General features: G+C 42.5%; 3 protein-coding genes and 2 long non-coding RNA genes across 22 annotated transcripts; 2 read left to right on the top strand and 3 right to left on the bottom strand.

The window, feature by feature from the left end:
• Positions 1-7,905: 7,905 nt before the first annotated feature.
• On the bottom strand, positions 7,906-131,147 carry MEIKIN (meiotic kinetochore factor). Of its 3 annotated transcripts, none has more exons than XM_081894022.1 (14): positions 131,116-131,147; positions 26,892-27,109; positions 23,556-23,646; positions 23,057-23,135; positions 22,002-22,062; positions 20,328-20,468; positions 19,408-19,524; positions 18,738-18,774; positions 17,794-17,849; positions 16,937-17,031; positions 14,149-14,301; positions 9,996-10,121; positions 8,569-8,692; positions 7,906-7,949 (listed from the first exon to the last, which is right to left on the bottom strand). In XM_081894022.1, the coding sequence occupies exons 1-14, from the start codon at positions 131,130-131,132 to the stop codon at positions 7,924-7,926; spliced, it is 1,341 nt and encodes a 446-aa protein (XP_081750148.1). In that variant the 5' UTR covers positions 131,133-131,147; the 3' UTR covers positions 7,906-7,923. The 3 variants fall into 3 exon arrangements, with proteins under 3 accessions (XP_081750148.1, XP_081750149.1, XP_081750150.1); XM_081894023.1 differs by lacking the exon at positions 131,116-131,147 and adding an exon at positions 27,901-28,461 and having other exon boundaries at positions 7,907-7,949; XM_081894024.1 differs by lacking the exon at positions 131,116-131,147 and adding an exon at positions 27,741-27,878 and having other exon boundaries at positions 7,907-7,949.
• On the bottom strand, positions 40,349-115,126 carry ACSL6 (acyl-CoA synthetase long chain family member 6). Of its 11 annotated transcripts, XM_081893354.1 has the most exons (22): positions 111,788-111,889; positions 109,683-109,832; positions 73,499-73,719; positions 69,967-70,081; positions 68,969-69,033; positions 67,050-67,151; positions 66,854-66,953; positions 65,102-65,280; positions 64,493-64,525; positions 63,431-63,482; positions 61,568-61,641; positions 58,582-58,659; positions 56,371-56,505; positions 54,141-54,275; positions 51,899-51,994; positions 50,780-50,852; positions 49,569-49,657; positions 47,778-47,894; positions 46,644-46,787; positions 45,804-45,905; positions 43,363-43,434; positions 40,349-41,184 (listed from the first exon to the last, which is right to left on the bottom strand). In XM_081893354.1, exons 3-22 carry the CDS (start codon positions 73,691-73,693, stop codon positions 41,044-41,046), a joined length of 2,097 nt encoding a protein of 698 aa, XP_081749480.1. In that variant the 5' UTR covers positions 73,694-73,719; positions 109,683-109,832; positions 111,788-111,889; the 3' UTR covers positions 40,349-41,043. The 11 variants fall into 11 exon arrangements, with proteins under 11 accessions (XP_081749480.1, XP_081749472.1, XP_081749478.1 ...); XM_081893346.1 differs by lacking the exons at positions 109,683-109,832; positions 111,788-111,889 and adding an exon at positions 114,918-115,126 and having other exon boundaries at positions 58,441-58,659; XM_081893352.1 differs by lacking the exons at positions 109,683-109,832; positions 111,788-111,889 and adding an exon at positions 114,918-115,125.
• Positions 96,267-99,343, top strand: LOC309360177. Its single transcript, XR_014163944.1, has 2 exons — positions 96,267-96,369; positions 98,715-99,343. It is a non-coding gene; the product is annotated as an uncharacterized lncRNA (long non-coding RNA).
• A 14,420-nt stretch (positions 131,148-145,567) lies between the features above and the next one.
• Positions 145,568-150,275, top strand: LOC309360135. The gene is made up of 4 exons (XR_014163935.1): positions 145,568-145,592; positions 146,650-146,679; positions 147,251-147,388; positions 149,697-150,275. It is a non-coding gene; the product is annotated as an uncharacterized lncRNA (long non-coding RNA).
• A 23,671-nt stretch (positions 150,276-173,946) lies between these two features.
• P4HA2 (prolyl 4-hydroxylase subunit alpha 2) lies at positions 173,947-227,782 on the bottom strand. Of its 6 annotated transcripts, XM_081893899.1 has the most exons (17): positions 227,691-227,782; positions 225,216-225,285; positions 214,537-214,636; positions 202,726-202,825; positions 200,732-200,828; positions 200,071-200,222; positions 195,820-195,957; positions 192,881-193,120; positions 188,956-189,155; positions 187,929-188,105; positions 182,515-182,585; positions 182,065-182,164; positions 180,542-180,595; positions 179,592-179,657; positions 175,910-175,978; positions 174,690-174,786; positions 173,947-174,173 (listed from the first exon to the last, which is right to left on the bottom strand). In XM_081893899.1, the coding sequence occupies exons 4-17, from the start codon at positions 202,805-202,807 to the stop codon at positions 174,103-174,105; spliced, it is 1,614 nt and encodes a 537-aa protein (XP_081750025.1). In that variant the 5' UTR covers positions 202,808-202,825; positions 214,537-214,636; positions 225,216-225,285; positions 227,691-227,782; the 3' UTR covers positions 173,947-174,102. The 6 variants fall into 6 exon arrangements, with proteins under 6 accessions (XP_081750025.1, XP_081750023.1, XP_081750022.1 ...); XM_081893897.1 differs by lacking the exon at positions 214,537-214,636; XM_081893896.1 differs by lacking the exons at positions 214,537-214,636; positions 227,691-227,782 and adding an exon at positions 225,778-225,894.
• Positions 227,783-229,201: the final 1,419 nt, after the last annotated feature.

Below are 229,201 nucleotides of genomic sequence, written 5' to 3'. Positions count from 1 at the left end.
TTGCGCTTTGGATGGGATGGCTTTGTGGAGTTTTGTCTGGTTTTCCTCCCCACACCCCGACTGGAATTCCACGACCCTGGAGGATGTGGGACTCCTGAGCCGCTCTGGAGATGTTTTAAGATCTGCACCCCCACCCCCGGAATCCAACAAGGGTCAATAACAGGGATGCAAGAAGGCAAAAACATAAAAGCTTGGCCCCAATGTATTTTGTCACGATCGCAGTTAAACTCTTGACTTATTTGCGCCCCTCCCCCCCGTGTTTTTGCTTTGGTTCTGCTTCCCGACGGAATTAGAATAATAAAATTGTAGAATTGGAAGGGACCCTGAGGATCATTTAGTCCAGAGCTTTCCAAACTTTTCATGTTGGTAACACACTTTTTAGACATGCATCATTTCGTGAGACAGTAATTCAATTTTACAATCAAACCAGAGCTTAAAACTAACCCTTTTCCAGCTCCAGGAGCAGCGCAGGAACAGTCACGTGACACACAATACACACTGCAGCCCACACACTAACAGGAAAGCGCTGATCTAGTCCAACCCCCCGCAATGCAGGAATAGCAGAACCTGCAACCCTGGATTTATCAGCACCAGAAATTATGAACTTTTAATTAAGAACATGCGTGTTTCTCAGAGTAATTTAGTAAGGCCCAGATTAAAACTAAACGAATTTCTTTGAACGAGGCTCACCTTGGGACGGCCACGAAGTCTTCCAACTGCAGCAGCCACAATTTCCCCTTTTCTCTGCAATCCCGAGCTGTACAATTAAATTTCATTCAACACACATTTAAAGCACACGATCCCAGCACAAGGATCTTGCAAACTGTAGTCCCCCCCTGACAGTTACCTTTCCCTGCACCCCAAGCTACAGTCCCCAATATTATTTTATGTGCTCTAAATGCAGATTATGATTGAAATGTGTGGATCTGCTTAAGTATTCCTACTTGCTCACACACACCCCTCAGGTAGTGCTTCATTGAATCTTGAAAAAGCAGAACATGCAGACTTTTATGTTGCTCCAAGTCCAAGACAGGTCACTGACATAGGGAAGATGAGTGACTAGGCAGCAGCCACGGTGCTGAAGCAGGGAAAGGGGTTCTTGACAGGTGTTAGTTGTCCTCCCCCATGCAATCCCTGAACATGTGAAAGGACAATAGTCCATGCCTGTCTAATGGGGCCTGCCCCCACCAATATCCAGTGTTTATTTGGAAGGGCTGCTCCCCATGTTTAGGAACTCTGGGGCAATCACGGTTCCCAGTCATGTGGCAGGCCCTTTCAGACTAATAATGGGTGTGTATACTGTATTACCATCCTGATCCTCCTTGGTATGTCCGACTAACACATAGAAAACACTACTGAGAGCTTCTACTCACTTTCATCACTAGCTGTAAGTGCCCATTGAGCCCAAAGAATTGGCATTAGTGTTACTTGTTTTGTATGTAATACCCTGGAAGTATTATACAAAATGATTCTGAAACACACCTGCAAAGGCCCAGATCAGGCTGAAACCTTTTTGAGCACTGCGCCCTTAATTTTGTTGCTGAGATCCATCAAAAGACAATGGAGTATGCCTCCAGGGGTGTAGTCAAACCGCAGCATTAGCAGCACCGAAGTGACCTCCCTGGGCGCAAGCCTGGGCAGTGTGCATGGGGGTCCTGGGCTGCCCAGATGACAGGACCGCCTCTCAGCCTCACTGATGTGGTCCAAAAGAAAGCAGAGTAATACATTTGGTACCAGCTTGGCTGCAGAAGTTGCCAGAAAGAGGCATACAAGGCACCATCCAACCATCTTAAGAACTCCACTCTGGATTTGTGTAAGGTTACTCCTTAGCCTTTCTTCTCCCAAAGATATACCACAAGGCGGAAGTTTAGTATCAGTTTTCTTGTTCCTAGATGGGCTCCATTTCCAAATTGAGGAGCTCCATCTGGCCTCACTTGCATGTGCAGAAACCACCTTCTTGACTATTGGTCTCATCCACTCAATCCTCCAGATCCTGCCTTTGCATGCAGAGAAGTCCCTAACTCATCAAGGGTTTGAGACCCATCAGCTACCCTTAAAGTACAGTTGCATTACCAGAACAATCAACCTAGGAAGCTGCCTTATACACAGTCAGACCTTTGGTCCATCTAGCTCAGTACTGTCCACCCAACTAGCAGCAGTTTTACAGGATTTCATTCACAGTCTTTTCTGGAAATGTCAGGGGTTGAACCTAGGATCTTTCACTTGCAAGGCAGATCCCCTGGCACTGAGCTACGACCCTTCGCCACGGACTACTTTGCCGATCAGACAGTGCAAATGTATATAGTGACGCATGTGGGTCATGACAGAGAAATGTAAAAGCAAGCTTAGGTATCTCTTCCTACGCAGAGCTTCATTCATTACCTTTACGGTAATAGGTTTCTGTGAGATTCAGGTTCCTCTCCCCGCTTCCTCTTCCCGGGGCTCAGCAAACTGTAACTATGAAGTGAAAGAAGTCCATTGGCATGCTCTAGAAGTGTTATTACACAAACCTACAGTGCTCTCAATAGAAAGAAGGAAAGCATCCCCCCTTTCATTTTTTCTGGTGATGTGAAAACAGCAGCAGACATCACACATTTACTAATTCCACTCTCAATTATTTCTACTGCTGCACTTTAAAATGTCTAGAGGGGCTCCAATTCTGCAAATACTTAAGCAGGCGCAGCATATAAATCCCATTATATGCCATAAAATGATCAGACGTCAAATCTGCACTGCACATTTCCCACAAGTTAGGAATGTGACTCATCTGAGATGATGTCATTAAAATCCCTCAAAGGATTATTTTCAGCCCTTGTTTCTCAAGGAGTTCCAATGACTTTAGGGAATAGCAGCTACTTCTATGAGTACTATGATTGTGTCTCGCAACCTTTAAGTGTCCAATAGGATACTACAAAATCATGTTCTGTTTCCAGTCCAATTTAGCTGGGCAGGGGAAGGGCAGAGTAGGAAAACACAGCATAGCAAAGATGCCTCGTTCATGGCATTTTAATAAATTACAGGACTGTGTAGTCAGTAGCTTCATTCATAACTTAATAGGGAAGAATGGTTTAAAGCACGGACGGCTTAAAGCAGATCAGCTGGGAATCACACAGCCCAATCCTGCAGAAAGCCAGTTTTGCGAAGCCTATATTTGACACTTTGCCAAGCACAGAACTGGCAAATCACCTTATGCTGTGGTTCCCACATGCCACGCAAGGTACTTTGATAGGTGGGTGGGATAATCCTCTGGCATTTGTCAGGTGGTCGACAGGCGAGTTGTTCCTTGCACCTAAGATGGCCTATGAGGGTGAGGATTGCAATCTTGCCTACCTTGCTAAAAAACCTCTTCGTCAATACAAGGAATTCATGTATGCTTTACAGGAATTCAGTAGCAACCCAAATCTCACACAAGTTACATCGACATTGGCTTTCACCTTTAGTATACATGTGAGGCAGACTGGAGGAGACTCCTCATTCTGGTTATCTCCACACATACCCATCTCATGCTAGATGGGGCCTGTGATTGGCTCCTACCAGCCAACTCTATCTCTTCAGGAGCCCAGTTGGCTTCCACCCACTGGTGGCACAATGCAGGAAGGGTGAGATATCTAGTCTGGCTACTCCATTGAAAAGTCTCATGTTTCTTGCAAGATAGAATTTCTGTTGGTGGTCTTTAATTCAAGACGTCATTCACATACGCAAGTTACTACTTGAAGTGCAGTCATCAACTGATAGGACTTGCATAAATCAATTCGATGCTTGTTGACATGTTTATCAAGGAGTATGTATTATTATTTTCAGCCAGTCTTGGACTACAGTATGGTTGGAGGGGTCCCCTTCTGTATAAGCAAGGGCTTTTGTTAGGAACAGATTCTGTCTCTCTTCACCTCCACCAGCCTTATATTATGCAAGATGAAGTTTAAACTGACACCCTGCACAGCTACCTCATGCAGATGGTTCCCGGCTGGAATCAGAAACTCGTTGTCATTCAAAGTACGTTGCTGTGTTTGTGTCAACAGCATTGAAGGCCTCCATCAGAGGTGAATCTTCCTAGTGTGGTGACCTTGTCCTGTTTGATGTTTTGGAAAATAGCATCAAGGAAACCGTGCAGAGACTAAGCTCCACAGTCTAAATAAAGTTGTTAAAAAAGTAGCAAACCGTCAATCAGTGAGGATTATCTTCACCTTCTTGATTACTCTTCCAGAAATAATATCTTACCAAATTCATCCTTAGTCAGACAAGAGAAACTCATCCCCCCAGTACTTACTGAGCTTTAAGAATCTGATTCCAAAAAGTGGTTTTCAACAATTATATATACACTAGTGGCACAACTGCAACAAAGTACCACTAAGTAAATGTATGTAGAGTACCCTATAGTTTAGTGACAGGTAGCACACACTGCAGGCCAGCAGCCACATATTTAACGTGGAAGCCCCATGCATACAGATATAATCAAGGAGACACTCTTAACAGTCCACGTGACACACGTAAGGCTGATTGAAGTCCATAAAAGTACTTTGGCCTAAATTAGCATGACCACATCTTCATGGTAAAATATTAATCAAATCTGGCATTTTCATCAAATGCACCTTTTGAAACAATCTTAAAACGCCTTTGCCACTGGTGTTATTTGCACAGGAGCATGTAGCATTGTGGATATTTTCTTCAAATGCACAGATAACTTCTAGGTCAGCTTTGGCTTCACGAGGACGTGGAGCAAATGCAATAAATTATTCTTTCAGACTAATTTGGTTAATGCTGCTGTCTCCAAATCCAAGTTCTAGTACACTATCAATAACAAGTGTGACAAGGTATGATATTCTGAAGACAGAAACTGTGAGATTGAACAGTTACCTATAGACAACTATTTCACTATAACCCATACACCGTTCTAGAAAAATCGTTCTCCAGATTTTATTTACATTTTGCACCCGCTTGAGACATCAACGTTCACTGTCAGTCTGAATTTATTTATTTTTGCATGTATCTTAGGTCTTCAAAATAAAGCTAGCTGAACTCTTTCTCCTTACATTCGTAAGGATGTCTACAGAACCTTATGTGATCAGCAGGTTTGACAGGAATCAAGGTGCTTTCTAGGCACAAGACTAGTGGAAGTGTGGATGAGCCCTAAGAGACAGAGGTTCCATCCTGTGCTGATCTTCGTAGGTGCTTCCATATACTTCCCCCTTCTCCCAAGTAGCCTCCTGTGCAGGTAGCTGAGCACTTTGGTGGTAGCTTCTGCTAGGCTCCCCATCTTGGCTCCTGTGGTGTTGGGAGACAAGGGGTGGGACACGAAGAGATGGCCTGGAACCCAGTCAGCTGGTATCGTGACTTGGAATAGGGATACAAAAATCTCTTCAGGATCACTGGTGGTGTAGAGATCTGCTGGGGAATTCTGATGTCCCTGTTCCGCCACTGAGGAGACCTCATATTCCAAGGATGAGAAGAGCTGAACAATGGCAAATTCACACACTGTAAACCTTACATCAGCTCTGTATTATCCCCATCTTGAAGAGTAGAATGTTGGATGAAAGAGAGAATGCTGCTAGCATGAGCTATCGGAAAAGGCCTGGAAATGATGCCTTATGAGGAACAGCTAAGGGAGCTGGGCATGTTTAGCCTGGAGAAGAGGAGGTTAAGGGGTGATATGATAGCCATGTTCAAATATATAAAAGGATGTCACATAGAGGAGGGAGAAAGGTTGTTTTCTGCTGCTCCAGAGAAGCGGACACGGAGCAATGGATCCAAACTACAAGAAAGAAGATTCCACCTAAACATTAGGAAGAACTTCCTGACAGTAAGAGCTGTTCGACAGTGGAATTTGCTGCCAAGGAGTGTGGTGGAGTCTCCTTCTTTGGAGGTCTTTAAGCAGAGGCTTGACAACCATATGTCAGGAGTGCTCTGATGGTGTTTTCTGCTTGGCAGGGGGTTGGACTCGATGGCCCTTGTGGTCTCTTCCAACTCTATGATTCTATGATTCTAAAAAGATTCCCAGCCTCAGTGCCCTTCTGGGAGGACCTAAAAAGTGGTTTCCACCCACTTATGCAACAGCACCTGCTCTCCCTGCACACCTCTCTCCCAGTTGGTTCTGGGGTTTTTCCCAACCCTCCAGAGCAAACAGGGAGGTGGGGGCGGGGGAGAAGAGAGGAAGTGGAAGCCCTGTTGTGTAGGCAAGACAACTTTCTTGGATACAACCCAATGGCTCCACTTACTCTTCTCTCTTTAACTGCAACTAGATGTAAAGAAATGAACAGGTAAAAAGTTATGTAGCATGGAGACATCGTATGATCTGTTAATATTTATGCGTCAAGATGCATTGTAAAAACACAGCTACAGGAGCTAGCTTAGGCTTCCAGAATGGCAGCTGAAAATAAGTGACAGGAAGCAGAGGCAGATACCAGCAGTTCAGGCTGGAATCAAGACTGAAATTCAGGCAGTTTGCATCATTTGGGTCTCCTGACTACTCTTTCCCTTTATATTATAAGCGAAAGTTAGTAATTAGCGTTAGACAATCCAGTCTTCCTCCTACTCTCTGTGACTCATGGTAGGGAGGGTGCACGCAGGTGGAAATGGTTTTCCACTTTAAACAAATGAAGACTCAAAATGTTTCCTTTGAACTTTCTTTTTATGTATGCTTATGCAGTAGTGCAGATTTTGTATTCAGTATAGAACTTGGGCAGCTTTCTGGCCACCACTCTACGTTTTTTAAAAAAATAGGTTAAGCAGTTATACATAGAAATGTACGGTCAATATCACGCTACTGACAAAACTTCATAGGGTGCACTTTTTGTCCTAAGTGAGCAGACCACAGTCTACTTGCACAAAATGAGTAGGTAGGAATGGAGCATTTCGTATGCCAAATGTTAAAGGTTAGAACTTCATTCTGAATTCAGATGCAAGTAGCTTGACTCTAACAAAATGCATCTCGTTTTTATACACATCTTAGCTTAATGTTTAAAATCCATATCCATATTCACACACAAGTCAGTTTCACAAGAACAGTTGATGGGAAATATTAAGATTTACACGTAGATGCTGTTATCCTAAACTGGCTTAAACGGAAGCACTTAAAGTTAAGTTTTGGAAATCAGGCTGAGAGCTACCAGAAGTATATTCAGCACACATTTTACAATAAAGAAGTGCTTTGCAATACAGGATAGTGGTATATACAAAGCATGAGGTAAAATAATGACACTTGTACTAACTTTTATAATTCCTGATCTTATTTTTACCTACCAGAATATAGATTTCCAGAACTGTAAGTATTTTCAGAATCTTTTTTGGTGGTGTCATTAACTTTCAAACTTAACGAAGTCCAAACGTGCAGCTCAGCTTCTTCCTACCATTCCATGTTCTCAATATCCCGTTTTTTCCCTCTTTTAACAAGTAAAGGAAATGTTGTACCCTTAGAGAACAGTCCATAAAGAAACAAAATACTTTCCCTCAAGGGAACAATAAAGGCCCCCAAACTATATTTTCAGGTGTTTTAAATACTCTGTGACAATAAAGCTGCAGTTTAGATTATGTACCACTGACAAACAAAATGGTTAGAAAGAAAATAGCTACTGAAATCACTGAGGCATAAGGATAATATAAAGAACATCAGTCCCATTCATTCAGATAGGACTTAGGTGTCCATTTCTTTTCTTTTTTTTACTGAACCCACTGTCCATACAATGCAGCTGCAGGGCAGGCTTCTTCCCCAACCTGGTTTCCTCCAGATGTCATTGGACTCTAAGTCCCATCATCCCTGACCACTGTCCATGCTACCTGGGATGATGGGAACTGGGAGGGAGTCCAACAACATCTGGAGGACACCGGGTTAAGAAGGCTGCTGCTGAGGTTTCTAGAAAGTGCTCCCCTCTCTTTCTCTCCCCTACCCCACATTACATGCAGCAGTGCTTACCTATTGTTCCTGTAGATCTAGTATTTTGAACTGGTAATAATATCTGAAAAAGAAATCAATTTGCATTGGGAATAAACTTCAATTTCACTTTTTGAAGAAAACATATCACTTTAATTGACTTACAGAGCTATCCAATCTCCCTGATTCTGCCACCCAGGAGACCCACCATCATATCTACAACCTGGCCTGGAGGTGCCAGACAGAACCTGGGATCTTCTTTCTGCATGAAAGCATCTAATCTACACTGGCAGTGGTTCTCTAGAGTTTCAGACTAGAGACATTTCCAGCTCTACCTGGGCAAGCCAGGGGTTGAACCCTGGAACCTTTTGCATACAAAGCAGATGCTCTTACCATTCAGCTACATCTCTCACAATGTTTGAGAAATCATGATTTGCCCAGTGACCTGGCAGGTTCTGGCCTGAGCTGGGCTTTGAACCCAAGTCCGAGCCCAATGTCCTTCATATCCCCAGCAATTTGTTTTGTAGATTCAAACAGAAGGGAAGTTTTGTGGCACAACCTATACTTAGGTTGTAAGGATTCCTTCAGTCAAAATCAGGAGCTTCAACAGTTTACAACAACAAACAACAACCACCCCAAATCTCTTCCTTGTGTAAGGGGTTCTCACAATAAATGCATATTCTGTATCCCCTGTCCTGCTTTACCTTCAGTTGCTCCTGGTGGGGAAAACACTCTTTTTCCTATCAGTGGGCATTGGAGAACTTTCAGTGGTCTAGATCCTGGTGAAGCTTTAATGATACAGCAGATTTCTGGAGGGTTACATAGACACTGAAAGAAATGGAACAAAACTTAGGCCGTCCTACGAGGCATAGACTGGGCTTTGATGCAGCACTGAATTATGAACCAATAGCTTTGGGCTCCCATGCTCCCTCTCCCCTTTTCTCCTCCAGAGGGGCCACGAGGAAGAACCTGGAAGCATTTGCTTCCACTTAAGCAAAGCAGAGTTCCTTTGTTTGCATCTTAACTCAGGAAACTCAAGAGTTCAAAAACAGACAGAAAGTCAGGATTGTAAATCATATTTGATCCTGACAAAGCATCATTTCTCTCGAACATACTCTCGAGTTTGAACATAATGAGGAATTATGGTTGGTTTAAAAGCAAAAGCTTCCAGTCCCATTTAAAGGTAAAGGTAAAGGACCCCTGACAGTTAAGTCCAGTTGCAGACGAATCTGGGGTTGCGGCGCTCATCTCACTTTACTGGCCAAGGGAGCTGATGTTTGTCCGCAGACAGTTTTTCTGGGTCATGTGGCCAGCATGACTAAGCCACTTCTGGCAAATCCAGAGCAGCACACGGAAATGCTGTTTACCTTCCCACCAGAGCGGAACCTATTTATCTACTTGCACTTTGACGTGCTTTCAAACTGCTAGGTTGGCAGGAGCAGGGACCGAACAACGGGAGCTCAGCTCACCCTGTCGCAGGGATTCAAACCGCCAACCTTCTGATCGGCAAGCCTTAGGCTCAGTGGTTCAGACCACAGTGCCACCCACATCCCCGCATCCAGTCCCCTTTAGGCTGTACCAAAGGAAAAGGAGAAGGGAGTTCACAAGCTCAAGGCTTGGTGCTGCTCATTAACGATAACACTAAACTATGGTTGTAATGTTAATATTTGGAAAAATCCATGTTATGTAGGACATTCCGCCAACAGGAAGGTGCCCTAAATGTGTTCACTACAAACATACTCTTTTCACCCCCTACAGGCTCTGGGTGGGAAAAAACCCTGGTTCTGCTATTTTTTCAGCAAAAGTGCATTGTCTTAAAGTTTAAAATAATTAAGATGTGGCCAAGTACTGCGTATTCTTGCTTGTTCCTTTTTTTTTTTTTTAATGCAGCTCCACATTGGACTTTATTTGTGGCAGCTGCTTGTATAATCAAACAGGTTTGGGACAGGCCTCACAACATGACTTCTATTTAAATATCCCGTCCTCACTTACCATAGATAGGCAATTTTGAGTTTTGGAATCATTTGACATGTTCTCCTGCCCTGTCTATTTAAAAGTATGTACACACACTCTCTCCTAAGTATGTTTGGTTAGCACTGCCGCAAAGGGAAAAATATAATAGAGATATAACCTGATGAATAACACTTTCTGGAGACAGGGGAGCAGGAATGACTTCTTTTGAATTTACATTTGAACGACTTGTGCTTGGCAAGGAAGCTTCACCGAGTGAGACTTTATGCACTGATGAAGAGTCCAACTATATCAAAACAAAACAAAAATGTACAGCACTCTCATTAATACGGAACTAAGATCCTTCAAATAAAAGGTGAAGCAAGCTTTCAAATGAGCCCCCTCCTGGCATCCTATACTTTGCATATACAGCCTGTCTGAGTCATGAGGAAGAATGACAATTAGCCTTCTCTTTTTCAGTACGTAACTGTCAGACTGTCACAGGTCACTCAGCTTCTTTCTCCCAGCACACTACTATAGGGGTAACTGCAGTTGTTTGTCAGAAGGAAGACAAAAGGACACATGCATACTGCTTTTCTGAATTGAGCGGAACATTTAGTGTAATACTTGAGAATCTCTGAATATATACTTACCTGTCTTCAGGATGACCTAAACTACTGATAAGGCAAATGAAGGCAATCTTACAGTTTGTTTGTGCTTCTTTTCTTTCCTTTTAAAAAAAGCTAGTGTGGCACATTGAACAGAGTAGACCGAGAGTGAAATCTACACACTAACACGAAGCCAATCCCTATCTCTTTTAAGCCTTTTGTGTATCTTAAGAGATGCATGTTTAATAATTAATAATAATAATAATAACAATAATAATGAAATAGTAAAAAGAAAGAAAAGAAATTAGTTTGTGATTTGAACAACAGGTAAGTGGAGATGTACAGCTTTTTCCCTTCCCTCTGGCCACCAGTACCGACATCTATTTTGCCACATATTTGGAAGCCGCAACGGTTATATATGTGCAATTTTTATATGAATGCAAGTACCGTATTTTTCGCACCATAGGACGCACCGGACAATAGGACGCACCTTGTTTTAGAGGGGGAAGAACAAGGGAAAAAAATTCTTCTGCTCTCTGCCCAGCGCCCCTTCAGCGAAGCGGCAGGAGGCTCTGCGCAGAGAGTGGGAGAATTTTCCCCCTTTTGTTTTCCCGTTCTAAAACAAGGTGCCGTTTAAGGTGCGTTCAGGCGGCTACCTTGGAAGCCTGGAGAGCGAGAGGGGTCGGTGCGCACCGACCCCTCTCGCTCTCCAGGCTTCAGGTTCCTTTCGACCTGCTCTTTGGGGCTGGCGGGGGAAGCCCACCACCAGCCCCAAAGAGCAGGTCAGGGAGCAGCGGCCATAGGCGCGCGTCACCTCTCCAGCCAGGAGAGGGTCGCGGGGGGCTGCTTTAGCCCCGTGCGTGCTCTCCCGGCTGGAGAAGTGATGCGCGCCTATGGCAGGAGCCTCCATAGCCGAGCGTCACCTCTCCAGCCGGGAGAGCACGCGCGGGGCTAAAGCAGCCCCCCGCAACCGTCTCCCGGCTGGAGACGCGGGGCTGGGGCGGGGGAAGCCCGAGCTTCCCCCTCCCCCAGAACGGGACCCAGAGCCATGCCGAAGCTGCGCGCAGCTTTGGCATCGCTCTGGGAGCTTTCGGGGCTGGGGGAGGAGGAAGCCCTCCGCCAGCCTCCAAACCAGGTCGGGAGACAGCGGGAGGGCGCGCTGCGCCTCTTCCGCTGTCCCCCGAGTTTGCGGGGCTGGCGACGGGGAGAGGCGCTCTTCTCCCCGCAGCCCGCCTGCAGATCAGGTCCGGGGACAGAGGGAGGACGCGCTGCGCCTCCCAGCTGTCCCCGGAGCTTGCGGGGCAGGCAGCGGGGAGAAGCGCTCTTCTCCCCGCGGCCCGCCTGCAGATCAGGTCCGGGGACAGAGGGAGGACGCGCTGCGCCTCCCAGCTGTCCCCGGAGCTTGCGGGGCAGGCAGCGGGGAGAAGCGCTCTTCTCCCCGCGGCCCGCCTGCAGATCAGGTCCGGGGACAGAGGGAGGACGCGCTGCGCCTCCCAGCTGTCCCCGGAGCTTGCGGGGCAGGCAGCGGGGAGAAGCGCTCTTCTCCCCGCGGCCCGCCTGCAGATCAGGTCCGGGGACAGAGGGAGGACGCGCTGCGCCTCCCAGCTGTCCCCGGAGCTTGCGGGGCAGGCAGCGGGGAGAAGCGCTCTTCTCCCCGCGGCCCGCCTGCAGATCAGGTCCGGGGACAGAGGGAGGACGCGCTGCGCCTCCCAGCTGTCCCCGGAGCTTGCGGGGCAGGCAGCGGGGAGAAGCGCTCTTCTCCCCGTCGCCCGCCTGCAGATCAGGTCCGGGGACAGAGGGAGGACGCGCTGCGCCTCCCAGCTGTCCCCGGAGCTTGCGGGGCAGGCAGCGGGGAGAAGCGCTCTTCTCCCCGTCGCCCGCCTGCAGATCAGGTCCGGGGACAGAGGGAGGACGCGCTGCGCCTCCCAGCTGTCCCCGGAGCTTGCGGGGCAGGCAGCGGGGAGAAGCGCTCTTCTCCCCGTCGCCCGCCTGCAGATCAGGTCCGGGGACTGAGGGAGGACGCGCGGCGCCTCCCAGCTGTCCCCGGAGCTTGCGGGGCTGGCGGCCGGGAGAAGCACGCGTCTCCCCGCCGTCAGCCTCCAAACCACATCGGAAGACAGCGGGATGGTGGTGTTCCGCCTCCCCGCTGTCCCCCGACCTTGTGGGACTGGCGCTGCGGCTCTCCTGAAGCCTGGAGAGTGAGAGTGGTCCGTGCGCACCGACCCCTCTCGCTCTCCAGCTTCAGCGAAAGCCTGTATTCGCACCATAGGACGCACACACATTTCCCCTTCATTTTTGGAGGGGAAAAAGTGCGTCCTATGGTGCGAAAAATACGGTACTTTTCTTCCTGCATGATGATTATTTTCTACACAGGAAAGGTATTGCCTAAAGTGGCCCCCAGATTTCAAAACAGCTACTAGCACATACAGTACTGACAAACATTTCAAAAGCCAGGAAATTTTGCAGATAAATGAGATATAGCTTTTGGCCCACAAAACTGGTTTGAAAATGGCCATCTGAAACTGATACAAACAACAACACCAAGACCCTGATGTTTTAAATATAAACACATTTCATTGCATTGTATCATTCACATGGAAATAAATGCAAATGGTTACATTTGTTTTGAGCTTTTTTTTGCTAAACTCTAAATCTTCTGTCTGTAGAAGTGCTGCACTTGTTAACAGCGCTTTATTGTTTTTTATGTTCACTACTCTGGAACTGCTCTCCGATACAGACATAAAAGTTTATCAGAAGCAAATAGCAAGAGCAATCTGTTCTGCTGTTAATTTTAAAATATTTAATTTCCTTCATATAAAACATCTACCTGCAGCCCATCCAGTTTCCAAATTGAATTCCTTTATAAGAGAGAAATCCATTTTAAACAGATAACCAGATTTTCCTGTAAACAGAATGCTTTGGTTGTATCGCAGGATACTCTGAATTCATTCTGAAAGCAAATGTCAAGTGAACATGTCTGAGAAGACTCTGGGCTCATCCAGACTTCCTTTTGTACTGTGTTTCTACACATAGGTCTGTGCTTTAATGCTCCCCATCCAAGCACTTTTATTTTTGCGCCAGCTCTTTTCCTGCAAAGCCCTACTCTTTTTCACTGAATCAGAGCGAATGGCAATTTGCCCCAAACCCAAATTGCTATTTGTTTTGATTCTGCATTAAAGAGAGAGTTTTCCTGGGGAAAGCGTGGGCGGGTGTGTGTGTGTGGGGGGGGGAAGTGCTCAGACACTGAGCTTTAAAGCCCAGACCTGCACCTAGAAAGCAGGGGGCAAAAGATAAGTATGGAAAAGCCAACTGAAGCACTACTTCCTGTTTCCAGAACACTAAGTACACCTATCAGTGGAACCATGCCAAAGGGAAGAGAGACTCCCAATTTTGAAGAGGGTTTATGGGTCCAATTCAGCCCATAGACCACAAAAGGCTCATCCATATTATTTAGCAGGACCCAACCTCCCATCAGCCCTAGCCAGTGTGTCCAATAGTTAGAGACGATGGGAGCTAGGGTCTAACAACATCTCAAAGACCCCAGGTCTCCAGACACCTAGTTTAACTAGTGCCACTTTTGTCTTTTGCCAGCTTTTGTGTTGTAATTTCCCACAGCACCATTCAGTATAGCACCATTCTGCATCTTCTTAGCCTTACAGCAGCTCTCTAACCCCCAAGTGCAGCACTCCCCATTCCCTTAAAGCTTAGCAGTTGAAAACAACTTACCATGCCAGTACCTGGCTGTGCAGAGCCTAAGGTTTCAGCTGCGATTCCGCAAAATTTGGCTGGACCCAATACATAAGGAGAGGATGAGGATGAGGATGAAGAAAACAGTACTCTTTTTGTGCACTTCATTTTCCTGGGTTGCTGATCTTTAGTCTACAGAAACATGAAGAATTGTATAGTAGTATCATCAGCACTTGTAAGGGACGTACTTAAAAGTGTTTTAGACAGCACTTTGAGCAATTGAAGTGCTTTGTATACATCTCAGTAATTCTTATGAACAATAGCATGATGAAAATCTCACTTATTATCCTCATGTTGCAGGGGAGGGAGAAAGAGATAGCAGCTTGCTGAAGGCCAACTAGTAATCTCATGGCAGAGGAGAGATGAGATTTAAATCAAGGTTTTAGTTGCTGCACTATACTTCATTAGGACTAGGGTCACATGACAGTCCCTGGAAGACGGCCAGCCAATAGAGTGCTTGACCCATTTTATGTTCACTAAAAACATGACATTTGTTCCAAATGATCTCAGCACAGAACGCTAACAATTCCCAATTCCAAAATCTCAGTGTGAGGCCAAAAGGGCAATGTGAGGAGCAATCTAGATATCTGCTATGAAGCTTGTCTTTGCACAGTTTTTTCTTTTAACAAATAGCTTTCTTTTCATCATGAACAGAAGCCACCCTTTATTTTGATCAAGACCACACACACAAACATACTTGTAAAAGGAAAATTCTGCAAGGGAGTGGTTTCCCCTCTACTTTGGCCTTTTCACTGAACTCACACTGTCAACTATTTAAGGAGTTACACAGAAGAAAAGATAGCCACGCCCACTTAGAAGAACAAGTAATAGCCATTGACTAGTGATTCTAGATGGGAAGTGGTTTCATATTATGTAAAAAGCTTAGTTGAAAGATAAGCCGGGAGCACCTTTCTATAATATATGAAAAAACTGTATTTGTACCACTAGGGCCCAGTGAGTTTCTTTTGCAGATGCCTCAGGTATAGCAGCTTCCTTCTCCAAAGGTTTACCAAATTTAGAGCCTAAGTTACCAGAACATTTTTATTTGGGTGGCTATTTAAGACAGGTTGAAGGGACAACCTTAATTCTGCTGTTTTATAATTGGATGTTCCAATGATTTCCACGAGATCAACTTGAAATCCAACTTCAAAAGAAAGAAAACAAATCCATATCAACGAAAAGAAAAGAACTCACACTGAAACTCACCTACAGGTGGTACCTAACACTAAGGAAACTAGCGCTAATACACCCAGGAACCTCACCAAAATGCTGGAGAGGGTGCACCTCCACAGGCACATACCTCCACATGTGGTGGGAGTGTCCCAAAATTCAACTATTCTGGACAACAGCCATACAAGAAATATGTAAAATAACTAAGCAAGTAATAGACATCACCCCAGAATTGGCCCTACTAAACATCTTCCAAGACAACAATGCCCATTTACACCACAAAGAACTCATAACCCACCTGCTCTCAGCAGCCAGAAACATCATAACCAGACACTGGAGAGACCTGTCAGAAGTAAGCATGGACCAATGGTTCCAAATAGTATGGGAAACAGCCCTACTAGAAAAATTAACTAATAAACTGAAACTGACACGGGGACAAACAGAAGAAGACGCCTTCACCCCGGTATGGCTCCCCTTTATCATATACACAGCCCAACAGGACAATGACAATAATCCACCAACAGCATACAAATCAATATGGCTAACCTGATCCAAAACACCCACCCACCTCACTCACACACGAAAACAAAGATCACCACAGCCAATCACAAGCAAACAATCACACCCTAGGCCAACCCCAACCTCTCTCACCACCAAAGGAACACAAGTGAACAACACAGGCAACGCTGACACCAAACTCTACATACATTAAACATAATAGAAACACCGCCACCCGACCCCACCCCCATCCATCTTCCCTCTCTCCACCCCCTTTCTTTTTTCTTTCTTTTTTCTTCTCCCCCTAATGCCTCAACAAATGAAACAGATTTGTAAAAACGCTACGTGGAAGAAGAAGAAAAAAAAATACGAGGCACTACACTTCTGTAAAACAAGAAAATCCTTAATAAAAAAAAAATATTACTAAAAAAAAGAAAAAAAGAAAGAAAACAAGAGGTGCTTAATCATTACCCACCCAAATAATTCAATTTACAATGGAACACAGAAAGCTGCCCCATCAAGTGCATGGGGAGGACCAGGGAAGAATTGTGAGAGCAGAGTCAGCAAGCAGAGTCAGCAATCCCACTGCGCCACCATAGCATGACCTATTCTGAAGTTGTAACATCAAGTGTAGCCCCCTTCGCTCATCACTGGCACTAAGGTGCCGCCATGTGATTACTGCTTGAGCTCTTGCCCCTTGGTCAGGGTGACTGATCCAGGGTAACAGAATGCTCATCTAAAGATGGAGCCAGGCAGTGTGCCAGGACTACAGCCCCATCCCCAGTAAACCCATGATGACCCCTTACTGGATTTTTAAAAAAATGAATGAAAGGACTACAGTCAACTGGAGATTATTATCACAATTCTGTCCAGATTCATCTATAGGTAGGATGGATACAATTATAGAATTGTAGAGTTGGAAGGGACCATGTGGGTCATGTAGTCCAACCCCCTACAATGCAGGCATCTTCTCCCCAACATGGCCTACGGCTCTGAGATTAAGTCTCTCATACTCTACCGAGCTATCTTTCCATGGTTGTGTCACTACAGTTAGTTGTCCACCACACCACTATCCCAATTCACACATTAAACTCGTCACCTTTTTTGTTTGTTTTTGAGGCAATAAGGAGGCTTCAAAAGATTGCAATTCAGGTGTCTTTTCCTTTGCAGGCAAAATTTTGCACACTTGTTTCCCTGAGAAAACAGGAAGAAAAATAATTCTTCAATTTGACTGTGCAAATTGGCCCAGCTACTTCTCTGTCTCAATTCTGTGCTGCAGTTTGGGGGTCATGGGCTGATCTGCAGTCATTTACTGGCTGATCTGCAGAGCCATTCATTCGGCCTCAATTTCTGAGCTTTTAACCACCCCTTAACACTATGTGGCTTGTTATTTTCACTCAATTTTCTCTTTTTTCCCCCTTTTTTTTTAGTGGAATGAGATTATTAAATGGTATGTGTGTCTGCAAGTATGAAAATGGGGTGGGGGTGAGCTACTCTGAATGAATCACTTTTCAAGAGTCCACAAACACAGTTGCCATGGTAACCAGGAAGGACTGGGGTGCAGTCTGCAGCCAGGAGGAGCCACTGTATTTTGCAGTTTTGTTTTCAAAAACCGCCAGCATTTTCCCTGTTTGCAGTCAGTGTTCCTGCCATGCCTTGCAGCGTTCTAATTGCCTGACTGAGGAGGAAGAGGCAATGGCATGTTTACTTCCCTCATTCTGCTTTAGTGCTGGCTTCCATGTTCACTTCTTCTTTGGCTCTGCAGCTGTTTGAGTTAAAGGAATTTCAATGCCAGGAGGACCACCAAGCCAGGCAAAGAGGGGCAACCTTTTAGGGTCATCGTTATACACAGGCCCTGTGGCCTGAACTTGTTATTTTAAAAGCACACAGCAAAAACAAATCTGCTAGTCGCGTCACATAACTTGCAACTTGTTTGTTTTAAACAATATTATTTACCTGCAACTACAGCTGAAACATCTGTCAATTCAGAACGTGATTTCTGCTTTGATAGCCTGCCACAGTAAAAAAAAAAAAGGCGAAAGTAAGAAAGTAGTTATATGCTTAGCTGCTCACAAAATTTCCATTAAGATCCAAGTGATTTCTTTCCTAACTGGCTAATATCACTTCAAATCTAGTGAAAATACACTGGCTAATGAGTCAACAGACCAATTAATATCTTCAATTCTGCCATAATGGGATGCTCCACCAATGTGTTCTCTTTGAGAGAGGGGATTTCCCTGGCTACAGCTGTTGCTTCTTAATGGCCATGGCGATGGCAGTGCTTTATGTAGCTGCCACAATCAGAGTCATTACTCCAAGCAGTTGCATATATACTGTCTCTAAAAAAGAGCAGTCACAAAAAAATATTGTTATGCGTTTGTGGGGTGCCTGAATTCCCTTTCTAATTCCTGGACCCTGCTTATAATTCCTGGGTGTCAGATACTCGACCCCCTCTCTCAACTCATAATTGGCTAGAAAGACAAAAGCCTCTGAAGTAGAGTTTTAGAACTGGAAGGAGAGCAGTTGTTTTTAGGATTGCAGTTGGGGATGACGTCACTTGGAGAAAAAATAGTTGTTGGCTGTGTCAGCAAGCCCGAGAAAAAAGTGGCAGTCTGTTAAACATAGCAAGCTGACCAGAGGGTGATGGCTGATTTCTGCAGGCATCCAAGACTATGGCCATGGGAAGGGCAAGAACCTTTTGGAGTGTTAATGCTTTGAACCCCTCCATCGTAGACTCAGGTTGTATATACAGTATGTGTAAATAAACCGTATACCCTAAAGACATCACAGTCTCCGCTGTGGCTCATTTCTTTAGGAACACAATCCCTGGGCAAGCACCTGGAACCCCTGGAATCTCACACCGCTCGGAGACATATAACAATATTTTGCTTAGGTATTACCTTGTAATGCTCTGGTCTTTTTTCCCTAAAGTGGTTTCTGTAAGAGATCAAATGTGAAGAGTGTGATCAAGGTAAGCTAGAGCAATACAGCACAACTTAGGGCTCCTCCACACCTCTGCTTGCCCCATGCCCAGAAAGCACAGGTCTGAGCTTTTCTGCTTGTCCTGTGCTTTCAAGGCATGGGTCCAAGAGGATTTTCGCTTGCCCCTTGCTTTCCCCGGGAAAATCAGCTGTTTAGCCCTGAACTGGAACAAATGTCAATTCACAGAAAAACGAATTGACATTTGTTCCGAGTGCTTCTTCCCCAAGAAAAATAGGTGCTGGAGCTAACCATGAAGTTGTTATAGTAAGTCGCTGGGCAGCTGGGGCAGCCCTGAATAGATGCTGGTTTGACACAGGAGACGGACTGAAGAAAAGGATATATGAATTTGCCCCACCCTGTAGCTTGACCAATTGTGTCTAGGATGCTTAATCTTTCCTCTTCAAACCATTTTAGTCTTCCCATGGTCTCACCACCAAGCTGCTTTATTTCCAGACATCCAACTCTGCCACTTGGAGTGTGGAAGCACCAACTCAAGTTCCCGACACCCACATTTGCTGCCCTCTGCATCAAAGAAAGGTTTAAACTCAAGCTGGCAACCAAACACTTATGTAACATGTTCAAGGTTACCCAATATCTGTGAAAGATTTGGCACATGTGGCATCTTGTCTATGTTGATGGCTTTGCTGGTATCCAAGAGGGTTGAATTCCTGTGCCCAAGGCATTCTTCTGGACCAGTGCTTTTTTCTAAAACACATAACACAATCTGGTTGCTACTGTCTTTCTGAAATGCTTGAAGTTCTACAATGCTAAGTTTGCTAACATTGCATTTGTAAGCTGATCACTCTTGAAGAACCTCCACAGATTTCAGTTGGCTTATTATGGCATAAAATGTAAAGACTTTAGATCCCCTCCCTACAAACAATAATTGAGAATGTAATTTGAAGCACTTGTTCAGCAATCGATGCATGGTTGATTGCCCAGTGCTGGGGTTAGGCCAATCAAAAAAATGCAGTATAGGTCAAGAATTGCCAAGGACACTCTGAACTCTAGCCTTGGATTAAATGGTCATTCTCTGACCAAATTAAGAGGCATTTGGCAACAATCAATTAGCAAAGCTTTCCCCACTTGACTATGTGATGGGCTTGATTAAGCAAATAAAAATGCAATGTAGTCAGGCCTTACAGCAGGGATGTGGAGTCAACTGCTCTCCAAAAGTTTTTCCTCTCTGGGACAGCTGAGTCAGTAGACCATGAGTCTACTAGACCCTGATCTCAGGGTCATGGGTTTGAGCCCCATGTTGGGCAAAATATTCCTGCATTACAGGGGGCTGAACTAGATGACCCTCGTGATCCCTTCAAACTCTACAAATTCTAAGATACTATGATCCCTGACTATTGGCCATGCTTGCTGCGGCTGAAAAGAAAGCAACATCTGGAGGGCCACAGGTTCCCAATTTCTGCCATACATTTGCAACTAAAAATATAGATGAGAGCACACATGCTTTTCTCAAACGGTCACTCCCACATGTAGAGCATAAGCATGCATACCTAATGTGTTTTCATCTCTGAATATCTCAGGTGATGAATAAGTACTTGCTCCATCACTAGATTCTGTATTAGAGCACAGAGAAGACTCTTCATCCAAACACTGCAGCAGAAAATGTGAAACACCTGTGGGTAAAGTCATTCCTGGAAATAAAGGGAAAATGAGATCAGGACACAGCTCAGTCTTAAAGTGCTCATTCAGGTACCCTGATATGCTGGGCACCTATAAATGCATACAAATGTTAAGATCTGGGTTTCAGTTTGAAATAAAAAGACTGTATGTTGCAATAGGTTATACAATATAGTCCTGTGAACAGAAGGCAGGCCACATGAGAGAAGGATGGAGAACAGCAACAGTAATAGGTTCAATTGGATTAGTTTTCATTTATTATTATATTACATGTCCTAAATTTCCTCCAAGGAGCTCCAGGTGACATACATCCACATGGTTCTTTCCATCCCTCTTTTACCCTCACAATAACCCTGTGAGGGAGGTTTGATTGAAAGATGGCAACTGGGCCAAAGTAACCCAGTGAGTTTCATGGCTGAAAGCGCATTTGAACCATAGTCTCCTAGTCCAATACTCAAACCTCTGCACTTGTTTCAGTATACATGCAATGTTTTCAGCTTCCATCATAAGCAGTAATATATTTATTCTATATAAAAGAAATACTGTAGGTATCCTGGAAATGATAAACAGCACCACTTCTATGTAGTGCCATGGTTTAAAATGGTTAATTAAACTGAACAGAACAGGTTTATAATATAATAAGAATATTGAGGATTTCAACAAAGTAACTGGCGATCCCTTTTCTTCATCAGATGGGCAGCGGACCAAATGACCCAAAGTGCACAATATGATTAGGGTGGAAATAAGACTAGGACTTAGGTGACATCAGCCATTGTGAGCAGTCAATTAAAAGGATTGTTGATGGGAATGAATATTAAGTTATTATCCACATATTTGGGCTATACAGATCCGCAAGGCATTAAAAGTTATATCCTGGTCTACAGACTGGTGCTCAAAATCTACTTGAATTTTTAGAAGTCTGTTATAATTAGTGATGTGAAGGCCTGGAATTCCCCCCCCCCCCAAGAAAAAATAGTGGGGGGAAGAGAACCTTTCCTCCAATTTTTCGGAAATAGGAAAAAACTGGAAAAACGTTTTTCTGTGTTTTTTTTAAAGGTCTGCAAATCTCTAGTTATAATACATAACCAAGTACATGACCTAAAACCAATGCTGCTAGCACCAACTTGAAGCCCAAGCATTCAGCAAAGCTATCTAGAACACCCACTGGTATTTCTAGATCAGAGGTGAAGAACCTGTGGCCCTCCAGAGGTTGCTGAACTACAACTTCCAGCAGTCCAAGTGCTCAGGGATTATGGGAGTTGTAATTCAGCAACATCTGAAGGGCCAAAGGTTATTCACTCCTGTTCACCCAATAATTCATTTTCCCCCTGCCCTTCTTCTTCTTATGTAGAAGGCTGAACAAGAAACACTAGTGATATGTATTGCTCCTGAGGAAAGCTTCAGCACTGGCCACAGAGTTGGGTTGGGGGAATTAAAATTGGGTTGGGGGAACTAAAATATTAACATGAAGACTAGTCACATTAGGGAACTTGGAATAATATTTAGAAGAATACAGTTCCTGATCCAGTATGCTTAAGCATACTCACCTGATGTAGTTTCACTATATCTCGCACTCTCTTTACTTGCAGAGCTTAAATGCAAAGAATCCTAAGAACAACAGTGAAAGATGGAGATGACAAGGTATGACGTAGATAAAACTGTGATTTCCCTTATGACCATACAAAATTCATGAAAATAATTTATCAGAAAGAAACAGTTCTGCACAGTTTTGTCATTAACAAAATATTCCTTAACATTGATCAGAGCAACTCTTGGATTTGAAATGTATTATCAATGGCCACATGGAAGCAATTTTAAATTATGTAAATTGTTCATCTGCAGAAGGTCATCAAGCAGAATGGGAGAATTTCTCATTCACCACAAAGCCCCAGAATTTCTTCCAAGCACAGTCTCTGTTAAGATCAGAGGTTCTGTGTGGAGACTAACATGACAGAGAGAATAATTTAAAGCTGAACCCATATGGTGGTTATTTCCTGGGCACTGAACCTCTATAGTGGTATTGTCAACTTGTATAAATTTCATTGTGATTGATGCACATTTCCAGCCACTATCCAAGTCAATGTGAATAGAGCATAGCCATGAACTTACCTGGACAATATTCATAGGTCTTTATGACAATTCATCTGTTCCACACCAACCACTTGAAACAGTATGACTTCTAATATTCCTCCACACTAAAATTCTCCCAGCAATCAGAGAGGCTGGTACACTAATTATGCTGGTGATTACTGCAAACCCTGATATTTCCACGTACCTCAGAGAGATGGATTTGCCCCCACTTTAAAGTCAGAACCACAGAATACATACAGAAACAACCTGGTGCTTTCCATATATTTTGAATTATAACTCCCATCATCCCTGACCACTTACCATGCTGCCTAGGAGCTAGCATGGCTTAATTGTGATTTTGGCTTAGTGTGATGTACAAACCAGCTCCATGACACACCACTGGCTGCATACAAAATACTGTATATGTATTTTGATTGGCTGGACTCTGAAGGTGCAGCAGTCTTTCGTTTTTACCCTACCAGTAGTACATAGATTTGTTGGGATTTAAGAGGTTTAACAATTAAATACATACCTTTAATACAGCAGTGCCCATTTTATTGATACTTTTATTCACCTCCATGCTTCTGTTTTCATTTTCATTTAATTCAGTGCTATGGGGGGGGGATACAGCACAAATATGGGTCTGTATTTTTCATAGGCAATTTCAAACCAACTCTGATATCTGGAATTTCTGAGAAGAATGATTTCTTTTAATTTGAACTTAAACCAACACATTGAGAACAGAAATTGGCATTATTATTGCTCTGGGGATGTTGCTCAAAACAAGGCAAGTCCTTCCTGTCCTGGCCATAACGCCTATAAATACAATTAAAGCTGAATTGCATCATCATATTGACAGTTTCTAGACTGGTGGTGTGGAACTTGGTGCTTTCCAGAAGTTGTTGGACTCCAAGCAATCAGCATAGCCAATTGTCAGAGTTGATGGGATTTGTAGTCCAACAACATCTATGGGGCCTCAAGTGCTCAAGACCTTCCCCCAGATCCAATAATAGAATAACTGGAATCTATACCTTTGTTCCACTGAAAGACAGTCCATCTGGGTCACCCCAGAGGCTTCTTGAATTTTGGGCAATGCTTTTTTAAAGGCATTTCCAATTTGTCCTACAGGGAGAAAAAAGCGAATGTTTAGCCAAACACAGGATTATGATCCAACAGAACAAATATTGTATAAACTGTATAAATTGATATTAACCTAAAGTCCTACATTTACCCAAAGTGTTTGCTCTGTTGTAAAGAGAGAGTAAGAATCATCTCTTTGTGTTAAGACGTCACAGTTGTTTGGCATTCACCCAACTTGTATACAGGTGCTGAGTGAAGGGCTTCAATGTAATTATTTCTGGTGCCCCGAGTATGTGCAAAATTCAAACCGAGATATGCACATTCCTCCATGATTGTTTGAGATTATTTATATTGAACAGGGAATGTACACAGTTTCTTCTTCATGGATTATGTGCACATTTTCTTTGAGTGTATATTAGCCACTCAACTTACATTTCCATAGATGCATACACACACACTTACACACACAAGGGGTTCTGCCCCTGCTCACCAACCCCCTGGGCTAACTCCCCATTCTTTAAACTTCACCCATAAACCCCATAGTCCGTCCCCGACCTCCATGCTGCCCACCTGACATCATAGTGACACCAGGCAATGTTTCCCTTTGAAGCCCTGATTGTTGGGACTTCAAGTGACCCATGGGGCTTTCAAACCTCGGGGGCAAGGGTTGAAGGATATGGTGTGTTGGATGCAAGCTCCCATCTACCCATCAGATTACCAAACATGGCTGAAGAGAGGTTTAATGAAGAGGGCCTTCAAAGTGCAACTTGCTAAACTGCTTGGTGAAACACCCTTCCCTGCTGCAATTGCATTTAATGGAGGGCAGCAAACACTTCACCCAGCAGATTGCTAAACACTGGGTGAATGGCCTACTTACCCTTCTGTTAAACCTCACTGCGAGATCATTTATTGGAATGCTCCATTAAACAGTTTGCCTAGGCTGGCCTGCCATTCCTCACTCTGCAATTGGTGCGGCTGCCTAGGAATGTATGGGAATATATGCAGGACTAGTTCATATGTCACAGTAACTGAATGGTTTGTTCTTGGTTGCAGCTCATGGTAAACAAGGAAAGAGCTTAACCATGAACCTAGGTTTGTACAACAAGCTAAGCCAACCCAAACTCATCACAGTACAGGAGTAAAATGACTTGGGGGAAGTAAAGCAGCTGGGAGATCCTCTTCAGGAGTCTGCACAGCCCTGATACACCATAGTTTGGCATGCAAACAAAGCAAAGACATGTGCACATACAGTTGGGTGCATTAAAAAGCATGTTAACCCACCCTGAACAGATTCTCTTCAAGGTCAGTAGATTACTCCACATTTGTTTCGTTTGTGTATCGGCTACGGACAACACAACTCTAGCAAGTCAACAAAGAATGAGCAAAAGAAAACCTCAGAGTTGCACTATAATGGAATTTCTGCTCTCAAAAGGAAGGTCCTAGTACAACTGTGAAATCAAGACACATGTTAAGCTCTCAATCTCCAGAGATTTGCAAGAACAACTCCTTTGCACCTTTTAATTTTCATCAGGTTTTGCTATCAGTTTCTTTAAAAAAGAAATTAAGGCAAATCTTGATGCTCCCAAGACTTAGTACAATATCAGAAGGCAAAAAGCTCCCCCTACTGACAGTCCAATTTAATGCACTTGGTAAACCAAGCCTATCTGGATCAAAGGCTTTTGCTGCACAGTTTTAAGAGCTGTTTAGGTAGAATCAGTGCTTTTTTTCTTTAAAAAAAAGTTTAGGGGTGCTCTCATTTTCCTACTCATATTGAAATACTGCCCCTCAATGAGGCTAAACCTAGATTCACAAAATGTTTAGGGGTATGCGTCCCCCTGCGTCCCCCAAGAAAAAAGCACTGGGTAGAATAATCATCAACAGGTTACATTTCCACCTATTCTTCACACAGGTAAATACTCCATATGGTAAGACTGCAGCCATACTTGGTCTTTATCCTCCTCCCCCTAACAAGGATCTTTTTGTCATGTGACTGAGGGCTATGTCACAATGAAGCAACACTTTACTTCAAAAATATTTGAGAATAATCTGCAAATCCCCCTGGGAACAACAGGATTTAAGCAGAGGTGGATTTAGGGCAGCATGACTGGTTCTACCGCAATAGGGGGAACCACAACTATGATGTACTGAATTGAGCCAAACAGGTGGTGAGAGGAAGGGGGGTGCTGAATTTTGGCTGCCCACAAGGCGACACTGAAATCTGAAAGACCAAAGTCCACCACTGACTTAAGTGTGCATAACTATATTCAGATTTACCACCTGCTCTTTGCATTTCAAGAGGGGCAAATTATTTTGGCGACAGATGAGAACAGGTGTTGTTGTCAGTGGCACCCACACACAATTTATAAAAATGGCTGTTTCTAACCATTGCAGGTGTGGGGGAAATAACTGTGAACACCATCAAAAATTTCCAAAATAGGAGACTTGGATGAACCACCACTCTTGAATGGCAACATCAGTGTTCTGTTTGCATAAAGTCCGTATGTACGGTATGTATTTAGAAAGTGGCCTGAGAGGGTGGGGATTCAACAGCTTGGAAAAACACCAGGTGATAGGAGTGTTGCTTTCAAAAACAGTGAGAACCTTGGAAAAAGCAAAACAGCAACTGGCTCAAGACCCAATCTTATGCCTGTTTACCGAGAAGTAAGTTTCACTAGGTTCAATGGTGCTTGCATCCTAAGACAGGATTCCACTGTGAGGTGGCTCAAAGGGTAGGATTCATCCTTGTGTGCCCTGGGGACAGTTGATTTGTATTTGCAGCTGGTGATTTTTAGCTGGGATGGTAAAGACTGACATCAGGACCGAGTTCACTGTTGACATTCAGTGTTGCAGAAGGAGCACATACTGGAGTAATGAGCTCAGTGTTGTCAGGGTCTGAGCAACTGTGACAAAAACTATGAATACAAACCAAACTGAGGAAAGCAATAAGCCCCATCTCTGTGTCCCATGTAATGCATTTAGCAGGCCAAGCAGCTTTCTACAATACTCATCAAGACATAGCAGGTGAGATAAGCCCCCAACACATTCACAAACACCTCACCCTCTTCCCCACTACCAATTTCACCAATAAAGTGTTTCCATTAAGAGTGACTACATTAAGAGTACATAAAGTGACTACATTAAGAGTACATTCTACACATTTTTAGACAGTACACAGTAGAGTAGTTAGGGCCTTTGTGCCACTACGCAAAGACACAACAAATATTGTAATTAATCCAGACAAACAGGAATGTGATGGGGAAGGACAAGGTAGTTGCATGAATGATTACTTCTGACATGAGGTTCCTGCCGAGGTCCAGAAAGCAGATCTAGGCGCAGCCGACTCCCTTTGGCTTTAGTATTCCTTTCACCTACAGCAGCAGATGCTGCCGCAGCTGGGATAGGAGATGCACAATGGACATTCTGTTGAGCCCGCCTCTTCCGGGAATAGGAACGCAATTTCACCCAGTCCATCCTCTTTATTTGCTTTTCCTCACAGCAATGCTGCCTACAAAGCGGTAAGAGGCAATACTAAGAAAAGAGATTCTGACAAGTAAAATATAATCCAAGCATAGATGCCAGGAAAAACCAAAACCATGACATTTAGGGAAGGGAAGAGTCTTATTGGTGGATTGCTGGCTTTCTTGAAACTTCTTTAAGCTCTTGTGGTTTACTCCCTGAAGGATTAAACAAATCCATATTTACCCCCATATTATCCTATATTAACTCACTGTATAAAGGGGCTGTCAGCCCCACAGAACAGAAATGTTTTCACTGGAGCGCAGTGTGCCAGAGAGTATGTTCAATTCTAAACCCAAATATCCCCCCACCAAATTAAACACACACACACACTTCAAAAAACAAACATTGGCTAGAATATAATTTCAAGCGCCAAACACCCTACACTCAAATTACTATATAAACCTTTGGCAGTTTTCTCTCCCATGAATCCACAAAGAATCCTGGGAGCTGTAGATTAGTAAACAAGACTGAGTTATTGGTTAAAGATCCCAAGCATTTCCATCCCTCAAACTATCGTTTGACTATTAAGCTGGTTTAAATCTAGTTATGATAGGATTTTGTTGCTGAATGTTACCACCTCCTACTCACCACACTTATACCCTTTCTGCAACACATACCTAAAAATCACTGTCAACTGTTGCTACTGTTCCCTGCCCACTCTGTGAATTATAACTTTTTGAAGGTGCTGACTATTTTCTGTCAGGCAAGCAGCCCTGCTTCCCTCACAGAACTACACTTCCCAAGGTTCCTCAGGCTGCAAGCTACCTCCAAACCCACTTTTTGTTTCAGCGTGGATATGCCTTTAACTGTGACTGCCTGCAGTGCTATGGGCAAAAGATCATGCAACCAAGCGAAAAGAAAATGAAACGTTTGGATTAAATAATACAAATACTGCCTGAGCAACTGAGAGGAGGCAGCTGTCTCGCCTCAGGGTATTCCCCTTCCCCTACTGAGAACTGCCTCAGGTTTCAAATTCAGCCCCATTCTGAGAGAACACAAATGGCAGCAAAGAGCCAGGAGGTCCTGAGGCTTCTGGCGTGGCAGAAATAAAGGAGTCAAACCAAAACGCAGGTCACAGGACCTGATCCATACCTGCACCAGTGTTGATAAATAGTTTAAGTCTGGGGTCCCCTGCAGGCCTCGAGCCCCTTCTATTTTTACCTGTAGGAGGCATAAGTCAGCTTTCAACCGTTCGGCCATTTTCCTTTCTTCTTCCCAGAATACCTCTAGGATTATTCCCAAATTTATTAGGAAAGGAAGAGGGTGGGGCAGGTGGAGGCCACGAGTTAGCTTTGCCTCCCAGCTAAACCGTCTTAAATTTGGGAGGGATAAGAGAAAAACACTAATACTATTTTTTAGAAGGAGAGAACTGTCACTAGTAAAAAAGAAAACTGTCACTGCATGGTAAGGTTGTGTGTGCTTTCCTTTATGTTTTAGATTATTGGACAGGCATTGTGCTTGGCCTACTGTGTGTGGTTTGATGTGTATGGTTTTGTCTGAGTGTGTTTTGCTTGTTTTGGGGAAAGGGGGTGCTGTTTGCCTAGTAGTAGTTTCTTCACAAGGGCATTTGTTGGGACCAAGAAATAATTAGTCCCATGCAAATAAAAGAACCAGGAAGAGTCAGAGTCCTTGGAGGTTGCCCATGGCAACATACATGCCCATCCCAGCAAATATCAAATACCGTATTTACTCAAATCTAATGCTCACCTTTTTTGGCTAAATTACGCTGCGAAAATTAAAGTTAGATTTGATGGCACCTTTACATTTGCCAGCAAATACTTTTTTTGGTTTCAAGGGTCTGAAAATTAAGGTGCACATTAGATTTGATGGCGCATTAGAATCGAGTAAATATGGTATTGCACTGGCAAAAGAACCTCAGACTGGCAGCGGTACATCCCCAATATCAAGCTATTCTGCGCAGAAATTCTCATATGATTAAGGGAGTAATATAATAGCACAGTCTTGATTAGTAGTGCTGACCAATTTGGAACAACATGGGCAAACCTTTACTGTACTTTTTATTGTGGTTTTGCTAACAGATTAATCATTAGTTGTAATGAGTTTATTAATAGAGGCATAGTGTTTTTGCGTACATACAGTCTATCAAATGCTATGTGAATAGGTGTTGATGAAAGCGGTATGTTTGCTATTTGCAAACACCAAACTGGCATGAAATACTAAGCTGAGTTTGAGGGGAAAACCTAAAGAATAATTAAAATGTGAAATGTGAATTGTATGTTGAATTAAGCTGGAGACATGGGGGTGTACGTGTGTGTGTGTGAGTGCGTGCACACACACACACACACACACACACACACACATATGTATATGCACAGCCATGTTGTTGTTCAGTAGGTGGCACTGTGAACTGGTGTTGACAATAATTCCTCTATGTGTTTCAAATTTGGTAATCCTGATGAGGAAATGACATCTTTCCAGTATTCAAGCTAGTGACTCTAAATATACTAGGGCTGGCATACAATTGTTCTTTACTGAATTCCTTCAGGGGAAGATGCTGTAGCTAAATAGATGGAGAATTTATGGTGCATACAGAAGGTCACAGACTCCATCCTTAGCCACTTCAGGTGGGGCTTAGAAAGACTCTTATCTGAAACCATGGAGACCCACTGCCAGTTATAGACAATTCTCAGCTAAACAGACCAATGGTATTATTAGATGTACGGTATTTCCTTGTCTCTGTGATTATGAGTCATGAGGTCCCAAGCTCTTGGAATGGTACTACTTCAGAATCCATGTGAGCTATTGCATGTTGGAATTCTCCCCCATCTCCTGCCCCCCTCAAAGGTTCTTGTGCAAATCAGGGCATCCCACAGACAGATGTTGTTGTTTGTTGTTACAGAGGAAGTGTTCAAACATTCAATAAATTCAATTAATTTAATTTAATTAATTTAATTCAATTCGCTACCCGTTTTCTAAGATGGGGAAGCCCTAGAAGAGCAGTGCAATGTGAGAGTTCCAAACTTAACTCTCAGTTTACGGAACAGGATCCACCAGCATAAAGCACACCTAATAAAATTGAATTATATATAGCGGTGATAGATTTTGCGTGAATTTTCCTCTCAGTCCTTGAGTGCCCCCACACCTGTTTGAGCATCTGTTTCTCTTGCTCTGCTAAAGTTACAGCATACGAGGCTGTTTTGACTTTGAACAACTGAAAATTGTGAGCCTCTTGTCCATTTGTGTTAAACCATGAGGGGGGAAATATATAAAAAGGGGATCAGTTGAAGACTACATTAATACACAGAGTGGGAAAATAAGCTGAATAATTCTATTGACTTTATTCTTTTAAACACATTGTCTGAAAAAATACTATACATTCCCATCCATTCATGTTAAACAAGCTCATACATTTTCTTCTGTTGTTACTGCCAGTTTCATAACGAGAATAAACTCAAGCGATTGCAGACAGGTTCCTCTTTATCTGCAAAGACATTGAAGTCAGAAAGCATAGATTTCTGAAATGGACCTCAGAATGCAGTGTTTCTTTGGTTGTTAAAAAAAAGAAAAGAAAACAAGCATAATATAGTATAGGTATAGGCACTCATTTCTGAATGACTAGTTACTGACCACACAGACAAAATACTAGAATAAAACAATTTTTGTATAAAATATTTTATTTGTCAGTCAAGAGGAATATTAACAAATTTGAGAAACCTGACAGTCTTTCAGTTCTTTACAAAACAAAAATCCCACATTTGCTTCTTTGTATTTTAAGTATACATGCGGATATACCAAAACTAGGGAGGATAGAATATTTAATTACAATTGTTCTTAAACAAATAAGTCCTTGCATTTTAATCTCTTCATTTTTCTTTAGTTGAAAATAGAATAAGCAGTATATTTAGGGGAAATGGCTGTTTGACTTGCAATGTTTTACTCTTATTTGAATGCAGGCATGTTGTTCTATTGCGGTATGATAGATAGGGTAAGGTTTTTATAGAAGTGCTGTTGTCTCACAGAAAAATCCTAATTGGGAACAATTGTGGCTGGTGTTTGTTGGGGTCTTTTTTGTTTCTTTGTTTTCTTCCCTGATCATGAACTGCTTTTGCTGCAAGTCCTTTAGTGTGACCAAATGTGAAAGAGTGCTGAGCTCCTGCACATTTTAACACAGGGATGGGGAAAAATGTAGGCCCTCCATAGCTTGTTGGTCTCCCAACTCCCATAAGACCCAACAAGCGCAACCAATGGTCAGGGATGGCATAAGGTAACATCTGGACAGCTACCGATTCCCCATGGCTGCTGGGATTTACATTTTTGGCAGATGCAACTCATCATGCAGCATCAAGGAAAGCTGCACTTGCTTAAATTACTGTCTTTCTCTCTTTTTTTTTCAAAAGTGCTAAAGTTACAAGAATTTTGTTATCCCTTACAACTGGACACCCTGAAAACAGACTATTTATTGCTTAACTTCATCATCTATCAGGTTCACAGTCTTAACTGTGCAATCCTATGCAATACTTCCAGGTAAGTGCACAGGTAATGCTAATTGACCTCCCCCTGCCCCTACTTTTTAAGAAGCCCAAAACCTACTTGTAAGCAAATCCCATTGAAATAAATATGTACATCTTACTACAGAGGTCCAGATTGGCTTTTTGCAAGTTATTGAAGCTGTTGGCCTTAAAACACATACACGCGCTCACACACACAAAGCAGAAGAATTGCAGACTTGAGTTCAGGTACTTAGTCTTGACTTTCCTAGTGACTGCTGATGCCTAAACATGCAGCCACCTTTTGCTTACAGAGACTGCCATCTTAGTGAATTTGCATTTAGTACAGCGCTTTCTGGCTAATTTAGTGTTATTGCATAAGGGATCAACCTTCAGTGATTATCTGCTTCCCCCACACCAGGATAACTTTTGGAACTTAAGATAGGATTTTGGCAGGAGCTATTGGTCTACTTAGTTTCACTACTTGCAATAATTTTGTACTCTCTCTCTGTACTCTCTGGTACAGAGTACCATCACCTCTTTTTTGGTTGTCCATGGCAGCCATTTTGTGCTGCCACCCACAGCACTTTTTATCAATGTAAGTATCAGAACTTCTTTTTTTTAAAAATAAAAAAAACATTGACTACTTCTGCAGAACTTAGGGATGCTGCTATAAATAGGAAAGCAGAATGAATATGCTCAGCGCCCCACTTGGCAATGCTCCCTCTCCATTTCAGGTCATCAAGCTATCAATACTAGTACTTTGGTGGTATGGAGGTGGTGGTTCTCATTAACCTGCAGTGATAATAATAAGTACATACTTCCACACTAGTCATTTTCTCTATAGTAAAAGCCATTTGCTTACTCACTTTACAGTATTTGCAAGATTTCAGGTAAATCTCCCCAGCCATTTACTTCCATCTTTTTCTAACTGCTGTCCCGCTTTTCTTTTGCTTTTTAAAAAAGTGATTGTAGCTATTTTGGGAGCTTTCATTGCAGTTAGTGCAGTCCTTTTAAGATCAAAGTTCATGGATGTAGTGCCTTGCCTAGAGTGGAATGAGTGTTGTAGTAGTGTGTAACCTCACCAGTCACCATTACCTGGCCACCCTACCGCCATGCCTACTACATATGCCTCTATAATGCCTCTTTCCTCTGGCATTTTTGGAGTTAAAACACCAGCCCATTCTGCTACACATTCAAGCCAAAGGAGATGAAATGAACAAGGCAGTTGGCAATTTGATTTGAAAATAGAGCTCAATCATATAACTTACAACACCTCCTGCCATAGTGGTATTAAGGGCGTGGGGAGGCTTTGATGGGCAAAAAATTAAATTCATAAGACATTCATTCCTTTGTCCCTGTTAATCAGTGTACTCTTAAGGACAAAGAGATAGATTTCACATAAATACTTCTGTGGCATAGAAACTCTTATGGGGAAAACAGTAGTCAGGAAAAACTCCCCAGTAGCAGCAGAAAGAGTAGGCATTCTAGTTCAGTGGCGGGAGGGAGGATTTTTCCTAACGTATCTAACCCTGATTCATTGCGTGCAGACCTCATTTGGGCCATTATCAGGCCAAATTTGTAATTCTACATAAAACTGCTCCACTTATTTTCAGCAGGGCTTACTCCCAGGCAAACGTATATAAGATTGCAGATTGAATCTCACTAGTGCTTGGGTAGCATTAGTTCTAAAGCATCCAAGCTTCCAGCTTTCATTTTGGTAAATTCTACAAAGCAAGAAAAATTCTGTTTTAGCAAAAGCTTGTTTACTTTAAAAGAAAACAATGTTCCGTCTATTGTACTAATAATCCCTAGATGAAATATTTCCATAGTTTTCTGTGAGAACCAGTACATCTCTTTGTCAGATTTCATGCAAAAATAGTATTATTACTTTTAAAGTTTACATTCATGTCATAGTTTATTTACATATAGATCACCAGTTTGTGCTTTTCACAGATGGAAAACAATAGTTTATAATGTTCAAGTTAATCTGTTTCATTAAAAAAAAGAAACCTGTTAAAAGATAGAAGCTGCTTTTTTGATATATGCGATAATAATCAAATCCAAGATATTGACAAGATACAAGATTTTACTGTCATTACCAGTCATGTGCTGCAAAAATGTTTGTAAAGGAATTGCAGCTTCTTTTCATGCAGGATACGCTGAAAATCCTCATTTGACTGCAGGGTGATTTGTCAAATAAATGGGTCCTAATACTGCTTTTTATTTCACTTGTATATGCTTTTTGGCTCTTTGATAGTTTATGGGGAAGACTTTAACAACAGGTATTCATAATATAAAACTATGTAATATTATTTTAAACCTGCAGTAATGACCGAATTTTCTTGTATAACTTACTTAGGCCCTGGTTCAGTCCATCGCAGATTTACACATGCAAGTTTATCACTTTGATGAGGTTCCAAAATGAAGAGATGACGTGTGTGGAAAATAGATGTCAATGACCAGGAACAAAACCTCCATATTGTCTTACTTCACCTCGTATCAAATGCCATGCTTTTCTGGTGGACACAGTTCACACAATAACCACAAGTCATCAAGTGATGAACATGCATGTATGAACCAGCTAACACAGAGATTCCCTCTAATAACTAAGAACACAACTCATCTTTAAATACTGTGCATTCCTTAGTTAAGTTCTAGGAATGTAGAATCAGCTTGCTTCATCTTATCTGCTCAGGGTCATGGGGCATGACCAGTATTCCCATCCCTCCTACCAGAACCTGAGCTGAGCTAGATCAGGCTTCCCCAACCTGGTGCCTGCCAGACATTTTAGACTAGAGCTCCCCTCATCCCTGACCACTGACTATGCTGGCTGGGGTTGATGGAAATTGTAATCCAAAACATCTGTAGGGCACTAGCTTGAGGAAGTCTTCCTTTGTCCACCTAAACACCTGATCTTTGGATGGTCTTGCCCTGCAGAGTGATAACTGGAGAGGATCACCATTTTTGTTTCCTTGCCCTCAAATTTCTTTATTTTAATTAAAAATATTTATATACTAGCCTTCAGGTAAAAAGAGCTGGAAGAAAATACCTAATACAATAAAGCTCAGTTTTAAAAAATCAGAAAATCAAATCAACAGAAGTATAATAGTGCATATTAATAACCAGTAGAACCAACAATATGTCACTTAAAGCAATCTACACTGGACATGTATTAAAATAATAAAAACTGTATTCAACAGGTAGCAGAATACATCAGTCTGGGGAGGACATTCGACATATGTAGTGCCACAAGAAAGAAAGCCCTCTCTCTGCTCACACCTAACTTAAGTGACACAGGGAGGATCTCTTAAAATGATCTCTAGTGGTAATAACATTTGGGCAGACTTTTGTGGGAAAAGGTGACCCTTTATGGACCCAGGATCATTGGCCATCTAAGGGTTTCAAGGTGGCCATCAGCAGTTTGAATTGTGTCCAAAGCAGAGGCAGTTAAGAGAAGTGATATGTTCCATAAGGCCAATCACAGTAAGTACTGAAGCAACTGAATTTTGAACTAGCTGAAATTTTTGAGAAATCTTCAGAAGCCTTTGTAATGCACTGTAGTAGTATAAACTGGAGGTTACTAGGGCATAAATGTGGCCGTGCTACCTCTGTTGAGGAGTTGCAACTAGCACATCATCCTTAGCTGGGAACACTGTATGCCACAGGTGACACTTAGGCTTCCAGAGATAGTGTTGGATGATTGCTTCCAAACTATGAACGTGATTCCTTAGAGGGAATGAAACTCCACCCAGAACTGGTTCAACAGCACTTCTGTGCTCAGACAAACCATTCACCTCTTTCTTGTCTGGAGCCAGTGAATGATCCATACCAATTCAGCATCTCCATTGCTTCGTCTGGAAGTGGAGCTCAGTGACATCAGTTTGCTGGCAGCACCTCACTCTTAAATCCCTGAATGGTGTTGCTATGTTCATGTATGTATTTAGGAAAATAGAAGGCAAGATGGAAACATGGGGACCCCATTGTGTAAATACCACAGGGCCCCATAATGCAAATGCCACCTTCTGGAACTGATCATCAAAGTAGGAGTGGAACCACTGAAGTATAGTACAGTGCATCCAACCTCCAATGGAGAGAGCCTGTCAGTTGGATACTGGATTCCAGATGGTTGCAAAATCCACCAAGAGATCCTGGGTCACAATCCCCTGTCCCTTTTCTCAGCATAAATCAGCAGCCAAGGCCGTCTTGGTTTTTGACTGAAGCAAGATCTATATCACCAGTATCACCAAAGAGTGTCAGCAGCAGAATGGGCTCATAGAATGGGTGTGTAACGAATAGATAAATCCCATTATTATGTATTCTGAACTTGTCTTGGTTTAATTCTAGTACTTTTGATGATAAATTGACCTATTAATTTCACTGTAGTTTGCAATCCGATTCAGAGTATATACAAAATCCTGGATTGGCTGGCCAAAGGTTGTTGACTCTGTTTTGACTAGCATGTCATGATGGCCATGAACTCTGATTTTAACTGGCTGGGGTGTTGATCTTTCCTGCTGGCGTAACATCATGCAGGTGTCATTGTGCCAATCTGTTGCCCTCCAGACATTGATGCACCTCCACTTGAGTACCAGCAAGCACAACCAGTGATCAGAGATGATGGAGCTCATAATCCATCAATACCTGTAGGGCAGCACTTTGTCTACCTCCCATATATTACATTATCTTTTTAGGATCAGGTACTAGTGCTAGTACAAAAAACTCTGATAGAAATAATATTCCCACACCACAAGCAATAGCCTTTGGTGCGGTAACAGTGTAATAGTGTAATAGTACTGGTGTAATAGTGCATATCCTAAACTGGCATATGCACATTTGCTGATATAGGAAAACTTACAATTTATTTAAACCTAGTTCGTTTTCTGATTTATGCTTTTATATGTTTTTCTTTAAGTACTGACAGCTCAGGGTATGCATGTTTACTTGGTAAGGTGTCCTTCTTGTATTCTGGGTACAATGTAGGAACCACATTCATTCATTACAATTATGGCATTGTATTTAGCCTTTATAACTTTTAAAAGCCCATGGCCATGTGGGCAACCAGCACAGCAGCAATGGGTTCTTCTAATGTACTTGTTTCATAGGTGAGGTAAAAGGGTGATGATTGGGTGGGAAGGACCTGTATGATGCTTAACTCAAGTGCTGCCAGGCTCTTAAATGTTGCAGCATGAATGTGGCATAAAGCCAGGAGTAAGTGGCTCTCATGCTACCGTCATATCATATAAAGGGCACCTAAATTTCAAGGATGCATACTCCCTAGTAGTCTTTGAATCCAGAGACAGATATCCATTGCAAATGACAGGCAGATAGCAATCTGTCCATAGGCCATAGTGTTTGTCCTATTTGCCTAACTGCAGTGTAATACATCTTGCAATGTTTAGCAAGCATACAGGGCCAAGCCGTAGCTTGGCTCCTTTTTCTGCAGCAAACTTGTGTGGGTTTGTGTATATTGAACAACATTCACAACTTAGCCACTAGAGTGGGCAATTGTGATTACTGGGATTTTCCTTATGATGGTTTAAGGAATTGCAATTCCTCAATGAAGGGAAATGCACAATTGAATTTTTTTCTTTAAGAAAAATATGCTAGAGCCAACCAGTGTTAATCATTTTAAGAACTCTTGGTTTCACTAGAAAATATCTAAGATTTAAGAAAATGCTTGTCTAACTGAAATCAAAGAGAATGGTGGCTGGATCATACCCAAGGGGCTTTGGCTGGATCCTGCCCAATATGTTCCTATGTACTGCTTCAAGTAAAAGTTCAATAAATATCTAAGTAACCTTTGTAGATTGTAAATTGGGGCCATGAGAGAATTTTAGAGCCAGTGCCAACTATAAATCCTCAATTTCATATACTGTAGACCTGCTTTTAATCTGTGGGCCAGTTTTCTCCAATGTTTACAGCTCAGGGAAGTAAGCATTTAGAAAATCATTCCCAAGCAATGCCTTAACCTAAATGAAAAGAACACACACAACAAACTTGTGTACCTTCCTCCTCCAATGAATATGAAAAGTATGTGGTGTCATTATCTGCTGTAAAATTGCAGCCTAGTATTCAAGTGTGGATCTAACAGTGCAGTCTATACATAGCTACTAGAAGTTAGTCCCATTGAGTTCAGTGAGACTTATGCTCAGACAGTGAAGCCTAAATTACTGGCTTTAATTCTGCTTTTGCACTGATAGAACCTGGATAATCAGGTAAGTTTAAGCATAAAGTGAAACCTTTGTAGCTGGGCTATCAAGAAATCAGAACAGGCATTTGAAAACTACAAAAGAAGTACTTTTTGTACTGGAAGTACTACTTCAAAAGTGCAGTCACTTTTGAAATCTTAACAGTTTGTTCAGAACAGACATTAATTAACCAGGCTCAGCATAAACACTTGCTCATTAATTCGCCGTCTCTCTAATTTCTAAAAAAAACTTGCAATCTTAAGTTCACTTTGGTCACCCTTCAACTTGACTGATTTAGCAGCTCCATGTGGATAAATCATTTAACACCATAGTTATTGGTAAGATGATATGGAGATAGTAGGTCTACTTCAACTCAAACAAGCCCAAGACTTCTTGATGTCTCATGGATAGTTCAGATGTCCTAAAACCTCCCAGGTTTCCTCATGGAAAAAGTAACATTAGGGAGCTCCAGGTGCAAAAAAGACAAGTTACCGCTCCTTGAATAGTGATATATATGGGGAAATTCAGCAGGTGTCATGCAGACTGCAGATGCTAAAATTCCCTCTTCTATACAGAAAGCCTTCTTTTGAACCTTGCCATCCTATTCACCACCTTTCAGCTTTTCCACTCATGCTGATCTACATCAGAAGCAGCTCCTGTATTAATATGGTCACAAGCTTCTTTCTCCATGCTAGGTGCTGTGTGTTGAGAACTTTAGAAAATCTGGACTACGTCTGGGGAGACAGTTTCAAGAAAGCCGTGTAATCTGTTAGCACTGGATTTGGTTCTATGGCTGTGTTCATATAGCTATGGCATTTGAACTCAGACATTCACCTAACCGTGCCACAGCCACCAATGAGGAATAGTTGTGCAGGAAGGACCAACCAAAACAATACAATACACTCTCTTATAAGGAAAGATCCCAATATTTAGGGCTTTCTAGTTTGGGGAAAAGGCAAACATGCATCCATAACAGAGGTGTATGAAATTATGCATGATGTGCAGAAAGTATATATAGAACTTCGATGAAGTTGAATGTTGGAAGTTTCAGGAAATGCTATTTTTGTGCATAGTTAAATTGTGGAATTCACTACCGCAAGATATTGATGGCCACCAGCTTGGATGGCTTTAAAAGAGAGACAAATTTATGGAGGGTAAAGCTTTCAATGGCTACTAATATTGATAGCTATGATCTACCGCCAGTGTTAGGAATGCAAGTAGGAATGGTGTTGCTACACTCATGTTGCAGGATTCCCATGAACACCTGGCAGGCCACTGTAGAAACAGAATGGTGGAGTAGACTGGGTTTAGGTTTGATCCAGCAGAGATCTTCTTGTGTCCTCCTGTATGCAGGTACTAGTACTAACTATGCCAGGGTAGGGAACCTGTTGCCCTCCAGATGGTGTTGAACTCCTGAGTCCCATCAGCCTCACCCAGCATGGTCAGCTGTCAGGTGTGAATGGAGTTTTAGCCCAGCTGCAGGTTCCCCAACCCTTGAATCAAATGACTACTTCAGAGCAGAAAACTATATTTAAAGTAGTCAGATGCAGAAGGGGACATGGCCCCTGCACCTTTAGTAGTTGCATAAGAGAGAGGGAACTTCAGCAAGTCCTATCAGCTCTGACTACTGGATGTGCTGGTGGATGGGGCATTGGGTGTCCAGCACCACCTGGCTTGTTCTCATCCCTGATCTACTTGCAATTCCTGGGCATCATAAGAAGGCTTGTGCAGGTTCTCCAGAGCAAGCGTTAGTTTCTCCACTGAGACATTTATTTGTTTAGGCAAATTTCTAAGGTGTTGGCCTAAAAAAATATGGGAACAGGCTCTTTTTCTACATTTATTTTTATTATTCAGTCAAGTGAATCCCTCTCAAGGCCATTGTCAAGGGAGTGAAGCCTTTACTGCTATTAGCTTAGAAGTGCTTGCTATCGGAATGCATGAGAATAAGAGGTGGGGACTTGGAGTAGAAGCTAGCCTGGTGGAAGAAGAAGCTGGAAGAAGCTGCTTTAAAGTCAGATGATGTGGCCAAAAAGCTGTTTGTTAAGACTCTGCATCCTCTTTAAATTATTTAAAGCCAGCTCAGTTCTCCTGAAGTGCACCGCTATAAAGTGCTGCAAAGGGAAAGTTCTGACTCAAAATCCTATTCTATTTGGAATCCACTGGGGTGGTGGGGAGTGGAAGCTGCAAAATTATGCAGCATGTTTATACCAACTACCCTTCTGTTTTGCAAGTTGCTGTCAGGTAGCTGCCACAACACAAGGCAGTCAGTTCTTTAAAAGGAGCAGCCCACAGAGATCCCTTGCTAATTTCAGAAACATCCAAGACACAAGAAATACAAAAAAATCCAGGGCCTGTAACATTTCTGACATTTCTGGCAATTACAGGTTAGCATTCACCCAGCATGTGCCACTACATTGTATTAAGTAGGCATGAAATCCAAAGCTCTTCCTACTTCCATACATATGAAATCCAGACTCTTCCTCCCTTCTGTTCTTTTCGTGAATGGCTCGCACAAGGTGAATTCAATTTATGTCTTGCAGGGAAAGCATAAGTGCTACCACTTAAAGAACGATTAAACAATTCCAGTTTTAAGTTCTACATCAGGGTAACAGATTTATTTCTGGCTTTGAGCATCCAAGAACATTGAGGTAGACCACTAGTCTTTGTCAGATATCTCGCTGAGTGGGACCCTGGTACTTTTAAGAGCTCAGTTGCAGTGAGGAGTTCTTGGCCACATATGCACGCAGTAGCAGCCAAGGGTGAAGCTACACCACACGAAGGAAGGTGCCGTACCATGCTAAGGAAGGTGTGTGCATGATGTGCAACCTGGGAACTGCTTGCTTCTAAAGAGTTCTTAATGGTACCCATACAGAGAGACATCTGGAAACCCTATCACATTATTGAATCATCCAGGAGCTTAGAGGAGTGTCATACAAAATGGGCAGGTCTAATCTTTCTTTCCTGTTTGCTAAGGGATCTTTGTTTATGTTTTGCAGGTATTAATAACAAAGGTGTCTGTAAAATGCTTTCAGAAGGAGTGGGATTGAAAGTAGCTTAACGGTTGTCCAATATGTTTTTAAGCAATCTTCAAAAGCATCCATTACAACAAGAGGAACTAGAACTAGATGGTAAAAGAATTACTCAGTGATGGTGTCTTCCGACAACAGAAGGCTTGCGTGGAAGGTCAGATGCTTATTCGTTTCAACTGCGCCCTTTTCACGTTTCAGTATTATCCTAATGTTGCTACAGAGTCCATTATTCTGAAGAATTTTCCCCTGGTGTCAGATGGAGATGCTTGAATAAAGCTCTTCTATCTGTTTCTTGAAAAATTCTCTCAGCTCCGGTCTCCTAGCTTTTAACGTAGGTGTCAACAAACCATTTTGTACAGAGAACATTTCGGGGTAGATGTAAACAGCTTTAACCTATGAGGGGGGGAAAACAAGTCAACATGTTTATAAAAATATACTTTAACGTTGAATAAAAGGAAACGGCTGATTTGATAGCTGTGTTCCAGACATATCACATTGGTCACTCTGCCAAGTATTATTCTGCACACCCACTCCTATGTAGGATGTAATAGCTCAGTGCTAACACCTGCCTACTTTTAAATTCGGCCTTTTAGTTGCAGCAATTCATCAATAATGTCCCTAGCTTTGCCCAATACACTGGCTTTTTGAACAAAAGGTCCCCCCTATAGGGCAAAGCATGTGACTTTTACAGCATAAATTATAGTAAGCAGTCACTCTGTATTTTTGTTTATCTGGCTCCTTAATACAACCCAGACTATTTAGATATTTAGAAGTTTTGTTGCTTTTTATTTGCGTGGCTTGTTATTGAAAGGTGAACAAATTTAGTGTGCAATCCTGCGCATGCTTATTTGAGAATGAGGTAGCTTGCTGCATGGATGAGGTTCTGTCCCTGTTGCTTTAGTATATATCTCCCAGAGACATTGGAACAGAAATTCTAAATTTGGCTGTTGCTGTTATCACTTGGCATTTAATGGCAGACACAAGGTATATTTTATCAACAGACTTTTAAAAATACATTTCTGCATCAAAAACAATCTTAAAAGGCTTGATTCTAGGATTGAGACACAATGAGGACATGCTGAGTTCTCTCCACCTTCTGCAGAAATAACTGGCGCTAGGGAAAATTAAATTTTAACTTTAAAAACACTTGACTACCTTTAGCACTGAAAATGAACTGCAGTGCACACTTCAAAGTTTCATGTTGGCAAAATCTTTGCTGCTGCTGTTAAAAATGTGTTGGTGCTAAGCATTAATTCTGGAAGCAACTTAAGGATCATTTATGTTTTATTTGCATTTTTACAATTAAAGAGTAACACATTAGCCATCCATCTTCTATGTTGCAGAAAGCAGTGTTAAATCATGTGTTAATCCTGAATATAGACCTCATAGGAAACTATGATGTTTAAATGTGCATTTGTTCATTAAAGTGTCAGGAGCTCATTATAAGAAGTACTGGGTACAACGCAACTTGCATATTTTTGATTCTTTGTTGCCTCCCTGAGCTAAGAACACCCAAAATCATTACCCAAGCAGCTGGCAGTGACTATAGAGGGAAAGGCTTTGCCCTTAATATCTTCTTTGTACCCATGTTTCCTGCTTGTGATTTTAAGAATTCATTTAGGAGGGTTCCCCCCGCCCACCTCACTACACAGTGCTGAAATGCTGCAGAGAACACAGGCATATGTGCCCCCCATACCCCCCAAGGATTATATTAGATGAATTGATAGATTAGTATATTTCATCACAGGGAGGTTTACAGCATGGGAGAAAAAAGCAATTTTAAGAGACAGTCAGTTCTCAACATTTTTTTATAGACCAGTTTTTGAAAAAGCAGGAAAGCTTTATGTGGAATTAGTTTCTATAGTCTCTATTCTTGTTTAGTGTATGCATTATGACACTGCAAGTGCATTTATTATGCTGTTGCCAAATCTAGTGCACAAATGCAGGCACGCTTAGAAATTTATGTCATTATACGAATGTTACAGCTGTTACATTTGTGTTTTTAAAAATAATAGAATCACAACATGACCTTGTTTTAGATCACACTTCTTAAAAGATTGTGTGTGTGTGTGTGTGTGTGAGAGAGAGAGAGAGAGAGAGAGAGAGAGAGAGAGAGAGAGAGAGAGAGAGAGGGAGAGTACATTATGTCCATTTTTGAACTTCCCTTATTGAAGGTTTGTAGGTCTGCCACAAAAATACCTACGTCAGGAGGAGATTAGTCCATGGATGGGGGACAAACAGAACAGCTGTATTTTCCAGGTCAGCTACAAGAATGGTAATTAAGCTGACTTTCCAATACTGCTCTGGCTTGAATGGAATGGTGTTTCAAATATTTTATCATGTTATCTATCATAGAGAGACCTTCTTTAACATTACCTTTCATGCATTCATAAACAGACAAGGATAGTTTTATTTCATAGAAAAACACACATTTGAGTACTGAACCACAAAGCATAAGCGAGGCATTGGGGCTTTTACATAATGCATGCTAAAATTCCTGCTATTCAATCACAAAGAAGCAGCTCATCTGCATCTAGTAATCAAAAGCTATCATCAGTATTTAGTATTTACCTGTTCAAACGAATGAAGTCCACTCTCTTTCCCTAACTGCACCATATCTTCCATTATTGCTTTTTTGAGCTCCTAAGTAAGAACATATGAGAACATTTACAGCCAGGAAGTCCTGTTACATATGAGAACATTTACAGCCAGGAAGTCCTGTTCAAATAATGTTCCAATATTTAAATAATTATTTATTTGGCTCTTTATTGACAATTAACTTTTCAAAGAAACAGAGGATGAAATGTGATTATACTATGTAGGACAAGGATGGGAAATATCAGGCAGAGGGATGAATTGTGTGTCGTCGTCCCCCGCCCCCCAGACCTCTTTGGCCATTGAAATTCTCCTCAGGTCATACCCTTCACATGCCAAGCTTTGCACTCCAAATACGCCCATCTGGAATGTGTCTTTGAACTCTGTTATGGGGAGGATAGAGGCAGGGTGCTTGAGTGTTAGTACAAAATAGCCTATTGTACAAAAGGTAAAAATTACATTTGTTACTCCACCCATTTTGGCCCTTGCAAGATTGATCAGAAGGTTATGTGGCTCTCAGCTTGAAAAACATTGCCCATCCTTAAGGAATTCTGGTCCTGTAGTCTTCATGCAGAAGTGTCTGAAATACCTCTTTGATTTAAATTTCCCAAGCATGAACATATGTTTGCAGGGGAAAGACTTAAATTCTTATTCTGGCATGTTGTATTGGAACTTGTTCTCAGAGCTCAGAGCTCTCACTTTCCTCTTTGCATTTAAAATTAAAGTACAAAGGAGTTCAGTGACTGAAACTGTATCTTATAATGCCAGTTCAAAAATAGTAGATTCCATTCCATTCCACAGAAAACATTCCCTATACCTTACACTGATGCCATTTTCAATGTTATTTATCTAATGCTGTCAATATGAATTGCATTTTGCACAGAGACCAGTTCCCAGCCTTGATCAGCTGGCAATCTAAAGAGAAAGTGCTTACAGTCTACTTCCTTAGTGTTCTAATAACCAAGTCGCTGGATTATAGCGTAGGCATCTACTCAGAAGTAAGTTCTACTGAGTTCAATGGAACTTACTCCCAGGTAAGCAGGGATAGGATTACAGCCTTATTTCTTGAACATCCCAAGAATGTTGCCAGGATTTACTTTTGCTACTGCTGACTCCTAGCTGCTCTACATATTTCCATCCCCTTACTCAAGTGGTAGTAGCCCACCTGGCTTTGTCACACAGGAGTGGGGAATTAATTAATTATTCAAATACATAGGAGCGTAGGAACTGCTTTATAATGAGTTGGGCTATTTGTCTATCTAGTTCAGGATAGCCTACACTGACTCATAGAAGTTCTATAGGGTTTCAGACATGGGCTCTTTCAATTCCTGGAACATCCAGGGAGTGTTGAGAATCTTGACCCCTTTTTTCAGGTAGTACATATGTCCACCACTGAACTATGGTCCTTTGCTTATGGCTTCCACCAAAGGTAAATGTGCTGGAACACCCATAGAAGAAATAAAACCTGCTCTTTAGTAGCTTTGCTGTCTTCTTTCTGGAACATTACTGCAATCTTTATCTAGTCTAGGCAACAGCAGAGAAATCACATGATTTGGCGCTGGCTCAGACATTCCAAGCCTCCAAAAAACAAAATGAAACAAAAGCATATCTCACTGTGCAAAAAAATAGATGTCATCTTGTAGCAATGGAACAGTACTGATAAAGAAAGTGGAAAAAACCCAAGATGTTATACTAGCTCCTGTTATAGGACAGAGCTTTGCTTATCTAATGGAATCTTTCTAACAGATGTCCCAGTCTCTTAACACAGTAATCACCTAGCTACTTAGAGCCAGAATTACACATTATGTCAAAAGCAGTTTTAACTACTGTGCTTTGGACTTGGCTGTGCCTTTCTTTATGATAAGAAGCTGTGGGGGATCCTGACCAGGATTAAAACACCTCTTCCCTTTTCTTGAAAACTATCCAAAGCAGTAAATATGTCCTTTGGGGGCATTATTATTAGCAGGAAAACAGGGCATAGTTAAGCTCCCTCCTTCCGTGCTGTGGATCTGATCCAGTTCAGAGCCCCCTATAGCTGCTTTTTTCCTAAAGAAAAGGTCACAGTCAGATCCAAACACATTAGCTGAACTGTTTTAATTCAGCCATTCCCATCTTGGTGCTCTCCTGATATTCTGGATTACAGTTCCCATCATCCCTGACCATTGGCCTTGCTGGCTAGAGCTGCTGGGAGTTGGGAGTCCAAAACATCTTGGGGGCAACAGGATATGGAAGGCTGCTTTTAATGTAACATTGAAGTTGGCCTTTCAGCTTATCATATTGCATCATTCGCCATAAGGCTCTTTCAGTGCACTGGCAAATTCTGATCTACCAATTAGAATTATAATCTATGTTTGTCTGTGCACACACAGCCCAAATTGGCACTGAATTGCACAGGAGCATGTGCATAAGCAATTTACCGCATTTTTACAGAGCTCTGCAAAAGTTCCATCAAAGCCTCTTTTCTTGGCCCAGGCTGGCATGATTTCAGCATCAGGTGCAACAATCCCCACCAGGAAGGCCTGCAACGATACAGATAAAATTGGGGACTGTATTTGTGACACAGCAAACCCTTCTTGATCCCTTGAATTTTGCTGTGCCCTCTTATCTGTGCTTTCTATATAAGAGTGCTTGTCAAGTTCTTTGCCCTTTGCCCCCATTCCTCAAACAATGATACAGCAGCTTCTGCTTATCACAAGAGTCAGAGCACTCTGTGTGTGTGTGTAGGTTCAGAGCAGAGCTCTGTTCTCTTAACTTTTGATAATGGCTTCCATATACAGTAAATAGTTCTGCAGTAAGGTTACTCCCACTTCTCCTCCATAGTCCTTCAGCTCTTCTAGTTCCATCAGGAGGCTGGCCCCAAATGTTACAAAATCTGCATGTGGGGTGTGTTGCTTGACTCTGCTTATGCAGTTGTTTCCCTATTGATCTATACAGACTTTATAGAGTATGCAGGTCAATCAATGACCACTACGCCAGAAAGTTTGCTACATGTCCTAGAATGCCTCGTGCCTGGGACATCAGTGAGCAAATGCTGTGCTCCTCTCATTAAACTACTGTATGTATCTAGCTGCTGAACTTACCTGCTCAGCAGGTAACAGACACCAACATCTTGTATCCATTTTGAACATTATTAAACGGAATAAACATGACACCTTGCCTGTTCCTAAACGCAACCCCCCCAACCCAGGAAACAAAACAAAATGGTATAAAAGGCATGACCAAATTTCAAGGAATGTTTAGAAAATGGATAGCGTTACCTGTAAACTATCTCCATGCACATATATCTGGGCAACAGGCTCGCTGCGAATGTAGATATTCTCAATTTTCTCTGGTGCAATGTATTCTCCCTGAGCCAGTTTAAATATATGCTTTTTTCGATCAATTATTTTAAGTGTACCATTCTGTGAGTAAAAAATAACATAAGAATGTAAGAAGAGTCTGTCTGCTGGATCAGGCCTAAGGCCAATTCAGTCCAGCATCCTATCTCCCATAGGGGCCAATCAGATGCCGAAGGGAAGTCTGCAAGTGGGGACTCGCTTATGCAGCAGCAAGTAATCACATAGAGCTAGGGAAAAGTGAGATCGCCTTGCCTGTAACTCAGCTCCAGTCTACTGGGTCCCTTTTGAGCAGCAGAATTCAAACAGATTTCAAATTTCTCAGACTGGCCAAAGAAGCTAAGGTCAAATATCTATGAAACCTAACAGAAAGTGGCAGACCCAGGTATAGTAGAGCCACGGGCGGGGAGGCTGTTAGGTATAATGACAACAACACAAAGAACAGCTATGTTGGGATTTAAACAGGCTACAACTATAGGCGTCAGCAGGTTTTGGGTAGGCATTGAGTGGGTATCCTGAACTCAACCAGCCCAACTGCTGGTGGATGACTGGCAGGGTTGATCAAGGTTATGGGTCACCCCACAGGGACAGAAACATATCACAGTATGTATCATATCCAGGCAAACCCCAAAATCACCATTTGGGGTGCTGTAGCCCATTAGCTCCCAAGCTAGGTATCAGAACAAGAAGTACTTCCCCCAGGCTCCCATTAAGGGGATACCCTGTGACCATGGAGCAGGGGAGGAGCCTCCATCCCACCCACATAGACTTCCCAACCCAATTCCTTATCCACCAGTAAGTTGTGACAATTGCTATGAGGTAGCCTATAAACCCATAAAATAAGGCCAGGGGAGGGTTGGAATCTGAAGGGAACCATGTTGGAGCTGAACCCTGATGTGGGTCTGGCATATACTCACATCACACAGTAGTAATATTTATCCACCACTATACTCATGATCTGACGTACACATCAATGTCTAATTCACTTATTCCTTTGGTCAGAGGGGCTTGTAAACCTGCAATCTTAGTGTGCAAAGTTTGCATTTCAGTACATACGTGCAACCACTTCCCGACATCCCCAGTATGAAGCCATCCATCCTTGTCTAAAGCTTCCGTGGTTTTCTCTCTATCTTTCAGGTAGCCCTTGAAAACGTTTGGACCTTTCACACAAATCTGCAAGAGATAGATTTGCTGGTACACTGCAAGGTAGACTTAAAAAGAGAGACTTAGGCCAATTGTTATAACTTCACACAAATGATGAATATATAGGCAAAAAGTCTTCAAGAACCTCAGCCTATGGGTTAGACTGAGCCACACAAGGAACTCTTATTTTATAATCACATGCCACTGAATACTGGCATAACCCTTTTCTGGGGAGGGGAGGGCCAATCACACAAATATACAGTTGGCACCACTGACACAAGGTGGGAGACTTTCAGGAAGCTGGACCTGTGAGTTCTAGAAGCACAGCTGTTTGCCTATGAGGACTCTGTGCCAACAATGAGTAGACTGGAACATGTGTAATGCTTCCTGAGTGAAGGTTTTCTGTTCTATCTGAGTAAAGACCAGCCTGAGCCAACACAACATACTGTTAGATGCACAACAGGCAGGATAGAAGCATCGTTTGCAATTTAGGATGTTTTGTAATATTTGGGTTTATTTACAAATTTATCCAGCTACCTGTGCTGTATTTTGGAGAGGCTATATCAGATAGTTGTTTTAATTATTATTATTTAATTCTTATCCCCCCAATTATATCCTGTAACAATAATGCATGAGAAATCTGCAACCTTTTGCTTTGTTGTTGTTGTTTACTGTACTGCAGTTTGCAAAATAAAATTATGTATTAAATAAATATATGCAAGTCAAGCATAGGTGGAGGCAGACAGCTTAACATTCAACAAAGCCAGTCCACTGCTCCCACACCAGATTGCCAGAGAAAGACACCTTTCTTCCTCCTCAGCTGCTGTTAGCTTACAGCTCCAAGCTTTCTCTGTCTCCAAAACTCCAGTTGCTCTTCTGTTTCTTTCTCAAATGCACATATTTTGCTTACACCATCGTCAGCTGGGTGTGAAATGTGTGTTGCCATATCAGACTGTTGCAGCAGAAAGAGTCTTGTAGAAGACTTAAGAAATGCCTCATGGTATAAGCTTTCATAGTCCGCAATAACTTATGCCCTAAGACTATGAAAGTTTGCGCTATAACTTATTTGCTGGACTTTCAGGTGCCACTCTTCTTTGTCCCCCCCCCCCAAAAAAAATTATTCCAGAGAGAACCAAGAAACCATCTTTTAATGATGAACCGTTTTTTGTTCAAAACCAAACTGTGCTCCTGCATTCCTTCAAGGCAAATCCAAAATAATAGTCCACAGTAATCAGAAAGCAGCCTCACCACAATACTAATCCTGGCCAGCAAGACAAGATGAATGTCTAACTCCACTGCCACTATCTTACTCCAAGGATGCTGTGTATATTTCATTGTGCCTATTTTCCTTTAGCTGTTCATCCTAAACTAGGCTTCTAAGGAGTTATGTCATGAACCTTGTCCCTTCCCAGCTCCTGTCAGTTCCAGGAATTCTTGCTATTACCCTACATGAAGTTTGGATCATCAGTACTGAAATGAAAGAATGAGAGCCAATGCCCGACTTGCTCGCTTGCCTTTCTGAGCACCAGAGCAACCTCTTCCTGCACCTGAGCTTGTTGGTCATGTCCTCAATAAATATATATATATCTTTGCACCCTCCTATCTCCTGTAAAGGAGTGACAGATCTTGTCTCTGGAAAATGGTTCATTGGCTTTTTTAAACTACAAGTGAGACAGCAAAGAGTTCAGGAAGAGTGCATGTTACCTCTCCTTCTCCTTTAGAAGAAAAGTAATTTAGTTCTTCAACATCCACCAGCTTGATTAAATTACAGGGCAAAGGTGCTCCAACATGACCTGCAAATCACAGAGAGATGATAGTTTTTAAGTTGCAAGGTACCATAAAGGTCATCTAGGCCAACAACCTGCCCAGTGCAGGATCTAATCCCTTGACATAGATTTATGAAAGTGGCAGTGCAGTTCACAGTGCTCTCTGGTGAAGGAGACTGCTCTGCAATCGAGTCACTGGCTTCTTGCCAAGGAGACATTCGTCTTTTAAAAAAAAATTAAAGAAAAACAAAAGTAAAACGACTACAGCAGATTATTATCATAAAAGTATCTGAACATTGCTGAAGATGCAGTTTTATTGCTAGCCTAGTGAAAAATAATAATGGTAATTAGGAGTGAGGGGAAAGAGCACATATAACCCAGAGCTCATCTCTTTCTAAGGACAATCCAAAGGAGGAAACAAAATCCAAACAGGGCCACAGATTATCGTAAGTCACAGAAGCTGGGATCTAAAGAAATGATATACGCATACTGGTAAGTAGCATTTGTTTAGGCTGAGCACAGCTGTTGTTTCAGTGAGAAAAGGGACAAACCACTGATTGGTTTTTAAAGCTGCTTGCCTTTTTGGCAGTGAAAAACGCTGAGCCCAAAGCTGCAAAGTATATCACGATTACACGTCATTCTCCTGCACGCACATACATAGCATCTTAGGATTCTGACCTAATTGTTTTCAAGCTTAAATAAGCTAATTAAACTTGCATTCTAAAACAGAATTTCTTGAGGGACTGCCTTATTCCTCATATACCTAGTAGGTCACTGCATTCTACAGGAGTTTATCCTCAAAATCTCTGAAATATCAGAAGCCACAGTATTTCAAAGCAGAGTTTTCAGTGTGGCTGCTCCTGTTTTTGGAACATTTATCTCTCTTGGGATATGAAAGGTGCCCACTATCTGTAGTTTCTGGTGGGGAAATGGTAGACATATTTGTTTCAACAAGCTTTTCCAGCTGGATGAAAAGGTCCCTGTCTTTGATGTTCATTTTGTACTGTTTTCACAGCTAACTTTATTTGGTTTATGTATTGTTTTTACAATTCTTCTTAGCTGTTTTTATTATTTATCTGTGAATTATTTCACGATGCGTAAAAAGGCAATTGATTAATTGATGATTCAGTACCCTGCCTGGTTTATTACCTGATGTCCAGTCCCCTGGAGTAGTGAAGGTACAGCCAGCTGTGCATTCTGTTTGACCATAGCCTTCATATACCTGTCAAAAGTATGTAAGAAAATAAGAACAACTTTACTGGGTCAGACCAAAGCTCCATCTAGTCAAATCAGATGCCTGTTGGAATCCTTCAAGCAGGACAAGCGGACAGACGAATTCTCCTACTTGCGATCCTCAGCAACTGGTATTCAGAGGCAGAACAGGTATTCAGAGGCCTGCATCATTTAAACAAGATGATGCTAATTTCACCATTTTATTTGAAGGCCAAAAATAAATAAATGAGCAATAAATACTTTTCTCTCCAGTGTTGGGACTCAGGAAGAACACAATCTAAATTACAATTGTGTACAATAATAGCTTCTGATTGCTGAATTTAGAGATGGAGAAAGACATTAAAGATGGGGGAGAAATCTCTCCTTTGTAGGAACTCTGGGAGCAGCTGAAGAGGATGCACTTTGGAACTCGTACTGCAAGCTAGGAAAACCACTAGTAGCTGGCTGAGAATGGCATGAGCCAATTATTGGTCAAGTTTAGTGCTACAGACCTCTGCCCACCCCTGAAAAGGCCTGTTGGTGGTTGCTGCTAAAGAAAAAGGAAAGACACTGCAAGCTGGGTTTGTCTTACTCAGCATCCCTGCCACCTTGAACACCCATTTAAGAAGGGTGGGTGCATCCAACTTGTTTCTTAAAATAGGAGGTCTTCAATGGTATCTAGGAAACACAGGGGCATCCAAGGAGGGGGATTCCCCTTAGACAGATCTGGAAGGCAGACAAATCTGGCCCCAATCTGTCTATAGTACCTCCCCCACCTGATCTGAGCTGTAAATTTAAATCTAGACACAAGTTCTGATCAGATCTTTACCATTAGCTTATTACTTTTGCAAGGGACTTGCTATACGTAAACATGGCTCTTTATATGGTCCTAATACTTAACTCTCCCTATTTCTATTATGGATGTGTTTAGTTCCCACAGTGTTATTAGTTAATACCACAGCTCATTTTTAACAATCTAGCTTTCCCCTAATGGTAGCAGAACTTCTAGCTAGGAAATAAAAAGTGCAACAGGATAAATGTACAGGTGCAACATACCTGACATCCCAGGGCTGCTCGAAGGAAGCCCAGAACAGTGGGGGAAGCAGGAGCGGCTCCTGTTACAATCATCCTAACACAGCCACCCAGGCTTGCCTGTTGATCAAAGAGAACTTTGAAAAAACAGCATGTAGCATAAAGAAGTTATTGTACATATTTGCACAGTATCCTCTGGGCTTTCAGGGACAACAAAGATCAGCCTACCCGTTAGATCTAGTTGAATAGTTTATGCCTATATTTCCAAACCTCTTTCCTCTCCCACATTTATGAAGATCACACTGCATGCTGGAAGTCCACTCCCTTTCCCGGGGGGGGGGGCAGACAGTGTTGCAGGAGTGCATCCAGGACCTCCCAGTAACCCAGCTGTGGGTGGAGGGATGCCACCCAAGTCATAGGGACTCCCAGCCGCATCACGCCCCCCCAGCTGGCCAATCAGGTTGGCCGGGGGCATGGCCACTAGCCATTTAAGTTGGCGGCGAGCCTTTAGGGCTTGAGTGGTGGTTAGACATTTGGTAAGCCTTGTTTGTGGGAGGGGAGGTTGTTGCCTCTGCCTGCCCCTCCACGTTAAGGGTATCCTGTTAAAGGGACCCGGGCGTGTGGATCCTGTCCAAAGCCATGTCTTGACCCCATCGGGGACCCTGGGGGTGCTCTTAATCGATGTATATCATAGGGCTCCCCCTACCAGTGGTTTACCCTTATGAGACTCCCTGCAGATGTGCAGGAGTCAGGATATAATCCGGTTTCACCCAATGCCTAAGCCAAGCTGCTCACCTCTGTAACCAATAAAGTTGTGGCCTGTTTTATCCCATTAACTTAAACATTTGTGTCTGTATGTTTATTATCTAATGGAACTGCGGGGCCCAGGGCCTCACCATGCAAACAGCTACATTCCTGACCTTGCCACACACACACACACACACACACACACACACACACACACCTCAGCCTAGGTGAATGATGTTCTGGGAGAAATGGGGTGGGGAGGGAGCGTAGTTCTGAATGCATAATATGGGCTGTAGAGTATTCTGTTTTCATGTCAAATAAAACTGGATTGTCTGTATCCAGTGATGGTTTTGCACTAGCAGAAAGTGTACCCTCAGGCAAACCATGACATCCAGTTTTCATGGATTCCTTCCCTACCCACTGCAATCCCTACAAAGCTGTTCCAAATAGCATGGGATAAGGTACAGAGGAGTAGCAGGTAGGAACAATGGGTGAAAATTGGATGCCCCGCCATACACAATCATAAGCATTTTCTACTACTGCAAAGCCACAACTGGCTACAACCTTGTATTTTAGTGTCTTGCTTTTAATTTTTTATCATTACCATTTTTCTGGAGGAACACACAATTGGTTGAAGCAAGTACTGTTGAGTAAAACTCTTAACTAATGTATTTGAGACCTTCTGATAGACTCTGAATATGATCTTGCTTCTTACTGGTCCAAGCTTTCCTTTTGTGTTTCTAGTAATGGCTTCATTTCTTGCCTCATGCCCTGCTCCCAGATGTGCTCTGGGGGTTTGAAAGTAACCCCAGAACAGCACACAGGGGAGCAGGAATGAGATTGTTATATCAGGTAAGCAGAAATATTTGCACTGATGAACAATCTCCTTAAAGCTACATTAAATTTCACTTTTGGTCTGTGAATTTTCACAGTAAGAGGATTGGGATTCTATAAGAAGAATGGCGCCTATTTGGGGTCTCTTTGTTTACTCCAGCAGTCCTGAATTAGTCACTTTGATAGCAACATTTCCTGTGATTTTCACAGTTTAGGTACTTGTGAACTTGCATAAAACTAAACAGCCGATAGAGAGTGAAAGATTAGTTGACTCTTAAACAAGTTGCTTCTGTCTGTTGCAAAGACAGGGAAGTGCGGTGGCTCATGCCTGAAAATAAAGTCAGGGAGCATCCAGATTCTCCAGTTTAGATTAAAAGCCAGACTGAAAGAGACTTCCTGGTTTACTGCTCCTTTGAAGGACAGTAAAACTGTTGCTAGGGGACAAACAGTGACTGGGACCCACTCAGCCCAAGGTTTGTCTCCATTCATTTGAATAACAATGCCATTCACAGGCCTCACCCATAAAAATGGCTGCTGGGGCCAAAACCCAATCCTTTACAGGGCAAGAAGGCTCCCTGGGAAAGGTTGCCTCCCCCCCCCATTAGTAATTTTTCTAGTTTCATGTACAATTTCATTTTCGTAAAGGGTTCCTTGCACAAGTGCCCATTTTTTTCCAGATCCTTACCTGTATTTTATTAAAGAATAGTCTATCCCACAGGCTGTCATTTCTGATTATTCCACTTTGAACTTCTGCCTTTTTACGCTTGGCAGCAAATTCCAGAAGCCAGCGTTTCAGTGGGGTGTCTGCTTGACTGAAGATCTAAGAGAATGCAGAATGGCAGGGCGTGGGGAGAGAGAAAAGATTGCACAGCTTAAAAGGGAAGCGGGACCAAATTTATCACTGGCATAAGCAGACAGGGCTCCGCAGATGCCAGCGGTATAATTAATTGTTTGAATTAATCATAACTATACCACTGCTAAAAGTTAACAATAAAGCTCTTCTGCTGCAATTCACTCTGAATTATGCTTTCTGTTCTCTTCTAAGGGAAAACAAAATCACTGAAAAGTATGTATAGAGATTAAGGTATCCCAAGGGCTTCCATTGTGTAATTAGCTTGGCACAGCTATATAGAATTATTGGGGATATTGTAACAACAGAATAGAAACATCTGGCTGCTGCAGAGCAGTTCCCAGTCTGTTAATGAGCTAATTGTGGCTGGCTGTTATTTTTATTAATGTTTTATGAAGTGGCAATTATGGCAAATCTCCATGTCAAACCAACCTAAGATTCATCAGAAATCATTTTATAAACAGCCCCACATACAAAAATGTTAGGGAGTGGAAGTCAGACTTCTTTCACGTTGCCGTTACAACTTCAAGTATGTTGGTTCACAAGCTCCTTTTCCTGCTTTCAAATCCATTCTCAGGTATACAATGCTGGTACACAGCTAAGATGTGAAAAAGCAAAGAAATGTACAGGCTTCGGCAGCCCACGGGACACAGTCCTTGCTGAGGGCCACATTCCAGGATTGGGTGGGGTCACAGGTGGAAGTGGGCAGAACAGTAAATATAAATGTTATCATTGGCTGGTTTCTACACATACAGATCCTTCTCTATTGTCTATCCAGATAGACGAGATTTCACCAGAAGTCAGCCCCACCACCATCCCCCCAAAATTCTTTACTGGCAAATGTTGCAATATGATGTACACATGCTTGCCTTCCATATCAGATTTCATTAAAGAAAAAGAAAGAACGTTGAATCAACTTCCACAAAAAATATATAAATTGTATCTAGAAGTCTGTTTTGTATCTAGGGGGGCGGATACAGAAAACTTAGACAAGAACTGGGTACCAATAATAAACGTGTATCACATTCATAGTATCCGGATATGACGGGTAAATCAAGCATAGTGCAGTCATAACATCATTAGAAAAAAGAAAGTAGGTCAATTCTTAACAGACACTCTTGAAGCATCTCTGGAAAATTTGCTGTTGTGTATCTTTCACAGCTTAGCAGCACCCCGTGCATGTAAAGCACCAATCAGTCCATGGTGACAGCTGGGAACGTATAAATGACATCACCTTGCCCTAGTACACATTCCCTGCCTACAAACAAGGCACAATCAGAGTGCTGGAAAGAATCTACAGTGGCTCCCTGTCAGAAACTTCCCATGGCCCAGTAGTGAGGAGGCTTGCATTTAGAAACTTCAGGCTGCTCAGGAGAAAGGTTTTTAAGTATGACTGGGATGCTAATTCCCCACTCACAAACAGCCCTAATAACATTGCACATGACACCTTAACACTTGCTTTTTGCAAGTAGGTGGAAAGGGAGCTTCTCTGATAAAGCAGACTGGGTGCTGTATCGTTTGTATGAATATTTTTATAATGTAATTTTGTGCTTTTCTTTTCTTGAAATCACTTTAAGACTCCTTTCCATTGTGTGAACCCATACATTAATTTAGTAAGCAAAACAGCTTTGATTAACAGACCATGCCTTCACAAGTCAAAGCTCACCTTCTGGGCATCCTGCTAGCAAGAATAATCTTCAGGCATAGAAAAGCGTAGGTGGTGGAACTAGAGGCACAGGTTTCTTCTGTTCAGTATCCTATCTGCTAAGCTACAACATCAGACAGAAGGGAGACTCATACTGTGGATGTGCAAGTTATACTGTCTACATGTAATAAACAGTAATGCACAAAACTAGGTATAACTTGGGAGTTCGTTTCACTTTTCAAATGTGATAATTCTGAGTAAGTTTGTTACTGCTGGTTTACGGCAAAGTGGAAAGCAAAGCAGCCAAAGAATTCAAGATGCGAAAAAATAGTATTCAGTAGGTCCACTTAACTTCATTGGGTAACAAGACTGTAGACCATCACTGATTGTTTTAATCCCTAAAACATATGTTAGGCTTACCTTGTCATACATCCTGTTCAGCAGTCTTGGCACAACAGGAAATATGGTGGGACGCAGTGCTTTCATATCATCAGACAGTAGGCGAATGTCCCCTTGGAAGAACCCAATTCGCCCGCCATGGCAATACACTACGGACTGTGATGGGAAAGGCAGAAAAAATAAATAAATTTTAGTTTAATCACATACATAGTGACTATTCTTCCTGCTCATTTAAAGAATGCTTTCTTAAGCATTATTTGGGTGTTTATGAATAGCGCTCCTTGATCTGGGTCATTTAGTATGGGTCATTTAGTCATAATGTTAAGATCTCAGCTGTGTGATTGGGATCGGGTTTGGATTGGCAAGCCCCAACATCGGAGGAGGAAACTGAAAGGAGACCTGAATGGTGAGATCAGGCGTTGCTAGACAGGGAATCTGGAGCCTAGGGTGCAGTATTGTTGCCTAGAAGCAGCTGCCACCTTCGCAGAAGGGAGCAGACCCACCCACCCTGAAGGAGCACATGGCTGCAATTCTGACATTCCTACAAAGTGAGTGACTCTTGTGAGTGAGCATGACATGCCTTTAAAAGGTTAGTGGGTGGGGCATGAAACCTATCGGGACATCTTTGTTGCTTCCATCCAGTTCTGAAAGTATTCCCTGATTCCTGAACTCCTGAACTCTTTGTCTTCTGCTGACCTTGTACCATTATTTGCCTAAATAAGCATCTCTTCTTACTCACATGTTAGGGTTTCTGTGTGTTGGGTGGGAGCCAGGACACCTTCATGCAAAGGGTCTTGTACTTTTCCCAGTATATGTTAGCATAGACAGTGTAATATGTGAACCAGATGATTTATGAACTGGCAGCAGCTACTGTCATTATGCTGCTTGTGAAAACTGCCTCTCCGGTTGTTAATTTCTGTAGGGGAGTACTCAATGCTGCCTGTCCATTGACAGAAGGAATATCTCAGCAGAACGGGATAGGGAGGCATTTTTCTCCTCCCCACCCCTAAATCTGTTATCAAGAGTTGTGCAATTTCTAGCCTCTCTCAGAATGTTGTTATTATTTAACCTCTGGGCCTTTCCATTCTTTTGCATCGTAACTAGATTAATCTCAAATTTATATAAAAGTTTCTTTAAAAGAGACGTTTGTTGATATTTGTTTCCTTGCTAAAGGAAAACTACACTGGATGCTGTGATTCAGGCTCTGTTGGGGACAGTTTTCTTCAGACCCAGCTTTAAGTCAGTGGAATAAAAGAATGCTCATTCAGTCGTGTTTAAGTCCACTAGAAATTTCAACACTAGTTTTGGAGCAGTCACTATCCTGTTATGCTGCAGCAGACAGGTTCTGCAGAAGCTGGAAGTTGGGGGATATAATCTGGGGTGGGGAGGTGCCAAAGAACTGGGGCCTGAAAATTCCCCCTGTCAAATAGCTCATGGCATTTCTGGAGTGTAAGTGTTTTTACTTTTACAGTAGACAGGCTGTAGTTGCAAACCACATTGCAGCCGCTGAATCCTCAGTAAAACCAAAACCATGGCTAAACCATGGATGTGCACAGGCAGCATTAAGCCTCAGGCCAGGCATAGGCAAACTCAGCCCTCCAGGTGTTTTGGGACTATAACTCCCATCATCCCTGACCATTGGTCCTTTTAGCTAGGGATGATGGGAGTTGTAGTCCCAAAACATCTGGAGGGCCAAGTTTGCCTATGCCTGCCTCAGGCTCTTCCCTCTCCTCCCCTCTCTTACTTCCGTGCAGCCATGAGGAGGAGTTCAAAAGCCTTCACTTTGGGTTAAGCACTGTTTCCCATGTTGCCTAAACCTAGAGCTGTTCTTAATGTTAACTATGGTTAGTTTAAACAATACAGCTTCAAGAAACTATGCTTTGAACTGGGCTTGTGGAAATGGAACATGTTGAAATCACTCCTTTTCTCAGCCATGCAGAGGAGGAGGAGTGTGTAAGCCTGACACTGCAGCTCTGTGCAGCTTATGCGCGTCATGCTAAACTACAGTTTAGTGTGGCATACAAATGTGACCATTAGCAGACTCATTGATCAAGGGGAATTAGTGGACTTCCACTGACACTAAGACCTTACCTGTACCATTCTCTCAAACATGTGTGCTAAAGGCAAATAGGAAATGTGTGCATCCTCAAATGTAGGAGACCACTGACTCTGGAAAAAAAACAAAAACAAGGAGCCCCGCAAGGCCCGGGTCAGTCTAGACAGGTTTCTTACCTGGATCACTCTTTCAAACATGTGAGCCAAAGGCAGGAAGGAGATGAGCACATCGTCCTGTCTCGGAAAGATCACTTTCTGCAGATGAAGGGCATGGGAGACAGAAAGGAAAGAAACACTGACAGGAAGACACAACAAGAAAGTCATAAAACAATAAAAAAGAAAAATGGCACCAAGAGGAGCAAAAGGGGTAAAGATTATTAAGCGAGAAAAAAAGAGAACAGTGTTTGAAGTAATGCGTTAGGCCACAACACCAATGGAACTATGTTAGCAGGAGTGGTGAAGAACACAGGGACGTATGCAGAGAGTGCTCTCCGCTGCGCAGGGCACGTGCGGAGAGCTGGTGGCGAGCATGCCCTTCGACCAATGCGTGTGGGCTTCATATCCTCTGTCCTTGACACTTCTATTGCCCTGTAATAGTCCAAGGCAAGGCATAGCTCTTTTCTCCTAAGAGGTTTCCTGCAAAGGTGTCTGGTTGCTAAACAACAAAGCCGAGTGCCAACATTCACCTGAATTGGGAGCATGGGAAGCCACAGTCTATCACTCTGCACTGACTGGATGCAGATTTCCAGACTGTCAGGCAGGAGTCCTCCACAGCCCTGTGGGCAGATGCTGGGAACTGAACCGAAGACCTGCACCACTCGGCTACAGCAGATCTTTTTTGCACACCGTGTGTGGCAAATGATTTAAACTTTATTTCCAAATACCCATTTGAGCATTAGTACAGCTCAAGACCAGAAGATTGGATCATAAGGTTGACAGGATCCTCACCCCTCCCTGGCAGGATTCTTTTGCCACTAATAAGCTACCTGATAAGCAGGACTGTGGCTCGGTGCTGGAACCTATGTGCTTTGCTTGCAAAAAGTTCCAGGTCCAATCCCTGGTATTTCCAGGTAGGGCTGGAAAAGATTGCTGTTTGAAATTCTGGAGAGCTGCTGCCAGTCAGTGTTAGATACTGAGACAGACAGACCAATGGTCGGACTCGGTTTATAAGACAGCTTCCTATGTTCTTCAATAGAAATGTAGCAGGTGACACTTTGCGGGGATACAAAGGCAATCTGATAACCAAAATTTAATAGATTAGATATTTCCTACCAGGCAGCTTGGCATAGAAATCCTACTAGGGAGAGAAAAAGAAGGCAACCTTATGAACTAATCTTGCAGACTTAAAGTATTAGCCGCCTGCTATGGCTTAAATCGGCACTTGGATATCAACTTTAAATGATAATGTAACATTAGTTAATACCCAGCAGATTTTTGCTACCATGATCACAAAGTTTTCTCACTGGAAGAGGCCATCTTTTTATCTTCCTCTCTTTTGTTCAATTTATTTTTTTAAAGGAAAGTGAGTTTGATCCACATTATCCATAAGGACACTTGAAGGGTAATTAACGTGGAATTAAACTGCTACGGAATTGTAAGCCCAGCCCGTAACACTAAACATGCTCACGAATGGCAAAAAGAATTAAGCTACCAACCTTGAACCTACTATTTATTTATTTAGGCTATGGAAATCATGGCAAACTAACTGAAACAACAGTGATCATAAATCACACATCTAAAATGTGGAGTGGTGTTTCTAATCCTGTTTAGTGATTCTAAGAACAGGACTATATAAAGTAACTTTCTTCTGGATGCATTCATCCAGGAACAGAGAGACCGATGGCACATGTTCCTCAATTGTACTAAACTTTCATGAACAGGCCAACACATTCTTGCTAAGGCTGGACAAATCCTTTGATGTAACAATGCTTTGATGTAGGATAATTTGATCCTATTTTTACAACCCATCATTGATTCTAGGTTCTCATTTAACCTCCAAAGACATTACATTATTTCAGATTCAAACCAAGAAGAGCAATACACAGAAGGAATCACCTGTGGCTACATTTTACAATTATATTTCCTTCTCATATTACGGTGATAACTCCTCACAGTCTTACAGGAGATTATATCCATGTAAGCCCCTATGAATTATGACTTACATAAATACAGAAGCTGACAGCGTGGTAGGCCTTTGCCACTCAGCTGAAGTTCCTCTGACTGAGTCGCTGCTGCATACCAGGATGGAGAGGGGAAAGAGCAAGATGCCACTAAGGTTAGCACAGTGCCAACGTGCCTGCGGAACTAATACAGTGCTCCTGCTGGTGCATTTGCACTGTACTGGCTTGCCACTGTCCCTCATCATCATGGTATGCAGTAGTGATTCAGCTGGAGGGAGGTCAGATGAGTGGCACGGCCCCACCATGCTTCCTGCTACTGCATTAATTGTAGGACCCATGCTTTAAGAAAGCAAAAGTCAACCAGTTAGAAGAGTTGGTAAATACAATGGGAAGACTATCAGTGCACCTAATAAGGCACTGCACCAAGACTGAGGTTTTTCAGCAATGCAGATGAAGCTTTACTGTAGGAAAACACATTTATGGTATATACTCCAATCTGGAGTACAGAGAGAGAGAGACAGACAGAGAATGATGGAAAATGACATTCCTATTGGCAATTCTTCCAGAGCACAAAGAGAAGAAGCGTTCAGAGTTCTGTGACCCATTTTAGGCAACTGCTATCTCATTTTGAAGCTGAGGACACACTGCTCCAGCCCTGATTTACTTCCCTCTTTCCAAAATATTTCTAACTTTATCCTCAAGTTGGGATGTTATCCTCATACAAAAGAGGATAAAGACTTAAACAAAATTGTGAAACCTTTTCTAGGAGGAAAAAGACTCACTGACCATTGTAGGCTAGTATCTTAACTGATACCTGAATTATTTTGATGGATCTGGAGATTTCAGCATCCTGCAAAAAAACACACTCAACCCAGCTCTGTTTGAAAGAGTATCACCAGATGCACCAAGGCAAGGAGGACCTCTCAAAAAGGCAGTTTCACATCCGGTAGCTGTTTCCACATCAAAGTAACCGATTCACTGCATGTTACACATTCTGCTGATTTTTTTTTTTGCAACATAAATAAATCAGATAGAATATTCACCTCTGTTACTTTCAAAAAACCTGAAAAATCAGCAACCACATTCCCATGAGTCAGCATAGCACCTTTAGGGTTACCTGGAGAATGGAAGAAGAAAAATACATCAAAGGAACACTTAAGAGTTTCCAAAGTTGAATTAAAGGGAAATCCCGTTTCTTTTTCTGGACCAAAGCATAATACGGAGATGAGGAACCTGCAGCATGCCAGATGTTTCTGGACTCTCGCCTTACATCAGCCCCGGCCAGCAGGACCGATGGTCAGGGATGATGGGAGGAGTTCAGCAAAACCTGAAGCACCACAGATTCTCCACCACTGATAAAGCAGAACCACCTCAGTGACCCAAACTGAGCTCTGTGCATACATTTGAAATCCCAGCACAGCTGTAGTTAAATCAGGATTCCCTTCCATTATGCCTATCATGCAGATGAAATTAGACTTCTGTGAACACTATTGTCATAAACAAGTCTGTCATGGAAAGACTGAAGGGAAGATTATAGTTGGTATATAGCAGAGACAACCAGCACCACCGGACTCTCTCAGGAAACTGCCTCTGGATTATCTAGTATACAGTGAGCCATAAAAGGATGCACATTCTCAGCTGATTTGTTGAGCACTTTAACAATTTAAGATGCTTTAATTGCACTAGTTTTAAAGAAAGCACACTCATGGAAGGGAGGTGTAAAAAGCCCCGCATGTAACCACAAAACGAACCTCAAGGGACCACTAGCAATGGACCTTTTCCATTCCCTAAGGAATACTTTTCTATCTGGTGTTGAAAGAGGGCACAATAAGCTTTTCCTCCAAGGGGCCTCACTTAAAATGAACATGCTTGCTCCTGGACTACCTTGAAAAGCAAGCAGCTTTTAAATGCTTTCAAAGGTTTGTGTGTTGTAGCTTTATATATCTCAAACCATGACTTCAGTATTGCTTAAGACGCCCACCGGGATTTCTCCAAAGCAATCCATTTGGTTTTTGTCTGAGGAATATGGGAGGCAGCACCATCTTGCCCCTTGCCTCAGACAGCAGCATGTTTTTGGCCAGAATTTTGTCCATAAGTGACATCTAAATTAGCAGCAATGGATCTATCATCAATTGTGTTAATACAATAACCGTGTTAACTAAGACTGTGTAGCTTGGCCCAACACCTGTAGGGCAAGTCAGAAGTGTATGTGCATATATGGGAAGAATGTACCCCAAGGTAAAGAATAGGGTTTGGTTCCGAGTCTCTGATTTGGACTGTGTCTCACACCCTAGATAGTCCCCAACTGATGTTTAGACTAGCAATGATAATTATTTTTATTTAAAACATTTAGGGCTATTTTGTATGGCGTACTTCTATTCACAGAAGGCTCTTTGATCCACTGAAGGCTTCAATGAACAGGAGCGATGTTCACAAATTTCCCTTTTCTCCTACAGCCATTGCACCCTTCCTCCTGCTGTCTTGGAGGGTCCCAAGCATATTTAGGCTGCAGTTTCTAGAGTTGCCACCTCAACATGGCAGGAAGCAGGAAAAAAAGTCATGTTGAAGGCAAAAATGGTTTCCTGTCAGGAGAAGGAACCTAGCCCTCCCGCTGCCATAGGCTTGTCCACTCATTCATTCTCTCTCCTCTCACACAGCCACAACTAGATCAGCAGATTCCACTTCCACTTTAGATTAAATGTGGTTTAGCATTTAATACTGAACCCTAAAACTGTGCTCTGTCTTCTGGTATATATGAAATATGTTTTAAAATATATACATAACTTTAATTTACATACATCTGATATCTATTTACATATTATTTTAATGGAATCAAAATGCTTTTCTGTACAATGTCACCATTATTAAGGCCCAAAGAAAACTGTTGCAAAACTGGTAAAGTTTACCTGTAGTGCCACTAGTAAAACAGACTATTGATAGATCTTCTGGTCGAGGAGGCTAGAAAAGTCATGGAAGAAAAAGAAATGTCTTAGTTCATTTATTTTACTTATTTATATGATTTACACCCCAGGCCAGGAGAGGCGAGTCACCTGTGGACCGGGGCCACCCTATGCCTCAGGGCAGATAAAAGCCAGCCAGCCCCAGTCCCAGGTTGCAGGAGCAACATTGTTGGTAGCCTGTTCCTGCCTGCACCCTGTCCTGCTCTTCTGCCAGAGTTCCTGACCTCACCCGACTCCCTACCTTGGACCCCGCTTCAGCTTTGACAGACAGCCTCCATACCACACCCTTGACCTCAGACTGGACTCGGACCTCGCTGCACGGTTAACTCTCGGGACCAGCACAGTAGTAGGTGCCCAGCACATTCATTTCCTCAGAGTTCACTGCTTTATTTTTTTCTCAGCTGATACTTCATGTGAGAAAAACTCAGAATTTTTAATTTCTGGCCCACAGTGGATCACTTTGTAGTCTCTGATCATATTGAATGTTTAAGCACTCAATTTGTTTACCCAGGGTGCTTTATAATGAAGAAGGGCCCTTTTTAATAACTGTTTCGGTGGCCACCTCTAGCATCTAGTTCGGCTAGGCACTTATCTGTACTAGACTATATTTACCAAGTGTCTTACCTCCTCCTCCAAAGCAAATTTTCCTTTCCCCATCTTACTGCCATTTTACTTATCTCATGCCTCGTCCATTAAGCTGAAATATCCCCAAAACAGAAAAAAGGGACCCAGGGGCACAACTTCTAATACACAGCAAGAAACGTGGCCAATTGTGCTTTTCACGAGTAACTTGGATTCCATTTAAAACCACATGGTACTTAAATATGAGAATCATCTACAAAGACCCCTGCACCAGCTTTCATTAAAACAAATGGGCCATGCACAGAGACAGGTTGTTCTGCAGCTTTCATTCATTTCAGTTATGCTTGCACCGGGGACGTTTGTGGTAAATTGTACTCATTGTTTATGAGGAACTGTTCAGTGTGGAATAAAAGGGATTATACTCACTACAGGGGCACGCCGACTTTCTCGACCACAGTCCTGAAAGGATTTAATAAAAAGGAGAACAATTTAATACATGTGGATTGGCCAAAGGCCTTTAGCCCTGCCGCAAGAAGGTGGCTAACCTGGTGCCCTTTAGATGTTCTGGCATATCATCCTTGACCATTGGCCATGCTGGCTGGGGGTGATGGAAGTTTGAGTCCCAACAACATCTGGAAGGCCAGAGGTTAGCCACCCATGCTATAGCCTGTGGATTGGCCCACTTTCTTGAGTCACCAGGGCTACGCTTTCTGCAGATGCCTTTCTGCAGTGTGCCTCTCATTTGCTTGTGTCATGTTTTAATATCAGATGGCGACAAATAAGAGGAAAAACTGTTTGCACAATGAAAAGCATGGACATAAAAAATAATCACCTCTTATTATTATTACTTTGGCCATCTTTGATTGTCCATCAGTGCATTTTATACTTGTGCTAGTCTTGACAAGTCTTCACACACACACACACACAATGATGGCATATCACATAACTTTAATTTGTTATAATTCTGTGGAACTCCTGCTTAACTGCATAAACAGTGTAACGTGAGATCAGTTAAACAGTGGATAAGAACCTTACCTCTACTTCCTGCATAGCCTGGATTTGAACTCCGCACTTTTGCCCTCTTTCTTTAAGATCCTTCTCAAAATGGTCCATCAAAATAATGAATTTCAAGCCCGGAGTTTGTTTTTTCTCTACATTTTCTAAGAGGATTCTGGCTTTTTCAGGCTTATCACAAACTACTATAGAAATATCAGCTAAACACACAAAGAAACAAACAGAAAATAAGTTTGAAAAAATTGCAGTGCAGTGTCAACACATTTCTCTTTTTAAAAAATCATAATCCGCCCTCCATTGAAATTTGTCACTGACCACTATACAAAGAGATATAGGAATGCAGAGGAGCCTTTTCTGTGGTGGCCTCCCATCTGTGAAATGCCCTCCCACCCTTTACAGGAAGAAGCAGCACCAACATTGTTATCATTTCAATGCACAGCTTAAGGTTAATTCATTTGCCTATGCATTTTAAGTGCTTTATGTTGATTCACCTACTCTGGTTTTTAAGTGACTTTTTTGTTCATTGGTGCATTTTAGTATGCCTTGCTGTTGCTTATTTTATTATTTGGTTGGCTGGCTTTTATTTAATTGGTGATGTCCAACTGAGTCATATTCAGAATAGAGCACTGAAATCAATGGTCTTAAGTGGATGGATTTTTTTGGAGTATGACCAGACCAGATGTTTTGTACTTCACCCGGGTCGATACAGAGGAATAGCTCAAATAAACAAATACACCAATTCCTTAATTTAACAGCTCTTGCTTTTCCAGGCTCATCAACCACACTTGCTTTCTTCTGTTTATCTTGATTTCAGTATTTTAAAATTTTAGTTTTCAACTTGTTCTCCTAGTTTTCAACTTGTTCTTCATCTTCTGGCCTGACTCTCCCCATGGCTGAAAGTGCCCTACTTTATAAATGTCATGAGCCACTTTGGGGTCTTTGGGCAAAAAGCAGGATACAAAATAACGCACTCTCACACACATTTTATGACAGTTTTCCTTTGGAAATTCTGGTATACGCCTTCAGTTGTTTTAGTGTTTAAAAAGAAAGGGAGCAGAGAGATTGATTTTTTCTGATGGGAAATGATTGTTGCCAGAAAAAAAGCCAAAACGCAAAATAAAAGTACAGGTGTTCTGGTACCATATTGCCAGTGGATGACTGCTGAAATGAACTAGTGTTACCCTGGAACTCCAAAAAGGAAACGATTACAGAGCCACAACTAGACCCTGTTGATACTAGTGCTTAGTGTTCAAATTTCACCTTGGGTATCTTCTGAAGTGCATTCAAAGGTATGAATTTGACAGGTTAGGGCTGATTGGCCTGATGGAATTTGAATAGCTTTTTTTTTGTAGGGAATGAGGACTTGGTAAAGGATCTTAAAAAGATGCAGTATTTGAATATTAACACTAAAAGTACCTATTAAATATCACAATGTTGATATTGGCTTGACAACCTACACAATAAAACACAAAGTCAACCAAACTGCCCTAGGGTAGCTTGGTTGGCTATATCATCCTGCCAAGGAGTACCGTTATATATCAGTCGTGTGATAAAACAACCACCTGTAACCTCCCAGTCAGTCTTTTGTGTGTGTGCAAGACCTTCTGTTTTCCTCTTCTAACATTTCACTAGAAAGTGAGGATTCAGAAGTGAAGCGATTCTTATTGGTGAAATAATGCTCCCTTTGAACAGGCAAAACGGTTGCTGTTTTACATAGCAAAATTAGCTTTCTATGAAGCTATTTACTCACAATGAATCTACATTTCTTTTTACCTGTGTTGATAATATAACGAATGGCTCCAGGGCCTAACGTATCATACAGGGGAACCACAACCATGGAATAGGTATAGCAAGCCAGCTCAGAAATGATCCACTGGAAGGAGATTATGAAAGGTATAAGTTACAGTTTGCAATAAATATGAATAAAATGTGACGTTGGAGATAAGGCTCTGGTTTTCTTGAAGCTCACCTCTGGCCGGTTTTGTGCAAAAACCCCAATAAACTGACTTGCTGATGGTTTGCACCCCTTTTGGAGTAAACCTGATCCCAATGCTTCTGCTCTTTCGGCAACCTGAAAGTAAAAGAAAACACTTAAGGAGAATTAACAGAGGATCATCTTGCACATTGCATTAGGCAAATCCAATGATATTCTTAACAGGGATTTTGTGTTTGTCTGTTCACAAACAGCTCTTATAGTGTATGGGCACTTCCAAAGAGGAGTTTAGGTAAAGATAACGGGACCCCTGACCATTAGGTCCAGTCGCAGACAACTCTGGGGTTGCGGCACTCATCTTGCTTTCTTGGCTGAGGGAGCCATAAGGAGACATAAAGGGTGGGTGCCACCACACTAAAGGCTCCATTCAAACATGGTGCGGAACAGATCTCCTGATAAGATGATGTCTGCAAGAGGGCCCTGCCCTGCAGAACACAGTGAGCTCAATGCAAACCTAAACTAAATGAATAAACGTAAAGGGACCCCTGACCATTAGGTCCAGTCGTGACCGACTCGGGTTGCGGTGCTCATCTCACTTTACTGGCCGAGGGAGCCGGCATACAGCTTCCGGGTCATGTGGCCAGCATGACTAAGCCGCTTATGGTGAACCAGAGCAGCGCACGGAAACGCCGTTTACCTTCCCGCCAGAGCGGTACCTATTTATCTACTTGCACTTCGTGCTTTCAAACTGCTAGGTTGGCAGGAGCAGGGACCGAGCAACGGGAGCTCACCCCGTCACAGGGATTCGAACCACCAACCTTCCGATCAGCAAGCCCTACGCTCTGTGGTTTAACCCACAGCGCCACCCGCGTATCATAAAGAGCTGTTTACTGTGAACTAAAGAAGAATGGCAACTTAAGTTGACAGAATATGCACAACTTGCAGACTTAACATATAGGATAAGAGAACAAGAAGAACATACATTTAAAGAAGATTGGAAAACAGTTATTGAATATATGAGAAATAATTGTGTACAGCTGAAAACACTGGCAGCATTAAGATAAATTAAACAGTGTAAATAACTTTTGATGGATGCAATAACGGAATACTGATTGGTATAGTTTTTGTAAAATATACAGGGACTTATGATATCTAAAATGAACCTACACACACACACACACACACACACACGTTTACTGTGAATTTGGTGGTTCTCATGCATGGAAGTTTTGAGCAGCATCCACACAACATCATATTCATCAAAATGCTGTCCCATATTGTTTTCCCATTAAATAATTTGATTTTAACCTCCCTCCCTTCAGAAATAGTAAATCTAGATGTCAGGGAACTGCCATCAGCTCAGAGGCGAGAGGTGGAAGGGCAGTTGGGTTACAGGGAGCCTCCGAAGATCGTGCAAAGCAGCTCTTTCCTCTGGCGAGGAGGGAAGCCCCGCCTCCAGTGGGGAAGTGATGCAGGGCTCGAAAGATGCTAGAAAGAGCCGCAACACTGGGCCTGAGCAAAGCAGGGGGGAAGCATATCCCCCTTTGCCCACGCCCTCTCTGCGCAGTCAGTTTACGTGCAGAGAGGGGAGGCATAGGATGGGGGTCAAAAGACTGCTATGCTAGGGAAAGTTTAAGGACCGCCCACTCCCAGATTCTGCTAGCGACTGAGCAGACCTGGACTTGAGACGCTCTGCACTGTAAATGTTCTGTACAGATAATAAAGCCTTGAAAAGAAAAGTGGGAGTCTTGCCTGTTCGCTCTCGAGCAACCGCACCGGCAGACACACAGAACACCAGATAAAATTGGAAAGGAGGTATGGGATGTCATCTTAATGAGGACAACATCATATGGACACTACAGAAACCTTCCATATGTGAGCATTACTAAGTTCACAACAATGTGAACTCTTCTAATGTTGTTGTTCTATTAAGAAAAATATAACATGAACCTCACCTCTTTATAGGTCAACCACTGGTAAGGCTGTTTTGGTTTCCTGAATCCTAAGCATGGGCCATTTTCTAAAGGAAAACAGATTAAATGAGCTATAAGAACCATAATTCTTTCCCAAAAAGATGGTTAATAATGCACTTCCTGGCAGCCTGAGTGCTCCTCAGGAGGACAGCATGCCTAAAAATAAACCATTGTTATTATCAAGGTCAGGGTGTATGTCAGCAATCCAGGAGTTCATACAGAGAACCATCAAATGCAAACAGAAGCTATCTTGCCTAATGGAATATTGCATTCTGTAAGTTCCCTCAAGGACCATTCAGTGTTCTCATTTAGAAATGAGAAGGTGACTGTGACATTAAGCACCTCCACTGCCTTATTAATATATCTAGACTCTAGAGGGCTGCATCATCATTATCTGATTGATACTTCCATTCTAAATGTCACCTCCCATTGGTTCAGTTTGCTTTGGCAGAAGGGAAAATAAGAAAAACCTCCATCTAACAAGAACAAAATACTGCATATTTTTCAGGAGGGATGGAAGGGAGGGCTATATAGGGTGTGATTATAACATCAGATTTATCCTAAAGGTAGAATTGTTATAGCATGTTATAGCATGATTTTAGCTCCTCCTGGAATTAGCTATATTATCTCTTTTGCTTCAGAACAGAGTAATTTATACCTTGATTACTGTTCACCCAAAGAGGGGCTGCCAGAAAGCACACACATAGTTAATACTGCTAGATGCTGAAGCTGTTTGAACCAATGTGCAAGGGTTGCAATATCAATTACAGTGAACAATTTGGACCACCACCTCGTTTTCTAGATCCCAAACTGCTTCCAGCCCATTGCAGTTTCCAGTCTTGGTCAACATCAAAGTTCAGTTCACAACTGGCCTCTTACAGAAACTGAGCCAACAGCCCCCTGTGGGTCTAGTAGGAAGTTTAGGCGAGAAGATGAACATTATGATTTACAAGTCCACATTAACACTTCCAAATACTTACCAGAGATATTAAAACCCCTTCTAAAAACCTCATACATGGTCCTTGCATCATCATAGTAGTGGGTTAGCAGTTGGGAGCTGTTGCCTATTACAGATCTCCGTGCACCATCCCAGCCCTACAGTGAAACAACACAGACAATGGGAGATCAGGAGTTTGGTCCTTAGAGTCGCATTCCAGTTTCCCAGACAAAGTTCTTAAAGCCATTGAAGTGCAGACTCTGAGACAGTATAAAGAAAGCTATGCGAAACACTCCTTAATCTCCAATGCAAACAGACATGCAGCCTACACCTACATATAGCTTCATTTGCTCACATTGATCTCTTCTTGTCCCTGGTTTCTCCACCACCGCCCTTTTCACGTCTTTCCGGCAAGACTGTCAAGATCCTAAGGAATGTGAGAGTTGACATGCCTGGCTATGTCCCTTTTGTCAATTTACAGTAGCACTATTTGGGCGTTTAGCTGTGCTCATGTGTAAGCAATCACACAGTGCGGAGTGGGGAGGACACTAAGCCCCTCCTCTCTAGCGTGTCATCTCTGTTCTACGAACAACTCTTCCAAGAGTTGCAAAAGTCTGTAGCAAGGAGCTTCCTCTTCTCACGCAGGCCGCCTGCTTGATTTAAAACCCAGATTGTGCAACTGCTTACACATGCGGATGCTTGGATTGTGCTACAGAATAAATAGTGGCAGCATGATCGCTGAAAGGCCAAATAGCATACAAGCATGCGTTTTCAGGAGCCTCAGCCTGTAGGAGAGCATGTGGATGGATATATCAATCTGCGTTACCTTCAAAGCAACATGTTACGGTGCAGTGAAAACATAATTGCTTGCTAAAAGTTTCTATTTATGCTTCGTTTATGCATAACATTACAGAACATTCCAAACCTGCAATTTTGCCGTATTGATTTTTCTGAATCCTTGTTTTGTACAATGTGCTTTCAAAATACTCTTACCGCTGGCTGCAGAAATGCTCCCTGTGGACACTTGCATGGAATTAAATGTATATTTCATGAGTCTTGCTGCATCATTCATGTTACTCACAAAGAAGTCAATTGGAGGGGGGGGGAAACTGTTCTATACACAGCTGTGTGCCTCAACCTTCAAAACAGTTGCTTTCCCCCTACTCACCTTTGACAGTGTCTCTTTATGTAGTTGAACACTGGCACAATGTGAATTTTGTGGCCTACTATCTCATTTCTAATGTAGTGGGAACATTTTAATTGTCTCCTTATTTTATACATCAAAGAGTAGCCTAAAGTTTCAATCAAAATTTTCCTGAACTTTCCTATTTCAAATAAAATGAATAAATCCACTAAACAGCCTGGACATCATCATCATCATCATCATTATTATGTCATCCTTATCCAGATCGGTTGAAGAAAATACCTGGTTTAGGTATGGCTGATCCTTGTGATTAGTGGACTTGAAAAAAACTAGATCTCATCATTACAGTTCAGAGACAATGTATTCTTAATTATTCCTCTGTGTTGACTTCTGCCCCTTCAGTATTTTCATTCTGAATTCCTTTCTCCGATTGGTCTTTCTAGGCTTACTGCATGGTTGCTTGGTGATTTCTCAGAGTAGGGGGGAAAGCTTCGTGTATCACTGGTTGAGCAGTCCATTTGCCTCAGCAATCCCTCATAAGCCCATGTGATAAAACCACTTCAACATCCACCGTGCCCAAGTAGTTTGTTTTCAGCTGTCTCAAAATTATATATTTGGATAACACTAGGTAACCCCAAAAGCATAAAGGATTAGAGTGCACAATTACCATAGGTAAGTTTTTGTAAGGACTTTAAAAATAAAATAATAATGAGGAGTTTTTGAGTACCATAACAGGAATCTCAATAGTATAATTACCTTGCTTTGTCTAGGCTTTTACAAATATGTCTCCAAGGATTACAAACAAGAACAATGGCAAGGGGATTGTATTGCATCATTCATTTTTCAGAAAACAAACATGTAAATATTTCATTAATATTTAGGCAGCTAGATATCCCATGTTTTATCATTTTCGGTGAAGGTCAGCACAAAAAACACTTTGCTCCACAGAACTGGAATTCAGTCCAGCAAGTGCTTTTTTGAAAGTGCTTGTTCATCACAAACAAACATATTTTAAAAAATAAGATATCATAGTAATACCAAGCTAATGAAATTTTCAGTAATTATTTGGATCAAGGCATTTTTGCTGCAGAAACAAATATGTGGTTGAGAGGCGCACATGGCAGTAATCTGCAGACAAGCAGGTCATACTAAGTTTGTTCTGATATATACCTCAACTTTTGAGTGACCTTGGCTCTGTTCTTGTATCTCCAACTGAACTACTCAATGCTACACAGTCCAATGTTTCATGGGATCAGTTTAAGTTTATACAACTGAGGATGTGGACAAGGTCCCTCTTGGTTTAGCAGAGGGGATTTGATTGGATGATTGGTTGGGTCCAGACCGTGGGTTAACATTATGTGGTGTGAGAGGGTGGTCCCTATTGCCTTAAAAGCGGTGATATTGCGCCCACTCCTAAAGAAGCCAGCCCTGGATCCATTGGCTTGGACAAACTACCAACCAGTTGCAAATACCTAACCCTAGGGGCAGCGACAGGCATTTGTGGATTATATGGATTATCTAGTCCCATTTCAATTTGCATTCAGGCCAGGCTATGATATCAAGCAGGCCATGGCCATCCTGTTGGGTGAGCTTTACCAAAGGAGAAAGAAGAGGAGGGCAACTTTACTTCTGTTTCTCAATCTGTCTGTGGCTTTTAATACAGTCAACCATGATATCCCCCTGGGCAGGCTCCATGGGATGGGCATAGTGAGACATCCAGTGCTTCTACAGCTATATTAAGTAGCCAAGTCCAGACAGTAAGATGAAGAGAAGGTTTTTTGCACCCTTGACAGTTATGCTATAGGGTGCCACAGGGTGCTATTTTATCCCCAGGGAATTGACGCAAAGCCTTTGGGAGCAGTCATGATGAATATTGATTCAAATTGAAGTTGGCATGCTGATGACACTCTTTATTTCTCCATAATATCTGTCAGGTGACTTCCAAGATTGCACTGCTGCAATGCACTCTGGTAGTGGCTGCCTGTGGCAGAGCTGGGCTGAGAGATACTTTTGCTCAATCCGACTCATCCTTCCCTCCCCATCCTGACACAAGGTGGACTGAATTGCTCTGTAATCTAATATCTCACACTGACCAATACATTTAGAAATATCCATCCCTTAACACACCCACTACAACTCACTCACAAAGTCTTTGAGCAGAATCCATGTACTAAAATACCAGATTTTACTTTTGGAAAATATAAAGTCACTATTAGTATCCAGAGGAAAACTCAAAAACCACTTTGGGCAAGCCATTCTGTTAAAATCAATTGTACTGCCACAACGTTTAAGATTGCTGCTTATGAATATTGTAAAAAATCAATAATGTAAGAGCCATGCTGCCTACTAATGAAAAAAGCACAGCAAAAACACAGCAACAACTTTTCATAAAGTCCAACTCTCGTTCTTTGTAAAGAGCATAAAGACTCACCTCAACTTCTTCTGATTGCATCAGGAGGTCACATGGTGGTTTCACTGCTTTTGGCCGGCTGGCCAACCAGTAAGCAACAACAGCTGCAAAGGCACCAATGCCAACCAAGGTAGCAGCTGGCAAACTTCGGAAAAACTGACTGAAGTCTTCAATCTCTGGAAGCCGCAGGTTCCTGAGGATCTCTTGCGCTTGCATCTTTTCAAAGATTGAAATGGCAACTTCTGCAGAACCCAATGGAGAAACAATGAATTAGTTCACAGCAGGGTCAAAAGACAGAGGACCCCAAAGGTGGGATTTTTTAGGACCATGCAACACCAATCTTAAAGGATCTTCCCAGGCTCTCAGTACATTTCCGCGAGCAATTCAAAGTGTTGGTGCTGACCTTTGAAGCCCTAAACTGCCTCGGCCCAGTATACCTGAAGGAGCATCTCCACCTCTATCATTCAGCCCAGACATGGAGATCCTCCTCCGAGGGTCTTTTGCTGGTTCCATCACCGTGAGAAATGAAGTTACAGGGAACCAGGCAGAAGACCTTCTCAGTAGTGATGCCCTCCACGTGGAACGCTTTCCCTTCAGATGTCAAGGCCATCTTCTCCTTTACCTCAGCAGCCAAGGGTCTTGTGTCAGCACTGACTCAGATTGGGCCTTGACACCCACCCATAGTGCATCTCGCTTCATAATATTTCCGGGGTCCAGGGGATGAAATGGGACACTTGTAACTAGCATGCCACTTTCTGTGGCCCAAGTAATATATCAACCAACTCATGGTTGCTGCGCCTCTCCTATAACTATAGTCTTATTAAGAAAACAACGGAAAATGCCCACACAAAAGCTGCTTCCAGCAAGGGAAGGGCTCGGTGCTTACTTAAAGATTTCATTTCAAATATCATTAAGCCTCAATAACAACCTCATAATGACATGACATCACAGCATGTTGAAAACAAAAGCAAGTCTGTGAGAAGCAGCAAATCCCTCAGTTATGAAAACCCTTAACAGAAAATTTAGACCAGAACTAAAGCCATAACACTTTCGGTGTACATCTTTGAGAATGCTTAAAACCTGCTTGTTTACTTGCCTCCACTTTGAGCACCCTTGAAGAATTTATAAGAAACCAGTTTTTTTAACATAAAGCTGTAGCTTAAATTCCTGCCAACAGACATCAGAACGTAGGGTGCTTATTGTTTGGTTTGGTGCAGTGAATGATGTGCTGGTATATAGCAAAACTCAGGTGGCATTAGGCAAACTACAGCCATCACTTCAGGTCCAATAGACTACAATAGCTTTCCAGAGAGCTACAGGACACAGGGCTGCTACTGCCACAGCAAATCTATTTCACAGAGAAGCGCCACAGTAGTACTTTACTGAGAGGACACACAATTAAAATGCACCCAACATAAACCCACTAGTTCATCCTGCAACAACCACAAGCTCACCTACGCTTGTCCCTTCAGCGAAGGCAAGGCCAGCTCCCAGAAAGAGTTTCAGAAATTAGAAATCGCTCCAGTGGGTCATTGGTTTCATGTTCAGTGATGGAACAGAGATAATTATCCAACGGCATTGCCAGCCACAAGGAGAATTCTGAATATCTTTGAAGAGAGGGTGTAGCTATGTCTCTGTCTGTCTGTCTGTCTGTCTGTCTGTCTGTCTGTCTGTTGCGCTCTCTCTCGCGCTCTCTCTCTCTCTCTCTCTCTCTCTCTCTCTCTCTCTCATTAAGCTCACAATGTTCCGTTTTGTTTGTTTGGAAATTTTCCAAGCTCTTTGGCTTTATCCCTCAGTGTAATGGTTTGTAAATAATCAAGCGTAGAAGTCAGGAATTCATTCTAGCTTTGTGCATAGCATTCTGAAGTACAAGATAGGAAGCTATTAGAGAAGTTGGGGAAGTATGAAAACTGCAGATTATGTTCTCACAACATGTGTGGTAGCAACCCAGTTTCTGGCTGCCTGTGGGAACTCTCATGCCTGAATGCTATTTCATGGGAGGGGGTAGGAATATCTGCACACAGAAAAAAAAACCATTGTCTTTTTTCTGATGTACTAGTTTTCCATGTTCATGTGTTATCTTTTTCTATTCAGGAAATATTCAGGCATATGCACACCCACGATCTAGCTATTATTATTAATAATAAATAATTAAATTTATTAAATGCCTTCTCTCACTAAAGGCAATTCAAGGCATCCTTACAAAAACAAAACAAAATGACAAACAGCAAAATAGCATGTATCAAAAGTGGTACAAGCCAGAAGCAGGGTTGTATCACATCTGCTTTTTGTAAAACTAGGCTCAGGTTCCTTTAAGGAACCTGTTTTTATTTTGATGATGTATTTTTTTGTTTTTATATTGTGATTTTATCCTGTGAACTGCTCTGAGACCTGCGAGTATAGGGCAGTATACAAATTTAATAGAAGAAGAAGAAGAAGAAGAAGAAGAAGGAGGAGGAGGAGGAGGAGGAGGAGGAGGAGGAGGAGGAGGAGGAGGAGGAGGAGGTTGCAATTTAAACTTGCATACCCAGGCCCAGTAAGTCCACTGCTGATGTAAAAAGTTTGTGGGCAGGCTCAATTAAAACTCAATGGCTTGCAGAGGTGGCCATGATGATCCCTGCCAGCCATTGGACCCAGAGCAGAGCACCCAGGCATGATGCCAGACTGTGCTGAGACACAATAGTCATACCACGTTTATTAAAAGGTGAGAGGGCTTTGTAAACAATAACCTTCCTAAATCAGGTTGTTAATATTATAAGTGATAATAATTTCTCCATAGGTTTGGGCTGGCAATAGTGGCAGGGCTGGAATTTATGGGATTTGCAAAAGTAGTAGAAATGGAAGGATCAGATTGGCAGAGCATATAACAGTGATAAGACACCATGCAGCTCACCTAGCTTACAGCTGACATGAAAGACCCAGAAGCTGACTGGAACAAGGAAAGGAGAATAGACAGTCAACATGAGTTGTGGGTGTAACCACTGCAAGGGGTAGGAAGAAACTGGAAACTTTCCTTCCTTTAATTTCATTATGTCCACATATTTTAGGATCCAAGCCAATATTTGTGCAATTTGCCTGCTTTAAAGCAGTGACTCAGTACCATTTGGCAGCACAGATTCAGACAATTATGATTCCTATTTTCTCTAAGTAGATTTGGGTTAAAGTAAATTCTATGCATTGTTATTATTGCTCTGGTAAAGCATTTAATTTTCATTCCCGCAGATTTATCACCCTATAGATTCATAGAATTGTAGAGTTGGAATGGACCACAAGTTCCAACCCCGTGAAATGCAGGAATCTCTTGCCCACCAGAGGACACGAACACACAACCTTGAGATTAAGAGTCTCATGCTCTATTGACTGAGCTATCACACCGTAAACCACACAATTAGTTATTGGTTGCTTCAGGGTGTGCATTTATTCTGTGACCCACCCTGAGACCTGTGGGTATAGGGCGGTATATAAATTCAATAAACAAACAAACAAAACAAAGCCCTAAGAGTGTGTGATAATCCTTTCCTGAACTTTTCTTGTCACCTACCTATCGGCTTATTTTGTTCTACATCCAGGCCTTTCATTAACATCACTACTGGATCTCTAGAAGAAGAAGAGGAGTTTGGATTTGATATCCTGCTTTATTACTACCCGAAGGAGTCTCAAAGCGGCTAACATTCTCCTTTCCCTTCCTCCCAACAGCTCCCACTGAATAAGCACTGCAACATCTATACAAAACAGAAAATATTACATTCAGCAAGCAAGAGAGGGTGCTATAAACCCACCTACATTGATGTAATGATAGCTCAAGTGTGGTCTGACCTTACAGTTCCTATGCTTTAGCCCTGTGCAGGTGTTTACAAGGAAAACAGTGTGTGAACGTGGTATATATGAACCTGCCTGACACAGAGTCAGATCCTTGGTAATCTAACCCAATATAATCTGATGCAGCAGCTCTCAAGGGCCTCTTCCCACCAAATGCCTACTTCATCCTTTTTAAACTGTATATGTCCTGAATTGAACCTGGGGCATTCTGTACACACAGCACGTGTTCTACTATTAAACTATGGCTACTCCTGATTCGATGGCACTCCTTGGCATACAACTCATGTGGATGAAACCAAATGCCTGTAGGCTCCCTATGCACAACTTACCCTGCCAGTATTGTTCAGGTGCAGGCCTCTGCACAAACAACCAAGGGTGAGGCCAGCTACTGGCTCCTCCCCACAATGCATTCATTTTCATACTTCAACAGGACCGCTGAGTGAAGTGTGGAGATGAGTGATCTCAGATGTGGAGCAGGAGAAACTATTTCACTATCTAAGGAGTCCCCTCAACAGTCAATGAGTGTGATATCTGTTCAAGAAGTGCTACAAATTTCTCAAGCCCTTAATAATAATCTGACTGGGTTACCCCAGCCACTCTGGGTGGCTTCCAACAAATTAAAACACAATAAGGCATCAAACACTAAAAACTTCACTGAATTTTAAGGAGACTGTGGAAGTCTTCTAGGATTCACATTAGGGCGTGAAACAAGATATCCAATACCATTTACTTCACAGAGTTCTTTAAAAGAATAAGGACACAACCTTATTCAAGCCCCTCCCTACCATGGACCGAGGAACTCCTAGACCTAGACCTGAAGTCTTCTTTGGTTGCACTGGTAACTTCGGGTAGACTGGGACCAGTCCTTGGACAAAGAGAGGAAATAGCCTACAGATGATCAGACCAAACTACCTGATAAATGGCATGCCATGACTGGCATTTTGGATGCTCTATTTCCCCCAAAAGCAGATGTGTCAGGAAGGCAATTAGAATCAGGGTCATGGCTCAAAGAGGAATGGCATTGGCCAGAGGCTGTGGGTCACAAGATAAAACTACCACAAATTACTCCGGAGAGGTCACTACATTTTGTAAGGCCTTTGTTTTACAAGAATAGTGAATCTGAGTGGCTTATACTGTCAGTCCCTCATGCTTTTCTGTAGCATCCAAAACAGAACTTTCAGTCTCCCACTACTACATGCAATACGATCATGGGTAGGAGAAACAAGCATTTTGTTTTAGCCATTACAGAGAAGGATGAGAACAAGGGAGGGTGAGGCACTTCTCTAAATATTTCCAGCTACTCTGCACGTACAAGATTTATCCAGTGTGAGTAACAATTTCCCTCCTACCTACTGTGATGGCTCTCTTTCCCCAATTCTGCTTTAGTAGGTGGGAAGAGAATGACTACAGAGGGCAGAAGAGTGTTGGTGGAAAGTCTGTTTGCTCTTTTACTGAAAGGAGATGTTTCTCGTGCTGGAAACTCTCTACAATGAAAAACAAAAGGTTGCACAGCATGAATATGACCTTATCTTGGAAACTGACAAACTCTGTGGCCTGTTGATGTTGGTGGTGATAGTAGCAGTGTTTTTAAAGAATCCCCCAGCCATGGCAGCTTTAAAATATAATTTTGTTTTGCACTATGAAAGGTCTTTCCTAGCTGTTTGCTCTAATAAGCCTGGCATATATGAGGAGCCTAGTGTGTGAGGAAAGGTTTGGTGAAGTTGCACCTTTTAGAGAGTCAGCATGGCCTTTAACCTAGTGTGTCATACAAATGTCAACACCTTAATGAGCCCAAATAAGCCCCCTAGTCTTCCAGCCAAGGATGGAAGGATCTGCCGCTTTTGGTTCTTATTTTTCCACATTTAAATTCAGTTCTCCACATTTTGAAGCAGTTAGCAATTGAAAATTCATCAGAATTTTACTGCAAATTTCTCACGATAAACACATTTTTATATGCAGTTTTGACCAATGTACATATTTTTTCAAGCAATTTCCCCTGATATAATCTATGTTTTGCATTCATTTTTATGCACTTCCCCCTAAGACATACAAACATTGTTGGATTGGAGAACTGTATTGCAGAATTCAGATAAATCCACATTTCAAAGGAGCCCTGTGTTTCAGTTCACGTATTATTTTAGAATGTGTTAACTTGATAGATTCAGCTTTCAATGCTATCAAATTTCTCCCCCAACCCTGCTTCCCACCATATCTTCTTACATTCTTCAACTTCTACTGCTTCCCTTTGTATCAACTTCACACAACGATCTCTGCATCCACTTCATTGCATTTCATGTGTCTGTGCTGCCCTCAGCCTCTTTGTCTCTTACCTTTTGTCCCCCTGCGAGGTTTCCCCCTCATAGCTCCCTCTCATCACTGCTGCCTAATGCAAGGTTCCTTTCATATCCCCTTCTCTAACAGATTCCAAAATCAGATCCCTTTCGATGCCTCCCCATTTGCAGCCATGTACTCTCTGGCAGCTTCAAACAGTGTGAGTGCGTGTAACTCTCTTCTAAATTCAAAACCCTTCCCCTGTTGCCTGAACAAAGTGGAATGCTTACTAAGTAACACCCTGTTGCCATGACAGCATCGCCTTGTATTCAGAGACACCCGCAGCGATGCTTTTGAGATGCACTGTTTAGGATACATCCTGTAATCACACTTGAAGATATCTGTTACAACTGTGACAATAAGAAGTTTGCTTCAAAACAACAGCAAAGCATTCTGAAATGTGAATTGGCCGGGTTCCTCAGGTAACACGGGTTTTGATAGTTCAAGCATGCAGTTTGATAGTGGGGGAAATACACCCCATAGGTAAAGGTAAAGGTACCCCTGCCCGTACGGGCCAGTCTTGACAGGCTCTGGGGTTGTGCGCCCATCTCACTGAAGAGGCCAGGGGCCAGCGCTGTCCGGAGACACTTCCGGGTCACGTGGCCAGCGTGACATCGCTGCTCTGGCGAGCCAGAGCTGCACACGGAAACGCCGTTTACCTTCCCGCTAGTAAGCGGTCCCTATTTATCTACTTGCACCCGGGGGTGCTTTCGAACTGCTAGGTTGGCAGGCGCTGGGACCGAGCAACGGGAGCGCACCCTGCCGCGGGGATTCGAACCGCCGACCTTTCGATCGGCAAGCCCTAGGCGCTGAGGCTTTTACCCACAGCGCCACCCGCGTCCCAATACACCCCATATCCAGTGGCAATTGGGCTGTGCATCCATCTCTTTCCCCCTCATTTTGTGGCTTTCAAATCTGTTTCAAATGCACAACTGTGATATTTATTTCATGCCGAATATGCAGCAGAATAATGAGGAGGTCACTAAATCCAGTGCTGGTGGAATCCTAAGCTAGGAACTAATGGCCGAAATCTGAATCAACTTGTTCAGGATTGCCAAGCACAGTCTGTGGATGAGTATTTCCTTGAGTATGGAGTATGGATGAGTATGGTGATGAACTAAAGTGTTTAAAGCCACATTTAGAAGAGGAAGCATGAGAAATCTATGAGTATAAAATAATTCAGAAGGATGATACATGTTGGCTACAAGGTTACACACCCACACACCCACACACCAGCTTCTTCCCAAATACATGAAGATGAAGCAATCCTTTTCCAGTTGCTACTTCCAAGTGTTTTAAAGGGGAAACACATAGGCACATAGGGAAACACATAGGCATCCTATTTTGTACCTTGAGATCAGAAACCAAGTTTACAATGTATAGTAAGAAGTAGGTTACCAACCATCCCATTCACACCTGAATTGATAAGAGTATATCAAAATATTAATATTGTATTTCACCACCATCCTGTGCCTGGCGTGCTCTGGTCCATGGGGTCACGAAGAGTCGCACACGACTAAATGACTAAACAACAAGAACAACAACACGCTCCTGTTTCCTAAAATGACTCTGCCCTTTCTCACTTGCTGGTTGTTACGCCTCTCAGAATGGCTTCTGGGACACCTTTCTCCTCACCTCCATCAAATCACTCCTCAGTTCCTCCTCTGTTTCATGAAGCATTTAGAATAACATCTTTGCCCCAATTATCTCCTATAAGTATGTGAGGCTAAAATAAACCCATTATTCTCATTCTGTTTACCTCCGCCTCTATCTGTCCCCACTTCCAGAGTTTTTTCTTCTTGTTGTGGCTTTCTCTTTTGCAGATTGTTGGGTAAAGGACCTATCAGACCTGTTCTTCGTAAATTGCCATGTGTTCAATCAATAGCACTATATCAGTATGTTCAGTGATCAACAATTACTTAGCCATGAACATCATCACACTGCCTAAATTACAGTTTAAGCAATTGCTTTCTGTTTCCTATTCAATTTGGTGCCAGGAGACACACAGGTGCTACTGTTAGTAGGTACCTTAAAGAGATTAGCTTCAAAAATAGAACTGATGGGCAGGCACACAAACCATCATCAGCCAGCGTGGTGTAGTGGTTAAGAGCGGTAGTCTCCTAATCTGGGGAACCGGGTTCGTGTCTCCGCTCCTCCACATGCAGCTGCTGGGTGACCTTGGGCCAGTCACACTTCTTTGAAGTCTCTCAGCCCCACTCACCCCACAGAGTGTTTGTTGTGGGGGAGGAAGGGAAAGGAGAATGTTAGCCGCTTTGAGACTCCTGAAGGGGAGTGAAAGGCGGGATATCAAATCCAAACTCTTCTTCTTCATGACTGATATTATTGCAGTATTATTATGCGTGTGCTGCTAAGCACTTCCTCTTCCTCTCCCAAGCAGAAGTAAGTTTAACTCTTCCTTTCTTTTGCAACAAAAGTGACTATTACGCTGCTCAATATTAAATTTCTATTTTGCTGTGCCAGTTATTTATTGTAGACTCTGCTTAATTAATTCAGCAAAGCTTACATTTTACAGTTTAGTATCCAACATCCCCCTGAGGTGGTAACTTCTTGGTAACTATCTCTTGCTGGCATGTCCCTGGAAGAAAAGGGTGGCTACTAAGTCACTACCTCCAGGGGCAGAGGCAATGTGCCTCTGAATAACAGTTGCTAAGATACAAGAGGAGAGGGCTATTATGTTGCTGTCCTGGCTTCCCATAGCCATCTTGTTGGCCTCTGTGGGAAACAGGATGCTGAACTAGATTTAGCCTTTGGTCCAATTCAGCAGGGCTCTCCTTACGTGCTTAACCTCGAGAACAGTTAGTTTACCATACACTCCTTAAAATTGTTGGGGAGGGAGGAAATATTCTCGTGTGGTGCCAGTTGGGAGGGGAGAAAAGCAAACATCCTAGGCATATCTGCCACTGAATTAAATAAGAATTCAGATTCTTTTTTTCCCATTTGAAGCTTTGAATAGTTCAGCACCTATGACTAGCTCTCATCTTTTTCATTCTGATGAGTCAGTAATGAACTTGGGCAAATGAAGTCAAAGTCGATCAATTGCATGGGCTAATACATTCATTCATGGAGCCATATAAAGACATATTTTGACCAGAATTTAATAAATAAAGGGAGCTGTGCACACAATTAAGTAAAAGGAGAACACTCTGTAGTGGAATGCTGTCAATAAACCGAGGAGATTAGGTATAGAATTAAAACAAATGTTTATATTAAAAGCAAACAAACCTGGAATTCTCTCTTCCCACCTTTGGAATATATTTTTAAAATCAATACTTCTAAACTACTTGTACTGCTATTCTCTCCAGTTCAAATCTGATTTCTTCATTTGTGTGGCTCGCAGATATTCTGACTAGGACAACACATTGAAAGGTTAATCTTGATTTTTCTATCTAAGAGCAGCTTGACAATGACCCTGTCCTGAGTCGGCCTGGAGTCTGCAGCCCCATTTTGGGACATGGCCCAATACTTACAACACAAAAATAACTCCATCTGAGTCAAGCTAGCAGAGAGCAGCAGCATCCAACAGGTGAGATAGGAGAAATTAGGTTTTGTAGAAATGGGGAGAATTAATACCCAAAGCTGCTAATGCCCCCACCCCCAAGGAATGTTCTACCCGAACCCTGGATGCCCATCTCCTGAGCTGTAATGGGATATTGAATAACTAGGGTGAAAACCAACCCTGCCAGGTAGTACAGCCATCATCCCTGTTAGTGCCCCCAGACTGTTTCTGGACATCCTTGGGATTCACAGAGACAAGCGCCAAACCGTCTACTCACTCTCTATCTCTTAAGCCCCAAACAAACAAATTATTCAGGAGCACCAGGCAGCCAGGTACCAGATTTAGAGCCAGGCTTACTTCAAGAAACCACACCAGGATAAATGCAATACTTTATTAAGCAGGTTAGAAGCATAAGCATAAGAACCTATTACCAGTAAAAAGATAAAGGACTAACAGTGTAAGGAAGGAGACTTTTGGGAATTCAAGTACAGAACAGAAAATAACAAAGCTAGCATGCTAATGCTAACCTTTAAGAGTCAGAGACGCCCACCAAACTAGCAAGCTGCATCCAGGCACACATAGGTGTTGTAGTCCACAATCTTCATCAAAATGGGGGCCACCAGAGACTTGGATAAAGGAACACAGGTATTGTTTGGCCTCTCAGGGCCCAGAGGCTTACTTCGCAGGGCCTGCTGACCATGCAGCTACTCACTTTCTGCACAGTCGTAGTGACCATGATACCGTCTTGCACCAGACACCCATAGCTGGCAAGGTGAAACTAATTAATGGAACTTCTTTCCTCAGTGAATGCTATACCCAGGACACTGAGTAAAATGCCCTTTTAAAATAGGCAAGAAAGCGGGGGGGCTTTGTTACAGGTTTGCTTTAGTGAATGGGGTAGGTACAGCCAATTCTGGCAGATAGAACTGGAACAGAATTGCCATTGGAAAGTTTCAGCCTCTTTTCCAGCCTCAAAAATTAGATGATATGCTGCCATTATATAATCCAGGGGTCAGCAACTTTTTTCAGCCATGGGCCAGTCCACCATCCCTCAGACCATGTGGGGGGCTGGACTATATATTTTTTTTGGGGGGGGGATTGAACAAATTCCTATGCCCCACAAATAACCCAGAGATGCATTTTAAATAAAAGGACACATTCTACTTATGTAAAAACACGCTGATTCCCGGACCGTCTGTGGGCCAGATTGAGAAGGTGATTGGCCCACATCTGGCCCATGGGCCTTAGGTTGCCTACCCTGGATGTAATATTCTACTCTTAGTAGAGGTAAGGCAACTTTGCAAGACTCACAGGTCCCATTTTCCACATACAAACACAAACAGCACACTCAGCCAGAATCTGGTGTGTATTCTATATGCTACTGCATACAACGGGGTTGGGAAGTATTTTCAGACTGCTGGGCCAAGATCCTATCTCCCTAAGGCCCAAATTGGGCAGGTGGATGAGGCAGCCTACCTGTCAATCACCTAGTCATAATCGTAATGACACCAGGTGACAACAATGCCTTGAACAGAATTCCCCCATCCCTTCCCTACTTTAATGCAGATGCAACTGACAGATGGCTGTCTGGCCTCTGAACATAAGAACAAATGGTGAGCAAGATGGACCAGGCCAATGGCCCTCCTAGTCCAGTATCGTGTTCTTGCAACCAGATGCCTGTGGGAAACCTTCAAGCTGGACAGCAGCACAGCAGCAAGCTCCAGCTAAGAGCTCATCACTTTTCAAAGCAGTCTGTTCCACTGTCAAATACTGTTATGATGTTTCTCTTAACACATAGGCAAATTTGCTTCCCTGCTGTTTCCACCCATTGGTTCTAATCCAGTCCTCCAGAACAACAGAGAAAAAGTCTGCTCTGTCTTCTGCATGACAGACATTCAGATATTTGAAGATCAATGTAATGTCTCCACTCTACTCCAGGCTGAATGCACCCAGACCTTTCAACTGTTCTTCACAGAACTTGATTTTTAGCCCATTAGCACCCTTGTTTCTCTCCCCTGGACATGCTCCAAATGGTCTGTGACCATTCTTAAAATGTGGCAGTTCTGAAGATATGGATTAACCAAGGCAGACTAGTTCAAAGTTATTACTTCTCATGATGTGAACACTGTGCTCCTGCCATAGAGGCCTAAGATTGCAGTATCATCATCATAATCATTTTTAATTTGTATGCCGCCTTTCCACAGTTAAAAACAATGCTCAAGGTGGTTTAAACATGACAAGATTTACATAATCACAAATGTCATAAACAATAAATAATCTACATCAAAAAGATACACAACCAAATGGAAAACAATTTCCACATAAATCAAAATCTAAAACTAAGAATACAGCATTAATATCACAGTTTAAAATGGCATAGGTAAAAAGTAACAGCAATTTAAACAAAAAACAAACAAAACGGAGCCCTCTCTGCCCAGCAGCAGCAGCAGCAGCAGCAGTGGCAGCAGTAGTCCTTTATAGAGCCCATCAGGCCCCTAGGCCAGGTGGTGAGTGGCAGGACTGGGGCCCTCAGGCATTGAGCAGGGGAGTCCTCCTGGGTGGTAGTAGCAGCAACAGAAGCTGTATGCTTCTTAGCAGCTATATCTCACTGCCAGCTCATGCTCACTACATCCACTGAGGGCCCATCCACACATTCTTTGTCCTGTGATTTCAAGCCAAGGCTCCGAAAGGTGGGGTTGTTGTTGTTTTGTCCCACCAGTTTCCTTGGGAAAACCCACTGTTTGCTGCTGAATCAGAACAAACATCAATCTGCAGAAAACCCAACTGACATTTGTTCCAATTCAGCAGAAAACAGCAGGTAGTAAAAGAAAGTAGGGGGGGACCACCCTCTGAGCCAACCAGTAACTTGAAATCATGAGAACACAAGTGTGGATGAGCCATAAGATGTCCAGATCTCTTTCACAATTCTGTTTTCAAGCCAAGTCTCCCCATTCTACATTTGTGACATTGCTTTTTTGTTTAATTTTTACCCAAATGCAGGGCCTTATATTTTTTTTATCCTGAATGTAAACATTTTTGCTTCAGCTCCTTGCTCCAGTACACCTGTGTAATTCTGAATCTTGATTTTTGTCTTCTATAATGTTAGCCATCCCTCCCAGCTTTGTGTCACCTGCAAATCTGATAAACTTTATTCTCATCCAAATAAAAATATATTGAATTGGACAACTGCTCATGTGTGTTTTTTTACATTTATCTTCTAGAAATGGGAATCAAACTTTCCCACACAGCACCGCAAATGCAGAGTGTGCAGCAGTACATCTGAGGACTTCCCGCACTCGGACTGAATACCAAGTGAGATCAGGCCATTACAATTCTTCACAGTGCCATCTATTGGCTTGTTACAGTGCATACGAGTTCAAAAGATGGCTCCCTTAACTTGTGGAATTTGTGGTCCTGTAAACATTAATGCATAATTAAATTCCCTGTATCAGGATGGGGAACCTCAGCCCTGGAGGCTGAATGCAACCCTCCAGGACTCCCTATGCAGTTGTCAGGACTCTCCTAGCCTAAAACACTTCTCATTGGCCCGGCTTCATCTCTTCCTTGAGTGCTTTTGCCTGGCTGGAATGTAATAATGGAGAGGTGGGTGTGGATGAGAGAGAGAGAGAGAATGTGTGAACATAAAAGCCTGCTAGATCATCTAGGTCCATCTAGTCTAGTATCCAGTTCTCACAGTGGCCAGCTTCCAACTCATGTGCAACTGGAATACAGCCTACTGTAAGAGCCATACCCATTGCTCCACTCACTTTTGCCTATGACTCCAGCCACTCCTGGCATGCAGCCTTCAGAAGGCTTCCCACAAGGCAATGTGGTCCTCTGGCTGAAAAAGGTTCATCACCTGTGGCCTATATGCTGATGATGCTATGTAGCATATTGCCATGCAGGTCTTCCTAAGGCTCCTCTGCAATCCTATATTTCCTACTACAATCCAAAATACCTTTATGGTTATAATGAAGAATGCAAGCCTAAACGTATTTATCCAAAGCAATTTCCAATTGAAATCCATGCACGTTACCTTCAAGCAAATGTTGCGCTGGGCTGCGCAAGAGAACATTGCACCCAGGACACAAAGTACAGATATTGAAAACCTCACATGGAATGTCACCATTAACTTGCATCCCAATTCTAAACATATTCCAAGTGTTTCACTGACTTGGTGGACATTCCATCCAAGTAAATGTTACTTCCAATCTCAAGCACATTCTTAAATCTCATTTATTTCAATGGGAGCACCTTTAAATCTCATTTATTTTAATGGGAGAAGCAAGCATGTGTTCAGGCCTCTACCACTAAAATAAATGGGACCTAAAATTAGGTTATAGTTCACATTCAATAAGACTGCTCATAGAACTGTGATATGCAACAACCTACTAACACCACCAGATGGTTCCCACACCTATTAAAAGCAGGCAGGATATATGAAGTTAAATGAAATCTACTTTTGGGGGGAATGGGGGGGGGTTCCAGTCCATTGTTGGCTCCCAAAGCAAGCTATAATTCAAAGTCAAGTGAAGGAGGCAATGATTGGGAAGCAGTTTATCTAACAGTGCAGCCTGCCATCCTGTCTCATAATATTCTCTTGGGAACCCTGGGAACAGCAGTTTGACATATAAATGCACCCATCTTCTCACTGCATTGAGCAGAAGCCAAAAGAGATGGGAAACAACTGCAAAAAGAATCAGCAAGTCTCATGATCTTTCCTTTACACGCTGCTAAATTACGATGAAATAAAAACCATCAGTAGGAAGGTATCCTTTCAAAAAATGTCTTCCTCTGACTGGCAGTATCCACTGCCACTCTAAAGGGGTAATGAAACTGAAGTTGGATTTTTACACCACATGAACTTCCAACTTTGCATCTCAGTCTCAATTTCCCTTTGCAGCTATCTAAAGAAAAAAATGCACTGACTCCAACCTTTACCATTGCAAACTGGTGCTTTTCAGGGCAATGTGGAACTGGCAAATTTAACTGGCATATTTAGAAAGAATTGCCCCCTAAGGTCAAATAATTTTATTTTTTAAAAATACTGCCACATATTTCCAACTCAAGCTTCAATGCTTTTTTGTGGTGCACAATCAGTCAAAGTCCACATAGCTGCAGAAGCATGAAAAAGCTGCCCCAGTCTGCAGTGTCGTTTGTTCATTCATGTTTCAGTTGATTAGAGCTTAGGAAACAAAGTGTTTATTGCCTCCAAAATATCTAAGACTAAGGGTCAGGGCCAAAAGCCCTCTGTTTGCTGAAATGTTCATCTGTAACATAAGCTTTTCAAATACTTAGAAGCTGCAGTCTGAGTAAATAGTAGATATCCAATTAGCAAAATCTTGGGTTGCTGGTAACACCAATGCCGCTATCTTAACATAATCTCTTCATCCTTGGAAAAATGACAAATACATAGGAGCACAAACATTGATATACAAACACACGTAGATAGTTATGCTAATTTGATTTTTTAAAAAATCTGAAAAGCTATTATAGTAAAAGTATTCTGCTGCTGCTGCTAGCATTGCTCATTCAATTATTTGCTCCACTCTATTGTTATAATTTGGGTTTGCTCTCAGCGTCTCCTTTATATACGTACAGCTCTCCTGGCATGTTGCCGGGAAACAGAGATGTCGTTAACATGACATTCAGAGTTATTTTTCGTTCGACCAACCCCAAAATTTCCAAAACAGGGTCAAATGCACCAGGCAATCTATTTGCATCCTGTTAAATTAGTAAAACGTATATGCACACCACTTACTTTTCATATTTGCAGATCTTAGGATCTTCATGTATAGACTACATCCTCTTCCTTACAAAGAAATACTGAGCAGCCAATGTGTAACATATCATAGCACTTCAATAGGCTTTCAGGGTTTTCTCACTAAATATCACCCAATAGAAAGATTCCCATCCTCCCAAGTGTTTGTTTCAAAGTGCGTCCTTGGCACACAGTGCTAAATACTAACACAGAGCGCTTTTTGAGGTAAGATTTTTGTACCAGCAACTCCAAGAAGGGATTAACAATGTTTCAGAGATCAAAAGTTTTATCCTCCAAGGGGAAAACTAAAAGGACTTTGCTCTCTTCCCCGTTTTTATGTTATTCCCCTCCTTCTTTAGCAACCGAGATTTTTAAAAAAATTCTTGCAGTGCAGAGGGTTTGGCATTCATGTGCAGCAAGTGCCTCTTCACAACCAGCACATCTCCACAACACCATGAACGAAATAAAATGCAGCTACTTACTTGGTCCAAACAGGGCTTTCAAGGTTCCCACACACCAACATATCCTTTGACTCAGAGCTACCTCTTCCTCATTCCCTAACAAAGCACCAATAGCAACAGCATGGGAGATGCCGTTCTGAGGAGCCAGCCAACATCACTCCACTCTCTTACTAAGATTCAAAAGAACAATGGAAGCTCCACCCTCTCCAATTCCCTGAAAGACTGGGCATGAGTGCCTCTTTCCTACGCCCAGTTCTCCCTTGGGACAGATGTCCTGAAATCACTGCTCCCGTCTGGAAAATGCACCATACTGTGAATCCCTGCACGCCAACCAAGGGCAAATCCTGCAACACAGAACTAAAAGGGCTGCCCTTGGCTCCATAGGATTGGAACATGAATTATCTGCCTACTTAAGGAAAGTGGGATGTGGCCCTAAAATTGCCTGCTTGGAGACAAAGTCCACTAAAATGAATTTGTTTAGAACTAGGGTGCCAATAGCAAAACACCTCTTCAACTAATAAGGGGGGAAATGATAAAAGTTGTGGAAACAACAACAACAACAATAATAATTGCTTGCATGCCAAGCTCCCCTATCCCTGCCTTAGGCTGCATAGCAATGTAAGCAAAAAGCCCTGTCAGCATATCATAGGAACCAGCAAAGATGCCTTATACAGAGTCAGGCCATTGGCCATCTCACAGATTGTCTACAATGACTGGCCACAGCTCTCCAAGATTTCAGACCAGGTTTTCTTCCATGAGAAGGCACTGTATTAGGGCAAGTCTGACACAACAAGCTGAATGAACTTAAGAAGCTGCCACCAAATCAAACAGTTGCCCCATATGACTGTCTCCTCTGGCTGTGATCCGGCAAAGCCTTAAGGCAGCACAGAGGAGACTCGCGGACCTTCAGGAATTGTTGAACTACAACTCCCATCATCCCTGATCTTTGGCCTTGGTGGCTGGGACTAATGGGAGTTGGAGTCGAAAAGCCATAGGTTCCACACTAGAGGTCTTTCCTAGTCCTGCTCCCAATCCTTTTAACCGAATATGCTAGGAATTGAAACTGGGAGCTTCAGCATGCAAAGTATAAGCCCTTCCTAGATGCAAGTGTCAAGTGTCAGGCACTTGACAAATACAAATGCAAACATACACAATTTAGAAACTCCAAAGTGCCACAGGCCTAGAGATTGGGTCAGAAAGAGGTTTCAACAGTATAATGCAAGCCTGATTTTCTTTTGGATCTGCTGTACTTGCTGCCGGCTGAACAAATCTTCAACTGAATGTTTGGAACTCAGGAAGTAAAACTCTTGTAAAACATCCAAAAGTTTCATCCACCAATCATTGTCTGGAATCTCCCTTTATTGCATTGTAAGCAAGCATTCTTTTTCTCTTCTCTTTTCTTTTCTTTTCTTCAGATACACTTAGTTAAAGCAGGAGGGGAGATGTGGTGTAAATTAATGTTCAGTGTAACCACAGAAACAGCAGCATCACTCATATTGTATAACTATATTAAAACTATATTAAAAAGTAACTATGGAAACTAGTTATTAACAGGTCAAAATGACTAAACAAGAGCTGTTGTAATTTGAAAAGGAGATTAAAACAGAAAACAACTTTGTTACATATGAGATCTTTGGGAATTTTAAACTATTCTGTCCTCATCACTGACTGCAATCCAGATAATTCCTGCATTGCAGGGGGCTGGACTAGATGGCCCTTGGGCTCCCTTATAACTCTAAAATTCTATGATAAGCCTCTTGAGGAGAAAGGAAACTTGGTTATCATTACCCTTCACATGCCTGGTGCAAACATAGTATTATGTGCCAGAAGCTCTCAATAATCATGAGATGTAATATTGGGTGCCATGCTCTCTCCTCCTCTCCTCTCATCTCCAATGAGAATCCTTAACTTCCCAAGAAGCCTGATTCACATGCAAAACTATGGTTTAGCACAAACTAGCAAACGATGGTTTGGCACAAACAAGCAAACATGTGAGCTCCCAGAGAAGAGGTGGTGGCTGCTTTGCTCCTCCTCCTCTGCTGCTGAACCTGGCCCTCTCTCCAGACAAACCAAGAACTGTAACCAAGGCTTGCCCCCTGGTTTACAACAAAATAGCACAGTAAAGTTACAAAACACTAAAACAACCAACAACAACATTAAGTCTCATTAAAATAACAGGGAGTTATTAAAGCCCTCTTCATCAATCCACAGTGCCATAAAATCAGTTAACCTAAATCAGATTACGTTCTTAGGGCTCTTCTAAAAACTCTCAGGAGGGGGCTTCATGCCAACCCCTGGAGAGGGTATTCCATAAGAGGGGAGCCACCCAGTCCCTGGAATCGCTCTTATCAGTCGCTGAGACCTTAAGGCTAGTGAAGGTTGCCCTTCAGATGAGCATATTCCTATCATTCAGATCCCTGGGGAAAACTCTGCTGTGTGCCCCTCCACTGTCAGTTAAGAACATAAGAGAAGCCTGATGGATCAGGTCAATGGCCCTTCGAGACCAATACTCTGTTCTCACAGTGGCCAGCCAGATGCCTGTGGGAAACCAGATGTAAAGGAAGCAGGGAGACACAAAAGGGCTCCCATCCCCTTCCACACGGAAACCAGGATGATGACTGTACAGTGGTACCTCGGGTTACATACGCTTCAGGTTACATATGCTCCGCTAACCCAGAAATAGTACCTTGGGTTAAGAACTTTGCTTCAGGATGAGAACAGAAATCGTGCTCCAGTGGTGGTGTGGCAGCAGGAGGCCCCATTAGCTAAAGTGGTGCTTCAGGTTAAGAACAGTTTCAGGTTAAGAACAGACCTCCGGAATGAATTAAGTTTTTAACCCGAGGTACCACTGTACACACGCTACACAAATGAAAAACTTGAGGATCCATTCTGCATCCTTCACATAAGTCAAATTTTTGTGGTAGAAGAAAAAGTGGGCTTTTTTGAGTACATTATTTTGGAATACTAGCTGAATAATAACTTAGTTGTGTGGCAGCATGCCAAAAAATCTGAAAAAAAGCAACTGCCTTACTATAAGTGGTAAGTGTGGAAAGGTCCAACAACTCTATATCCATAATCCAACAGAACAAATGGAGGATTCAGTAATAATACATGCATAATGATCCAGTACGACTAATTGTATCTTTTTAATTGCAGCCCGTGCGACAGCAAGTATAATTAGCAAACAAGTGACCTATTTGTCACAGTACATTTCAGGTGACTTTCCTACTGACTATGTTGCTATCAAGATAGAGTATAGTACAGGCTTTGAAACATGCTTTGCTATAAAAATAGGGATCTTCCTTCATTCTAAGCCAATACTGACTACTCTGGCAGCAGCTATCCAGAGTCTCAAGCAGAATTTCCCATTACCTACTACCTGATCCTTTTAACTGAAGATGCGAGAGATTGAGCCTGTGAGCTCCAGCATGCAAACAACTGGGCATAGTTTGTCCCTTATGGATCGTAACACAACTTAAGAGTCTCATACAACCTTGCATTTAACAATTCACCTGGCCGCAGAAGGCAACAAGGAATCCCACGCAGGTGTTGAGTTGCACGCCCCTAGCAGCAAAGAACAGTTCTGTAGTAGCCCTCACTACTTGAGCAACGTTAAAACAGGCTGTAAAAGTGGGCAATTTTAGGGTGAGAGAAATATGTTTTCATTAGCAAGTTTTACTGACACTGATCAGCTCAACTGTTCCATTATTACATCACAATCAGTTGACTTAAGTTATAGTTCTTTCACAGTGTAATCCATTCTATGTATGAACAAGGAAGTCCTGCTGAATTCAGTGGGACTTGCTCCCAGGTAAGAATCTATAGCCGATATGTATGGGGCACCTTTGGATCGTCAGATTTTGTTGGACTACAACTCCCACCAGCCCTAGCTAGAAAGAGGACAGGGAAACCACTGGCTGAGAGATCCCACTATCCAAAGCGTTCCACAGTCCCACTGTAGATAGGGTACCACAAGCTGTAGATACATTTCAGGTCTCAAAAGCTGGCATTAAGAGGTAGAGCCTGTTGAATTATTTGTACCCCTGTTTTTCTGGTTTTGTTTACATTGAATAAGGCCAATGCTACCTTAATAGGCGGGAGAGCAATTATTCTTCTATTCATACCCAATTCAATCCAAAGGCTTAAATTCATTGCTAAGGATACAGGTGGGGGAAAAGAACTGGAAGATGCACTTGAGGAAGCAAATGTATTTTGGGTCAATTGCTGAAAGCTTGCTAAGTCTGAGATATGCACACGACACTGTTCCATCACTGGAAAGTGCCTCATACTTCCAAGTTTATTAATTGGCACTGTAAAACAGATGCTCCAAGTGTCCCTATTTTCCAGCGACAGTCCCAAATTTACAGAAGACGTCCCAATTTCTGATTTGATCCCAGAATGCCCTGCTTTTCCTTAGGACGTCCCTATTTTCATGGGAGAAATGTTGCAGGGCATGGTAGGACATCCCTGTTTTCGTATAGAGTTATGTTACCCCTGAGCCAAGGAGATAAGTAACTATACAACCTTTAGAAGACATCTGATAGAGACACCTGCATAAGGAAGTTTTTAAAAGTTTAATGTTTTGTTGTGTTTTTATATATGTTGGAAACTGCCTAGAGTGGCTGGGGCAACCCAGTCAGATGGGTGGTGTCAGGGTTTCGGGGAGAGAAGAGCAGATGGGGGAGGAGACAGAGAGCGAGGGGGAAGAATCCCAGAGAGATGAGGAGGAGGATGACGATGACCAAAGGTCGTCCATGAGTCTGTCCAGTGAGTCAGAGGACTCCCAAAAGGGGGCCCCCCTGGTCAGACCAAAGGGAGGCCAAGGGGGAAGCAGTGAGGAGCAGGGGAGCGAAGGGAGAAGCCCCAGTGGGAGTTGGACACCGGAGCCGGCTTCTCAGCCGGAACGGAGTGAAGGGGGTGGAGTTACCAGTGTGTCAGAGGGAGCAGAGCAAGAAGGAGACAGGGGAAGGAGATCGGAGCAGGACGCTCAGCCGGAAGGGGTGGAGAGCAGCACCGGGAGCAGTGTAGCGGTCGAGAGAAAGGTCAGAAGCAACGTACGCGCGCCAAGTTCAAATGTAGAGGCGCGCGGAAGTGAGGAGAGCCCTGGGGAGGAGCCCGGCCCCAAAGCGAGAAGGAGGGGGGCAGAGGCGTCAGAGGATTCAGCCTCGGGCGAGTCCAGGCAAGGGGGAACCCAGGGGGGCAGAAAGACCCTGCGGAAAAGGAAGGAGAGGAAGAGGTGGTCCAGCACAAGCCTCTTAAATTGGTGTAGAGGCGGTACGGATTCAGAGGGTACTTCAGCGGTCTAACGTTACAGACGTAGAGTCACAAAGATGGAATGTAAATGGAGCAATGATCTTCAATAAAGACTTTTTGTAAATAAACTGGATCGGATTTGGGTCTCTTGTGAGCTGGGACCAGACGGGTGGCTCTGACAGGTGGGTTATAAATAATAGAATTATTATTATTGAATAGGATGTCCCTATTTTCATCAGAGAAATGTTAGAGGGTATGCAATGAGAATTATTAATAATCAATTGTCCTGGGGGAAAACCACATACAGGATGCTTCTAATACTACTTCTGGTGCAATCCTATGTAGATTTGCTTGGTTGTAAGCCCTGTTGGACTTTCTGCCCCCATTAAATTCAATGGTTGTTGTTTTTTATTACGATGTTTTGCTAGGTGGGGTGTGTGTGAATTGGCAGGCTTCTTTAGGAGAAATCAAACATTCAAGGGCTAACTAGCTTCCTGTTGTGTTATTCATATCCCTCACTGAGAAAAAAGACTGTTGTGAGTGTGTGCAATCCTGACTGTCAAGTGTTTAATGCAGCAGGATATTAAAATAACAACTAGCCAAAGTCACCGCTGAAGAGCAAATGCTTTGGGTTTGATGAAGTATTCATTGTTTCTGCAGGTGAACACGTTGCCTTTTGTGCTCATCTATTCACACACAACTAGCCACCTGGGGAATCATTACCTAAAGAAATTCAACCTTTCTATAGCAACAGGTGGTGAGGTATTGTTGCTTTTAAGTCTACTGAGTTCATATGATAAGGCTTGTTTGGTGCTAATTTCCAACACAAGAGTTCCTGGAGTTAAGCTGCCTCCCTTATGCCTGTATCCATAAACACAGAGAAGGACTGCTGGTAGGCATTAGGTGACAAAAGAAAAGGACTCTGCATATTCTCAAAGGCACTTTCTACTGCATATTTCAGGGCTAAACCGTAGCAGTGTAAATAGTTTCTGGAGAACAGGCTGCTGAACCCTAGCTCAAACAAAGCCTGGAATTATTCATATAATAAGAGAAAATATATATAGCAGCTTCTCTAACTATTACTGTTCTCTGTAGGAAATACTTTTAAATGATATTGTAGTGCTTCTGTGGTTCTGTTCGAGTTTCAGCTTCCAGCTTCTTATTTACTGTCTCTAACCTTAAAAAATGGTTAAATTCATGTCCTTACCTTTGTGCAGTGGCTTAGGAACCCTGCTGCTTCTGAGACTGCATTGTCAGCCATGTGCTGAAATATTATTCTCTTTGCAAAATAACTAAAGTCCCTTCTTCAAACATCCTTGGAATATTCTCAACACAGGAGCACAAATGGGAACAGGAGCCAGCAGATAAGTCCTCCTCCCCACACCAAATGCATGTCGAAGATAAATGGGTGCAACTGGCTTACACTTCTGAAATGAAGAAGTTTTCTGCCTCTCTTCTTTTTTTATGGGTCTTTTGCAGCTGGCCTAATCAGTTTGGAGCAGTGGCGTAGTGTGGGTTGTCAGCACCCGGGGCAAGGCAAGTAATTTGCACCCCCTAACCCGTGGATTTGCACCCCCTAACCCTAACCCCCAGATGTTGCGCCCGGTGCGGCCGGCCCCCCCCTGCACCCCCCACGCTACGCCACTGGTTTGGAGCTGAGAACCTATGTTCCAAGAATATGGCCAGGTATTTACTAAGAATGCTTACTCATTGCTAACGTGATTAGGGAATATTTTAACACCAGCATTTCGTAGGTAGCCCTTGCTATCCCATTTGGTTTACTTTACATAAATTTAAAGAGCAAGTGTTTCAAGGACAGTTTAGTAGTTTGTATTTAGGAAATGCTGTTGTCACATACGTACAGTTGCTCTTTTTTTTTAATTGGTTCCTGCTTGCATGACTTTAACAATTGCTTCATCTGAACACATAGTAAGTCATAATCTACATGCTTGGAGAAGTTGTACCTGGTGAATGTCTTCTGATTACAGTACATTACTTTTTAAGAATCAGAAGCCTTAAGGTGGGGATTCTTTTATGCATACATTCTACTGGTAAAGGAATATACAAACTTCCACATTACACAAAAGTCTCCATCAACTTCAGCATAAAAGCAGCAACAGTTATGCCCTATAGTTTTTAAACATACTAAAAAGGTTTACAGTGTCATTACTATCTATCTGAACAAACAAGAAAGGAGAATGACTGTGCTTTTTTAAAACATACTTTTCTGCCTACCTGACAAGTCCCAGTTAATTAAAAAGACTGCAACATTCTTTAATAACAGAATTGGCCCACATTCTTAGTGTTTCAGTTAATGAAGAAATGGCATCTTATGTCTTAGTGTTACACTAGTCAGTTTATAAACACCTCTCACATGAAAAAAGGCAGCTCTCTTCCCCACTCCCCAAAACCCCCCAAAGGGTAGGGTTTCCAATTAGAACAGCCACCTCAACTATCTACATGCATCTCCAATACTTCTGGGACTCCAGGACCACTGCTACTAGTGCATTGTACTCCAAATAAACTAATAACTTCACCTCCAGACAGTTAAAATAGAATTAGCTTCAAATAACCCTCAAAGATGTTAAATTACCTCCATTGCATTTTGAAAGAAGCCACACGCTACAAGTCTGCAAGCCTAACGCTAGAGAGAGGGTAATGGCTGTTCCATATGTATTAAAAAACAAAGAGCAGGAGGGGGAGTGCTGAACTAATGCAGTAGTTTCCTGTTATCTCTATTTTGCAAAGGAGAACGCATCTGAAACATTTTCACAGAATGGAAAGAAATATTACCACCTCTTAATGTCCACACATCATAAAGCAGGCCTAAAGTGGCTGCTTGCAAAGTTGGCAATTGCTGCTGGGTTTGTTACTTTATACAGTGGAACCTCAGGTTAAGTACTTAATTCGTTCCGGAGGTCTGTTCTTAACCTGAAACTGTTCTTAACCTGAAGCATCACTTTAGTTTATGGGGCCGCCGCGCCGCTGGAGCATGATTTCTGTTCTCATCCTGAAGCAAAGTTCTTAACCCGAGGTACTATTTCTGGGTTAGCGGAGTCTGTAACCTGAAGCATATGTGACCTGAAGCGTATGTAACCCGAGGTACCACTGTATATATATAAACTATCCAGCCAGAAATTTAGGGTTTTCTTCTGAGTAACAGACTGTTGTTAAAGACAGGAATGCAGTACAGTGGTACCTCGGGTTACATACGCTTCAGGTTACATACGCTGAATCAGGAGGCCCCATTAGCTAAAGTGGTTCTTCAGTTAAGAACAGTTTCAGGTTAAGTACAGACCTCCAGAACGAATTAAGTACTTAACCCGAGATACCACTGTACAAAGAAAGCAACCCATAGATTCACACTGACTGTGATACAAGCATACAATAACATTTTCAGATGGAACAGATGGGGGGACTTCCAGTCCATGGGCCTAGTTATGCCCACTAGCTCTCCCTACCTGACCTGTTCTCTATGCCAGGTATGGGGCAGGTAAAGATGCAGCTGGGCTAAAAAGGGACTTTCGGATACCAATGATCAGCTGATTGTCAGAGCTTACAGAGTGCTGTGATTTTTCTTATGTGGTTCGATTTCAAACTGTGGTCAACCAATCCCATTGTGATGTCAGGTGATTGACAGGTAAGCAGCCTCCTGCCTTTCAAACTTGGCCTACCTGAGGCTGGGGTTATAAGGATCTGGTACAACAGCTAGATCCCCATCCCCGATGTAAGAAATAGCTCTCTTTCTGCATACTCACAACCAGTTTAAACTCCACTAGTGTAAATGTAATAGAATGGCCTTTTCTCTTCCTTTTGCCATAGTTTTGCAATTCCTTATGTTTAATTGCACATACTTTTGTCATCCACGCATTGGGCCAGTTAATGCCATACAACAGCAGACTTCCATTGCACTCAGGTCTTGCTTGCCAACTTCCCATGAGCATCAGGTTGACCACTGTGAGAACAGGATGTTTGGCCTGATCCAGCCAGGTTCTTCTTTGGCTCCTATGCTCCTGCTCACTCAGAGTGGCCATGCATCACACTTTACAATCCTCTGTTTGGAAGGGCTCTCAGAAAACTATTGTCTCTTCGAAGGTGTCCCCTGTTAGAGGGCTGTCCAGTCCAAGACTAGGAACTGTACAGAGAAGTCTTGAAGTCGCCCATCAACAGTCAGCAGCACCTGGTCCACAAACTGCTCAAACAAACCACAACTGGAAAGCCAAAGCCAAACCTTGGGTTCTCTACAATCCCCAGTTCCCACTTAACACCAAGCACTAAGGATTGTGGCTTGTTTTGACTGCTCGGGAGAAGCAAAGAGGGAATCATCTGCATGTTCACGACTTACTGTGACATGTAAGCAAGGCCAGTATTGTGAGATCCTTCTGGAGCTCTTCATATTGATGTAACCTTAAACTTAGCTAATTTGGTTCTCATCCCTGACTCCAGGTTATTCGTGAACGTTAAAAGACCACCAGTCCTAGTCCAGCTCTTTGGGGGACTCCACTGCCTTCTTTACTCCATTATGGAAACCATCTGCTACCAGTTATTTAACCAGTTCCAAATCCATAAAAGCACCTGGCTGCTAAGTTTACTCAGCAGCTGGGAAGGAACTTTGCTGAAAGCCATTTGGAAGTCCAACTATATACTGCAATGGCTAGCAGATCACCCCTATCTACATATGTATGTAGCACTCAAAGAATTCTAAAGGTTGGTGAGGCTTGAAAGGCTTGTTCTGATTTAAGCATTTCTCTTACTCACTGCATGAAATAACCGGATGAGATAACAGGACAGCTATTACCAGCAAAACAAAACAAAACAACAAAAAAATTGCAAATAGAAGGTAATTGCAGCAGGCAGAGAACACAAATGCAAAGCAGCTAGGACGTGAGAGAAATAAAATGCATTCATTAGGCTATTAATGGTAACCAGTGGAGCTGAATAAGGAAGGAAGAATTTATATTTTATTTGATGGGTTAACTTCAGCACTTTAAATTTAGTCCTAGCTTTCAGTAGCTGCTTTTAGAAACTGTTTGACAAAGGTAGGAGCACGGCAAGGGCTACTTGAGCAGCATGCCCCACCAGGCTGCTCATCCACAGTAAGTCACTGTCTGTCACTGTCACAGTAAGTAAGCCATCATTCAGATCAGGTGTTCCCACCCTCCACCCCAGGGGCCAAATGAAAATTGCTGGTTGTTTTGCTGGACAAACCCTGGAAGGTCAGTAGCCCAAGGTCACCCAGTGAGCTTTATGGCTACCGGTGGGGGGGTGGGATTTGAACGCTTGGTCTCTCCCTTCCTAGTCTGACATTGTAGCCACTACACCAAAATGGCTCTCTAGGGTAGCCAATAAGACCTGCTTCTGGACCTTTAACAGTAACTTCACAGGCAAAGGCGGTGAAGCTTTTCTTTGCATGGTGAGAAATTTTTCTTCTCTTTTAAAAAATATACTTAGTACATATTTGTAATCTATAAACAAAGTAGTCATTACAACCATTTTTCTTACCTCCTTATTACAAAAGGTTTGGGTCAATTTACCTTTATGCATTTAGTTTAGTTTTGAATTGAGCTCACTGTGTTCTGCAGGATGGGGCCCTCTTGCAGACACCATCTTATCAGGAGATCTGTTCTGCACCATGTCTGAATGGAGCCTTTAGTGTGGTGGCACCCACCCTTTATGGCTCCCTCTATTGTCTTGTCAGCGCCTGCTGAAGACTTTCTCCATCGGGTTTTTAAAATGGATATCCTTATCCCAGTCTGCAAAAGTAAGTACTGGAACTATTTTTAACTTTTTTTATATATAGAATTGGTTGTTATTCTTTTCCATTTTTGGGGGGGGGGTACCAGCTGTCAATTGCACTGAAAGCATTCCCACTCATGGTATGGGACATAAATAATAAAGAAAGGCAATGTAAAAGTCACAGGAAAAAGGCGGCAACAGCAACAGCAGAGGTGCTTGGATATGATAACACTAGTGTTAGGAACAATATGAAAATGTGATACCAAGAGGGTAACAACTTCTATCAAAAACAGTGTTTTAAAAATAGATTACTGGCTGAATGTGAATTGGAGTTTAGTGCTCATATTCTAATATGTCTTCCCAGTGTAAAAAACACATAAATTAGCACATAGAGTTACAACTGCCTCTGCTGATAGCCCCTTGTAGTACTGTTAAGTACTGTAAAATCTGTTGGCAAAGCAATTGCAATTGCTGAGTATACATCTCTGAACAATACTTCATTTTTCATGTTGTAAAATTATATTACAAAAGGAATCTGTTTACTGGAAGCCTGGTCCATCTGAATTGGTACACCTGAATTGACATCATATACTTGGCTTGCAAAAGGACGCAGGTGGTCCTTTGGTCTAAATCACTGAACCTAGGGCTTGCCGATCGGATCTCCGTGAAGAGTTGAGTTCCTGTTGCTCGGTCCCAGCTCCTGCCAACCTAGCAGTTCAAAAGCACATCAAAGTGCAAGTAGATAAATAGGTACCACTCTGGTGGGAAGGTAAACGGTGTTTCTGTGCGCTGCTCTGGTTTCACCAGAAGCAGCTTAGTCATGCTGGCCACATGACCCAGAAAAACTGTCTGCGGACAAACGTCAGCTCCCTCAGCCAGTAAAGCGAGATGAGAGCCGCACCCCCCGAGTCGTTTGTGACTGGACTTAATTGTCAGGGGTCCTTTACCTTTACCATACTTGGCTTGCAAGGCAACAAGTATTGTGCACCGCTGTTTATATTCTGACCCCTTACTGTTAACTTGCACCACTTGACAGACACACAGGGTGCTTCCAGATTCAGGGCCTTACATAGCAAATGAGCCATCCATTGCTATTCTGCTGCTTTCCAGAATGTACCTGGGCCATGTGTTTTGTCCCACCCATGACTCTTTTGCCATTTGGGGCATGCACACCAGTATTTCTGTACGTGTGCAGCTGAGATCACTCAATGAAGGAGAAAAGATGTGCATAATCCTTTGAATGAAACAAGGGGGAGGGGAAACAGAGCTCAAATGGAAGCAAATCAAGGGAAAAATAGTATCAAAAAGGCATGGCTAAAGGTGAACAATCACAACAGTATTCCACCCCACCATGAAATATGTCAGGGTCCCTAAAGAACTACATTGACCCTACAGACAGCACAAACAGGCTTGGAATCAGATAATAGCAGCCTCATATGCAAATTAAATGTTTTGAAGGGGAAGAAGCTTATTCCATGAGTCTTCGAACAGCTCAGTTCTATGAGCTGTTATAACCAGGCAGCACCAGATTCAGGGGCTTCTTTCTGTGGCTCTGCTGGGTGTTGCAAAATGTTGAGATAGAGCAGTCATGTGGGCCAGTATTATTAGGTTGACCTGGACTAGATGATCCTTTGGTTCCCTTCCAGCAATAAAATTCTATGATTTGTCTGATCAGGGATACAAAAACCACACAAAAGAATGCTACACGGCACAAAAAGAGGTGGAGGAGAATCTTGATGGAGACGGGGCTCACCTAAAAAAAGCCCCCAACACTATACACAGCCAGTAAAACCTATCCCCCCTCTATGTTAATAACAAGTAGTTATATTCATACTGCAACTGACCAAGAAAACACCTGGATGGGGCAGTCCATCAATGAAATGAATATTCACAAGATTCACCTGAAATCTGCTCAAGATTCAGAAACATTTCCAATTTTGCATTCAATTTCTTGAATAAGAAACAAGACACATTCAGGAAGTACTGCTCTCACTCTGAATTGGCTTTGTTTGCCCTCAGTGATGTCATCACACAGTCAAATCTGATTGGTTGCATGAAAACTTTGGAGGGTATTTCAGGAAACGAATTGGACTCCTCCCTACCACCTTTTTGTGCCTAAAATGTTCACAGGAAAACATTGGGTGCACCTCTATGTCAGTGGAATATTACGCTACGCATGGAGATTCTACTTATCTGTTCATGGTCATAGCTTTATCCACAAATTTGTCTAAAACCACCACATGCTATGGTAGGGAATTCCATACGTTTATTCTGCATTGCGTGAAAAAGCATTTCCTTTTGTTGATCCATCCTGACCCTAGAACCAACAATCATTTTCACTTTGCAGACTAATTCTAATATGGTACAAACAGTATTTTTTTTTTTACAAATTTTTAGTTTGTGCAAATGGTTTGCCAATTAGCTGGCCTTTAGACAGAGGTACATCCCTCTCTTTTCCCATCTGTTGAATGCTGCTTTTCTTTCTCCTTTTCGAAAATAATTTCTTGAGAGTTGTTATGAATTTAACCGATACCTCAGAACTCCCCTCTATGGTAAAACAAGTAACAAGTATGGGAAGTATTAAAGCTCAGCTAAGTTACCAGACGGCTCATTCTTCAACCTCAATGGCTGAGAACTTTGCTTTTTCAGACGTGTTTGAGCAAACAGGGGGAACAGAGGATATGCAAATAGCTTCTCTGAATGAAACACAAGCCTGAATTGGTGTTGGCAGATCACAGTATCACACCACCCTCAGCAGCCTGTGAACTGAAAGGACTTTTTTAAACATTATTATTATTCAGATAGTTGGCTGAAAAAATCCTGCCAGAATAAAGCTGCTGTCAATGGACAACAAAAAATCCTTTCAGAAGAAAATAAAATTAGGGCTTAAGCATTACACTCAAGTGCAGCGAAGAGGTTATTTTCGTTCACTCAATCCGGAGGTTCATAGTTTTAAGTCTGTCTGTGTGTGTGTGTGTGTGTGCGTGCGCGCGTGCGTGTGTGAGTGAGAGAGAATGTGTGTGTGTTTGTTTCAAGGTTGTAACAAGATCTTCTTTCGCCTCTGTTTTGTCAACAAGTATACTAGGAAGGCCAATTATGAAACTAAATGCCTTCACAAATGCAGCAAATAATTTATGTTTCCTACCTAGACATACATTAAAACAAACACCTAGATAACCTGAAATCTGCAAAATAATTTCGGAAAGACAGAGTCTACTAAAAAAATCTGTTTTACTAGTTTACTACCAATCTAGTAAACTAGCTTTGTAAACTGCCCTGAAACCAGATTTGTGTTCAGGGTGCTATCTTCTTTTTCTTCTTCAGTGATAACTTGTAGCTGAGTAAGATTGTCTTCCATAAACATGGTTTTAACAAGTAGCCAATTCTGGACCCACATGTCATTCCACTGTGGGGACATTGGTTCCTGGGCGGGAGTTGATCACAGTGTGGATTTGCCAAGCGTGCCTTCCTCTTAGCACATTTCTCCCTTGCATTCTGAGTTTGAGTGTCTTCAAAGTCCATGACATGGACTTTGATTATCATCTTCCAAAGCAACTACTCTATTCCAAACTTAAAAATGGAAAGCGTAATGTTGGTGGTCAACAAAAGAGGTTTAAAGTCTGTCTCAAGGCAAATCTTAAAAAAATCTATATATTCCATATACCATGGAAAGCTTGGGAGGCCCTGGTCTAGAGAATATATAATAAAGACCAGCTCTCAGAAAAGCAAACTGAGTTGGACTGTATTTGCCTGCCTTATTTTGTGTTCTTTGTGAAGGAACATAGTGCATCAAGCAGTGTCAAGCAGAACCTACTGGCCCACACAAGAGAAGAGAAAGGAGGGAGGGAACGAACATGACATATTGGGTTTCAGCAATGGAAGGAATTACTCAAAAATGTTGCAACCATACAGGAGGCTAAACAAGGTCTTTTAAATACTTGGGCCCCAATCCAGTGTGGCAAAAATACTTGATCATCTGAACATGCCTCTTTAGCAAGCATATTTGTTTTCAAGGTGCTTTGTGGCAAGGGTGCATTTTGTGGAAGTTTTGTCTCTTATTACATAGGGCTAGACAACCCAGTGGTAGCCTCACACTAAGGAAATATGTTGCCCACTGAGCATAGGAAAAACAATATTACACATTTTCATACTGTCCCCCAAATCATCAAAGTTAGTGTGTACAGTGGTACCATGGGTTAAGAATTTAATTCGTTCTGGAGGTCTGTTCTTAACCTGAAACTGTTCTTAAACTGAAGCACCACTTTAGCTAATGGGGCCTCCTGCTGCTGCGCCGCCGGGGCACGATTTCTGTTCTCATCCTGAAGCAAAGTTCTTAACCCAAGGTAATATTTCTGGGTTAGCGGACTCTGTAACCTGAAGCGTATGTAACCTGAGGTACCACTGTACAGTCCTGCATGTGTAAAAGACATCTACAACGAGGAAAACCATAGCAGTGTGCATATCTGGAGGTCAACAGACCAGTGAACTGGAGACCTGTGTCACAAGAAATTTCCACAAAGCCTCCTCTTTTAAATAAGTGGAGGAACAAAACATCCCAAATGCTACGAAGAGAAGTGTGAGCCCCTAACCTCAAGCGACCCTGCCATCCCTTATACTGACAGTAATAGAAGGTGCTTTTTAAGTTTTTCCTGGGTTTTGGCATAATCAGCACAAATTCAGCAGTGCTGTTGAAACAAGAGCAGGTGCAGATTGCAAGCGATGGTTGGCTCTTGTAGCCTCAGTCCTGCAACAGCAACAACTATTATTGTTAGATCTCTCAAGGTGCTGGTGGAGATGCCGTCATCATGGAACCAGACGCCAGCCAGGAACTTAAAAGTAATCAGCTTTATTCTAAACTTCTGCTGTAGAAATAGATTCATGGCTGGCTTGCTACTTGCTTTTTGTGGGTTTATGTGTTTGCATACAAGATAGAGAATGCTAATATGTACCACCCTACATTTCATCTTAAAAGATGCTAACTTTGTCACTACATAAAACCACTCTCCAACATCATGCTTTACGTAACAAGAGCAAGTCAGACTAGCACCTGGGAGACCAGGGTTCAAATCCTCACTTGGCCGTGAAGCTCACTGGGTGACTCCTGGGCCATTCACTGTGTCTCAGCCTAACCTACCTCAATCTGGACTCAAATTAATTTAAACCAACTCAAACAGTAAAAATGTGAATGCATTGAAAGTCAGCAATTTTTACTTCTGTTCTGCATTATATTACTGTTGAAATTCAATTAAATTTAATCACAAACTTTGCATAGCCACTCAGGAATGTGCGTACAAGGGAACTTGCAGCAGCAAATTCCACCTGTTTTGTGGCTGAAGCAACAACACAGTGATATAATGTATGTTGTTCCCATTCCACTGCAACATAGTTGAATTCCTTGCCTTTGGCATGAGTTCAAATCAGTTACTCTTTCCGTGGATATTCAGTTAATTCAGTTTTGCCATCTGTCTCCTAAGCTGGGCCTCTATTTTCATTATTCAAGCCTAGCTTGGGGTGGGGGGGGGAGGGCGCAGAGAGAGAAGGGCAAGCATGTGGTTTAGAAAATGTATTTCCATGAGTCCCACACGCATGAAGCTGTCTATGAAAACCAAGCAGACAGGAGAGTAAATGCCTCTTGCAAGGTTTAAGAAAAGAAAAAAGAGGAAGATACAAATGATAGGAGAGTAATGATGCAAATTAGCCGGCTTATATCTGTGTTAAAGGAAACCTTGGGGTTTTCTAGAAGCTTTTCAAGGGTTCCCAGTGATAAAAATCAGTAATGACAAATTAGTTGAAAAGCAGCCTGCCCACCCCACTGCTACTAATCTTCTTCTGCAATGTGCTGCTGTAGTGGAGCAGCGCTGCCCAAAACTTATCTAGGGAACCGCCATAGCTCAGTGATGGAGTATCTGCTTTGTTTGCAGAACGTCCCATGTTCAGTCTCCAGCATCTCCAGGTAGGGCTAGGAAAGACCCCTGGAGAAGGGGTCTGAAACCCTGGACAGCTGCTTCCAAGTCAGTGCAGGCAACACTGAACCGGATGAATTAAAGGGAGCTTCCTATGTTCCTGTTGCCCGAGGCAGAGCACCAAATGGTGTTGCCTCCAATCATATCAAGGTATACAGTACCCCTGAACATGCACAGATCTGGTTTTAAAGGAATGTTTTATTTCAGGTGAGGAGGGAAGTGGCCACAATCCAAACTACTAAACCACCTGCCTTCTTTTGCTGTAGAGCCAAAGACACATGCCCCCCCAAATCCCACAGAGCTGAGGTGGGACTTTACCAACACTTAATTCTGATGACTGCATCACTGAGTACTATATTAAGATACCCTTTATAAGGAATCCCTGGCATTATGAATATAAATTCATGTTAGGGATGATGTGTGTGTGTGTGTGTGTGTTAAGCAGAAACACACTTTGCATTTGGTCTTCCAAATAACCTTCTTAATAGGGAAATTTTGGTATCTGGAAAAATATGAATTTGGGCTTGTTGCTTGTCTGTTAGCTGGAAACCTTCGGAGGTATTTCCTTCACAACTTCAATATTATCTCCTCAGGATGTTAGCACTACTAAGCACCACCACAATGAGAACAAAATCCTATTAAATCCTGCCCTCTATCTACAACTCCCAAACCAGCCATCCCTTGACATCTCATTGTTTCTGGCAGTAACACCACTAATAGAAAATATAATGTGCCATTTTGACACAGTCCTCAGGCCTCATGTTGCCAGAACCACTAATTGATGCCCATGTATTTTCAGAGCAGTCATCCACCCACCCCCGCCAGCACTGGCTTAAAATGAATTTTCAATGGGTTCTCGTTCTGATGTTTTCTAGGGTGTGGGTGTGTAGCAGAGGCTAACAATGTTTTGCTCCCTTTGCACAACCATCAGAATTTTTTTCTGTTGTGCTTTCAAAAACTGAATCTGCTAACACTTCTTTTTCCACTCCTCTACTGTTGATTTTATTTTTTTACTTTGCATTTATCATTTTTATTTCTTTTATTATATATTTTAATGGTAGTAGTTTTATATCATATATGCTGCTTCAGAAATGTATTTTGAAAGATGGTATAAAAACTATTAAATAAATAAAATCCACAACAGTACCAGGTGTGGAGGCTCCAGTAACATCCTGTCATTGTAGACCAAGTAGTAAACCATTAACAGTGCTGTCCTATACATCCTTCAGAAGAAGTAAGTCCCACAGAGTTCACTGAGACTTACTCTCAAGTAAGAAGTAGTAACAAGCTTATTGTTTAGCTGTAAGCCATAACAAAAACAAAAGGAGCATTCAGACTTGAAGTAACAAATTGGGCTCTTAATTTCCTGGCCAGCACAAAAGGAAACACACAAAGTAACATAGTTTTCATTCTCAACATCAAAAACTATATAAATGCTTTAAGAAAGAATGTTGTAGGACTAAACTCAAATACTTTTCACAAAGATTCTTATAAAGAGGACACTGAGTCATGTAAGGAACAATATTCTCTGTAAACCTTTTACCAAAACACACAAAAACACTGTTCCAATGGTGATTTCTTATAAAGGGCATTTAAAAACATGAATGTTTACTAATTCAACAAAAACAGTTTAGGCTTTAGCAGCTCAACTTATGCAAATAATTTTTGTGTGCGTCCCTGTTCATATGTGTTTGGTGAGAGGAGAGAGACAAGAATAAAAGTTCTCCTGCCCATAACAAGGATTTGGAAGCGTTACTATGGTTCTTACTAATACTGTTATTATTATACTTTAATCCCAGTCTTCCTTGAGAATCTCAATATACATCACAAGTTAATAATGAGAACAGTAAGAAACAGGGGGCAAATAATAATTATGGCAATAGCTTAAGACTCCAGCTAAGGGACTGTGGTGCTACGAAAACTTTTTTGGCGATTAATCCCTGTAGCTGCTTTTTAATTAAAATTCAGTATTAGGAACCTGCTCAGCTGGGCCGGGTCCGTAAACCAGTGTCTAGGGAAACTGATGGGGCAGTTGGGTAAAGTCTGCAAAAGATTACTGTGGAAAACTCAAGGGAGCTTGCACCAATCCAAGCTGCAGAACGCAGTTCCCCCTAGTGGAAAGAAAGGATAATCAAAGTCCAACTTTAAGCTACAGTATTATCAGAAATACAGAAGATTCCTGTTATTCATATGTGAATGAGAAACTATTGGGATCATCAATGATTACCACGCAGTGGACATTATTACTTTTTATTCTATCCATATATTAGCATATAAATCTTTACTTGAATAAAGAGACAGAAAGGCTGATTTCAAATTTAGAAATGGTTGTAGCTTTTAGAATTGCAGTGAGAAAGTTCCCCTGGAGTTTCTTATTTATTTAAGAAATTTCTGAGCCACCTTTCAAAATACTATATTTTCCCCAAGGCAGCTTACCGTTTCTGATGTAATCAGTTAAAACATATACAGCATTAAACTAATAAGCGACCCAATTAGAAGTGGCTTGCCGGGTGGGGTGGACAGCTACACTAGCTTCCCAGCAAATGGGTCACAGTTGCTTAATTGGAGGAAGTGGAGGAGGCAGCAGGGAGGTTGGTGCAGTGCAAAGGCATCAGCAGAGCTCCTTCTGGTGTGTTTGCACCACCACCTTGTTCCTCTCCCTTCTGGCAAGTAATAGTAATAATAATAATAATAAAAATAATAATATATATTATTTATACCCCGCCCATCTGGCTGGATTTCCCCAGCCACTCTGGGCAGCTCCCAACAGAATATTAAAAACACAATAAAACATCAAACATTAAAAACTTCCCTAAACAGGGTTGCCTTCAGAAGCATTCATTTTCATTTGTTTGAAGAGGGTTAAATGATGTTGCATCAAGTCAATTGTTATCCCATACTTACCAGTGCATTTCCCCATCACTTTCCTTACTGCAAACATTCAAATACCTCCTTTTTGCTTCCGAAGTAGATTTGTGGCAAAAGAGGAAAACAGCCTCAAATCCACTTTCGTGGGTGGCAATCACATGTCATAAGGATATCACATGACTGACAGGTACGCAGACCTGGCCACCTGTCAGAGTTCAAAAGGGTCTTACTATAATTGTGGTCACAGTGAGGACATTTGAAGTCCATTTGCACACATGGTTTGCATCCAAACCATACCTGCTGCAAGCAGAGAGAGCATGGCTATATGAAGGCAGATTGCCAATGAAAGCTCATCTTCAAAGGGGCTTGTGGACAATGAGCCCCCTCAACTCTACTAGGGAGTTACCAGTGGGGAACCTCTTAGTGTTGCCAATCCCTGTGGGGATCACTGTCTAATCAGCAAGCTCCCAATTGTCCTTACCTTACATGTCCTTACCTGCCCCACACCTTTATCTCACCCTTCTAGCAACTCCCACAAAGACCGTGGTGCCCTGAATTAGCATCTAGGATCAGTGATGGACTGGATGAAAGAGAACACAGTGAATCCAGATTAGACAGAGTTGGTAACATTTGGGGAGTGAGACACCTGTGGGCAGGTTAAATTGCTTTGGTTAGAATCGTACTGTTCCTAAAGATTCACTTTGAAGCTTAGGCAAACTTCAGTACTTGACATTACACTGAGAATCCCTGTGACCTATAATGCCTTTGATTAGTTTTGGTTGAGACACCCACTGCGGACACTGCTGGAAGACATTCATGCTTCAGTTACTTCTAGATCAGATTACTGTGATGTGTTTTATGCAGAGATGTCCACGTAGAAACGTCAGCTAGTGCAGACGGCTGCTGCCCAACTGTTAACAGAGATGGGTTAGCATGGTCATATTACACCAGCTGAAACATCTGAACTGTTTCACATCTCTTTCACAGCTAATTCAAGAATTGAGCTATAAAGCTCTGTATTGCCTGTATCTTGATTATTCAGGGAACAAAAATTTATTAAATAACAAAAAAACACCAGCAGGAGAGCCAATGGGTAAAGGCAGTGTTCTCAGGTAAGCTATAGGACTGCAGTCTAAGCATGGATCAGTGCGTAACCTTTGCCAATGTTTTTAATTAGTTCACCCATGTGAACAAATATGTGTGACATGAATACTACAAATCTCCAGTTTAAGCTTCCCTTTCAATATAGCAGCTGTAGAGGAACACTGAAACTGTATCATCCTTTTCAAGGGCATTTAGTTCTTCAGCCTTGGAGCATTTAACAGAACTAAAGCTATATGATAAAAGGAGAAGGGAGGGAGAAGAAACCAATAAAACTTAGGCTGTGTTCACATTCCCATTTACTATGCACTGGCTTTGCTTCCAGTGCTGGATTTACATGACCTTGTCCAAAATGCTTAAGTATCCTGTACTTTCTTAAGAGCTACTACTGTTCTATGTCAAACAAGCATCATACTGCCAGGCGTCCTTAGACTCCAGCCAAGGTGTGAGCACCTCTGCTTAGGGTAACAACATCTGTGTCCTCAGCACTCCCTGGTGCATACACAGACAACTGAATTGAAACCATGCTTATGTGAACAGATGGGGGGGGGAGCTGTGAAATGCATAGAAAACAGCTTCACTGTGCTATAAGGTGGGAATGTGAACATGCTCCAAGTCTTAGAGCAGGGTTGGGGAATTTGTGTCCCATCAGATGTTGTTGGACTACAGCTCTCATCATTGCCTGTGCTGGTCTGGGCTGATGGCAACTGTAGTCTAATAACATCTGTAATTCTAAAGGCTCCCTGCCCCTGTGATAAAGGATTGCATCAATTAATCCTGCAGCATCTCCGCCCCCGGTTTCACATACCATAAAAGTCCAACCAAGTTAGTAGTACTGGCTAAACTCTTGGGCTTCATTTAAACCAGGTTCTTTCAAACAATCTGTTTTCTGGGGCTGGAATTTATAAAATAATAGGAAAGATGAGAGAAACGTTCACCCTCTGCAGTGCTTTCCCTTCACCACTGAGGAATTATAAGCAGCTTTGCCATATTTGTGAGCAGAATGATGGTTTGCAATAAACAACGAGCTGCTCATTCAAAACATCTAGTACAGTTTCCTAACCTTTGGATTCAGAAACAGATGCAGATGGGGCTGTACTGCTGGCCTGGCTTCCCAACACTGCGTAAGACTGCCAGTTGTCAAGAGGGCGGACAGTGAGGAGTGCAGTACAGTGTTGGTGCAGCACCGGAGCCAATCCAATGCTCCCAACACAGAACCTGAACTCCCTGCTCACTTGCCTCTTCCCCCTCTTGGTAACCAACAGCAGCAGTGCAGCCCCACCTACTGCTACTGGTTGGACTTCATCTCCCATCAGCCCCAGCCAGCATGGCTAATGGTTAAGGTTGGTGGGAGCTGTAGTCCAACAACATATAGAGGACACTACACTGGCTATTTTGGTACATTGGTATTAGCTGTTTCCCAAAACTTGGGCTGTTCCTGGGGTGGGTGTTGAAAACATGGTTATGACATGGTTTATACAACCTCAAACCTTGGCTTACCAGCACCATTTGTGGGCTTCTGGAGAGAGGCTCACAGCTGCTTTGCTCTTCTTCACACTTTTTACTCCTGTGCTACCCTGAGCTAAAGCAAGGCTTGGCTTAGTGCATCATCTATGGCTCATTGTTACACTCTCTCTCCTTGGCTACAGCTCTTTGTGACTGAGGATGTCACCTCTTGCAATTCCCAGCAATGTAGAGGCAGATCATAGCCATCACAGCTAGTAGCTTTTACATTAATTTGTCTAATCTTCTTTTAAAGCCATCCAAACCAGTGGCCAGAAAATTTCACAGTTTAACTAAGCCTTTCAACATTCCTTTTGAATGTTTCAACATGCAGCCTTGTTGGACGTACCTGAGCCGTGTAACTTTTCATCAGAGTTGCTCCAATAAAAAGCAATTTTGCCCTGCCTTTCCATTTTAAAACAAACAGCACAGCTATGGGAGTAATATATCTGATGCTGTATGTCATTTTAAGTTGGTGGGTTTGATAATATCATCATTTTAATTGTGTGTTGGGGTGTCTGTAAACCTCCCTAGATCTTCAGGACAGAGGGCAGTATAGAAGTTTAATAAATACAGAAATTATTAAAACACTTAGGCTTGTATTCAAAGCAGAGTTCTGTTGGCACAATTGCACTTCTGTTTCCTCTTCTGCCCCCATGAGCTCTCTTCCCCCCCAAAAAAAATTATTCAGGGGAGTCCCCAAACCCATCCTCTCAAAACAAGGCACAATAAAATCTAACCACCTAGGACTAAGCACCTAAAACTAGAAGAGATAATGTTAAAGGATAGGTCATTGGCAGATGCAGCACACATTTTTAAAAACAACAATTCCATTACATTTCAGGGCCTCAGAATGTACACTAAAAGAAAAAGTTTATGTCAAAGGGGTGGGGCCCTAAGGGCAGCTCTATACTTAACTACAAATGATCAATTATTGATTCCATGCCTGCATGACTCAGAGGCCTGGCTAGGCTTTCCCGAAAGAGAATATGGCATAGTATGACTGGGCAAACATTTAGCTTCCAAGTACGTACCAGTTTTAGATCTTTGAGTGTTTGCTTGCAATGAATAGAAGCAGAATTCTTTGGGGTACCAGCATTAACTTATCACAGAAACAGCCCCCAGGTCTTGCAATAATTAGTTGATCTGGAGGTTGTAATTTATCTCCTTGCTGTGCTGTCGCCTCATCACATGGGCACGAAGCAGAGATCACATTCCCAGCCATATATCTCAAGTGTCACCCATTGTGCGGGATCAGATGTAATGTAAGCAGTAAAGCAACAGCAAGGAAATATGCCTCTGAGCACGTGCAAAGTGCTTCAACCGCTAAGGGTATCACTGTTAGCCCCACCCATGTAAGATTACAGAATAAGACTTCCCGGAGCATTATGAGACGTTATGAGAGTTAAAGAGGGAACAAATGCTTTATTCCCTGAGAAATGCTACATAAAACAGCATCAACATTCATTTGAAATACTCTTCTCCTTCTTAAAGCTATCCTGCCTTACCCCATTGGCGTTAGGCCCCACGCTCAAGCCTTTGCTATGCAGCCAGCTGACATGACCAATACAAGCAGACAAAGTGAAAGAGCTCTGGTCCAGGTGGTGCATAGGCTGGGGCAGGGTCTCTCTTGGCTGGAGCTGCTAAATGAGCTAATTTTGCTTTCTGTTGCCTCAACCTCAACAGTTCATACATATTGGTCCTTTCCCCCCCCGCCTCTGCAAGAGGACTCTGTTGTCATGGCTTCAAGCCATAGATTTCACCAGCAAGGCTGGGGGGGGGGGACATGGCAATGTGTAGAGTAACAGCAAAGAAATAAGCCTCTGAGCACATGCAAAGTGTTTCATACATATTGAGAATAAAAAAGCAAGTCTTCAAACAATTGCTGGCATGAGTTCCTAAATTTATATTTTTTAAGACATGAGACGTGGCAACAAAATCTTTTTTTCCTTCTTCCCCCATCCCACAATATCATTATAGCGCCACTAGATTTCCACCATGCTGAAAAGAATTTGCTAGCCATTTGGATGATGCCTCCCACACCCCAACTTAGGCCAACAAGAGGAAATAGTGGCACATCTAAGTGCCTTTCTGTGGCTTTGCATGCCCTGGAGAGAAACAAGAGTGTCCTCAGTGCTGTAAAGGGGAGTTGCCTCCTACACGGATGGAGGGGAGGCAGGAGCCCAGCCTTAATTCCCATGCATTTATTTTAGCACCAGAAAATTCAGCCCATGTGAACTACGGTTCTCCCTTCACAGCAGCAACACCCACTCAACACAGCAAAGATCTCTGCACCAAAAAGAAGTTGATCTCAAGCCATCACCTACAAATGACAAGGAGTTGCAGATTCCTAAAGGCTGCCCTTCTCCCTCACCTCCAGAGTGTTCTATTTCAAATCATTGCAGCAGATTACACCATTTAAAACTGAATCTGTCAGGCGCTGAAGAGGATCGCAGCTATTCCGGGGTCCCGCTAATCCTCTTTGTCTGATCCCATCATCTTTAAAACATTGACCCATCATTAATACTGCAGGCAGCAGCCACACACAAGGGCAGATTCCTTTTTGCACCCATACACACACACCCATATGCACCATCCTATACACTCAAAAGAGAGCATCTTGACCCCGGTGCAGGCAGCGAAATCACAGCAGATAACTTATGTAATCTTTCCCCTTTTTTTCAGCATTGCTGAGCTTTCCAAATTCCTCCACACAATAGGGCCCAATACCGCAGAAGGATGACATCGAAGGCAGCAGCATCCCTCGCAGCCTTCCTCTTCTCCTGCCCTGGTCCTTCCGGAGGGTCTGGGGGGAAACGCATCCCAACGACGGCGCTCATGTCCAGGAGATCCGAGAGAAGCAGCAGCTCAAAGCAGCAGCGGGACGCGCCGACGAGCCGCTTCCATGGAGGCCGGGAGAGGTGTGCGGGGTTGGATCGAGGTCATTTCCAAAAAGGAGCCTCCCCGCGCACACCCGCCGTCTCTTTCCGCTTTTGTTCCGTTTTCCCTCGCAGGGAAGCGGCGCCCGTGATAGGTGGGGAGGGGGGGAGAGAAGCCGTAGGAAAGCGAAGGAGCGGGATGGCGGGGAGGGGAGCGAGCGAGCGAGCGAGCGCCGAGGCTGACTTACCCACGAAGAGCCAGATGGAGCCACCAGACACGAGGAAGAAGGTGAGCATGCCTGCTGGAGCCGGCTGCAGCATGGGCGGCCTGAAGCGAGAGCGCAGCTTGAGGGGGGGACTGCAGCAAACTCACTGCAGTGACTGAGGGAGCAGCAGCAGTGGAGGCAGCGGCGACGGGGACTGGCTGGCTCTCGCTGCTCCCAGGCGCAAGCCCGCCCGCCCGCCCGCCCGCAGCAGCAGCAGAGGAGGAGGTTATTTTTAGCCGCGCACCCGCCGCCCTTCTTTGCACCGGCTCCTCTTGGAGAAGGCGAGGCCGCGTCCCGGCTTGGCGGCGCTAAGAGGATGCCAGGCTCGCGCGTGCTGCCGCCGCGGTGCATGCGTACAAGGCGGCAGACATCGACGCTCAGCTCTCGGCCCTCCTTTCTCTCCCCCGTCCTCGCCTTGGCCCGCCGCCCCCCATGGGGAGTCCGGCTGAGGCGCAGGAGGCAGGCAGCGGGAGGCCCAAGAAGGCGCCGCTAGTCCGCCTTGCAGGAGGGCAAAGGTCAAAAGAAGCCAGGCGCTTTACAGGCAAAGAGGCTGGGAGTCGCCTCAGAGCAGGCCCCAGGCACGAGGCGAAGCAGCAAACGCTCTCGCCTCCCCTTCAAGTTCAGTTACCAAATAGCTGCTCTCCTGGCACCTCAGACATGAAAAAAATAAAAGACCCCACAAAGCATTTCTCCCTGAGAATAAAAATACTGTAATGATGCATTAGGGAGCCAGTTTGTTGCGCTTTCCTGACGCCCACAATTAGCTGCCAGAGGCTACTGCCTCCTAAGACTGCAGTGGTCAAATATATGCTTTGGGGTCTCTACAACTGGTCTCGGACATTACAAAGCCAGGCCAGCTGCTGCGGAGTGAGCCAATACAGTGGTACCTCGGGTTAATTCATTCCAGAGGTCTGTTCTTAACCTGAAACTGTTCTTAACCTGAAGCACCACTTTAGCTAATGGGGCCTCCTGCTGCTGCTGCGCCACCGGAGCACGATTTCTGTTCTCATCCTGAAGCAAAGTTCTTAACCTAAAGCACTATTTCTGGGTTAGCGGAGTCTGTAACCTGAAGCGTATGTAAGCTGAAGCATATGTAACCCAAATTACCACTGTACTGTATTGGCAAATGCACCCAAATGATACTTGGATTTTTTTATTATTATGTGCAACATTTTGTTACATTTTTGTTGCATATTTTTCATGTTTATATGTACTGTGTTGCTGTTGTTTTAAACTAAGCAATAAACCAGCAAACAATAAAAATGCAATACATAAAGCAAGTTGGACTTCACTTCAAATGGTTCGGTAGAAAGCACCTAAGGTGAGTCATGCTACTGTAACAGCACTTTTATCATACAAATATATGGTAAAAATAAATAAAAATCAAGAAATGGATCCCTAAATGCATATTTGGGCAAAGGTGGGTTCTGAGTCAGGAAAGGTTGAAGATAAAGAGCTCAAGGAGGCTGTCACATGGGAGCTGAATTCCTGTCATCAGCCCTGAATCTGTAAGTATGTCTGATCACTGAGAATTTGATAAGAATCCTGCATATTGTTCATGGTCTTCTTTGGGCAGCATCTGGAGAAAACAGATTTGAGTTATTCATTATTAAATTTTAGCAACCCCAATAGTCTCTCTGGAGATTAATCTCTCAGGGTTCAGCAAAAGCTACCCAGAAAGGGGACAATGAAACATACTTGGAATAGCTATTCAGTGTAACATATGAAAAACCTTTGTGTGCCATTAAAAGATTGCAATAGCAACCAAAGGCCAGTGAACCGGGGTGGTGTAGTGGTTAGAGTTCTGGACCAGGACTTGGGAGACCAGGGTTCAAATTTCTACTCAGCCATGAAGCTCACTGGGTGACTTTGGACCAGTCTGTTTCTCAGCCTAACCTACCTCACAGGGTTGTTGTGAGAATAAAATAAGAAGGAAGAAAACCAAATACTCCACCTTGAGCTCATTGCAGGAAAGGTAGGATATAAGTTCAGTCAAACAAACTGCAGTGTAGAAGTTCCTCGGTCTCTTTATCTCTTAAACCAGGGTCAGAGCACTGGTTTCTCTGTAATCCACAGTGGCAAAATCCTTATTGTATCATGTTCCAAGACAAAGGCAATGATCAAGAATGCGCCCCCCACATATCTTTTATGTGAATGTAAAATCTATACTGTACATATATTTTTTTCTTTCCTGTTTTCTAATGCCGCTTTTCAAAAAACATTCTCACGTGTCCACAAATAGCAAAACAGAGGCTCAAAGGTGTTGTTAGTGTTAGTGAATGGAAAAATGCTCTTAGTCTCTAGAGATGGAGAGCAACATTATTATTTAAACCAGAGTACCACAGATGTCTGTGTAGTATGAAGGTCAAACAGATGGTAGGCACTTGAGGAGTTAGAGCCGCACTCTGCCTTCAAAGATGTTGTAGCGGCATAGCCTTTAAAGTCAGTAGTACTTCAAAACGCAGGTGAGAGGCTGCATATTTTAAATGCTTCTGCCCCAGTTAAAAGAACATCAACAAGCCCTGCATTTAGAAAACTAGAATGGCATGTTTTCTCTTGTTAGGGACAGGAATTAGATACAGTTGTATCATGGAAGTCAAACGGAATCCATTACAGAAGTCTGTTTGACTTTCCAAAATGTTCAGAAATTGGATGCCGCAGAAGCCCATTGGATGCCGCAGAAGCCCAGTCGGACATCCGGGTTCCAAAGAACGTTCTCAAACACTCACTTCTGGGTTTGCGGCGTTTGGGAACCTAAACGTCCAAGTACCAAGGCATTTGGGATCCAAGATACAACTGTACTAAACTTCTGAAAACGGAAGGGATGGATATTACCTGCTCTTGTCTCTGTCTGAGACAGGACTACATATATTCCTTCATGGAGCAAAATGCCTGCACCCACTCCCATAGGTACCTTTTTACACAACACAAATCAACCCAGGATTCTCATTTGTGTGTTCATTGAGTATCTTTATTTTCATGTGTTTCCATTTGTTTCCTTGGGTATCGGGGCGGGGGGGGGGAATCAATATTGAACAATGTGCTTTGAGTCAAATGATAACAGAACTAATAAAAATGCAGTACTCGGAGAGGAATGTGCTGAATAAAATCTTTGCCATCAGCTGTGTCATGGAAAACTAGACTCAGATTGCCCTTGCACCTTCTTAGAAGGAACTGAAGAAGTGTGAGTAGTGCTTCACCTGCACCACAATCATTATTGAGCTTTTCCTATACTTTTTGTAGATATGACCTACCTGATAGAGATGGGGCAGATAGACTTCAGGACTGCAGTATCTGATTGTTTGTTTGTTTGTTTGTTTGTTTGTTTGTTTGTTTGATTGGTTAGTTTTTATTGAACCCTTAGATCCATCAAGCAGAGCCAGATGCAAAATCATGGTTTGGTGAGGGAAGCAACACACTTTTAGAAACAGGGTGCTTACAAACACACACACACTCAACCCTCAATTTCCCCCCAGTAACAGAACTGAGCTCACAGCCCATTCAGGTTCCCAGCCCCATACCAAGCTTTCTTCATCTCAGCTGCCTAATTTGGGGAAAGGTTTTCTTGCTGTTATTGTTTAGCAGGAATTATTACTCCAGATTTCCTCTCTATTGCAAATCACTCAGTGAACTCCCAGTATACCATACATCTACATGGTAAAAATAAATAAAGAAGTGGATCCCCAAACACATATTTGAGCTAAAGGTGGAGCATGGGTTGAAAAAGATTTGGGGCTGCCACTACAGAAGGATGACTAAGGTGACAGATACCAAGGTCAGTGAAGAAACCTGCAGAACTTAGAGCAGCTCCATAGCTAACATAGATCTTTTTTCAAGAAGGACTTCTTTGCTTTGCTTTATCATCTCCCAAATTTCATTCCTCAGATGAATCCAGCCAAGAGATTTAAATATGTAACACTCTGGCTTAGGAAATTTTACTGTGTCACTGTTGATGTTATATCCTCTGCTACCAGGAAGCAGAGCCATTTCAAGAGGTGTGTCATCTTCAGTGCTTGGTATACAACTGCAGAAAGATATCAATGTCTGTTCTTGGGGATGATAGCCTACCAACAGAATCAACTTGTCAGCCATCTTTGGAATATTGTTACATGCCACCCTCAATGGAACATAGCAGGCCTGTAAAGAATCACACAATAAAATGCATTACCTTTGGTTCAAGAAGTATTGTATGACACCTATCTGAAACATATTATGGAAAGCAGTGTATCCTCCCCATAAGTTATTGCTTAAAAGCAGCCTGAAGCTTGAGAAACTTTTGGCAATTGATTTAAAATTGGGGATAGATTGATATTTCTTCCTATTACTACAGGTGAAAATCCTATAAGTGTTTACTCAGAAGTAAGCCTGACGTTTGCAACAGGGCTTACTACTTAATAAGTTAGGACTGTTGCCTAAATGTCAGTAACCAAATAAATGCAATGAATCATGTGTTATAAATAAAATCACTTAAGTGAAAGAAAACATGAAAGCATCCAAAATGCATTTGCTATAAATCATTTTGGGAAGGCTCATGAATGTTGGCAGAAGTGTAATTTAGTTGCCAATGAGGCACCAATACATTTTGAAATACAGACATTTTGCACATGGTGGGGTCATCCTTTGCCGGGAACATGCAGGCTTCTAAAAGGTTCTCCCCATTGCTCTTTTATTTCAAGAGCCACACAACAAAAAATAAGTGACTGCGCAGCTGGATACAATTATTGTTTTCTACCTGCTAAGCTTGTATTCTGAGACACATGCTGAAAGACTCCCTGAGAAAAGTTATTAGTGGAACAAGTCACTTTGGGAGAGTTATTAATGTGAGATTTGCAGAACTGTGGTTGATGAAAATTAATGGGTTCTCAGTAGGACTCTGAAACAAAAAAGAAATACATTTGGGAAAGCAATTTGTTCCCATTGGGTGGTGTCAGCTTGCATATTACCTGATATTCAAAATTCCTACCTTGTCGACAGACTGGATTACCGATGGTGTTTTCTTTGTCTCAAACCTTCCATGCGACAACCTTTTCGCAAAGCAGAGAATAGTGTTGTGCAGGCTTATAGTGGAGCAGGCAGATACAGTGGCGTAGCATGGGTTGTCAGCACCCGGGGCAAGGCAAGTAATTTGCGCCCCCTAACCCGTGGATTTGCACCCCCTAACCCTAACCTCCAGCTGTTGCGCCCGGTGCGGCCGCCCCCCCTGCACCCTCCACGCTACGCCACTGGGCAGATAGCAGCCCAATTCTACCTACCTACCTGCAGGGTGGGATTATGTCTCCGTGGCAGAGCACAAAGTTCGTATGCTAAAGGTCCCAGGCTGAATCCCCAGTGCTGCCACAATAGAGTGGCGAGGAAGACTTCTGTTTGAGACCCTGGAGAGCACTGCCCGGCAAGGCAAAGGAAGCATAAATAGTTGCTATGTCCCTAAAATGAAAGACTCTTCTATCTGCAGTGGGTTACACCTCCTTGCCCACTCATGAGTGTCCCTTGCGGCACTGCTGTGTGTCAGTTCTGATGCTGGCTGTTATTTTTATTAAAAACTTAATTTTTATAACAAATTTTAAAAAAAGAAGGATGGTGAAAAATTAAAGAAAAGGGAAACCCTTCCCCCAGCTGACATTGATAATACAATAAGCTCACAACTTACACAGGGGGTTCCTTCCGGGGATGGCACCTAAAGCCAAAATCCTGAATCGTCAAAACACGTTGGGTGCCATGGTGGGTGGGATTGCCAAAGTCTCCCCCCCCAGATGTCCACCCTCTTTCTGCCCCCCTTTTAATTTATTAAACATTATTTTGCCAAGTGCATAAAGCTGAAGTGCACAAGTTTTCTTTAAAATAATTTTTATTAGTTTTCCACACAAATATACAATTTTATCCAAATTTTAACAAATTATCTCTTTTTGGACTTCCTTCAGCTTCTCTGACAATCATCCATATCAATCTCTCAATTACGCATTCCCCATATTTTGTATTGCCATTGGACTTCCCTCCCACTTCTATTTCTTCTTAACAATACATCTTAAAATTCACAGTGCTTCTTGAAACCCCACTAGTGTTGTTTGCACATCACATATACTTTTCAGATAATCTGCAAATTTCCCCCGGTCTTCGATAAACTTTTGGTCTCATAGAATCATAGAATCATAGAGTTGGAAGAGACCACAAGGGCCATCGAGTCCAACCCCCTGCCAAGCAGGAAACACCATCCGAGCACTCCTGACATATGGTTGTCAAGCCTCTGCTTAAAGACCTCCAAAGAAGGAGACTCCACCACACTCCTTGGCAGCAAATTCCACTGTCGAACAGCTCTTACTGTCAGGAAGTTCTTCCTAATGCTTTGGTGGACTCTTCTTTCTTGTAGTTTGGATCCATTGCTCCGTGTCTGCTTCTCTGGAGCAGCAGAAAACAACCTTTCTCCCTCCTCTATGTGACATCCTTTTATATATTTGAACATGGCTATCATATCACCCCTTAACCTCCTCTTCTCCAGGCTAAACATGCCCAGCTCCCTTAGTCTCGAAGATATCTGATTTTCCCGGTTAATTTGTCCAACTCTGCATAGTCTGTCAATTTCATTCTCCATCCTTCTAACGTCAGTATTTCCTCTTGCTTCCATTTCTGGGCCAATAAAATTCTTGCTTCTGTGACTGTATATTGGAAAAGTTTACAGTCCTTTCTTCTTATTTCCTTCCCTGTAATCCCTAAAAGGAAAGCCTCTGGTTTCTTTACAAATGTGCACAAGTTAAATGGGCATAGTTCACGGGCTTACTGTACAATAACCATCAGTATATAGAACTTATTTTAAAATATCAATTGATACAAGGCATTCAAATGTCCAGATAGGTATCCATATGGAATTGATGCTAATATGTAATGTGCTCAAATGTGGTTAGGGCAGGGAGATCCTCATCATTGTGAAATAGATGGTGGGTGCTTACGCTTCCTGGCTTGAAGTACAAGTCATAAAAATTCACAAAATCCCCTCTTGTTGTCCTGCTATTAATCCCCACTAAGATCTGCTATTAACAGCTATGGTAACAGGCCTGGGACTGAGGTCACATCTCAGTGCAAGACTCCCCGCACGGACTATTGCAATTCTAGTGCTTGGTTCAATGCAGCAGCGGAATACTCATAGTGCACACTAGCCACAAGAGCCTTGAATGTCACTCATGAAGAAGGTGAAATTAGTGGGGGCTCTTTTGCACAAGGTGCTCTGAATTTATTAAAAACCACAATAATCTCAGAGCCAAGGGCTAGTGGCTGTTGATAACCTGGTGACCACACAGTTCTTCGATAAGCTGTACTGATTTTTTTGGGCAAAGAAACCACAGTCCTGTACTTTCATCTCAACCTTCTGTGTGTAGCTGTGGTGGATTACAACAAGGAAATGTGAGTCTCCGAAATAAGGGTCACTTTTGGAGATAAAGTTAGTTTATTCTTCTATCACCACCTGTTTTCGCTCAAAATCCTCTTCCACCCTTCACCTTGGAACTGATCATGAATATGAGAATAAGATGTGTAATTAGTAACTGAGATAAAATATATAAAGCCTTTTGAAACACTCTAAAAGCCAGTATAAAAATGTGAAGTGGTGATATCATTTAACATAACTAAACACAGCATCTCTTCCAGCACCTAGGACAGGGATTCAAGAAATGGGAGATCCCACTTATTCAGCATACATTTGGAGTGTATTTCTTTCTCTGACAGAAAGAAAGGATGTGTCAAACATATGGCCCAGAGATTTTTTTCAGGTCCTTCAGCTGTCCTGACTATGGCCCAGAGGACCCTCACCACAGTCTTCTATTCAAAGAATAGAGAAAGATAAAATTGTTCCTCCCAAATTATTGAAACCATCTTCACAACTCACAAGGCAATCCCAACCATGCCTACTCAGAAGTCAGTCCTGTTGAATTCAATGAGACTGACTCCCAAGTAATTGGAGTTAGGATTACAGCCTAAGAAGTCTTTGTGTACTGGTTGGCTCATTTGACCATCATGTGGAGGCAAATTCTTGATCTTCCTGATGACTTTACTGGAATATAGAGCAGTTAATATATTTTCCCACATGTATACATTATGCTCTGTCTATGTGTCTTCCCTCCCACTGTCAGATGCTCAGGACCAAAAAGGATAGAATCACTTATTTGCACTGTAGCATTCAGACCATGACATGTATCAGATATTCTTATGGAATACTACCTTCCCCATGTGTACCTTCTCCACATTCCCCCTGCATATGAAGCTCAGAAGGTGGCCATGAGAGAGAGGCAGAGTGTAGAATGCTCTTCCTAGGGGAGCTTGCCTGACGCCCTCACAGCTGTCTTTTGGCACCAGGTTAAAACCTTTTTGTTCTGTCTGCCATCTTAAGATCTGGTTCTAAGTACCTGTGGTACAACTGTATGTAGGACAAGGCAGGACATTCCATGGGGACTTTTAACTTTCTGATACCACAGAGAGCAAATCAGAATCTCTCCATTCCACTCTCAATTAATTTAAGTGGGGTGTGTGTGTGTAAAGTAAGTAGCCCTCCATATCAAGCCCTAAATAAATTAAGATTGGAGATCAAAGCAGGACATAACAGCTGTCAAAGCCAGTAACATTTCATGCACATTCTAACTCGAGTCATTTAAGGCAAAGGAATAAATGTATAATCTTCCGCAGTTTAGAGGACAAACTTAGATTTCTATTCTAAATAAGCTCCCATCCCTGGATAGGATCTTATTTACACCCATGGCAGAAATACAGTTTAAAAAAAAGTGTGTGTGCGTGTGAGAAATGATGCTGATTAACATATTTAGGGGCAAATAAAAATTTAAAATAGCCTGCATATTATCTTTTCACATCAAACTTGTTTTTTGGCACAGCTAAGTGAACTGCTCTCTCTTTCAAAAAGCTGGTAGCTAATCAGATCCAATGAAATATGATGTTTGAATAGGAAATCTCCAGTGAGATTGCTCACATACTTTCACTAGTATGAGAAAGATTTCTCAATTTTCAGGGCTGATTCAAGGAATTTGCTTCTCCTGAAGCAGTTCATAGATCAACCTCATCCAGTACTTTTTACTCTGACTGACAGCAGAACTCCAAATCTTCAGCAGAGGCCTTTGAATCTCAGGTGCCAGAAATTATTTTAACTGGAGACATCAGGCCCTGAACCTTGACCTTATTCATACACAGTGCTAGGACCCATCTCCACTCAACATCTCAGAGGATTTAGCCATCACTCAGTATCACTAAAACGAACTTCCAAGCTTGCAAAGCTTTATACCACAGGCTGCTAAATTTTCAGCCAAATTTCTGTGAGAGCAAATGTTTTTCCATTACCTAGGCCAAGTTCAAGTTGATAAAGTTCATCACTAAGGGAAGCAAGGCAAAGCAACAACAACATCAAGGAGAATATTGTAGAATCCAAAACACCATCAGTCACATACATGTTTTCCACTTAAAGTGATAATCGTAATAAAACACAGCAACGATTGAAAAACCCACCATGCAGTCAGCACTTGATTGAGCACCACAGCTTTCCCATAAGGCAGTAACCAGGTAAAAGGTAGCAATTTACTGAGGTCTGAAAGACACATTATATTTATGAGCCCGACAGTTGGCAGCCTGCCAAGAAACAGCAGCATTTACAGTAGCAACTATTTTTATTTGGAGGTCTACAGGTATGCCCATTTGCTTTAGCACTGGCCAACAGAATCAAAAAGCAGTGCAAAAGTCAGGCAGTAATAGGTCCTTGAGGGAGCATTCTATCTGTGCTTAATTGGCGCATAGGTATAGGCCAATGGAATTGTCAAGTTGCCAGATAGTAAATTGTGATTGGTTTAGAGGGTTTTGGCCAGATGGAATAAAAGGGCACGCATAGCAAGCTGGAGTCATGAAGGGGGAAACCTGAAGGAGTCCAAGCAGTGCTTAAGACAGAGTGGCAGCAAACCCTGTTTGTCCTTAGAGGGCTTAATGCATTAAACAGACATTAGACTACATTGTGTATGCATGGACCTTAATTCTTGGCTGTAGTTTTATAGTGCATTGTTTTAAGGTTTTGTTTTAGAATAGGTATTTAGAATGTGTGTTTGTGTGTTTACTTTTTAAGTTCTGAGAATTTATTTAGGAAGCTCATTAAATGAACAGCCAACCAGTTCTGCAATAGGATTCACTGCTGATTCACATTATTCTGAAAACCAAAAAGTGAAGTACAAACAGTTGGGGGTTTTTTACTTCCATGAGAAACGTCCCCCCTGTTGTTGAAATTTAAGGTGTTCAGACTGTTTCCCTGTTGAGAAATACTGAAAAGCCGTGGATATAACTTAGTATTAGATCAAACCTATCCATTCTTAAAGAGATCAGCCCTGAGTGCTCACTGGAAGGATACTTTGGCCACCTCATGAGAAGAGAAGACTCCCTGGAAAAGACCCTGATGCTGGGAAAGATGGAGGGCACAAGGAGGAGGGTCAACAGAGGACAAGATGGTTGGACAGTGTTCTCAAAGCTACCAAGCATGAGTTTGACCAAACTGCGGGAAGCAGCGGAAGACAGAAGTGCTTGGCGTGCTATGGTCCATGGGGTCACAAAGAGTCGGACATGACTAAACAACTAAACAATAACAATAACTTAGTATTGGTCCATGCTTCTTTATCTCCTCAAGTGGTACGGAAGTTCCAGGTAAAGTGGTTTGTAGCTTTACTGTAGTTCCCTTGTGAGAAGAGCCCAATATTGTTTTTGCATTATCTATCCACAAATATACAAGCTGAATATAATATTATGGACAGACACCCAGATAGATGGTGCCAATCTTAAAAGCAACATTATTTTGCCCCAAAGCAAAGGACATACTCTTCCCCCACCTAGGGTTCCTTCTTACCATGCAGCTGAGAAACAAAGGACTTCTGTTGCCTTAGTTGGTTGCACTGGTGACTAAATAGCTACCAGACCATCTTCAATAATTAGTATATAAAGCCCTAAACAACTTGGGGACAGGTTACATGAAGGACCCTCTATCTCTCTATTGACCTGCAAGAACACTTAGATCATTGGGGAAATATTTACTCATGCACAGCATCCTACATGATTTCATATGGTGCTGATCCAAAAAGAGGCATTTCCTGCTATTACCTCTACACTTTGGGATGCCCTTTGTTTGGTCAAACATCATCATTTGCTTCAGATGTTTTGAAACACACACACACACACACACACACACACACACACACACAGGCTTTCCTTGATTCCTGTGCTACTGAATTTTTGTATTGCTCACACGATATTGCTTTGGCGTTTTGATGTTGATTTGTACATTTGGAACTCCACTTAGAATTTTGCTTATATCTGTTTAATATACACTGCTGTTGTTCAATAAATGAACATGATGCCCTTAGTAGAATGGCAGGTATTTGCTTTGGGAACATGATATCTATGTTACAGCATTAGAACTCTGGGCAACAGTGAACTACCAGCACTATAGCAAATTTAAGTGCTGCAGGCTAGATTCAGATAAACCTCTTCCTTTTATGAATGCCAATAAGAAAATGGTTGACTTGGGAATGTTCTCTTTTCAGGGATATTTATAGCAATGTTATGACAAGATGGATTCTCAACTCTTTCTGCTGAAGCAATACAGATTCAGGAAGAAATGCAGTCTATGAGGATTTGGAACCAGGGAGCACTTAATGATAAACTGGAGGTTCGCCATTGAGGTTTTAGAAAAACCAAGACCATGGATAGTGATGTTTCCATCAAATGTAATTCTGTTCCTAGCTCAGGACCCACCAGAGCACAGCTGCCTACAGTGGGAGCTGAGGGGAAAGTCCATGTTGAAGGTGGTGGAGAGGACTTGCCTACCAAGCTGCAAACCTCATTAAACTCAATGGAGCTTATTTCTAAGTAAACATGTGCAGGGTTGCAAATACTGTTTCCTTATTCGAAACCTGCCAACTCCCCCCCCCCCCTGTGAGGCCTGGGTATGGAAAGCAATAATTCCCTGCAGATATAGCTGGTCACAATTTCAAGCTCCACAGGGCAAAACGTCAAAGGGTCAAATTGGAAATTGACCAAAGAATTACATTTTGCTTGATTTGCAGGAAGTTGATTTTCCTTGTTCCACGCATTTGAAGAAAGTGACATCTTCTGTTTGAAACCAGTAATGCAATTTCATCTGAAGTCTATAGGAGTCTTTGCTATTTGGACTGAGAGCTAAAATATGAATACAGTGGTACATCAGGTTACATACGCTTCAGGTTACAGACTCTGCTAACCCAGAAATAGTACCTCGGGTTAAGAACTTTGCTTCAGGATGAGAACAGAAAGCATGCTCCGGCAGCGCGCCAGCAGCAGGAGGCCCCGTTAGCTAAAGTGGTGCTTCAGGTTAAGAACAGTTTCAGGTTAAGAACGGACCTCCGGAACGAATTAAGTACTTAACCCAAGGTATCAGTGTATCAGGCATAGGCAAACTCGGCCCTACAGATGTTTTAGGACTACAGTTCCCACCATCCCTGACCGCTGGTCCTGTTAGCTAGGGATCATGGGAGTTGTTGTCCCAAAACATCTGGAGGGCCGAATTTGCCTATGCCTGCCATATATTGATGGTTCTGTTGAATCTAAGCCTGGAAGTGTCCAAATAATTTATAACAAGTAGGACGGGATTTTTCCCTGATGAGAACAGCTGAATCAGCCAACCTTATTATTTCATTGACAACCAGGATAAAAATCTTAGTGATAAAGATATATAATTTATTTACTTTCAGTCGTTTAATCATTTTAACCATAGGTTACACACACGTATGCAAAAGACAAGTGTTAAAACATTACTGGCAGAGCAATCCTATACACATCTATTCAAGAGGTAATCCTTAAAGAGTTAAATGAGGCTTATTCCCAGGTAAGTGTGCTGTAGGATTGCAGTCTGAAGCAGCTTTTCAAAGGCTAATAATTATTCACTAACCCATTTATTTATTCCTAGAATTTACATCATGTTTCTCATCATACATGATCTCATCAGGTCACAACAATGTAAAACACAAGAAATAATAAAACAACAACAATATATACTATAAAAATGCAATCATCTCCCCAAACAGTATGATGCACACCTTTGAGTGAGGCCCGGTAGTTAGACAGCCACTGAGCCACCCAGAAAAGAATTACGAAATGTTTTTAATAGACCAACACACATTCTTTTGCTTTTTGAGAAAATAATGTCTCCTTGTCTGTCTCAGATTCCTTTTCCTGGTAGACACGTCGCCTCTAGAGGTCACCCTTTGGCTGCATGAGTGTGTTCAAAGATGATCTTTCAGGGATCTGAAGGTGACATAATAAAACTATGATTGCTTTTGGGTACGTGCTATTTTATTTATTTCTCCTACTGTGGCCTGTGGTGGGACACAGTTTGCAGGGTTTTTGTAGTATTTCAAAAAGCTGCAACCCCTTTAAAAAAAGTTATATTTTGTTTTATTATCTTCATAGATAAAAGAAGTAATAATAATAATAATAATAATAATAATAATATTTATTTATACCCCGCCCTCCCCAGCCAAGACTGGGGCATCCAAATTTGTGCAGTTTGGAATGGTTCAGCCTGCCATCTTTATTAAAAATAAAGGGCGGCTGAGTAACCAATGCCTAATACATGACCAAGTATTAAGAACATGTTGATACATATAAGCCATATCTATAGTTTCAGTACATTACTGTGTAATCAATAAGAAATCCAGCTTAATCATCACCCACCCTAATCTCTGACTTATATGACTATTTTTTCCATTATCTTGGCATGCCCCAGCTTCCCTGACCTTCATCAAATACTTCATTCTGGGTACCAAACTTTACCTCCATGTGAAGATACCATCATTCCAATTTGGCACGATGGTTTCCAAGACCAAGGAACATGTTTTAGTCTACATTTGGAAACAGCAGGAAACCATTTTTAATAAAGATGGCAGGCTGAACCATTCCAAACTGCACAAATTTGGATGCCTCTGAAGATGTCGCCACCCAATTTGGGGTGATGTTGACCGTTTTGACATGATGATTCCATGCTGCACCAATATGGATTCCTCTGAAGATATAAGGTTGCCCAATTTGGCATGAGGGTTATTGAGACAGAGAAGCAGGTTTTGGTCCCTGCTCAGAAATGTTTGCTGGTGGTGGAAAAGACAGCAGGGCCCCAAACCACACCAAGCTGGGACACACACTGGGTATAAAGAAATGAGAGGGAGGCCCAGCAGGCCTGACACAGCAGCTGAGAATTGCACACCAAGAGTGCAGTCCTGCTGGCTACAGGGATCTATTTTGCCAACATGTTTCCCGCAGGGACTGAATCCTGTTGCTCTCTGCAGTATGGATGGGAGGAGAAGGAAAGGGGCAGTGTCACCTCCCCCCCACCTCTGCATCATAAAGGGTTTTTTTAAAAAAACCCTCATTAAATATTAGCCCCACCATTTAATTGATTTGGGGTCTCTAATTCAGGTCAGAGCCCTGGATTGAGAGGGTTGCTGTGCACAGCCATAAAACTGAGAAATCACACTGTGCATTTATAAATCTCTCTTTTTGTTCTTCTTAATACTTTCAGCTCCTTTCCCAAGGGAGGGGGGATGTAAAAATTTAAAATCATAGCCCACCAAAAGAAGTTTTCTGCTACATCTTGTGGGAATGAATTCGTTTGCTTAACTATGGGCAGCAGCAGATGACAGGCTGGGGCTTACCTGACCTCCTGGCAGGTGTGTTGCTGCTGCCTACCGGGAGGAATTAATATCTATATGGACTGTTAAGCTAGTTTATTTTTGGCGTGTCATTTGACTTTATCTATAGACGATAATTAAACCAAAGCAAACCAAGTATAGTAACAAGCTTTAGAATTCACTAGAACCCTTCTTTGGGCTAGATTTAGTACAGGTTTCGGATGACCTGCAGAGGAAATGAGTCAGAGTGTTTGCCAAGAAAAGCTGCAAATACACTGTTGAGCCACTGGGCTATATATCTAGTCCACTAATGCTTTCCTCTCAGAAGGACCTGCCTATACGTCATATATGACCACTGGGGCTGTCAACCTTCAGCCTGGCTCTGTGTGATTTTCCTATGCCTTTACCTATAGAATAAATCATAGATGAAGAGGATTAGGGTGTGTCTTCCGCTTTGAATAGGATACAGAACTTTTTCATTCTGGGGCTACTGAGTATGGGTGAAAGTGTGAGATGTTGTTGTTAATTTATTATTTAAATGATGCTTACTCTGTCTTCTCATCACCAAATGAGAAGGTGTTTATTTCTCCCAGAATTTTAGTGGAATTTTTTTCTTCCTGCTATAGTTTTTGTCCTGCCATTTTTATGGCACTGCTTCTTTTTATTCTTACTGTTGCATGTCAGCTGCCCTGGGAATAAATGCTTTATCCTACTTTTCCAATATTTTTGTTTGCTGCAAAGTTGTCAAGCATTTGGGTGGGTTTTTTTTTATTGGAGGGGGGCAGCAGCATAGCATTTCACAAATGCACTGACCTGCTTGTGAGTGGCTTCATGACAAGATGAATTTGTTTATTTAATTGATATACTGCTTCATACTTTTACAGATCTCAACAAAAACAATTCCATTTAAGAAAACACAGTACAAATTTCACATTCAAAACCAAAAATAATGCTCCTCATATATCCACATTTTAAGTAACATAATTACAAATCATATACAAAGCACTAAAGCTTATCAAGATACATCAAAACGCAACATAATTACAATATAGCATAAAAACCATAAATATTACAAAAAAACCACATAACGCAACCACCAGAATCATTCACATACATATTCACACTACACAAAACTGAATTAAATCTTGTATTAGGTTCTGTTCTCAAATGTTGGTACTGTCAGGAGCTCAGACTTCTGGGTAAAGAGGTGAGCTTGTGAGAAAGCAGTTTTTCTCTCTGCTAGTTGATAGCATGCTCATTAATTGCATCTGTGTTATCTTGTCTGCATCAGGGCTTCAAGACCAAAGATGGCAAATTCTCTAATTGGGAAGCATTCAAGAGCTGCAGAGTTACATGTACACTCTGGACTCTCTGTTCTGGAAAGTTCCAGCCTAGATATCTACTCATTGATGGGAAGATTCAGACTGGTTACTACGCAAAAGGGTATAAGTTACCTATATGTTCTGTGTGTGATGTTTAAACTTGGTCTTTATCTTCCAGACTGGCACCTGTGTTGCATCTTCGTGGGGACATGAATTCATTGGTTAGATTAGCTTTGCTTGGTTGTTTTTGTAATGTTTTGTGATTCCCCAAATGGTCCTATATTCCTTAACAGAAAAGTATTTCCCTTTCCTATTTCTCCTATGTGGTAAACAGGTTTCATGGTTTACTGTTATTTTAACCATTATTAATAAAAATCTACCTCTTCATTTTGGTGTGTCTCTTGGGTTAAGCCTTGGTTATAAACTAGTGTCTGGACTTCTTTGATCACATCTGTTACTTAGTTTCCTTTGGTAACTTGGTTTCTTTTGCCTGAGGCCCCTGAAGTAGAGAGTGGTACTTTATCTCTTGCTCTCTGGCTCAGGTTAGGTGGAGTCATGGCAGGGTTGAGCTCTACAGGAGAACATGGCACTGTGGATAAACCACTTAGCCTCTTAAGCTTGCCTATTGGAAGGTTGGCAGTTTGAATCCATGTGGCGGGGTGAGCTCCCATTGCTTTGACCCAGCTTCTGCCAACCTAGCAGTTTGAAAGCACACCAGTGCAAGTAGATAAATAGGTACTGCTGCGGTGGGAATGTAAACAGCATTTCCATGCACTCTGACTTCTGGCATGGTGTCCTGTTGTGCCAGAAGTGGTTTAGGCATGCTGGCCACATGACCTGGAAAGCTGTCTGTGGACAAACGCCGGCTCCCTCGGCCTGAAAAAGCAAGATGAGCGCAACAACCCCATAGTCGCCTTTGACTGGATTTAATCATCCAAGGGTCCTTTACCTTTTCCCTGTAGCTAACACACATCTGTCACTCCATTAACAAGAGTCACACCATTAATAGTGGCATATTTCAGACAGGGACTGGAAGTGAACGTCTGATTTGCAACATATCTCGAACACATACAGTGTCTGTGGTACAGGAACAGGACACGCGGTTCTCGAGGTGCAGTATGAGGTCCATGCATGTGCCAACATAGCCAGTCAGGAAACAGATCTTGTGAGGAACATTGCAAACTCAGAAGAAAAGGAGACAGTAATGAACCATACCAAACACTGTCATTGGTCCTATACAGCTTATACAGTTGTAGTAAACCAGCCAGCGGTTTCTGTGAGGTATGCCAAAGTAAACAGAATACTTCATTAGACTTATTCCTGAGGACTCTTTTAGAGGTCATGCCATTCTTAACAATCATGTAACTCCAGCATGAAAGAGTACTATTGACTTCCTTAACGACAGAGTGAATTCCAAATGCCAGTCAATTATGCCATCTATTTTGCAGGTCAGTCACTCATCTTACAGGTACTTTCCATGCTATGTTGACAGGATGTTTTTCTTGTTAGTTGCCAGAATCTGTGCATTAGAGAAGCTGTTTGCACATATATGGAGATGAACCAATTGCATAGGTGATTATGGGAGCAGCTTTTTGAGAGGATGACATGATGAAGCAGTCAACTGTATTAGTGTTTTATTGCTAGCAAAAGAGCAATAAGGGTTGTGGAGCTGCTCAGCAATGATGGAAATGGTACTTAAGCATTTGTCAGGGACACTTTCCCATATATTCTGGCATCAAGCCCTGGTGGGGATTGGCACAAATCAAACCTGGACTTTGTTTGGTACCTCTGCTAAGGCCACTCGTTGTGTTCACATTGTTCTATCCAGACCCAGAGTCATGAAAGTGCTATCTCCCAACAGGAGATTGGATGCTTAATCTGTGATTAAATAGATATAAGGAAGGTATAGGTATCTACAAGATGAGCTTCCCCTCCTTTTCCAGTCCAATAAAACACTGGTCTTTCTAGCGGCTTCTGAAAGCTGAACTGGACATGATGTTAAACACCTAGTTAATGTGGGGTGTTCACACACACACACACACACAAACACACACACACACACACAGAGAGAGAGAGATTTAACCATTTCCTCTCCTGCTGCAACCCTGAGGAAAATCCCCTCTGAAGCTGGTATTTGCATCAAGAGGAAATTCCCCATTGTTGCTCATGGGGATTTCCTCCCAGTGTAAGGGAGGAATGGCTTGGGATGAAGAATTTTCCTCTGGGAAGCTGATGAGGAGAAAATAATTAAATCACACACACACAGAGAGAGACAGTCTCCTGCCATAGTTTTGATAATTATTGCCTTCAGTAGCTGATGTTATTTGCGTTTTCTTTGAAATGCAAAATTCTTTGAAAAGGCTGCATGTTAAATACAAATATACATATAATGGGGTCCAGTTTGACCCTGAGTGAAGTTTGTCCAAAGCGAGAGAAGCCAGACTGAATCTCTTGTCCTTCCAACAGATTGTCATGAGAAAGGACAGTTTCATTTGCAAGCATTTTACAGTGGAAGGAGAGACAAAAGTGCTTGAGAGATTATGCTTTGCCCTGTCTTTTTAAAATTAACCTAGGTAAATGAACGTTCCATGGCTTGAGGTAGGAAGCGAACAGCACATAAATTAAAAACAAAAACAAAACCAATTTATTTATTTATTATGTTGCATGGCAATGCTGTGGAAGAGAGCTGATGTTTCCCATCATCTTCCACACACACCAGTGGCTACACAGCATTATTTTGCACCTTTTCTCACAGACTTGACTTATTTATGGTAATGCAAGCAACACATTTCTGCTATAACTTTACTATACATGCCTACCAGTCATGTCTTCCCCCATGCAGATGATTCCTTCCCGTTGGATGGTACACTCAGCCTGTTAAAACAATGGCAGAAACAGATTTTAAGACATGACATTGTTTCTTAAACATTTCCCAAATGCCAGGCCTTAGTGGTGGAAAGAATCATATTCCGGTCATTCACTATGTCATGGAAACTAGCCACTGAACGGCTGTGATACTCACAAAACCACAGCTAGATATGGTAGTTTTCATGTGGCATTTGGGTAACAGAATTGCTTTTCTTTTTCCAGTGAGATGATATTGGCTGATACTTCGGGGGAAATGCTGATTTTACGCGCAGCATTTAAGTTACAACTGACAGTTCTTCATGCAGCAGAACAACCACCTGGAAAGCCCCTGGAAGGAAGATAACATATGATGGAGAGCCAGAGTAGTGCAGTGGAAATGGAGAGCAGGTTAGACCTGGACCATGCAAATCTGTGATTGCCTCCACTGATGCAATTGTGCAGTCCCAACCTCTCCACAGTCCTGCCCTGATCCATCCCAGTATTGACCCAGTGTGTGGCTATTATGGCATGCAGTACAGTAGGTATTTGGGTCACACCCTTTGGCTATTATGGCATGCAGTACAGTAGGTTATTTGGGTCACACCCTTACCTACTATTTTCTCTCTCTGACACCTGGATCCAGTTGGCAGCCTTCAGGGGTTTATTAAAACAATATGTAGATCATGGGAGCCTGAAGACTGCCCATCCATAGCTACCTTACAGGATGGTGTTGAAGTTATAATTGAAAAGGGAGAGCTATGTGCACTAGTTTGAGCTCCTCAGAGGAAGGCAGAGAGGAAAAGGCAATAAAGATAATTTTAGAAGATTTTGAGTTAGTTACCCGCTGGTTGACTTCAGCCAGAATGTATTTAGCTGCACCTTGGAAACCAATAGAAGCTCCATCTGGTGGAAAAGGTGATGGACTAGTGCTCTGTTTACTAAAGTGATTTATTATAAAAGAGGCAGAAAGGTTAGATTGCCAAATAAGTTTGTAGAAGACTTTTGTTTGTAAACCACTGAAATACTGTACTAATTTCCAGGATAAAGTTCAGCTTATGTTAGAGATGAAAGCTTTGGTATTCCCCCCTCCCCCTTATTTCTAATAAGTCGCTAATGCTCACAAGCAAATAAGGGAAGACTTAAAGCCAGTAACTTGACAAGGTTTGTGTCATCAGTACTGAAAGAGGGCTAGCAGGCATGTACAATTTTTTGCTTCTTCTGTTGGGCCTCATTTCCCCTGAATATAAAGTGTGGATCATGTCATGTCAAAACATGCTGCATGTCAAAACATGTTGCATTATATTAGAAACCTTAAAAGAGATTATTATATATCCATGTAATCACAAGAGAGAGAAATTCTGCACCTCAAAAACAATGTTGTGTTAGGTAGTATTGTGTTTTGTGATAAATAACCCTTCCTTCATTAAGGCAAATTACAGATCCACCCTCCTGAATAATTCACAGCCAAACTATTTAACTACAGATGATATAGTTAAAAGCAGAAAGTAGCTGCATATCGAGAATATCAGACTCCTACGAAAGCTAAATTGCATAGGTGGGTGTTGAAAAATAAAGACAGCATTAGCTGCAGCTCAGCAGGAAAGGAGTTCCATTGCCCACAATTAAGATGCAAAAAGAAGGTAAGGAAAGAAAACAGAAAACAGAAGCAATGTATTGTCAGTGCATAGCCAACCGTAAATTGGGTAAATGAGAATTCAGGTCATGACTCATCTGAAAGCGGGCATTTTCCTGATACTACTATATGTGACGCCATGTGGGAAGAGGGCCCAGTGAACTGTGGTTGTCACTTTTTAAATTCCTTGAATGAAAAAGACATGCCCTATTTCTAGAAATTCAGCTATATGAACCATATGAAAGCAGGTGGGTGAAACAGAGTTTAGGCTTTAGATTAAAAAACATTCTTCCTGGGAAGAATATCTGGCACCGGTGGCAGCTTATTACTGGTTCAAAACATTAGAGGGCAAAGTTACAAGGATAGAACCGTTGAGAGAACGGAAGAATTTAGTCAGATGCAGAACCTGACTAAATCCTTCCATTCCTCATACACAACATCTCCCATGTTGAAGGCAGCACCAGGACACATGAGGAGAGAATGCACGAGTGACTTGGCACATTGTTGGCTTTAAACAATTTCATGGCAGGCACAGCTAGGTACTGAGAGGCACCCACACCCCCTATTTAAGACAGAGGCTGCACACACACCATACATCTAAAACACATGGTTCTTCCCCCAAAGAATCCTGAAAACAGTTGTTTGTTAAGGGTGCTGGGAACTGTAGTCCTGGGTGTGGGTAAACTGAAGTTCCCAGGATTCTTTGGGCTTTGAATGTGTATGCAGCCTTATTCTGAGGATGACTGCTGCTGAAACAACACTCTCCTCAGCTGTGAACTGAGTGGCCCAAGGTATCATGGAAGGCTCAATTGACCTCTCTGCTGTACACAGTGCATTTTTTCCTAGTAAAATAGGTGCTGATACTCACCATGAAGTTGTGCCACACTTTTTAACAACAACCCCCCCCCCCCAAAGAAACCCGTGCTGGTTCTGCGTACCTGTGAATACACTCTAAAAAAAAAAAAAAAAAGACACTGGCTGTGCAAAACAGAACACTAGCTTCAGGCCAAGAAGCTTCCAATTCAATCCCAAGATTGAGGAAGACACTACCTCAGTGGTAGAGCCCATGCTTTCGATGCAGAAGGTCCCAAGCTCATTTCCTGACAGCTCCAGTTAAAAGGGATCAGGTGTCAAGTGATGTGAAAGACACCTGCCGATCCACCAGTCAAAGTAGATAATACTGGACTAGATGGACCAATCATCTGACCTGGTATAAGGGAGTTTCCCATTTTCTCATGACTTACTGGTAAGGCTTGCTTTGAATCTCCAGGATTTCAGGTGGTTGGGGGGCGGGTCTCTCCCAGCCATATATGGAGATGCCAGGGATTGAACCAGAGACCTTCTGCATGCAAAGCAGATGTTCTACCACTGAGCTATAGCCCTTCAAGGGTAGCAGTTCATTTCCAATCACCAAACGTTGTTTAGTCGTTTAGTCGTGTCCAACTCTTCGTGACCCCATGGACCAGAGCACACCAGGCACTTCTGTCTTCCACTGCCTCCCACAGTTTGGTCAAACTCATGCTGGTAGCTTTGAGAACACTATCCAACCATCTCATTCTCTGTCGTTCCCTTCTCCTTGTGCCCTCCATCTTTCATAGGAAATGATCTTCATGGGGAATATTCTGATGTACACCTGCCATTTTCTTTGTCTCTCATAGGGAATTCTTGTCTCTAATTTTATAGAATCCACTGTGTATTTTCCCTATGACAATTCAGCTCTTGCATTGCTCTGTATGTTCTCTATGAATGCCCATGGTCTTGATTTCATCAACCACATCCTGCAGCACATATGATAAGGCATTTGGAGGAAAACCCCCATCCATGCCAACCTTTCAGCTTAATTTTTTTCTTTGTTGCCAAAGAACCAAGACCTCTGTCTAAAGTGACAGCTTCTGGCTTCTGAATTATGCTCCAGAATAATTCTTTCCCCATGGCTTTGATGTTTTGGGTTCTTTTGCCCAAGCACTGATACATTTCAGCAGTTCCTCATTCCAGAGGCAAGGTGGCTGATTTGTTTAACCTCTTTTAATATTATCTTATTTCCCTTTTAAAAACACCCTCTAACATCACACTTGCCTTTTGATCACTTATTTAAGTGGTAAGTAACATCTGTCGGTGTGTGCACACTCTACCTTTTAAAGCACATTCGAAGCACAGTCTTTCCCTCAAAGAATTCTGGGCACTGTAGTTTGGTAAGGGTTGTTTTGAACTGTAACTTTGTGAGAGGTGAACTACAATGCCCATAATTCCTTGAGGGAAAGAATGTGCTTTAAAGGGATAGCATGTTCCTAGCCTGAGTTTCTAGACAAAAGCTCTAAATCCACTTAACCTCTTGCCATGACCAAAGTACCATTTAAAAACCAATGGGAAATCCATAAACCAAGTCATATGCAACAATGTGCAAGTGTTTTCTGAAATAAACCCCTCTGTATTTATTTGGACTTACTTCACAAGAATGTGCCTAGGATTGAAGTCTTCTTCTCACAAGAATTGCTCATTGGCATTGGAATCTGAATTATTTAGATTTTCCTCTCTGGCTTAGCCCTCAGATGCTGGTTCCTATACTGGCAAACATTTGAAGGGTAGGAACAAGGGCTTAATTCACCCTTGGCCAACCACAACTTGTGGAGACTGAATGCTAGTGGTGGGTGCACATACATGACACTGTTGAATGGTTACTTTAAATGTAAAGGTTCATCATTGTTCCACTTGATGTGTATGTCTTTAAGGGGCCAGAGCAAGGGCCAGAGCAAGATAACGAGACCCAGCTTTACAGCTGTGAAACATAGCAGGTGCTGCTGAGTTGTATTTGATTAAGGTGTGTCAGCATTTCGGTGTAGTATATAAGGAGCAGCACCTAGCTCTCCCATTCCCCTGGGGGTTGGGTTGGTGGTTGGGTCTGGTTTGTTGTTAATGTATTTAGTGTATAAGGAGTGTATAAGGAGTTTTTGTTTTTGTAATTAAAACCTTGTGTAAGTTATTTTTGAGTCCCTTTCTTTTTAATGCATGGTCTCCCCAGCAAGCTCTCTGCAGCGCTACCATACTGCACAAATAGCCAACAGACACATGCACACACATGATATCAGGACTCAGAAACAAACCTCTCCACCTAACCTAGTGCCATGCCAACTTTATTTTCCCACCTTTTTGTGGCTTCTTTTTTCTGGGACAGGCAGAAACAACAACAATACACCTAGCCTGGGGGCCAAAAAAAGGTTGGGAACCACAGGGCTAAAGAGATGGTAGAGTTCCAGGCAAAGGAACTGTTCCTTTAAGGTTCTACCCCAGAAATGTAGGCAAGGTTAAGGAACGAAAATAGGCTATGTTCAGAAGCTCTGGTAGTCATCTCCCTGGGCTCTGTCCGGGGTCCTGAAAGACCTGCTGCCACCCTTCCTTGTCTTCCTGCATCCAAACCCTGAAGAAATGCTACCTGCCCTCTACTTCCAATCCAGACTGTTGGATTTGTACCCTCCTGATTCATCTGTGGGCTCTGCTTTGCCAGGACAGGACACTTATATTCACATTACACAGGGACCAGAGGGATGCTGCTGCTACACTGGCTGAATGGCGCCCATACTCAAGGGATGCTCAGTCTACAGGCGAGGAGAAAAAACACACAACCAGAAAATTATTTTTATCAAACACTTTGCTCCCTCTCCCTCCCTTAAGGATTGTAATCTAAGATTCTTGTCAGTAGCAGCAAAAGGAAATTTGTCTGCCAATGAAAGATTGTGAAATCCACACTTAATCAGTATCATCTGCCAGAATGCAGCAGCTAGACTGGTGACTTGGAACAGCTGCCAAGACCATATGGTATAATACTGGTCCTAAAGGATCTTCACTGGCTCCCTGTACGTTTCCAAGCACATTTCAAAGTGTTGGTGCTGACCTTTAAAGCCCTAAATGGCCTTGGCCTAGTATACCTGAAAGAGGGTCTCCACCCCCATCAATCACTGAGGTCCACCTCTGAGGGTCTTCTAGTGGTTCCCTCATTGCGAGATATGAAGTTACAGGGAACCAAGCACAGGGCCTTCTCAGCAGTAGTGCCCTCCCTGTGGAACACCCTCCCATCAAATGTCAAGGAGATTAAGAACTACACAACTTTTAGAAAACATCTGAAGGCAGCCCTGTATCAGGAAGTTTTTAATGTTTGATGTTTTAATATTCTGCTGAAAGTTGCACAGTGTGGCTGGGGAAACCTAGCCAGATAATAAATAAAATTATAATAAAATTGTTGTTGTTGTTGTTGTAAATTGAGAATGTGGCTTTTGAAAATGGCAAATCTCATAAACGCTGACTTACTGGAATTGCTTCCCTCATGACACCGGAGCAGGCTCAAACTGCACCCACACCTAAGTTTTGTCCTGAGTGATGGGTGGTATCACTTGGTCAAAAGAGAGCTTAATGTTGGGGCTCCCCCAGTCTCCAGTTGAAGCAGATCTGTATAAATAGTTGATTTTTATTCTGGATTTCTTGGAGCCAAAATTAACTTTCTTGTATATTCATTGCCAGGAAGATAAGATGCTATCAGAAATAAGAATAGATAGCATTTGACCTAAAAATAGCACTTTAAAGAGATGGGATATCTTGACTGACGCAATGCTCCAAAATATGGACTAATTAAACTTGCTCCATTTCCTCAAGTCTGCCTTCATCCTGTTAATCAGAAGGACAAAATTAGTCCAAGTCAACTTGTTTCAGTTCTTCATTATCAACTAGCAGAATCCTACCCACCCCAGCTAAGTAGGACAGGCAGCTCTTTTGATATCAGAGTGTAGAATACTGAACATCATCAGGTTTGATTTGTGCAACTTTTTCAAAAACAGCCATCTTTTTATTTTTCTGGTTTATCACCACAGCAGTTATTAACACTGGGCTTCAGCAAAGCAAGAAATTTAATTAGACAGTGCGTATATGATATTGAGTGACAGAATAATTTGACCACCATAAGGAAATTTTGTTCATGGTATGATTATTTTCCACCTAGTCATAGGCATCCTATTTGCAAAATTTAACAGTTCCAAAATACAGACATGCTTTCACTTACGCAAAATTAAATATAATGCCTTCAGCTGTACTTGAGGGTTGCTTTTAAAAAAAAAAATCCGCTGGAGCAATGCTTATGTCCATGTGGAGATAGCAGTGCTGAATCAGTAGCTCATGTGCTACTGGCTTGCACTGTTTATAAAGATTTGAGGAGTGAGGTTATTACCCCTCTATCTATATCCTCCTGCCAACCTAGCAGTTCGAAAGCCCGTCAAAGTGCAAGTAGATAAATAGGTACCACTCTGGCGGGAAGGTAAACGGCATTTCCGTGTGTTGCTCTGGTTCTCCAGAAGCAGCTTAGTCATGCTGGCCACATGACCCGGAAGATGTACGCCGGCTCCCTCGGCCAATAAAGCGAGATGAGCGCCACAACCCCAGAGTCGGCCATGACTGGACCTAATGGTCAGGGTTCCTTTACCTTTACTTTACTATCTATATCAAGTACTCAACCATTGCTACTATGTCTTTTCTTCTAGCAGATCAAGATAACCAGGTGACAGCAAAAACTGCAAAAAAATTGTGTCAGCAGTCCATATATCTCACACATCCATAGCAACAACATTACTCTAGAAATTATTATATTTATGGTTCATATACCACCACTACTCTTGTTAGAGAAATATTTTGGTTACAAATATTGGAAAGTCATTGTGGTTCCAGTCTCAAGCAACCCACATTGAAGTAGCCATCTTTAGGTAAACTATGGAATAAGCAGATTTTATTGGTTTCTGCAGAGACAGGTTTCTTAGTTATTGCTGTAAAGCAGAGAAGTAGGCAACCTATGGCTCCAGAGCTACAATGCATGAAGCAAGCGGGTGGTGGGGAACAGGGGAGGGGAGTGGCAGGAGAGAGACAAAGGGAGTCCACCCTCTTTTGCTTCTGCTCTCACCTACCATCATTTCAGCCCCTCCTACTGCTGGCCTGCAGCTGTGACAACAACAACAATTTATTTATCCCCTGCCCATTTGGTTGGGCTTCCCCAGCCACTCTGGGCAGCTTCCAACAAAATATTAAAATACAGTAATGCATCAAACATTAAAAGCTTCCCTAAACAGGGCTGCCTTCAGATGTCTTCTAAAAGTCTGGTAGTTGTTGTTCTCTTTGACATCTGGTGGGAGGGCGTTCCACAGGGCGGGCACCACTACCCAGAAGGCCCTCTGCCTGGTTCGCTGTAACTTGGCTTCTCGCAGCGAGGGAACCGCCAGAAGACCCTCAGCAGTGGACCTCAGTGTCCGGGTGGAGACGCTCCTTCAGGTAAACTGGACCAAGGCCATTTAGGGCTTTAAAGGTCAGCACCAACACTTTGAATTGTGCTCGGAAACGTTCTGGGAGCCAATGTAGGTCTTTCAAGATTACGTCTGAGAGAATGCTCCCCTCAATGAGGAAAAAACCCCAAAGTTTCCTAGTCCTACTACAGTGTAATAGATTTTCAAAGTTTGATATATACTAAAAAATTATTTATCTAGATGGCAAGAAGAGAAAGTGTCCCAAAGATTTCAGTCATTGGGCATTTAATTGAAGTTGAGCACTCCCCCTCTTACACACATCTTTCCATGCTGCTTTGGTCACATGAATTATTGTCAGGACATTGTGGTTAAGGGTCTACATAACTGGCAGCATGTGTGCAGTAGAAAAGAGCTCAGGTCCCATTGAATGGAAATGCTTTGGTTTGTGTGACCGAACCCTGAACCAACAAGGAAGTTGGCTTCTTAATGCTGTATATACAGACTGAGAAACAGTCCTTGATTAGTCCCAGGACGCTCCTTAGCCTTCAGAAATCTGCAGGATATCCTGTAGAATATCCTCCCCACACAAATAGGAACTACAGTTAGTACTTCCTGAACCAGATGCAACTCTTTCTTTTTTTTAAAAAAAGAAAAGGTAAAGAAAAGTGAACACCAGGAAGACAAGGTATGCCATAGAGTATGGCAGGCTAGGCCCATAGCTAGCCTAAAAGTTTGGAGGAGGCACTAAAAATGCAGGGGGCAGTTCATCCCCATGTACACATTAATGTGGTTAATGATGACGCTGATATTTCTTACTGTAACCTGTAGCAGTGGTAAGCCAGGTTGGAGGAGAGCTATTTATGGGGGTGCATAACCTCAGCCTCCCACTGCCTTCCCCTCTGTTCATCTCCTTTTTGTTCTCATCTTTTCAGCCATCCATCCACTGCTTGTCTTCCCTCTCCCCTCTCTTTTCTCTTCCACCTCTTCCCTGACCTCCATTCACTTCCTGGTTTCCTCCATTCTCTTCTAACACACCCTTTTCATATTTTTAATAATCTTTCTACCTCTCAACACTTGTTGCCCCCACACAAGTATTCTGGCATAAGTTGGGGGGTGGGGGAGTAATTCAATGCTAGCCTATTCAGAGGAGGCCCGTTGAAGTTAAGAGACATGACTCGTTTACTCTGAGTAGGACTTAGTTGAATAGAACCCAGAATGTATTGGTTTGCTAGTCATTCTATTTTGCTGGAAGCCACCCAGAGTGGCTGCGGCACCCTAGTCCGATGGGCAGCATATAAATAAAATCAGTGCTTTTTTTCCTTAAAAAATGTTTAGTGGTACTCTCATTTTGACTCAAGAAAATCACCATTTTATAGTTCAAATCAGGACAAAATAAATACAGTAAATGGACAAAAGTACAAAGATTCACAAAATGTTTAGGGGTAAACGTCCCCCTGTGTCCCCCCAGAAAAAAGCACTGAATAAAATTATCACCAACAACAACCTAGATGCATTTCAACAGAAACTTCCAGAATTCTCTCTTCTCCGCCCTTCCACTCCCACCCCCAAGGGTTCTTAGGAGGCCCTTTTTCTTACAACCCTCCTTAACAAAGGGGGAAAGTTGAGGAACCGCTCAAATGAGAACTCTGCCCCCAATCCTGTGCCTTACAGTCAAAAAATGAAATAAAAATGAATCCTTTGTCTCGCCCTCCCCACACATTGCTGCAAACTAGCTAGAGGTATGCAGGATGCCTGATGTATGAAGACATTAAGAATATATGGCTCTGATTGGCTTATGTGTGGTGCTTGATAGTACTATTAAAACAAAGACTTTCCTGTTGAGTTAATTACTTGCTTATAACAAAATAAGGGGGAGGAAAGCCCCACTAGACCCCCATCTACAAGCCTGTGGTCAGGGTCACTGATCTAGTGCCCATGCTTGCCCATGTGCCTGAAGAGATAGAACCATGCTCTCATGTCACATCCCCATGGCGCTGAAGCAATAGTCCAAACTCCTTCCTCAGAAAGAGGTCCACCATTGCATCACCAGGGCTCTAATATACATGGACAATTGAAGGTGGCTTCATAATTCCAAATCGTGTAAGGACATAATTCTATATGAAATTAATTACTTTAAATTCTGTTAACTTTTGGCAGCTCCTTTTGCAACACCAACGATGAAATGGAGCACAGATCTGAATAAAATCTGCATATGCACACACACACACACACACACAGACTCCCGTCAGATGTCAAAGAGATAAACAACTACACAACTTTTAGAAGACATCTGAAGGCAGCCCTGTATAGGGAAGTTTTTAATGGCTGATGTTTTTCTGTGGTCTTGTGTCTTGTAAGATGCCCAGAGTTGCTGGGAAAACCCAGCCAGATGGGCAGGCTATTATTATTAATAATTGGCCTTTTGCTGGGCAGTCATTCAGAGGAGCCCTTCAAAGAGAGGACTATCCATTGTAAAAGTAGGACACAGGGCACACCATCCAGAAAAGGGCAACCAAAATGATCAATGGGATGGAGCGACTTCCCTTTGAGGAAAGGTTGAAGCCTTTCAGCTTTTTTGTAAAAATGCTGCAACCTTTTCCTCATAGTGGAGTTCTTCCATGCCCTTGATCATTTTTGGTGAGTTAGAGGTGACAAGATAAAAGTTTATAAAAAGGATGCAGGGCACAGAGAAAGTGGATAGAGAAATGTTTTTCTCCTCTTTTAATAACACCGTTTTCTCCTCTTTTAATAACTTATGAAAATACAAGGAAGCTTAAAAGCTTGAAGATTCAGGGCAGATAGTAAGTTAAAGTATGGAACGTGCTCCCACAGGACACAGTGACGGCAAGCAACTCAGATAGTTTTAAAAGAGAGTTAGACCATTCCATGGAAGATAAGGATATCAATGGCTAAACTATGTTCTGCCTCCATGGTTAGATGCTTCTGAATACAGTGGTACCTCAGGTTACAGATGCTTCAGGTTACAGACTCTGCTAACCCAGAAATAGTACCTCAGGTTAAGAACTTTACCTCAGGATGAGAACAGAAATTGCGCGGCGGCAGCGGGAGGCCTCATTAGCTAATGTGGTACCTCAGGTTAAGAACAGTTTCAGGTTAAGAATGGACCTCCAGAACCAATTAAGTTCTTAACCTGAGGTACCACTGTATCTGTTGCTAGAAACTGTAGGGATTACACTCTTGTGCTCGGGTCCGGCTTATGAGTTTCTTGTAGGCATTTGGTTGGCATTGTAAGACCAGGATGCTGGACAAGATGGGCCATTGGGCAGATCCAACAAGCTCTTCTTGTGTTCTTATGTACTATTGCATGCTTAACTCCTCACTAAAATCAATTGAACTTATCTCTGTGCCCATATACGTATACATTTCCCTTTAAAATTCAAGCATTCTTCACAACAAATCATATGCACCCGAGCATCAGATAAGCAGCTAGGAGATTCCATTATTCAAGGTAATTTCCCACCCCTCCACCTCCGTTGGGTATGCTTGACTTTTGTGGTGAGATATTAATCATTTCCTTTAGCTTCATGTGTATATATAAGAGCATCAAAGTCTTACCAGGTTCAGAACAAGGAAACTGAAGCACACTGCTATCACCACAATGCTGCCCCACTGTTTGATCATCCTTTGCCTTGGAGCATACATCAATTGCAGACCAGCACACAATCCGACTGCGAGAAAAGAACTTACCGGTATAGAGGGGCTTATAGAAACACAGAATCGTCTGAAAGATTTGACACAGGTATGCTATAACTGTAAAGCAAAGTTAACTAACGTTTGACTGAACTTTAAAACATTTGATCATGAAAGAATGCATTTCTACCAGCTAACCTTGTTTTGTATTTTGCTAGTTGCAGACCAAAGTGGTACCCAAGGATCCAGCCATGGTAAGAAACTAAACCTGCCATCCTTTGCATGCTTATTTAGGAAAGACCTCCTCAGCTCCACTAAATTCAGTGAACCTTGATTCTGAGTAAAAATGCATATAAAACCAAGCCTTTCTGAATGAATTGGACTTGCAGTGGTGGGCACGTGAGAAAGTAAAGGAAATTATAGAAGATTTACATGTGGAAATGTGTCTTTGGAACCCTGCACTTTTGCCCGGCACAGGCTCAATGGAATTTAGGGCCTACCTGATTAAAAGTTAATAGGTACATAGGAAACTCCTCTTGTTATGTTATGTTATAGGAAGCTGTCATAATGTGATTCAGACCATTGGTCCATCTAGCTCAGTATTCTGAGTCATTGCACTGACTGGCAATGGCTTTCCAGGTTTCAGACAGGGTTAGGGATGCTGGGAGTTGAATATGGGACCTTCTGCATACAAAGCAGATCATAGAATCATAGAATTGTAGACTTGGAAGAGATCCTGAGGATCATCTAGTCCAACGTATGCCGCTGTCCCATACACGGATTGAACCTTGCCATTATCAGCACCAAACTCTAACTAACTGAGCTACCCAGGCTGTGCTACTGAGCCCTTCCATGTGTACTGTACATTCAGAGATAGTGTCTTCAGAGGTGCAGTATTCAGAGACCCCTTGAAGCTGCATCCTTTCTAAAATGTCACAGGGATAGGTTAGGTCCAGTGGTCAGTAAACTTTTTCAGCAGGAGGCCGGTCCACTGTCCCTCAGACCTTGCGGGCAGCCAGACTATATTTTTTTGGGAGGGGGAATGGAAGAATTCCTATGCCCCACAAATAACTCAAAGAGCATGTTAAATAATGGGCCTTTTCCAGTCAATAATGGGCCTTTGCTATTTGCTGAGCCTCTTGTAATCCTCTGCCTTGATGTGTTCCTAAGGTTGAGGCAACCCTTGAACATGGGGGGCAGGCAAAGGGGACTATCAAGGCATATTTAATTTTTAACCTTATCTAATTGAACATGTACTTTGACTTTCACATGGCCACTACTTAACTATATTTTGTCATTTAATATTTACAGACATCACTACTTGTCCCAGAAAATTTCCGGGTAAGAAATTAAAACATTATTATTATTTATTTAAAATGTTGAATCATTTCAAATATTGGGTATGGGATGCTAGAAGAAGCACTTTTGGTGTGTAAAGCAATTGGCATATCGAAAAGGAGGGAACATGGGTACGACATTAGGATGTCCTGACTTAAAAGACATCCTTGGAAGTGGGTTGTTTTCAAATGAGAACCTATCTTTCAAAATAATGGTTTCCCCTTAAAATGGTAAAACATGATCCTGCCAAAGTTAGTTCCCACTTATTGTGAGTGGTCTTAAAAGGGCTTGTGAGGTACAGAACACTCACCTAATGAAATGTCTATCATTTATGGATACTGTATCAACATGGCATTCTAAGCCTGGGTCAGGAAAAGATATCTTTTCAGAACAAATACTACTCCTTAAAAGAGTAGGCATGACTTTCCTGAAAGTTCTTCTGTGGAAGGCTCTTAGAAATATGTAAATAGGAATTGTGCAAGAATACTGAATTGTGTCTGGTCTTAAATAACTTTGGCATATAGTATGTTATTCTACAGAAGGCTACATAATTCCTCACATACTCTCATTTCAGGAATTTTGTGTAAAGGATAATTTGGATGTATTTATCAACTCATTGGAATTAGTGAGGGCTGAAACTGATGACAACAGGAGCATTGACAACTTGCGCAGAAACCTTAAGCACTTAAAAGAAGATTTGCCAAAAAATGATGTAAGTAAAGCTATTTTAGTTAACTTTTCAGCAACGGTATATTGGAACATATTTACCCTTACAGGAACCTTACAAAGTTGCTTTCGTTTAGCTTCAGTTTGTCCCTGTTTGTACATCCTGATGGATCCATATTGCTGTGGGGCCTATAATAACCCAAAGCCACAAAATCCAGAGCCATAGCTATGATGGTGTATCAACGGCAGCCAAACCACGAGGTGCTATCTTATTTGCAGTGGTTATAAACAGGTGTTTGTGCAGCAGTAGCAAATTCAACATTCTAAGTATGTGTAGTGTATCAGAGCTGACCAACTCTGATCTATTTAACGCTGCTCTGCCCAGAGTGGAGGGGGCAACCCAGTCAGGTGGGCAGGGTACAAATATATTATTTTTATTTTTATTAACACATAACCTCTCCCAAATCCCACTGTAATTCTCTAAATTCCCATTAGGATTGCCCAGACCACATCTTAACTGTAATGTTAAAATATTGGTTGCAGTTGTGGGCTAGAGCTGGGGATCTGGAACCACTCTGATAGTCCTCAGGCACTCCCGAGAATGGCTACAAATCCATCTAATGCACGTGCTGCTCTGGGGGTGGAGGGAGCCCTCATGTGAACATCTGAGCTGTGCAGAGATTTGGAGCAGGAGGTGTGTGGAGTGTTGATGCAGCCCTGGTCATGAGTGGGACAGATCCCATTAAATATCAGCTCCCATACAAACTGGATAGGTTGTCTTCTCATGCCACCTTGGGATCTGGGTCCTCAATCCTATGAACCACTCTGTCAGTGAAACTGCTGGTAGGACTGTTCCATAAGAATAAGGTTCAGCTCTCTACCGTTAGGATTTAGTAATGTGGCTGGAGGGCCAGGAAAATTATCACAAAGTGGGAAATTGTGGTATATATGCTTAAAACACAGACCTGGTTCAACCCTAGTCATATGCAAGAACTAGCAACTCCAGAATATTACTGCTTGCGTCAAAAGGATGCTTCCTTTACTAGGCCTGGATGATCCATGTGGTGTGGACATAGATGTGCTTTCTGAGCTCCGGTGCCCTGTCTTCAGTCACCACAGGTGCATATACAGGAGTTAAATTCTGCATGCAGACCTCTTGTTGAGAGAGGGGCACATATCATTTGGTGGAGCACAGCTTCCTCCTTAGGTTGTTGGTAAGGATCCAATGTTGATACAGCAATCACGTTAGGAAAGAGCATTGAGGGAGAAGCAGCTGACTTTGTACATCAAGTGCATATTCTCAGAGTAATAATTTCAATTCCCATCTTTGGAAATAAACCATGATGGAGCTGCAACAGATAAGTTCCTCTGGTTGCAATTGCATTTTGCTGGTTATTAAGATACTTGATGGTCATGAAGATGACTAATTAGAGGGAGGGTCTGTAGCTTAGTGGTAGAGCATTTGCTCTGCATGCAGATGGTCCTACGTTAAATCCCTGGCATCCTTAAGATGCCTTTTGAATTTGCAATTTCATTGTCACTGGTCATCTGCTACCATGCCTAACAAAGTAATCCTTTGCATGTACAGAACTAAATTTAGGACTGCAGCCTAAAGGAACTTCTGGTGGTGAAGGTTATCTTCATTAGAAATATTGATATGTTGGGTTAATGCAATCAATTGACAAAAACGACATATTTTTAAATGCTTCAGGAGTGGCCAACATGGTGCTGTCCAGATGTTGTTGGACTACAACTCCCACCATTCCTGACCACTGGCCATGATGGTTGGGACTGATGAGAATTGAATTCAACAGTGTTAGCAGGGCACCAATTTGACTGTCCCTGGATTAGTCACATGTGTGTGGTCAGTAATAAATAGCCTGATAAGTTAGTGATACAAGAGATGCCAACTTCCACCTAAATCGGGAATCATGGGACACCATACTCAACATATCTGCCCTGTGGAAGATAATATTTCCGCACACTGCACTCTGGGTGGTTCCAGACAAGTGTTTATTGTGAGATTGGCACCCCTCATATGTGAAGGTTTTCCACAGTTTTCCACCCATCATCGGCATAAAAATGCCAACTCTAATTTAATATGTTAATTGGATGTTTTTTATTGGAAAATTGATAAAAATGATTTAACAGAAAAATGCCAACCCAGTATTTTTACCCCATTCAATCCAAGTTTTTCCTTTGGAGAAATAATCTGGCATTTTTTATTTTTTATTTTTAATAATTGCCCATGACTTGTTTGTGATTTCTCAATGACCCATTGGCAACCTGAAGCCCCTGACTGAAAGCAAGCTGAAAACAATCTAATTTTTCAATGCAAACTTTTTACCCCACAGGAGAAGAATAGGAATTGTACAGCACCACACAAAAGTGTTGACAAACTCTTAGAATACCTTGATCGCTTTCTGAAAACCTTGCACAGTCATTTGCGACCCAAAAAAGCAACGCTGTGAACTTGGACCATGCAAAGGATCGTTTGCTCTGCTGTTCAAGAGGATCTCTTTGACTAATCAAGTGTGTTGAACAAACCAGGACTCTCATCAGTATGTATCATGGAAGAAGAAGAAGAAGAAGAAAAGGAATGCAATTTGCTTGTTAACTTATAACAGTGTGTCAAAGATGAAACTATTTATTTATTTATTTAATATAGTATTTAATGTTATCGAATTGTAATACATATTTATTTCTGTACGTGAAATCATTCTAGAAATCCTACTACTTATGACCTCATTTTGCACAGGGCCTTCTCAGTAGTGGCGTCTGCCCTGTGGAATGCCCTCCTAGCAGATGTCAAGGCAATAAACAGCTATCTTACTTTTAAAAGACAACTGAAGACAACTGTTTAGGGAAGTTTTTAATGTCTGATGCTGTATTGTTTTTAATACTCGGTTGGAAGCCGCCCAGAGTGGCTGGGGAAACCCAGCCAGATGGGCGGGGTATAAATAATAAATTATTATATTATTATTATGTTATTCAATATTTAATTGATATTTCCACAAATTTCAGCACACAACAAATCCCCCAGACATTTTCCTGCTTTATACTCCCTGCCCTCCTCCCTTCACCACCTAAAAATACACCCACCCTCCCCAAATTATAAATGATTAAGCAATACCAATATAATAAGCGAAAAGGAAAACAGGAGAAACAGGGATAAAGAAAGAAAGTGTGCTCCAAATTTTGTCTTTGTCTGAGGTGTCTCCCAACTGTTGGGTTTGGGACTCATGGATTACGGGCAAATGGCACCAGAAATCCATCCAGTGAAGAATGGTGCCCTTTGGGATTGGTAGGAGAGAAGGCAGGGGACATTAGATTGGATGGAACCAGAGTCAATCAGATGCAGAACCAGCTAATTCTATCTTTGTTCCCAGCCTCTTCCCTGCTGAGTTCTACAAGAGCATCAGAGTGTAAAGAGGAGGAAGCTGGAGGGTGCTACTCTGGGCTGGTTGTAAGTAGGAAGCTGGCAGCTATTGGGTGGGGTCTTGCTGAGGGCAGGCTGAGCTTTGTGGGGCAGTGCCCCATTTGCCCTAAAAGACTAGCTTCCACCGAACACATCTCAAATCTTGTGAGATTTCCTTTTGAGGTTTATTCCACAGGAACTGGGCTGTCAGCTAAGACATAGATCCTCTGTTTCTTTTAATGACCACAGCTCCTCTGAAAGTTAACACTCAACATAGGCTAGGCACTTCTTTCAAATGGGATTGTGAGAAATATTTTGGGCCCTGGTGAAGCCGTAAGTTATAGACCCTCTTATGTAGCATGCTGCTTTTAACTGAGTTATAAGCACTTTTCTAGATGATTGTCCTGGTTGTCTAGCTATTTATACTTCAATTCTAGCTGAAAGTTGAGGATTGCAAAACTAAAAAATATCTACACAGGAATGCAGGTAATTTATATATAGTATTATTATTCTTTGCAAAATTATTTATAATTTTATTTATAAAGTATTGCATAATATTTGCAAACCAGGCCAACAAAAATGTATTTATGAAAGTTTTGTAGGTATATAACATATTTAAATAAATTTATTTTGTGCAATTCTTGGTTTTTATTATTATTGTGAGATGGAATGTTCAACTATGGTCCCATGGTGAATAATACCTGGGGTTTTCTCTATTCCATCTCCTTGAATCATTTTTCCTAACTGTCATTGCTGAGGTTTGTGTGTAAATGATACGAGGGTCAAGAACAGTTTCAGCTCATATTATCTGGTAAGGATGGCCAAAGAAATTTTAGAGCCTATATGAAATGTTTCTTGAACCAGTGATTGCTGAAACTTTAGTTCACACAAAGCTCTCTGACCTGCAAAGCCTGCCACGTTCATTTTTCTGGATATTATATCCCTTTGCACACCCGGATCAGTACCCTCCATTTATAATCATGGAGCAGTTTCATATCTGTAGCTAGCATACAAAGAAACCAGCAGCCTCCCACCAGTACAACAGACAAAATTACCAGTAATTCATGTTACAGGGATTGAAGGGCAGAATGATATATACAGGGGACATTTGCCTACCTTAAGAAAAAGTCTTAAAAACAGTCAGCTTCATGGAGATGGGAATGGCACTGTGCTACAGTGCAGGACAAAATGGAAAGCTCTTTGGAGTAAACCCACTGAACCCTGTATAACTTATTTCATATATGAAGAATATGTGTATGTGGAAAAACTGGCACGCAAAACATTCTTCATACATTATTCTGCGTATACTTTTTCCTAGTCAAGTGATATTGCTGTTGGCGGGTGGGGAAATGGCTCGTCTGACAAAATGAAACCACATATGCGGGCAGTGAAACCACACAGAGATTTCTCCCCATGATAAACCATTTGTGAAGCTCCAGAGTCACTTCACACACACACACACACACACACACACACACACACACACCCCGTTTGCACATGGAATAACATCCACTTGTGTCATAGGGTCGGAAACGCAACCAGATAACTTGATCAGGAATAGGAGAAATTATCTGATGGAGGGAGCTCTAATATGCAAACGCACCTGCCTGATTTATTCCAATGTGAACACAGTTCCCCACCACAACAAACTCATCCTCAAATCGGGGTCTGCACCCCACCATTGCCCATCCCCCCTTTCCCCTCCTAAAATGGGGAGGGAGGAGATGGTAGCAGGCAAGAAGGAAACCTGCAAGATCTCTCCTCAGCAAGAAGAAAGCCTATAAGGCCTTATAAGGCCCCTGTGGCACAGACCTCTACTCAAACACTGTAAATGTGTCAGTTGTTAGAGACACTCAAGTTTTTAAATGGGAGGCACACATTTCCTCATCCCTTTTGTAGGCTATCTAGTCCAACCCTCTGATCAATGGAGGGAATCAAGAGCTAGAACCTCCCAAAATGATGCCTTGTCAGCCTCTACTTGAAGGCTCCTGATGAGGCAGAATACCAGTCCCACAAGTAATTGGCTCCATAGCTGAAATGCTCTTACGGTAAAGAAGGTTCTCCTAATTTTCAACTGAAATCTACCCTCCTGTAGCTTAAGCCCACTAAGCAGAGGACAAGTCTTTGTTTTCATTGGGAACATTGCAATGACCACTGGTGAGCAACATGAAACTTTCCAGTCATAAAAAAGTGGGGGAATAGGAGGAGGTTGGGCCGTTACTCATTCCCTTAACAAACCACATCAGTTAATGATGAACACTGGAAACAAAAAGTGCTTTCTTCCACTGTGGAGGCAATGTGCTTTGAAATGAGATTATTATTTTAAAAAATAATAATAATCATGGTGCTGCTGGAATAAAAGAAATGAGGAGAGTGACAAGGAAATGAGAAGTTGTGTGTGTGTGTGTGTGTGTAAACAGAGGTCCTCAACCTTTGTAATGAAAACACTGAGCTAAGTATATTGTCAGAGGCAACATGCTTTTTGAGTGCTTTTGAGTGGACTTGTTCAGTGGTAAGAAATGTATGTGTTCTCTGTTTCTAGTTGCTTGGCAGCAGAGGTGAGGTCAGTACTTAATTTCTAATGGGAAGGGTGCTTGGGCTCATGCCATCACTCTGTAAACTCTGCTAATTACTCATAAATGTGGGTGGAAGATGCCATGTTTGCTCAGAGGTTTTAGGGAAAGCACTCTTAAGTCATTTAATTTTTAACATGTCTACTTTTTCGCATGGATTCATTGACTGATCTGTGATTATTACCTACTACTGTGCATCAATGTTCCTCAGCTGTAAAATGGAACCATATTCTAAACTGTATGCATGGAATGTTGTCCACATATGCATATTAGGAGCATATCTCTTAATGGTGAGCCAAAACTTTGAAATGTTGTCATAATTTCCTCTTTCATCATTTCCGCTCCATTGGTTGCCTTTCCCCCTCAATGGTAGTGGCAGACTGGCAGGTGCCATCTTCTTTTGCCCATAATGTTTTGATGGTTGTGAAGAAATGAGGCTTTGCTGCCCTCAACTGTATTGATAATGAATGTATTGCTTGTATGTCTTCTTGCAGTCTGTGATGGGGTTATAGGGATGGCTTGGAGTCCCAGTAAGTGCCTCAAGATTCTAAACATCAAGACAAAGGCAACCATCATTGCTGATGCACAGGACTTCTCATCCCACATCTGAGGGTGAGAGATTTAAAAGAACCATACAAACATGCAACCTGAGGCAGGGATCTGTGATTGACCCCGGTGTGTGTGTGTTCCTATATCCAGCAGTGGAGCAAGCCGACTGGGCATCTGGGGCGGGGCGAGCTGGGGCAGGATGATCTGTGGGGCCTCCAAGGAGTCTGCCTGCCTCCTCCCACTCAGCCGCCCTACAGCTGAGGGGGAGGCGGCAGGCAGACTGTTCGGGGGAGCGTGGAGCATGCAGGCGCCCAAGCCACCACGTCACTGCCAAGAGAGACACATGGCTCAGGCGCACTACAGGCCCCGCAGTGAGTGCCGCCTGGCATTTTGTCACTCCCTTCAGTGGTGACACCTGGGGCAACCCACCCCCACCACACCACATTTTCTATTCTGGAAATTCTTTAGTTCAAAGGGATCTCAGCATGATAACAAAAGTTACTAAACAGCCTCGGTCCAGTATATCTGAAGGAGCGTCTCCACCCCCATCGTTCTACCCGGACACTGAGGTCCACTGCTGAGGGTCTTCTGGCGGTTCCCTCACTGTGAGAAGCCAAGTTACAGGGAACCAGGCAGAGGGCCTTCTCGGTAGTGGCACCTGCCCTGTGGAACGCCCTCCCACCAGATGTCAAAGAGAACAACAACTACCAGACTTTTAGAAGACATCTGAAGGCAGCCCTGTTTAGGGAAGCTTTTAATGTTTGATGCATTACTGTATTTTAATATTTTGTTGAAAGCAGCCCAGAGTGCCTGGGGAGGCTGGGCCAGATGGGAGGGGTATAAATATATTATTATTATTATTATTATTATTATTATTATTATTATTATTATTCATGAGTAGGAAAATTAGTGAGAGTCTGTTGAGTTTAAAGATCTGTGTATGCCAGGAACAGAAGATGGAATTTCTCCAATTTTGACCTGTTTTTGCTCCAAAGGGAATATTTTGGGATTCTGAATTTTTTGGATATTGCATGTGTGTGTGTGTGTAAGCCATTTGGAAACCTTTGAATGACAAGCAGCTAATAATTTCAATTAATTAATTAATTAAATCTTTTTTGGGGAGGACAGTTGCCTGTCTTATATTTTTCCATCTTCGTAAACTAACGTCTTGTTTCATAAAGCTGTGTGGCCTCAGCTTATACTTAACACTCTCCTGCCTTAAACCCCACCCTACCTAAGGAAGCTATAGGAGATCCCAGGGAACTTTTGGAGGCTGTTTGATAAGGGTAAGCCTAACAAATGATTAGGAGCAACAAAACCTCAAACAAAGGAAGAGTAGGTGCAAGCAGACTAGTACCCTCTTCTGTGACCATGTCTCAGTTCCCCAGGTGGTATGAGAGCCAGGTGGTTGGGATGTGACATCCTCAAATCAATATGCCCCCATTTCCAGAACGTTGTGAGATATCAAAAAGAAAAGGAGTTGCTAAAAAAAATTCATTTCAGAATACTGCTCCATAGGCATTCATGTGTTGAAGGCAGGTAATAGCTATGCTCTTTTGCCATTATGTAAGAAGTAAAGTCAGTCCAAATGATAATCCTGGCCATCCCTGACATAGCTAATCTGCAGATTTGAAATTCTAAATGCATGAGCTTGGACATTAATGTTTTCCTCATAGAAATAAACATCTGCATCTATATGCATTTTATTGTTTTCTCTTTTTTAGCTGCAAAAATGCTGCCACCTTCACCACCTCCACCACTAATAATCCAGTCACATCTGGCTTTATTTAAAAAATGTTGATCCTTGAAATTGCTCATTTCATATGATAACATCCAGGAAAATGGGCAAAGCATACACCTTCCTCCTAAATATTGCTCTTATAGGGCCACAATTCTAAATAACACCAAGGAGTTCTGAAACATTTTCATAATTATCCTTCATAAGCAAAAGGGGATAAAAGTTGGACTGTGTGTATACTTTCCCCCCTATTAATAATAAAGTAAATCCTCTCACAATAATTTGTGATGTGTTTCATGATAGAGCTGAAAGATAGTCACAGTGAGCAGATGAATGGATAATTTTGAGAGATGAAAATAAAAGGCTCCTTTCGTATGCCCTTTTAAACAGTTTTCTCTTCCCTCTTCTTCTCTCCTGCCTTTTCCTTGCTTTGCTATATATCTATATATCTATATAGATATATATATCTTTACATCTCAAACAACTGCCAAAAGTATTCATAAAATGTAATGTATTCAGAATGTGTTTTGAACAAGGCTTTCTAGTTGTACTACAGTGGTACCCTTGGGTTACAGATGCTTCAGGTTACAGACACTTCAGGTTACAGACTCCACTAACCCAGAAATAGTACCTTGGGTTAAGAACTTTGCTTCAGGATGAGAACATAAATCGCGCGGCGGTGGCACAACAGCGGGAGGCCCCATTAGCTAAAGTAGTACCTCAGGTTAAGAGCAGTTTTAGGTTAAGAATGGACCTCCGGAACGAATTAAGTTCTTAACCCGAGGTACCCCTGTATTTAGTTAGCTGGCTAACCCATATTTCCAATTTCTTCCTTGAGGATACTGATTTAACAGATTTCCAAAGCAGGTGGAAAATTTGCTTATATTGAAACTCTGGCTCTTATTTTACGTTATTCTGATCATTTACCATTTGATCCTTGAAAGCTGTATTCAGAACCCTTAAAATATTTGTCCTGGGTGCCTAGTAAATGCTGTCTCCAGACACTATACAAGCACCCCTGATCTCTGGAGCATAACCAATTGCAAATACATTGCTTAACTCTTTTGAAATGAAAATAAAGTTAAGTTTCTTCAAGGGCACTGTAAACACATTTATTCATGTATAAAACTGCCATCCACAGGGTCAAACTATTGTTTCATCGAACTCTGTGCTGTCTTCATCAAGGTGAGGGATTTGTGGCCCTCCCTTGCTTAGGGATGATGGGAGACTCAGTTCAACATCTGGAGAACCACAGGTTCCTCATCCTGGGTCTACATTGATTGGCATCTGCTCAAGGTCACAGCTGCCAAAGTTGTTTCCAGTCCACACCTCACGTGGAGATTGGATGTGGATTGGATATTAAGACTTTGTTCATGTGGACCAAGAGTTCTACCACTAACCATGCATGAATACCATATGCTCTGCCACTGACCTATTCCCCACCCCTCCCACAAAAGGAATGTCAGGTAGTGCATTTGTAGTGCATTTGTTCACATTCAGTGGCCTTTCACTCCTTTCTACTTCTACATGCTGGCAAAAACAGCTTCCAGGAAACAAACCACTTTTAGAGCAGATATTTTTCATTGTGGTTTCTAGGCAGATGCTCTCTGTTTCGCGAGAGTTGTTTTTAATTTTATCTTAGTTGAACTTAGGCTCTTAGAGAAGAAAAACACTTTGGGAGGAAATTGCTCAATTTCAAGATAAGCCAGTTAAGAATGCTGATGGCTACAATCCATTGCACAGTTACCTCAGAGTGACTCCCATGGAATTCAAGGGACCTACTTCAGAATAGGATTGTACAGTGTTTTGCTTTGTTTCATTGCCAATGGTGATAAATACCTTTAAACTCACCCAGTGTTTGCTGTAGCCTATTTTCTATGACCAAAGCTCTTGTGACTACTCCTCATGAATAGTCTGCTGAACCCAGAAATGATGGATGCCATAGTATTGTGTGATCTCTAGCACCATGGATACAAGTGGCATTTTATTGGGTAGCTGTGAGTGTCAGATAGTTGCAACCTTCCAGTGTGCTTTTGGAACCTGAAACACTGAAACAAAAGTTTGTTTGGTACAAAATGTGGCAGCCCAAATACAGTACTAACAAATACCCCTGGTGAAAACCTATTGAGCCAATCTTTCAGTATCTGGTAATTTAAAGATGCTATTCAAGGTATAGCTGGTGACCTATTAAAATGGTGCGTTTTAATGGAAATTGCATACCCGAGAAAACTCTTTTCTACATACAACCATCACTTGTTAAGAGCCTGCTTCAGAAAGGAATTGATGATGAGATTTGTGGGGTTTGCTCCACCACTTTGGAGCTCCTTATCAAAGGAAGTTCATCTGAACTTCGTGGCTTTTCAAAAGCATCTGGACCCACACTGCAATATATAAATTATGGGTTGGCATCCAGCTATCATTCTGACATTTATTAACTGTAAACATCAGTGTATACCAATCAATTACTTCCAGGTTAATTTGAGGAAGCTAAGTGATCTAAGTTTTTAATATAGCTTTCTCACCTGATATAAAGCTAACTAAGGTGGTCAAATGTGCTGCTTGCCTTCTGCCACTTTGTCCAGTTCACACAAATACACCCAAAGATAGCACAGATAATAGCTGTGGGTTTGTTTGGTGTGTGTGGTTTTTTTTACAACTATTCCTTTCTCACAAACTTTTTTAAAAAAGTTTTTAAATCAGTGAAGGTCTTGGGTTGGATCCAGACTGACTTAGTGACACTTGAGTTCGAATGAAATCAATGGGACTGAGGTCATGATGACTAACTTGCCCTACTGGTTTCAATGGCGCTAAAGTGAGACTAACAATCTGGATCTAATATGCTATATTTAGTTATAAATAGGAGAGGAGTAGGAGAGAATGGAATTATTGATCATTAGAAATGAGTAAAGAAAGTTGCCTTTCCATTATTTCTGGTGGTGAGTTCAACGATGATGTGTTTCTTAGAACACTGACTTTACGAAAGCAAAATTTCCAACTATCAAAAAGTTCCCAAACGCAGCCTGGACTTCAAACTGCCTTTCTTATACTTACAAAGTAAAGCTTTCTGTGGTTAGCATCTCAGTTTCTCTAAACCCACAAAGGTTTTCATTTTTTAAAAATGTCGCTTAACTACTTTCAACCTTCAGTTTATTTGACTTCGCCCAATGCAGTAGCAGTAGAAGCTGCAGCACCAGGAGATCAATTCACAGTGGCCCTGAGCTTTGAACGCCAATCACTTCTGCTAGCTCAGCCCTTAATGGTCTATGTTAGGGTCCTCACTGCCGCTCAAGATCACAACTGCAGAGCCACACACCAGAATTCAGTTCCAGCACTGCTGTAGAGTAGCAGCAGCCATCACCAATCCACTGATAGCAATGGTGGGTCACTGTCATCATTTATGCTGCTGGTGGGTCTGTTTAAGGGCACTTGGACTGTCTTGCAGGAAACAAAATAGGGACAGGCAGAGAAAGATTGCCTTGGGTGACTATGGGACACATGCTCTTTAGGAATCATCAGGACCAAGTCAGGAGAAGGATGGAAAGATCCCAGGAATGTAGGGAGAGCCATTTCCATGCTGCGCTGACACATTTCTTGCATATTTGCAAATATCTGACCTGGGATAATTTTCACACCTCTTCTCTTCCCTAAAGACAAGTATATGGTTGTGCTGCTGGGCTATGAGCTCCAGGCATCTGACACATGGAAGCTAAAGTTGGTGCAGAATGCAGAGGCTAGACTGTTTGCTGGGGCAGCTGCTGACACTATTGCTAAAACATCTACATGGACTGCCCATATTTTACTGGGCCGTGTTCAAGGTCCTTTTGTTAAATATACAAAACCCTGAATAACTTGGGTCCAGGGCAGGCTACCTTAACAATAGCCTGAGCCCTGATGTCCAAGCTTGATCACTGAGATCATCCAGAGGAGTCTGTGAGTTGCCTCAGCTGGCATTCTGGCTTTTGACTTTTAGGCAACTCTTGAGAACTCCCCCCACCCCCCATCAACCAGCCTATTCAGTTGTTTAAACCTGTTTAAGTTGAGCCAGTCATTTTAATGCTTGTTCTATACGGCTTTTGATGTTTTTGTTTTAAATGTTTTTATACTGCTGTACACTCCGCTGGTATTTTATGAAGGGGCAGTATAGAAATACTTTTATAAATAAAGAACTAATCATATTGCTTTGAGAGGCTTTGCCTGAGAGGGAAGTTACACAGGGAATGTTCATGCATACATGTGTATCTGCTTGCATGTATGCAAAAAAGAGAGGGAGCTGAATAGCAGCCATTTTAAAGTGAGCAACCTGAACTTTGGTATTTCTGGCCATGCAGCTTCTTCCACTCTTTGTTCAGAGTTACTCAGAAACTGCCTGTGCAATTCCCAGCATTGTCCAATTTATGACTCGACTCTGCATGGATTCCCTGTCACCAAACAGCTTTTAAGTCATCACTGCTTCGCTAACGGCTCTCCGCTCACAATTGGACCTCCCCCCCACCCCCAGTCTCTCTTTGTTGAGGTGGACAACTATGCATTTGGCATTCTCTGTTTCGAGTTCAACTTTGAAATCTCCTGTATCCATCGTTGCTAATTTTCTCCACTGTCGTGACGCATATTATAAATTCTGGAACTGAGGGCAACAGACTGGAACACAGGTTTTTCCCTCAGTGTGTGGGCCTGTCTTCTGAGATATGGTTCCCACCCTCAACGAAACAATACAATAAGCACATATCGAACTGCACAAGGGGAAACACACACACATCTATAACTGTCTAGTATATTTAGAATGGCCACTCTGACATTTTTTAATTACTGTCAGGGAAAAACCCTTCTTAATTTTAAAAAGGTCACCTTTGTATATATTATTAGCGATAAGAAGCAAACCTACCTGGTGCTCATATTCAAGGAGTCAAGGCAAATACTCATTAATTGCACTCAGGCAAAGTGTAGAGTCTGAAAAGCATTCAGCCTTTAACAAACATGAATTGTCCCTTTGAGTAAAGCAGAAGAAAACACCAGAAAGGTGTGTGATGTGTTGATAGATAGCAGCAGACTCCCTCAGGCACCAATTTTAAACAGCACTGTGGCTGAGAGGGGAAGTGGCAACCCAACAGAGAAGGTTGTTGTCAGGTGGTCACTGATGCTTCTCGCAGCTTCCTGCCTGCCGTTGTTGATAAATGCTAGCTATAAAAGTTTTGTTTTCTGATTTCTGAGGGTAAATGTTGTTTTCAAAAAAGATTCCTGTAGGCCAGGGGTTGGGGACCTGTGCAGTGGTTAGAGTATTGGACTAGGAGCTGGGTTCAAACCCCCACTCGGCCGTGAAACTCAGTGGATGGCCTTCAGCCAGTCACTGCCTCTCAGCCTAACTTACCTCATAATGTTATTGTGGGGATTAAATGAGATGAGGGGATTACCGTGTACACCACCTTGTGCTCCTTGCAGTGTGTGGGAGGTGGGGAGGTAGGATATAAATGCAATCAATCAATCAGTCAATCAATCAATCAAACAATGTAAATTATAATGTTGCTGGACTAGGGTTGCCATATTTCAAAAAGTGAAAATCTGGACAGAAAAGTTGCGGTCCAAAGTTGTTGGCTTGTGTGTGTGTGTGTGTGTGTGTGTGTGTGTGCAAAATTGCAAAGAAATTGGACGTTTTTGAGCTATTTTGGAGGGAAATTAGCAAAAATGACACTGCCAACATCAGCCCCCATGTGTCCGGATATTCCTGGACATTTAGCTGATTTCTGCCTGGACACTGTTTGAGGCTGTGTATGTCCAGGGAATTCCGGATGCATGACAACCCTATGCTGGACCACAAGTCCCATCATCCCTGACCATTGGTCCTGTAGGTCAGGAATGATGGGAGTTGGAGTCCCAACAGCATCTGAAGGGCTAAAGGTTCCCAATCCCCATTGCAGACCATTCTCCCTCCTGCCCCACTGCATTCCTGCCAAGACCAAGGAAAATTTCCCTGGAATTCCTTTATTGCTGTTAAGTTGGATAGAGGCTAATTCGCACGGGTTGTGCACAATTCACTCCCCACAAGAAGGGCAAGATGTTCCAAGGGCTTCGTTTCCACCTGGGTTTTGTTTCCTTTGGAGGAAAGAATGCTGGAGGCTTGCGGTGCTTTTTGTAATATCTGTTTTATGATACAAAGACGCAAGCGGAGCGTGAGAAGCGTCAAGCACCCACCCCCAGGATGCAAATGTGCTATCTCTCTTTTGATCTCCACACAGAGGCACCTCCAGATGCTTCCAGATTTAGGCTAATTCTCAGTTCTGTTTCTCTGTCCCTCCATCTCTCTTAAACAGTTCCTTTCCACGTACGGTGGTAGCTTGGTTATCAAACTTAATCCGTTCCGGAAGTCCGTTCCAAAACCAAAGCGTTACAAAATCAAGGCGCGCTTTCCCAAGGCGCACTTTCCCATAGAAAGTAAAGCAAAACGGATGAATCCGTTCCAGACTTTTAAAAACAACCCCTAAAACAGCAATTTACCATCAATTTTATTATGAATTAAAAAAAAAATCTTACCTGCATTGTTTGGATGTGGGGCTTATATCCATTTCCACAGTCACACAATCAATCAATCAATCAATCAGTAGCTGAACTGGGTTCCACACAGTTACAACAAATTAACCAAAAAAGCCTCAAAAACAAAAATGCAAAATAAATAGCAAAAAGAAAAGTGCCAAACTTAATCCATTCTGGAAGTGTATTTGACTTCTAAAATGTTTGAAAACCAAGGTGCAACTTCTGATTGGTGCAGCTGCCCCAGAAATAGCCGACAGCTGCATTGGATGTTTGACTTCCGAAAAAACGTTCGAAAACCGGTACACCTCCGGGTTTTTGGCGTTTGAGAACCAAGGCGTTTGAGAACGAAGGTACCACTGTATATGCATTTGCACACATAAAGGGTGAGTCCTATAAAAGAGGCCCGTGGATACACAGTACACATGTTCCACAGGGCCTCTTTTAAAAGACTTACCCTGTACATACCTGCCAATCTCTCTGTAGCTGTACATGATGGGCTGTGTTACCCTTCCCCAACTGTTGATGTCTGTCTAAATCTCTGTATCAAGAAATTGTCTTTTAATTACGGTTGCTTTCATCAACTGGCCATTAAAGGTAATTACCATTTTTGTGTCAAATCCCAGACTCCAACCAGGCATTGTTTTAAACAGGGGTAGGCAACCTGTGACCCTCCAGACGGCCTGCAGCTCCTATCATCCCTTATATTTTAATAGTGGCAGGAAGCAGTGATACAGGTTGGGTGACTGACGTGGTTATTGCACACACAAGCATTGTCCTTCTCTTGTCATTGACTGGCTAGATGCAGAGAGGGGGTGGGAGGCACCAGTTGAGGAACCCCTAAGGGAAGAAGGCTCAGTGCCAGGGGGGGGGGGGTGGGATGATGGTGGTGGTCAGAGGGAGAAGAGGGAGCAGACTGGGAGTAGGAAGTGTTGGAAGTTGGAGAGGTGACAGGGTTTAGTGAGCAGGAATAGTCAGTGGCAGAGGGCAGCCCAGAATCAGAGGTAGAAGTGGAAGCTGGAGAGGAGGGGGGGCCAATAGGCAGAGATGAATTAGGCTGGGGGGAAATTCAGAGTGTGTCCCCCTCCTGCTGTGACCAGCTTCCCTTCCCCCAGTCTTCCAGAACCAGAAGAGATATGAAGAGGGAGGAGTAAAGGTAGACACAAAGCCATACTGTGACATCTCAGATTTCTTGGGAAAGACCCAGGTGAGGAGAAGACTTAGGCAACTGTGGGAAGTTGGGGAATTTCAGTCCACACAACTGCCTCATAGGGGCAAGATCCACTGGGATGAGTTGCTGTGCTCACTAGGCCTGGCCTCCTGAGCAGACCTTGTTTCCTTGAATAAAGAGTTGACTTACAATGTGTGATTTATTGCTGACCCGCTCCTGACATCTGCTTCTGACAGCCAGTGAGGTGATTCCTTCCTGCAGGTGCACAGTTCTTGAGTAGCATGAGATCCAACAACACATATCCAGTTCTCAAACCATTCTGCTTCTCACAACCACTTGTATTATGTTACTACACCAACATAACTGTGACTGGATCCGGGTAACCAGCTTGGCATGGTACCAAATACTACAACTGAGTGATATTTGCACACCAGCAACCAAAGGACAAGATGCCAAAGCCTTTATAGTACAATATCCAGGAAGGGTGGAGGGAGGGGTCCAGAAGAAGAAGGATGGGGGGGCTGCTGTTTTTTGTGCTAGTCCAGTCTCAAGTTGCACAGAGGGCTCAGTACAACCTGATAACCCGTCAGCATCTAAAAAACCCTCATCTGAATGCCAGATGCCTTCTTTCCTTACTCTGTCTTACAAGATGCAGGCAGAGATAACTTCACCACCCACTAAAGTTGCATATTTCCTCTCCCTCTCTGCACCTAAGTTTATTTTTTGCTTTGTTTACCATCTAGCCAGATGTAGAGTTATGCCTGCAGATATCTATCTATCATCTATCTATCTATCTATCTATCTATCTATCTATCTATCTATCTATCTATCTATATCTATCTAATCTATCATCTATCTATCATCTATCTATCTATCTATCTATCATCTATCTATCTATCTATCTATCATCTATCTATCTAATCTATCTATCTATCATCTATCTATATCTATCTATCTATCATCTATCTATCTATCATCTATCTATCTATCTATCTATCTATCTATCTATCTATCATCTATCTATCTATCATCTATCTATCTATCTATCATCTATCTATCTATCTATCTATCTATCTATCTATCTATCTATCATCATCTATCATCTATCTATCTATATCTATCATCTATCTATCTATCTATCTATCTATCTATCTATCTATCTATCTATCTATCTATCTATCTATCATCTATCTATCTATCTATCTATCTATCTATCTATCATCTATCTATCTATCTATCTATCTATCTATCTATCATCTATCATCTATATCTATCTATATCTATCTATCTATATCTATCTATCATCTATCTATCTATCTATCTATCATCTATCTATCTATCTATCTATCATCTATCATCTATCTATCTATCTATCTATCTATCTATCTATCTATCATCTATATCTATCTATCTATCATCTATCTATCTATCTATCATCTATCTATCTATCTATCTATCTATCATCTATCTATCTATCTATCTATCTATCTATCTATCTATCTATCTATCATCTATCTATCTATCTATCATCTATCTATCTATCTCTATCATCTATCTATCTATATCTATCTATCATCTATCTATCTATCATCTATCTATCATCTATCTATCTATCTATCATCTATCTATCTATCTATCATCTATCTATCTATCTCTATCATCTATCTATCTATCTATCTATCTATCTATCTATCTATCTATCTATCATCTATCTATCTATATCTATCTATCATCTATCTATCTATCATCTATCTATCATCTATCTATCTATCTATCTATCTATCTATCTATCTATCTATCTCTATCTATCTATCTATCTATCTATCTATCTATCTATCTATCTATCATCTATCTATCTATCTATCATCTATCTATCTATCTATCTATCATCTATCGGGGGGGGGGGCAGGTAAGACAGAGTTCCACGCATGGCCACTTACCAGGAGGGAGAGGAGCAAGAGGGCAGCAAGATTGTGTGTGCCTGGGAGCACTGGATTGGCTCTGTCTGTGTTCAATCAGAGCATCCATTTCACCACCACCTAGCCCCTCCTGGTAAGTGGCAATGATGCCCCACCAAGAGCTGCTCCTTTTGGCTGGCCAACTCAAGGTATCGCCCTAATGTGAGTTTTTGAATTTTTCTTGTGGGTCAACATGGCTGACTTTGATTTGTGGATTTACATGATGACAGATTCTGTTGTGAGTCTCAAATTTCATCTCACCCCGCCACCCTACTCTCCTCGCCACAATATTTTTGCCTGCTGCCTAGATTTGAGGTATAGCTTTTGATAACACCCATGTGATAATGTATACAGCTTGGTTTGCTTCTCGTATCATGAGGATGGGGACTGCCTGCAAAGGGAGAGGGGTCACCAGCTGTGCTTTTTGTGAAGGCCCCTTGGCTACTGTTCATAGAAGGCTCTGGGGAAGGCATGATTTAACTAAAACTCAGGGCAACATGGCCAGCTTGAGAAACTTTGCTGCTGAATGCAAAGGACAAAATGGTGTCCCCTTCTGTTCTATCTGTCAAAGCAGACTGGCTGGCAACACCCTCTACTGTACCTGAGGGCTAGGGGCAGGGCGGGCCATGTGGCGCACACAGAGACCTTGTTCACCAATGCCTTGCCACTAGTCCCTGCCTATCAGCATCTACCACATGAGGCAGTTGCCTCCTTCTGGCTAATGGTAGGGCCACTTCTGAGGGAAGAATCAGGAGTTTGGAACATGTACATTTTACTTAGGTCATTCCTATATCCACCCCTCTTCTTAAGGCAGTGAAATGGACATCAATGTATTGGTTTCAGAACACCAATAACTGATCAAACTGGTTCATTCTTAGCAGGGTCAAACAGTGGTACTGAATGCTTGTCACTCAGATACTTTTCATAACCAGGTCATGCAAGAATTTGCTTGCTGTACAGTCATTTCGTGTTCTACTCTTTACGGAGAAAAGCCACAGGGTATATGGGTTTTTCAAAAAAACGATTTTTATCTCAAAACTGACTGTGACCACACTAGCAACCTTGCTACGCAGCATGTATATATTTAGTTTCCCCTGTTTGTCCTGGACCTGGCCTTAGTATTTCCCCTGTAAATACATGGGGTTGTTTCCCCCTTCTGGAACTGTGTGCTTGGTTTTTTTTCTCTTTCCAACCCTGCCCCTCCATTAAGCACTGCATTTTGATTACGGTATTTTATAGCCATGCAGCAATACCTAGTAAAGTTGATACAGTATAAACCACACACCCCACCCCAATAGCATGATATCTGGGAGAATTAGCATGGTTGCAAATTTACACATGAATAACGAACAATGAAAATGGCAAGGAATGAGAAGGAAAGGAATCATCATAGGCCAAATAAATGCCCACCGGTCACCCAATATCTTGTGGTACAACTTCTTGCACAAGAAACACGGAGAAGCACAATGCTCTCAGCACTTGGTGTGGACTTTCCCCTCCGCAGGGTTAAAAATGCTTGATTGCAAGGGCAAGAACACATGTGGAGAAGGAAACAGCAGGTTAGGGGAGGGGTTAAGCTTCTTTTTGCGTTCCTGGAGCTAATATAGGGTGGCTGCGGGCCCACTTTCCACAGGACAGTCCTCTTTTTGCAAGATAGTCAGAGGACAGTTCTCTGTTTGAAGGCCCAGTGGTTACAAGGACCCCTGGTGGTTCTGCTTTGCCACCACAGTCAGAGGCAATGTGCCTCTGGAATGGCATTTGCTGAGAATTTGGGACGGGGGAGAGAGTGCTGTTGCACTCAGGTCCTGCTTTGAGGCTTCCTGTAGGTATCTGGTTGGACATGGTGAGAATTTGATGCTGGAGTAGGGTGGGTCTTCTTGTGTTCAGAAATCCAGTTTAAAGATAATGAGATCCAATAAGGGCAAGCAGAGATTTTGAAGTTGTCCACAAACATCTAACAGCTGGACAGCAGCATGAGCAGGTATGAGGTCTCCTGGCCTCCGCCTTCCCTGCTATGGAGAGGTGCGTTGTCTTTCTGTTTGATTTTTTTTTTTGGTGATTTCTAAACTTGCATCTTTCACCTTTTATTCATTTTATTTCATTAAAATTATTTATAACCCCCCTCTTCATTGTCCACACAGTCCTGGTGTAGGAGGGGGTGGGAATTGTATACGTTGTACATAACCTTGGGGATTTCGTTTTTATTTTGTTTCGGTCTTGTTCACTGTCAAGATAGGTTCCACAACTGAGAACACCCTCACCCAAATCACCACATAAGTGTATTGCAGAGGACTGTGGCAACCTGAAAAGGGCACCCCCTGAAGATTTCAGAGTTCAGTTGTGTGCATGGTGTTGAGGACAGTGTGTTGGACTGGGACCTGGGAGATCAGGGTTCAAATCCCCACTCAGTCATGAAGCTCACTGGGTGACCTTGGGCCAGTCATCGCCTCTCAGCCCAAGCTCCCCCACAAGCTGGTTCTGGGGTTCACACGAGGGTGGGAGAGCTATTTATACCACCTTGAGCTCCTTGGGCGGCAGGGAAAAGTGTGATAAATAAATAAACCGCTCTGGGAGTTTTTCTACCATCAAGTGGTATATAAATTTAGGAGATAAATAAATAAATATAAGGGAGTAGGCAATCTTTCGCATTATCTGTGTCCTGAGTCATCTAGGGCTTTATATGTCAAAATAAATATTGCATATTGGCAACCAGAGCACAGCTTTCCTCACCAATATTGTATGTTGATGGTCAGCAGTTCCCCACAGGCAACCTCACCAGGGCATTCTGCACTTGCTGCTTCTGAGACAGGTCCAAAGGCAGCCCACACAGAACAAATTGCAATTATCCAACAGTGTACTGGGCCCAGGAAATCCTGTTGGCATCCCTGTATGTTTGTGTTTTCACCAACAACTATTTAATGAACGGCCACTGTTAATAATGTACTTCCTGCATTTCATTTCCCTCTGACCTCACAGTTCACATACTCACTGTTTATGCTCCTCTTCCTTTAACTCAAGATTTCCTGTGCTGAGCCTGTGGTGAAGCTTATTCCATAATAAATTGGTTAGTCTCTCAGGTGTCACAAGATACTCTGCTGGTTTTTTCCAACCACTTCTCTGGAAATGGTACTGAGGCACTGAGGCAGGCAAGGGAGCCTACACCAGGTGCAAAAATGTCATTCTTGGTATAGAGCAAGTGCAGGGAAACTCAGAGCTTGCTCATCTCAGCAATTTTCAGGTTGTTTGTGGATGTGTGGCTAAGCCCTGAGGAGGGAGCCCTGAGAAGGGAATCTAGAATTGTTTTCAAAGCCTCTTTTTTTTTTTTTACTAACCCTAAATATTTTATCCCCAAAATTATTTGTGTAAAATACTGCACTTAGGGCTAATGCAGCCCACGGAAGTAGCAGCAGCCCCTTCCTTTCACACTTTGTAATATTGCCTCTGTTTCCATTTGTGCAAAAGGAATGTACAGCAAATCGAAAGGGCGGTAGCTATATGCCTCCATACTTGTTTCAATGTCTGAAAAAGTTATGACCCTTGGTTTGCTTTTTTGCTTTATTTGAACAGCTCCTTGGGGTAGAGACTGGCCTCAGTTGCCAATTTGTAAAGCACAGCAATGGCGTTCGATGTTCTCCCCACTGCCCTGAGCAGGGAGACATTCCAGGGACACTAGTGCCTGGATTGTTTTTTCTTTGGACGAGAGTCCTGAGCATGTACGGCGTTGTTAATAATGTGCTTGGTTTACGAATATACAAGGATACGTGGCTGCAAAAAGCAGGCTCTCCTACAAGGCAGCTGATCTGCTGCCTCTCACCAGATTCCAGAAAGAGGCTCTGTATGGCCCCAGGGTGCCTTCAGCTGGCTCATAGCTCCCCCCTCCCTCTTCCAAAATGCTGTTTTAGCATTCTCCCCCTCTCCACTCTCTCACACACTCATGCATCCACCTCCTCATCTGAATGGCTGTCCCTAAACGTCAATAGACATCTCAATCAAAAACATAGAGATGCTCAGCTCTTTCCTAACTACCAGTTACCATTGAGGAAACAGTGTAAAAAAACCAAAATCACACCAGTGCCATTGTCTTGATACTGGCACTATGTAGATTTAATTCAGGTAAGGAAGATCAGAGCCAAGTCAAAGATGACTGACCAATGAGTAAAAGGAATTTTTTCTAACTTCTGGTATTGTTTACACTCATTTGCATCGCAGCAGTTACCATAAAGTTAACCCTTTTTAAAGCAACAACCATCTGATTTATTTATTTTTATCGGCCAAAGAAATATTTCTGGGGTGATAAACTTAGCGTGCGGCATTGGCAACAACTTGTTTTGGCAGTGACACACACACACAGCATTTCTGAATCATCTGACATCATACTAGCCACTCAGTAATTAAAAGCAGCACATTGTTCTTTAATCCAGAAAGTGAGATGCACAAACAGGCTGGCAAAGCGGAGAAACAGAATGCTGCCTCTTGACCCGGCCCACATCTTCGTGTCAGATGAAGTTAGTCACACATCAGAGTGAACTTTTTCTTCTTCCTTTCATTTAAAAAGCTTTGTTAAGCACCCATGATGTCAATCAAGGAAGACTTTTTTGAATGCTGTAATGGGAATCAGACTTTTGAGTGATGTGGCTGTTTAAATAAAGTATGATTTAATGTGTACAGCTTGTCATCATACCATATTTATGGGAAGGATCCTGCCACAGATTGTTCAAGAGAGCAGTATAAGCCCAGGCACATCTTGTTTGATGTAGACCTCAAGACTGACATCAGATTCTTGGTTGTTCAGTGCATCACTCTTAGTTTGCTGACTCTGCTCCAGACAAGAATGGGAGCTTGATCAGGAGAACACGCAGGGGAACTGCTATGTGCTAAATAAGACCATGGTTCCATCTACTATTTACTCCTAATAGCAGCCAGTATGGAGTATTTTGCTTATTACATCATGCAATGCCCCTTTAAAAAATGAGCATGTGGCAATTCCATTATGAAATGCCCAGTCTGGAAGAAGCCTCATCATTTCCTAAGAAACAAACCTCATTAGTTTGTTTCATTTCATGGGCTAAAAGATCTGGATATATGTTGACTTTTGAAAGTTTTAGCATTTGGTGGAAGTGGGACAGACCATGAGATTCAAAATGCACAATTGTATGGCCTCTGAATGTAAAAATGTCATTCCTTGGCAGTAGAAAAATGTCTATTTGATGTCTATATTTTCCTTTTAAACTTTTGCTGGCGTGCTACCAGACTCCATGGAACAGCCTCAGCTATTTTCCAGTCCTCCCACCTATGCTGTTAGGTTCTAACATTTCCAAAAACGTTATGAGCACCCAGGTGCAAATGCCAATGCATGAAGCAGATTCCACCATGGTGCAAACCTATTACTTCTACCAGTTTAGAAAATCACCTAAAATATACATATAGTATAAGTAAGATAAATGCACTTTAAAAAAAAAGCAAAATCTTTCTACCTAGTGATAGATGCAGTGATAGACCCAGTTACGAGGGAAGAGGATGTGAAAAACCACTTGAACTATTTATAGTTGTGGAAATTAATAGACTGCGCCTTCAGCGATGGGAAGAGAAGAGTTGGCAGGTCTACCTCCACTGTTAGAATAGCAGCTGCTGGGAACTGCAGGTGGGCAGAGTGCTGTTGTGCCAATGTCCAGCTTGCAGGCTTCCCACAGGCATCTGGTTGGCCACTGTGAAAACAGGATGCTGAACTAGATGGTCCACTGGCCTGATCCAACAGGCTTGTCTTATGTTCTTATTGTTGAGAGCTTGGGTGCAGCTCAATTTTCAGAAGAGGGGTTTAGTGTAACATAAGGATGCACCTGTCGTTTGTCCAAATTGCCAACAGGGAGGAAATATGTAGCTAGCTTTACTCTTATGCTACACTGAGAGCCAGTGTGGTGTAGTGGTTCAGTAGTCACGTAATCTGGGGAACCGGGTTCGCGTCTCAGCTCCTCCACATGCAGCTGCTGGGTGACCTTGGGCTAGTCACACTTCCCTGAAGTCTCTCAGCCCCACTCACCTAACAGAGTGTTGTGGGGGAGGAAGGGAAAGGAGAGTGTTAGCCGCTTTGAGACTCCTGAAGGGGAGTGAAAGGCGGGATATCAAATCCAGACTCTTCTTCGTCTTATGCTAAGAACATAAGCAATGTGATAACAGGGTCAATTACCTATGGCAGGGGTCAGCAAACTTTTTCATCAGGGGGCTGGTCCACTGTCCCTCAGACCTTGGGGGAGGGGCAGACTATATTTTTTTAAAAAATTATGATGCAAGAGCACCACAAGCCCTGGTGGCTGCTTACCTGTGTCTTGTGATGGCGGCTGCAGGACAATGAATGGCACACAAAAGGGGTCTGGAGAAGGGCTGCTTAAAATGGCAGCTGCTCAAGCACTGCTGCCACTGGCACCAACAAAGCCCAGCCCCCTTCCTCCTCTAGGCAGGGCAGGGAGAAGCCAGGAGGAGGAAGGGAGGGAGGAGGCACTGCCGCCGCCATGTGAGGGAAAGGGAGGGAGAAGGAAAGAATGCATGCGCTAGCAGTGGCGTAGCGTGGGGGGTGCAGGGGGGGCCGGCCGCACCGGGTGCAACATCTGGGGGTTAGGGTTAGGGGGCGCAAATTACTTGCCTTGCCCTGGGTGCTGACAACCCACGCTACGCCACTGCGCTAGTGATCCACACGGCGATTCCTGGACCGTCCGTGGGCCGGATCCAGAAGGCAATTGGGCCTGATCTGGCCCACAGACCTTAGTTTGCCGGCCTATGACCCATGGAAACCCTTCTGATATGCAAAGCAAGCATTTAAGGTAGTGGATCTTGGTTAGAGAGTAGATGGTACTTGTTGCAAGCACACAGAAAGAGAGATGCTTGCAGGTAAGAAAACAATGTTGGAAACATATGACCTGGATAGAAAAGTTTCTAGTTCTAGTCTAAGTAACAAGGCAGCCATGCTTGCTCCTTTGTTCTCCCTGAGGATAGCTAAAGATGACTTCTCTGGTTCCAGGTTGAATGAAATCTAAGCTGTCAGGCATACTATAAGGCACGAAATAAACAGGAATCCTTTGCTTTGGTGCAGACTGGTCTAAGTTGCTTTCTACCTTTAGCTTTGTATTTGATTTATTATTTGCAGCACGCTACAAGTACTTTCTAGGTGTCAAGCTGCACCGAATGGTGCAATCAACTGATGACAATTTACTACTCTTGATCATTAGCCCTTAAATCTTTATCATTCGTTGTAGATGCTGGGGCAATAAAAAAAAAGGGTGGAGGGATCTTTTGATTTCTTCATAAAGGCATTCCAAGAACTTTCAATCTGCAACTGTGGTTTTCGGCAGCTTCATCTCAGTGTTTACATGTCTGCCATACGTTGCACATATTGCTGTAAAGCACGCACACATTGTTGCATGTGTTATTGTGAGCCTAGAGGTTTTAGCAAATGTAGCTAAAGCACCACAAATTGAGCTTTGTAGATAGCCAAAAGAACACAAAATACATGGTGCCTCATGGCAGCCTCCTATACTTTGCCAGAGAACCAAAGTTCAGATCTGCTCAGATTGCTATTAAAATGCCCATGCTACTAAAGAGAAGTATGGTTACTTTTCTCATCCTGTACACATCTGTTAGGCTTTTGTGAAAGCAGCCAGTCTCTTCAAAGCCCCTCACTGCACAAGGCTGGGGGCAGCGGAAATGAATATCCCATTGTTGGGGGTGGGGAGGGAGGCTTGAGTCCTTGAAGTGAGTGCATCTTGCATCAGCACTGGCAACTTCGATTAACCAAAGAGGGAGAAGCATTCAAATATACATATCACAATGAGCAACTGTACTTGTGCGTGAATGATTATTCTGCCCCCTCCTCTGGTTTGATGGACTCTTGTCAGCTAAAGTTTCCCACAATATCCAATTTAAAAACTGCTAGGCATGTTCTGTTGCAGGGGCCACCAACCTTTCTAGGCCAATGGGCCTATTGGGATTTTTCAACCGAGTGCTGTTGTCAGCCCCCCACCCCGTTTCTGGACAATGCTCTCCCACCTCCTCTGGACCAACTCCTCCTCCCCCAGAAAGAGAAAGAAAGAGATAAAATGAAGCACTTCTCCTTTGGCTCTATGTACTTTTCCAGGGGGAAGCAGTGCTTCGAGGCTTGATGAGCATCGGGAGAAGATCTCAAGTGCTTCTGCCCATGGGCACCACATTGGTGAGCCCCACTGAACTGCACAGGAACCATCAGGAACTTAGGATTTTGAGATGCTCAACCACATAGGGCTCCTAACTCTGCACAACAGGAAAAGTTCTACTTTTAAGGCATTGTAGCGTCCAGACCCGATCTTCTTCGTTGCTCCTTTGCAGGCTCAATGTTACAGAAACGATAAAACTGAAGATACAAGCAACTTTTGTGACTAAAGAAATGCACACCACCCAACGCCACATCTTTTAAAAGAGCACTTTGTATTTTTTTGGTTAAAACTGCACGCCCTAGAAATACAATAAAATTAATTTTTTTACATTTGGAATAAAAAATATGGTTCAATGACAAATATTTTAACATCTTTTAAAAATAATGGTGGAAGTTCAGAAGGCACGTGGCAAAAGTGCCCAAACACTGAAAGCATGAGCAGGGAAATGAGAAATGGAGAAGCAGCCACCCAGCACCAATAGTAAAAAGAGCTCCCTTCTTCCATCGATAGCCACTGCCTTTATTTATTTAAATAAATAGTGCCATCATTGTGTTTCATAGTAGAGTAGGAGTCATTTCTTAGAAATGAACTGGACGATGCACAAAGTTGTGGTGAGATGGGGAAACCAGCTGACTAATGCCCGGGATGGTTTCAGTCGACTTCTGTTGTCCCACATGGCCTTAAGAACTCATTTCCTCTTTCATGAAACCACTTGTTTGATACTGTAAACAATAAAAGTTTTCGTTAGAACTGGGGCACCAGGCCCGTATGCAACCGTCTCACGTTGGGCACTGCGGAACAACATTTAGCTGAAGCAGCAAGGGGGAAAAACTGGTTGAATTGCACACATTCCTCCATTTATTTCCCCCTTCGCCACATAATATAGACAGTAGAAACGAGATAAACACACTGGTACCAACCCCAAATCTAAATCTTGTGATGCTTCAAAATTAAAGGTCCGATCCATCCCACATGTGCATGCAGGATGGGGACTGGGAAAGGACTTGACTGAGCTCTCTTTCCCTTTCTGCCTGGCCTTTGACCACGAAACGTGGGCACTCATGGGAGTAACTTGTGCTCACCCTGGGGGCGAAGAGGGAGAGCTGGGTGCATCTATGGATCTTCTGTTATGATGGCATGCCACACCCAAGGGCCAGCGGAAGGGACAAAGGTTCCCCACTCCTGCCTAGTGCTTAGCGAGCCTGTCCTAAAACCAAGGACCTGGGAGTCTTACTTACCCCACTTGCACCCTACTAACACCGGACATGCTGCATGCCGTGTCCGGTAATCACCTTCTCCACTTCTGAAGAGGTTATACCAAAATACCGCAGTCCCCTGAAAGTAAAAGAAAAGTCTTCACTGAAATAAAAAGTACTGTTTGTGCATGTTTCTGTGGGCATTTGCCACCAAACCTATAGCTTACGTTAATACAAGAAGATCACAATCACTTCCAGTCACCTCCTTGCTTATAAATTTCCCTGTTGCCGCTTTTAACAAGCTTGCAAAGGTAGCATTGTTTGGCTCAGTTCTCACATCACACCAATCCACCATTTAAAACAAACTATGGTTTGCTGTGAACAAGTAGCATTCCGGTGCATGCCGAGTGCAGCCAATATTAAAGGGGACTGCTGTCAGCCCCAATCACTGGATAAGTGTCATGGGAACATCTGTACAGCATGCACCAGAATGCTATTTGTTCACAGTAAACCATAAGGTAAAGGTAAAGGGACCCCTGACCATTAGGTCCAGTCGTGACCGACTCTGGGGTTGCGGCAATCATCTCGCTTTATTGGCCGAGGGAGCCAGCGTACAGCTTCCGGGTCATGTGGCCAGCATGACTAAGCCACTTCTGGCGAACCAGAGCAGCACACAGAAACGCCGTTTACCTTCCCGCCGGAGCGGTACCTATTTATCTACTTGCACTGGCATGCTTTCGAACTGCTAGGTTGGCAGGAGCAGGGACTGAGCAACGGGAGCTCACCCCGTCACGGGGATTCGAACCGCCAACCTTCTGATCAGCAAGTCCTATGCTCTGTGGTTTAACCCACAGCGCCACCTGTGTCCACAGTAAACCATAGCTTGCTTTAAATGATGGTTCGGTGTGGCATGGGAACTGGACCAATGTTTAGAAAGTTCCTGAAACAGTGAACATCTTTCAGGCAGGGAATGATTTTAAAATTCAGACAGATGCTTCCTGAATCAGATTTAGCAGATGGCCTGATTGTATTTTTTTTAATTAGTAGTGCTGGAATGTGCTTACTTTTAATCATTTTGCATTGCAAATCTAAGCCCAGAAATCACTATCACATTTGTTAATCAAGCCAGTTGCCACACCATATGGTCAATTGGGCAGGAGGGGTGCGGAACACAAAGAAGACTGGGAAATATTTAGAGCAAAAACAGTGGTCATAGCAGTTTTAGTGGGAAAACATGAGTAATAGACAAGTTCAGCTGTTACCTTCTTGGGCCAAATTGCTGCTCCAAAGTCTGGGAAAACTGTGGCACCTCCAGCTTCTACATCACTCATCTGGGGGTGGGGAGAATATCCATAAAAGTCATCGATGATTTGTAAGACTGCACAGATTAATGTATCATTTCCTCTATAGAAATGTTAAGTCAGTTACTCCTGTCTGACTTTTAAAAGCTTATAAATATGAGATGCCTAAAATCAATGGCTAACAAGGGAGTCTTAAAATGCTTAAGAAGCCACAATCCATAATCTAATTAATCAAAGCAAAGGATCAATTAGGTTATGGGTTGTGGATTAATCTGGATAAATAAAAGCATTTTTAAGGGACCCCCCCCCGGTTAGCCAGTGATTTTAGTTATCTCATATTTAGGGATGTTTTTAATATGTAATGCTGTATTGTTTTTAATACTGATTGGGAGCCGCCCAGAGTGGCTGGGGAAACTCAGCCAGATGGGCGGGGTATAAATAATAAATTATTATTATTATTATTATTATTATTATTTACAGGGTTTCGAAAGTCAGACAGCGGTAACTGACTTACAATCTGGTTTAAAAATAAGTATGGTGCCTGCTTTCAATTGAAATTAATAGTGGAATCCTATGTATATTGAAAGTCTCACTGTGATCAGCGGAGCTTATTCCCTAGCATGTGCATTTATGATTGTAGCCTGAATCCCCTCCAGATTTTTTTATTTTTATGGTACTCATTTGGTGAGAAAAAGCAACACTGCCATTTAGCCACATGTTTCCTTAGCAAATTTGAAGCATACCTTGGCACTGATAACACTGCTCAATTATACATGTCTCGGAGTGAGTCATTTATAGGTCTGACATGCGGCAATAAAACAGACACTGCTCTATTTCTGTGTTAGAGTAATTTCAGGTCAGTGAGCCACCAACTTGTACTGTAATGGAGTGATACTTACTTCCATGCAATGATTTGAATCCTAAGTTACCATTCTGTTTATGCAAGGACTGGGAGGGGGGAATAACCATTTTTGCCAACTACTTCCTCCATCTGCACTATAACACATAGCATTTCCAAGGTCCACCAACTCTCAGGAACAGATTTCCAGGAGTGCAGTTGGTGCAGAGTGAAGTGGGAAACAGAAAATCACTGTGCTGCGAACAGAACTCTGTTCTGTTGATGGAGGTAAGTTAGGACCCAAGCCACTGTGTTTAATTAAGGCAAGGAAGTAAGATTCCTCTAAAGAGGTATAAATCAGATTCAGCTCATTTCAAAGATGAATCCAAAGCCAGTGGCAGCAGTGAGAAGGAAAATATTGTGGCTCAGTCTAGTTAGTGCTATGTGGAATAGATGATGTGGAGATGAGAATTTTTGAACAAAAGAGGTTTGAAGATTCGTATGACCCATTAAAGACTACTAGGTCAATGAAACACTAAAGTATACTGACTCCTCCTTGACTGTGAAGTCGAGGAGGAGGTTACAGCGGCTATGATTAAGTGGTCACAATATTTTGGGTACTCAATAACTATGAAGCAGTGGGAAAACCTGTGGAAAATAAACTGGAATTTTACAGCCTGTTACTCTCTGAGAAAGAATTTTCTTAAAATGCAGCATTGGTGGTATTTAACACCTTGGAAACTGTCCAAGATGTTCAAAACTGTCCCAAATAACTGCTGGAGGTGTAAAGAAAAGCCAGGTACTCTATTCCATATGTGGTGGCAGTGTAAAGAAATCAAGGTGTTTGGGGAGGATATCCACAGAGAATTGGAAAAAATGTTAAAAAATATCTTTCAATAGGAAACCAGAAGCTTTCCTTTTGGGAATCACAGATTCGGATATTCCTTAAAAGGTTAAAGAGATATTCTTATATGCTACGGTTGCAGCAAGAATTCTCATTGTGGCAAATTGGAAAAGTGATAAAGTCCCATCAATATCAGAATGGATTAAAAAATTGGCTGAATATGTGGAATTAGATAGCATGTCAGAAAAAAATAAAAATAAACCAAAACAGGTATTTATCTCAAAATGGGAAGTTTTAAAAATATACTTGAAAAATAATAACTGTAGTCTAAGGTCATTTGCAACGTTTGAATAATTTCAGTAGCAGTGTTAAGAATGTTGTAAAACCTAAGAATGGATCAAGGGATATTAAACTTGAACAAAACTAGTTATGCAATGGCAGTGAACAAATAATACAGAATCTGTAATAAGGAAGGGACGGGAAGTCTGGTCGATAGAAAAAGACCACTTTTATTTTATGATTTGAAGGCTATTAGTTGATGTATTAATTCCCTTCTTTTTTGTTTGGTGGTGATGGAAATTTGTTTTCTTTTTCTGTATGGTGTGTTAAAGTGAATGGTAACAATAAAGTCTTTTTTCTTTTTTTAAAAAAGACTACTAGGTTGCCATATAGTGGCCGTTTTGATATATGCATAGGTATGCCTAGCAAATTCAAAACGGCAATGGCAACATAGCACCAGGAACCATCAGAAGCCCTCCGCAAGCCCAAAATCTTGAAAATATGCTGACTTGATTTAATTGGATATTACACAAACACACAGAATCCCTATACTTGCAGACTAGTTATAGCTATTCCTGTTGAACACATTTTTATAATACACAAAGATACTGTGGTGGTCCCCAATCCTTTGGAACACCCATTCCTCAGGAGTGCACATGCCCTTTACATTGCAGATTTTTAAACCTCTTTATAAATATGTAGATATATTATAATTTATAAATAAATAGTACCTTAATCACAGCTCTTACTGAAACCACAACTATAGCAGTTAGCTCAGCAGAGCAGATTGAATTATTTGACAAACAAGAAGAAGCACAATGAATTATCTGTTGCAGATATTGTGACTACGTGTTATGCTGATAAGGACCAGGGAAATCTCCACATTCAAGATCTACATTGGATGGCCACAGCACTGAGACCAGGACCAGTTCAAGATATTCTTGAATCACCAGGGTCACAGCAGACCTTATCATAGGTGAGACAGGTAGGCACCCAGTGCTCTCTTCTCCCCCAAAAAAACCCTATGAACTACATGGGTTGGTTGTGCATGTCCTGTAGAACATGTCAGACTTGCGTTCGACCAAGCGATTCTTCTGGAATCGCCCTTCGACGATAATTAACGACCTGAGCCTTTGATGAGGCTCCAAGCACGTTCCCATTACGCAGAGTATCCAGCACAGGGAAGGAGCCGAGATAGTATGAGCTACATGGCTAAAGAGTTTTATTTCTAATTACGCAGACAGAAAAGTAACATCCTCTCTCTGTGAGAGCAGAGAGCAACTGAAAAACAAAGGAACAGGAAACCAGTAACGTCACATCCGTCTCCTGTCTTCCATGAGACTTCCAACAGTATGGAATCTCTGGAATGTAAACAGAGTCTTGTGACTCCAAAGCACTGCACAGTGGCAACAAACAGAAACTAATAGAACAGAGGCATGGAAGTGTGACCTGGATCTGTCTGGTATGTGAGCATGTGGACCTGCTAAGCCCACTTTGGCTATATACAATGCTATTGCTGCAGGGCTGACGCAGGGAGAAGGTGGTTCTCGGGCTGCAAGAAGGTTTAGCCACCCCTGTTCTACAGCCTAGTAAAGAACTACATTTCATGCAGTAAGTTGTATTTATGCCAGTGGCATGACAAAGAGGTCTCACTCCACATATACAGGATTGGTCATACTTACATAGCTTAAAAAAGTGGCCACGCGATTCCCAGTCCCTAAATGCTTGAAAACATCAGGTTCCTCTTTCTATAAAATTAAATGAAAGTGAACTGCAAACTTCAAGCACGCATAGAAGGACACAGAGGTACTTACATAGTTAAGAAACGTCGCTAGCCTATTTCCATCCGATTTGAGTGTGTTGTCAAAGGGTCGCTGAAACAAACAAGAACTTTAACCCAACTTCCAAGGTTCCCTGTTTGTAGCTTTGGAAAGTGGGGAGTGCAGCCCTGATCCTATGTGCATCTATAGTGTTTGAGAGGAAGTTGTCCAATGGGAGTTATCCTAAGGCAATTGTGCACTGAACTGCAGCCTTTAGAATCCCAGGCTAAATAGTTGGCTAGCTTATTTATTAATGTGGCATAGCATACAAGGCCAATATAGCAACTACACCAAGCCAAAGTTTAGTGTTTCATCCTGTGATCAAACAAGGTTTATTCCACACAGGCACCATGCATGCTGGCAAGGTGTGAGAGAATTCTTTAGCTGCCCAATCAGCATGTATGGTAAATTTATGGCTGACATCCATGACACTATACAGGTAAGTGATATCTTATGACATCCCTGTAATTGGCTGTGCTTTATTCCTAAGATCACAGGTAGCTGGATCACAACGTTTCCAAAATGTGGAAATAAATTGAACTGCAGAGAAGCCTGTGGCCGAGCCAACAGACCTGTGATGGAGACTAGAGAGGGTTGTGTGAGTGTGCGCATGTGGCTGTGTACTACTGGCTGGAGAGAGAATGAGCAGCGCTTGTAACCCTGATCCAAAATCAGCCATGCCCGCACGGCTGCTCCTGAATGCATAAAAATATGTCAGATCTCATTAGGAATCTCTCTTATCTCTAGTTTGATCCTTAAAAATTATGTATGCTTAGCAGGAACACAGAACATCTTTGAAATTGAAATCTTACCCGTGAGAAGTCGAAGTGTGGTTCATACTGTCCTCCCATACCATAATTAGCAACCTAAGGTGGGAGGGAAATGACAAAAGAAAAGGTAATTAAATAGAAATAAAAGATTTCTTCTGTAGGTTAAAAGAAGAAACCTAGGTGATCTGTTGTACCCACTTGCATAACAAACTTGTCCCTCCTCTCCTTTCCTTTGCAGCCCCCAGAGAGCAGTTCAGCCTTGGACATATAGAGCAATGGCTGATTAAGTCATTCGCATTGAGCAGACTCATTGAAACCAATGGACTTCCAAGTAATTTAAGCTTACTGATTTCAATATATATCTCAGTTGGACATCACTCAAGAGTCTTAAATGATAATGCTGACATAATGGAAATATCAGACAGTTAGTTGGAGATGTAGGATGTGAAGAGGGAGAAAGTATTATGAAGTGAAACTGGTTTGTTCATGACTGAATTCCACAATTGTCCTGGATGGAGTTCAAAAAACAGCAGCTGGGGAAGACATGGTCTCCACCCACTACTGCATTCACAGTTCCCATTGGCACACTCTGCCTCATGAATCCATAACCTCAGCTCTTCAGCCTGCTCTATCTGCCAGAAGCTACAGCATTCCCTAGTACAGTGGTACCTCGGGTTAAGTACTTAATTTGTTCCAGAGGTCCATTCTTAACCTGAAACTGTTCTTAATCTGAAGTTACAGATAGGTAGCCGTGTTGGTCTGCCATAGTCAAAACAAAAAAAATTCCTTCCAGTAGCACCTTAAAGACCAACTAAGTTAGTTCTTGGTATGAGCTTTCGTGTGCATGCACACTTCTTCATTATCTGAAGCACCACTTTAGATAATGGGGCCTCCTGCTGCTGCCACGCTGCCGGAGCATGATTTCTGTTCTCACCCTGAAGCAAAGTTCTTAACCTGAAGCATTATTTTTGGGTCTGTAACCTGAAGCATATGTAACCTGAGGTACCACTGTATCTGGTACTCCAAGGCACTGAACTGAGATGAACCAAACCAATATGGAAACGCCTCAGCGCTGAAAATCTCTACTGATTCAGATAAGGGCCATAATCTAAAGTGGTAATTTATATGTCAAGCTGCTGTGGGGGGTTGCTGATGCAGCACTCCTGGGTGCACATGTGCATTCGGAGACATCCCTGACGCCCACATGGTCCCTTTCTACCTGTGAAATTAAGCCTTGAAAGAAGCATTCTGTTGCAGCCGGTAGACTAGGCTGAAGTGTGCTTGGTTGCAGGGGACTTGTGGTTCCCACAACACTTTCTCCAAATTGCAAATGGGCCCATAGCTCCCCAAAGTTTTGGCTACGACCTGCCCAGCAGGAGGCTTGCAGAAGGAACATAATATTATCTTTCCCTTCCCTCGCCTCCTTTTTCGATTCCGTTTCTGTAAGTTATGGCCCCACAGAGTTAACAAATGCCCCTGCTTCATAAATTGCAGCATGGAGACTGTGGTACTGATTGTCTCCCATGCCTAAGGAAGAATAACTCGCAGTGTGCTTTTGTACTTACCTGCAATAGTTCAGCTGTTTTCACTGTTAATCCTGTGATCTGCTCCATTCGGTGATTCACTTTGGCGATAACAAGATCGTCATTTTCTTCCAGCCATGAACTTGCAGAGGAGAAGATTTCACAGAGAAATTAGACCATTTTCTCCAGTCACTGTAAAATGAAGTATATTCCCATCCACCCTCTAATCCACAGCTCCCTGCATTTTTTGCTATTCTGGCTGGGGTTGGTGGAAGCTGGAACCCAACAACACCAGGAGATGTTCCCCATTCCTATCTTTATCCTATTGCTATCTTTAAAGAAAAGTTGACAAATTGCTTCTGTGAATGCTCAGTATGTGTTCAGTTTACAAAAAACAAAACCCCCAACTTCTCAAAGTTTCACCTTTCATCAACAGTACTTGGAAATGACTCCTACAGCAATGAGAATGATAATTATCCTCGGACAGCTTACCTTTTAGACACCCGGTAGTTTGCCACAGTTAATACGCCCGTCTTGGGGTCACGTACGGTAGCTCTTGCCAACTGTTTTCAAAAGAAAGTCAAGGTTTAATAACTTCAGCAGCACACATACACACAAAAATTACTGACAAAATTAATACAAGTTGACCTCCTTCATTCACAACCTTCCCATTTCTGCATCGGATAAAACTCTGTGTAGAAATGTTACGGGTAGATGATTTTATCATGTATACTGAGAAAGATGATATACTGCATTACTGGCAATGATAAATTTATCTCATATGAATTTTAAGCTCCATCAGAAGATTTATATAAACCATACCATCTAAGAAACAGGTTTCGGAGAACAAAACAAGAGCCTCCAACCTTCAGCTGTGATAAACTCTTGAAGATTACATCTTGCATTAGTCAATGCAACACAGAAACAAACAGAAAGTGACTGTGTAAGAGGAAAGGAGTCCATCTTTTTGTTTACGGGCAGGGTTGGGTAAGGGCTGATTGTAGAGAAGCCTCCATAACCAAGCCTTCCGATGTTTTGTACTGAAACACCCCTCAGCTCCAGCTAGCATGGAGTTGCTGTCCCAAACCTCTGGATTTCAGATTGGGGAAGGCTGCTCTAATGGAAGTGCCAGACACAATGAATGAACACACCCTTATATCTGCCAATAGGTCTGTACCAGTCCTGGTGCCAACTGCTACTGACTGAAACAGACCAGTAAAACCAGGATGGGTTGTACAGTCACAGCACCTGACCAAGCATCACTGCACCAACGCCTGTGATAGGAATGGCTTCTTCTTTGAGGCGAATGCACTTAAAGATGCTTCTGGAGTACTGCTAGAGTTGGAAGCATCTTTAGATTTAGATCAGGGTTGGGGAAACTTTTTTCAACCCAAGGCTCATAATCCCCTTCTGGGAAACCTTCCAGAGGTCATACCTCAACAGCTGGTGACTCAATAACAGGGCCTTGTTCATATTTGTACTGTATTCATATTTGTGCTATTTGTTTCTCATTAACAGATGCCACCTGAACAGTTAAAACTGCATACGGCAAGAAATATTAAATGCATTCGCAAGACTAGTGTAGCTCAGTGACGCTGATGAGGATTAATTATCCTCAAAAAAAGGGGAGAGGATTCCTAGTATTTCTAATATATCAACACAAAGGACTTAACTGGGAAAAACAGAGATTAGTACAAAGATTTGGCACATAATTGCTCTGAAAGGCAGCAAATTCTAATATGGAACAGCAGCCTGAGCCAGAACTGGGCTTTGAAGGATAGCATGGGGCCCTCAGTTGCTAACCCAGAAACAAGAGAAATAAGTGGAGGGAATGGTGTTTATGAAGATGGAACTGGCCAGCAATCCATTTTGGGCAATGGTGACGGGCCCTGGCCCACTAGCCTCTATCATTCCTCAAAGTGACCCTCCAGTAAAACTTGTTTCTGTTCAGCAGTTATGATGCTGCCACATTTATTTAAATCAAACTTAGGCTAAGATTTACTGTGTCCATTACAATCTACACAGCAATAGCTGTTTTCCACCTTATCATTCCCCCCCCCCCTTCAGTGTTTGATAATGTTTTCCTCCAGATTCTCTCATATGCTCTGAAATCCGCCTATTAATTTTCTTGTCTCGGCATGCAGTTTTTGGCACAGCAAAGTGCCAGAATTCTGACTCATCTGCTATTCTGTTGCAGGCTCTTGCTCCACAAATTATGGCCAGAAATTTGATCTGTTGAACCTTAATTGTACAATGAAGTTTTGCTTACAGTGATTAAAATTCTGAGCTCCATATTTATGCCTGCAATTGTCTTATCCTTGCCATACGGTTCCTATCTGAATGCTTCAGTTGCCATAAACAAGCAAGAAAAGAAAATATACAGCCTACATCCTAATATTAACTAGTGATGTGATATAGCTCCTCAGCAAAATTTGGAATCAAGTCAGCGGTCACACGCACCACTGGATTACTGTTGCAGAAAATGTTTACTTTCCCCCTCGAGTTCTGCATTGGCCTGTAAATTCAATTACACCTTCTTATATTAAAATGTCATTGTCTTTATCCAAACAGTGGATGCTAATTTTACCACAAACAGAGCTAAGCAGAAGCCACCAAAGGCTTCAGTAACCACTGGGAACCATTTGCAGATCCTAAGCATTGGAGAATTGTGTAGTCCATGAACATTATTATGAACTCGGCAATTACATAGTGAACTTCAGCAATATCACAATAGGCACTGGCATTCCTTTCAGTTGATGGTAGACTGTTGCCTCTGCAGTAAACACTTCTCTACACTCTGCCGTATTGTACAACAAATGGTTATCCAATGAGTACAAGAGCTAGATGAGAAATAAAATTTCCTAACCCAATCACATCTGCATTTGATAAATGTTTTGCAGAGATGATGCAATTAACATTAACGCCAAAAGATTTGTTCCACTATAAATCTTCATTTTTAGCTCACTTGTACTACAGTAAAACAACTTTATTTTAAGCAAAAATATCCAATTCCTTTAGTCTTTCCCCCACAGGCTGAAATCACCATGGTTTCAAAGTAAAACACTTTGTACAGTCCAGAAGTAATGTGATCAGAGTGCATCTCAATTGTTTGCCTAAATACATCAAAGCAAAGACTGAAGAAGCTGTGCATTTTTTAAAACCTGCACACCTTTCAATTTCAAACACCCTGCTGATTCTGAAAAATAAACCTTTCTCAAAACTAGATGTGCCTTCATTTAAAAACTAAAGCTAACTTCACAAGTAAAATTCCATGTGATTAGGAAGTATCTTGGCAATACTGAGTTACTGTGACTTTATTGAACTGTACTAATTGTTTGGATGAATTTGTTGTTGTTTGCTTTATATGCTATTGTCTTTGACAGTATAGTGATTGCAATGTTTGTTGTTCTTTAATGCTATTGTGATTATTGTAGGCCAGTTTGAGCTCAACATTCGTTTTTGGTAAAGCAGAATACAAAAATTAAACCTACTAAATCAACTCAAATATCATGCCAAAGACTGTCATTCTGGAAAAGTGTTGTGCTTCCAAATGCACCTAGAAATACACCTGGGAAGGATTTTTTTTAAACAACATACATAGAAAACATGCCTGCTGCTTTTCAACTATTTGGGTTTATTCAAAGCTAGGCTAAGTTGCTGTTTTCTAAGTATGAGGTAATGAGGAAAACACCCCAGAGTTTACAGAGGTGAAAGGCAGATGGAAGAATTTCAGCCAAGGCAAACTGGCTGATGAACAAAGAGTTATTACTTTAAAAGCATCTCAAAAAAAATTCATGCTCTCCAGAAGGTATCTGTTTCTTATTCCATCCCCAGGGGGTTACATTCATTTAGCAATAAAGGTAGAAAAGTTATACTGACCCTGTGCTACCGACTTACTTTTCTGTTACAGCTGCATGAGCAATAAATGCAATTATAATTTCAGTACCAGAGTCTTGTAGAATGCCACATTATGAAAGAGCTATTTTTTTTTAAATTTCATATGAAGGGCCATAGCTCTTGGAAGAGAACATGCTTCAATGAAAGAGAACCTAGGATCATAGGGTTCAATTCCTGCTATCTTAAGTTAAACGGATTTCAGGTTAACGGGTGATATGAAAGACATCTGAAAGAAACTCTGCAGTGTGTCTCAGTCGAAGTAGACAATACCAAGCTAGACAGGGCAATCCTCTCACTCAACGGTTTTCTTAGATTATTATGCTAAAGTATGGTTTAACATGAAGTCAGTGAGTCTCGGGCACTCTCTCCTTTCCTCTCTTTCTCTGGGATGGCTGCAAGGATGAGACTGGAAGTTTTCACTTCCATTAAAAAAAAACCTAACCAAAATTAATCATTATGTTCTTATGTGAGAGGCCAGAGCAGAGTGTACATAAACAAAAAAAATGATGGTTTATTGAAACAAGTCAACTTCAAACCATAGTGTATGAAGTTGGCTTGTTTCCTTAAAGTTTAGGGTTGGCTTTAAACCAGAATTAATATTAACCTGTTTAGGGTTTGGACATAGCACTGAAAATGGAAGTGGCATCTTCCTTGGGACGGGGGTAGGCCGTGAGGGTATGCCTTGAAGAAGCGTTAGGCCATGAGGATGACTTCAGTGTTATGCCCAAGCCAGGCAAATACAAGGCAGCTTCATATGTTCTATCAATTCAGTTTTCACTTCTTATTAGAATGGCTTTAAAACTATCCGCTCAATAAACAACATAAAAAACAATGTGGCTGCAACAGTTATTAAAAAATGGTTGGGAAAGGAAGAAAAGGGGTCAGAGACTGAAAAAGGTCATTATCAAGTGGTCCAATAGAAATATTTCTCATTTCAGTTTTGTGCCAGGCAGCACAAATTATAATGAATAAAACATTCAAGTCAACATCACTGGTCTAGCGCTGCCACAAATCTTGTACTGTGTGTTTTAATGACTAAAGGAATAAAATATTAGCACCCAAGCCTACTAACTATGGCCTAAAATCTCCTTAACTTGTGCTGTCTGTGTCATTCAGACATAGTTTGGAGCCAAGAATGAACTATAGACAGCTATAAAAAGTAAAGGAGAAGAAAATAGTAAGGAGAAGTTTGTGCCTTGAACAAAAAATACACTTAGAAATGATTCTGCTGATGGGTCAAGGAAAGATGCTCCCTATTCCACAATAGAGCTCCAATGAAGTGGTTTGATTTGACTATGGGTTCACTGGCATATTGCAACTACAATATGATTGCATCCTACATGGTGGGGATTCTGCATATACAGGTGGCAACCATTTTAGGCATGCCCAATTGATGCACAGTCACCAACACATGAATCCTTTTGGACCCGGAAAAGGGCAAAATGAAGGCGGAATGGGGTGGGGTGCACTTATGCATGGCCCGCTGACATGTGCGGGGGCCGGGAACAGAACCCTCATGCAAAATGGTCACCACGTGTACGTGAAAATTGCATAACCCAAACCCTTTGGAGACACCCTGCAGATAGCGGAGGAAGGGAAGAGAGCAAAAGAATCCCTAGTACTCCCAGAACCAGTGCGGTGAGCAGGCCTTGTCCCCCAACAAAGGTGGACCTCCTTATGTGCCTGCTAACTCCAAACAGACTCAGTGCGAAAAGAGCTTTTAAGCTCTCTGTCTTGCTTGGATTTAACTTGTGCAACTTCAGCCAGCTCACCTCCAAACACACATGGCTGAAATTGCTCAGGATAAATGTGTGTAAGATGTGATTATCCTGTAACTTGTTACAACCACTCCTCATGTAGCTGGGACGAACTTTGCTTCATCACAGTAAATCACACTCTTGGAACTAGGACAATGGGCTCTTGACATCTCTAAGTCACCCAAGCTCAATATTTCAATCAAAATATCACATTAGCCCAGTGAAAGACTGACAAAGACTTGAAACACTTACTTTTGGTTTAGCCAGCTCCTTAATCTTCTCTATTTCTTCATCAGATAACACGTCATAGTACCTGACAATGTGAGGGCTGTCCCATTCATCTTCTTCTTTAAAAGGTGCTATAAGGAGGTGGGGATTTTGATTCCCATTGTGGTACCTACAGAACAACCTCTTCTGTCTTCGAGGTGTCTATGAATAAAGTCAGATAAATGTACTATTTTGAATGTTGAGTTTAGGTTCAGTCAAGGTTAATTAATCTCTACGTATAAATAGACTTCAGTGTTATGTCTAATATTAATTGAGCAGTTATGCATTTATAATTTGTTGGGAAACCATCTTCAAGAGTACTCATCTGAGAAAGGTTTCAAGGGGAGCTTCAAGAACAGCTTGACAATTCAACTAATGACCAAGGAGTGTGGTGGGATCTCCCTGACTGGGGATACCGTACCTCTGAGTATCCTGCACTGAACAGGATGTTGAGAAGATGACCCACAAAGGGACCCTCCAACTCTTATTATTCTATATACCATGTTTGGTAGTTATGTCCCCAAGAATCAAATATAGCAACATGATACTTCAACAGCTCTTCTTGATCATTTCTCACAAGTTAAACTGTTGCTTCTGAAAAAAAAAGGTCTTAGCTTACAACTGGGGTCTCCACTGATACAAACAGCAGCAGAAAAGCTGGCTTTAAAGGGGTTTGAGATTGTGATTATGAATAAATTGTCGGATATGATTCAAAGGATCATACTGGTTTGGGGGATACAGATGACACCTGTTCAGAAATAGCAACTTTGTGATTTCCAGTCTGATACTGGGTTCGGAATTTTGACTCAGAAAGATTGTTTTGCTTTTGTTTTTGTTTGTTTTCATTAAAAATGACTTAATGTTTAAACTAAAATATTCTGCAATCCTGAAATTCCCTGTGGACTTTTTCAGAAGCCAAAGGGTAGTGTCTGTTTGTTTGGGGGATGCATTCCCAGAATATTTACTGCAGCACGATAGGTTAAATCTGCCTTTGGAATGGTCTTTCTCTCACCATTTTCACACCTTCTCCTCTGCAAAGAGCCTCATAGATTTCACGCTCTGGCAGGTAGTCCTGGGGCCTTTCATATATCTCACTGTGCGTTGTTGGCTCTGTCGTATCTGAGGTCTCATTGATTGTCTTGGCTTCTTTTTCTTTCTCCAGCAGCCTCTCAAAGTACCGCATGTTGCTGCCTGCCCTCTCGTGACTGGGATCTTGGTTGGGAAAGAAAGGCAAGAGAGAGAGAGAGAGAGAGAGAGAGAGAGAGAGAGAGGAGACAGATAAAGTGATACTATCTGAGGAATCTGATCAAAGGGGGACTTCAAGCCTACAACATTACACCAATTATTTTGTGCAGTCAAGTGTACTCTCCCCTCCTCCCAACACTACTTGAAAAATAAAACCACGGAAAGCGAGCTCTCTGGAGTCAATTAAAGTTAAGATCTTGATTCTGGTAAAAAGTAAAAAAGCACACCAAGGAAAGAAGCAGTTCAACTGACTCTTTCAGTTCGATAAAGAATACTATTTCTGCTGTACCACATATGGCAGAGGGAGCAAACATGGTCCCTCTAGGTGTTATTGGACTCTATTATCCACCACCATTGGCCATGCTGGCTAGGGCTGATGGGAACTATAGTTCAATGCCACCTGGAAGACACAACATTATCTACCTCTGACATATAGCATGTCTTTACCTTTAAAAGGAGCCCAAGCTGTACAGTAGAATAAAGGAAGCATCTATTTTCATGATGATCTACCCAACAGAACATGCCAATCAAGTAATGGAATGAGAAATTCTTTGCACTGCCTCCAAAACAAGGTAAATCTCTCTTTCTAGTATGTGTATGGTGGAGAGCAATACAAAGATTGACTCTAAGGTTCAGGATATTTTAGAGATCGCTTGCAAAAAAAACCTCAGAACAGACTAGGGCAGGGGGTTGAAATGACAAGAAGTCATTCATTCTCCCCCACTCAAAATCTGCTTTCTGGGCTTAACTTTTTCTCTTGGAGAGAAGAAGAAGAAGAGTTTGGATTTGATATCCCGCTTTATCACTACCCTAAGGAGTCTCAAAGCGGCTAACAATCTCCTTTCCCTTCCTCCCCCACAACAAACACTCTGTGAGGTGAGTGGGGCTGAGAGACTTCAAAGAAGTGTGACTAGCCCAAGGTCACCCAGCAGCTGCATGTGGAGGAGCGGGGAATCGAACCCAGTTCACCAGATTATGAGTCCACTGCTCTTAACCACTACAAGAGGTTGCAATAGCTTTGTGGGATGGGAGAATCAGTGCTTAAAAATAAAAAGGCTGCCACAACAAAAACGGTATTTTGCCACTCATGGATGGTTGGCTTAGCCATGTCACTCACTGTTTGTTTTGCACCGTTAGCCAGAAAAAGAATCCTTGCTGTCATTTAAAACAAAATCAACCCCTCAATCCACATAAATCTTCATCCCTTATAGAACCAGAGATACAAAGCAAAGTATGCATGTACCATTCTTCAGTGCAAGCACATGGGTTTGTAAGGGTGCCTGCATTGGGGGACATTGCAAATATCTTGCTTTAAATTTCCTGTGGATACAGAAGCAGTGAGAACATGGGTGTGAGCATTCCTTCTGTTGTTCAGTGATCTTTCCCAGTATTAGTTGCTGATGCCTAAGCAACCAGCCAAGGCAGCTAAGCTTTTGCTTCACTCAGAGTCCCTTCTCAAGCTGTTAGCCATGCCCCCAAACACTCTTTGTGAACTGGGATAGAAATAGAGACTACCATGAAACTGAAGCGAAATGATGTTACTGAAATCTTGCATCTTGAACTGTTACACATTGCTTCTCACCAGCCCTACAACAGACTAGACTGATTAAAAGGAATATGCCTAAATCAGCATTTCAACACTATCTCCCCTACTTCAAAGCCAAATTTAACACCAGCACGTCATCATTCCTATAGGAATCACAAGTGAAGGCTGGTCCATTATGTCAAATGGAGCACTGCCCCCATCAACCTCAGCCAGCCCCCACCTGCCTGCCTTCTTACAACCAGTCCAGGGGGTGACACAATCTGTCAGCCTCTTCCTCCTCTGCCTGTGTTGCCCTGTTAGAACTCAGCAGGGGAAAGGGTGGGTACAGAGTTAGTTGAATCTGCCTGTCATTGGCTCTGGCTCTACTGTTGGTCTCCCTGCTTTCCCACCTATCACTGCTCTCCCCCCCCCCCCCCGGGAACGACTATCAAAATTTTGACTGCTAAAAAAAAAAAATCCAGAACAATGTTCAAGTTTTCATTGTTGGCGTAAGTCAAGGAATACCTAATGTGGTTCCTCCAGAAGTTGCTGGACTCCAATTCCCATCAGTTCCAGCCAGTATGGCCAGTGGTCAGGTGTGGAGGGAACTGTGGTCCAACAACATATTGAGGGCACCATGTTGGCTACCCCAGTTTAAGGGATTTCTGAGAGAAATAGAGTGGATTGTTGTTCCAGGTTAGATAAACTGAACTTTAATCCAAGTGACTGACTGATGCCAGATGTCACGAGGCAAAGGAGTGACTCAGAAACCTTCTACGTCTGCTAGTTTGCCAACACCACCATATGTTTCTGAGAGGAATTTATCAAATCTGTCCAAATGTGTGGGGATGTTGATGAATTATGCTCTCTAGACAATTCAGAAATCCTGCTGCAGGCAATGGTATTGCTTTTCCATTTTATATTCAGTGTAAAACATTAACATTTGATACAACATGACACCTTGGAGGGCTTTTAAAACTTAAAAGTAAGTCAAGGATCATTTAATCATACATTTAGAGTGAAGCTGAAACAGCCAGCAACTAGCAAATGGCATGTAAAATGCATGAAATACCAGGAAAGGGATGGGGTACAGAGCATATAGGAGAGGAAGCTTAAGGGAAAGGAGCCGTTTCAGGTCCAGTAACTTAACTTTAAACGCCTGGCCTTGTGAAGCATAAGGAAATAGAAGCTGAACTATTGTGAGCTAAGTTGAATAGTTAGTCTAAGTGTTTATGTACCCGAGGAGACAGATTCTACTCTATGGGAAGAAAAGACTTTTCACTTGGCAGAAAATAGCCAATCCTATAGTACAGCATGCTAAATTCAACAGGACTTCATTCCAAGTACAGTGGCACCTCAGTTGTCAAATATAATCTGTCCTGGAAAACCGTTCAACAACTGAGGCACAAAGGGCGGTCAGCAAAGTCAATGGAGAAAAGCACGCAGGGGAAGCCTTTTGACTTCCGAGGCATGTTCGAAAATGGAAGCAATTACTTCCGGGTTTTCAGCGTTCAAAAACCAAAATGTTCGGCTTCTGAGACGCTCGGAAACCAAGGTACCACTGTCTAGGCATATCATAGGGATGAGAAACACCTGCCCTCCAGAAGTTGTTGAACTCCACCTCCCATCAGTCCCAGTCAGCATCACCATTGGTCAGGCATGATGAGAGCTGGTAGTCCAGTCCCTGGCACACAGTGGTGAGGCGTCAGGAAAGAAGTGAAAATCTTGGCAGGATTTCAACACAGAAAGCAGGATGACTCTATGCAATGAAGCAAGTTGGTTGGTTGTCTCTCACTCCCTCCCATTTATGGAAACCTCTACCGGATTAAAGCTGGTTCCATGCCCTCTCTGACTGCTTTTGTCTGTATAGAATGTGCCCTTCAAATGTGATGTCTCCTGTGTACAGAAACCTCTGACTGGAGTGAGGCTGGAATGTAGCACTACCCCGCCCACTTTCAATTTAGGCCACGCCCACCTCTGGCACATGATCCCTGGAAGGTTCTCCAGGAAGCAGTGCAGTCCTTAGGCTGGAACGCAGGTCCTCTGCCCTGGTCCTAAATGTTTACCATATCACAAAAAGCAGCGCTTTATCCTACTTTGGCTTCTCCACTTGAGGTGCAGGTAGCTTTCCAGCGTGCTAGAAGAATGCATGATTTGTCCTTCTTACCAAGAGACACCAACCGCCTTGTGAGCTCCATAGCCCTTTGTATGTCGCCAAGTTGGAAGACGCCATAGCTGAGATAATCCAGGATCTCCGCCTTCGTGATGGCTGCCTCTTCACCATCATCGTGCTTTTTCAAGGCCTGCTGCATCCAGAGCACGGTGTGGTAATAATCCGCATCATTATACACTGTTTTGCCCATGCTAAAGCAGTCGTCCACTGTCAGGACTGATCTGTACTTTGTTCCTGAATTGAGAGACGCAAATGTTAAGTAAGACCTAGTGACTTCTACTCACATTTACAACTTTCCTGAAGGCTAAAGCCATCTGGAATTCCATTTATCACCCCCATGTTTTCAAATGGACACACTGAGCCGATGTCCCTGTTTCTCTGTCAGGTACAGGTCTTCAGCTCCAAAGGCTGCTCTTGCTACTGAAGGCACCTGGAGACCATCCAGCTTTGAGTCCTGTAAAACCTGGTCTCTGCTTCTCTGGATCCTTTCCACCTGGCCTAGTCCACACTAGCTTTGGGGTTGTAGCTGGGGGCAATGCCTTGCATTTGATATGTTGTACTGTTTTGCTGCTATTTGAAACATTGTGTTTGCAATTCCATTAGTGGATCATTTAATCTTCCTATATATTTATTAACAGGAGGAGTTTGGCCTATAAACATTTGTATTTCAATTTTATCATGCTTATGTTCTTGAAATGTTGCTATATTTTATTACGCAAAACACTTCCGACTTTGTTGTTACCTGTTTTGAGCTGTTTTGAGCACTACTGAAAAGCGGCACACTAATAAAATGATGAAAATCCAAGAAAACAATGGATTTCTTAAATGACCTCACCTGCCTACCCACAACACCTACAGAAGCAACAATGTCTGTGCATGTTCACTGGTCTCATGCTGCCTTGGCACACTGCAGAATATTGAAAAAGCAAGCCCAGAGAAAACTGACTTGGAAGTTGGACCACTCACTTGATTTCAGCCTCTAACTCACTTTCCTTCCAGCTGGGGCCTAAAGGGGGATGGCTGGAGCCAGGAGGACACATTCCATCCAGGACACCACCTCTGAACTCAATCCGCCCCCCCTTTTTTTTAGGATCCTTTAAGCTGCTAGGCAGGCCACTTGCAGTTGAAAGGACTGGGGTGGGGGTGGTTGAAGAAACATATTTCCTTTTTTGCTGTGCAGCTGAAAGTGAGGAACCAAGCACTCCATTGAAGAGGACGTCATTCTTTCCCTTTTTCTAACTCTTGGCTGACATACATTAAATAACTTGAAAATGAAAAGCAGTGGTGTGTTTTAATAATGCACTGCTTGTTGCCACCAGTGGAGAAGAGGGAACATGAAGAACATTCAGAGCCCAAATTCCTCCTTCACAAAGGATCCTTTAAACTACAATGAAAGCCCTTCTGCTTTTAAAAAGATGCAGGATGAGCAGAAGAACGCAAAGAAAGAGTGTCCTGAAACATGCCTTCTCCGAGCCCAGTGCTTCCACCCACGCACCGGGCCCTTTTTAACTTCAATGGGAGGGCTGCCTTTTTGCAGCTCAGAGCCTAGACATGGCTTCCTCAAACTTGGCCCTCCAGATATTTTTGGCCTACAACTCCCATGATCCATAGCTAGCAGAACCAGTGGTCAGGGATGATGGGAATTGTAGTCTCAAATCATCTGGAGGAAGCCTGCTCCAAACCATGAGGGATAGTGAAGGTTTGTTCTTCACTACTCACGCTTTGTTTGTTTCACTCAAACAAAGTAAACAAGTATGGATGTGCCCAAGTGCCTTGCCTGGAGAGGTAGAGCTGTAATGCTGGCTTTCCCAGCAGCAATGCCACTGCTTCTAGCCAGGGCGGAGATGGCACAGTATGGAAGCCAGCCACTTCTGCGCACATGGATTTGGATGACACAACAAGTAAAGCTACCTGTGGTTTGTTGCTCCCAACACGGCCAGGAGCAAGGAAGGAGTGAAGCAGGGACTTCTGAGCAGTGTGCACAAGTACACTCCTCATTCAGACTTAAACAACAGTTAAACATTACTATGGCTTAATGTGATGTGCAAACACAGGCTGTATGTTCAAGTACTGAGTGCAAAGTATTATCCAAATAGCCTGGAGAGCCTCACAGAACTGTTGTGAATCTAGATTTTGTCCACAAATGGAACAACATACCCCTACTCTAAGCTTCAGTGCCCTGATTTGGAGAATTAACAGATTGTGGGCATAATTCTTTGATGGTGAAACTATATTTATATACATTTGCCTGCGGACATTCATAGTCACTACTTTCCAAATAAACTGATCCATGTGAGAAACCAGAATGAGTTAATGCGATTTAAAGCCAAACATGTTTATACTAAACACGAAGCCTGTGTGAGTTACTTTTCTTGCTTAAAAAATGTTCAAATGCATGAGAATCTCAATTATCACCAGAGTGTTAATACAGTTTGCCAAGTTCTTGTTCTGCTTGAAAATCCTACGTGGTGACCTTAAAATGCCCTCTAGTCCAGAAATACTGAGCTAACATACCAGTCTTAAGGAGAATAGCTCTACTTAAGCAGTGCCTGCATTTGCAAAAAGAATTCAGCCAACAATTTAGATTCTGTATTCTTGTTGGAAACATAAGCAAATTGCAACAAACTATGACGAGAGTATTATAAATCTCCAGGCTTGTTTCTGTGGTTTCATGTTGATGCTCTAGATATGGCTTAGTAGGCTTTTCCAAAATCTGGTGAAGATTACAAGACTTTAATGGCTGACCACAGGTCTGGAAATGCAGAAAAACTGGCACGGTACCACCACCAGCAATTGTGTTTGAGAGGAAACTCACCATAGAAGAAAACTTTGCTTCACCACTTACTCAACTGTTATTGAACATATATATTGAGAAACTAAAACACAAGAATCAGTGTGTTTAATGAAGTCAACAAGTAGCTTCTGACCATCACCTGGAAATGCTCCTTTTGATATTGTTTCCGGGTCAAGCTTGTAGGTGTCCTGCAAACGCATTAATGCCTTGGCAGCTCCCGTCTCATCTTCTTCATTTGGGAAGAACTGACGATGAATTGTGAGATTTGCAATAAAACCTTTATTTGAACAAGACGGAAATGGTTAGCACTATGGGTCTCAGATGCATATAAGTGATACCAGATTGGTTGGCAATTGGAAACATTTATTCTATCTACAACAATCCCTTGTGGGATTCCAACAGATGAAATTTAAACATGAACTATCAATGTTCTCATCGGGCTCTGTAAAACTATATATATATGTATATATATATATATATATGCTTTCGTAGATTTTCACGGGTACAGGAATGCAGGTTTTGGTGTCCTCGGGTGTCTTCCCGTGTAAAAGTTGGGGTGTCTAGGCGACGTTTCGACGAGGTCTCACTCGTCATCTTCAGGCTGGTGCTTTCGGCTTCTTGTTACTGGAACAGAGCAGGATCTCAGTGTTTGAGTTCCTGTAAATACTGTTGAGGGGGTGTGGTGTATAGCCTCCAATGTTCTGGGCAGAGAGGAAGTTCCCAGGCTAGTGTTCTCTGCCCAGAACATTGGAGGCTATACACCACACCCCCTCAACAGTATTTATAGGAACTCAAACACTGAGATCCTGCTCTGTTCCAGTAACAAGAAGCCGAAAGCACCAGCCTGAAGATGACGAGTGAGACCTCGTCGAAACGTCGCCTAGACACCCCAACTTTTACACGGGAAGACACCCGAGGACACCAAAACCTGCATTCCTGTACCCGTGAAAATCTACGAAAGCATATATATATATATATATATATATACCGTAGCTTTTGCTATTTGGCATGAAGATAAAAATTCATGAACTAAACACGCAAGAGATATTAAGGGGGGAAATCTGAATAAGCAAGCAATTAAAAGTGGGTTTAGGCAACAGGGAAGGAATATTTGGAGCTTTCTAATGAAGTGTTCCACGTTCAGCAGACTCCAACTGCCATCTACTCCTGCCAGCATGGTCAATGGTCAGGAATGAGGGGAGCTGTAGTCTAACAACATCTGGAGTGATACAGGCTCATCCCGTCCAGAGTAATGGGGTCCAATACATGATACACTCAATGGCTATCATGCTTTCCCAGTACCCAATGGTTCAGCTCGGATGTAGCAACAAAACCATGGATTGGTTATTGGAAATAAGCCTCAGATTTGCACATTGATCCTCCTGCTTTTCCTCACATGTTCCAAATCCCAACCTCACCACCTGGTTTAAACAAACCATACCATGCTATAGTTTCCAATTCTGGTTTGAAGGCTAACTGTGATTTGCACAAACTGTTGTTTGACCAATCTGGATATACGCAATGAGAAATCATGGCTTGCCCAAATCAAGAAATGATGCAGAGAATGAAGAAAGAAGAAACAAAGGTGGGGAGAAGAGGACACATGAGTCCAAGGCTCAACTCTGATGGCCAGACTATGGTTTCATTTTTGCACCTGAAATGGAGCGGTGACTTGCTGAGAGCATGGTTGCCAACCATCACACATAGCTCCCATGATGCATCTCTGCCAAACCGATCCCACATGGAAGGGAAAATGCAGGTCATCTGAATCCATCTTAAATATGTATTCTAATTATATCTCCTGTTTACAGATCTAATAACACCTCAAATAAAAACAAGTACAAAAGTTCAACATTCAGCTAAGGGCCACCAACCTAATGCAAGGGCGATGTATTCATTAACATGGCTTTATACATACAGCACACCTTCTCTTATGGGACTATCAGAAGCGATGGTTCTCCAGAAGCTAGTAGACATCATTTCAAGAAAATTCCAGGAATGGAAACAGCTGATAAAAATTGTGACCCAAAGAAAGAAACCAACAAGGTTTCCCAACAATGAGTGCTCCCCGAAAGGAATGGTTCCAGAGCAGCCTGTCTAGTCATCACGGCTAATAGCCAAGAATGATGCGAGTTGTAGTTCACCAAAACATCTGGAGAGTACCAGGTTGCAGAAGCCTGCTGTAGACCAATTGAATTATGAGAAGATTTGACAACAAAAAGAGTTTGAGAGAAGATATAGTGGGGTAAGCTCAAACTCACAGCCTTTTCAATGGCTCCGGTACGAGAAATAACAGGAGGAAAAGAAGCTTATGACTGGCTTTTTCCTTAGCTGTAAAAGACAGTTCCAAACCACCCACCCTGTTCCAATAGCTGTGATCCAGCAAACAATGTACAGAGCCAGATTTCACTGTCAGCTATAGAAGGCAAAGATCTTCAAGCACAAGCCATTCTGCAGCAGGATGTGAGATAGGCCTGGCTGCACTCCCAGTACTCAGTCACATATGGCCAATATCTTAGAAACAAAGGAAACACGAAGCACCAACTGTGAAGCAACCATCATCTATTATCAGTTTTGCACAAATCCTTCATCAATAAAGATAGCCATCTTCTGCCACTCTCAGAAGGCTGCAGAAGTTCGATTTTATTTGGAAAACCGCTGCAACATGTGGTATACCTCCTGGCTGAAAAGAGCACGTTTCAAAGTCTTTCCCCTTTAGCCTGAGTGAATGCACGCACACACAAAACATATGTGGTTGATTTCTGAGAAACAGCATTTCCTCCTTTATAGTCAAGCGTTAGCAAAGTCTTCCTTGTCCCAAAAGCTGTCTTGCAAAATAGGTAAGCTTTAGTATATGGGACAGTTCTAGAAGAACAACGAAATAGTATTACAGATAGCTTCCCTTAACGTTGCGATTTAGAAAACAGCTTCAACAAGCTTTTGGTTCACAGCAAACTCAAGAACTTCTGCAATTCACAGCTGGAGAGGAGAATTTAATTGCCATGCGCCATTGCGACCCAACAAAGCCAGTGACTAAAAGCATTGAAGCCTGTATATGAAAGGAAAAGTGATCCATACAAGATTCAAGCATTACGTTCCAATGACAACGTATATTCTACAAGACCAGATTTGAAAGGGGATGGGCATGGGAAAACCTTCTCTTGGTTAAACCTGCTCTGGGTGAGTATCACAGCCATAATACCATACACACATGACCGAGAGGGTAGGAACATCAGTTGATTTGGTTGGGACGGGCCTTCTAGATTAGCATACAAACCCACTCACTTTGTGGATTGTGCCCTCCTCCCTCTAACTCTCTTGCTGAATTGTGCAGATCTTATTCCCTGAATGCTTCTGACATTGTTTACGTCATGTGCTTTTGAACCTTTTGGAGAATGAAGACTTGGTGGGCACATGATTCCTATGCTGTTATGGAACGCACTCACCATCTGTGGGTGGTTTGCCAGGTGGCAAATAATGATTTTTAAGGACAGTTCAACACAGCTATCACTTGCTGGAGAGGCAGCAAAAGCAACATATTTTTGACCAAACATCTGATTAATGATACCCTGAGGGAAACATTTGGGACTTCTTTCCTGTAGAAACATCTGGAGTTGTTTCATTAGTTTTGAATAAAACATTGTTGCTGTGGTGCCAAGTGCTTATTTCTAAAACCTTGCTTTTATTGATGTCTTCTACTGTGATTTGCTGCATTATTATTTTTGTTGTTTTAATGAATCTATTTGCAACTATATGCATATGCATTTATAAGGAAGGGTGGTATACAAATATTTCAAATAAATTAATAGCAAGGAGAGAAAGATTTTGGGCCACTCAGCACCACTCCATCTTACTGAATATGGCAGAAGCAGTCAAGCTGGAATGGTGTGGCTTGTGAGCCATCTATTCCAATCCCCTTGGACGATGGACGATATCCAGAGCGAGAGCATCTCCAGCAGAAGGCTGTCCACCAACCCTGCTTGAAGACCACGAGTGAGGAAGAGAGGGAGCCTACATACACATAGAATCATAGAGTTGGAAGAGACCACAAGGGCCATCGAATCCAACCCCCTGCCAAGCAGGAAAACCATCAGATTAGTGAACATCCGTGACTGTACTTTAGGACCGATTGGGAAAGTTTAATGGCAACTCCTGGTTAGTGAATATTTCTGTCGCTGAATGGAATTAAAAACAAATCCAATGTTCTTGTGAATGGGGCAAGGAACTGAACTCACTGACACAAACATGGGTGCCAGTTGACACTTCTTTGAAAACAAACACAGATGAGGAGATTAGGCTTCTTGAACAGACACTGTGGCATTAAATAAGAAAAGGCATGTTGCTTTCCACACTGATTATTTCAAAAGCTTGGTTTCTTTGAGATCCTCACCTTTGGTTGCATCCTCAAGAACCAGATTCTCCAGCTGCAGCCATTCTGTGTTGAGACGCTTGACCAGTTTATATGCATTGACTGGGTGGGCAAGATAACCTTCTGGATCCGAAGTCGATTTAACAGTTAGCAATTCCATCTTCTCAGCCCAACTGGAAAACACAAGTATATGCCTCAAGTTCAGTTTTGATTATATTTTTAGCCCAGGCATATGATATGCTCTGGGAGGGTTGTGATAGAGCTACAAAAGCCCCAATTGCCTTCCTCTGTCCCTGTATCCTTTTTCTTTCTTGAGCTGTGTGAATTGCTTAGCTATCGCCGTGCCTCTTGCACTTTGCTAGTTAAACAATCAAATTGCAAAATGAATCGCCACAGGGAAATTTATTTCAAAACACTTTTGTCATTGCTTTCTTACAGCCTGGTTTTTAAGCCCTTGCACTGACACAGCATCTGATAAGGTAGAGTCCTAGAGCCAGTGTTTCTCAAACCTTGAGCCACTTTCACCTGAGCCTGAGTGCTGCAACCTCCTCTGTGCTTCCTCACTTACCCTTCTCGCTCAGATTCCAAAGACAAACATAGGGGCAACAATCTCCAGTGACAAGGAAGAGCAGGGGTGCTATGTTAAAATGGCAAAGTATCACTTTGTCTAATCTCACTTTACCTCTTGATTTTAGCAAGCTTAGATTCTTCTTCTTGAATATATGCCTTTAACGACTGAACCAGATCTTTTTCTGCATAAATGAGGTCTGTCATCTGGCCTTAAATGAAAAAAAAGAAAAGAAAAGTATTATTAGAAACCCAAGAAGCCATCTGTATCCAGAAAGATAGGTTGAGAGCAAATAAATACTGCAGATCAAGGAAAAGACACAGGGAGACTATCACAGCAGGCTGGAATTTATAACGTCACTAAAGCATTTGTTCTAGTTCAGAACACGTATTCTGCCAATGTTACTGCAGCTCCATTTCTAACAATCTAAGGGTGGAATTCGACATCACATTCAGGTGATTATTCCGCCAGCGGAAACGCTTCTGCTTGCCATATGGAATGATGCCTCCTTCTCCTCTCCCATGGGCAGTTCTAGGGGTTCTCCTGACCCACCTGAGCAGATCTGTGGAGGGTGAGGAGGGAGGAGAGGGGAGAAGTCCCATTGCACCAGCTTCCACTAGCGCAACAGCCTAGATGAATCTGGCCTTCAGAATCTAGGGAAGGGAGTTTTTGTTGCATTCCTTTTGCCATGGTTATTTTATTTCACAACAGCTTTAAGAGTATATATGTATATATATTTCATAGAGAGGAAAATGAAATTACTTCATGCATGAGGAATGGGAAACAGAAAACTATTTGGCCAAGGCACAGAACATCCATTGTAATCATTCACAGAACCATGCATATTAGCTTTCTCGATAGTCGAGGGTGTGCTGTTTTATCAGCAGCACTTATCCATTCTACCTCTGTCTGCTCAAACACTGAGCTACTTTAAACAGTTTGTTCAGTTTAGGCCACTGTATCCTGAAGAAAAGGAAACATGCAAGAGTAAGTTGGCCTTTTAAACTTGATATGGTGACACAGAGTCACAGAGCTTCAGGCTAACTGTACTGAGTTGCAAGCTTCATACTAGCTCAAGAGCAAGACATGCCAATTAATCTAGCAATCAATCCTCAGCATGGCCTATTACGTTTAAAGTGATGTTTTTGTTTACAACAGCAATTTGATCCTTCATAGCCTTCATAAAGCTGCCACAGTTCATGCAAAATTTGCAAAATTATCTTTTAATCTGAAGTCATGCTGTATTTTATTTTATTGAAAAATGCAGTAATAAAATCTGAAAATGCCAAAGGCGTAACAGGTGCAAAGCTCCAGAAAGGTTTTAAGCAGTGGTTGTCTCCCTCCCTCCTCCTGTCAAAGGTGAGTTTCTAGAATTATTATGCTTACAACAGCTAATTAGCTCACGAAAAGGAACTGATGCACACACCTCACATCAGTTATTTGGAATGGCATAACATCGTCAACATATTTCCACAGATACTCTTCTAATGCAATTAGACCCCAACTCTCTTGGGACATTGTAAAAAATAATAATGGAGCAATTAAAAACAGAAATTCTGGGACATTCACAAAATTGCCAGGGGAGCATTCATAAGCACCTTCCACAACTGCAGCAATTTGTTCAGAGTGGGACAAATGAGGTGATTTTACAAGGAGGAAAGTATAGCGGCAATTCTAATCTGCAGTGGTGATTTACAATAATGCGATGTGTTTTTAAAGACAATGTCACATGTTTTTTCAAGTTAGCCCATAGCAGAACACTACTAATACCTAGAAATAGCCAGAATACATATAAGCCCCATGCACCCACATGCAGCTCCATTGTGTAAGCGGTGAAACAAACCAGAAAGCCACATAGAGTTTCCTGTTGTGCACCAACTGCAAAAGATGGTTAATGGGTTGCAAAGAATCCAGGATTAGAAAACCACCTTTAAACCATTCTAAAGAGAGGAGTGGAAATTCTCATGTTGGAAATGGAAAGAGTAAAATACAACCAAAGAGGGGAGTCTATTCCAGATGATTGCATTAATAATATTGATTATGATCACACATTGATTGATATAAACTATGCTTCACTATTTTCCTATTTTGCCTGAGCTTTTTCATACCTATAGAAGTGAAAAATTCAGCTCTTGTCAGGCTGGTGCAAATAATGCAGGTTAGCAGTAATGGTATCATCCACGGTGTCATTCTGTATCAATGAAATGTCTGCAAGATATTTAAAAATAAATAAATTAATGACAACTGAAGAAAAAAGGAAAATACAAGCCCCAAATTCCACAATCTGTAGTGAAAAATCAGCCACGTTTTTCGACTTTATTGAATTCAAATGTTCAGCCATACCAAAAGAAACCTACACTGCAATTCAGGCCCCTTTTTCCAATTCAGCCTAAAATGGGGAGGCTGCCATTCACAGCAAATCTCATGCAAACCAAATGCCTCTACTTGGTGTGCAGAAATCTGACACAATGAAAACACTGTGCCAAAGAAGTTAACCATTTCCAAAGATGAATCAGTAGAAAGTGATGAGCGGAATTCAACATCATGCTGTCATGATCGTTCAATCTGTGCAAATATTTTTTGCTTTCTAGATAGAATGATTCCCCCCTCTTCCATCCCTGTGTTCTAGGAAATCTCCCAACCCTCCAGAGCAGATTTGGAGTCAGGAGAGAGAGGAAAGCCCTGTTGAACTAACAGGAGTCCTTGCACTGGCATCCAGGTTAGTTGAATCCAGCCCTTTGGGTTGTAGTTGACTAACTTTTGCTCAGAGTATATCCCATGAACCACTTCTTTCCCCTACTAAAGGAAACTTACTCAGATGTACCTGGCTTGGGAGTGGGATGGCAACGGTCCTGTGAAATGCACAGGGATACACACTTCCCACCCCCTTGCACCCATCACCACCAGGATTCCAGCAGCTGTTGGGCCAGCAAAGAGTGCTGTCACTCCCAGTTCTTGAACCAAGAGAAATATCCCCAGCTGCGCTCTGTCTCTTAAGCTATGCTGGCACTTGTTTGCTGATCCACAGGCCTTTCCCTACAGCCTCCTCCTGCCCATTATAATCATGGACTCTTTGCTAGTCCATAAAACGCTAAATTATGTCACACTGAAATATCTGCCCAGTGCCACTTAACAAGAGCTCCCCTAGGAGAGAGAGAAAAGAAAGAAGTTTCAGCTCCTAAACCAATTCACAGGTAATCTGAGACTTTTGTAAAGCTGAGTGACAAGTACCATGAAGGGGTCTGCCAAGAGCAATAACACAATAAGCGATATAACAGAACAGGGGAGCCAGCCAAAAGAATTCCGGAGGCACATATATTTGGATATATTATGCCATGGCAGCCCATCTGAAGTGCTTGTTCTTGTTTCCTGGAGACATTACACACATCTTGGCTAAGCGACACTGAAGGAATTTTCCAGCTAAAACGAGCAAACGCCGCTCTCATTCCCCTCCCCACCTCCTGCCTCACATGCTTCGGAGTTCAGGGTACCTGCCAAGTCCAAGAACATTATTTACTTCATCCAGTGGTCTGAATCTTTTGCAGCTTTGCCATGGTACACAAGAGTTATGAGCGTCAATAAGCGGAAAGTAAACACAAAAGATGGATTTCGCTGGGAAGAAGGAAGACACCTGGCAATGGAATTTTATATTCTTTCCATATTGTGCAGCTGTTTAACTTCAAACAAAAGCAAACAACTCTTTATCATCCCAGCATGGCTATAGCTTGGGGAAGAAGAGCAAGGAGCATACATGTGCAGAGAGCCTGTACAACGCCTGCTTATGTGTCCCCACATCTTCCTAGAGTCTAAAGTGGAAGGGAAGCTTATGAGGGATTTTATAAGTGTGTGAATGGACTTCCGGAGGCGGCGCAAAACGGCAATGGCGGTCCTCTTTACCGTGTGAAGAGGGGCTCCGCGAAAAAGGGTCGTCCGCTGCGGCAAAGCGGAGACCCATTAAGACAAACCGTAGGCAGAGCGAGCCTGCGGCCGTGGGACTCGGCGGGTGCCAGAAGCCCCCCCAGAAACGAGGAAGGGACCTCGTAAGAGGCTCCGGAACGTGAAAGGGGGAGCGGCGCTGTGAGTTCATCGCTCTTTTCGCGGAAGTGAAGCCGCGCTGCTGTTGCTGATGAGCGTCGACCTTTCTTCTTGAAAATCATCGGAATTGGCTGCAATTTACCCGTGAGTAAGGGGTACTAAAGATTGACTAAAGATTGACTTAAATTCATTTAATTCGGCTGAAAACGGGAGGCGAGTAACAGGAAGTCCGTCTCCCGGTCCTGCTAATCAGAGCAAAGCAAAGAACCCGATGTGGGCTGAAGCGCTCAAAAGAGACTTTGAAATTAGTATGAAGGGGCATTAACAGACTGTGTTCTTCTAGAAATTAAAAAGATTGAAGGATTAAATCTTTTGGTTTATTGCGCTAAGGAATCTTCCCCCTATTGTGAAGTGACGTGGAATTGAAGGAGATAACCGAGCTATCGGACTGCCAGTGTTGCAAAGGAGTACTGTCAGGCTGCTGAAACTTTTTCTTAAGTACAAATTGTTGCATTGATGGATACACTATCGCTTTAATACTGATATTGGAACCTTTCTGCTACCTTGTGGCACTATTTTGAAACAGAACTATCTGAAAGCCTCCTTTTCGAACTTGGGGACTATAAAAGTTGAAATAGGAACTTTGATGGTGGAAAAGAAACTTTCTTTCTTATGAAAACCCCCCCTAGTGGATTTGCGGAGACATAGAGGTCTGGGAACTGTACCTTATTGGGATTTTTTGTGGTTTAATTGTTTACATTCTGGACTTGCCTTTCTCATGGATTGAAAGACTATTTGACCTTGAACAGAGGCAGCTGGGGAATGAGTGGCCCAGGGAAAACAAGAGCATCTAAAGCTAAGGAAGCTTTAGCTGAGGAAGCTAAAGAAAAGAAAAAAGATAAGAGAGCTGGGCAGCTTGTTCAAACAACGTTGACTCATCAACGCAGATCTTCGGTACCAACTGTGCTGACGGCGCAGGAGGAAGAAGTTGAAACGCTTGCAACAGAAGATATGGCAACTGGAGGAACTGATCCAGTCTTGAAACAAATTTTGGAACAACTGGCACTTTTGAATAAGAAGGTGGACGATCAGTCATCTAAAATTGACAGAGCTACATCTACTATCAGCAAGTTAACAGATCAGGTTTCCCAGCATACTCAGGCTATTGAGAAATTGCAAGGAGCTACGGCGGAGAACTACAAATTAGCTGCGGAAGCCAATCAAAAAGCTGAGCAAGCGTGCAAAAAGGTGGAGGAGATCAAAGGGGAAGTAAGACCTCTGAAAAGACAGGTAGGAGAACAGCAAGCCTACCTGTCAATGGTGGAACTGAAAAGTAAGGAATGTAATCTTAGGCTGAGGGCCGTCCCAGAGCTGGAGCAGGGCAACCTAGAGGAATTTTTGACGCAGTTGTTTTCTAAATTTTGGGGGGTTGAGGAAGATAAAGACTTCAAAATTGTGACGGCCTTCAGATTGGGAAGATCGGTTAAGAAAGACAAGTCCAGAGACTGTTTGGTTTGTTTGAGAACAAGAGAGGAAAGAGACAAGATATTAGGCCAACATTTTAAAAAATCTCTGGAAGTTGAAGGCAAAAGGGCAGAAATTTATAGAGATATTCCTAAATATCTGCTGGACCTTAGAGCCTCATATACAGACTTGGCTAAATTGTTAAGGTACAACGCAATCCCTTACAGGTGGGAATTTCCTCAAGGTCTATCATTCACTTATAAAGGAAAGAAGGTAAGAATTAAAACACCAGAGGACCACCAGAAGTTCCTACACGACAACGAGGAGGACCTCCAAAAGAGAGCTGTAGATTCCTGGTCTCCACCACCGGGATCACCACCAAGACCCGTACCATCTGGAGGCGGACCGGCACCACAGCCTTCGGGAACGGAGGACAAATTGGATACCCAACTGTGATATTCAAGAAGTAGACCGGGATGTCTCTACAGCTTCTTAGTTGGAACATAAATGGCGGGAATTCTCCAGAAAAACGGAGAAAAGTATTTCATATTTTGAAAAAAGAACAATTGGACATTATTTGCCTGCAAGAAACACATGTGACAAGACTCCACAGAAAAGTGTTAATTAACAAAAGGCTAGGCCAAGAATTTATCTCATCGGACAAAGTTAAGAAAAGAGGAGTGGTGATATATGCAAAGGAGAACTTGTCACCAAAATTTGTATTCAAAGATGAACAGGGTAGAATTTTGGCAATTGAAATTCAGACACAAGGAGAAAAGTTTTTAATTCTAGGAATATACGCCCCAAATGATGGAAAATCGGAATTTTTTAAGAAGCTGCATGAGACTATGCTGGACTATTTGGATTATAACAACATTATCATGTTGGGAGATATGAACGGCGTCGCCTCAGTGAATATGGATAAGTCGCAAAGTGCTAATATAACGAAAGACGGCAGACTACCAAAAACCTTTTTCGAAATGACTGACAATTTGGATTTGATTGACATATGGAGGATCAAGAACCCTCTAGGGAAAGAAGGAACTTTCTTTTCTGAGGCCCACATGACATGGACGCGAATCGACCAAATATGGATAACTAGAGGGCTGGCACCTAAGACTAGAAAAGCGGAAATCTGCCCAAAAACCTGCTCCGACCACAACGCTTTGAGAATGGAATTGAGATTAAATACAACCGGATCTTTCAGACGGAGAATGAATGACGCTTTGTTAAGAGATCAGGAGATTGTTAAGAAGGCCCAAAAAGTTTTAAAGGATTATTTTGAAATAAACTTAAAGACAAACGTGGAAAAAAGAACAATCTGGGACGCAAGTAAAGCAGTTATGAGAGGGTTTCTAATACAGCAGAACACGATTAAAAAAAGGCTCTGGAATGAAAAGAAGGAGAAGATCTTGGAGAAAATAAGAGAAGGAGAGAAAAAACTGAGATCCAGGCCTAAATCAAAGGAAGTATTGAGAGAAGTGAAGTTTTTCCAGGCACAATATTCGAAACTGATAAATCAAGAGGTGGAATGGAAAATTAAACAAATGAAACAAAGATCCTTTGAATCTGCTAACAAGTGCGGGAAATTGTTGGCTTGGCAGTTGAAAAAGAGACAAAAGCTTAACACAGTTACAAATCTAGAGATTGAAGGGAGAATGGTTCAGAAACCCGAGGAAATTAGAAAGTGTTTCCAGAGATATTTCAAAGAACTTTATTCACAAAGGCCACAAAAAGGCTCGGAGGTGGACCAATTTGTCACAACTAATGGATTACAAAAAATACCCCAGGAAATGAGAGCAACCCTGAACTGTAATATTACAATCCAAGAAATTGAATGCGCCATTCAGAACCTCCAACTGGGCAAGTCTCCGGGACCTGATGGACTTACTTCCAAATATTACAAGGCATTGAAGGATTCATTGATACAACCATTGTTGGAAGTTTGTAACCAGATTATGGAGGGGAGGAAAGCACCGGAAACGTGGAAAGAAGCTTTCATCACGTTGATATTAAAATCAGAAACTGAAAAAACTCAACTTAAAAACTACCGTCCTATCTCACTCCTAAATGTGGATTACAAAATTTTTGCTGACATTTTGGCAAGTAGGTTTAAGAAAGTATTAAATGAAGTGATTCATAAGGACCAAGCAGGCTTTCTCCCTGGCAGACATTTATTTGATAACACAAGAAACATCATTGACATTTTGGAATTTTTACAGATTAACTCAAATACAAGAGCGGTGTTGATCTTTATTGATGCGGAGAAAGCCTTTGACAACATTTCTTGGATGTTTATGAAGAAAAATTTGGAAAGGATGGGAGTAGGGCGGGGGTTTGAAAACGGAATAGAAGCAATTTATTCAGAACAAAAAGCTAAATTGATAGTAAACAACGTGGTGACAGAGGAGTTCAAAATTGAAAAAGGGACACGACAGGGGTGCCCTCTATCTCCTCTGTTGTTTATTTCAGTCCTGGAGGTGCTATTGAATATGATTAGAAATGACCGGTTGGCACAGGGAATTGTGGTCGGAGAGAAACAATATAAACTGAAAGCATTTGCAGATGACTTGGTATTAACATTACAGGAGCCAGCCTCTAGTACTAAAAGAGCGTTAGAATTAATTTCTGACTTTGGTCGGGTGGCGGGATTCAAGTTGAATAAACAAAAAACTAAAGTTTTAGCAAAAAACTTGACAACTACTGAAATAGAGGAGTTCAGAAAAGAAACAGAACTAAATGTGGTTAAAAAAGTAAAGTACTTAGGGGTGTACCTGACCTCCAAAAATTTGAATTTGTTTAAGGACAATTATGAGAAATGTTGGTCAGAGATCAAAAGAGACTTGGAAACATGGTCAAGACTGAAACTTTCCTTGTTGGGTAGAATAGCTGCTATAAAGATGAATGTATTGCCGAAAATGCTATTTTTGTTTCAGGCCCTCCAGATCGTGGATAAGGTGGAATGTTTTGGAAAATGGCAGAGGGATATGTCTAAATTTGTCTGGCAGGGCAAAAAGCCCCGAATAAAGTTTAAAATACTAACAGATGCGAAAGAAAGAGGGGGGTTTGCCCTGCCGGACTTGAAGTTATATTATGAATCTGCAGCCCTCTGCTGGTTGAAGGATTGGATTTTGTTGGAGAACACCGATGTCCTCGACCTGGAGGGATTTGATAATGCTTTTGGGTGGCATGCATATTTGTGGTACGACAAGGTTAAAGTTCATAAATCGTTTAAAAACCATATCGTCAGAAGGGCAATTTTTATGGTCTGGTCAAAATACAAAGACTTATTGGAGAGTAAAACTCCGAGGTGGCTCTCACCGATGGAGGCCAAAGCACGTAAAAGACTCAATATGGAGGCCCACTGGCCTAAATATTGGGAAATAATTGAAAAAATTGGAGATAAATGGAGGTTGCAGAGTATGGAAAAGTTAAAAAACAAGGTGCGAGATTGGTTGCATTATGCTCAAATCCAGGAAGTTTTTAAAGCGGACAAAAAAGTGGGTTTCCAGGAGGAAAAATCGAAACTAGAGACAGAGTTGCTTGAGCCAAAATCTAAGTTAATTTCGAGAATGTACAACTTGCTGCTTAAATGGAATACACAGGATGAGATTGTTAAATCCTCCATGATAAAGTGGGCGCAGGACTTGGGGCACAACATTATGTTTGAAGACTGGGAAAGGTTATGGAACACCGGAATGAAATTCACGGCATGTAGTGCCTTGAAGGAAAATATTATGAAAATGACATACCGGTGGTACATGACCCCAGTCAAGCTTGCAAAGATATATCACCTGTCTGATAATAAATGTTGGAAATGTAAAGAGGAGGAAGGGACATTTCTACACCTCTGGTGGACCTGCCCGAAGGTGAAGGCCTTCTGGGAGATGATACATAATGAACTAAAAAAGGTGCTTAGACTTACCTTACCCAAGAAACCGGAGGCCTTCCTCCTGGGCATGGTAGACCAGAGGGTGGCCAAGAAAGATAGAACTTTTTTTATGTACGCTACTACAGCAGCAAGGATCTTGATGGCAAAGCACTGGAAGACACAAAATCTACCCACACTGGAAGAATGGCAGACGCAGCTGATGGATTATATGGAACTGGCTGAAATGACTGGCAGAATTCGAGACTCGGGAGAAGAAGAAACGGAGGAAGTTTGGGAAAAATTTAAGGACTATTTGAAAAAGCATTATAAATTGTATGAATGCTAAAAAATGCTTCTCTCTAGGAAATTATAGCTTCAGTATCGGTAAATCTTTGAATTGGTAAATAAGGCACAACAAGACAGAAGTGGTGTAATGAAATAATTTTATTGTGTTGAAACTAAAAATTAATGGGTTCGGATTGAAATGTCTAGAGACCAGATAACACGATAAAATGGAAGATATATATTATGTTTAAAACAAGTCAACAAATTGCTGAGGTTTTGGTTTTACAGAGAATGCAGAGTCCGGAAGAGGGGGGGAGTCCACTAGATTTATGGAAACATGTATTTGGAATTTGAATTTTGTATATTATAAACTTAATAAAAATTATATTAAAAAAAAAAATATAAGTGTGTGAATGACAAACACACACACACACACACAACTTGTTCAGTCAGGCAGAGAAATAAATGTTTTGGATTAGCAGATGGAGGTGTGGGGGAGGAGAAAATTAAAAGTCACTATTTTGCCTTTGTATGATATGTTTTGCTTGTGTTGGCCAGAAGACAGAAAGGAAAATGCCATGTTCTGACAGGTTGATTTAGAAGATCATTGTACATGCTGAAAAATTCCAAGTGCTTCATTATAATTTGAAAGCATGGGGACCTCTGGCTGGCTGAGACAGCAAAAAGAATTTGCTTCCTCAAACATGCAAGGGAGTCTTACTTCAGGAGGAATGTATGGGCGTTCTTCAGGGCTCCTGGCAGCACGGAAGAAAAGGTATGCAGCTTAATACCGGAGAAACAGTCCAAGATATCAAAAGAGGATAGGTATTCTCTCCAGCCCACCTGCAGTAACATTATTTTTCCAGCTGCTAAAATGCCTGTCTGCTGCATTAGTGACTCACTTGGGTGTCTAAGCATGTTATGGTTTTGCAAACCTCTATATTCTTATTCACAAAATGTATCATCACCCTGCTCATTCAGACTCTGCATTCTTAAGAAATTAGCCTTTCACAGAGCATTGCACACAAACCTAACAAAAAGTCTGGCCTTTTTTTATTTCTTCACATTCCAGAAAGCACTGATGATCTCAAACAGGAACACCAAGACACACACAACAACTTGACTTTGAGATACATGTGTCCCAAAATGGCAAATGCCTTAAATTGCAATGGATTTAGGGTTGCCTTGTATTTTTATATTTTTCCAAGCCAGAAATTAACCACTGTGCAAGGAGTGGTAGAAAATCAGCCCATATTCCCATCAAATGATCTGAAATCCACTCGGACTAAAGGTAAAAGGTAAGGGACCCCTGGAAAGTAAGTCCAGTCAAAGGCGACTATGAGGTTGTGGCGCTCATGTCACTTCAGGTCGAGGGAGCTGGTGTTTGTCCACAGACAGCTTTCTGGGTCATGTGGCCAGCATGACTAAACTGCTTCTGGGGCAACGGAACACTGTGATGGAAACCAGAGCACATGGAAATGCCGTTTACCTTCCCACCACTGCAGTACCTATTTATCTACTTTCACTGGCGTGCTTTTGAACTGTTTTGGGACAGAACAACGGGAGCTCACTCCGCCGTGGTGAGGGACGTAGGTGGCGCTGTGGTCTAAACCACTGGGCCTCTTGGGCTTGCCACTTGCACTACCCACCATGTAGCCATGATTCTTACTCAGAGTGCCAACATTTCTTCCTTCACAGAGTCAAATCTCTGCACAGGGATAAGCTAATCTTTGTTGCCTATACTCTGGTAACCTTTAGGTTAGATTACTGCAATGCATTATATGTGGGGCTGCCTTTGAAGATGGTTCAGAAAATGAAGCTGGTGCAGAATTCAGCAGCCAGGTTGTTCACTGGGGCAAGACAGTCTGAGCACATAACACAAATCCTGACCGAATTACATTGGCTACCCATTAGTTTCTGGGCTCAATTCAAAGCACTGGTTTTTGACCTATAAAAACTTATACTCTGATACCACAAGGACTTACCTGGATCCTGCAATTGTCACCTGAGGCCCTTCTTCATGTGCCCTCTCCACAAGAGATCTGAAGGCCCATTTCAGTGGAGCCTCTCTGATTGTGAAACACTCTCATCAGGGGGGCTCCCCTGGCGCCATCATTATGTATGTTTAGGCACCCAGGCTAAAGTGTTTATTTTTCATCAGCCTTTCCGCTTTTACTCATCTGTGGCCTCCTTGAGTGGGTGAGCTGGTTTAAATCCTGCTTTTTAAAACAGGTTTGTATTTTAGTTTTTTCCTGTTTGTTTTATGATTGTTTTAATGTATGTATGTATTATGTTTGTTTACAGTAAGTTGCTTTGAGTTACTCTTGTAAAAAGCGACTAACAATTTTAATAAATAATAATAAAAATGAAGGTAAGGAGAAATTAAGGGCTGTGGAAAAGGGAGTAGCCGATGTGGTTTACTGATCCACCAGCAAAATAAATACTGCTACATTGCATCTGCTGCTCCAGGTGTCCGATTTGTAACCACTTAATGCAGGGGTGTCAAACTCAAATTCATCGGGGGCCGCATCAGCAGTTTGGTCACCCTCAAAGGGCCGGTTGTTGGAACTGACGGTTTCCTGGAAGTTTCCTGAATGCATGTAAAGTGGAGGTTTCCTGTGTAGAACGGCCGGCGCCGCTAGAGGGCAGACATTCTCTGGGTTGTAGGCTGCTGCGCATGCGCTGAAGAGGCGGCTTTCTTGTGTCAAAAAAAAAAACGAGAATAAAAGGTGAAGGCTGGCAGCCAACGGTGGCTACACGGGCCACATGACAAGGTCTGGCGGGCCGGATTTGGCCCGCGGGCCTTGTGTTTGACACCCGTGACTTAATGGGATTACTCCCAGACTGGGGAAATCCACATTTGGAAGGGGAAATGAGTGAGATTGAAACTGGCTACTCTGGGCAAAAACATTCATGTATCAGAGTCCACATTGTTATATGAACGAGATGTAAACAGGAAGGTTAGAGGCAAATGAAATGCAGAATGTATAGACAGGGACAATGACATTCTATTTAAAATACGTTTAGTCTTGTTATGTTAACAGCAGCATTTAATTTAGTTGTTACATTCAATTACTCCTAATATTCCACATGAGCTCCCTGTGGCCACAATTCTAATGCATACAAAAGTGGATAATAATCACAACATTTTCCAGTTAATCTTGTGGGTTAATCCATCAAGTCCCTTTGTGTCATCTTTACGGCAGCACATACAGTATTAGTTTAAGCCAGCATTTCTCAAACTGTGTTCCATAAAGCCATCTAAGGGGTTCCGTGATTTCCACTGAGCTGCAGCTATCAAGAATAAATGCACTGCTCAAGCAATTTCCCTGGAAACCCCTTCCCCTCCTTTCCTTCTCCCACTGTTAATTCAGGTAAGCAACACTGCCCAGCCCATACTGCCCTGCTATACTTGGGTGAAAAGTGCTGTTCAAGCTCTTGTCATGTGACTCCCTCATTCCCCCACTTAGCCTCTTCTATTGAGCTGCAGCCTAGAGGCAAGGGTAACCCTGCAGTGAGATTAGAAGGCTTCCTCAAACTTGGCCCTCCAGATGTTTTTGGCCTACAACTCCCATGATCTCTAGCTAGCAGGACCAGTGGTCAGGGATGATGGGAATTGTAGTCTCAAAACATCTGGAGGGCTGAGTTTGAGGAAGGCTGGATTAGAGCCACAGCCTAACCAGTCAGTGCATCTGGCTGTAAACCAGAAGGTTGGTGGTTTGAGCCCACCCAGGTAAAGCTTGGGCCAGGATTCCTGCATTGCAGGGGATTGTACAAGATGACCCTTAGAATCCCTTCCAACTCTACAATTCTATGATCCTATGAATGTATGAAAAGCTTCTCCCATCAGAGGAGATCGGGAGGTCCACAGAAACCTTTTTCGAGGACTCAGTTGTTGTTTTTAAAAGCTCGAGCTGTTTGGTGTTGCCTTGCTTCCTGTCCAAATAACCAACCCCTCTCTCCACCCCCTTTAAAAAATCATTTTAAAATATTTTACTGCAAGGGTTCCGCAAACATTTGAGAACCATAAAAGTCAACAAGTCCAAACTGTTGCAAATAAATTTCCTCTTTCTCAAGCTAGTTGTATTACTTTGCTTAGCTTAAAAAACAACAAAGAGGCTGATAAATTACATTTCTAAATAAAACTCAAGCTGGCCTAAAGCAACAGTCAAAATCACAACCGTCTTTCTTCCTGCCGCAGGAAAAGAAGTGGTCTCTTACATTTTTGCACTCTCTCTCTAAGTATATATTGCCCAGAACCTACGTGTCACACATGATTAGCTAGAAAATATACCACTACAGATGACACGTTTTAGAAATGCAGGATTTTAAGGAAGCTGAACAAACAGTTCCGCATATCACAGCTGTGGAAACAGATGAACACCATGAAGAGTCTTATGTATTCCATATGGCTGTTCTGAATTTATTTCTTCAATGTCACCTGTTGCTCTAGAGCTCTTAGTATCTCCAAAACTAGCAGTGCAATCTTATGCATTTATACACTGAAGATAAGTCCCACTGAGTTAAGAGTTTATTCCCAAGTAAGTGTGCAAAAGACTACAGCCTACAAACATGATCTAGTCTATGGTAAAAGGTAAAGGGACCCCTGACCATTAGGTCCAGTCATGACCGACTCTGGGGTTGCGGCGCTCATCTCGCTTTACTGGCCGAGGGAGCCGGCGTACAGCTTCCGGGTCATGTGGCCAGCATGACTAAGCCGTTTCTGGCGAACCAGAGCAGCACGCGGAAACGCCGTTTACCTTCCCGCCGGAGCAGTACCTATTTATCTACTTGCACTTTGAGGTGCTTTTGAACTGCTAGGTTGGCAGGAGCTGGGACCAAGCAACACCTTATTAAACAAGAGGAGTCAAGCCAAATCTGAAGAAACAACTGGACCTAACTTTGTATTTTCTCCCCAAACCGGAACTAGACACCCCCTGCTGACTTAAGCAAAATTCAGTATATCGATATCCAGCTCAGAATAAACGTTTGACTTTTTTTTTAAAAAAAGTCTATAAATTGTTCTTGACACAAAACATTGGCTGTGTTTGCATGCCACAGTAGGCCATTAACTATGACTTGCTGTGAACCGGCAGTGTACTAAGCAATGCTGCCCAATCACTCCTGCTTTGCTCCTTCCGTAAGCAGAACAATCCACAAACCATGGTTTATTGTGTCATCAAACTGTGGTTATCCTTAAACAAACCACATCAGCAAGCCAGGAACAGACTTGCTCATTCACGAGAAGCCTATCATGGCTTATGGCTCACTGTGACATATAAACATGACCACTCTCTGGGAGGTTTTTTAAATACATTTTACATTTAATCTGATTTGTAGTTTGTCTGCTTCAAGAGAGGCTACAGGTGGGAGAGAAGGCTGGGACCTTAATACAATCCACTGCAGACTGTGAAGATCAACAGGTTTTGGGTGAGGAAAGGACATAATAAAGAACCATGTTTGGGGCTTGTGTTTCAAGGAGATGGGAGAAGACATCACTTGGTGTATGAAATGCTAGGGGTGTGAAATAGGAAGGGTTTTTGACAGCAGCATGGGATGGCAGTTGAGGGAGGATGGGAATTCTGTCAGTTGAGGGAGGGCTTACTACAAATCTGTTTTTCCAATGTTCCTTAAATAAACACTCTATTTTTAACTTGGACTGTGAAACCCATGTCCAAAAGGTTTGAACATCTACCCTAATATCTACATAGTGTTGTTAGTGACTGTGACAACATCGTTACTATATACCATAAGGTATAGGTATATAGGTATCCCTGATGCTGCTGTGATCAGTCACTTTCTTTAGCTATTGTAGTTGTTGCTGAAATGCACCTGTAGCTGCAAAACCAAGACGCCTTCATCTACCCCAGCTGCATGTCTCTCCCACATCAGTCTGTATGACCACAGCAAGCGCTGCAACCTTCCAAAAGCTTGAGCTCACTCCCAAAGGCACACCTCTCCATTGTCTCCCAAGACAGACAGATGCCAACATAAGCCTGCAAAATCTGATCCTTAGTTATCTGAATCGTCCATTTTCACCTTCTGTCCTATGTCTACGTGAACAACCTTGTGGTTAGGAATCCCTACGTATCTGATCTTGTTTGGAGGTTCTAGCAGGGGAGGGCAGCTATCGCATACCCTTGACCGAAGAACAGTACACTGCTTCTATCTGGGATAGTCGTCGTCTTCCACCGAGCGCACAGCTTCGGGAGGGATGAACATGGAGCTGTGAGCGAGGGAGGGGACACCCGCCCAGCCAGCCAGATCAACCAAATCAACCCTGGCAGTCAATGGGGTGACAGATGTCGCAGCCAGATCGCCCTCACATCCAAGGGAATCTGCCCCTTTAGCTACTTCATTTCAGAAATCTAGAGAGGGACATAAAAGGGTAAAAAATTGGGGGAGGGGGACAAAGTGGATTTTTAATTTTTTCCCCTCCATAATTTGAGCCCTTGAGGTTCACTTTCTTCTGTTTTAGAGAACCAAGCCCTTGCAGGATAGAATGATCCTCTGCTTTAATAAAGCTGATACTTATATTGGGAAGCAGGTGGTCTATATACAGCATTGCTTCTCAGTGTATCTAAATTTGAGCTGTACGACACAGTTTAACCAATCTTAATTTAGATAAGTGCTTGCCCTATATGACACTTAGTATTTGCTTCAGGGGTGTGACCCTGTGCTGAATCCATGAAGACATGTCTCTTACATAAACAACAATTTGAGGTTGGATTCAGGACAGGCCTCCTCTGGGCCTGTTTGATTTCACGTAGGGAAGCAGTGAGGGAAACCCACAGCACTCTTCATTAAATTGTTGGTGGGGAGAGGGATAAACCAAGGGGTTTTGCTTTTTTAACAAGCCAAAGCCAATTAAATGCCAAACATGTGCCTCCTTTCTGTTAAGACAGCGTGGCTACAGTTCAGTGTCTTGGCGCCTGAGTCTATGTATGTTTACACAGAAGTAAGTCCCACTGTGTTCAATCAGACTTACTCTCATTTAAGTGTGCACAGGACTGAAAACAAAAAATATCGAAGCAAGGAGGCCAAGGTAACAACATTTAAATGCCAAACACATTGCAAATTGTGAGGGTGTGACATTGACAAAATGATCATTGCGTGAGAATATTATATTCTGTAAGCTGAAGGGGGAAAACCTGCTAAATAAAAACAACAACTCTTGTCTATATCAGCCAGGATCTAAAAAACTGTGAAATTAGTTCCATGAGCCTGAATAACTTGCTGCTTTTTTGATTTAAATCACAGGCCCTTTCTTACTGGTGTAATATACAAAAGGCAGCAGCATGTCTCCTGCTCAGAGAAGAGTTAACTTTGCCCATTAATACTAAGGCTCAACATCTCTAATTGTGATGCAGTTCCAAGGCACTTTCAGAGGAAATAGTCAGCATTACACAAGGAGAAACTGTTTTGTTATTCCTTTTACATTGTGGTATCTGGCCTGGAAAGTATCCATCAGTTCTTCACCCTGTAATTACTGTCTCCAGAACGTACTTCTAAATGTTTAAAATCGTATTTCTCATTTGCAGTCTTCCAATCGCACAGAAATCACAAGACAGAGCTTTCAGAATCTGGAGTCGTTCCCAATCCGCTCCGTGTCTTCAGAACAATCTAGATTTGTCTGAGTGTCCAGCAATATGAAACCCAGGGGTCAGTATTACTCTTAGCTTTTTCTGGTCCAACGTAGTGCTTTGATTAAAAGCCCTTAAGGAGTGCACTAGCATTTCCAGAGGACTGCACTCACCCATCAAATGCAAGAGCCCTCATTCTAAGCCCCCCCCCCCCAGTTTTCCTGAAAGATATCTGCCTTCCAGCTGGCTCCTTGCTTCGGAGTTCAGCATTATTACACCCCTCAAAACTTTGCATGCATCAACTCCACATGCCTGCATCACCACCTCCCTTGCCAAGTGCTTAATGTGCATCTGCAAATTATTAAAGCATCTAAATGCTAAACAATAATCAAATCCTTGGGGTGTGGCTTCTGCCTTCTCCCTAACAGCATATGAAGACGTGGTGCTTCAAATGCTGTTTCTTAGTACAGAAATCAGTAGGGTCCTTATTCCAATAACGTTAGTAACCTTGTGATTTGTGTTATGTAAGCTTAAGAAATACCCAGAATTTGGATTAGCTCCTAAAGTCTCCTTCATGCTTCACTGCATTTCCTTAACAGCTAAAGCAATTTTTTATTTTTATTTTTTGCCAAAGCCCACAGTACTCTGGCACTTTGGAATTCCACTGTTTGAACCTTCTCTTACCCTGTATATAGATGTAAATGATCACTTAAATCCAGTGCAAAGTACAGGGATGGATCTACGCTTTCTGAATTGTCTGCTTTATCTTCCCGGTCTGGCGCTAGCCAAGACTTAGAGAGTACCAGACATAAAACTGCCTTTTGCTGTTCAGAGCCCAGAATGTTAATAAGTAACATCCCGACAGATAAATCTAAAAACAGTCTTGGAATACACACACACACACACACACACACACACACACACATATATATATACATATCATGAAGACCAAATTGAAAATCATTCCAAAATCCCAGTTCCAAAATGCTTGGAAGCAAATCCCAATGGAATTAGGTGTGTTGTAGACCATAGCTCAAGTAATCAGAAACATTTAACTTAATGACTATATTTAATTATGAAATGTTTCCTCTCCCCTACGGTCAAGGTGGGGAGCTCTTTTCAGTCCATGGGCAACATTCCTTTGTATATATCCTTCTATATATATATCATTCCTTTTCAGTACGAGTAAACATTACAAGCATTATCCATAGACCTAGTTTTTATAAACATCAAATGAGGAGATTTAATCTGTTTCTTGATTGTACAACTTCAAGATGAACATAGATTTTAAAAAAAAGAACTTTCCTGCACACAGAAAACTAAATGAGGGACAGCTTTGTAGCGGTGCTTCTCTGTGGAAAGCTACTTTCTCTACGTAGGGAGAAGAATCCAGTAACAGGACCCTGACTTGTAGCCTGACATGGTACAATCTAGAAGCAAGCTTATTTCCTCGTTTGATGCTTGTGAGAACTAGGCCTTCATAATCACATTTGGCAAAGTAGAAGTAAGCAGCAGTCTGTAATAAGCACATGCCACATTAAAGAGTGCTACACCAATGTCTTAAACCAAAGTCTCTGGCAGCAAGAGGTTCAGACATCTTACTCACTACAGTACCGCAGCATCTTGCTAGAGGTAGGAATTGCTATGCTAGTCTGTTATCTGCTGTGCTGCAGTACCTGCACCACTGCAGATGGCAAGAATATTCTCTGCAACTGCCAATCAGGACAGAAAAGGGACTAATGAGATTCTTTCTAGTCCTATAAAGTTACTGTCTGTTGGTTGGCTCCTACGTCTTACATTGTTCTGTTGCTTGATTCCCTGCCAGTCCTGAGTGAGACAGCATTGTTTGAATATTGTAGTTCTGTGCTTTTTGGTTATACATGCTCAAGTTAGACTAGATTCCTAGACATATGTGGCTCTGTGCCACTGCAAAGAGACAATTGCATCAAACTTAAAATGAGTCCGTGGTCCAGTTACTAGAACTTAAGGTGATGGGAGCACAAAACCAAGGTTTAAGGTCCACAAAACCAAGCAGCTTTCAGTGGTCAGAAAGCAAGTCTGCTTCCACAGAAACAACTGCTCTATCCCGGCCCTATAACAGCCCATATATTTATGTGTAAGTGCCTCTATATAGGGACAGATAGGTAGGGGGAGTGCCAGCGAGAGTGTCAGGCTCCAGGACCTGGGATTGCTGGGTTCAAATCCCCATTCTGCCACTAAGATCACTAGGTGACCTTGGCCCTATCACTGTTTCTCAGCCTAACCTACCTCACAGGGTTGTTGTGAGGATAATATGGAGATGAAGAGAACCCTGGATGACACCTTGAGCTCCTTGGAGGAAATGTGGGATATAAAAATAATAAATTAGATGTTAATACATATATAAAATTATATCCCTCACATTATCACTCTAGTCCTTGCTAGAGAATGTAAACTCTGCCAATGCCCAGATTTTTGTTAAAGTCTCAGCCTATTGACACTGGCAAGAGTTTACATTTTCTAGCAGGGACAAGAGTGATCAGATTTTCTTCATATTCTTTTTAAATATTATAAAACCTGCAGGGGTTAGTCATTAATCCTTGGTGATGATTTCTAGCTATGGCTCTGAAATGCATAACTCTACATTCTGTGGCTACAAATTAATGGTTTTTAAGCATATGGAAAACCTCAAAAGAGTAATATATGAAATGTCCTTTATGCATGACTCATGTTGATTATGTTCAGTCATTGAACTGGCACTACTTCCAAGCAACAGGAAAGCAATAGACTCAATTGAATCATTAAGCTTAAATGGATGTATAAAACTGTACCCATTTACGCAAACACTCTTCCCACTCACACAAGCTGCACAAATCAAAGAGATTGAACAGGTAAATAAACAAAAATCATGCAGCTCCATAAACTGCCCTTAAGCTTTACCTATTACAGAGACAACTAGTACAGTACTGTGTGGTTAGGATTATGTGCTGGCCATTTCTGATTCAGAGCTCTGCTTAGCTATGAACTCAGGGGTGGTCTGAGACAGGCCACTATCTTGTACCTTCAATTTACCATCTACGTATATTATGGCTATACTGCAGCAGTACTGGCCTATTTTACAAATGAACACACATAGGACCAGACTGCAATGTAGCGTGTAAAACACCTAAGGGGGAAAACACTACAGGCACACTGCGCATTAGTATCATTTTTGTCAACTTAAGATATGGCTCCCTGCTGGTCAAATAACCGCTGTGGTTACCTATAATTCGTTTAGCAGAATCTGCTTGAAGAATTACCTCCTGAAAATTATTGGCAATTCTTCCACACAACCAACTCGTGTCTTCCTAATGTAGCTGCAAAACAGACGAGAGAGTCCACTGATGTAAGAGACCACTATATGTCAATGACTTGGATGGGATTTCTGTTTTCTTCCAAATCAGTAAAAGGGGACGGGGGGAAGAGGAGATGGTAGAAGTTCCCACTGCCACCCAAACAGTGAAAAAGTGCTGCTCGTTTTCATTCTGTTAAGCAGAATACATGCCCTTTCACTGTATGTGGAGCTGTTAGAAGATAGGAATGTTGGGTGTGTGCATGTTTTCTATCCCAGAAACTCCATACTAAACATGGCGCACTAGGGCACTCGTGCAAATTTAATGCATCTGGCGCAAGCAGCAGCTAGGTCATCTGTACTGTGCCAAGGAAGTTATATGTAATTTTGATGGATGAGGCAACTGCATATAAAGCCAGCTCTGTGCTCTAAGAATTCCACAACATTTCTACATAATTGCAGGCTGACTATTGCAGGGACCCAGGGATCCTCTTTCACAAACTGTCTAATATTAAGCAGCAGTAGGGCACAAAGCAATGCTCTTAGCTAGTCCTGTTCTGTGTCCCTAAAATCGAAAGGAACATGGAAAAATATATGTCTTACACTACCAAATGGAATAAGGAGGTAGGAAAGATATCCACTGGGTTTGTGTGTGTGTGCGCGCTTTAGATATCAAATGGACAAAGACAAACAGAGGTGATGAGGAATCAGAATTTAAAAGAGGAAGAAATGAAGGGGGAGAGTGGAAAAATAATGAAGAAGAAGTATTCATTGAATCTGAATATTTGTTTACTAGTGGAAAACAAGTTCACTTTCATATTTAGTTAAAGCAGAACTTCAACTTTATAGTTTGAAACTATAAATAACCCAACACCATGAAGTAGTTACATTAGCAGAAATGATTTCAGTTTGTACAATGGAACTTCTCTTCTCTCTTCTTTCCATGCCTCCCTGGTGCTCTCCCTGAATCTGCTCCAGGGGATTGGGGGGGCGCTATCTGGAACAGGTTCAGGGGGTATTTGGGAGACTCACGGGAGCGATTCCATTGTGCAGCCGGAAATCTTTGTGCTAATGGAGCTTGTATGAAAGCCAGTGTGGGATAATAAGAAAGACTGTTGGACTAGGACCTGTGAGACCAGGCTTCAAATCCCTATTTGGCCACAAAGCTTACTGGGATGACCTTGAGTCAGGCACTGCCTCTGTCTGGAGTGAAGAATTAACTCCTTATTGTCAAAAGCACACTTACAAGTTAGCTGAAGGCTAACTGAGTCCTACATATCGCAGCTACTCCTAGGTGTACACCCAATGGAGCAGATGCTGTAACAGAGAGAACCCAACCCCAACCTCAGCTAATGTATCTCCCAACAGCAAACAACTTTGTTGGATATCACCAAGTATACAAATATGAACTACCAAAGAAAGAAAAATGACATTATGGTAGGTGCGGTAAAAGAAACCCATTACCTTGAATTTCAGGACATCGTTCCACTAGTGGAAGGAGGCTGGTGACCAATTCTGCTTCCTGAGAAGTTGCTTAACCGTTCACACTGAAATCAGTGGGACTGAAAAGTGTCCCCAATCTCATTTGGCTTCTTGGATAACGTAAACCACAGCACTCATGAATCATGAATTACAGACTGTGGTTAAATGAGATCATGTAGTGTCGAAAGGCATCCCGCTGGAATCAGAAGCAGCAGCCACCACTTCCTTTGGGAACTACTAGGGCCCATGGTGAATTACTGTTATAATTGTTGCATTTTGACTCAACTTTGTGTGGACTTTTTCATGCTAATTTAAGGCTGCTCTTATAAACCATCTGCAAGATTGCATGCACCCTAATCAAAGGAAAGTGGTACCAACATTCAGTATCCTGAAGACACTACCAATAATAATATTTCAGAGCCTTGATGGAACTATGATATTTATATTCTTATACATGCTACACAGATCCATTCTCTTTATCCCACCATGGTTTTGGTCAAAGAGGCTTGCAGGTTTTGAAGAGACTGCAATGAGCTAGGAAAAGTGAACATCTGTATCACAGTGGATTTGTCACTTTCCAAACCTCCCTGATGCTATTTTCTGTGCATAGCTTTTATCTGCGTAGCCTGGGCACAAAAATACCACAATTGGCCAGTACTATTTCATGTACCCATGTCATCCATGTCATATAAAGAACAGTTAACCAATGTTTTGTCAGCTGCTGTAGGCCTACAACTCCCATTGTTCCTGCCATGGTTTCTGGGGTATGATGGGAGCTGAACATCTGGAGAGCTTTGTTGGCTACCCTGGAGGTAAAGTGATGATCCATGAGATGATCCACATTGCTCCATTTCCAGAGACTAGGAAAGTCTTATGTAAACGAGCTTGGTGTGTGAGGGTGGCCTTATGTGACCTTATATGGGAGAAATCCAGAAAATGCCTTTCCTCTACCACCAGAGGACTTGTGTAAAATCCGAATGTAAAAATCCCTTTTCTCCAAAGCTCTTGAGAACTAAGAAGGAAAACAACACAACTCACTGTCGCTTTAACAGTGCAAGAAGAAATGGTTGTTGAATCTCTGATAAGCTTTTTAATTTTTTTTATTTTGTAAAATGTATCAACCACCTAACCAAAAGGTCTCCACACAGCATACATGATTTATCAATAAAAGCAAGTATACATACAAAACTAAATTATTGCTGAAATAAATAAGTTCTTAGCAGGCTGTCTAAATCAATATAGCAGGGAAGTTCCAATGCATAGTTTTAATTCAAACATTGGTTAATATTTTTTAAAAAATAATTGGTTTTTCAAAAAAGTTTTAGTTGTCTTATTTTTATCTGTAAACCGCCTTGAGTCCCTGTCAGGGAAGAAGGTGGGGTATAAATAAATATAACAACAGCAGCAAAAACAACAAGCACTGCAATGTTCAAAGATCCACTCCAAACAGTTATGCAGCAAACTTTCTATGTCACTCTTAAAACTGAAAGTTATACAGATTAAGGTGGGTCAAATCAAAGTCATTGGGAGGTGGAGAGTAATGAGCATCAGGCTATCCGTAGCACTCTATGCAGGTAGAGAAACTGGCAGATGGAAAGGACTATCACCAAGAAACCACTACCCTCAATTCCTCCTTTTCTGAGTAGCATATGATCAATCTGCCATACTTTTCATAAGACCCCTCTCATATTTTCTCCTGTCAAAGAACTGCTTTGCAAGGGAAAGGTGCAAGAGGTTCCTACTCCACATTGCCTCTTGAACTCAGAGATCCTTGAGAAGTGGGAGCTCTCCTGCCTCTCCAGGGACTCCCTGGCACCCCCCCCCAAACAAACAGAATGGAGCTTTCCTGCTTCAATCCATCTACCACCGACACTGTCAGAAGACGGTTTGCATTATTTTTCAGAGCCACTCAATACCTGCTTCCTCCTCTCTGAAAATAAAACACATTTCCTTTCCTTCCAACCCCACTGTTCACGACCCCCCTCCCCAAACCATGCATGTACACAACTCTGGATACATGTGTCAGATGAAGTCTGCTTTTTAAGGTGCCACAAGACTAAGAGGACTGCCCCTCTCGAAATCCCCACAGGAGACATTCCAGGTTTTTTTTTGTGTTGTAAGAAGTCCACCTTCCCAGCTTATGCACACAACCATTTGCGTATATTGGAAAAAAAACAGGGATAGCTCAGTCAGTAGGAGCATGGGACTTTTAATCTCAAGGGGGTTCCAGCCCCACGTCAAGAGATTTCTGCATGGCAGAGGGTTGGACTAGATGACCCACGTGGCCCCTTCCAACTCCATAGGTAGCTAGTCTATGCACCAGGTAAGCACCTGAGGGTCGCCCTATATATACATTACCCCCTTCCCTTCGGAAATGCAGAGGATGCTTTTCTCTTGCTGTACGGATTGCAACCCCATTGCTGCTGCTGCTTACCTGAGCTCAAAGTTTCCCCCAGACATTCCTCAGGTAGGAAATCGCCTACGGGGGGTTTGGGGTGTGTGTGGAAAGTCACACTGCTCCAAATAACTCCCTCCCCACTAGCGGTACAGACCAGGGAGCGGATTTACCTGCCCGCAGATGCTGTGGCGACAAGTTGGCAGCGCCCGCCTCGTCCGTCGCACTTCTTGCCTCGGGAGCCTGAAAACCAAGTTAGGCAGGAGTTTATTACGGCGCGGAAACCTCCCCTGCAGCCGCCGCCGCTCGTCCCAGAGATGAAGTCATCCCCGGCCGCTTTTCCACCCGCGTCTCGCCTCCTCGGCCGGCGGCTTGGGCTCTCGCCGTCGCGGGGGCCCGCGAGAAGCCATGCTAGGTCAAGCGGGAGCCATGCAGGTGCGCCGTCGCCTCCAGGCTGCAGCAGCGGGCGGGGAGGGAGGGAGGGAGGGAGGCACGGAAGGAGGCGGGGGCGGGCGAGCCCCCCTGAGGGAAGGCGGAGAGGCGAGGAGCGCCAAGGGCGAGGAAGAGCCCAGCGGGAAGCAGAGGTGGGCAAGGGGCAGCGGGAGGGCACAGCGCCGGAGAACAAGCGCCCCCGGGCGCGCCAGAGGCGACTGAGCGGCCGGCTGAAGGCGCCGCGGCCGCGGGGAAGGGGTCGCCCAAGGCGCGCGCCAACCCTGCCCTGCCCGCGGGGCGCACCTTCCGCGCCTCGCCCGGGAACACGCCGCTTCCCGCGCCGCGCTTCTAGAACAGCCTTGGCGTTTCCAGCCGGAGCTGCGCTTCCCCCGCCCCTTTGGCGGAGGCCCTCGGCGTTCTGCGCTCCGATTGAGCGGCTGCCACGTCGGAAGCCCCGCCTTCGCCCGGCACGGAGAGAGCGCTACCGTAATGCTCCCAATAGCCGGCGCCTCCCCGCCGATGATGGAGCCTGGACGGTGTTAGAGCTGTGCGCTCGACACCCTCCCCGAAACGCGCGCACCCAAGCAGCACCCAACTTGTCAGTGCGACGTCTCGTTGCCTAGGTCGTTTAGAGCACCGACAAGAATTAGACGCTCTTGTTTGATGGGAACGACAGTGAGATTGAACGCATTATTGGCAAGAAAAGGAAGGCCTTTCAGATCTGGCAAAGAGATAGAAACATTCGCAGGAAAACCCAAATGCTTCTTTACAAAGCTATTGTACTACCAATTTTACTGTATGCTTGTGAAACATGGACCACTTATAAGCATCATGTCCAGCTCCTTTATTCTATCAAGGGTGTCTCCGAAAAAATTTACATACCACTTGGGAAGACAGGCGAACTAATGCCAGTGACAGTGTACTGGAAGAAGCAAAGATCACCAGTGTCAAAGCAATGATTCTTCAACATCAACTTCTTTGGACTGGTCATGTTGTGTGGATGCCTGATTATTGTCTTCCAAGCAACTACAGTGGTACCTCGGGTTACATACACTTCAGGTTACATACGCTTCAGGTTACAAACTCCGCTAACCCAGAAATAGTACCTCGGGTTAAGAACTTTGCTTCAGGATGAGAACAGAAATCATGCTCCGGTGGCGCGGCGGCAGCAGGAGACCCCATTAGCTAAAGTGGTGCTTCAGGTTAAGAACAGTTTCAGGTTAAGAACGGACCTCCGGAATTAATTAAGTACTCTATTCCCAACTTAAGAATGGAAAGCGTAATGCTGGTGGTCAGCAAAAGAGGTTTAAAGACTCTCTCAAGGCGAATCTTTAAAAGTATAGCATAAACACCGACAACTGGGAAACACTGGCCTGCGAGCTCTCCGATTGGAGAACAGCCTTTACCAAAGGTGTCATGGACTTTGAAGATGCTCAAACTCAGGATGAAAGGGAGAAATGTGCAAAGAGGAAGGCACGCCTGACAAACCCTCACCATGATCAACTCCTGCCCAGAAACCTATGTCCCCATTGTGGAAGGAGGTGTGGATCCAGAATTGGCCTCCACAGTCACTTACAGACTCACTGTTTAGACTGTGTTCATGGAAGACAATCTTACTCAGCTATGAGTGATCGCCAAAGAAAAAGAGATGCTCTTGTGGGGGTGGGGGGCATTATTACATTCTAGGAGGCAGACCTAGCCCATCCATGAGGCAAGGTGAGGCGACCGCCTCAGGCAGCAGGACCCATAGGGGCAGCAGATCTTAATCTAGACTTTTGTAGGAGGTCAGGTAGGAGCAAGGGGCAAAGAGACAGGCCTAAAAAAACAACAACTGGCAGGTGTGGAGGTGGAGGGTCATACTTTTGTATCTGAACTGCATGACATTTTTTACCCTGCTAGCCAGAAGGGAGAAGTCTGTTGTGTTGTGTTTTCATCTCTCTTTCTCTCTCTCCCTCAAACTGGTGTGTGGATCAGGGTGGGGTTTGAACATGAAGCATAGAATTGTGTTTTGAACATGTGCTCCAGGTGTCATTCTGCTGCCTCCGCCTTCAGTGAAGTTATCACATTATAAACAAACTGACAAGTGAACTGATTGAATGCTCATGTTAACAGACAGGTCTCACTTTAGTCAACCAGCTGTCTACAGGACGCTGTGAGGAAAAACGCACTCACTGTTTCCAAGGTAAAGAGATTGTTTTACGTTGAGAAAAGCTTACTGCAGTGGAAGATATTGAACCAGATGGTCCTGGAGCTTGCAATAAAAGAATGTGAAACAGAAAAGTTGATCCTTAAAGTACACTCTGCTGATCACAACCAACCTGCTTTTGGATGACAGTTAGAGCAGCGTGTGGGCGGGCATCTGTATAGCTCTACATTCTTTAAACTTGCAACATTCTATTTCTGCTGCAGCAGCATCTAGTACCTTGGGGGACTGAAGAACTTAACAGCCATGAACAACTTCATGCATGCTAAGAAAAAAAAGAGAGAAAGCTTTGACCACTTCAGACCAATTGCAGCAGATTAGAGAAGGGAATTCCTCATGGTCCTTTATGGCCCTCCACCATATTCCTGGAAGCATTCAGTCTGGGGAGTGATACACTTAACAGCATTAATTGACAGTGAAGAAATTATCCAAACCAACACGAACATCTTTGCAGTGTAAGGAATTTAATTCAGTGTTTGCCTGTCCATATAATCAGCATGCTTTGATTTTTGGCTTCAGATCCTGATGATTTTCACAGACAACTGTGTGTAGTTCATTCACGGAAAACAAGAGAAGAAATGCAGAAACTACCTCTAATAGAAACAACTTTCCACTGAATATATTGTTATGTGTTTCTGGGTGCCAGACTCCACTGGGTTACAAGTTTCTGGGTGCCAGACACTGAACCCCTGGATTCAGCAAATGTTAACATATAAGCCAGGCCATTTTCCTGGTGAGGAAGTTGCTTGGGGTGATGGGCCATCAGGAAAACAGAAAGAGGGTGATGAGCCATTAAGGAAGCCAAGGAGAGGGGTGTCTGAGCCAGATGGCATATGGGTTGGGGGCCCTTCTCTAGCTTGGAGAAAGTGAGAAGAACAAAAGCGAGAGTTGAGGGTTTGCTGTGATGTGACCTAGAGGAAGAAGCTGTAGGCTGGAAAGGAAAAGAAAAAGGCATGGCTAATTTCTACTTGAATCCAAGGCTGTGACTATGGGAGAAACAAGATCCCCTGGGGGTGTTGATGCTAATAATAATAATTTATTATTTATACCCCACCCATCTGGCTGGGCCTCCCCAGCCACTCTGGGCGGCTTCCAACAAAATATTAAAATACAATAGTCTGTTAAACATTAAAAGCTTCTCTAAACAGGGCTGCCTTCAGATGTCTTCTAAAACTCTGGTAGTTGTTTTTCTCTTTGAAATCTGGGGGAGGGTGTTCCACAGGGCAGGTGCCACTACTGAGAAGGCCCTCTGCCTGGTTCCCTGTAACTTGACTTCTCACAGCAAGGGAACTGCCAGAGGCCCTCCACACTGGACCTCAATTTCCGGGCAGAACGATGGGGGTGGAGATGCTCCTTCAGGTATACTGGACCGAGGCTGTTTAGGGCTTTAAAGGTCAGCACCAACATTTTGAATTGTGCTCGGAAACGTACTGGGAGCCAGTGTAGGTCTTTCAAGACCAGTGTTATATGGTCTCGGCGGCCACCCCCAGTCACCAGTCTAGCTGCCGCATTCTGGATTAGTTG

This window comes from Podarcis melisellensis, assembly GCF_964234715.1.
Source record: "Podarcis melisellensis genome assembly, chromosome: 2".
Classification (NCBI taxonomy): Eukaryota; Metazoa; Chordata; class Lepidosauria; order Squamata; family Lacertidae; genus Podarcis; species Podarcis melisellensis.
This window is presented reverse-complemented; position numbering and strand designations above follow the sequence as displayed.

Excerpts from the sequence above, each read along its gene's own strand:
- ACSL6 (XM_081893346.1), bottom strand. The coding sequence starts at position 114,990 with ATGCTGCAGCCGGCTCCAGCAGGCATGCTCACCTTCTTCCTCGTGTCT. Across the intron at positions 58,660-61,567 it reads GTTTTTTGAAAGTAACAGAG|AAAGTGATCTTTCCGAGACA; the intron begins GTGAATATTCTA and ends CTTCATCTGCAG. Across the intron at positions 43,435-45,803 it reads CAGAGCTCTGTAAAAATGCG|GAGCTCAAAAAAGCAATAAT; the intron begins GTAAATTGCTTA and ends GTTCTTACTTAG.
- MEIKIN (XM_081894022.1), bottom strand. Across the intron at positions 23,647-26,891 it reads GCAGGAACCTCATGTCAGAA|GACAAATTGGAAATGCCTTT; the intron begins GTAATCATTCAT and ends TTCTCCCTGTAG. Across the intron at positions 14,302-16,936 it reads CTCAAAAACAAACAAAAAAG|ACTAAAGATCAGCAACCCAG; the intron begins GTGACGAGTTTA and ends ATGTTTCTGTAG.
- P4HA2 (XM_081893899.1), bottom strand. The coding sequence starts at position 202,807 with ATGACACCGTGGATGATACCATTACTGCTAACCTGCATTATTTGCACC. Across the intron at positions 193,121-195,819 it reads ATCAAAAGGAGCATTTCCAG|GAACAAAGTACAGATCAGTC; the intron begins GTGATGGTCAGA and ends CTCTCAATTCAG. Across the intron at positions 174,787-175,909 it reads CAGCAATTTGGCCCAAGAAG|GGGACTGCGGTATTTTGGTA; the intron begins GTAACAGCTGAA and ends TTTTACTTTCAG.